The sequence below is a fragment of the Eurosta solidaginis genome, chromosome 1 (genome assembly GCF_040869045.1).
Source record: "Eurosta solidaginis isolate ZX-2024a chromosome 1, ASM4086904v1, whole genome shotgun sequence".
Lineage (NCBI taxonomy): Eukaryota > Metazoa > Arthropoda > Insecta > Diptera > Tephritidae > Eurosta > Eurosta solidaginis.
The window spans coordinates 156,823,830-157,112,187 of NC_090319.1; the positions used below are offsets into that span (position 1 = coordinate 156,823,830).

The 288,358-nt window shown below is 39.8% G+C and overlaps 2 protein-coding genes and 3 pseudogenes across 3 annotated transcripts; 2 read left to right on the forward strand and 3 right to left on the reverse strand.

Moving 5' to 3' along the window:
- Positions 1 to 23,542: 23,542 nt before the first annotated feature.
- Positions 23,543 to 62,031, forward strand: LOC137236889 (spermidine synthase pseudogene; annotated as a pseudogene).
- On the reverse strand, positions 25,952 to 30,066 carry LOC137236891 (spermidine synthase pseudogene; annotated as a pseudogene).
- Positions 30,190 to 213,642, reverse strand: SpdS (Spermidine Synthase). Of its 2 annotated transcripts, none has more exons than XM_067759982.1 (2): positions 213,375 to 213,642; positions 30,190 to 31,049 (listed from the first exon to the last, which is right to left on the reverse strand). In XM_067759982.1, exons 1-2 carry the CDS (start codon positions 213,500 to 213,502, stop codon positions 30,317 to 30,319), a joined length of 861 nt encoding a protein of 286 aa, XP_067616083.1. In that variant the 5' UTR covers positions 213,503 to 213,642; the 3' UTR covers positions 30,190 to 30,316. The 2 variants fall into 2 exon arrangements, 1 of the variants encoding a protein (XP_067616083.1); XR_010948690.1 differs by lacking the exon at positions 30,190 to 31,049 and adding an exon at positions 147,418 to 147,793 and having other exon boundaries at positions 213,375 to 213,514.
- LOC137236893 (spermidine synthase pseudogene) lies at positions 65,365 to 66,133 on the forward strand (annotated as a pseudogene).
- On the reverse strand, positions 184,979 to 185,698 carry LOC137236892 (uncharacterized). The gene is made up of 2 exons (XM_067759983.1): positions 185,468 to 185,698; positions 184,979 to 185,404 (listed from the first exon to the last, which is right to left on the reverse strand). Exons 1-2 carry the CDS (start codon positions 185,515 to 185,517, stop codon positions 185,020 to 185,022), a joined length of 435 nt encoding a protein of 144 aa, XP_067616084.1. The 5' UTR covers positions 185,518 to 185,698; the 3' UTR covers positions 184,979 to 185,019.
- Positions 213,643 to 288,358: the final 74,716 nt, after the last annotated feature.

Consider the following 288,358-nt stretch of genomic DNA (forward strand, 5'->3'; position numbering starts at 1 on the left):
TACTTTTTTGCCATAATCATAAAATGTGGGTGCGTTCACCGTTTTTACTAAAGCGACAACCAGAGCCGCAGCAATCACAACGCCACCTCCGAACAGTATGGCATTCACCTTAAGATCTGCCAACTTTCGAAAAACTGTTTGTGTAAGTTCAAAACTGTGAGTTAGGGGCACACGCAAGAATGGTACAATGAACTCCAAATTTGCAGAAAGATCTTTTCCGCCACCTTTGAAGTGTATGCCACGCACCTTTCGTTTTTCGGACGTCGATTTCTGCTCTCTATGATCACTTTTCTTACTGTCGATCATTCTAATGTCCTCGGTTACTGACCAAGTATGTTCATTCAAAAACCGCGACCATATTGGCGCCCCTATTGCCATTTCCATCCTGATTAATCGAAAAATTACCAGAGTTTGGGTGGTAAAAATTATGGTAGTTATATACGTTCCCCGCGATGCCCTCCGTTAATAGATTACTGTATATTAGAGGTAACACCAGCAACACTACCATACCAAGAGCATTTATTCGGCGGAAAACCCATCTCCAACTATGAGTAAATTTTCGCCATCTTTTGAAGTTAAAAATAATCATCTTTTTGTTTGGTGCTGCCAGGTGACATATGCCGATTATTGATATATCGGCAGACAGCCACATATAAAATGCGCTAGAACGATTTCATGCCTCATGGGCAGCTCAGTGCCGTAGAAAAGAAAAAAAATTTGAGACGAAACCTTAGTATTTAAACATTTTAGCTTTCGGAAATACTCAGCACTCCGCTGTGCAGCAATTTCACTCCTACAAATTCTGGATTTCGCAAGGTAAAAACAAAAAAAATTCTACCAGTTCCAATACCATTATTAGGCGTATTACGGTAGCAAATTCTACGAGATCAATATCATCGTAATCTCACGCTTATATTCCTGAATCTCATATTGATCAGCAGCATCAACGATTTGCCGGAGGTTTTGCAATTGATGGTACGTCATTGGACGTACATAAATACGAAAAACATTTAAATATAAACCACCTTTAACTGTGCATTTCCTGAAAATAAAAAGACAAAAATTTCAGTATCTACTCAACGCGTGTTTTATATCAATGAAATTTTTTTTCCATTCAGGAAATGAGAAATTGTAGAAAACGTCAGTATCTCTACATCCACTTCAGACAGTCAAGGCATTGCAATCATTTGCAATACAAACATTAATCCTCATGCGCAATCATCTCGCGCACTACACGTCACGCACTACATGCAGCACAACATGCCACACGACAGGTCGCGTACTGCATATCTCGATCAATTCATTTGGTCGAGATTTAAAAAAAAAAATATATATATATACTTAATTCCACGAATCTCAACATTATCGACAATACACGTCGAAAATAATGTTTAATTATGGAAATGCAACTCTGTTGTACCTTTTCACCCAGGTTTCGAACCGCTCCGTGTGGTTGCAGGCCACTTGATTTGAAAATAAAATCACCACAAATCAAAAATAAATTTTAAGGCTACTTCGCGACATCTACCGACATAAATCGAATTATGAAATGTATTAAATGCGCTAAAGCACTAGCCACATCGCATGGATGAGTGCTGAATCCGTTTTTTCTTCATCTCTTCGCGCACATAAGTATTTACTTATGGCCTTTAATCTTTTATTTCAATTAAATTTTATTTCAATAAAAAAAAAATTTTTTTTTTCTTTTGCGAAAATATTGTAACGAATTTACTTGCAAATCCTCTTATTTGCAATCCTCTGCTAAGTTCGAATCACTAAACTGTTGAATAAATAACTCCAATTTGTAATAATGCAAAATGGCCTTTATTAAAGTACTTCACAATAACACTCAAACTGTGCAACGAATAGCTTGCTTAATAACCAAACTGATTGATAGCTCAAATCAAACTGAATTCCAGCGCCTCTACAATTGCCGCCTTTTATACTCTTTGATTTCAACCTTCGCATCTTCTAGGCGCTTCCAGAATCTACTAGTCCAGCAGCTCTCAAACGTCTCAGCTGTAACTACAATTGCACAATTTTATACATCTTCTAGGCGCTTCCAGAATCTACTAGTCAGTAGCTCTCAAACTTCTCAGCTGTAACTACAATTGTACAATTTTATAGTTTTTCTCATTGCATGCTTATAGGAGTATCTCAGATATATGCATGTATTTGTGCAATGACGACTCTCCGCTGCTCGTATACGTACATGGTACATGTATGTAGACGCAGTTATTGTTTCGTTTATGTAGATACATAATGATTGAATTATTGATGTGCATTCACGTCACTGCTTAGCATCGGCTTAGAGATAGCAGCACCCCTTAGTTTTGCTAATATTCGTAACACTGCCCTCCACCTAAGTCTGATCGTCCCGATTAGACAAATCTCCCGATCTAAACGTTGCCAGCCTTTCCAAATGGACCACTTTCATTTTGGTTCGTGGTTTACCAATGGTTTGTATGCGCTACACTACATCGTTGATCCGTTTTACAACTTTGTATGGGCCTTCCCAAATACACTGCAATTTCGGGGTTGTATAACAGCATCAAATCTCCTTCCTGAAAACCTTCTGAATTAACTGCTTTATCGTATCTGGCTTTCATCTTGTCACTCATAATCTTTGTTCGTTGCCTTATCAAATCATGTATTTCTCTTAGCTCTTCTTCCAGATCACTAGTGGATTTCTTGACATTTCCTTCCGCATTGGCATCTATCCCAAACTTCAAATCAGCTGGCAGTCTAAGGTCATTGCCAAAAATTACTTTTGCAGGGGTTTGGCCCGTTGTCTCATGCACTGCTGATCGGTAAGCCATCAAGAATAATGGTACGCGGGTATCCCACTCTTTATGGTACTTGTCTACTACTTTCCTTAGGTGCTCCTCCAATGTTCTATTAAATCGTTCTACCATACCATCGGATTGAGGATGGAATGCAGTTGTTCGTGTTTTTCGAATGTCCAATGATTTACACATTGCCTTGGTCAGAATGTAACTCCATTGGTACACCATACCTTGCAACCCAATTGTTTACAAACACTTCTGCTGCCGTTTCCGCTTCTTGGTTTGGGATTAGGTATACCTCTGGCCATTTGCTGAAATAATCCATAACTACCAGTACATATTTGTTTCCGCCGTTGGTAGTAGGAAATGGACCGGCGACATCCATAGCGATCCTTTCAAATGGCGCACCTGATTTATATTGCTTCATCTGGCCATGACTTCGGGTTCTGGGCCCTTTCGGTCTGCTGCAAACCTCGCAGTTCGCAATCCACTCAGTGACCGACTGACGGCAACCAACCCAATAGAATCTCTGTTTAATCTTCTCGAGCGTCTTCGTGATTCCAAGATGACCTCCGCTTGGACCATTATGCAGCTCGCTGAGCACGTCAGGAATCCTCTTTCTGGGAAAAACTATCAGTTTCTTCTTGCATTTACCATCCTCACTCTCCCATACTCGATGAAGGCAACCGGATATCAATTCTAAACTGTTCCACTGTGCCCAATATGACTTCGCAATGGGACTCTCTGCTGACATCTCTTCTCTGTTTGGTCTTTCGTTTCGGTCGAGCCCTTGCATAACACGTGACAGATCTGTATCTTCTAGCTGACACTTTCTTAGCTGTTCCTTGTCCCATTCATCTGTACATGTTATAGTCATTAGCCGGACATCTATAATGTTTTCTTTAGCCTCGGCTTTTGAACAGTGCTTGCATTCCAAATTACATGGTCTTCGTGACATTGCATCGGCATTTCCATGGGTACTACCTTTTCGATGCTCAATGGAAAAGTCATAGCTTTGTAGTCGCTCGATCCACCGTGCCAATTGTCCTTCCGGATTACGGAACTGCAGAAGCCATTTTAAAGCTGCCACGGAAGCGGACACGGAATCGCTGACCGTAGAGGTATTTGTGAAAATGTTTAATGCACTCTACCAATGCCAACAGCTCTCTCCGCGTAACGCAGTAGTTCCTCTCTGGTTTTCCAATCGAACGGCTGTAATATGCAACTACCTTCTCCTGTCCATCGACCAGTTGTGATAAAACGCCTCCTATAGCATATCCACTCGCAGCTGTATCTAGAATAAATGTTGCTCCTGGAATCGGATATGCTAACATTGGGGCAGTGCACAAACGCTCCTTCAATGTTTGGAAATCCACTTCTTGCTCCTTCTTCCATTCAAAAGCTTTGTTTTTTCTTGTAAGCTCATGGAGACTATGGGCTACGCTGGAAAAATTTGGTACAAATCGGCGGTAATATGTACACAGCCCAAGGAAAATTCTCAATTCATGTAGGTTCTGTGGTCTTGGCCAATCCTTTACAGCTTCTATTTTTTCGTTCGCAGTGCAGATACCCTCTGTCGTTACCTTGTGACCCAAATAATTAACTTCCTTTTTAAACAGCGCACACTTTTTGGGACTTAACTTCAGACCAGCGCCAGCTATTCTCTGGAAAACTCCCTCCAAGTTCTTAAGATGTTCATCAAAGTTCTTGCCCAATACGATGATGTCGTCCAGGTACACCAAGCATGTTTTCCAATGTAGTCCTTTCAGTACCTGGTCCATGAGTCTCTCAAAAGTAGCTGGTGCATTACAAAGTCCAAAAGGCATCACTGTAAATTGCCACAGACCATCACCGACACTGAAGGCTGTTTTCTCTTTATCTTCCTCCTTCACCTCAAGTTGCCAATAGCCGCTTTTCAAGTCCAGTGTGGAAACCATTTCGTACCAGATAGCGAGTCCAGAGTGTCGTCAATTCTTGGCAATGGGTAGCTATCCTTTTTCGTAACGTCATTCAACTTCCGGTAGTCCACGCAAAACCCCATTTTTCCATCCTTCTTCTTTACAAGTACTACCGGTGAGCTCCATGGACTAGCAGATGGTTCGATGACACCGCTGTCGCTCATTTCTTGTATGATTTGACTCACGACTTCCCACTTCGACAGTGGAACACTACGTGGAGCTTGACGGATCGGCCTCGCATCTCCCGTGTCAATTTGATGTTTCACAACATTGGTGCGGCCTGGTTTGGAACCATCCTGGTCAAATATGTTCGCGTACTTTAGGAGCAGTTGTTTTGCCTTATTCTGATAGGCTTCCTCTAGCCCCTGCGTCCATGCCGTGATGTCATTTGGAAGAACAGTATTACTAGATGAAACGTGTTCCTGGAGCTGTTCACAGTTAATAACTACTTCGGCCTCTTGGCATCTTCCCAAAATAGCTCCTTTGGTCAAATTGAATGGTGACTTGAACTCATTGAGTACTCTTACCGGAATGCGTCTATCTTGTTTTTTCATAGCCAGGGTTTTTCCTACAAGTATGTTCAGTGCTGATTTATTTGCTGCTTCGACAACCCACAATTTGTTTGTCCCACAATCTCCATCAACCTTTGCCCAGATTACTGCTTCTGATTTTGGTGGTATTTGCTGACTCTCTTCCACCAGCACTCGTTTACTCCTGTAGCCTCTCTCGTAGCCGAAATTAAGTGGCACATCCATGTTCTTATATCGCATCGTCTTGCTTTTCATATCGATCTTGATGCCTTGGTTGATTAAGAAGTCCACTTCAATTATGATTTCATCAACAATACCTGCCACTATAAAATTGTGAAGTACCGTGACGTTCCCAATTGCTACTTCACATTCTACTTCTCCAATTACCTGGGTGTCCTCTCCCGTGGCTGTACGTAATATTGCTCCAAGCAATGGTCTTATCTTCTTGTTGACTAAATCTGATCGAATGATGGAATGGGATGCACCCGTATCTACAGTCGGTAAACGTGCCTTTCCATCCACGTGTCCTCCGACAGTAAGATTGCTTGACCTTCTTCCAATTTGCGAGATAGAGATTATTCAATTCATTCAATTGAGGGAGCCAGCTGCCGCCCCTTGCGGCTGACTCGCTTTAGTTTAACGATTGAGTGGACTTGGAGATTTGCTCATCTCCTTCAGCTCTCCGTTTACGGCCACCCACATTGTTGGAGCTATTGACCCCGGTGCTGCAATGTCGTGCAATATGACCTGCAAGATGATATGCGGCAGCACTTGAAACATTTAATAACTCCGGCATTTTTCTGTTGTGATCCCTTCAGTGCTTCCAAAATTGTGTCTACCCAATCTCGTCTTTCCACTTCCACACGATGAGCTTTGTATGCTGGTTTACTCAATAGTGAGGCCGTTTCCTGAGTCAATGCATGTGATACCGTTTCAGCAAATGTCAGCTTTGGGTTTGCGTATGTAGCTCGCTTCGTTTCCACGTCCCGTATGCCATTTATAAAACTCTGGATTTTTACCCTCTCGGTGTACTCCACGGGTGCGTCCGCATTTGCCAAATGTGCCAACCTTTCAACATCCGAGGCAAACTCCTGCAAAGTCTCATTCGCTCTTTGGTGACGGTTTTGCAACTCAATTTGGAATATCTATTTTCTATGCTCGCTTCCATAACGTCTCTCGACAGCGGCCATCAATGCTTCATAACTGTTCCGTTCGTACTCTGGAATAGTCTGTAAGATTTCGGCAGCTGGTCCTTTCAATGCTACGAAGAGTGCAGCAACTTTATCTTCAGCATTCCAGTTGTTCACTGTTGCGGTCTCCTCAAATTGTAGCTTAAAGACCTGGAAAGGAACAGAACCGTCAAAGGATGGTGTTTTTACCTTTGGATTACTCGTTGAAACAGCTGGGCGATTTAGTTGCAACTGCTCGATACGTCCTCTCAAAGCATCCACCTCGGCCTCGATTTTTTCTTCAAACTGTAAAATTTTTGTATCTTGCGCCTCCAACTTCGAGGAAATAGGTCCTTATTGCTCTTCCAGTTGAGCAGAGATCTGCGATGATATCTGTGCTGAAATTTGCGCCGACATTTCGGATATTCGTGCCTCTTGTGCTTCAATCTTCGCTGTTATTTCAGATGACATTTCTGCAATACGTGTCTCCTGTGATTCCATCTTGGATGCCATATATGTCTTCTGTTCTTCTAACTGTGTTTCCATCTTAGATGTTATATCTGTCTTTTGCGATTCCAGTTGAGATGACATGTTGGTGGATATTTGTGTTGACATTGCGGACATTTGTGCCGATATTGCAGCCAATATCATATTCAAGTCTGTGTTCGCCATTGTCTGCGGTGTTTCATTTTTCTCCCCCAATTTTGTTATCTCATCGCCATCAAGATGAAAGACATACTCTTCACGTCAATTCCTTCTAATTCCATTGCCTCTCGTAGCCGTGCTTGAAGTTCGAGTTTAACGCCGCTTGTATTCAATCCACGGCTCTCTAACTCCTTCTTCAGTTGCTGGATCTTCAATTCACTGAACTTTGCCATGTCCTTGTTGTCCTCCGGAATTTATTCAAAAATTCCTCCTCTGACACCAATTGTAACGAATTTACTTGCAAATCCTCTTAGTTGCAATCCTCTGCTAAGTTCGAATCACTAAACTGTTGAATAAATAACTCCAATTTGTAATAATGCAAAATGGCCTTTATTAAAGTACTTCACAATAACACTCAAACTGTGCAACGAAGAGCTTGCTTAATAACCAAACTGATTGATAGCTCAAATCAAACTGAATTCCAGCGCCTCTACAATTGTCGCCTTTTATACTCTTTGATTTCAACCTTCGCATCTTCTAGGCGCTTCCAGAATCTACTAGCCCAGCAGCTCTCAAACTTCTCAGCTGTAACTACAATTCCACAATTTTATACATCTTCTAGGCGCTTCCAGAATCTACTAGTCCAGTAGCTCTCTAACTTCTCAGCTGTAACTACAATTGCACAATTTTATAGTTTTTCTCATTGCATACTTATAGGAGTATCTCAGATATATGCATGAATTTGTGCATTGACTCTCCGCTGCTCGTATACGTACATGGTACATATATGTAGACGCAGTTATTGTTTCGTTTATGTAGATACATAATGATTGAATTATTGACGTGCATTCACGTCACTGCTTAGCATCGCTTTGAGATAGCAGCATCCCTTAGTTTTGCTAATATTCGTAACAATATATTTGATATGATTTTTTTGTTTACGCCACCCAAACAGCATTCCGCCAACTTCAATTTGGGCATGATCAATGATACCAATATTCTTTTAGATCATGACCCGTTAACAAATCTTTTTGGCCAAGTCAGAGGGAGGCGCAAAGCGTTTCGACATTGCTTGCCAGCTCTGCGGCAGGGATCATAGCCTTAGGATCTGTGCCGAATACCGAAAAAAATCCCCAGAAGAGAAGTTGCGGGCAGTACTTCTGCATAAGTACTGTCCAAACTGTCTGTCGCCCTTTCACCGCGTGGACAAATGTAACAAGCAAGTATCGCTGCAAGAGGTGCTAAGAGAAGCACCACACCACGCTTCATTTAGATGAGCGTCGACCGGTATGCGACGAGACGACCACAAACGGCGAAGACAACACGTCCAACGACGCGTTGTCAATCAACCTCTCGGGACCGGCTAAATCCTGGGCTTAGCAGGTGGAAGAAGAAGAGATGGAAGAAGAAAGAGCGAGAGCGGAAAAAGAGCATGCGAAAGCGGAAATGAGACCGTCAACGAGCAGGAATGTGATGCGCAGTTTCCGACCGCTGTTGCAGCACGAACGAAGGGCGGAAGAAGTAAAAAAAGCTCGAAACCAACAAAATAATTGGCGGCACCGTGAGATCGGACCCCATCGATACTCCACTAAATCGTCCAAACTCGCAAGGCAGCAACGGCGAAAGAAATCAACGCCACACACTTCTGACGCCCTAGATACAAAGGCACTATCGCGTGATACACCGGAAGGCTTCCGAACCGGCCGGCTGCTCCAAGCCACTCCAGCGCCCATCATGCGGCCTTTCGTTCCCATTGCGCCGACGGCCATCGTACGCGTCGAATCGCGTGGGCATTTACATCTGGTTCGTGTCATTATTGATCCCTGCACCGCCAGCACCACCGTCGATGCAGAGTTGGTACGCGACTTACAATTGGAGAGCCAAGGACATGGACAATGCACCCTCATACTGCGCGGCATATTCGGGGCGTCGACGCGCCTAACAACCCAAGCAGCTGTCGTCGAAAGCCATTACCGCTTGAGTCCACCGTCCAATGTGGACCCCAAGATTGCCGCGCCCTTTGAATTCATGCGGGTGGCGGATACGCAATTCCACCGCTCATCACCAGTACGGCTTACACTCGGCGCTGACATTTACGCCGAAATGATGGTGAGCGGTACACCGGCATCGACAATTGGAGGTCTCCTAACCCAACCGACCGTGTTCGGGTTGGTGGTCTCGGGAGCCTGCCAAAAATAAATATCCGATTTTCACGCCTCACACATGCGCCATAAGTAAATATGCACAGAATTCAAAACCACGTACGTATATTTAATAACTTCTTCTCTTTTTCCACAAGAGAGCGAAACGTGAGGTCAACCATCTTGCGTGCAGTGCTTGCAGTCCGCATCTGCACTGCCTTATTTCGTTACAGCGCCTTACTGGACGTGCGATCACGTGGCATTCCTTTTTTTCATTTTTTTCTTTGTTGCTTACGGCAAGGGTGCCGGTAGGTGTAGGCCACAGGCCTAAATATATCTCCCCCCCCCCCCCCCCCCCCTCGTAACATAATTTTCTTTGGTTATTTTCCTTCGTTTACTGCCACCCACATATGTTTGTGATCACTAATACAGCTGTGAGCAAGCGGTACAGCAACTTTGTTGCCGGGAAACCCAACGAAGGCGCTGTATCGTGGGTTCATCGGCTCATGTCGCAAAGAGGCTCGTCCTCTTTGAATCCAGCAGCTAGCGAAGGTACACGTTATCCCACGTTCACGTAAGTGTAAATTTAATATAAATATATAATTAATATTTTAATTTTCATAACACTTGTTAAAATCTTTCTTAACCCTTTTTGTATTTATATACATTAAATAAAAACACACTGTGACTTCCTTTTTTTATTAACACGAAACCTTTTGGTGTTCTTATTTTCTTCCTTTTTTCGCCTTAATCAATCTATAACAAATACGTGGGTACGCGCCGTTGCCACCACGCATTTGTTCATACGACTTTTATTATTTTTCCTTATTTAATTAACATTATAAAAGTTGTTATTTAAAAAGTATATTTCTAAAATTTTTTTTTCGTTCTTAAAGAAAAATTTGTTTAATTATTTGTTGCCGATCAGTTTAATTCATATAGTTTGTTTATTCATAAGAAGCTGGTCTGATCTAGTGTATGTGGGGTGCGAATAAAACAAAGTTTTTTCCACCTTGCAGCCCAACGTTTCGCTAAGATTTTCTTAGCATCTTCTGGGGCGAGAATGTGAATTTTTTTGAGGAAAAAATTACAAAAACAACATTAATTATCAATCATCACAATAGGAAAATATTTACATGCACTTACACTGAAGATGGTGGATTATTACATTAATAAATAAAAAAAATTTATAACAAAAATACTTAAAAGCAAACACTGTCGATACCATCATTAGTGGTACACTTGTCATAATCAACTAAAACTATAAACATAAAAGATGTATCGCGGCTATTTCGTCTGTATCCCTTTTTTCATAATCCGTAGGCTCTCTAAGGTATATCTGGTTTTTTCCTTTCTCTCTATATCTATTATTTTCGCATTTTTAAAGTCAGCTACATGGTTATTTGTTATTGCATGTTGTGATAATGCTGTACCTTGTCTTTGTTTTCTTATATCAGCTTCGTGTTCTGCTAGTCGAGTGCATAAAGCTCGTTTGGTAGTTCCGATATATATTTTGTTGCATTCTTCTTTGTTATTACCCTTGCATGCTATTTCATATACGACGTTACTTTGTTGTTGTTGGTCAATCGCACTTTTTGTTTTAGTAAAGCATGTTGCGAGCGTGCAATTAGATTTGTATGCCAGGCTTATATTAGGATTTTTGAGAGCCTGGGAATGTGTGTGACACTAAAATATTTCTCGAATTCATTGCATCTATCTTTGGGTTGAGATTGGTTCGGAATACTATTTATTTCTGTTTTTTTTGTTTTAATATTGTTGTGACCCCTTCAGTGCTTCCAAAATTGTGTCTACCCAGTCTGGCCTTTCCACTTCCACGCGATGAGCTTTGTACGCTGGTTTCCTGAGTCAGTGCATGCGATACCGTTTCAGCAAATGTTAGTTTTGGATTCGCATATGCAGCTCGCTTCGTTTCCACATCTCGTACGTCATTTATGAAGCTCTGGATTTTTACCCTTTCAGTGTATTCCACGGGTGCGTCCGCATTTGCAAGATGAGCCAATCTTTCAACATCTGAAGCAAACTCCTGCAATGTCTCATATGCTTATTGGTAACGGTTTTGCAACTCAATTTGGTATATCTGTTTTCTATGCTCGCTTCCATAACGTCTCTCGACAGCGGCCATCAATGCTTCATAACTGTTCCGTTCGTACTCTGGAATCGTCTGTAAGATTTCCGCTGCAGGCCATTTCAATGCCACGAACAGTGCAGCAACTTTATCTTCCGCGTTCCAGTTGTTCACTGCTGCGATCTTCTCAAACTGTAGCTTGAAGACCTGGAAAGGAACAGAACCGTCAAAAGATAGAGTTTTTACCTTCGATTTACTCGCTGAAGTAGGCGGGCGATTAAGGTACAATTCCTGTATACGACCTCTCAAAGCATCCACCTCTGCCTCGAATTTTTCTTCAAACTGCATTATTTTTTCGTCCATGCGCGCCTCTTGTGCTTCTAGTTGTACTGTTATGTGTGTCTCTTTTTCTTTCAGTTGAGTTGCCATATACGTCTTGTTCTTCCAGCTGTGATGAAATTTGTGTTTCCTGTGCTTCAATCTATGATGTTATGCGTGTTTCCTGTAATTCTAGTTGAGGTACCAGTTGAGATGTTATATCTGTCGTTTGCGATTCCAGTTGGGATGAAATTTGCGACGACATTTCTGAAATGCGTGCCTCCTGTGCTTCCATCTTGGATGTTACTGTCGATGTTTGAGCAGATATTGCAGCCAAAATCGTGTTCACGTCTGTGCTCGTAACTGTCTGCGATGTTTCATTTTTCTCTTCAATTTTTGTTGTCTCCTCGCCATCAAGAGGAAAGACTTACTCTTCCACGTTAATTCCCCCTAATTCCATTGCCTTTCGTAGTCGTGCCTGAAGTTCGAGTTTATTGCCGGTTGTAATCAATCCACGGCTCTCCAACTCCTCCTTCAGTTGCTAGATCTTCAATTCACTCCACTTTACCATGTCCAAGTTGTATTCGAAGTCTTCGGAATTTATTCAACAATTCCTCTTCTGACACCAATTGTAACGAATTTAGTGCAATTCCTCTTATTTGTAACCTTCTGCTAACGTTCCAATCACTAAGCTGTTGAATAAACAGCTCCACTTTTCAATAATGCAAAATGGCCTTTATTAAAGTACTTCACAATAACACTTCTATTGCTTGCCACATAGCGTCTTAAATCAAACTAATTGTCATGCCTCTAATGTTGCTGCCTTTTATACTGTCTGGTTTCCTCATTGCATACTTCTAGGCTTTTCTATTCTAGAATTTACTAGTTAGTTATCAGCTACAAAATCACCAGCCACAACTACGTTTATAGCTTCTCATATGCGCGTGTATACGTGAGTCATACTTGCACAAATGATTGCCTTCTTTTGTGAGCATCTCAGGTAAGATATATGCATGTGTTTGTGCGTCTCTCCTCCATTGCTCGTATGGATATATGGGTAGACATAATGATGACTGCTTAGCATCGGCTTAGAGATGATAGTATCCCTTAGTGTTGCTAATGTTCGTCAAAATATATTGTAAGTTAAGTGATCAGGGTAATTATTTTTCTTTAGGGTTCTTTTAACTATTTCAATATTTGTGTCATGAAATTTTGGATGGCTTAAAGTTAATACTTTGTGTATAAAATTCTTAGCCGTATTTACTTTATATTTAAATGGCTGCGAGGAAAGATAATTGATTAGGCGCCCAGAAGATGTTGGTTTTGATATATTCTGACGTCTAAAAACGGTATGTTTTCATTTACTTCTAATTCCATGGTAAATTTTAGCCTGTCATGGTGTTTGTTGAGTGTGTCTAAGATTAGTTTCGCGTCCTTTCTTTTAATAATTGCGAATATATCATCCACGTACTTCACTAAAAATTTTATGTGTACATTGTGTAGTTATTGCAGCTCTAAAAGGGTATTGTTAATAATTTCATCCATAACTACATCTGCAATAGTTGGGGAGAGGGGATTTCCCATGGGCATACCAAACGTTTGGGTAAGGTTTTATTATTGCAAACAAAATAGTTATTGCCTTTTAAACAAAACTCTAACATTCTCTGAAATTTGCTTTGCGATATATTAGTCATATTTTATATTTTTTCCCAAATTTAGAAAAATTAAAAAATAACAATAATTACACAGGCCGACAAAATGAGACCGATTTTTTTGACCATAAACCAGACCATACTTTCATAAAGGTTTTCGATGCGCTGAATTCAAATCTGGACGCAGAATTGCTCTATCACGTCAGGATTTTGAGATATACTAACCTAAATATGCAAAAAACACCGTTTTTGCCTATTTTTGAGGTTATATATAAACGACAAATTTTTTTTTTTAAAGCACACATAGCATCTTAAAGAAGAAGTCTTTCTCTTACGTATGCCGTTGAGTTTGCTCAAATATCTTTTTTATTCGCCAAGATAGAGCAATTTAAAATTTATAAATTACTACTACTGCATCATACCTACGTTAATTCAGCGGTTTTTCAGCTATAGGAAAATTAGCAAATTTATAAACTTTAAATTGCTCTATCTTAGCGAAAAAAAAGATATTTGAGCAAAATCAACGCCATTCGTTAGGTTAGGATATCTCAAAATCTTGACGCGATAGAGCAATTCTGCGTTCAGATTTGAATTCAGCGCATCGAAAAACTTTAGGAAAGTATGGTCTGCTTTATGGTCAAATTTCTTGTCGGCCTGTGTTATCATTAGAGCTCGAATCGAACTTTGAATCATTTATCAATAGGCCGATAAAAACAAAAGCAATTGTTTTTCCCATTTCTTCATAATTAACTCCTAGACAAGTAATAGCAAAACATATTGGAAAAATTCTGAGAGGTTTAATATCAGAAAAATACAACATAAAGAATGCATATGCACTAAAGGAAAGACTTGCTGACACAAATATATATGATGAAGATGTGTTGGTGTCGTTTGATGTGGTGTCTCTTTTTTCGAATACACCGACTACTTTAGCGTCAAAGTTAACTATGAAGAAATGGGAATAAATCCAAAATATGACTAATATATCGCAAAGCAAATTTCAGAGAATATCAGAGTTTTGTTTAAAAGACAATAACTATTTTGTTTGCAATAACAAAATCTTTACCCAAACGTTTGGTATGCCCATGGGAAATCCCCTCTCCCCAAGTATTGCAGAAAAAGTGATGGATGAAATTATTAACAATACCCTTTTAGAGCTGCAATAACTGCACAATGTACACATAAAATTTTTAGTGAAGTACGTGGATGATATATTCGCAATAATTAAAAGAAAGGATGCGAAACTAATCTTAGACACACTCAAAAAACACCATGACAGGCTAAAATTTACATTGGAATTAGAAGAAAATGAAAACATACCATTTTTAGGCGTCAGAATATATAGAAGCAGCAACAAATTATTACTTAACTGGTACTCAAGCACAACATCTTCTGGGCGCCTAATCAATTATCTTTCCTCACAGCCATTTAAATATAAAGTAAATACGGCTAAGAATTTTATACACAAAGTATTAACTTTAAGCCATCCAAAATTTCATGACACAAATATTGAAATAGTTAAAAGAACCCTAAAGAAAAATAACTACCCTGATCACTTAACTTACAATATATTAAAACAAAAAACCAGTAAAGGTGTTTATGTTCGGGTGTAACCGAACATTATATACTCAGCGTGAGCTTCAATTGTACATTTCATTTCAGATAAATTACTTTTCTACATAACACGTGGCCCGTTTAAAAGAAAAATGTCTCCCCATTTCCTCTTACAGTAAAACTTGATAAGTGAAATATCATTGATTCAAAACTATTTTTTGTTAAGTTATAGCGTATTATTCTAGTCTACGACCCTTTTAAACTTGTTTTATATCTAAGTTTTAAACTTGTTTTATATCTAAGTTGCCGTGGTCTTTAACGGATCCCGTCCATTTTTACTAGAAATATTTTCAGCTATAAGGAAAATATATGTAAGCAAATTTTATTACGATACGTTAATTTTTCTTCGAGTTATGGCTCCCGAAACATAAAAAATTGCTTTGTCATAAAAGGGGCGGTGCCACACCCATTTTCAAAAATTTTAGTGTTTTCCAATTTAATGTTATAATTCAATTTAGAAAGTAAAATTATATTGATACAAAGCTATTTTTTGCTAAGATATAGCCTATTATTTTCGTCTACGACCCTTTTAAATATCTTTTATATAAAAGTGGGCTTGGTCTTTAACCGATCTCGTCCATTTTTTCTAGAAATATTTCCTGCCACGCCCATTTTCTAAAATTTGAAGTTTTACCTATTTATTGTTATAAATCCACTTGGGGAATGAAATACCATTGATATAAAGCTCTTTTTTACAAAGATATAGCTTATTTTATTCGTCCACGACCCTTTTAAAAATCGTTTATATAAAAGTGGGCGTGGTCCTTAACCGATTTCGTAAATTTTTCTTCAAAGCATTCCTTATAGTAAAGGCAACCTCTATGCCGAATTTTGTTACGTAAGGTTTAACGTCCTTGATTTATGATTAATAATATTTGTAAAATTGATTTTATCTCCACGCCCATTTTAAAAAATGTTTTCAAATTTTTATCAAGAGTGTCAATATCAGTCCACACGTCAAATTTCAACATTCTATGTGCATTATTTACTAAATAATCAGGTTTTTTGTGTTTTCCAAAATGTTATATGTATAAAAAGTGGGCGTGGTTATCATCCGATTTCGCTCATTTTCAATACCAATCTATTCTGGGTCCAGATAAGTTCGTGTACCAAATTTGGTGAAGATATCTCAATATTTACTCCAGTTATCGTGTTAACGGACAGACGGACGGACATGACTCAATCAAATTTTTTTTAGATACTGATGATTTTGATATATGGAAGTCTATATCTATCTCGATTCCTTTATACTTGCTTTGCACACAGGGTATAATAACAGAAATAAATAGTATCCCCAACCAATCTCAACCCAAAGATAGATGCAATGAAGCCAAGAAAAATTTTAGTGTCACACACTACCAGGCTCTCAGAAAATTTCGCACATGATATTTTTGTAATAAAAATCAACACTTTGTGTATACGGTTCCCGAGAGGGTTTTTATTAATTACAGGTTGTGATGTAGTTTAACAACTGAATATATGACAAAAGTGGTCTTTTATAGACTAATCAAAATAAAAAGTAATACGTTAACCTCGCATTTCGATCTGTGTTTTGCATTATTGCTGTAAATTCGTTCGCTGTAATGGTCGTTTTAACTCGGCGAGTTCAGCCAATGGACGGCTAATAGTGGAGAAACCCTTCACGAACTTCCGGTAGTAGGAACATAAGTCCAGGAACGATTTAACGTCCGTTTTGGATGCTGGGACAGGCCAATTCACCTCCTTGTTTGTCTTACCCGTATTTGCTTCCAGCCCTTTCTGCTATATGAACTAAATAGTATACACGTTCTTTAAAGAAATTACATTTTGTTGGACTGAGTTTCAGCCCAGCTTTCCGTAAGCGGAGAAACACTTCCTTAAGAGCGGCAATATGACCTTCCAAGGAACGCGAGTGGACTATATTGTCATCTAAATATACCAGTGTTGTTGTCCAAGGAAGGCCAGCTAATACATTATCCATTAATCTCTCGAAAGTGGCGGGGGCATTGCAGAGCCCGAAATGCGTGACGTTGAACTGCTAGAGCCCTGCTGCACAAGAAAAAGCTGTCTTAGATTTAGAATCTGGGGGCACTTCCACCTGCCAGTATTTGTAGATCCGTGGTGGAGAACCACTGAGAGCCGCTCAAAGTCGCCAGTATATCATCCTTGCGGGACGACACAAAACCTGAATGAGCCATCCTTTTTCCTCACAAGGACAACTGGAGATGACCATGGGCTGGATGATTTTTCGATAATGCCTCTCGCTTGCATGTCGCCTACTAGTTCCGCTACAATGCCTCGCCTTGATAGAGGCTCTCGTCGGGGTGCTTGCTGTGTTGGTGTGGCATCTCCGGTATGTATTTCATGTTTCACCAAGTGAGTGCGTCCAAAGTCACTAGAATGGCTACAAAATACATCGCTCAAGTCAGAAACTAACCTTTGAAACTCTTCACGAATGGCGGCTGGCACATCCTCATCAAGAGGGAAACGGGTTTCAGAGCACATGGGAGCGTATTGGGTACCATCGTCGTTTGCGGGTATCACTTCAACTTCGGTTGCTTTTCCTTTTTCGGTGTCTGCAGGTAGCTTCACCAAAGATGAGTTCGTGTTGATCAGCCGTACTGGCCAGGCTATCTGCTCTGAATGTACTAACGTGCGTCCCATGAAAACACCTTCAGGAAGTTTAATTTCGACTGCAGCTGAAATTAGAACAGATTGCATTACGTCATTTCTATTAGCTGGTACCATAAGAAATGTGTCAGATCGTGCTGGCAGGCAAACGGCGGACTTCAAAATTACTTTTTCTCCGGAAGGAATGGTGGTCCCGCCAATGGAACTGATCCATTCTCCACATTGCTGGTACAGAAAGTCCAATCCTAATATGGCAGGGGTAAGTGCACCGATCACCAAAAATAAATGCTGAACATTTAACTGACCCAACTTAAACTCCAGTTGGACCTTTCCTCTTGAAAATAATTCACCATTTCCTGCGGCGAGGAGTTTGCAGTGGCCAGGTTGTATCGTAGCTCCTGCCGGCACACTGTTATAAGGAATAAGGGACACGGCTGCGCCGGTGTCTACGATAAAAGGTGTATTTACGCCATTCACCACAGCATGTATGAGCAGACCATCACAGTTTACTGCCCTGATATTTGAATCTGAGGTGAGCGGTTCATCTCCTGATGTTTTTCGGTTGTGTTCCTGCAATGGCTGTTGATTTTCATTAATTACCTCATTTGGAACGATTGCATTTAATTTCGTCGACTTTCGCTCCACATAGTCGACGAGTTATGGTTTTCCTGCTGCTCAAGATGACGCTGGTTGACACTAAAAACGTTTCGCGCTCGGTTTCGATCAGTGTGCGATGATATTTCTTGAGCTGCAATCAACGCCGCTTTAATTGTTGAAGGCTGTCCTGCAACGACTAAACGCACTAAATCTAGATCGCGTAGACCATCGATAAATTGAATTTTAAGTGCTTCAGTAACGAAAGATGTAGGTGAGTTTGGAAAAGCGGCGGTGGCCAAAAGTTCTAAAGCGGTGGCAAATTCGGCCAGACCTTCCCTTGGACACTGGACGCTTCGCTTGAATTCTTGATAACTCACCTGCAGGCACCGTAATTTTTTCGGTGAAAAGCTGACTCAGTTGCTCCCATGAGGGCGGTGGGTTTAAAGGCAGTATCCTTATAAGGCGCAATGCTTCGCCGCGCAGATTTGTGATGACCGCCATCACTTTCTCGGCAGTGGTCCACACATAAAAGTTGGCGGTATGTTCCACTAAACACTTATAGTCAGACCAAGATGTTGTGCCATCATAAGGTGTTACGTCGTATTGACAAAACTAGCGGCGTGAAATGTGTGCGTCGCTTTGAATAACACCATTAGTGGTGGTGTTTGACTGCCTTAATAGATGTTGTTGCTGTGTTTCTTCGTTAACTATGCCGGAACCATGAGCGACTTGTGCGGAATTCATCGTGGAATCTAGAACACTAGCCGTAGTAAATGGTGGTGTTGACGCTGCCGCGATAAGACTCCTCGGATACGCTCCGCTTGCGGTAACTGCCGATATAGTTTGCGATTGCCCTGGATAACTGACGCTTGGTAGGTGGCAGACCATTGTTGTCGATGTACCAAAAATTCGTCACCGATGTTTGTGGGTAAATGTGTTGTTCAAATTTAGCAGCCAGGCGGTCAATGGAAAATTGTAATAATGCCAACCGTTCTTCGAAACTTTCTAACAGCGATTTTACCTCCGATCTTAACTGCTGAATCTCACTTTGCTGACCAGCAGGCTGTGCCTGCAAGAATGAGGTAAGGTGGTCATCCATCGCTTGTGAAAAAGCAGCAAACTGCTATTGGATATCCTTCTGGACTTGACGTTGCAGCTGATGCAACTCCTTAGATCTATACGTCATGGTACGCTTATAGACTAGAACGCTAGACTGTTCGATTTGGTGCACTAATATGCACCCCACACTTGACACCAGTGTTGTAATAAAAATCAACACTTGGTGTATACCGTTCCCGAGAGGGTTTTTATTAATTACAGGTTGTGATGTAGTTTAACAACTAACTGAGTATATAACAAAAGTGGTCCTTTATAGACAAATCAAAATAAAAAGTAATCCGTTATCCTCGCATTCCGATCTGTGTTTTGCATTATTGCTGTTGTACTATAGGTAATTTTTCTGCTTGGCTTTACCGCTGTTCTGCTTGCGCCGCTATTGTTTTTCAACCTCTCTCTGACTGCGTGTGCAAAGTCACTGTTATATGCATAATCAGGGTCGTCGCAAAGTGTGTAATTGAATAGGGATAGTAGTAGGGTGGTATACTTTCATAAAAATATTATCAAAAATCCTAATATAAGCCTGCATACAAATCTAATTGCACGCTAGCAACGTGTTTTACTCAAACAAAAAGTGCGATTGAGCAACAACAACAAAGTAACGTCTTATATGAAATAGCGAGGGTAATAACAAAGAAGAATGCAACAAAATATATATCGGAACTACCAAACGAGATTTATGCACTCGACTAGCAGAACACGAAGCTGATATAAGAAAACAAAGACAAGGTACAGCGTTATCACAACATGCAATAACAAATAACCATGTAGCTGACTTTAAAAATGCGAAAATAATAGATATAGAGAGAAAGAAAAAACCAGATACACGTTAGAGAGCCTACGGATTATGCAAAAAGGGATAAAACAATCAACAAAAAAGAAGATACAGACGAAATAGCCGCGACATACCTTTTATGTTTATAGTTTTAGTTGATTATGACAAGTGTACCATTAATGATGGTATCGACAGTGTTTGCTTTTAAGTAATTTTTGTTATACATTTTTTTAAATTTATTAATGTAATAATCCACCATCTTCAGTGTAAGTGCATGTAAATATTTTCCTACTGTGATGATTGATAATTAATGTTGTTTTTGTAATTTTTTCCTCAAATAAAATTCACAGTCTCGCCCCAGAAGATGCTAAGAAAATCTTAGCCAAACGTTGGGCTGCAAGGTGGAAAAAACATTGTTTTATTCGCACCCCCCTTAAAACTAGATCAGACCAGCTTTTTATGAATAAACAAACATTTTTTTAATTTAATATTTTTGACATTTCTAATTTATATACTCAAAATTTTTCTTGAAAGAGATTTTTTTTAATTTTATTTTTTCAAATTATTAATAGTTAAGTGCAGTTTATTTTTCTTTGTTTATTTATTGTACAAAATATTAAAAATTTATTTCTATACTATTTTCTTTTCTATTTCATTTTCTTTTTTTTATGCCACTTTAGGCTTCAAACTTTTCTATTTTTAAGCTGGATATGTGCCATTTTTCAAAGAAAATGTTTAGTTGAAACATTTTATTAACTTTTTAATTTTTTAATGTGGTAAAAAAAATTTCCTGAACAATAATCAAGAATTTCTGCTTCTGGTTGAGCAGCTGAGCTGTAAAATTTGTTCTAAATTTTATAAATAAAATACTTATATCTAGCTTTCTGCCAGTCTTTCCTTGTTGCTGCCGGTTCTGTTCTTGCAGCCAGTCAGTCTGCTGCCAGTCATATTGTATTCCACTTCTTTTTATGCTTTTGCTGCCAGTCTGATATGTCTGTCATATATTATTCCACTTATTATGCTTTGGATCGGTATTGCCTTGTTTATCCTTTAATAATCGCCTGCTATGATTTAGATTCGAAATTGCTATAAAGCGCAGTATGTGAAGCCAAAGGCCCCGAAAAGCAATTGTTCCTTTTCCTGTCGCCGGTGTGTGTGTCCATTAATTACTGTGTTGTGCTTCTTTTATATCTTGTTTGGTTCTGGGTTCGATCAGTATATTAATTAACTTTAAAAATTTTATTTTTAACAACTAGGTAATTGACAATTTTAAACTGGCAGGATCTTTATCCAGTAAGATCGTTTTTAGCAACTTTGCTTATTTAGCAAATTTTCTGCTATCTTACCGATCAAGCAGGCAGGATCCCCATGTAATATGAACATCCACTTAAAGTGAAAAACGGTGTAGGTTCTTTAGATCGACCAAAGTTAATCTTCTTTATTTTGGAAATGCTTCTGCTTTTATACAAAATGTTCTTATTCTACCTTTACCTATTTACGCCAATATTTAGGAACTAGAATGTACATATTTCCTGTATGTACATATTGGAATGACCTTATTTAGGTACTTGAGTACATGTGTGTGTATATGGCCAAGGTTTTTAAGTCAGCGTGACCAATTGACCGATATAAACAAATATGTGCAGTCAGTGCATAAGTGCATACTTAGCAATTTGATATTAATATATCGTGACGTGTGAGGTCTGCATGTGTGTAAATATGTATCGAACAATTGCATATAGTAAAAGCGGAACCAATTCTAAGGGCACATTACACTATTACTGTTCCTGTCCGCTATCCTTTACCACATATTCAGGATTTTAATATTAATCTAAGAAATAAAAAGATATTTTCAAAGTTAGATCTTGCTAGAGTGTATCACCGAATTCCAATGGCAGAAGAAGGTACTTATAAAACAGCGATTACTACTCCTTTTGGCATGTTTGAGTTCATTCGAATGCATTCCGCTTGAGGGACTCAGCACAAACTTTTCAAAGATTCATCAATGAAGTTGTAGGTGAGTTAGATTTTGTTAACGCGTACATTGATGATCTTTTAGTTGCAAGTGAGAGTGAAGAGCAACATTTTAAAGATCTCCGTTTACTTTTTGAACGTTTGTCTGAATATGGTTTGAATAATGTATTTTTGGTGTTACTAGAATTTTCTAGGGCATAGTATTTCTAAATTAGGTATACGCCCATCTGAAAATAGAATAAAAGCTTTTCGAGATTTTGGAAAACCAAAATCCATTAAACAAGCACAAAAATTTATTGGTATGGTTAACTATTACCGTAGATATATTTCACAATTAGCAGAATTTACTGGAGTTATATGTGATTTAATTAATAAATCAAGTAAAAACCGAGACAAAACTGATAAATCTATTAAAGCGTTTGAATGCATTAAAAACAAATTTGCATCTAAATTCTTATTAAATCATTTTAGATAAGATGCAAAATTGACTTAAACTGTAGATGTATCCAATACGGCAGTCGGTGATGTGCTCCAACAAAATTTTAACAATTCGAAGAAACTTTCTCCAGCTGAAATGAAATATAGTGTTCTTGATAGAGAACTATTAGCAATTTATCTTAATATTACACATTTTCGATACCTGTTGGAAGGACGAGAATTCAGTGTGTTTACTGATCATAAGCCCTTAATTTTCGCTCTCAACTCAAAAACTGAACGTAGTGCACGACAAACCAGACATCTTGAATTTATTGCACAATTTGCAAGTGATATTCAGCATAATACTGGACAAGCAAATGTGGTAGCCGATACTTTATCTAGGGCATTTGAAATACAGGCAATTCAAAATTCAGAACTTAATTTTAAAATTTTAGAAAAGGAACCGCAACAAGGTGATGAGCTAAACAATATTTTATCTCAACAATCACTTCAAATTTTAAAATTAATTAAAATTCTTCTTTTAAATTTGAATATATGGTGTGAATCATCCGGAAATTTTCCCAGACCGTTCGTTCAAAATAATTTACGCAAAATAGTATTTGAGAAGTTACATGGAATAGTGCATCCGGGTACTAAAGCTACTCGCCGTCTAATTATAAAAAAAGTTTTGGCCAAACATGAATAAAGAAATTAATAGATGATCTAAAGAATGTATTAGTGTCAAAAATCTAAAGTTTATCGACATACGAAGTCAACAGTTAGTAAAATTTCAATACCGAACAAAATATTCGAACATTTTCATTTAGATATTGTAAGGCCTTTACCTATTTGAAAGGGACATCGCTATATTTTAACCATTATCGATAGGTTCACACGTTGGCCAGAAGCATACGGATTAAGGGAAATTTCAGCAGAATCAATTGCAAATAAAGTTTTACATGAATATATACCTCGGTTTGGTGTACCTCTAGAAATAACTACTGATCACGGTGCTCAATTTACTTCAAAATTGTTTACAGAATTAACAAAGTTATTAGGCAGCCATAAAATTACAACGTCAGCTTATCATCCTCAAGCGAATGGCATTGCGATTTCATAGACAATTGAAATCTTCTTTAATGGCTACAAATGGAACCAGAGATTGGTATGGTAAGCTACCTCTAATACTGTTAGGCTTGCGATCAACATTTTAAGAAGATATTTCTATTAGGCTTGCTGCAAATAATAGACAATTGAAATCTCCTTTAATGGCTACAAATGGAACCAGAGATTGGCATGGTGAGCTATCACTAATACTGTTAGGCTTGCGATCAACATTTTAAAAAGATATTTCTATTAGGCTTGTTGCAAATAACTGCGCAGAACTTTTGTTTCACATGTACAACAAATATCTCGAAGAAAGAACTTTCCCCACCATATAGAAGACAGCCCGAATGGGTGTCATTACAATAGGGAAATACTCATGCTTGAGGCACTAGAAGGCACTTTCAATGTACCGCAATATTTGTTAGAAATTGTAAGGGACTACTGAATAGACAGTTATCTAATATATGAAACCACTCACGGTCAAACAAGGTAAAAATAACAGGTTGAGCAGCCTAACGACAGTCTTATTCGATTGGACATGCCAGAAAGCACCTTCCTCGTTGCTGTTGCAGACGATGTGGCAGCTGTGATAATAGCCTCAAGTTGCGAGCTGTCTCAGGTAAAATTGAACCAGGTCATGCGTAATGTAAATAGGTGATGGCTGATCACGTTCTCCAGCTAGAAACAGCAAAAACGGAGACCGTTATCCTCGTAAAGAGACGGACTCCCACTACCAGGACTAGCCAACAGAAAAACTAACTTGTACAAAATACCTGGGACTGAGGTTATACAGTAAACTCACCTTCTCTGATCACATACGAGGAGCCTGCGGAAGGACTTCGCGCACAATAGCGAATTTAAGTAGATTAATGGCAAACACAGGCGGTCGAAAGTCATCTACAAGGAAGCTGCTTACAGCAGCCTCGGCAGCCTAAGCTATACGGTGCAGAAATCTGGGCGAACGCAATGATATACTGGAAGAACCAAATCGCACTAACCCCAATTCAACGCATAGGGGCGCTGTGGATAGTTTCGGCTTACCGCACGGTCTCGGCTGAAGCTGTCCTGATTGTTGCGGGAACCATACCGTTAGGTCTTCTCCCTGTGGAAAGAAAAGCAATATACGACAACGGATCGCCAGCTTGAGCTTCTGTTGCCATGCAGGTGTGAGAAGAATCGATTCGACGCTAACAAGAACAGTGCAGCAACAGCACCATAGGAAATTGGACTAGGGAACTAATCCCTAAACTGAATCCATGGTTGAAGCGAGCACACGGAGAGGTAGAACTTCACCTGACTCAGTTTTTAACCGAGTACTGTTACTTCCGCCAATATCTGCACAGATTGAGCAACGTTGATAACCTGAGCTGCCTGTACTGTGGGAAAATGTACGATCTACGCTACGCCTTCTTCTAATGCGGGCACTTCTCCGATCAGCAAATTACGGTAGAAGAGATACTTGGCGATCTATCTCCGGGCAGGTCATCAATAACATGACCTGCCGAAGCCACAGATGAGATACGGTCAGGACATATGTGAGGCATATACTTAACAGTAAATGAGAAGACGGATACCTACCATATTACAGTGAGAGTAGCCATGGAACTCACGTAGCGCGCACCCGTACCCGAATTAATGCTAAACGCAGTTCCACGTACGGGGATTTACGCGGGCCGTGAGAGGTTATGTTTTAGGGGGTAGCCCTTCATAGAAGAAGGGAGTCCTACACTCGCAGTGAAGCTTAAATATGCCGACCAGTGCATAAAGTAAAAAAAGAGTAAAGTTAAGAGGAAGGAAAGAAAATGAAAAAAGAAAAAGGAAGGGAAGGAAAGGTGAAGACAGCAAAGGGAAATAAAGGAAAGGAATGGATGGAAAAGTGAAAGGAAAGCCATGTGAACCATATCAGAAATAACAGCACCCCACCTTGTGATGAGCCTTTACCTGTCTGCTTATTAATTTTCGCACCTTCTATCAACGGGCTGGTTAACATTTTTTAGTTATTCTGGAAAGAAGGCATCGCTGCTAATGAGTTGTAAACAAACAGAATGACGAAAAAATTAAAGTAACAAAGGGTTACAAACTTTACCGTCGGCAGTGAAATAGTTCTTGTGGAATAAGTAGATGAATTTAAAAACTTGATATTAAGCTGACTGCCGGGACGTGGAGCAGGAAATAGAAAAAATTATACTTAACAATCAGCTGTTCTTGTTTATAAGCAAGGCAGCTGTCGCTGTTGAAGCAAAAAATTCTAGCATTAGGTTTATTTGCTGTTAAGTTTACACGGAACACTACTTTCGTTTAAAGATTTTAATATTAACAAGGAGTTGAGAAAATGGCCCGAAAACAGACAAGGAAATGGTACAAGTGACGGCGTGTAATATTATATAGTTCCGACAAAAAAACCTGCAGAAAAAAATTGGAGGAGGAGTGGGTTGTTCAAAACAAAACACTTACAATTTTAACGTTTAACTCAAATATTTAATTTTCTATTATTCCTTTCATCAGTATCCAAATATGATAGCAAAACCCTTCATAAACAATTTAGTTGTACTTTATACATTAAAAGGCAAAGATTTTCTAATTTTATTTAAAACATTTTTCTACCCATCGTGGTAGTGCAAAAGCAGCAGAATGTATACTACTAGAGTAATATTTTACGTTCATATCATCTAGTTCTTTATCAGAAAAGTTTGTTATTGGTGACTTGAAATCTCTGGTAAAATCAACACAGCCAATTATAAAGCCAATATGACCACATGGATACGATGGTACAGATGTATGTGCATATGCCACACTTCGAAAATGCTTTCGGCAGCTATTTATCGTATCTTTCACGTATCGGGCTTCCAGCCAATAACTTCCTCCTTGAGAACATACAACACCCCCTGGACGCAGAGCATTGCTCATTAGTTTATAGTAATTCTCTTCAAATAAGGATCGTGCTGGACCAATGGGATCTGAGCTATCCGTAATAATAACATCAAATTCTTTTTCATGCTTCCTCATATAATCCAAACCATCTCCAATAGTGAGTTGAAGCTTGGGGTCATAAAAACCACATGCCATGTTCGGTAAATATTTTTTTGACAATTCTACTACTCTTTTGTCGATTTCCACTTGATGAATTTCCTTAACTAAAGGATGTTTTGCTACTTCTCTAGCAACACCTCCATCACCTCCTCCAACAATAAGTACTTTAGTGGGATTTGGGTGAGAATTCAGGGGAATAAATGAAATCATTTCTTGATAAGAAAATTCGTCGCGGGTTGTGCATTGAATTATTCCATCTAAAACGAGGCAGGTTCCATACGTCTCCCTAAAAATTAAGTAAAAGTACAGTAAAATCTCAATGATTAATAAGTAAAAATTATATATTCTAAAATTGCATTCGATTTAAAATAATAATTTAAAATAAAAATTCGCGCGAATTTGACACATCATTCATTACATTGTTTCGGCACGTTTTGTATACATTTACACCATGATGTAATTACAAGGTGACTGGCGTTGGTAGCTTCTCTTTCTAATTCGCCATCTTGAACTCCCACTCCCAACTCAATTTGCCTCTAATTTTTCCTCTGAATGAAAAATTGTAGTAAAAACCATACAAATCAATTTCCCTGGAAAAGTATGCAACAGCATCACTTTTTTTTCCAATTCTATTTTGTTTGACTTTTCTATCGCTCAAACAAATGATAAATCTCAAAACAATTATTATTTTTTCAACAAAAACATTTAAATTTGCCATTTTTTTGAGTTCTATGAGAAAACCTATCGAATATATTCCCGTGGTCATTTATTTCTCATTCGTTGCTTGTTCGCGTCATTAAATCAACGAAAATATTGTCCAGAATATAAACGACAACACACACACACAGAAATGTACCAATGGCCCCACCTGAATCATATGAAGCTATACCAGATTCAGATGGTAATCCAACATATGTAGCACGAGTCTATTTTCAAGATCTATTGCCCGCCACCTATGCACCGGCAAAAGATGTTGCATACGCTTCACATAGCAGTAATTGTTTAGTCAAAACGACGAGTTACTAAATAATTTCAAACATAAATGGGTGGCCGATTTAAATGGACATGTACCACCGGTGGTTATTCGGAATTAGGTGAAAACACACGCTTCACATGCAATATATAGACAAAATTTTACTGGGCAAAGTACATCCTTCGCATAGAGTAATGTATATGCCAAACAATGCAACTGAGGTGAACACATCTGAATATGAAGCATTGGTATAAGAAACTATCACAGCAGAAAGTTACGACGAAGCAAATGACGAAGCCTAGTCGTACGTAAATTGAATGCAAACTTATAGTGGTGAGAGGAAACGAAAATAATCAATTTTAGTATAGGACCAGCTAATGACTTCGTACTTTATACTTGTCTGTTGTAATATGTTATCCTAGCAAAATCATATACGGAAATGTAATCATTTAATGTGTATTTGGGTATCTGTTTTTATTATTATTGTAAATATTATTTGAAAGGACAACTTAAATACATAAAGCGAAAATTTTTAACTAAAATAATTGAAAAATTAAAACTCACCGAACTTCTTAGACTATTTTGTAGAATAGACGAACTCCTATTAAAACAGTCGATCTCACTTTAAAGCAGGGCTGGGCAGCTTCGGCAGAGAACTACTTTCAATCTAACTTTCCTGCTTTGGTCCTAGGCATTAGAATTTTACTGTTCCTCTGAGTTAAAGGGCCAAAGTGACAATATTAAACTCTAGTTAGCTCAAAGTAGCACTGGAAAACCGGGCGACAGTGTTTAAACTGTAATAACAGGAGATATCTTTCGAATTTTTCTGTAAATCGACGAGCCATATAAAATCCAGCAATTTCCCCAATTTTTTACAATGAAAAAAAATATTTGAAGGTGCTAGTTTTTGTTGTGCAGTGCGAATGAAATGACTCCTTCACAGTTGAACATAGAATTTTAAAATTCAAAATTGTCGTGCAAGTTTCTTATGTCGATTTTGAAAGTAAATAGGAAGATATGGCATACCTGTAGAAAACCGATCGAACATATTCAATTTTATATTTCAAATCTTGTTACGGATATGAAGCATTTAACTATCAGTCTCCTTCAAGCTCATCGTGAGCATATTTTACTAGAAATATATAAATACTACACCATCCATTAACCGAATTTCATCCAAATCGGTTGAAGCGATTCAGAGTATTACTGAATATGAAAATATACAAAAAGAAACAATTTTAAGTTTTAAGATTAATGTAAGTTATATTTTAATCTAAAAATTAAAAAAAAAATCCAGTTTCGTTACCATTAAGGATTTAGTGCTTTTATTCAAAAAAGTATCAAATTTAATACTATTTCAGAAAACTGCCTCTTCTCTTCTTCCCCTTTCTCTAAAAATTCGTATTATGTGGGAGTTTTCAGAATGAGCTGTCACTACATAGAACACCTGGCGTTATTACATCATGCATTTACACTTTCGTAGGAAGTATTTTTCTTTCTGCTTTGCACAGGGTTATTCATGTAAATGATCCAACTAAATATATGCGAGCTAACGGTAAACATAAATATGCACAACAAATTATCAGCTTTTCTCAATAAAATTAGCTTAATTAATACTGAAAATGCAACAAAACCTAAAAAAGTATATCAAAAGATAAAAGCAGGCATTCGAAATATTCTTGATAAAAAGATACTTGGCGATCTATCTCCGGGCAGGTCATCAATAACATGACCTGCCGAAGCCACAGATGAGATACGGTCAGGACATATGTGAGGCATATACTTAACAGTAAATGAGAAGACGGATACCTACCATATTACAGTGAGAGTAGCCATGGAACTCACGTAGCGCGCACCCGTACCCGAATTAATGCTAAACGCAGTTCCACGTACGGGGATTTACGCGGGCCGTGAGAGGTTATGTTTTAGGGGGTAGCCCTTCATAGAAGAAGGGAGTCCTACACTCGCAGTGAAGCTTAAATATGCCGACCAGTGCATAAAGTAAAAAAAGAGTAAAGTTAAGAGGAAGGAAAGAAAAGGAAAAAAGAAAAAGGAAGGGAAGGAAAGGTGAAGACAGCAAAGGGAAATAAAGGAAAGGAATGGATGGAAAAGTGAAAGGAAAGCCATGTGAACCATATCAGAAATAACAGCACCCCACCTTGTGATGAGCCTTTACCTGTCTGCTTATTAATTTTCGCACCTTCTATCAACGCGCTGGTTAACATTTTTTAGTTATTTTGGAAAGAAGGCATCGCTGCTAATGAGTTGTAAACAAACAGAATGACGAAAAAATTAAAGTAACAAAGGGTCACAAACTTTACCGTCGGCAATGAAATAGTTCTTGTGGAATAAGTAGATGAATTTAAAAACTTGATATTAAGCTGACTGCCGGGACGTGGAGCAGGAAATAGAAAAAATTATACGTAACAATCAGCTGTTCTTGTTTATAAGCAAGGCAGCTGTCGCTGTTGAAGCAAAAAATTTTAGCATTAGGTTTATTTGCTGTTAAGTTTACACGGAACACTACTTTCGTTTAAAGATTTTAATATTAACAAGGAGTTGAGAAAATGGCCCGAAAACAGACAAGGAAATGGTACAAGTGACGGCATGTAATATTACATAGTTCCGAAAAAAAAACCTGCAGAAAAAAATTGGAGGAGGAGTGGGTTGTTCAAAACAAAACACTTACAATTTTAACGTTTAACTCAAATATTTAATTTTCTATTATTCCTTTCATCAGTATCCAAATATGATAGCAAAACCCTTCATAAACAATTTAGTTGTACTTTATACATTAAAAGGCAAAGATTTTCTAATTTTATTTAAAACATTTTTCTACCCATCGTGGTAGTGCAAAAGCAGCAGAATGTATACTACTAGAGTAATATTTTACGTTCATATCATCTAGTTCTTTATCAGAAAAGTTTGTTATTGGTGACTTGAAATCTCTGGTAAAATCAACACAGCCAATTATAAAGCCAATATGACCACATGGATACGATGGTACAGATGTATGTGCATATGCCACACTTCGAAAATGCTTTCGGCAGCTATTTATCGTATCTTTCACGTATCCGGCTTCCAGCCAATAACTTCCTCCTTGAGAACATACAACACCCCCTGGACGCAGAGCATTGCTCATTAGTTTATAGTAATTCTCTTCAAATAAGGATCGTGCTGGACCAATGGGATCTGAGCTATCCGTAATAATAACATCAAATTCTTTTTCATGCTTCCTCATATAATCCAAACCATCTCCAATAGTAAGTTGAAGCTTGGGGTCATAAAAACCACATGCCATGTTCGGTAAATATTTTTTTGACAATTCTACTACTCTTTTGTCGATTTCCACTTGATGAATTTCCTTAACTAAAGGATGTTTTGCTACTTCTCTAGCAACACCTCCATCACCTCCACCAACAATAAGGACTTTAGTGGGATTTGGGTGAGAATTCAGGGGAATAAATGAAATCATTTCTTGATAAGAAAATTCGTCGCGGGTTGTGCATTGAATTATTCCATCTAAAACGAGGCAGGTTCCATACGTCTCCCTAAAAATTAAGTAAAAGTACAGTAAAATCTCAATGATTAATAAGTAAAAATTATGTATTCTAAAATTGCATTCGATTTAAAATAATAATTTAAAATAAAAATTCGCGCGAATTCGACACATCATTCATTACATTGTTTCGGCACGTTTTGTATACATTTACACCATGATGTAATTACAAGGTGACTGGCGTTGGTAGCTTCTCTTTCTAATTCGCCATCTTGAACTCCCACTCCCAACTCAATTTGCCTCTAATTTTTCCTCTGAATGAAAAATTGTAGTAAAAACCATACAAATCAATTTCCCTGGAAAAGTATGCAACAGCATCACTTTTTTTCTCCAATTCTATTTTGTTTGACTTTTCTATCGCTCAAACAAATGATAAATCTCAAAACAATTATTATTTTTTCAACAAAAACATTTAAATTTGCCATTTTTTTGAGTTCTATGAGAAAACCTATCGAATATATTCCCGTGGTCATTTATTTCTCATTCGTTGCTTGTTCGCGTCATTAAATCAACGAAAATATTGTCCAGAATATAAACGACAACACACACACACACAGAAATGTACCAATGGCCCCACCTGAATCATATGAAGCTATACCAGATTCAGATGGTAATCCAACATATGTAGCACGAGTCTATTTTCAAGATCTATTGCCCGCCGCCTATGCATCGGCAAAAGATGTCGCATACGCTTCACATAGCAGTAATTGTTTAGTCAAAACGACGAGTAACTAAATAATTTCAAACATAAATGGGTGGCCGATTTAAATGGACATGTACCACCGGTGGTTATTCGGAATTAGGTGAAAACACACGCTTCACATGCAACATATAGACAAAATTTTACTGGGCAAAGTACATCCTTCGCATAGAGTAATGTATATGCCAAACAATGCAACTGAGGTGAGCACATCTGAATATGAAGCATTGGTATAAGAAACTATCACAGCAGAAAGTTACGACGAAGCAAATGACGAAGCCTAGTCGTACGTAAATTGAATGCAAACTTATAGTGGTGAGAGGAAAGGAAAATAATCAATTTTAGTATAGGACCAGCTAATGACTTCGTACTTTATACTTGTCTGTTGTAATATGTTATCCTAGCAAAATCATATACGGAAATGTAATCATTTAATGTGTATTTGTGTATCTGTTTTTATTATTATTGTAAATATTATTTGAAAGGACAACTTAAATACATAAAGCGAAAATTTTTAACTAAAATAATTGAAAAATTAAAACTCACCGAACTTCTTAGACTATTTTGTAGAATAGACGAACTCCTATTAAAACAGTCGATCTCACTTTAAAGCAGGGCTGGGCAGCTTCGGCAGAGAACTACTTTCAATCTAACTTTCCTGCTTTGGTCCTAGGCATTAGAATTTTACTGTTGCTCTGAGTTAAAGGGCCAAAGTGACAATATTAAACTCTAGTTAGCTCAAAGTAGCACTGGAAAACCGGGCGACAGTGTTTAAACTGTAATAACAGGAGATATCTTTCGAATTTTTCTGTAAATCGACGAGCCATATAAAATCCAGCAATTTCCCCAATTTTTTACAGTGAAAAAAAATATTTGAAGGTGCTAGTTTTTGTTGTGCAGTGTGAATGAAATGACTCCTTCACAGTTGAACATAGAATTTTAAAATTCAAAATTGTCGTGCAAGTTTCTTATGTCGATTTTGAAAGTAAATAGGAAGATATGGCATACCTGTAGAAAACCGATCGAACATATTCAATTTTATATTTCAAATCTTGTTACGGATATGAAGCATTTAACTATCAGTCTCATTCAAGCTCATCGTGAGCATATTTTACTAGAAATATATAAATACTACACCATCCATTAACCGAATTTCATCCAAATCGGTTGAAGCGATTCAGAGTATTACTGAATATGAAAATATACAAAAAGAAACAATTTTAAGTTTTAAGATTAATGTAAGTTATATTTTAATCTAAAAATTAAAAAAAAAATCCAGTTTCGTTACCATTAAGGATTTAGTGCTTTTATTCAAAAAAGTATCAAATTTAATACTATTTCAGAAAACTGCCTCTTCTCTTCTTCCCCTTTCTCTAAAAATTCGTATTATGTGGGAGTTTTCAGAATGAGCTGTCACTACATAGAACACCTGGCGTTATTACATCATGCATTTACACTTTCGTAGGAAGTATTTTTCTTTCTGCTTTGCACAGGGTTATTCATGTAAATGATCCAACTAAATATATGCGAGCTAACGGTAAACATAAATATGCACAACAAATTATCAGCTTTTCTCAATAAAATTAGCTTAATTAATACTGAAAATGCAACAAAACCTAAAAAAGTATATCAAAAGATAAAAGAAGGCATTCGAAATATTCTTAATAAAAAGAGAGAGGGTACAAAAGTTGAAGTTTTGAGAAATTTAGCATATTTCACTTCGCTATGCTAACGCGTCCGTAATTTATTTGAAACTCAAGATACTTTCATATATTTATGGTTGTTAAAATGGAACTTTTAAATAAATTTAGTTTGCTTAGTAAATCCGAAATTATGTTATGTAATTTGTGTCTTTAATTTGAAATTAATGAAAGCAATTTTCTTTTGTAACCAAAAAATTCAACGTGCTGCTAATGTGCATGTATGTATGAATATACCGTGTAGAGTGAACCAAATATAATAAGCTATAAATTTTGGCAAACAATTTTCAAAGTTTGATAATTTTTGTGAGTTAAGTGTAACTCTTTAATCTTTTTTTATATTATATATATGAATACTATTTCCAAAAATTACGTTTATGTGATTAGGAAAAATATTTTTTATTTTGGTGCCGTCTTAACGCCCGCCATTCATTGTACAAGTATAGTAATAATAATAACACACTTCCTTAAAATTTTACTTTTGGAGTTTTGCTTTAAGTATACCAATTTCGACTTTTTTCGGCCATTTTCGGCAATTTTTCTTTTTTCGAAATTTTTTAATTCGATAAAAAAATTGTCTGTATAAAGAGGTTTTTAACGATTCGGCCTCTTGTGTTTCGACATATCGTACGGATCCCGTGGTGCAACATCATCCTTCAGAATCACTAAGTCATCCACTGCCAGATTGGGAGTGGCCGTGCACCACTTTGAATGCTTTTTGTAGCTCCTTTATGTACTCTTCGCGCCAGCGATGCCGGAATTGTTGTTGCACATATTGTATCATCTTAAATCGATCAAGTTTACTTACGTTTGCCTGCAGTGAGGGCTCTGGGATTGTTAGGAGCGATCGGCCAATTAGAAAGTGTCCTGGTTGAGTGGATCATTTGGGTCGCTTGAGATTGGAGTCAGGGGCCGACTATTCACAATGGCTTCGGCTTGGCAAATGACAGTATGCAGTTCGTCGTGTTGTGATGAATGCGATAGTGGACAAATCCGAAGCAATTTCAAAGTGTACTGCCTTCGTGGTAAAGCATATGAATATGGCCATGTATACCTTGATCTGGAATGTCTGGTAACGTGTCGAATGAGTTAGTCCAATTTTCTGGTTGAGTACCTGGGAGGCTTGTAATACGAATAATAAAAAAAATATTTGGAAAGGCTTTGCTTATATGTATTTAAGGAAATCAACGTTTGGGCCGTTCGGAAAGGTTCGGGGTTTTTGCTTAAAAATCTCGCGGATCGTTCAAAAAATTTCAGGTGTAGCTCGTTGCGGAAGGAAGGAGAAATACTTAAGATGGTCACACTTTTGTAGCTATTGTTACGGGCTAACTCTAATACTCGTCGTCGGCACGATTTCTTTAAATCATTTGCGGCTCCATGCTGGCCACGCACAAAGGCGACTTACGGTTGCTATCAATTATCTACTAATAGTCACGACTCTCGTGGCACAATTTTACAGATTGGCATCAATGTTGGCTTATCGTTGATCGCGTCAAAGGGCGCTTTCACTTTTTTCGGCTATTTCTAAGACTGCGACTTCAAACTCATATCTTCGTCGACGTCACCAGAAGCTCGTGGTGTAGCTTCAAAGACTTTTTGACGGATATTTTGTCGCGCTTTGCTGCCGAGCTACACCAACGAAGCACATTGAAACGTTAGGGAGTAACTATTTGGTCAAGGATGTCGCCCTCAAAATCATAAGCAGTCCAAGTGGATACCCTTGCGTTACTCATGGGCTCCTACGAAGACAGTCACCTTATAGCGGTGCAGGGGCTTACACCGATCGCATGCGATACTAATTGGTCAGATATGAGCGGTGCAATCGCGCTCACTTGACAGATGTGGTCGAATGCGATCAGTAACCAGGAACTGTCACCTCCTAATCCAGGGTGTCATGCGTCACCGTGCCCATTGGACTGGTTTACAGCCAGGAGGTCCAAAACACCGGCTGTATTATAACGACGCCTCACCAACACCGGGCCACCTTGGAGGGTAACCATGGCCTTACCGCGTTGAGGAGCTCTGCCGCGGCAGACCAAACGAGTTCCCCATAATACATATTTGACAACAACGCTTTCCATGCCAAGCAAGTTGTCGTAACACCAAGATGAATACAAACAATAACAGAAAACCTAACAGCAGCAACACAATAAAAAAAGGGCTCCAAGAAGAGAAGGGGGCAGAACAGCAGTAGGCCTCACATGTACTCCAGGCAATTCCTGGAAAGCCTCACGAGAGAGGTGGCAATGCTCTTCTTAGAGCATCAGAGGGACGATGAATCCCATCCACCAGCGCTGAAGTGCGCAGAGAACCGGCTGCTAAAACCGAAAAACCGCAAGTGTAATACCAATACCCAAGAAGCGCAGCGCAGGCCTAAAGAGCATTCGAATGAAGACCAACGAAACCCGCGATCCCTAGAGGCCGTTTGGCCACTGGTGAGCAGCGCGGGCAAAGGGAGCAGACGGCCTCGTCAGGCAACAAACCCGCGAAGGAGGGCGCGGCACCACTAATGTGCATCGCGGGTCCCTAAAACAACCAGGAATTTGACTGCCCAAAAACACGACAGGAAAACAAAAAGGGTATACGACGTTGCACCCAAGCACATGAGTGGGAACAACAACAAACACCCTGACAGGCCCTCTAGAGGGACGAGTATGTCTAGGCGCTCACCGTCGGAGCATGACTCAAGAAGTGGCTCACAAAGTAGCTGCGAAAGTTCCAGAAAGGGAACAGCAAAGAGCGGAGACCGGAAGAGTGGAAACGGCCCAACAGAAGGCACAACAGAGGCAGGCAACCCACATTACCACCACCGAGCAGACCAGGAGCGCTGGATGATAAAAGGCACCTAGGACTAAGTGGGTCTGGTGTTAAATAGTATCTCCGATACCTTGAGGAGGGCATGTCGCCCAGGGAGGCAAGAGCCAGGGCATACGAGCACATAAACCGGACCACGGGCAAAGAAAAGCGACCGCTGAACTGGGGAGCAGAGAAGGGAGGAGAAGACAGCTAGCGGCAGGTGGCCAGCATACATCCGCTCCCGCTGAAAAGCGCAGGATCGGGCAAATTACGCCGGAGGAAACTCAAAGATCAAAGAGGCAACGGGCCCATGCTCCCCAGAACACTGCACCTATGGGCAGGGAGAATTTGACCAGGGCGACTTGGGTACCCGCTGAGATAGCACCAAAGCAGCAGAGCTATTCGGACGCCCTCAGGGGTATCCGAATAGCTGTGCTGCCCAGGAACTACCCAGCGGATGCCCTAAGTCAAGAGGACCTGACTAATCTCCAACAGCGAATAATGGATGGAGTGTTCGGGGGGTGTGGGCATGCCCTAGCCTTTTGCGGGGTGTACTTCCGAGCAGGGCTCCTCCTCGTAGACTGCGAGGACGAGTAAACCGTCAAGTGGCTCGTAGAAGTAATACCGACGCTTGAGGGGTGGACAGGGCCACCATTATGTACGAGACGCGGGGATGACACACCGCCATTGCATAATGTGACCATGTTCATACCCAGAAGTGCGGAACGCCTCAAGGAATACGATACGGCTCCTCGCCAACCAAAACGAGGGCCTCAAGACGCGGAGATGGCGCGTTATCAATTGCAGCGCGGAAGAAACGGGCCTACGTCGACGTGGGCATAGACGAGGAAACTTACCAGCTCACACGCAGGAATGGATTCTAGCTGCAATACAAGTACGGTTTGATCCAAGTGAGACCCTGGAGGTAGAGGCAACCAGGGAATAGTGAGCGCCCGGAATAAAAGTCGGAGGCAGAGAGCGCCGACAGAGATGAGCTGTCGGACGGGAATATGTCGGATGCGAGCAAACGACACCATCAGAGCTCGCGAGACCACAAACAAGCAATATCGACACAAACGTGCAGCCAAGGGATGAAAGAGAAATCCCCACTTCTCAGGAGCTCATCGAGGGCTTCGACCTCCAGTAGCTGGAACTGAATAGCCGGGACGAAAGTGAGAGCGGGTTGTCGGATGAAGACGATCCGATGAGGCCGGCCGGGCTAAAATGACCGGCACAAGCATAAAAATAGCCCAGATCAACCTCCATCACGCCATTGAAGCTTCGGCTATACTGGCGAGGAGCCTCGCCTTCGATGATCTGGGCATCGCCCTCATTCAGGAACCTTGGGCTTGTAAGGGTGAGAGGCCTTAATGTGAGTAATAATAAAGTAATTTGGGATCTCTCTCAGCAGAGACCTAGAGCATGTGTAATGCTTATAGCAGATATTAACTCTTTTTGCATTACAGAGTTTTTAAGTCGGGATCTGGTGGCGGTACAAATCGATGCGAAGATGAATGGAGACGACACCAGCTTTGTGCTAGCCGCATCCTACTTCTCGGGGGACGACAACACAGTCACTCCAGGTAACGTGCAGAAGCTGGCGGCGTACTGCAGAAGAGCCAAGGTTAGGTTAGGTTGAACTGGCCGGCCCACGAGGACCTCACATAGACTGAATGTGTCCATAGTGTTACCAGAAGTTTGTTTTAACGACCAACCTGAAAACCCTATCAAAATGCAGGACCTATGTTATAAAATAACTCCGTCCTCTTGGCAAATACTAGCAGCTTCCTAAGACTTAAGCCACTTACTGCTTCTAGATCTGACAGCTGTATCACTTCTAATAGCTGGAGTCTTAGTTGGGCAAGCGCAGGGCACCAGCACAAAACGTTCTCGATCGTTTCCTCCTCCAACCCGCACTTCCTACATCTGCTACCACTGACCAAGCCCAATTTAAAGGCATGTGACACCAGAAGGCAGTGTCCAGTCAGAATACCCGTCATGAGTCTACAGTACTATATTTTTAATGATAGAAGCAATTTTGTTAGTCTAAGGTTGTAAGACCTACACATAATCATGTGCCCCTCTCACCTTCGCCTAATCTCGCCCAGTCTAATTGGAACGTCAACGGAGAAAGCTTCAAGGGATGCGCCCTTTTTTAGCTAGTTCATCCGCTTTTTCATTCCCGTCTATTTTCATATGCCCTGGGACCCAGTATAAATGTATGCTTCTCCCTGTCCCGATTCTCTCAAGAAGAGCCAAACTTCCGCTAATTATAGGAAGCGATGCTAACTCCCACAACACGGAGTGGGGCAGCAGTGATACCAACCAAAGGGATGAGTGTTTACTAGAATATATAGCCAGCAACGATTTGAGTATATATTACGTCGGGAGTAAACCGACGTTTGTTACAAGAGCCAGGGCAGAAGTCCTTGATATAACATTTGGCAACAACTTAACTGAGAATATGATCTTGAAATGGAGGGTCTCAGAAGAACCATCCCTTTCAAACCTTAGCAGTATCGGGGCAAGCAAATCCTAAAAGAAATCCCAGGAAAACAGACTGGGCAGTTACAAAAGTAGTATAGAGGCTAACGTAGATAGCCTCAAGGATAAGAGCAGAAGCACTAACTGTACCGAGTTAGAGAGCAGAGTGGATAGGGCAAATCAGATAATGATAGATGCCTACAACTCCAGTTGCCGAGTCTCCTTCGTTAAGGTTAAGAAGACAAGCCCCTTGTGGTCGCATGAGCTGACATACTAAGGAGGAAAGTCAGAAAACTCTTTAACGTGGCAAGGAGAGCCGGCAACTGGGAGGAATACACGCCAAATTTAAAAAAAGTACAATAAAGAGATAATGCAAGGTAAAAGGGAAAGTGTTAGGAATTTCTGTGAGGGAATTTCCAAGACACCTGCAGCGGCAAGACCCTAGCCAAAGAGCAGAGAGAGATTAACCTAGCAATTAAGCTCCCAGACGGTACCTATACCGAAACGGTGGAGGAGCGAGCGAAGGTCCTGCTGCAAGCGCATTTTCTTGACGCCTCTCCGCAAGTACCGGAACTTGTATTCCCCAGAGTGAGACCAACCCCATCAGACTGGCAATTAGCCAACTCCCTATTCGATGAGGCCAGAGTCAGATGGGCAGTGGAATCCTTTCAGAAATACAAATCTCCGAGGGTGAATGGCATCTACCCAGCGCTAATGCTGCAAGGGATACAGATTTTCCCACATCTCGCAAGGAGAGATAGCCTGGCACTGGGATAAATACCCATGGTGTGGAGAAGAGCAAAGGTGGTTTTCATACCAAAAGTAGGTAAAAAGGACTATTCACAAGCAAAGTCTTTCAGAACAATAAGTTTAACGTCCTTTGTCTTGAAGGCAATGTAAAAGATAATAGACCAAGAAATCAATATACTTCCTACGAAAGTGTAAATGTATACAAAACATGTCGAAACAATGTAATGAATGATGTGTAAAATTCGCACGAATTTGACAAATCATTCATTACATTGTTTCGACATTTTTTTCTCCGGTATTTTATTTTTCGATACTTTAATTTTCAACATTTTCTTTTTCAACATTTTTAGTTTCGACATATCGTACCAGACCCTACACCACCACTAAAATGGCCCATAGGTCGCGCACAGCCACTATGCCAGGTGAAGATGGCAGAGTTAGAGTAGTCGAAGTAAAAACATCCGGTGGCATTTACAAACGGGCCATTGCAAAGGTTTGTAAATTACCAATTGAAAATTCAAGTTCAACTGAGTCACATTGGAAGTCACACTTTCCTACACCTGACTATCCAATCAGTCGTCGCTATCATCGAAATTTGCAATTTTTCTTTAACTTCGCACCCACTCATGTCTACATATCTTCATCGCTGTTGTTGTTTTTGTCGTCGCCAATAGCATTCAGCTAATTTCTTCACTTTCACTTCACTCATCATCGCTTTTGTCGCTACACCATACATAACAAACATACGTACGTACATATCTACATATTTCCATGGTCACTGGAGTACTCAAATAATAGCTGTGTTTATTTTACATCTATCTACGTTTACGCTTAAACTTTATATAGACTGCAAAGCGTTAAACTTGATTTACTCTTTTGAAATTGCTGCGCATAAAATTAGTACTCCTAAATTTTTAATATGCATTATACAGAGATGCAACTGAATTATGTGTCTATGTTTCACCTCTACACTAACTGTATGTATCACCGCTACAAATGGTGTGTGTCCACTATTCATCGCAACCGATTCGGCTATATGTTATACACTATGGCCACCAGAGGTGCGCCAAACACTGCCGAGGGGCGACCCCGCTTTCTAATTTAAAAAACTTATTTCTAAAATTTTGATGTTGCTTTGCCCGGGGTGCGAACCCAGGGCATACGGTGTGGTAGGCGGAGCACGCTACCATCACACCACGGTGGCCGCCAAGCATTATACGCATGTAAAAAAAAACACGGCTAATGTCGCTATCATACTCTTCGCACATATTGTCTTATTATTTAGCTATTTCATAAAAACATTCGATATTCAATTTGCTGTAAATTATGAATTTAAAACAGCAGGACTTTTCCATGGAAAATTCCTATGTAAATTTGTCAGTTTGCACTGAACTTTTTTTCAGTTTTTAAGATCAATCGAATTGTAACTTCCATCGAATGAATAACTAAAAGTAAATTGTCTCGCGTCTCATCTTTTAAATTGGAACAGAAACTCGTAGAAAAAGCTCTGGAATTCACCAATATACATGTCGGATTAATTTGATATGGTATTGAAAATTTTTAATTCATCGGTGTATATGAGAAAGATAGAGTGCTGGAAGCAGGCCGAAATTTTGTTTAAAAAATGACATATAGCAATGGCCCCAGAACACTACCCCTTGGCACCCCGGAGGTGGCCATAAAAGTATTTGAGTGCGTATTGTCAATCACTACAAATAAGTTGTTTAAATTTTTCCCAAATTATTAAATAAATTATAAAAATCAAAATTGCTTTCATACATTTAAAAGCAATAAGGGCAACTCCCGCTTAATCCATACAAATAAGCTACAATATAAGTCCGTTGATTAAGGTGACTTCAACCAAGATACAAATACTGAGTGAAACCCCTGATATGATAACTTAGAGATCAAGCGAGAAATCCGTATCGACTTGAAGATGGTTTTTGAAATCGGATACAAATGAGAAAAATTTGAAAGGTTTGTCACAGTGGACCTACTGGATATAAAGCCATGCTGATTGTCATTGATTAGACTTCAATTCAATTCAATTTATTTAAACTTTTTAAATAAACGGTTTTAGATGATATGGCTTCTTAAATAAACCTTACAACTGTAGTATTATAAGTGAGTTTAAAATATATCGATTGCTAAAAATTAGACGCCTGGCAGCAAAATACACTTTCTGTTTAACAGTATACTCAAATAATTTTGAAACAGTTGATAAGTGCTTAACGTGGGTACCTGTCTACGAAGACCTCACCCCACGGTGTCAAACACAGATCTATATCCGTTGATCTTCGGCCCAACAAGTTGGTACCAATCGGTGAGCTGGGTGTTCAGTTCCACCAGCCTTGGTTTGGCCGGGGAGGACTATCCATCCTCCCCTTCCATTTTCGGGGAATGACACCCGGTTGCAGGCAACTCCACCGCGAGTTCCGTGCTCGTCTCAGTGTCCCTCTTTCATTGATTTTGATATCTCGGTATCTGATTAACAAGTTAATCAGATTGAGATATTGTGTTTTGTCGCAATTTAGGAATGTGACCAACCTTTCCTGTCCTGCAGTGTTACAACAATGTAAAACATTGTTGACGACGGGGCTGGTTTTGCTTAGATATTTCTTAAAGGCCGCACTACGTTGACAAACAGAGTGAGCTTGGCACCAATTATGCTCCGTCTTAAACTCCGTCACAATTAAAATCAAGGGATGTGACCAACCTTTTCCACACACAGACCTGTGAGTGCCGAGTGCCCGCCTCAGCAATGTCTCTCGACATCGCTTAAGACCACACTCATTGACAAACATTGCGCGCCATATTGTGCTACATTTTGGCTTCCATTTTTGCCACTATTATTTCACTCCAATTTTCACTCAATTACGCAACAATTATGCTCCATTTTTCACTCCAAATTACACTCCTACCACAATTAAAGGGATGTGTCCAACCTTTTCCGCTCACAGACCTGTAAATACCGAGTACTTGCCCCAGCAACATCTTCGCATAGCAGTCAGCCACACTGCAGTGATTTGACAGCATCAAATCTTGCCACATTTTTGGATGTGGCTATCCATTCCGCGAACGCCTCCTATTCGCTACGCAGTCTAAAGCAGCCTCAAACATCTCAAAAGACGAGATGAGCACCGGCCCACTCGTACAATTGTCGATTGTTTTTCGGCTGACGATAGACATACGTTTCATCTTTCACCGTCTTTCACCATCTTTCTCCGGTTTCTCCGGTTGCCACAATTATGGGATGTGACCAACCTTTCATCTGCCCCTCAGGGTCAGTTTCTCAATGAAATTGGGTATGCTGTGACAAGCAAGAGACCGAATTCCCTTGGGTTTACACGCCACACATGTCACACTGGCTTCTCCTGCTCCCGCGGTAGCAGTATTTATAAAGACCTTGCCTAGGGTCCCACAGGTTGATGCCCGCATCCACCCTGCTACCTTTCGAGTAAAATCACCTTACTCATGGATTGGGTACCCACGGTATTATGGTCGCCTTTTACGACCGGTATACCTACCGTGGGCTTATTCTAACCCCTAACCCACAGGGGGAATAATTTTGAAACAGTTGACAACTTTGCAATGGGTCTATAATTGGCACCATTGTTTTTACACTCAGAGAAAAAATCGTTCTAAAACGAACGAAACAAGTTCAAAATTAAGAACATTCGTTGACAAAAGTCTGTTAAGTACGTTTTTTCTTAACTTGTGACCGATGGGCTTGTTTTAAGAACAGTTTTTCCAAGCACACCGTTCGTATTTTATGACCACTTTGGTATTGATGTGTGAACCTTCTGTGCTCATTTCAAGCACTACTTGGGCTTGATTTAGGATTTTTCGTTCTCACGCTTCGAGAACGATTTGGGCCGATTTAACATTTTTCGGTCTCAATTTAAGAACGGTTCGTGCTTGATCTCTGGTGGGAGGGAAAGTATTTTTTTAAATATATTTATTTAATTTTTATTAATAATAATATTTTTGTCATAAATAAAGAATATTTACAACAAAAAAATTGTTACTAAAATTCAAAAGTTTAAGAAAAAATGCATAATAAGCATTTTCTCATACATTTCTCTTATTTAGAAATTGTTCTTATTTAAAGATGTAATCTGCATATATACTTAAAACATTTCATAACAAGTTTGAGAATTACCTGTGGATATGTGAATGGAACTGAACGAAAAATAAGAGTTAAAAAAATAGAACAAAAAAAATTGTTTTAAAAAATTCAGAGTTTGGTGGTGATCGAACTCGCGCAACACGATCGCAAGCGCAACATCATAGCCGCTGGGCCACTACAACTGCTTGATAGCTGCTGCCAAATGGTGTATTTAACATTGTAGTGCACACGAATTGTACGGTTTTTTTTTTTTTGGGCTTGATTTAAGAACATCGTTCTCATTAATAGAACATTTGTTCATATTTTAAGACCGGCCGTTCGTTTTTCAAGAAAATGGTGTCAGTTCAAGAACAAGGTTGTTGTTTTAAGAACAGGTCGTTCGTTTTTCAAGAACAAAAAAGTAAGAACATGAAAAGCTTGAATTGAGTCCGGTGGTGCTGGATTTTAGAACGGCGTTTTTCTCTGAGTGTATTTCCACTGAAAGTTGTTAAAAATTATAAGGAGTGGGAACATCAGTATGAGTAGATTACTTTAGGTCTTGAATTTCGTCAGTAATATCAATAGATAGATTCAATGCACCAAAGTTAATAGGAAAGTCAAACAGAGGAGAAAACCTGCGGAACATATAAATGCATGGCAAAATTGGAGCGGAGAAGTCTCCAAAGAGGTTATCTGCCTTGTAGAAAACTGATGATCAAAAATGCCTTTTCTTTAATATCCGATTCAAAGTTGACAACAAAATTACTATGGAGCCTCTTGCTTGACGCGACGCTGTAAATTTCTTGTAGAAATGAAGGTATTTAGCCTAATATACCAAGGACTTGTAGAAGTAAATTTTTTGAAGAATTCATTCCTAAAATTCTTCAGCCGCTTTAGTCTCTTAGTATAGCACGTAATTTTATAAATATGCAACGAATTTAAGGAAATTCCTGATTATTATGCAACTTCTGTAAACGAACCGCTGAATAAATAAGTCAAAATTTAGTATGGCAAAATGTTCTTTATTTACAATTCTACTGAAGCAGCAGTACAATCACAATACTCGCGTACTTCACTAAGGGCGTGTTTAAAAACAAACTGATTACTGATTCCCCAACTTGCGCTGTTTTTATACTCTCTGTTGACTCGTCCGCATATTTCTCCAAGGGCCTTGACTCTTCACGAACAACCTGCTCGAAGAATATGCGTGAGTATGTGTGAGTAATAACTTTTGCTTTTAGGTATGACTACATGTGTGTATGTGAAATAATGTCTTCGCTCTTAGCTTCAAAGTTTGCATGCATGTGTGTCTGTTTGCTTTGATGCTTGCATGCACATTGTGTGGTTGCTTATTTTGCTGTTGTTGTGCATTTATTTACTAGCAGCATAGTGACGCATCGAAATTGCTAATATCGCCACAATAATGTTTTTTTTTCGAGTTATATTATTAAAGCAAATTTTATTGACATTGTTAAAAACATTTAAACAATAGTAAGATAAATAAAAAAAATGTAAGGCGCGATAACCTCCGAAGAGATCTAAGGCCGAGCTTCGCTTCCAATTTGCGTCGTGCTCCTCTTGATTTTCCCTACAAATCGGCCGGACGGGACCTACATGTTTTATGCCGACTCCGAACGGCATCTGCAAGGCAGATGAGTTTTCACTGAGAGCTTTTCATGGCAGAAATACACTCGGAGCGCTTGCCAAACAATGCCGAAGGGCGACCCCGATTAGAAAACTTTTCTTCTAATTGAAAAACCTTATTTCTAAAATTTAGATGTTGCTTTGCCCGGGGTGCGAACCCAGGGCATACGGTGTGGCAGGCGGAGCACGCTACCATCACACCACGGTTAGTAAGATTATTACCTAGAAAAAAGCTTCTTAGTCAATAGATGATACTTCTTGACAAACAAATCAAAATTGCAGCGCCCAAATGAGAAACTAGGCACTTTGTTAAATGTTTTTATACTTAAAAATTCAATATTCAGACCGAAGCATGACAGCGGGTCGAAACATTCGATTATAGTACAATTGATGTTATCAGTAATGACGGCTAGATCAAGGGTTCTAGACAACTGATTGGAGAAGCATTTATCTGGGAAATTGTTATTTAGAATTTAGAAAATTTAGTTAGAAATTGTTATTTTAAAATTTATGGAACTAAATAATACATTGTCAACAAAGGATCACTCAATGTGATGAATAAATAAATTTAAGGCGCGATAAAATCCGAAGAGATTTTAGACCGAGCGTCTCTTTCAATTTGCGTCGTTCTCCTTTAGATTTTTCCTACAAGTTGGCGGGACGGGACCTACATGTTTTATGTCGGCTCCTAACGGCATCTGCAAGGCAGATGAGTTTTCACTGAGAGCTTTTCATGGCACAAATACACACGAAGTGCTGCCAAACACTGCCGAGGGTCGATCCCAATTAGAAAAATGTTCTTCTAATTGAAAAAACTTGTTTCCAAAATTTTGATGTTGCATTGCCTGGGGCGTGAATCCATGATCTTCGGTGTGGTAGGCGAAGCACGCTACCATCACACCACGGCAGCCACTCAAAGCTAGGCAGATTAAAATCCCCTAGTACGCAAAAGTTACTATTATAAAATTTATAAACTAGATCAATAATATTATCTATGTGAGATTTGTAAGGAGAGTCCACGCTAGAAGACGGAATGTATGAACTACAGACGAAAATTTTATAAGTGTCGTGAATTGAGAGAGAATTGAGTTGATTTTGCTGCACCAGCCCTTGCACCCGTCTTCTCCCCCCCCCCCCCTCTTTTCCGGCAGCAATTGTGTAGGTCAGGGAAACAGACTCTTAGTCCCTACCTCCCTTTGCACCGTTTGCCAGCACAGAATATATATGCTTGCGACATCCGCCCAATGCAGCTCCTGCCATGGACGGTGCCACTTCTAGATGTTCTGGTCCCCGCGACGGCAACCCCCCGACGGGTTTTATTGCGCCATATTGCCAGGCCGCATAGCCAAATACAGCGGGTACCCCAATGCTTACCCAAGGACGTCCAGTCCCAGGGCCACAACAGTAGTTGCGTCCTCGCCTTCCACAACCCAAGCGTAGTCACCCGTCACTTACTCCCAGAGTGACGACGTCTCCACCTATGCACTTCAGAATTCTGCAGTTAAACTGTAATGGATTTACTGGGAAGATCACGGAGATAGTCGATTTCATGAAGCGGCACAACATCCGCATTACTGCGACTCAAGAGACTAAACTCACAGCAAGATCTGCACGTCAGACCTATTCTGGGTATAATGTCCACAGAAAAGATCGCGAGAGCGGAACTGGAGGCGGCCTTGCGTTTATCATACACCACTCTGTGCAATATCATATATTTCATCCCGACATCGACCACAGGGACAGTGTCTTAGAACGTCAAGGCTTATCTGTCCGGTCAGGCGATGCAAACCTAGAAATCATCAACATCTACATCCCTCCTGCCACCTGTTGCCCTAGTGGATACCGCCCTAATATCAGCGCCTTACTCACTGGCAACAATCGCATTATCTTAGGCGATTTCCATGCCCATGACGATCTATGGCATTCAATTAGAAGAAACGACGTTCAGCACAATAAACGGAGACGCCCCCACACGTATGGTAGGAAGCTGTCACAGTTTGCCGGATATTTCAAGCGTGAGCGCAGAACTCGTAAGCTGCGTCAACTGGCAGCCGATGGTAACATTGGCATCGACCTATACTTATTTCGCTCGAGCGTACCGCCGACTTCATCGTCACAGAAAAACGCACTTTAATTAACTTTAAAAAAGGAAAGTGGGACGAATACAAATCCTTTACAGACAACCGCTTTGCTGCCCTCTCTATCCCGACTGATGCCCGCCAAGGGGAGCGTGCTTTCCGCAAGGTCATTAAATCCGCCGTCGTTTCAGTCCCACCGGTGGAATTCCCGAAATTCGGCTCCACTTCCCAGCGGAGGCCGCAATTTTAGCGATAGAACGTGACCTTATAAGACAGCTCGATCCCGGCGACCCCGAAATAAAGGATATAAACCAACGCATCAAATTGCTTGTGGATGAACAAAAGCGGGCGAAATGGGAGGAGAACCTAAGCGGTTGTAAACTCTCTGCAGGTGTAGGTAAACTTTGGTCCACCGTAAAGTCCCTATCGAATCCTTCTAGGCAAAATGACGAAGTTTCCATCGCCTTTGGTGATAAAGTGCTGTCGGATGCGAAAAAATGCGCGAGCGCTTTCTGCCGACAATATATAATGCATTCTACGATCGACAAAGATAGACGGAGGGCCAACAGACACGCACATAAACATAAATTCAGCGCGTCACCAATTACCATCACCGCCAAAGAGGTTGAGGATGCCATCGGTCATGCTAAACCATCCAAAGCAGTGGGCCCAGACGGCATAGCCAGGCCGATGCTTAAAAGCCTAGGGAAAGAGGGTTTTAAATATTCAGCACATGTCTTCAACCTGCCTCTTTCCACCTTTTTCATACCCGAAAACTGTAAAATGGCCAAGGTGGTCCCGCTACTAAAGCCTGGCAAACCAGCTAACATAGGATAGTCATATCGCCCGATATCTCTCCTATCGGCAGTAGCTAAGACGCTTGAAGCCATTTTGCTCCCCTACTCCAAAGCATATTTGCAGCCAGCCTGTCATCAGCATGGCTTCCGAAAACTCCATAGCACCACCACCGCGCCAAATGCCATCAGCACCCAGATAAATTGCGGTTTAAATCTAAACCCCACCATAGAACAGTACTCGTTGCGCTAGACCTATCAAAAGATTTTGATACGGTCAACCGTGGCACGTTACTGCAAGACCTGGAAGGGTCTACCCTTCCCCCATGTCTTAAAAGGTGGACCGCAAATTATCTGGGTGGTCGGCAGGCATCGGAGCAATTTAGAAATGAAACACCAAAACTAAGAAGAATTAAACAAGGGGTGCCACAGGGTGGTGTCCTATCCCTTTTGTTTAATTTCTACATATCTAAGCTACCTTCACCACCGGAAGGAGTCACAATCGTTTCCTACGCCGATGACTGCACAATAATGGCCACAGGCCCAGGCCCAAAGATCGATGCGCTATGCAATAAAATAAACGGCTACCTCCCTGATCTCTCCAGTTTTTTCGCCTCGCGAAACCTGGCATTATCACCGACTAAATCTTCCGTGACCTTATTTACAACATGGACGCCCCAAATGTCGACCATTTTGAACATCCACGTCGATGGCACTACGCTACCGACTGTCCTACACCCCAAAATCTTGGGTGTGACGTTTTATCAGGGTCTAAATTTTGGTGAGCACGCAGCCGCAATTGTTCCGAGAATTCAGAGCCGTAACAAAATCCTCAAATCCCTCGCTGGCAGTACTTGGGGAAAAGATAAAGAAACGCTCATGACTACATACAAAGCAATTAGCCAGCCGATTACGTGCTACGCGTCACCCATATGGTCGCCAAGCCTAAAAATCACCCACTGGAAGAAACTACAGGCCTGCCAAAATACTGCTCTCAGAATCGCCACGGGCTGTCTTCTTATGTCCCCAGAACACCATCTGCATAATGAGGCGAGAATACTCCCCATCAGGGAGAGAAATGAGATGCTGACCAAACAGTTCCTGTTGAATACCCAGAAACCTGGGCATCCCAACAGACATCTGATTGATGAACCAGCACCGCCTAGGGGCTTAAGGCGTCATATCCGTAAGCATTTTGAGGAACTACGGCACCTGAGAGCCCAGCCGTATGAAGTGAAAAAACACAAGCAGGTCCTTGGTGAACTCCATAAACAGGCGTCGGACCTTTATGCCGGGAATTGCCCGGTGAATCCAGTGCTTAACGAAAATTATCCAAAACTTGCGGAAGAGAACGCATACTCCCCAGGGAAACGCGTGTCACTCTTACTCAACTTCGTTCTGGATACTGTAACAGGTTAAACTCTTACCTATCCAGAATCAACCCCGACATACAAAATGTATGCCCCGCTTGCAACGTGTCCCCACATGACACCAACCATCTCTTCAATTGTAATGTGGAACCAACGCCTCTAACACCCCTTTGCTTATGGTCCACCCCTGTTGAAACGGCAAGTTTCCTTGGACTCCCGTTAGAGGATATTGATGACAATTTGTGATCGGTCGCGGCTATTAGGTGGGGCGAGCATTGCTACAACAACAACAACAACATAGATCCCTCTCAGTTAAATATAGGAAGGGTAGTAAATAAAAACAATGGAACAATAATTATAAGTGCAAGGTCAACCAATTATAAAAACAAAATAAAAGATGCCCTAACTGAAACATTAGATCGAAATACATATAATATTAGAAGACCCGGCAGACGTTGTCCTGCCCTAAATTTGGCCTATCTGCATACATTTTAATAAGCTTTTTCCATCTGACTCTGCCCCCCCCCCCCCCCCCTTATCACTTTTTCCTAATCCTTTTATTCACTGCTCCCTCCGTCTTTTTCGCTTCATCGATCTCCATCTTCGCCTCATTCTATCTCTTTTTCAATCTCCTTCTCTCTTTCCTCTTCTCTCAATTTCTTCTCATTCTTCGGCATCCCTTATTGCCTGTCCCAGAAGTTGGTATGTATTTTATTCTAGTCCCAGTCCCAGTCCCACTCCGAGTCTCAGTCCCAGTCTTAGTCCTAATCCCAGTCCCAGTCCGTCTCTGGATAATATATTACTCTGTGCTAAAGCACTCATCAACAGCTTTCATTTGATATCCATATTGTATAAACACTGTCTAGGCATTCACTGGCCCACGTTTTGGCCTATATCTCGAGACCCTAGTCACCCAGGGGTATGAAAATTACCCTCTGCACAACTAAAGACTCTCCTTAGTTAAAAAAATGTCATATTACCTCTAAATCGCGGGCCCCCTCAGAAACCTCTTCCCCCCACTCTCTGGGCGGGCCTGGTGATGTGCTATACTTGATATCATTCGCTATAATATTTTTTAGTGATAAGCAGGTTGTTTCATTAAACACCAAGCAATTACACGGAAGTATATCCGCACCACCTGAAAATATGAGTGCCACTGCGTATACGTAACATTTTATTATTACGTATAAACAAATCAAAAAATTTGCAATAAAATAATATTGCGACTATAAGCTGAGATATAACCTATCCTATCTCTCAAGTTAGATCAAACTACACACGGAGTGCAATACAAATTCAAAACCGGTTCAGTAGTTTAGGAGTCCATCGTGCCCGAAAATGTTGCGGCACGTGTTTTTTATATATTAAAATTGCTGAACCTAAGGTCCATTGCCCAAATATTTTTGTTGCTAATATTTTTGTTGCTAATATTAGTCCGGAACATAAGGAAGAAGAAATAGTTAGCAAGATTGCTGCTCAAAATGAAGTATTGAAAGAGGCCATTCTAAGAAAGATAACAGAACTGCACATATCAATGCCATAATTGAAATAGAGCACAAATATTTTGAATATGCTTTGAAATGCAAGAAAATTAATGTTGGTTGGGATCGATGCCCAGTTTACGATGGGAAAACGGTCAGAAGATGCCATAAATGTTTAGGATTCAATCACATAGCAAGTAGTTGTACTCACAAACAAAGATGTAGCAAGTGTTTAAGGGAGCACAAAGTTGGGGAATTTAAAGAAAGTGCACCTTTAAACAAGTGCGGAAACTGTTTGGATGCCAATAACCAGTTAGGATTCAAGTTATGTAATGACCAAGTTATGTAGATATCGATTGCCCAGTTTATCACAGAAAACTCAAACTGGAGAAGCAAAGAGTTGGTTTTTAGCAACCAAAACGTTATATACTGGGAAGAAACGCCTTTAATTTAAAATGTATTTATTTAAATATCTGTAGTTTCTTAGCTAATAAAGCGGAACTTGAAGGGCTTTTAGAAGAAGTAGATCCGGACGTCGTATTGTGATCTGAAGCTTGCATAACATCAGATATTAGTGATGGGGAAATAAATTTTGCTTTTTATAAAACAGTTCGTTGCGATTCGCATAGCAGGCACACAGAAGGGGTTGTATTACTTTTGAAAGAAGGAATCGATTTTAAAGTTAGATATAATGGCGCATAGTCATAGTTGCAGCTTTTCCACATAATTTTCTATGAGCTACCTGTCAAAAAAACTGGAACTAAATTTAAAACCTATTTTATTTTGACTATGACTATGCGCCAATAGATCCAAAAACGTCTGGTGTGCAATAATCAAATTAAAACATTTGATTGGAAATGGCAAATTGGTGTGTTGTATCATTCCCCGAGCGCTAGCGATAATGAATTTTTAGATTGCATATAGCGTTTTCTTTTCTGAAATAAAATTTGCCTAAATAAATGGTAAAGCCTTGATCAACCCAGAAAATTTTCAACATTTATAGTGGATGCAAAGAACATAAATGAGTACCCCGTGTATTAGCTGATTTTCACAAACGCTCTGTCATTGATAATAAAAATTCATTAGCAATTATTTCCTTCATTTCAATTTTCTTCGCTAAAAAATTGTGAAGGTACGAAAATAAATTGTCAGGATCAGCTGGCTTAGCAGAGTTGCACTGCCACACCGCCATTTTATGCAGGGTAAAAGTGTAACCCTTTTGCGATGCGAGCAGGCAACAATTTTCACAAAAGAACGAGATACCCCATAAAGGCGTTACGTGCATTTTAGAATAGAGCAAAATACATTTACAAACCCTTTCGCGGCGTACAAAAGACGTAACACTTTTGCCAGAAAAAAAACGCTATTAGATACCATACTAACAGATATTTATGAAAGTGACACCAATTCCCCTTTAATTGGGGATTTTAATATAAACCTAAATGTAGCTTCCGCACATAGCTGTAAATTAAGTGAGATTTTCGCTCGTTGCGCTATGAAAGAAATAATAAATTTTAATACTAGAGCTACAGAGACGCCACAAACAAAAATCGATCTATTATACACAAATAGCAGCTGATTTTATTGTAAAGGTTCTTCTTGAAAAGTGCGAATTTTACACATCATTTATTACATTGTTTCGACATGTTTTGTATACATTTACACTTTCGTAGGAATTATATTGATTTCTTGGTCTATTATCTTTTACATTGCCTTCAAGACAAAGGACGTTAAACTTATTGTTCTGAAAGACTTTGCTTGTGAATAGTCCTTTTTACCTACTTTTGGTATGAAAACCACCTTTGCTCTTCTCCACACCATGGGTATTTATCCCAGTGCCAGGCTATCTCTCCTTGCGAGATGTGGGAAAATCTGTATCCCTTGCAGCATTAGCGCTGGGTAGATGCCATTCACCCTCGGAGATTTGTATTTCTGAAAGGATTCCACTGCCCATCTGACTCTGGCCTCATCGAATAGGGAGTTGGCTAATTGCCAGTCTGATGGGGTTGGTCTCACTCTGGGGAATACAAGTTCCGGCGTCAAGAAAATGCGCTTGCAGCAGGACCTTCGCTCGCTCCTCCACCGTTTCGGTATAGGTACCGTCTGGGAGCTTAATTGCTAGGTTAATCTCTCTCTGCTCTTTGGCTAGGGTCTTGCCGCTGCAGGTGTCTTGGAAATTCCCTCACAGAAATTCCTAACACTTTCCCTTTTACCTTGCATTATCTCTTTATTGTACTTTTTTTAAATTTGGCGTGTATTCCTCCCAGTTGCCGGCTCTCCTTGCCACGTTAAAGAGTTTTCTGACTTTCCTCCTTAGTATGTCAGCTCATGCGACCACAAGGGGCTTGTCTTCTTAACCTTAACGAAGGAGACTCGGCAACTGGAGTTGTAGGCATCTATCATTATCTGATTTGCCCTATCCACTCTGCTCTCTAACTCGGTACAGTTAGTGCTTCTGCTCTTATCCTTGAGGCTATCTACGTTAGCCTCTATACTACTTTTGTAACTGCCCAGTCTGTTTTCCTGGGATTTCTTTTAGGATTTGCTTGCCCCGATACTGCTGTGGTTTGAAAGGGATGGTTCTTCTGAGACCCTCCATTTCAAGATCATATTCTCAGTTAAGTTGTTGCCAAATGTTATATCAAGGACTTCTGCCCTGGCTCTTGTAACAAACGTCGGTTTACTCCCGACGTAATATATACTCAAATCGTTGCTGGCTATATATTCTAGTAAACACTCATCCCTTTGGTTGGTATCACTGCTGCCCCACTCCGTGTTGTGGGAGTTAGCATCGCTTCCTATAATTAGCGGAAGTTTGGCTCTTCTTGAGAGAATCGGGACAGGGAGAAGCATACATTTATACTGGGTCCCAGGGCATATGAAAATAGACGGGAATGAAAAAGCGGATGATCTAGCTAAAAAAGGGCGCATCCCTTGAAGCTTTCTCCGTTGACGTTCCAATTAGACTGGGCGAGATTAGGCGAAGGTGAGAGGGGCACATGATTATGTGTAGGTCTTACAACCTTAGACTAACAAAATTGCTTCTATCATTAAAAATATAGTACTGTAGACTCATGACGGGTATTCTGACTGGACACTGCCTTCTGGTGTCACATGCCTTTAAATTGGGCTTGGTCAGTGGTAGCAGATGTAGGAAGTGCGGGTTCGAGGAGGAAACGATCGAGAACGTTTTGTGCTGGTGCCCTGCGCTTGCCCAACTAAGACTCCAGCTATTAGAAGTGATACAGCTGTCAGATCTAGAAGCAGTAAGTGGCTTAAGTCTTAGGAAGCTGCTAGTATTTGCCAAGAGGACGGAGTTATTTTATAACATAGGTCCTGCATTTTGATAGGGTTTTCAGGTTGGTCGTTAAAACAAACTTCTGGTAACACTATGGACACATTCAGTCTATGTGAGGTCCTCGTGGGCCGGCCAGTTCAACCTAACCTAACCTTGGCTCTTCTGCAGTACGCCGCCAGCTTCTGCACGTTACCTGGAGTGACTGTGTTGTCGTCCCCCGAGAAGTAGGATGCGGCTAGCACAAAGCTGGTGTCGTCTCCATTCATCTTCGCATCGATTTGTACCGCCACCAGATCCCGACTTAAAAACTCTGTAATGCAAAAAGAGTTAATATCTGCTATAAGCATTACACATGCTCTAGGTCTCTGCTGAGAGAGATCCCAAATTACTTTATTATTACTCACATTAAGGCCTCTCACCCTTACAAGCCCAAGGTTCTTGAATGAGGGCGATGCCCAGATCATCGAAGGCGAGGCTCCTCGCCAGTATAGCCGAAGCTTCAATGGCGTGATGGAGGTTGATCTGGGCTATTTTTATGCTTGTGCCGGTCATTTTAGCCCGGCCGGCCTCATCGGATCGTCTTCATCCGACAACCCGCTCTCACTTTCGTCCCGGCTATTCAGTTCCAGCTACTGGAGGTCGAAGCCCTCGATGAGCTCCTGAGAAGTGGGGATTTCTCTTTCATCCCTTGGCTGCACGTTTGTGTCGATATTGCTTGTTTGTGGTCTCGCGAGCTCTGATGGTGTCGTTTGCTCGCATCCGACATATTCCCGTCCGACAGCTCATCTCTGTCGGCGCTCTCTGCCTCCGACTTTTATTCCGGGCGCTCACTATTCCCTGGTTGCCTCTGCCTCCAGGGTCTCACTTGGATCAAGCCGTACTTGTATTGCAGCTAGAATCCATTCCTGCGTGTGAGCTGGTAAGTTTCCTCGTCTATGCCCACGTCGACGTAGGCCCGTTTCTTCCGCGCTGCAATTGATAACGCGCCATCTCCGCGTCTTGAGGCCCTCGTTTTGGTTCGCGAGGAGCCGTATCGCATTCCTTGAGGCGTTCCGCACTTCTGGGTATGAACATGGTCACATTATGCAATGGCGGTATGTCATCCCCGCGTCTCGTACATAATGGTGGCCCTGTCCACCCCTCAAGCGTCGGTATTACTTCTACGAGCCACTTGACGGTTTACTCGTCCTCGCAGTCTACGAGGAGGAGCCCTGCTCGGAAGTACACCCCGCAAAAGGCTAGGGCATGCCCACACCCCCCGAACACTCCATCCATTATTCGCTGTTGGAGATTAGTCAGGTCCTCTTGACTTAGGGCATCCGCTGGGTAGTTCCTGGGCAGCACAGCTATTCGGATACCCCTGAGGGCGTCCGAATAGCTCTGCTGCTTTGGTGCTATCTCAGCGGGTACCCAAGTCGCCCTGGTCAAATTCTCCCTGCCCATAGGTGCAGTGTTCTGGGGAGCATGCGCCCGTTGCCTCTTTGATCTTTGAGTTTCCTCCGGCGTAATTTGCCCGATCCTGCGCTTTTCAGCGGGAGCGGATGTATGCTGGCCACCTGCCGCTAGCTGTCTTCTCCTCCCTTCTCTGCTCCCCAGTTCAGCGGTCGCTTTTCTTTGCCCGTGGTCCGGTTTATGTGCTCGTATGCCCTGGCTCTTGCCTCCCTGGGCGACAGGCCCTCCTCAAGGTATCGGAGATACTATTTAACACCAGACCCACTTAGTCCTAGGTGCCTTTTATCATCCAGCGCTCCTGGTCTGCTCGGTGGTGGTAATGTGGGTTGCCTGCCTCTGTTGTGCCTTCTGTTGGGCCGTTTCCACTCTTCCGGTCTCCGCTCTTTGCTGTTCCCTTTCTGGAACTTTCGCAGCTACTTTGTGAGCTACTTCTTGAGTCATGCTCCGACGGTGAGCGCCTAGACATACTCGTCCCTCTAGAGGGCCTGACAGGGTGTTTGTTGTTGTTCCCACTCATGTGCTTGGGTGCAACGTCGTATACCCTTTTTGTTTTCCTGTCGTGTTTTTGGGCAGTCAAATTCCTGGTTGTTTTAGGGACCCGCGATGCACATTAGTGGTGCCGCGCCCTCCTTCGCGGGTTTGTTGCCTGACGAGGCCGTCTGCTCCCTTTGCCCGCGCTGCTCACCAGTGGCCAAACGGCCTCTAGGGATCGCGGGTTTCGTTGGTCTTCATTCGAATGCTCTTTAGGCCTGCGCTGCGCTTCTTGGGTATTGGTATTACACTTGCGGTTTTTCGGTTTTAGCAGCCGGTTCTCTGCGCACTTCAGCGCTGGTGGATAAGATTCATCGTCCCTCTGATGCTCTAAGAAGAGCATTGCCACCTCTCTCGTGAGGCTTTCCAGGAATTGCCTGGAGTACATGTGAGGCCTACTGCTGTTCTGCCCCCTTCTCTTCTTGGAGCCCTTTTTTTATTGTGTTGTTGCTGTTAGGTTTTCTGTTATTGTTTGTATTCATCTTGGTGTTACGACAACTTGCTTGGCATGGAAAGCGTTGTTGTCAAATATGTATTATGGGGAACTCGTTTGGTCTGCCGCGGCAGAGCTCCTCAACGCGGTAAGGCCATGGTTACCCTCCAAGGTGGCCCGGTGTTGGTGAGGCGTCGTTATAATACAGCCGGTGTTTTGGACCTCCTGGCTGTAAACCAGTCCAATGGGCACGGTGACGCATGACACCCTGGATTAGGAGGTGACAGTTCCTGGTTACTGATCGCATTCGACCACATCTGTCAAGTGAGCGCGATTGCACCGCTCATATCTGACCAATTAGTATCGCATGCGATCGGTGTAAGCCCCTGCACGGCTATAAGGTGACTGTCTTCGTAGGAGCCCATGAGTAACGCAAGGATATCCACTTGGACTGCTTATGATTTTGAGGGCGACATCCTTGGCCAAATAGTTACTCCCTAACGTTTCAATGTGCTTCGTTGGTGTAGCTCGGCAGCAAAGCGCGACAAAATATCCGTCAAAAAGTCTTTGAAGCTACACCACGAGCTTCTGGTGACGTCGACGAAGATATGAGTTTGAAGTCGCAGTCTTAGAAATAGCCGAAAAAAGTGAAAGCGCCCTTTGACGCGATCAACAATAAGCCAACATTGATGCCAATCTGTAAAATTGTGCCACGAGAGTCGTGACTATTAGTAGATAATTGATAGCAACCGTAAGTCGCCATTGTGCGTGGCCAGCATGGAGCCGCAAATGATTTAAAGAAATCGTGCCGACGACGAGTATTAGAGTTAGCCCGTAACAATAGCTACAAAAGTGTGACCATCTTAAGTATTTCTCCTTCCTTCCGCAACGAGCTACACCTGAAATTTTTTGAACGATCCACGAGATTTTGAAGCAAAAACCCCGAACCTTTCCGAACGGCCCAAACGTTGATTTCCTTAAATACATATAAGCAAAGCCTTTCCAAATATTTTTTTTATTATTCGTATTACAAGCCTCCCAGGTACTCAACCAGAAAATTGGACTAACTCATTCGACACGTTACCAGACATTCCAGATCAAGGTATACATGGCCATATTCATATGCTTTACCACGAAGGCAGTACACTTTGAAATTGCTTCGGATTTGTCCACTATCGCATTCATCACAACACGACGAACTGCATACTGTCATTTGCCAAGCCGAAGCCATTGTGAATAGTCGGCCCCTGACTCCAATCTCAAGCGACCCCAATGATCCACTCAACCAGGACACTTTCTAATTGGCCGATCGCTCCTAACAATCCCAGAGCCCTCACTGCAGGCAAACGTAAGTAAACTTGATCGATTTAAGATGATACAATATGTGCAACAACAATTCCGGCATCGCTGGCGCGAAGAGTACATAAAGGAGCTACAAAAAGCATTCAAAGTTGTGCACGGCCACTCCCAATCTGGCAGTGGATGACTTAGTGATTCTGAAGGATGATGTTGCACCACGGGATCCGTACGATATGTCGAAACACAAGAGGCCGAATCGTTAAAAACCTCTTTATACAGACAATTTTTTTATCGAATTAAAAAATGTCGAAAAAAGAAAAATTACCGAAAATGGCCGAAAAAAGTCGAAATTGGTATACTTAAAGCAAAACTCCAAAAGTAAAATTTTAAGGAAGTGTGTTATTATTATTACTATACTTGTACAATGAATGGCGGGCGTTAAGACGGCACCAAAATAAAAAATATTTTTCCTAATCACAATAACGTAATTTTTGGAAATAGTATTCATATATATAATATAAAAAAAGATTAAAGAGTTACACTTAACTCACAAAAATTATCAAACTTTGAAAATTGTTTGCCAAAATTTATAGCTTATTATATTTGGTTCACTCTACACGGTATATTCATACATACATGCACATTAGCAGCACGTTGAATTTTTTGGTTACAAAAGAAAATTGCTTTCATTAATTTCAAATTAAAGACACAAATTACATAACATAATTTCGGATTTACTAAGCAAACTAAATTTATTTAAAAGTTCCATTTTAACAACCATAAATATATGAAAGTATCTTGAGTTTCAAATAAATTACGGACGCGTTAGCATAGCGAAGTGAAATATGCTAAATTTCTCAAAACTTCAACTTTTGTACCCTCTCTCTTTTTATTAAGAATATTTCGAATGCCTTCTTTTATCTTTTGATATACTTTTTTAGGTTTTGTTGCATTTTCAGTATTAATTAAGCTAATTTTATTGAGAAAAGCTGATAATTTGTTGTGCATATTTATGTTTACCGTTAGCTCGCATATATTTAGTTGGATCATTTACATGAATAACCCTGTGCAAAGCAGGAAGAAAAATACTTCCTACGAAAGTGTAAATGCATGATGTAATAACGCCAGGTGTTCTATGTAGTGACAGCTCATTCTGAAAACTCCCACATAATACGAATTTTTAGAGAAAGGGGAAGAAGAGAAGAGGCAGTTTTCTGAAATAGTATTAAATTTGATACTTTTTTGAATAAAAGCACTAAATCCTTAATGGTAACGAAACTGGATTTTTTTTTTAATTTTTAGATTAAAATATAACTTACATTAATCTTAAAACTTAAAATTGTTTCTTTTTGTATATTTTCATATTCAGTAATACTCTGAATCGCTTCAACCGATTTGGATGAAATTCGGTTAATGGATGGTGTAGTATTTATATATTTCTAGTAAAATATGCTCACGATGAGCTTGAATGAGACTGATAGTTAAATGCTTCATATCCGTAACAAGATTTGAAATATAAAATTGAATATGTTCGATCGGTTTTCTACAGGTATGCCATATCTTCCTATTTACTTTCAAAATCGACATAAGAAACTTGCACGACAATTTTGAATTTTAAAATTCTATGTTCAACTGTGAAGGAGTCATTTCATTCACACTGCACAACAAAAACTAGCACCTTCAAATATTTTTTTTCATTGTAAAAAATTGGGGAAATTGCTGGATTTTATATGGCTCGTCGATTTACAGAAAAATTCGAAAGATATCTCCTGTTATTACAGTTTAAACACTGTCGCCCGGTTTTCCAGTGCTACTTTGAGCTAACTAGAGTTTAATATTGTCACTTTGGCCCTTTAACTCAGAGCAACAGTAAAATTCTAATGCCTAGGACCAAAGCAGGAAAGTTAGATTGAAAGTAGTTCTCTGCCGAAGCTGCCCAGCCCTGCTTTAAAGTGAGATCGACTGTTTTAATAGGAGTTCGTCTATTCTACAAAATAGTCTAAGAAGTTCGGTGAGTTTTAATTTTTCAATTATTTTAGTTAAAATTTTTCGCTTTATGTATTTAAGTTGTCCTTTCAAATAATATTTACAATAATAATAAAAACAGATACACAAATACACATTAAATGATTACATTTCCGTATATGATTTTGCTAGGATAACATATTACAACAGACAAGTATAAAGTACGAAGTCATTAGCTGGTCCTATACTAAAATTGATTATTTTCCTTTCCTCTCACCACTATAAGTTTGCATTCAATTTACGTACGACTAGGCTTCGTCATTTGCTTCGTCGTAACTTTCTGCTGTGATAGTTTCTTATACCAATGCTTCATATTCAGATGTGCTCACCTCAGTTGCATTGTTTGGCATATACATTACTCTATGCGAAGGATGTACTTTGCCCAGTAAAATTTTGTCTATATGTTGCATGTGAAGCGTGTGTTTTCACCTAATTCCGAATAACCACCGGTGGTACATGTCCATTTAAATCGGCCACCCATTTATGTTTGAAATTATTTAGTTACTCGTCGTTTTGACTAAACAATTACTGCTATGTGAAGCGTATGCGACATCTTTTGCCGATGCATAGGCGGCGGGCAATAGATCTTGAAAATAGACTCGTGCTACATATGTTGGATTACCATCTGAATCTGGTATAGCTTCATATGATTCAGGTGGGGCCATTGGTACATTTCTGTGTGTGTGTGTTGTCGTTTATATTCTGGACAATATTTTCGTTGATTTAATGACGCGAACAAGCAACGAATGAGAAATAAATGACCACGGGAATATATTCGATAGGTTTTCTCATAGAACTCAAAAAAATGGCAAATTTAAATGTTTTTTTTTGAAAAAATAATAATTGTTTTGAGATTTATCATTTGTTTGAGCGATAGAAAAGTCAAACAAAATAGAATTGGAGAAAAAAAGTGATGCTGTTGCATACTTTTCCAGGGAAATTGATTTGTATGGTTTTTACTACAATTTTTCATTCAGAGGAAAAATTAGAGGCAAATTGAGTTGGGAGTGGGAGTTCAAGATGGCGAATTAGAAAGAGAAGCTACCAACGCCAGTCACCTTGTAATTACATCATGGTGTAAATGTATACAAAACGTGCCGAAACAATGTAATGAATGATGTGTCGAATTCGCGCGAATTTTTATTTTAAATTATTATTTTAAATCGAATGCAATTTTAGAATACATAATTTTTACTTATTAATCATTGAGATTTTACTGTACTTTTACTTAATTTTTAGGGAGACGTATGGAACCTGCCTCGTTTTAGATGGAATAATTCAATGCACAACCCGCGACGAATTTTCTTATCAAGAAATGATTTCATTTATTCCCCTGAATTCTCACCCAAATCCCACTAAAGTCCTTATTGTTGGTGGAGGTGATGGAGGTGTTGCTAGAGAAGTAGCAAAACATCCTTTAGTTAAGGAAATTCATCAAGTGGAAATCGACAAAAGAGTAGTAGAATTGTCAAAAAAATATTTACCGAACATGGCATGTGGTTTTTATGACCCCAAGCTTCAACTTACTATTGGAGATGGTTTGGATTATATGAGGAGGCATGAAAAAGAATTTGATGTTATTATTACGGATAGCTCAGATCCCATTGGTCCAGCACGATCCTTATTTGAAGAGAATTACTATAAACTAATGAGCAATGCTCTGCGTCCAGGGGGTGTTGTATGTTCTCAAGGAGGAAGTTATTGGCTGGAAGCCGGATACGTGAAAGATACGATAAATAGCTGCCGAAAGCATTTTCGAAGTGTGGCATATGCACATACATCTGTACCATCGTATCCATGTGGTCATATTGGCTTTATAATTGGCTGTGTTGATTTTACCAGAGATTTCAAGTCACCAATAACAAACTTTTCTGATAAAGAACTAGATGATATGAACGTAAAATATTACTCTAGTAGTATACATTCTGCTGCTTTTGCACTACCACGATGGGTAGAAAAATGTTTTAAATAAAATTAGAAAATCTTTGCCTTTTAATGTATAAAGTACAACTAAATTGTTTATGAAGGGTTTTGCTATCAAATTTGGATACTGATGAAAGGAATAATAGAAAATTAAATATTTGAGTTAAACGTTAAAATTGTAAGTGTTTTGTTTTGAACAACCCACTCCTCCTCCAATTTTTTTCTGCAGGTTTTTTTGTCGGAACTATGTAATATTACATGCCGTCACTTGTACCATTTCCTTGTCTGTTTTCGGGCCATTTTCTCAACTCCTTGTTAATATTAAAATCTTTAAACGAAAGTAGTGTTCCGTGTAAACTTAACAGCAAATAAACCTAATGCTAAAATTTTTTGCTTCAACAGCGACAGCTGCCTTGCTTATAAACAAGAACAGCTGATTGTTACGAATAATTTTTTCTATTTCCTGCTCCACGTCCCGGCAGTCAGCTTAATATCAAGTTTTTAAATTCATCTACTTATTCCACAAGAACTATTTCATTGCCGACGGTAAAGTTTGTGACCCTTTGTTACTTTAATTTTTTCGTCATTCTGTTTGTTTACAACTCATTAGCAGCGATGCCTTCTTTCCAGAATAACTAAAAAATGTTAACCAGCGCGTTGATAGAAGGTGCGACAATTAATAAGCAGACATGTAAAGGCTCATCACAAGGTGGGGTGCTGTTATTTCTGATATGGTTCACATGGCTTTCCTTTCACTTTTCCATCCATTCCTTTCCTTTATTTCCCTTTGCTGTCTTCACCTTTCCTTCCCTTCCTTTTTCTTTTTTCCTTTTCTTTCCTTCCTCTTAACTTTACTCTTTTTTTACTTTATGCACTGGTCGGCATATTTAAGCTTCACTGCGAGTGTAGGACTCCCTTCTTCTATGAAGGGCTACCCCCTAAAACATAACCTCTCACGGCCCGCGTAAATCCCCGTACGTGGAACTGCGTTTAGCATTAATTCGGGTACGGGTGCGCGCTACGTGAGTTCCATGGCTACTCTCACTGTAATATGGTAGGTATCCGTCTTCTCATTTACTGTTAAGTATATGCCTCACATATGTCCTGACCGTATCTCATCTGTGGCTTCGGCAGGTCATGTTATTGATGACCTGCCCGGAGATAGATCGCCAAGTATCTTTTTATCAAGAATATTTCGAATGCCTGCTTTTATCTTTTGATATACTTTTTTAGGTTTTGTTGCATTTTCAGTATTAATTAAGCTAATTTTATTGAGAAAAGCTGATAATTTGTTGTGCATATTTATGTTTACCGTTAGCTCGCATATATTTAGTTGGATCATTTACATGAATACCACTGTGCAAAGCAGAAAGAAAAATACTTCCTACGAAAGTGTAAATGCATGATGTAATAACGCCAGGTGTTCTATGTAGTGACAGCTCATTCTGAAAACTCCCACATAATACGAATTTTTAGAGAAAGGGGAAGAAGAGAAGAGGCAGTTTTCTGAAATAGTATTAAATTTGATACTTTTTTGAATAAAAGCACTAAATCCTTAATGGTAACGAAACTGGATTTTTTTTTAATTTTTAGATTAAAATATAACTTACATTAATCTTAAAACTTAAAATTGTTTCTTTTTGTATATTTTCATATTCAGTAATACTCTGAATCGCTTCAACCGATTTGGATGAAATTCGGTTAATGGATGGTGTAGTATTTATATATTTCTAGTAAAATATGCTCACGATGAGCTTGAAGGAGACTGATAGTTAAATGCTTCATATCCGTAACAAGATTTGAAATATAAAATTGAATATGTTCGATCGGTTTTCTACAGGTATGCCATATCTTCCTATTTACTTTCAAAATCGACATAAGAAACTTGCACGACAATTTTGAATTTTAAAATTCTATGTTCAACTGTGAAGGAGTCATTTCATTCGCACTGCACAACAAAAACTAGCACCTTCAAATATTTTTTTTCATTGTAAAAAATTGGGGAAATTGCTGGATTTTATATGGCTCGTCGATTTACAGAAAAATTCGAAAGATATCTCCTGTTATTACAGTTTAAACACTGTCGCCCGGTTTTCCAGTGCTACTTTGAGCTAACTAGAGTTTAATATTGTCACTTTGGCCCTTTAAGTCAGAGGAACAGTAAAATTCTAATGCCTAGGACCAAAGCAGGAAAGTTAGATTGAAAGTAGTTCTCTGCCGAAGCTGCCCAGCCCTGCTTTAAAGTGAGATCGACTGTTTTAATAGGAGTTCGTCTATTCTACAAAATAGTCTAAGAAGTTCGGTGAGTTTTAATTTTTCAATTATTTTAGTTAAAAATTTTCGCTTTATGTATTTAAGTTGTCCTTTCAAATAATATTTACAATAATAATAAAAACAGATACCCAAATACACATTAAATGATTACATTTCCGTATATGATTTTGCTAGGATAACATATTACAACAGACAAGTATAAAGTACGAAGTGATTGCTTCGTCGTAACTTTCTGCTGTGATAGTTTCTTATACCAATGCTTCATATTCAGATGTCTTCACCTCAGTTGCATTGTTTGGCATATACATTACTCTATGCGAAGGATGTACTTTGCCCAGTAAAATTTTGTCTATATATTGCATGTGAAGCGTGTGTTTTCACCTAATTCCGAATAACCACCGGTGGTAATGTCCATTTAAATCGGCCACCCATTTATGTTTGAAATTATTTAGTAACTCGTCGTTTTGACTAAACAATTACTGCTATGTGAAGCGTATGCAACATCTTTTGCCGGTGCATAGGCGGCGGGCAATAGATCTTGAAAATAGACTCGTGCTACATATGTTGGATTACCATCTGAATCTGGTATAGCTTCATATGATTCAGGTGGGGCCATTGGTACATTTCTGTGTGTGTGTGTTGTCGTTTATATTCTGGACAATATTTTCGTTGATTTAATGACGCGAACAAGCAACGAATGAGAAATAAATGGCCACGGGAATATATTCGATAGGTTTTCTCATAGAACTCAAAAAAATGGCAAATTTAAATGTTTTTGTTGAAAAAATAATAATTGTTTTGAGATTTATCATTTGTTTGAGCGATAGAAAAGTCAAACAAAATAGAATTGGAAAAAAAAGTGATGCTGTTGCATACTTTTCCAGGGAAATTGATTTGTATGGTTTTTACTACAATTTTTCATTCAGAGGAAAAATTAGAGGCAAATTGAGTTGGGAGTGGGAGTTCAAGATGGCGAATTAGAAAGAGAAGCTACCAACGCCAGTCACCTTGTAATTACATCATGGTGTAAATGTATACAAAACGTGCCGAAACAATGTAATGAATGATGTGTCGAATTCGCGCGAATTTTTATTTTAAATTATTATTTTAAATCGAATGCAATTTTAGAATACATAATTTTTACTTATTAATCATTGAGATTTTACTGTACTTTTACTTAATTTTTAGGGAGACGTATGGAACCTGCCTCGTTTTAGATGGAATAATTCAATGCACAACCCGCGACGAATTTTCTTATCAAGAAATGATTTCATTTATTCCCCTGAATTCTCACCCAAATCCCACTAAAGTCCTTATTGTTGGTGGAGGTGATGGAGGTGTTGCTAGAGAAGTAGCAAAACATCCTTTAGTTAAGGAAATTCATCAAGTGGAAATCGACAAAAGAGTAGTAGAATTGTCAAAAAAATATTTACCGAACATGGCATGTGGTTTTTATGACCCCAAGCTTCAACTTACTATTGGAGATGGTTTGGATTATATGAGGAAGCATGAAAAAGAATTTGATGTTATTATTACGGATAGCTCAGATCCCATTGGTCCAGCACGATCCTTATTTGAAGAGAATTACTATAAACTAATGAGCAATGCTCTGCGTCCAGGGGGTGTTGTATGTTCTCAAGGAGGAAGTTATTGGCTGGAAGCCCGATACGTGAAAGATACGATAAATAGCTGCCGAAAGCATTTTCGAAGTGTGGCATATGCACATACATCTGTACCATCGTATCCATGTGCTCATATTGGCTTTATAATTGGCTGTGTTGATTTTACCAGAGATTTCAAGTCACCAATAACAAACTTTTCTGATAAAGAACTAGATGATATGAACGTAAAATATTACTCTAGTAGTATACATTCTGCTGCTTTTGCACTACCACGATGGGTAGAAAAATGTTTTAAATAAAATTAGGAAATCTTTGCCTTTTAATGTATAAAGTACAACTAAATTGTTTATGAAGGGTTTTGCTATCATATTTGGATACTGATGAAAGGAATAATAGAAAATTAAATATTTGAGTTAAACGTTAAAATTGTAAGTGTTTTGATTTGAACAACCCACTCCTTCTCCAATTTTTTTCTGCAGGTTTTTTTGTCGGAACTATATAATATTACATGCCGTCACTTGTACCATTTCCTTGTCTGTTTTCGGGCCATTTTCTCAACTCCTTGTTAAAATTAAAATCTTTAAACGAAAGTAGTGTTCCGTGTAAACTTAACAGCAAATAAACCTAATGCTAGAATTTTTTGCTTCAACAGCGACAGCTGCCTTGCTTATAAACAAGAACAGCTGATTGTTACGTATAATTTTTTCTATTTCCTGCTCCACGTCCCGGCAGTCAGCTTAATATCAAGTTTTTAAATTCATCTACTTATTCCACAAGAACTATTTCATTGCCGACGGTAAAGTTTGTGACCCTTTGTTACTTAAATTTTTTCGTCATTCTGTTTGTTTACAACTCATTAGCAGCGATGCCTTCTTTCCAGAATAACTAAAAAATGTTAACCAGCGCGTTGATAGAAGGTGCGAAAATTAATAAGCAGACAGGTAAAGGCTCATCACAAGGTGCGGTGCTGTTATTCCTGATATGGTTCACATGGCTTTCCTTTCACTTTTCCATCCATTCCTTTCCTTTATTTCCCTTTGCTGTCTTCACCTTTCCTTCCCTTCCTTTTTCTTTTTTCATTTTCTTTCCTTCATCTTAACTTTACTCTTTTTTTACTTTATGCACTGGTCGGCATATTTAAGCTTCACTGCGAGTGTAGGACTCCCTTCTTCTATGAAGGGCTACCCCCTAAAACATAACCTCTCACGGCCCGCGTAAATCCCCGTACGTGGAACTGCGTTTAGCATTAATTCGGGTACGGGTGCGCGCTACGTGAGTTCCATGGCTACTCTCACTGTAATATGGTAGGTATCCGTCTTCTCATTTACTGTTAAGTATATGCCTCACATATGTCCTGACCGTATCTCATCTGTGGCTTCGGCAGGTCATGTTATTGATGACCTGCCCGGAGATAGATCGCCAAGTATCTCTTCTACCGTAATTTGCTGATCGGAGAAGTGCCCGCATTAGAAGAAGGCGTAGCGTAGATCGTACATTTTCCCACAGTACAGGCAGCTCAGGTTATCAACGTTGCTCAATCTGTGCAGATATTTGCGGAAGTAACAGTACTCGGTTAAAAACTGAGTCAGGTGAAGGTCTACCTCTCCGTGTGCTCGCTTCAACCATGGATTCAGTTTAGGGATTAGTTCCCTAGTCCAATTTCCTATGGTGCTGTTGCTGCACTGTTCTTGTTAGCGTCGAATCGATTCTTCTCACACCTGCATGGCAACAGAAGCTCAAGCTGGCGATCCGTTGTCGTATATTGCTTTTCTTTCCACAGGGAGAAGACCTAACGGTATGGTTCCCGCAACAATCAGGACAGCTTCAGCCGAGACCGTGCGGTAAGCCGAAACTATCCACAGCGCCCCTATGCGTTGAATTGGGGTTAGTGCGATTTGGTTCTTCCAGTATATCATTGCGTTCGCCCAGATTTCTGCACCGTATAGCTTAGGCTGCCGAGGCTGCTGTAAGCAGCTTCCTTGTAGATGACTTTCGACCGCCTGTGTTTGCCATTAATCTACTTAAATTCGCTATTGTGCGCGAAGTCCTTCCGCAGGCTCCTCGTATGTGATCAGAGAAGGTGAGTTTACTGTATAACCTCAGTCCCAGGTATTTTGTACAGGTGAGTTTTTCTGTTGGCTAGTCCTGGTAGTGGGAATCCGTCTCTTTACGAGGATAACGATCTCCGTTTTTGCTGTTTCTAGCTGGAGAACGTGATCAGCCATCACCTATTTACATTACGCATGACCTGGTTCAATTTTACCTGAGACAGCTCGCAACTTGAGGCTATTATCACAGCTGCCACATCGTCTGCAACAGCAACGAGGAAGGTGCTTTCTGGCATGTCCAATCGAATAAGACTGTCGTTAGGCTGCTCAACCTGTTATTTTTACCTTGTTTGACCGTGAGTGGTTTCATATATTAGATAACTGTCTCTTCAGTAGTCCCTTACAATTTCTAACAAATATTGCGGTACATTGAAAGTGCCTTCTAGTGCCTCAAGCATGAGTATTTCCCTATTGTAATGACACCCATTCGGGCTGTCTTCTATATGGTGGGGAAAGTTCTTTCTTCGAGATATTTGTTGTACATGTGAAACAAAAGTTATGCGCAGTTATTTGCAACAAGCCTAATAGAAATATCTTTTTAAAATGTTGATCGCAAGCCTAACAATATTAGTGATAGCTCACCATACCAATCTCTGGTTCCATTTGTAGCCATTAAAGGAGATTTCAATTGTCTATTATTTGCAGCAAGCCTAATAGAAATATCTTCTTAAAATGTTGATCGCAAGCCTAACAGTATTAGAGGTAGCTTACCATACCAATCTCTGGTTCCATTTGTAGCCATTAAAGAAGATTTCAATTGTCTATGAAATCGCAATGCCATTCGCTTGAGGATGATAAGCTGACGTTGTAATTTTATGGCTGCCTAATAACTTTGTTAATTCTGTAAACAATTTTGAAGTAAATTGAGCACCGTGATCAGTAGTTATTTCTAGAGGTACACCAAACCGAGGTATATATTCATGTAAAACTTTATTTGCAATTGATTCTGCTGAAATTTCCCTTAATCCGTATGCTTCTGGCCAACGTGTGAACCTATCGATAATGGTTAAAATATAGCGATGTCCCTTTCAAATAGGTAAAGGCCTTACAATATCTAAATGAAAATGTTCGAATATTTTGTTCGGTATTGAAATTTTACTAACTGTTGACTTCGTATGTCGATAAACTTTAGATTTTTGACACTAATACATTCTTTAGATCATCTATTAATTTCTTTATTCATGTTTGGCCAAAACTTTTTTTATAATTAGACGGCGAATAGCTTTAGTACCCGGATGCACTATTCCATGTAACTTCTCAAATACTATTTTGCGTAAATTATTTTGAACGAACGGTCTGGGAAAATTTCCGGATGATTCACACCATATATTCAAATTTAAAAGAAGAATTTTAATTAATTTTAAAATTTGAAGTGATTGTTGAGATAAAAGATTGCTTAGCTCATCACCTTGTTGCGGTTCCTTTTCTAAAATTTTAAAATTAAGTTCTGAATTTTGAATTGCCTGTATTTCAAATGCCCTAGATAAAGTATCGGCTACCACATTTGCTTGTCCAGTATTATGCTGAATATCACTTGCAAATTGTGCAATAAATTCAAGATGTCTGGTTTGTCGTGCACTACGTTCAGTTTTTGAGTTGAGAGCGAAAATTAAGGGCTTATGATCAGTAAACACACTGAATTCTCGTCCTTCCAACAGGTATCGAAAATGTGTAATATTAAGATAAATTGCTAATAGTTCTCTATCAAGAACACTATATTTCATTTCAGCTGGAGAAAGTTTCTTCGAATAGAATGCGAAAGGCTCAGACTTATTGTTAAAATTTTGTTGGAGCACATCACCGACTGCCGTATTGGATACATCTACAGTTTAAGTCAATTTTGCATCTTATCTAAAATGATTTAATAAGAATTTAGATGCAAATTTGTTTTTAATGCATTCAAACGCTTTAATAGATTTATCAGTTTTGTCTCGGTTTTTACTTGATTTATTAATTAAATCACATATAACTCCAGTAAATTCTGCTAATTGTGAAATATATCTACTGTAATAGTCAACCATACCAATAAATTTTTGTGCTTGTTTAATGGATTTTGGTTTTCCAAAATCTCGAAAAGCTTTTATTCTATTTTCAGATGGGCGTATACCTAATTTAGAAATACTATGCCCTAGAAAATTCTAGTAACACCAAAAATACATTATTCAAACCATATTCAGACAAACGTTCAAAAAGTAAACGGAGATCTTTAAAATGTTGCTCTTCACTCTCACTTGCAACTAAAAGATCATCAATGTACGCGTTAACAAAATCTAACTCACCTACAACTTCATTGATGAATCTTTGAAAAGTTTGTGCTGAGTCCCTCAAGCGGAATGCATTCGAATGAACTCAAACATGCCAAAAGGAGTAGTAATCGCTGTTTTATAAGTACCTTCTTCTGCCATTGGAATTCGGTGATACACTCTAGCAAGATCTAACTTTGAAAATATCTTTTTATTTCTTAGATTAATATTAAAATCCTGAATATGTGGTAAAGGATAGCGGACAGGAACAGTAATAGTGTAATGTGCCCTTAGAATTGGTTCCGCTTTTACTATATGCAATTGTTCGATACATATTTACACACATGCAGACCTCACACGTCACGATATATTAATATCAAATTGCTAAGTATGCACTTATGCACTGACTGCACATATTTGTTTATATCGGTCAATTGGTCACGCTGACTTAAAAACCTTGGCCATATACACACACATGTACTCAAGTACCTAAATAAGGTCATTCCAATATGTACATACAGGAAATATGTACATTCTAGTTCCTAAATATTGGCGTAAATAGGTAAAGGTAGAATAAGAACATTTTGTATAAAAGCAGAAGCATTTCCAAAATAAAGAAGATTAACTTTGGTCGATCTAAAGAACCTACACCGTTTTTCACTTTAAGTGGATGTTCATATTACATGGGGATCCTGCCTGTTTGATCGGTAAGATAGCAGAAAATTTGCTAAATAAGCAAAGTTGCTAAAAACGATCTTACTGGATAAAGATCCTGCCAGTTTAAAATTGTCAATTACCTAGTTGTTAAAAATAAAATTTTTAAAGTTAATTAATATACTGATGGAACCCAGAACCAAACAAGATATAAAAGAAGCACAACACAGTAATTAATGGACACACACACCGGCGACAGGAAAAGGAACAATTGCTTTTCGGGGCCTTTGGCTTCACATACTGCGCTTTATAGCAATTTCGAATCTAAATCATAGCAGGCGATTATTAAAGGATAAACAAGGCAATACCGATCCAAAGCATAATAAGTGGAATAATATATGACCGACATATCAGACTGGCAGCAAAAGCATAAAAAGAAGTGGAATTCAATATGACTGGCAGCAGACTGACTGGCTGCAAGAACAGAACCGGCAGCAACAAGGAAAGACTGGCAGAAAGCTAGATATAAGTATTTTATTTATAAAATTTAGAACAAATTTTACAGCTCAGCTGCTCAACCAGAAGCAGAAATTCTTGATTATTGTTCAGGAAATTTTTTTTACCACATTAAAAAATTAAAAAGTTAACAAAATGTTTCAACTAAACATTTTCTTTGAAAAATGGCACATATCCAGCTTAAAAATAGAAAAGTTTGAAGCCTAAAGTGGCATAAAAAAAAGAAAATGAAATAGAAAAGAAAATAGTATAGAAATAAATTTTTAATATTTTGTACAATAAATAAACAAAGAAAAATAAACTGCACTTAACTATTAATAATTTGAAAAAATAAAATTAAAAAAAATCTCTTTCAAGAAAAATTTTGAGTATATAAATTAGAAATGTCAAAAATATTAAATTAAAAAAATATTTGTTTATTCATAAAAAGCTGGTCTGATCTAGTTTTAAGGGGGGTGCGAATAAAACAATGTTTTTTCCACCTTGCAGCCCAACGTTTGGCTAAGATTTTCTTAGCATCTTCTGGGGCGAGACTGTGAATTTTATTTGAGGAAAAAATTACAAAAACAACATTAATTATCAATCATCACAATAGGAAAATATTTACATGCACTTACACTGAAGATGGTGGATTATTACATTAATAAATTTAAAAAAATGTATAACAAAAATTACTTAAAAGCAAACACTGTCGATACCATCATTAATGGTACACTTGTCATAATCAACTAAAACTATAAATATAAAAGGTATGTCGCGGCTATTTCGTCTGTATCTTCTTTTTTGTTGATTGTTTTATCCCTTTTTGCATAATCCGTAGGCTCTCTAACGTGTATCTGGTTTTTTCTTTCTCTCTATATCTATTATTTTCGCATTTTTAAAGTCAGCTACATGGTTATTTGTTATTGCATGTTGTGATAACGCTGTACCTTGTCTTTGTTTTCTTATATCAGCTTCGTGTTCTGCTAGTCGAGTGCATAAATCTCGTTTGGTAGTTCCGATATATATTTTGTTGCATTCTTCTTTGTTATTACCCTCGCTATTTCATATAAGACGTTACTTTGTTGTTGTTGCTCAATCGCACTTTTTGTTTGAGTAAAACACGTTGCTAGCGTGCAATTAGATTTGTATGCCAGGCTTATATTAGGATTTTTGATAATATTTTTATGAAAGTATACCACCCTACTACTATCCCTATTCAATTACACACTTTGCGACGACCCTGATTATGCATATAACAGTGACTTTGCACACGCAGTCAGAGAGAGGTTGAAAAACAATAGCGGCGCAAGCAGAACAGCGGTAAAGCCAAGCAGAAAAATTACCTATAGTACAACAGCAATAATGCAAAACACAGATCGGAATGCGAGGATAACGGATTACTTTTTATTTTGATTTGTCTATAAAGGACCACTTTTGTTATATACTCAGTTAGTTGTTAAACTACATCACAACCTGTAACTAATAAAAACCCTCTCGGGAACGGTATACACCAAGTGTTGATTTTTATTACAACACTGGTGTCAAGTGTGGGGTGCATATTAGTGCACCAAATCGAACAGTCTAGCGTTCTAGTCTATAAGCGTACCATGACGTATAAATCTAAGGAGTTGCATCAGCTGCAACGTCAAGTCCAGAAGGATATCCAATAGCAGTTTGCTGCTTTTTCACAAGCGATGGATGACCACCTTACCTCATTCTTGCAGGCACAGCCTGCTGGTCAGCAAAGTGAGATTCAGCAGTTAAGATCGGAGGTAAAATCGCTGTTAGAAAGTTTCGAAGAACGGTTGGCATTATTACAATTTTCCATTGACCGCCTGGCTGCTAAATTTGAACAACACATTTACCCACAAACATCGGTGACGAATTTTTGGTACATCGACAACAATGGTCTGCCACCTACCAAGCGTCAGTTATCCAGGGCAATCGCAAACTATATCGGCAGTTACCGCAAGCGGAGCGTATCCGAGGAGTCTTATCGCGGCAGCGTCAACACCACCATTTACTACGGCTAGTGTTCTAGATTCCAGGATGAATTCCGCACAAGTCGCTCATGGTTCCGGCATAGTTAACGAAGAAACACAGCAACAACATCTATTAAGGCAGTCAAACACCACCACTAATGGTGTTATTCAAAGCGACGCACACATTTCACGCCGCTAGTTTTGTCAATACGACGTAACACCGTATGATGGCACAACATCTTGGTCTGACTATAAGTGTTTAGTGGAACATACCGCCAACTTTTATGTGTGGACGACTGCCGAGAAAGTGATGGCGGTCATCACAAATCTGCGCCGCGAAGCACTGCGCCTTATAAGGACACTGCCTTTAAACCCACCGCCCTCATGGGAGCAACTGAGTCAGCTTTTCACCGAAAAAATTACGGTGCCTGCAGGTGAGTTATCAAGAATTCAAGCGAAGCGTCCAGTGTCCAAGGGAAGGTCTGGCCGAATTTGCCACCGCTTTAGAACTTTTGGCCACCGCCGCTTTTCCAAACTCACCTACATCTTTCGTTACTGAAGCACTTAAAATTCAATTTATCGATGGTCTACGCGATCTAGATTTAGTGCGTTTAGTCGTTGCAGGACAGCCTTCAACAATTAAAGCGGCGTTGATTGCAGCTCAAGAAATATCATCGCACACTGATCGAAACCGAGCGCGAAACGTTTTTAGTGTCAACCAGCGTCATCTTGAGCAGCAGGAAAACCATAACTCGTCGACTATGTGGAGCGAAAGTCGACGAAATTAAATGCAATCGCTCCAAATGAGGTAATTAATGAAAATCAACAGCCATTGCAGGAACACAACCGAAAAACATCAGGAGATGAACCGCTCACCTCAGATTCAAATATCAGGGCAGTAAACTGTGATGGTCTGCTCATACATGCTGTGGTGAATGGCGTAAATACACCTTTTATCGTAGACACCGGCGCAGCCGTGTCCCTTCTTCCTTATAACAGTGTGCCGGCAGGAGCTACGATACAACCTGGCCACTGCAAACTCCTCGCTGCAGGAAATGGTGAATTCTTTTCAAGAGGAAAGGTCCAACTGGAGTTTAAGTTGGGTCAGTTAAATTTTCAGCATTTATTTTTGGTGATCGGTGCACTTACCCCTGCCATATTAGGATTGGACTTTCTGTACCAGCAATGTGGAGAATGGATCAGTTCCATTGGCGGGACCACCATTCCTTCCGGAGAAAAAGTAATTTTGAAGTCCGCCGTTTGCCTTCCAGCACGATCTGACACATTTCTTATGGTACCAGCTAATAGAAATGACGTAATGCAATCTGTTCTAATTTCAGCTGCAGTCGAAACTAAACTTCCTGAAGGTGTTTTCATGGGACGCACGTTAGTACATTCAGAGCAGATAGCCTGGCCAGTACGGCTGATCAACACGAACTCATCTTTGGTGAAGCTACCTGCAGACACCGAAAAAGGAAAAGCAACCGAAGTTGAAGTGATACCCGCAAACGACGATGGTACCCAATACGCTCCCATGTGCTCTGAAACCCGTTTCCCTCTTGATGAGGATGTGCCAGCCGCCATTCGTGAAGAGTTTCAAAGGTTAGTTTCTGACTTGAGCGATGTATTTTGTAGCCATTCTAGTGACTTTGGACGCACTCACTTGGTGAAACATGAAATACATACCGGAGATGCCACACCAACACAGCAAGCACCCCAACGAGAGCCTCTATCAAGGCGAGGCATTGTAGCGGAACTAGTAGGCGACATGCAAGCGAGAGGCATTATCGAAAAATCATCCAGCCCATGCTCATCTTCAGTTGTCCTTGTGAGGAAAAAGGATGGCTCATTCAGGTTTTGTGTCGTCTATAGAAAACTTAATGATTTCACTCAGAAAGATTCTTACCCATTGCCCCGCAAGGATGATATACTGGCGACTTTGAGCGGCTCTCAGTGGTTCTCCACCATGGATCTACAAATACTGGCAGGTGGAAGTGCCCCCAGATTCTAAACCTAAGACAGCTTTTTCTTGTGCAGCAGGGCTCTAGCAGTTCAACGTCACGCATTTCGGGCTCTGCAATGCCCCCGCCACTTTCGAGAGATTAATGGATAATGTATTAGCTGGTCTTCCTTGGACAACAACACTGGTATATTTAGATGACAATATAGTCCACTCGCGTTCCTTGGAAGGTCATATTGCCGCCCTTAAGGAAGTGTTTCTCCGCTTACGGAAAGCTGGGCTGAAACTCAGTCCAACAAAATGTAATTTCTTTAAAGAACGTGTATACTATTTAGTTCATATAGCAGAAAGGGCTGGGAGCAAATACGGGTAAGACAAACAAGGAGGTGAATTGGCCTGTCCCAGCATCCAAAACGGACGTTAAATCGTTCCTGGACTTATGTTCCTACTACCGGAAGTTCGTGAAGGGTTTCTCCACTATTAGCCGTCCATTGGCTGAACTCGCCGAGTTAAAACGACCATTACAGCGAACGAATTTACAGCAATAATGCAAAACACAGATCGAAATGCGAGGTTAACGTATTACTTTTTATTTTGATTAGTCTATAAAAGACCACTTTTGTCATATATTCAGTTGTTAAACTACATCACAACCTGTAATTAATAAAAACCCTCTCGGGAACCGTATACACAAAGTGTTGATTTTTATTACAAAAATATCATGTGCGAAATTTTCTGAGAGCCTGGTAGTGTGTGACACTAAAATTTTTCTTGGCTTCATTGCATCTATCTTTGGGTTGAGATTGGTTGGGGATACTATTTATTTCTGTTATTATACCCTGTGTGCAAAGCAAGTATAAAGGAATCGAGATAGATATAGACTTCCATATATCAAAATCATCAGTATCTAAAAAAAATTTGATTGAGTCATGTCCGTCCGTCTGTCCGTTAACACGATAACTGGAGTAAATATTGAGATATCTTCACCAAATTTGGTACACGAACTTATCTGGACCCAGAATAGATTGGTATTGAAAATGAGCGAAATCGGATGATAACCACGCCCACTTTTTATACATATAACATTTTGGAAAACACAAAAAACCTGATTATTTAGTAAATAATGCACATAGAATGTTGAAATTTGACGTGTGGACTGATATTGACACTCTTGATAAAAATTTGAAAACATTTTTTAAAATGGGCGTGGAGATAAAATCAATTTTACAAATATTATTAATCATAAATCAAAGACGTTAAACCTTACGTAACAAAATTCGGCATAGAGGTTGCCTTTACTATAAGGAATGCTTTGAAGAAAAATTTACGAAATCGGTTAAGGACCACGCCCACTTTTATATAAACGATTTTTAAAAGGGTCGTGGACGAATAAAATAAGCTATATCTTTGTAAAAAAGAGCTTTATATCAATGGTATTTCATTTCCCAAGTGGATTTATAACAATAAATAGGTAAAACTTCAAATTTTAGAAAATGGGCGTGGCAGGAAATATTTCTAGAAAAAATGGACGAGATCGGTTAAAGACCAAGCCCACTTTTATATAAAAGATATTTAAAAGGGTCGTAGACGAAAATAATAGGCTATATCTTAGCAAAAAATAGCTTTGTATCAATATAATTTTACTTTCTAAATTGAATTATAACATTAAATTGGAAAACACTAAAATTTTTGAAAATGGGTGTGGCACCGCCCCTTTTATGACAAAGCAATTTTTTATGTTTCGGGAGCCATAACTCGAAGAAAAATTAACGTATCGTAATGAAATTTGCTTACATATATTTTCCTTATAGCTGAAAATATTTCTAGTAAAAATGGACGGGATCCGTTAAGGACCACGGCAACTTAGATATAAAACAAGTTTAAAACTTAGATATAAAACAAGTTTAAAAGGGTCGTAGACTAGAATAATACGCTATAACTTAACAAAAAATAGTTTTGAATCAATGATATTTCACTTATCAAGTTTTACTGTAAGAGGAAATGGGGAGACATTTTTCTTTTAAACGGGCCACGTGTTATGTAGAAAAGTAATTTATCTGAAATGAAATGTACAATTGAAGCTCACGCTGAGTATATAATGTTCGGTTACACCCGAACATAAACACCTTTACTGGTTTTTTGTTTTAATATATTGTAAGTTAAGTGATCAGGGTAGTTATTTTTCTTTAGGGTTCTTTTAACTATTTCAATATTTGTGTCATGAAATTTTGGATGGCTTAAAGTTAATACTTTGTGTATAAAATTCTTAGCCGTATTTACTTTATATTTAAATGGCTGTGAGGAAAGATAATTGATTAGGCGCCCAGAAGATGTTGTTCTTGAGTACCAGTTAAGTAATAATTTGTTGCTGCTTCTATATATTCTGACGCCTAAAAATGGTATGTTTTCATTTTCTTCTAATTCCAATGTAAATTTTAGCCTGTCATGGTGTTTTTTGAGTGTGTCTAAGATTAGTTTCGCATCCTTTCTTTTAATTATTGCGAATATATCATCCACGTACTTCACTAAAAATTTTATGTGTACATTGTGCAGTTATTGCAGCTCTAAAAGGGTATTGTTAATAATTTCATCCATCACTTTTTCTGCAATACTTGGGGAGAGGGGATTTCCCATGGGCATACCAAACGTTTGGGTAAAGATTTTGTTATTGCAAACAAAATAGTTATTGTCTTTTAAACAAAACTCTGATATTCTCTGAAATTTGCTTTGCGATATATTAGTCATATTTTGGATTTATTCCCATTTCTTCATAGTTAACTTTGACGCTAAAGTAGTCGGTATATTCGAAAAAAGAGACACCACATCAAACGACACCAACACATCTTCATCATATATATTTGTGTCAGCAAGTCTTTCCTTTAGTGCATATGCATTCTTTATGTTGTATTTTTCTGATATTAAACCTCTCAGAATTTTTCCAATATGTTTTGCTATTACTTGTCTAGGAGTTAATTATGAAGAAATGGGAAAAACAATTGCTTTTGTTTTTATCGGCCTATTGATAAATGATTCAAAGTTCGATTCGAGCTCTAATGATAACACAGGCCGACAAGAAATTTGACCATAAAGCAGACCATACTTTCCTAAAGTTTTTCGATGCGCTGAATTCAAATCTGAACGCAGAATTGCTCTATCGCGTCAAGATTTTGAGATATCCTAACCTAACGAATGGCGTTGATTTTGCTCAAATATCTTTTTTTTCGCTAAGATAGAGCAATTTAAAGTTTATAAATTTGCTAATTTTCCTATAGCTGAAAAACCGCTGAATTAACGTAGGTATGATGCAGTAGTAGTAATTTATAAATTTTAAATTGCTCTATCTTGGCGAATAAAAAAGATATTTGAGCAAACTCAACGGCATACGTAAGAGAAAGACTTCTTCTTTAAGATGCTATGTGTGCTTTAAAAAAAAAATTTGTCGTTTATATATAACCTCAAAAATAGGCAAAAACGGTGTTTTTTGCATATTTAGGTTAGTATATCTCAAAATCCTGACGTGATAGAGCAATTCTGCGTCCAGATTTGAATTCAGCGCATCGAAAACCTTTAGGAAAGTATGGTCTGGTTTATGGTCAAAAAAATCGGTCTCATTTTGTCGGCCTGTGTAATTATTGTTATTTTTTAATTTTTCTAAATTTGGGAAAAAATATAAAATATGACTAATATATCGCAAAGCAAATTTCAGAGAATGTTAGAGTTTTGTTTAAAAGGCAATAACTATTTTGTTTGCAATAATAAAACCTTACCCAAACGTTTGGTATGCCCATGGGAAATCCCCTCTCCCCAACTATTGCAGATGTAGTTATGGATGAAATTATTAACAATACCCTTTTAGAGCTGCAATAACTACACAATGTACACATACAATTTTTAGTGAAGTACGTGGATGATATATTCGCAATTATTAAAAGAAAGGACGCGAAACTAATCTTAGACACACTCAACAAACACCATGACAGGCTAAAATTTACCATGGAATTAGAAGTAAATGAAAACATACCGTTTTTAGACGTCAGAATATATCAAAACCAACATCTTCTGGGCGCCTAATCAATTATCTTTCCTCGCAGCCATTTAAATATAAAGTAAATACGGCTAAGAATTTTATACACAAAGTATTAACTTTAAGCCATCCAAAATTTCATGACACAAATATTGAAATAGTTAAAAGAACCCTAAAGAAAAATAATTACCCTGATCACTTAACTTACAATGTATTTTGACGAACATTAGCAACACTAAGGGATACTATCATCTCTAAGCCGATGCTAAGCAGTCATCATTATGTCTACCCATATATCCATACGAGCAATGGAGGAGAGACGCACAAACACATGCATATATCTTACCTGAGATGCTCACAAAAGAAGGCAATCATTTGTGCAAGTATGACTCACGTATACACGCGCATATGAGAAGCTATAAACGTAGTTGTGGCTGGTGATTTTGTAGCTGATAACTAACTAGTAAATTCTAGAATAGAAAAGCCTAGAAGTATGCAACGAGGAAACCAGACAGTATAAAAGGCAGCAACATTAGAGGCATGACAATCAGTTTGATTTAAGACGCTATGTGGCAAGCAATAGAAGTGTTATTGTGAAGTACTTTAATAAAGGCCATTTTGCATTATTGAAAAGTGGAGCTGTTTATTCAACAGCTTAGTGATTGGAACGTTAGCAGAAGGTACAAATAAGAGGAATTGCACTAAATTCGTTACAATTGGTGTCAGAAGAGGAATTGTTGAATAAATTCCGAAGACTTCGAATACAACTTGGACATGGTAAAGTGGAGTGAATTGAAGATCCAGCAACTGAAGGAGGAGTTGGAGAGCCGTGGATTGATTACAAGCGGCAATAAACTCGAACTTCAGGCACGACTACGAAAGGCAATGGAATTAGGGGGAATTAACGTGGAAGAGTAAGTCTTTCCTCTTGATGGCGAGGAGACAACAACAATTGAAGAGAAAAATGAAACATCGCAGACAGTTACGAGCACAGACGTGAACACGATTTTGGCTGCAATATCTGCTCAAACATCGACAGTAACATCCAAGATGGAAGCACAGGAGGCACGCATTTCAGAAATGTCGTCGCAAATTTCATCCCAACTGGAATCGCAAACGACAGATATAACATCTCAACTGGTACCTCAACTAGAATTACAGGAAACACGCATAACATCATAGATTGAAGCACAGGAAACACAAATTTCATCACAGCTGGAAGAACAAGACGTATATGGCAACTCAACTGAAAGAAAAAGAGACACACATAACAGTACAACTAGAAGCACAAGAGGCGCGCATGGACGAAAAAATAATGCAGTTTGAAGAAAAATTCGAGGCAGAGGTGGATGCTTTGAGAGGTCGTATACAGGAATTGTACCTTAATCGCCCGCCTACTTCAGCGAGTAAATCGAAGGTAAAAACTCTATCTTTTGACGGTTCTGTTCCTTTCCAGGTCTTCAAGCTACAGTTTGAGAAGATCGCAGCAGTGAACAACTGGAACGCGGAAGATAAAGTTGCTGCACTGTTCGTGGCATTGAAATGGCCTGCAGCGGAAATCTTACAGACGATTCCAGAGTACGAACGGAACAGTTATGAAGCATTGATGGCCGCTGTCGAGAGACGTTATGGAAGCGAGCATAGAAAACAGATATACCAAATTGAGTTGCAAAACCGTTACCAATAAGCATATGAGACATTGCAGGAGTTTGCTTCAGATGTTGAAAGATTGGCTCATCTTGCAAATGCGGACGCACCCGTGGAATACACTGAAAGGGTAAAAATCCAGAGCTTCATAAATGACGTACGAGATGTGGAAACGAAGCGAGCTGCATATGCGAATCCAAAACTAACATTTGCTGAAACGGTATCGCATGCACTGACTCAGGAAACCAGCGTACAAAGCTCATCGCGTGGAAGTGGAAAGGCCAGACTGGGTAGACACAATTTTGGAAGCACTGAAGGGGTCACAACAATATTAAAACAAAAAAAAACAGAAATAAATAGTATTCCGAACCAATCTCAACCCAAAGATAGATGCAATGAATTCGAGAAATATTTTAGTGTCACACACATTCCCAGGCTCTCAAAAATCCTAATATAAGCCTGGCATACAAATCTAATTGCACGCTCGCAACATGCTTTACTAAAACAAAAAGTGCGATTGACCAACAACAACAAGGTAACGTCGTATATGAAATAGCATGCAAGGGTAATAACAAAGAAGAATGCAACAAAATATATATCGGAACTACCAAACGAGCTTTATGCACTCGACTAGCAGAACACGAAGCTGATATAAGAAAACAAAGACAAGGTACAGCATTATCACAACATGCAATAACAAATAACCATGTAGCTGACTTTAAAAATGCGAAAATAATAGATATAGAGAGAAAGGAAAAAACCAGATATACCTTAGAGAGCCTACGGATTATGAAAAAAAGGTATACAGACGAAATAGCCGCGATACATCTTTTATGTTTATAGTTTTAGTTGATTATGACAAGTGTACCACTAATGATGGTATCGACAGTGTTTGCTTTTAAGTATTTTTGTTATAAATTTTTTTTATTTATTAATGTAATAATCCACCATCTTCAGTGTAAGTGCATGTAAATATTTTCCTATTGTGATGATTGATAATTAATGTTGTTTTTGTAATTTTTTCCTCAAAAAAATTCACATTCTCGCCCCAGAAGATGCTAAGAAAATCTTAGCGAAACGTTGGGCTGCAAGGTGGAAAAAACTTTGTTTTATTCGCACCCCACATACACTAGATCAGACCAGCTTCTTATGAATAAACAAACTATATGAATTAAACTGATCGGCAACAAATAATTAAACAAATTTTTCTTTAAGAACGAAAAAAAAATTTTAGAAATATACTTTTTAAATAACAACTTTTATAATGTTAATTAAATAAGGAAAAATAATAAAAGTCGTATGAACAAATGCGTGGTGGCAACGGCGCGTACCCACGTATTTGTTATAGATTGATTAAGGCGAAAAAAGGAAGAAAATAAGAACACCAAAAGGTTTCGTGTTAATAAAAAAAGGAAGTCACAGTGTGTTTTTATTTAATGTATATAAATACAAAAAGGGTTAAGAAAGATTTTAACAAGTGTTATGAAAATTAAAATATTAATTATATATTTATATTAAATTTACACTTACGTGAACGTGGGATAACGTGTACCTTCGCTAGCTGCTGGATTCAAAGAGGACGAGCCTCTTTGCGACATGAGCCGATGAACCCACGATACAGCGCCTTCGTTGGGTTTCCCGGCAACAAAGTTGCTGTACCGCTTGCTCACAGCTGTAAAAATCTAAGATACATACGTACTACCACTCACACATGCCTGTGTGTATTAGTGATCACAAACATATGTGGGTGGCAGTAAACGAAGGAAAATAACCAAAGAAAATTATGTTACGAGGGGGGGGGGGGGGGGGGGGGGGGGAGAGATATTTAGGCCTGTGGCCTACACCTACCGGCCCCCTTGCCGTAAGCAACAAAGAAAAAAATGAAAAAAAGGAATGCCACGTGATCGCACGTCCAGTAAGGCGCTGTAACGAAATAAGGCAGTGCAGATGCGGACTGCAAGCACTGCACGCAAGATGGTTGACCTCACGTTTCGCTCTCTTGTGGAAAAAGAGAAGAAGTTATTAAATATACGTACGTGGTTTTGAATTCTGTGCATATTTACTTATGGCGCATGTGTGAGGCGTGAAAATCGGATATTTATTTTTGGCAGGCTCCCGAGACCACCAACCCGAACACGGTCGGTTGGGTTAGGAGACCTCCAATTGTCGATGCCGGTGTACCGCTCACCATCATTTCGGCGTAAATGTCCGCGCCGAGTGTAAGCCGTACTGGTGATGAGCGGTGGAATTGCGTATCCGCCACCCGCATGAATTCAAAGGGCGCGGCAATCTTGGGGTCCACATTGGACGGTGGACTCAAGCGGTAATGGCTTTCGACGACAGCTGCTTGGGTTGTTATGCGCGTCGACGCCCCGAATATGCCGCGCAGTATGAGGGTGCATTGTCCATGTCCTTGGCTCTCCATTGTAAGTCGCGTACCAACTCTGCATCGACGGTGGTGCTGGCGGTGCAGGGATCCATAATGACACGAACCAGATGTAAATGCCCACGCGATTCGACGCGTACGATGGCCGTCGGCGCAATGGGAACGAAAGGCCGCATGATGGGCGCTGGAGTGGCTTGGAGCAGCCGGCCGGTTCGGAAGCCTTCCGGTGTATCACGCGATAGTGCCTTTGTATCTAGGGCGTCAGAAGTGTGTGGCGTTGATTTCTTTCGCCGTTGCTGCCTTGCGAGTTTGGACGATTTAGTGGAGTATCGATGGGGTCCGATCTCACGGTGCCGCCAATTATTTTGTTGGTTTCGAGCTTTTTTTACTTCCTCCGCCCTTCGTTCGTGCTGCAACAGCGGTCGGAAACATCGGCATCACATTCCTGCTCGTTGACGGTCTCATTTCCGCTTTCGCGTGCTCTTTTTCCGCTCTCGCTCTTTCTTCTTCCATCTCTTCTTCTTCCACCTGCTAAGCCCAGGATTTAGCCCGTCCCGAGAGGTTGATTGACAACGCGTCGTTGGACGTGTTGTCTTCGCCGTTTGTGGTCGTCTCGTCGCATACCGGTCGACGCTCATCTAAATGAAGCGTGGTGTGGTGCTTCTCTTGGCACCTCTTGCAGCGATACTTGCTTGTTACATTTGTCCACGCGGTGAAAGGGCGACAGACAGTTTGGACAGTACTTATGCAGAAGTACTGCCCGCAACTTCTCTTCTGGGGATTTTTTTCGGTATTCGGCACAGATCCTAAGGCTATGATCCCTGCCGCAGAGCTGGCAAGCAATGTCGAAACGCTTTGCGCTTCCCTCTGACTTGGCCAAAAAGATTTGTTAACGGGTCATGATCTAAAAGAATATTGGTATCATTGATCATGCCCAAATTGAAGTTGGCGGAATGCTGTTTGGGTGGCGTAAACAAAAAAATCATATCAAATATATTGTTACGAATATTAGCAAAACTAAGGGATGCTGCTATCTCAAAGCGATGCTAAGAAGTGACGTGAATGCACATCAATAATTCAATCATTATGTATCTACATAAACGAAACAATAACTGCGTCTACATATATGTACCATGTACGTATACGAGCAGCGGAGAGTCAATGCACAAATTCATGCATATATCTGAGATACTCCTATAAGTATGCAATGAGAAAAACTATAAAATTGTGCAATTGTAGTTACAGCTGAGAAGTTAGAGAGCTACTGGACTAGTAGATTCTGGAAGCGCCTAGAAGATGTATAAAATTGTGCAATTGTAGTTACAGCTGAGAAGTTTGAGAGCTGCTGGGCTAGTAGATTCTGGAAGCGCCTAGAAGATGCGAAGGTTGAAATCAAAGAGTATAAAAGGCGACAATTGTAGAGGCGCTGGAATTCAGTTTGATTTGAGCTATCAATCAGTTTGGTTATTAAGCAAGCTCTTCGTTGCACAGTTTGAGTGTTATTGTGAAGTACTTTAATAAAGGCCATTTTGCATTATTACAAATTGGAGTTATTTATTCAACAGTTTAGTGATTCGAACTTAGCAGAGGATTGCAACTAAGAGGATTTGCAAGTAAATTCGTTACAATTGGTGTCAGAGGAGGAATTTTTGAATAAATTCCGGAGGACAACAAGGACATGGCAAAGTTCAGTGAATTGAAGATCCAGCAACTGAAGAAGGAGTTAGAGAGCCGTGGATTGAATACAAGCGGCGTTAAACTCGAACTTCAAGCACGGCTACGAGAGGCAATGGAATTAGAAGGAATTGACGTGAAGAGTATGTCTTTCATCTTGATGGCGATGAGATAACAAAATTGGGGGAGAAAAATGAAACACCGCAGACAATGGCGAACACAGACTTGAATATGATATTGGCTGCAATATCGGCACAAATGTCCGCAATGTTATCACAAATATCCACCAACATGTCATCTCAACTGGAATCGCAAAAGACAGATATAACATCTAAGATGGAAACACAGTTAGAAGAAAAGAAGACATATATGGCATCCAAGATGGAATCACAGGAGACACGTATTGCAGAAATGTCATCTGAAATAACAGCGAAGATTGAAGCACAAGAGGCACGAATATCCGAAATGTCGGCGCAAATTTCAGCACAGATATCATCGCAGATCTCTGCTCAACTGGAAGAGCAATAAGGACCTATTTCCTCGAAGTTGGCGGCGCAAGATACAAAAATTTTACAGTTTGAAGAAAAAATCGAGGCCGAGGTGGATGCTTTGAGAGGACGTATCGAGCAGTTGCAACTAAATCGCCCAGCTGTTTCAACGAGTAATCCAAAGGTAAAAACACCATCCTTTGACGGTTCTGTTCCTTTCCAGGTCTTTAAGCTACAATTTGAGAAGACCGCAACAGTGAATAACTGGAATGCTGAAGATAAAGTTGCTGCACTCTTCGTAGCATTGAAAGGACCAGCTGCCGAAATCTTACAGACTATTCCAGAGTACGAACGGAACAGTTATGAAGCATTGATGGCCGCTGTCGAGAGACGTTATGGAAGCGAGCATAGAAAATAGATATTCCAAATTGAGTTGCAAAACCGTCACCAAAGAGCGAATGAGACTTTGCAGGAGTTTGCCTCGGATGTTGAAAGGTTGGCACATTTGGCAAATGCGGACGCACCCGTGGAGTACACCGAGAGGGTAAAAATCCAGAGTTTTATAAATGGCATACGGGACGTGGAAACGAAGCGAGCTACATACGCAAACCCAAAGCTGACATTTGCTGAAACAGTATCACATGCATTGACTCAGGAAACGGCCTCACTATTGAGTAAACCAGCATACAAAGCTCATCGTGTGGAAGTGGAAAGACGAGATTGGGTAGACACAATTTTGGAAGCACTGAAGGGATCACAACAGAAAAATGCCGGAGTTATTAAATGTTTCAAGTGCTGCCGCATATCATATTGCAGGTCATATTGCACGACATTGCAGCACCGGGGTCAATAGCTCCAACAATGTGGGTGGCCGTAAACGGAGAGCTGAAGGAGATGAGCAAATCTCCAAGTCCACTCAATCGTTAAACTAAAGCGAGTCAGCCGCAAGGGGCGGCAGCTGGCTCCCTCAATTGAATGAATTGAATAATCTCTATCTCGCAAATTGGAAGAAGGTCAAGCAATCTTACTGTCGGAGGACACGTGGATGGAAAGGAACGTTTACCGACTGCAGATACGGGTGCATCCCATTCCATCATTCGATCAGATTTAGTCAACAAGAAGATAAGACCATTGCTTGGAGCAAGATTACGTACAGCCACGGGAGAGGACACCCAGGTAATTGGAGAAGTAGAATGTGAAGTAGCAATTGGGAACGTCACGGTACTTCACAATTTTATACTGGCAGGTATTGTTGATGAAATCATAATTGGAGTGGACTTCTTAATCAACCAAGGCATCAAGATCGATATGCAAAGCAAGACGATGCGATATAAGAACATGGATGTGCCACTTAATTTCGGCTACGAGAGAGGCTACAGGAGTAAACGAGTGCTGGTGGAAGAGAGTCAGCAAATACCACCAAAATCAGAAGCAGTAATCTGGGCAAAGGTTGATGGAGATTGTGGGACAAACAAATTGTGGGTTGTCGAAGCAGCAAATAAATCAGCACTGAACATACTTGTAGAAAAAACCCTGGCTATGAAAAAACAAGATAGACGTATTCCGGTAAGAGTACACAATGAGTTCAAGTCACCATTCAATTTGACCAAAGGAGCTATTTTGGGAAGATGCCAAGAGGCCGAAGTAGTTATTAACTGTGAACAGCTCCAGGAACACGTTTCATCTAGTAATACTGTTCTTCCAAATGACATCACGGCATGGATGCAGGGGCTAGAGGAAGCCTATCAGAGTAAGGCAAAACAACTGCTCCTAAAGTACGCGAACATATTTGACCAGGATGGTTCCAAACCAGGCCGCACCAATGTTGTGAAACATCAAATTGACACGGGAGATGCGAGGCCGATCCGTCAAGCTCCACGTAGTGTTCCACTGTCGAAGTGGGAAGTCGTGAGTCAACAGCGGTGTCATCGAACCATCTGCTAGTCCATGGAGCTCACCGGTAGTACTTGTAAAGAAGAAGGATGGAAAAATGGGGTTTTGCGTGGACTACCGGAAGTTGAATGACGTTACGAAAAAGGATAGCTACCCATTGCCAAGAATTGACGACACTCTGGACTCGCTATCTGGTACGAAATGGTTTCCACACTGGACTTGAAAAGCGGCTATTGGCAACTTGAGGTGAAGGAGGAAGATAAAGAGAAAACAGCCTTCAGTGTCGGTGATGGTCTGTGGCAATTTACAGTGATGCCTTTTGGACTTTGTAATGCACCAGCTACTTTTGAGAGACTCATGGACCAGGTACTGAAAGGACTACATTGGAAAACATGCTTGGTGTACCTGGACGACATCATCGTATTGGGCAAGAACTTTGATGAACATCTTAAGAACTTGGAGGGAGTTTTCCAGAGAATAGCTGGCGCTGGTCTGAAGTTAAGTCCCAAAAAGTGTGCGCTGTTTAAAAAGGAAGTTAATTATTTGGGTCACAAGGTAACGACAGAGGGTATCTGCACTGCGAACGAAAAAATAGAAGCTGTAAAGGATTGGCCAAGACCACAGAACCTACATGAATTGAGAATTTTCCTTGGGCTGTGTACATATTACCGCCGATTTGTACCAAATTTTTCCAGCGTAGCCCATAGTCTCCATGAGCTTACAAGAAAATACAAAGCTTTTGAATGGAAGAAGGAGCAAGAAGTGGATTTCCAAACATTGAAGGAGCGTTTGTGCACTGCCCCAATGTTAGCATATCCGATTCCAGGAGCAACATTTATTCTAGATACAGATGCGAGTGGATATGCTATAGGAGGCGTTTTATCACAACTGGTCGATGGACAGGAGAAGGTAGTTGCATATTACAGCCGTTCGATTGGAAAACCAGAGAGGAACTACTGCGTTACGCGGAGATAGCTGTTGGCATTGGTAGAGTGCATTAAACATTTTCATAAATACCTCTACGGTCAGCGATTCCGTGTCCGCTTCCGTGGCAGCTTTAAAATGGCTTCTGCAGTTCCGTAATCCGGAAGGACAATTGGCACGGTGGATCGAGCGACTACAAAGCTATGACTTTTCCATTGAGCATCGAAAAGGTAGTACCCATGGAAATGCAGATGCAATGTCACGAAGACCATGTAATTTGGAATGCAAGCACTGTTCAAAAGCCGAGGCTAAAGAAAACATTATAGATGTCCGGCTAATGACTATAACATGTACAGATGAATGGGACAAGGAACAGCTAAGAAAGTGTCAGCTAGAAGATACAGATCTGTCACGTGTTATGCAAGGGCTCGACCGAAACGAAAGACCAAACAGAGAAGAGATGTCAGCAGAGAGTCCCATTGCGAAGTCATATTGGGCACAGTGGAACAGTTTAGAATTAATATCCGGTTGCCTTCATCGAGTATGGGAGAGTGAGGATGGTAAATGCAAGAAGAAACTGATAGTTGTTCCCAGAAAGAGGATTCCTGACGTGCTCAGCGAGCTGCATAATGGTCCAAGCGGAGGTCATCTTGGAATCACGAAGACGCTCGAGAAGATTAAACAGAGATTCTATTGGGTTGGTTGCCGTCAGTCGGTCACTGAGTGGATTGCGAACTGCGAGGAATGCAGCAGAGCGAAAGGGCCCAGAACCCGAAGTCATGGCCAGATGAAGCAATATAAATCAGGTGCGCCATTTGAAAGGATCGCTATGGATGTCGCCGGTCCATTTCCTACTACCAACGGCGGAAACAAATATGTACTGGTAGTTATGGATTATTTCAGCAAATGGCCAGAGGTATACCTAATCCCAAACCAAGAAGAGGAAACGGCAGCAGAAGTGTTTGTAAACAATTGGGTTGCAAGGTATGGTGTACCAATGGAGTTACATTCTGACCAATGCAATGTGTAAATCATTGGACATTCGAAAAACACGAACAACTGCATTCCATCCTCAATCCGATGGTATGGTAGAACGATTTAATAGAACATTGGAGGAGCACTTAAGGAAAGTAGTAGACAAGTACCATAAAGAGTGGGATACCCGCGTACCATTATTCTTGATGGCTTACCGATCAGCAGTGCATGAGACAACGGGCCAAACCCCTGCAAAAGTAATTTTTGGCAATGACCTTAGACTGCCAGCTGATTTGAAGTTTGGGATAGATGCCAATGCGGAGGGAAATGTCAAGAAATCCACTAGTGATCTGGAAGAAGAGCTAAGATAAATACATGATTTGATAAGGCAACGAACAAAGATTATGAGTGACAAGATGAAAGCCAGATACGATAAAGCAGTTAATTCAGAAGGTTTTCAGGAAGGAGATTTGATGCTGTTATACAACCCCGAAATTGCAGTGTATTTGGGAAGGCCCATACAAAGTTGTAAAACGGATCAACGATGTAGTGTACCGCATACAAACCATTGGTAAACCACGAACCAAAATGAAAGTGGTCCATTTGGAAAGGCTGGCAACGTTTAGATCGGGAGATTTGTCTAATCGGGACGATCAGACTTAGGTGGAGGGCAGTGTTACGAATATTAGCAAAACTAAGGGGTGCTGCTATCTCTAAGCCGATGCTAAGCAGTGACGTGAATGCACATCAATAATTCAATCATTATGTATCTACATAAACGAAACAATAACTGCGTCTACATACATGTACCATGTACGTATACGAGCAGCGGAGAGTCGTCATTGCACAAATACATGCATATATCTGAGATACTCCTATAAGCATGCAATGAGAAAAACTATAAAATTGTACAATTGTAGTTACAGCTGAGAAGTTTGAGAGCTACTGACTAGTAGATTCTGGAAGCGCCTAGAAGATGTATAAAATTGTGCAATTGTAGTTACAGCTGAGAAGTTTGAGAGCTGCTGGACTAGTAGATTCTGGAAGCGCCTAGAAGATGCGAAGGTTGAAATCAAAGAGTATAAAAGGCGGCAATTGTAGAGGCGCTGGAATTCAGTTTGATTTGAGCTATCAATCAGTTTGGTTATTAAGCAAGCTATTCGTTGCACAGTTTGAGTGTTATTGTGAAGTACTTTAATAAAGGCCATTTTGCATTATTACAAATTGGAGTTATTTATTCAACAGTTTAGTGATTCGAACTTAGCAGAGGATTGCAAATAAGAGGATTTGCAAGTAAATTCGTTACAATATTTTCGCAAAAGAAAAAAAAAATTTTTTTTTTTATTGAAATAAAATTTAATTGAAATAAAAGATTAAAGGCCATAAGTAAATACTTATGTGCGCGAAGAGATGAAGAAAAAACGGATTCAGCACTCATCCATGCGATGTGGCTAGTGCTTTAGCGCATTTAATACATTTCATAATTCGATTTATGTCGGTAGATGTCGCGAAGTAGCCTTAAAATTTATTTTTGATTTGTGGTGATTTTATTTTCAAATCAAGTGGCCTGCAACCACACGGAGCGGTTCGAAACCTGGGTGAAAAGGTACAACAGAGTTGCATTTCCATAATTAAACATTATTTTCGACGTGTATTGTCGATAATGTTGAGATTCGTGGAATTAAGTATATATATATATATTTTTTTTTTTAAATCTCGACCAAATGAATTGATCGAGATATGCAGTACGCGACCTGTCGTGTGGCATGTAGTGCGTGACGTGTAGTGCGCAACATGATTGCGCATGAGGATTAATGTTTGTATTGCAAATGATTGCAATGCCTTGACTGTCTGAAGTGGGTGTAGAGATACTGACGTTTTCTACAATTTCTCACTTCCTGAATGGAAAAAAATTTTCATTGATATAAAACACGCGTTGAGTATAGATACTGAAATTTTTGTCTTTTTATTTTCAGGAAATGCACAGTTAAAGGTGGTTTATATTTAAATGTTTTTTGTATTTATGTACGTCCAATGACGTACCATCAATTGCAAAACCTCCGGCAAATCGTTGATGCTGCTGATCAATATGAGATTCAGGAATATAAGCGTGAGATTACGATGATATTGATCTCGTAGAATTTGCTACCGTAATACGCCTAATAATGGTATTGAAACTGGTAGAATTTTTTTTGTTTTTACCTTGCGAAATCCAGAATTTGTAGGAGTGAAATTGCTGCACAGCGGAGTGCTGAGTATTTCCGAAAGCTAAAATGTTTAAATACTAAGGTCTCGTCTCTAATTTTTTTTCTTTTCTACGGCACTGAGCTGCCCATGAGGCATGAAATCGTTCTAGCGCATTTTATATGTGGATGTCTGCCGATATATCAATAATCGGCATATGTCACCTGGCAGCACCAAACAAAAAGATGATTATTTTTAACTTCAAAAGATGGCGAAAATTTCCTCATAGTTGGAGATGGGTTTTCCGCCGAATAAATGCTCTTGGTATGGTAGTGTTGCTGGTGTTACCTCTAATATACAGTAATCTATTAACGGAGGGCATCGCGGGGAACGTATATAACTACCATAATTTTTACCACCCAAACTCTGGTAATTTTTCGATTAATCAGGATGGAAATGGCAATAGGGGCGCCAATATGGTCGCGGTTTTTGAATGAACATACTTGGTCAGTAACCGAGGACATTAGAATGATCGACAGTAAGAAAAGTGATCATAGAGAGCAGAAATCGACGTCCGAAAAACGAAAGGTGCGTGGCATACACTTCAAAGGTGGCGGAAAAGATCTTTCTGTAAATTTGGAGTTCATTGTACCATTCTTGCGTGTGCCCCTAACTCGCAGTTTTGAACTTACACAAACAGTTTTTCGAAAGTTGGCAGATCTTAAGGTGAATGCCATACTGTTCGGAGGTGGCGTTGTGATTGCTGCGGCTCTGGTTGTCGCTTTAGTAAAAACGGTGAACGCACCCACATTTTATGATTATGGCAAAAAAGTACGCGTCCAGAAAATTTCGTGAACGATATCGATTGTATGAGCTCTTCTCCATTGGTACATGACGAAAATCGTAAAGCGGCAAACCCGTAACTCTGGAACAAACACTGTATGCGGATAATATAAATGTAACGTCTTGAGCGCAGCGTGGCGTCTGAACTTATTTTCAGAGAACTACAAAATTCATACAGACAGGAAAGGAAACGCCGACTGAACGCATTATCGATAGACTCACCAACTTTAATGTGATCAAAGTGGTTTTGAATGGCACGGCGTTGATGCATGCTATAAAATCCGGACGCGAGTGGTTGTGAGGATATTTATAGAAGCTGTAACTGGAATAGATTCTCTTTTTTGTAATGTTGTAAGATTTGCTAACCTCTTTTATTACACCGGCAATTTTGAACTCATGCTGATAGTTTGTATTAGATTAAAGATACAAAAAAAATAACCAAGTAGAACTAATGCAAAATTTTGTGATGAAACTTGACACATATGAAATGGGCCTAATATAAAGGAAGTAAAGTGAGGTAATTTCAAGTCTTTACGTTCTAAAGAGCAATTTCGTTTCTATTTTTTTCCAAAATCTTGCACATAATGGAGCGCTGTCAAAAAAAGTTCCACGACTGAATTTACATAGCTCAACGGAGCTCAATAACTTAATTGTCAGCTTTCTATCGTCAAGCGATCTTTCACCACTTTTCTGTATGCCACCGCTTTGGCATACGCCATACGACAGTGATACTTTTGAGCACTTAATCACGGCTTGCTATATTGGCGGAACGCTCATAACCATTGACAATTGAAAAGGCGCTGTTGCAAATTGTGCTGCTTTTATCATGGATAATAGAACCGATTTCCCATTACCTCAAACATATAGCCTAGAAATGGGGACTAAGGCTTAGGGGTAAATGAACATTCTTTATATCTAAGTGCCGACCAATACAACGCGCGATAGAACCAGTAGTAGCGAGTAACGATAGAGCCAAGTCTGTCCTACATTTTCCGGTGGATAGGACACAAAGGAAGCGACAGGTGTGTATAAAATTACATCTTGGAGGTACTGAAAGCTTACTAATATAATTATACTGTTCTTTGTCTGAGGGAAGATCGTGCAATCAACATGGCTAACTGAAACAACTCTTCCGCTATTGGCCGACGATGGCAACGTACCAACGTCAGAAACTGCAGCGCTGCATTATGAAATACAAAGAGCGGTTGAAGAGGGACGCTATTATGTGGATATCGATCAGGTGAGTTGTAGATTGTACATATCCACCCATGATATGGCATAGTCCTCTTGACTGGCCATGCATTCCATTAATTTAGCTAAATACATCTGATCTGATTCCGAGTAGTGATGCTGAAGTTGGCATGCAGGTGTTTCAAATGTGAGTCCAAAAACCAGATATTCCCTGTCGCTTAGCGGATGATTTACGAAGCTTAATTCCTGGCCAAACTCTTTGATATCACTATTGATTTCTTTCACCAATTTCTTAAGTTCATGCTCTTCATCGTTTCCACCATATGAATGCCAAATTGGCTGTAAAATCTGGTCGATTTGTTGAGTGCTCAAGCTTCCATGATTGATGCAAGTTTGCAAAACGGATTTTTTTTTTACACGATGCACGATATTTCGGAATTATATTGAAATAAGTTGTGGTGAAAAACTACCGATGACACATTTTTTATCGTGATAGGTTTAGCATAGAATGTATGTATGTGCTGTGAGTGCTAGTGACTGAAGATTCGAAATCTCGCGCGGTAATGAGCGATAATGTTGGTCATAAGCCATCATCTCGTTGCAAAGATCCTGAGCCAGATTAATTTGTTGATTTCTTGCCTTTTAACTGATCTCTACGCATGACTTTTTCCAAAAAATTAGAAAAGAACTATGAATTTAAATAAAATGACCCAAGTCGCACATGTTTCAAATTGACCTTAAGTTGTTAAAAGCAGTTTTTTCAAAAATTCTTTATCCCGATTTTCTGAAAGAATAAACGAAATCAGCTATGCATGGGTTTAAATATTCTTTTGAAATGATTCTTAGAGCATACTTAAGTTGAAGATATATGTATGTACGTATGAGAAGGATTTGAAAAATCATTTTATTTGCTTAACTATAAAAATAGTGTCTGAAATGTTGATTTTGACGCTTAATACTTCAACACCCAAGTCTCCCGGTTTTACATTTCCTAAAGCCAGCGGCCCCATCCCCCAACCTATCTGTTCTTAATACGTAAGTACATATTTTAACCACGATTGGCTTTGTCCTTCGCAAGACCACTCAAAGTGGCGGAGCAAAGCTTTTCCAAGACCGTCGAACAATTGACTATCGTAACGTACAGGATAGTCGAACTACTCGAACTGACGGCGGTCATCCATGATGAGCTTTTATATCATAAAGCCGGAAAGGGAGACTATTGAAGTCACATGTCCCTTAATTATTAATTAATAAATTTATTTGTGAAGGTAAATGGTAAATGTTTATAAGGGAGAATGGTTTGCAAAACGGCGGAGGGGCAATTTTCCTCACAATATAGAAACCTTTATCTCTACGCGATGAAAAAACTATAATTTACTCAAAAAGATGAGATGAAACGCTTCTTATCGCTAACTCAGAAGAAAGCAAGGAATTGCTTTCTGGTATTTTAGTGGCGAAGTGAAATTTTGTTGTTGGGACCATTGCTCCCGGCGATACATTAATTTTTTAATCGAAAATACTTTTAAATTTGGACGTTTAGTTCATATGGGATATGCTATCTGGGGGATGTAATTGCTACTTTAATTGCGGATTCTGTGGCAGATAATGGATCTGCGTTAGGGTATGTTGGCCTCATTCAGGGGAACGAGAGCAGGGTTATCGGTGTGTTGGCCTCGTTCGGGGTGAACGAGAGCTGGGTTATTTGGAATAGATGAATATGCGATATTACAGTTCATTTTTCTCGTCCGTGGGCGGAAGTAGTACCAGTTTTGCGATTGGTCTAGCAATTTGTCCTTTAATTGTATTGACGTCAACAACACGTACACGGTTATCGGAACCAGGGTGTGTGTTGACGATTCTCCCCAGTTTCCACTCATTCGGTTGTTGGTTATCCTCTTTTACGACGACTAGGTCCCCGGGTTTTAAGATGGGCTGTGGATGTTTCCACTTATACCGTTTCTGGATCTCGGTGAGATAATCCGATTTCCATCTTTTGCAAAAGGTTTGAGAAGGGCTTTCATCTTTTGCCATCGGTTTATAATCGAGACAGGGTTTTCACTACAATCGAGTTCAGGTGGAGCTAAAAGATGCCCGCCTACGAGAAAGTGGCCTGGAGTAAGCGGCTCCAGGTCGGAAGGGTCGTTGGATGAGGGACTGAGGGGCCTAGAGTTGAGACAGGCCTCAATTCGACATAATAGGGTAGTAAACTCCTCAAAAGTATATTTATGATCGGACGCGATATTTTTAAAATGGGCTTAAAACTTTTTACCCCGCTTCCCACAAACCTCCCATGTGAGGGGCGCTTGGCGGTATAAAATGCCATTCTAAAATGTGATGGCTATATTTATTCAATGTTCCGTCCCTTGCTTCACGCAGAAATGCTTTAAACTCGGATCGTAAAGATCCCGAAGCTCCGACAAAGTTAGTACCATCGTCAGAGTAAACGTTTTTCGCACAGCCTCGTCTGGATACAAATTTGGCGAAGGCAGCTAGGAAGGACCCGGTACTAAGGTCGTTTGTCGCTTCTAGATGGATGGCTTTCGTCTAAAAGCAGACAAACAGGCAAACATATCCTTTTGAAATTCGACATCCCCTCCCTCGGTAGGATTTTATATCGAATGGTCCCGCGAAATATACCCCGGCGTTGGTGAAGTCCCTAGTAAAGGTGGTGCGCTCCTTCGGAAGGATCCCAATAAGTTGCGTTTGTGTCCGCTTCCTGTGAATAGTACAGACCTTACAGTTGTGGATAACATACCTTATCATGATTTTAACGCGTGGGATCCAGTACTGAGTGCGGATATGACGTAGCATCAGCTGGTTCCCTCCATGCAGGGTGGTCTTATGAGAGGATTGAACTATAAGTCTGAATAACTTGCAAGTGTGAGGAAGGATAATGGGATGACTTTCGTTATGGGGCATGTCTTTGGATGCCCCAGTTCGAATGATGCCTTCTTCATCTATATATGGGTCCAGGGGTAAAATCTCACTCTTACCATTTATTGGCTTTCCTGACTTCAAATTTGCGTACTCTTCTTGATAATTTTGCCTTTGGCATATTGTTATCAATATTTGTGTTGTTTTTTCTATTTCGTCAGGGCTATCAAATGAGAATCCCTTTTAAAGGAGGCTTTAGTTGTTGGGAGCGTATTCTGGAAAAATCGAAGAATATAGGATATAACCCGCAAAGCCCTTGGTAGATCGGAAAACCTATCCAGAATATCAAAGTTATTTTCGACCGATGTTGCATGAACCCTCTTTTCTTCGATATTTGTGTTATAATGCTCTTCTTATGTTGGCCAATTTTCGTTGTCTTCTTGTAACCAAGAAGGTCCCTGCCACCACAAAGAATTGTCGATTAGATCCGAAGCGAGGAGGCCTCTGCTCGCCAAATCTGCAGGATTTGACGCGGAGTCTACATGCCGTCATACTTTGTCTCATTGTCGATGATTTTCGTTATTCGATGTGCCACAAACGTTGACCACGAACATGGTGGCTTTCGGATCCATGCCAGTACTATGCTCGAATCTGTCCAAATGGTTACTTTAATATTGGAAAGTTGCATTTTTCTATGGCCGACTCTATGATTTCTGCCAGTAGGACTGCGCCGCAGAGTTCCAGTCGTGGCAATGATATAGTTTTGACCGGGGCTGTTCTTGTCTTTGCAATTAACAGATTGGTGAATACTCGATCCTTTGTCTGAACCCTCAGGAAAACAGTGGCTGCATATGCTTTTTCCGAAGCATCGCTGAATACATGTACTTCGACGCTGTCCTTTGGCGTAAAATGAACCCATCGCGGTATGCGGATATCTTTGATTTTTCCGTATTCTTGCATAAATGCGGTCCAACGATCTAGAGTAGTTTGTGATACTTCTTCGTCCCAACCCGTGCCTTCCAACCAAATATTTTGCATTATAATCTTGGCTACAATTACCACTGGGGCCAGCCAACTAAGAGGGTCGAACAGCTTTGCAATCGCAGAAAGTATAGCCCTTTTTGTGATGGCATCGCTGTTTTCAAAAGGTTTAGCAGTAAAATAGAATAGGTCGGAATGCGCGTTCCACTTAATGCGTAGAGCTTTACCATACCAGTATCTTCAAACTCTAGGAAGTCCTCTGTTAATAAATGCTGCTTCGGTATACCCTGCAGAATTTTCTTGCAGTTGGGCGTCCATTTTCGCCATGGGAAACCTGCCAATTGCAATGCCGATGATATCTGATCCTTTGCCCTTATCGCAGTTTCGATGCTGTGTCCCCCGGCGAGTACGTCATCAACGTACATACAATTTCGCAAGATATCTGCTGCTATGGGATGCGAGGTCTCCACGTCATCAGCCAGTTGGTGTAGTGTTCGAATCCCAAGGTAGGGAGTGCAATTCACTCCAAATGTTATTGTTTTCAGTTCATAAAGGTTGATTGGATCCTTGGGGCAGTTGCGAAATACGATTCGCTGGAATTTGATTTGATTTTCATTAATCCATATTTGGCGGTACATTTTTTCTATGTCGCTGTTAAATACGTATTTGAACAGCCACCAACGTAGTATAAGGATTGTCAGGTCGGATTGAAGAATCGGACCTGGATATAAGGCATCATTTAGACGTTTGCCATTAGTGGTAGGACAAGATGCATTAAATACGACTCTTACTTTTGTCGTTGTACTTGCCTCCTTTATAACAGCATGGTGAGGTAGGAAGTAACAGTCATTAGAGTCTGGCGAAATATTACCTATTTGTTTCATGTGCCCTAAGGTTTCATATTCTGATACAACTCTATTGTATTCCGTTTCAAGGACTGGGTTTTTCGCAAGTCGTGTCTCGTTGCGATAGAATTGAGAACACGCACTTCTTAATGAGGGGCCTAAGTTCAACTCTTTCCTAAAGGGTAGGGAGACTACGTATTTGCCATCGTTGTTCCGAACTGTTGTGGATTTTTATAGCTCCTCGCAGTAAGTGTCATCGTTATTGATGCTCCTCTTCTTTGGAATTTCCTCTATCTCCCAGAAAGCCGCCAGTTGTTTGTCTAAAGTGACCCCGTTGAAATATGAAACTAGGGTTTTATTTGTATAAACCGCATCTGTCCGGCCTGTCAAAATCCATCCGAACACCGTTTCTTGTGCTATTAATGTGTTCAGCACATCTTTCCTAATGCCGCCTAATATAATTTGGGGGTATATGTCTCCGCCCAGAATTAGATCGACTGGCTCATTGACAAAGAATCTTTTGTTAACCATTACTAAGTCAGGGAATGCTTGCCTAGTCATTGCGTTTATTGACAAGTTGGAAGATTCCCTGTTAATTGTGGTAAAACCAGCATGATCGTATTGATCTCGATTAATGGGTCTGTTGGTGACCGCAGTTTTATGTTGCACGCTTCTTTTACTTGTGCAGACATTGTATTATTGATGCCCGAAACTTGGGCATGCATGCGTTTAGTTGGCAGATTTATTCTGCGCCTGAGTTTCTCGGTTATGAATGAGCATTCAGATCCCGAGTCTATTAGGGCTCTCGCCGAATAGTCAACACCATTAAAATTAATATTAACCTGAGCTGTCCCTAGTAGTACTCCTTTACTTGTATTTGCGAAACATGAGTTCACATTATTAATCGGAGCATTTTCTCTTTCAGCATTGCGTCGTATTTGGGCTTCTCGTGACGTAGATGCTCCGATAGTGTCTGAAGTATTTGTTGGTTTTGGCTGATTCGAAATATGAAGCAGCGTATGATGTCTCAAATGACATGTGGCACAGTGCATTTGACTGGTTATGTTTATGGTTTATACACCCACGGCTGCTCGTAATTTGATCAAACCGTTTATTGGTTGGTAAACGTAAGAACTTTTCACACTTTGAAATTCGATGTGCAGGACTTTAGCACATCTTACACGTAGGTTTGGCTACACTTGCACTTGCCTGATAGGGCCCTAATTTTTTAGCAGATGTATCTGTTGTCGAACGAGATACTTGTGGCTTTGAGGTTTTGGAAACTGTATACCCTCTCAGATCAGTCACGGTTTCTAGGGTTTGGAAACGATTGGATAAGAATCTATCCATATCAGCCCATTTTGAAATTTCCGTTTTGTTTTCAATTGTTTGTTCCCAGAGTGCCAGTGTGGTTTCTGGCAGTTTTGTGGAACATAGATATGTTATAATTGCATCCCAGTTTGATATGTCTATATGATGACATTGGAGCGCCGAGATGCAATTATTTATTTCACGTTGCAGTTTCTTTATATAGATACCGCATTCACTCTCAACTGCTTTCAAACTAAAAAGAATTTTTAATTGGGCGTTTACTAAGATACGTTTATTTTTGTATCTGTCACAAAGATTTTTCCACGCTGTTTCGAAACCGTCTTTCGTTAAAGGACATCGCCCAACTATCTCTTTGGCCTCACCTTGAGTCTTTTGGTTTAAATAATATAATTTTTCTACTTCGAGGTTTGTGTTACGTATATATATACCAGTGAACATGTCTCCAAACGACGGCCAAGAAAGGTAATCTCCTTTGAAAACGTCCGTATCACACGGTGGCAGGCGCACGCGATATTCCCTTTCCCCTGAGCTTTCTTCTTTCTTTTCAGCTTTCTCAAGTTTTTCCGAAAGTTCAGCCATCGCTGCCTGGCACTTGAGAAAGCTGAAGTATGTAACTTTATGCTTCTTTTTAATGGCCGACTGTTCTTTTGCCTCGAGTTCTGAGGAGCTCAAGAGTTCTTCATATGTCTGCTTCGTCTTCTCCCATAGCGATTTCAACTCCTCCTTTTGGACTAAGAGGGTGTGTTTTGTATGGTCTGAAGGGGACATATCATTATAATCATTTTCAAACTCTGCCACTGCTTCTGCTTGGCGTATATATGTATCCATTATATCAGAAAATTTATTGAAATATTAATTAATTAATTGCCTTTGCAGAGAGTATTAAGTGGAAACGAGCTGAAACGAAGTACTGTGTTCGAGAGAGATTTCTCGAGGAAGTGGCCTCGAAGCTTGCGAGAAAGCTAGGAATTAATTTAAAGAATGTGCAATTTCGTGGTGGCAACGGCGCGCACCCACGTAATTGTTAAAAGAATGCTCTAATGCAGATGTGCCAATGACTTGTGTAAGCCAATAAGTACTGGCTAGTGAAAAAGTGGTGTTAGTGAAACAATATTTATGAACGCTCGTTATGGACTTTTAGAGAGCCTAACCAAGGACTGTCTTTATATCACCAAAAATAGATAAGTCAAAACTGATTTGTGTATTGCCGCAAGTGAGAATAATAAATTCTTCAATTTTTTGTTTTAAAAATTGTATGAGAACTAAGCCTATTGGCCACCCAAACAACAACAACAATATGTGTGTATGAAACTAAGTGCACTTTGTGATATAGCAACAAACTAAATTGCAAACGTATTGCCCGTGTAAATAAGTGCCACAGGCCTAAATATATCTCCCGCCCCCCCCCCCCCCCCTCGTAACATAATTTTCTTTGGTTATTTTCCTTCGTTTACTGCCACCCACATATGCTTGTGATCACTAATACACACAGGCATGTGTGAGCGGTGGTACGTATGTATCTTAGATTTTTACCGCTGTGAGCCCGCGGTACAGCATCTTTGCTCCCGGGAAATCCAACGAAGGAGCTGTATCGTGGGTTCATCGGCGCATGTCGCAAAGAGGCTCGTCCTTTTTGAATCCAGCAGCATGCGAAGGTACACGTTATCCCACGTTCACGTAAGTGTAAATTTAATATAAATATATTTAATAATTTAATTTTCACAACACATGTTAATGTCTTTCTTAACACTTGTTGTATTTATATACATTAAATAAAAACACACTGTGAATTCCTTTTTTTATTACCAGGAAACCTTTTGGTGTTCTTATTTTCTTCCTTTTTTCGCCTTAATCAATCTATAACAAATACGTGGGTGCGCGCCGTTGCCACCACGCATTTGTTCATCGTAAGTAAAATGGAATGCCTAGATAAAAACAAAGAAAATTTTATTGAAGTTTAAATTTAGTACATTTTTTCACGGAAACAGGAAAATAATTCTAGAAAATTTCAAAATGTCTTGGTGGACAAAAATAGCTCACGGCATTATGATAGCGATAGCCGGATAAGAGGAAGGAAAAGGAAACTCTGAAGCACCAGAGAATAGAATAGTCAAATATGAGCCACCAATTGAGGTAGAAACAGAAAATGTTCCAAACATTCCAGATGTTTGGTTAGCAGCATTAATTTGCGTATCCATGCAATATGCTCAAAAATTATATGAAGCATAAATATAGACAATTAAAAACCATTCAGGACCGTATCTAAAATTTGTTTTTTTTTTTTTTTTTATTTTAAACAAGGTACAAACATCCGTTGAGTACTCTATTAGTTAAAACTCAATCTGATTTTGATGAAGAGCAACAATTGAAAATAAAACTTCAAACAGTAACCCCAAAATGTCTCAATCGACAGTGAATACAGCTATGTACATTAGCACTGTCTAAAATTCAATGGCAAATCAAGAATTTGCATAATTCCTTTGAATGCTCCAGATATCTATAGATTAAATACATCAAAGTTAGTCATAAAGCAATAGCAAAATTCATATTAAATACCACAGTAGTTCCTATGGAAGTTATCCAAGTAACATCCTTGAAGCCTGTCAAAGTAGAAGATTTATACCACAGCCCCGATAATACAATAATTTTTCGCAAAATAATGCATGATTAAAAACCTTGTCAGTGGAAATATGCAAATACTAAAAATTACCACAAGACCGTAAACTAATAACCAGCCAATAATAACAGCAAGAATGAAGATAAAGTCACAAGAGAACCTATATACATACATATATGTGACCAATCTAATTACCATGTTTCATCCCTTTTTCATATTTGGTATAGAATTATGGCATATTTTTTCATTTTTCGTAATTTTCGATATCGAGAAAGCTGGCGTGGTCATAGTCGGATTTCGTCCATTTTTTATACCAAGGTAAAGTAACTTCAGATAAGTACGTGAACTAATTTTAGTAAAGATATATCGATTTTTACTCAAGTTATCATGTTAACGGCTGACCGGAAGGACAGACGGTCGACTGTGTATAAAAACTGGGCGTGGCTTCAATCGATTTCGCCTATTTTCACAGAAAACATTTATCATTATAGAATCTATCCCCTACCAAATTTCACAAGGATTGCTAAATTTTTGTTCGACTTATGACATTAAAAGTATTCTAGACAAATTAAATGAAAAAGGGCGGAGCCACACCCATTTTGAAATTTTTTTTTTTTATTTTGTTGCACCATATCATTACTGCCCAGTGGGAAAAGGTAATGCATGGTAATGCATAAGTTCATCTATTCTAAACCTTACATCTTCGATGAATCTTAACACAGTCCATGTCCTAGGAAAGTAATGTGTAGCTTAACTCATGACCCATTTCATTACCTTTCACGCAAGAAAAGACGTGTTATAGAAGTTACACGAAAGAACACATTCCAAGTAGCATTTTCTTTCATGTATGAAATTGTAATAATGAAATGATACATTACCTTTTGTGCAAGAAATAATATATCGATGATATTAAACGAAATGATACATTCCAAGAAGCATTTTCTTTCAAGTATGAAATTGCAATAATGAAGCGATACATTACCCCTTGCATTATCTTTGGTGCAAGAAAAGATGTGTTTAGGAGTTTAAAGAAATGATACATTCAAAATTCTTATATTTCAAGTAAATTTAATACACACAAATTAAAATTATTTCATTTATCTTTCTTTAAATATAAGTCAAAATTTACACACGTACGTATGTATATACCTATCTATGTAGATAATATATAAAGAGAACAGAAAAAATATAGTTAGAAGAAAAGGTTAAGAGAGTTTTCCCAAGGCAGTCGGTTCTATGTACCGGAGCGACTCGGGATTTTTCTTTTTCATTTCAGTGTGACCCCATCTAATTTGTTTCGTCCCTCCCACAAATTGTCATCCTCCAAGCAGCTCCTTGCAGCAGGACTGCTCCATATTCTCTTACTCCGGGAAGGCATCGAATCTAATCAGGGTCCGTCTCCTGACCCCGGTCTTGAGAAATGGTTTTGCTGCATCTGCCGGAAAAGAATCTTTTTAGGACGGTCATACTCTGTTCAGTGTGTCTCGTGCAAGGGATGGTTGCATCGGACAGGTTGTTCTGGGCTTGATCCCAAAACCCGACGTCCACGTAACTTTTATAAATCTTTTGTGGCTCCTTGCTGTTCACGCCCAAGGGCGTCCCGTAGTCTACGCCTTAGCGCCCCCCCCCCCCACTACCCTCCAGCAGCCCCGCTACTCAGCAAGCCACAACAAGTATCCGCTGCTGCTCGCGCCCCACGGCGCCAACAACTCAAAGAGCTGATACCACTCATAACTACTACCTTCGTAGTAGAGTTGGTAGCAATGCTGAGCATCAGCCCCTGCCCCCGTCTTCTCCCCCCCCCCCCCCTCTTTTCCGGCAGCAATCGTGCAGGTCAGGGAAACAGACTCTTAGTCCCTACCTCCGTTTGCACCGTCTGCCAGCACAGAATATATAGGTTTGCGAAATCCGCCCAATGCAGCTCCTGCCTTGGGTGGTGCCACTTTCCCAGATGTTCTGGTCTCCGCGACGGCAACCCCTCGACGGGTTTCATCGCGCCATGTTGCCAGGTCGCAAACCCAAATCATCCGGGTACCCTAATGCTTGCCCAAGGACGCCCAGTCCCAGGGCCACAACAGCAATTGCGTCCTGGCCTTCCACAACCCAGGCGTAGTCACCCGTCACTTACCCCCAGAGTGGCGACGTCTCCCCTTATGCACTTCAGATCCTGCAGTTAAACTGTAATGGACTAACTGGGAAGATTACGGAGATAGTCGATTTCATGAAGCGGCTCAACATCCGCATTGCTGCGATTCAAGAGACTAAACTCACAGCAAGATCTGCATTGCAGATCTGTTCTGGGTATAACGTCCACAGGAAAGACCGGGAGAGCGGAAATGGAGGCGGTCTCGCGTTTATCATACACCACTCTGTGCAATATTATATATTTGATCCTGGCATCGACCGCACGGACAATGTCTTAGAACGTCAAGGCCTATCTGTCCGGTCAGGCGATGCAAACCTAGAAATCATCACCATCTACATCCCTCCAGCCACCTGTTGCCCCAGTGGATACCGCCCTAATATCAGGCCCTTACTCACTGGCAACAATCGCATTATCTTAGGTGATTTCAATGCCCATCATGCAGTAATGCAAATCATCCGGGTACCCAAATGCTTGCCCAAAGACGCCCAGTCCCAGGGCCACAACAGCAATTGCGTCCTGGCCTTCCACAACCCAGGCGTAGTCACCCGTCACTTACCCCCAGAGTGGCGACGTCTCCCCTTATGCACTTCAGAATCCTGCAGTTAAACTGTAATGGACTAACTGGGAAGATTACGGAGATAGTCGATTTCATGAAGCGGCACAACATCCGCATTGCTGCGATGCAAGAGATTAAACTCACAGCAAGATCTGCATTGCAGACCTGCTCTGGGTATAACGTCCACAGGAAAGACCGCGAGAGCGGAAATGGAGGCGGTCTCGCGTTTATCATACACCACTCTGTGCAATATTATATATTTGATCCTGGCATCGACCGCAGGGACAATGTCTTAGAACGTCAAGGCCTATCTGTCCGGTCAGGCGATGCAAACCTAGAAATCATCAACATCTACATCCCTCCTGCCACCTGTTGCCCCAGTGGATACCGCCCTAAAATCAGGCCCTTACTCACTGGCAACAATCGCATTATCTTAGGTGATTTCAATGCCTATCATGATCTATGGCATTCAAACTTGCGGGCGGACAGTAGGGGTGAGATGTTGGCGGATCAAATAGAAGAAACGACGTTCTGCACAATAAACGGAGACGCCCCCACACGTATGGTAGGAAGCTGTCACAGCTCGCCAGATATCTCAATCGTGAGCGCAGAACTCGTAAACTGCGTCAACTGGCAGCCGATGGTAACATTGGCATCCGACCACCTGCCCATACTTATTTCGCTTGAGCGTACCGCCGACTTCATCGTCACTGAAAAACGCACTTTCATAAATTTCAAAAAAGGAAAGTATGACGTATTCCATCAATGAGGTCTTTCCCAGACCTTCTTTCTCAAAAGATGGGAATCTATTCTTTATTAAATCTAGTTGTTGGTGTTGCCTTCTACTTAGGGAAAGAGTGTTTTCATCTGCATCAAAGGAAATCTCGGAAATCACGTTCGGGGCGATTTGGAACTTGATCCAAAAATCGACTCCTAAAATTATCTTTTGCGACATACTAGGGATGACAAAGAAACTGATGACCGCTTCTTTTTTTTCAAATCTAACGACTAAGTCGATGATGCCATAGACAACTTGTTGTTTTCCGTCCGCCGTACAGACGGACATTGTATGTTTACGCAGTTTCTCGCCTCTACAAACGCGCTCAGCCAAAGTGGAACCTAAACACGAAACCTGAGCTCCACTGTCTAAGAGACCTAAGAATTCGTCGCCTAAAAGTGCGATTTTGGCATATGGCCTCAAATCGGAGGGTTTGTGCTCAATGGCAGAGATAAAGGTGTTAACCACCTTTCGGCTTCTTTTTACACGTTTCCAAAAATCTTTCATTCTGGTAGCGGAACGGGTTGGGCTATCTATATTTTTATTTTTGTCATTAAAAATTCGGTCTCTAATTTGATTGTATTTAGCTAATCGTACTTCATACGGGACGATTTTATGCACCAATGGGTTGGTGGTGACTGGTATATTGGCGCGAGTAGGTGGTATAACGACATTGCCGTTAGACCGGACATTATTTAAGCCTTTTTCTTCGTGTCGTTGCGAGGACTCTGTCTTGAAACCTCGCTCTCCTTCAAGTTTCCCGGACTGCAAGTCGAACATTTCGGGCGGTAAACCTCAGGAGCTCCACATCCATAGCAAAAGACTGATCTGTCCTCCAGGCAATCCATGTATCGATGGCCGCCGGCTTGGCAGTTCCAGCAAACTAACTTTGGCCTTGTCACATTTCTTCCCACCTCAGTTATCTGGACCTCCAGATCCTCTGCCAAGTTGTCTTCATCCTCCACCTCATCCACATAGCGCCGCTGTTGTTGCCGGGCGTTGGCCGCCAGTAATTGACTGGTTGGTTTCGCCATTTCGTTCAGCAGGCTTTCGCCTTTTAAACATAACCTACGCAACTCCGCTAGTGAGCTTATATTTACGTTTAGTAATTGTTGACGTACGCGTGGTCTAAGGTTGTGTTGCAAAATTTCAAGTAACTCGGGTTCGGATAAGGGTGTTTGTAGGGTCTCAGCTAATTTAAGGACAGCGTTCCGGAAATCATCGAAACTTTCAGTTGAACCTTGTTTGCGGCTTCGAATCATTTCTTTGATCTCGAAGTCGCTTTTGTGAAGTTGGAAATTTATTCTTAAAGCTTGACAAAGTGAGGGCCACGTGACGCGTTCAACCGAGCGTCGATATCGCCAATACCATTCTCTAGCTTCTTTAACAAACAAACTTTGTACGTGCTCGCATAATACGTTGAAGTTTCCCCCAAGCGTATCAGTCACTTGACACTCTATCCGATAGATAAAACTATCAACGGAAAGTTTGGGGGATCCATCAAATTGAATATCCCAATTTGAAATCAATTGCGCGATTCTTCCTGAGTTTGGCACACTGGACAAATCGCTAAACCGAAATTGGTCAATTTGATGGTGAAAATTATTCGTGTTTTGATTAAAGCTTGGTATCTCCCTAGGCCAGACGGGTGTTGATCGGTCACGTTGATTTGGGCTGGTTGGGCAAAAGCGTCAGGGCTAATGTTAGGGCTGTTGTGTGCCGGCTGTGGCTGCGGGGGATTCAATTGCAAACGGTCTACTAAGGTGGTAAGTATACCATCCATTCTTTGTTCGATTAATTGAGAAACTCGGTTCTCCAGGCTATCAAAAATTGATGCTTGTCTTGCTGATATTACAGCGGCGACAATGTTACGGACACGATTCTCTTCCTCATTTATAATAGGTAGGCTGGCTGCTCCTTGAACTTCCTGGTCTTTGTTTTGGGTTGACTGGGGCAAAGTAAGATTATCCAAGTTCGAATTTAACTGTGCGGCACTTGCAACTTTTGAACGTGCACCCGATTTTTGAGTAAACTCACTTCTGGTGCATTTGGCCCGACATTGGGGACACGAGGAGTTCTTCTTCAGCCAATTTAGCAGACAGGTCCTATGGAAGCGATGTCCACACGTCGTTACCAGAACATCGTCACCGTCGGATAGGGCATCTCTACAGATAGAACAAGAGCCAACTGGCTCAAATCTAGAGTCGTTTGTATTTCTTAGCGACATCTTCATAACCAGTAGGTATTCGACAAAACCCAAAGATCGAGCAAAAAAAAAACAAGTTTGTAAAAAAAATTGTGTGAACCAACGAAATTTGCTTGAATAATTCCAGTAGTCTTATGGAAATATCTCAAGCACTAGGTTCCTGTTTAAGTTTTGTGCTATTCCTTCTAGGTATGTACCTATGTGTAATAACAAAAATTGGGGTTGTTCCCTACAATCGGTAAAAGGCAACACTAGTTATCTACTAAGAGTACCTAACTTAATGTAACGAATGTGAAGTAAACTAATAAATGATGTATGTATGGACGTCCACACGAATTTCCCGCGTACAACAAAAAAATAAAAGAAGAAAGTAGTTTTTCTTGTAATCGAGAGCGGCATCAATAAAATGGTCTGATCTTCCGGTCATGTGGTGGTATTTATTGGTGTAGGTGGCTATAGATCAACTCAAAGTGGGTTTCCTATCAATCTGGAGTTTGACAAAAAGCTAATCAATCAAATAAAATCAGAAAAAAAATGTTTGTATGTGTATTATTGAAAGGCTTCTCGAAGCAAGCCTGAGAAATAAACGTCGTCCATCTGGAAGCTGTAATTCTCTAACGCTGCTGGTGAGCCAACTATCATTTAGATGGTTCTAACCCTCAATTCCAAGCAACTGGCAAGAATTCCAAACTAGAATTGGAACGGAAAATCAAATGGTTTGGTAAGAATTGGAATGTATACCCTATCCTAGTGGTCAACTTCCAAAACATATAGTCTATAAAAGTCGCAATTCCAGCTAGTCGTCTGCATACTAACATTAATACCAAGATTATACCAACTTTAGTAACCTGGTCAAAAATCTGTGCTCTTCGCATTGAATTTAATTTCCAAATAGTTACGACTGGTCTCACAAAACAAACAAACAAAATATTAGAACAGTTTATAGAGGGAAAAAAAAAACCAAACGGACTAAAACTTATTCCAAAGAGGAATATACTGTTGGAGCCGCAATAATTTTGGCTAATTACAATCAGCCGCAACCTTTATCGGGCCCCACACTTGGACGCCATTTCTGTTATGAGCTGGTAGCCTGAGCCTGGCGTAACTGTCGTATCAGTTCAGCGAGAAGGTCTTGTGATGCTGCCAAACGCTAAGGCGTGTGCACTCGCTTTTTCCCGGTGCTTCAGCCTGGGGTGGGTAAAACTCTTAGCGGTTGACCAAGCCCCTTCCTCCTCAAACTATGACCCTAACAAAACTTAGTTTGCACACTAAATAACCACAACTCCAGACTAACCGTCTCCCGCTTTGTGTCATTCATGTCCCTACTCCTGATGCAGCGCCTGCTTGTAATGATATTGGCGACTGCTCTGCACCCACCCTATCATGGCTTTGTTGATGTTCTTAAAGCCCCTTTTCAACCACCTACACTTCCTTCTAAATCAGACCAAAATCTTTAAATCAGCAATGCATAACAGTATTTTATTTAACAATTCAACTCATAGCTGCTTATAACTATACATAAGGCCTATATACAGTACAGCTAAGCAATATATAACTTCTAGAGAGATTAGCGAATTTAAATTTGTTTACAATATTTAATGCTTAAAAGTATATCTACGAACATTTTTCCTAGGGCGTAATATGATGATTTTGTATCCCGACCTACCTCAACGCAAGAATCTTTGCTGTCGTTGACCCAATTTAAATAAAAGTATGTGCATACATTCGCAAGTAAGATAAGCCAAATGAGCTCGGAAATCGTTTTATGAAGGAAGAGAGGCAAACTAATTGAATGCATAAAGATATTCAAAAGGGTGTACTCAGAGAGTGGTCAAGCAACTATATTATTGGTCTCTGCGAACGTGAAGCATATACCGGTGTCTGTGCCGGATCTAAGTACGACAGGGAGCGTGAAGCGCGAAAAAAAAATTGACCACAACATCTATAATAATTCATGCATTTAGGTTTACCTGTGCATTTTTTTTTCTTAGATTCAGAGGTGATTTAAATTGCCCACCCCTCTTGATTCACTATCAAATAAAATGTGTATATACCTATAGGCATGGATTATTTGCAAGTTAATAACTATGCATATTAATACCAAAAATTAATATATGTTTACAAATAAAAATCAAACCAGACGAACTCACGTTGTTGGCGTTCCCACGTAGCGAAGAGGCCTCCTTGCTGTGTTGCTGCTGCTTCCCGTGAGTAGCTATTCCGCTTAATGTGCTTGGTTTATTCCTATGTGTATAACGGCGTTAGAAAAAAAAATGCGCATCTAAACCGCGCTGTCCTTTCACGTGGGACGACAGGTTTATATGACGGTTCTATCGTATAACTATGCCGGTCATAGTTATATAGTGGTTTACCTAAATCGGACATATAAAAATGTTGCTAAGGTATGTCTAAGGGGCACATTTTATTTTTGGAGTTATCAGTAGTTATATGCCAGCTAAACAACCTAGAGCGCGGAATGGGAGATTGAGTAAGCGCTCATCTCAGACGCAAATAGAAACAAAATCAAAGAAAGAAATGTCAACCGAAATGTCTTGTGCTCTTACAAGCGTACGCTCTTAAGTATTACATATAAATTGAGTTAATGTGTATGAACATACTCCTATGTTGAGTTAGGTGGGATGATCTTATTGATCATTATGACGATTTAAATAAGAAGACTGTTAAATCCTATGCACTAGTTGGTATGGGTATACCTACCACCTTAACATAGTTTGACCGTCAAACGTAAGTATAAGTATGTATGATTGCAAAAATTATAAGTAAATATGCATGTTTTATATTACATTTAAAACTTGAATATAGGTAAGTATCTAAAAGCAGCGAAATTCTATTGTATCCTAATCTTTATAATTTAAGTTTTTTTTTCTTCATAGTGCGTAATTAATTTCAGGAAATCTTATTGTACGTATTAAGGTAAGTGCGTATACCTATGTATGTATATTTAGAGGTGAGTATCAAATGTAATATGCAAATGCATATTGGACCTTGCCCTTTATATTTCCTTTGATTTCAGGTTCTTATTTTTTTTCTTTTTCTATAATTATGTATAGTTAAATATATGCGTGAAACTTTATGGTAGGAAAAAATGAAATAATTGTATTTTTCTGTGATCGCACAGAAAATTTGTAAATTTTATCTGTTAGCCCGCAGGCTTTGCGCAAATTTAAACGCAGAGGTAAGGCGAGAAATCCTTAGCCTTTTTCTGCCTACTCGCGCGTTAGGTGAAACTTTCAAGTATATTAAATAAATTAATGTATTTTGTATTAATATAAACAGCTCCTGTGGCTGTTTGCAAACGTTTAGGCCGGGTGCCGGTCACGCTGCTCCGGCTGCTCGATCCCCAAATCCCTTTTACACAATTTCTTTTAGTAGAAATTCAAACACCTAATAAAAAAATTGCAAATAATCACTGGGCACTTCACTATATACTTTATTGTTCTTACCAATGATTATCTCTGCTAATATACTGTCAGCTACGGTGTTCGCCTGGCGCGGTAGTTAAGTTATTCTACTTTTTCTTTAAAAAAAAATCAAAGTTAAAATGTCCACTATATATCTGCCAATATTGGACACATATTAAGTCTGCTAATCAGCTACCGTCGATTCCAAAGTTCCAAAGGAAAAGAAAGAGGAAAATTTGCGGAATCTGATACTAAGCCAAATTGACAGTCATGTCTATCGCTATTTCTCTAGACAAACATAGCATAAAAAGGAAATAAAAAAATTAAATGCGTTTATTTTTGTGGAAGGTACAGGGCGTCCGTGTATGCAGAAAGGTAGACTGGTAATCAATCGTGTTGAAATACGATATATGGAATGAAGCTTGCTTTTGCAGATAAAGTAAAGCGACTCTAACATGTACCCATGGTACACACGCGAAGACTTTAAACGACGTAAGTCGCTTAAACACATGGTAATTGGATTGGTTTATTGACGCAAAATATAACTTTAGAAAAAAAACTTTGTAAAATGGATGTGACACCTACCATATTAAGTAGAAGAAAATGAAAAAGTTCTACAGGGCGAAATAAAAAACCCTTGAAATCTTGGCAGAAGTACTGTTCGTGGTATTGCATATATAAATAAATTTGCGGTATCCAACAGATGAAATTCTGGGTCACCCTGGTCTACATTTTGGTCGATATGTGGAAAACGCCTTCACATATACAACTACCACCACTCCCTTTTAAAACCCTCAGTAATACATTTAATTTGATATCCATATCGTACAAACACATTCCAGAGTCCCCTTGATCCACCTTTATGGCGATATCTCGAAAAGGCGTCCACCTATAGAACTAAGCCCCACGTACAAACATATTCTAGAGTCACCCCTGGTCCACCTTTATGACGATGTCTCGAAAAGGCGACCACCTATAGAACGAAGGCCCACTCCCTTTTAAAAAGGCTCATTAACACCTTTCATTTGATACCCATATCGTACAAATAAAGTCTAGAGTCACCCCTGGTCCCTTTATGGCGATATATCGAAAAAGCGTCCACCTATAGAACTAAGGCCCACTCCCTTTTAAAATACTACAACTTTCGTTTGATACCCGTATTGTACAAACGCATTCTAGAGTCACCCCTGGTCCACCTTTATGGCGATGTCTCGAAAAGGCGACCACCTATAGAACGAAGGCCCACTCCCTTTTAAAAAGGCTCATTAACACCTTTCATTTGATACCCATATCGTACAAATAAAGTCTAGAGTCACCCCTGGTCCCTTTATGGCGATATATCGAAAAAGCGTCCACCTATAGAACTAAGGCCCACTCCCTTTTAAAATACTACAACTTTCGTTTGATACCCGTATTGTACAAACGCATTCTAGAGTCACCCCTGGTCCACCTTTATGGCGATGTCTCGAAAAGGCGTCCACCTATAGAACTAGGGCCCACTCCCTCATAAAATACTCTTTAATGCCTTTCATTTGATACACATGTCATACAAGCACATTCCAGGGTTACCCTCAGTTCATTTTCCTACATTGTTATTTTCCCTTATGTTGTCACTATAGCTCTCAACTGCGTATGTAATGTTCGGTTACACCCGAACTTAACCTTCCTTACTTGTTTTTTTTTTTTTTTGTTCTTATTGGCTGGTTGTAAAATTTTTGTATTTTTTTTTCGTTAGGTTTTGCTTACTTCCACTGTCCTAGAATTTCATATTGCTTCACGACCATCTTTGTTAGGAGTATTCAAAGGAATTATGCAAATTTTTGATTTGCTGTTCGCTTTAGGCAGGGCTGCCTTTACTGTCGATTGTGGCATTTTTAGATTTACTATTTGAGATTTACTTGAATTGTTTATTGCTCTTCCTCAGCTTTGGGTTTGGTTTTAAAATAGTAGGGTGTAAGTTTAAGTAATAGGGTACTAACAATAGAATTCCTTAGATACGAGCTTGGACGGGTTTTAATTGCCTATATTTAAATTTCATATAACTTTTGAGTATCATGGCCATTGCAATGATCAGTAGCCCGATTGCGCAGATTAAAACTGCTAGCCAAACATCTGGAATGTTTGAGGTATTTTTGTTTACACCTCGGCTGGTGGTTCTCCTGTTTTCTGTTTCTGAATTTCCTGAATTTTCCTTTCCTAATTCACATCCGGATAATGCTATCATTATGCCGTGTGCTATCTTTGTCCACCACGACATTTTGAAATATATTTATCTTCCTGCTTCTATGAGTAATGAACTAAATTTAATTTTTAAGTTATAGGCGAATCCTGTTTGGTTTATTATCGCGAGCTGGCAGGCTCTTCTGACCAGCTAGATCTTTAGCAGTTTTGCTAATTATTGATCTAGACTGGTAGGATCGCCATGCAATATCTTCTAAATACAATTGAAGACAAAAGAATTTTGTTGTGCTCTAATGTTCAGCGCTGACATCAGATTGTTGTTTATTACTGAATACTTTCTCTTTTACAGTAAAATTACTTACAATACTATTACAATATTTACATACAATACTTACACACTAAAAATAACTACATTCTATTTCTATATACCTAGTCAGCTCTTATTACCTAGCTATGTAATAATGCATGGTCGGTCGCGCTGACAAATCGACGCTGTCGATCAGGCATGCTGATCGATACGTGGGTTGGTGAGTGTGACGCTTATGGGTTAAAGTTCTGTAAACGGATACGGCTCCCCGCTGCGTTCAATATAACTTATCTATGCTGCTATGACTATGTCGCTATGAGTTATTCGTGTGTGGTCGAAAGTGAAATTCATTTGCTTGTGCATTACAAGCTGGTCTTATTCTGGAATTTACATAAATACAAATATCTTGAATGGTGGTAATGCCACAATGGTAATTAACAGGATGCTCAATCAAGCAAAGTCCTTTCAACGTTTCCATATTTTATTTTTCTCCCACAGAAAAATAGAGAAATATACCAAAGTCATGCCTACTTGCTAAAATATACCAAAATTTACCAAAAAGGGCCCTCAGACCAAACGGGGTTGGAAAGGACCATTTTTGGTCCAATTTGACCAAAGTGGCAACCGGTATGCGGTTTGCCCAACCGTTCAATAACTCCTGAGAGAGCGCTAAATACCCAGAAGCAAAGTTGGAAAACGGTGTCTCCAAGTCATACATTTTCGGATTACTTTTGGCGACATTGTTAACTGAGCACACATCCAAAACCACTCCGTACAGCATTTTCAGGCCAAAAGAAACTTTTTTCAAATCAAATGGAACTTTTTTCAAATCAAATGGAACTTTTTTCAAATCAAATGAAATTTTTTTTGACCTATGAGATGTACAGATTTTGAACCTTGATTTTACACTCAAAAACTATTTCAATGTTAAAAGTGTGCTACTAAAGTGTATTAAGCTACATATATCGAAGGCCGAATGGAATATCACCCAATCTCGGCTGCCGATTCGAATGTGCCACATCCCAGAAAACGTTTAAAACAAGGGACTTTTTTCGAAGAATGTCTTACCTCAGGCTTTCATTAAAAAAGTTCCTATCCCAAAATGTTTTTCAAAACTGCCCTTTGTGGGAACAAATTCAAAACATTTTTACGAGAAATAGGGCGTTTACGAAAAAAGGCTTAAAAATGGGACAAATCAATTTAAAAGAAAACTTGTTAACTCTTTCCAGCCATCGTCCGATATCGGAGCTATAAAAAGTGGGCGTCGTTCTCAACCGCTTACGTCAATTTTGCTTAGAAGTCTTGCTTGTGGGGACAAGAAGTAGTACCACGAGATCATTTATAACGCAAACGTCAATCTGTGTAGTTGATTTTTTTACCTGTGCTCTTGTGTTTTCAATAAATATAGTGTTTAATATTACTAAATATAGTTTTATTGTTCACATACTTGGTGAAGTGCTATAATTTGTGTATACTGAATCAAGAAATTAAATTTAAATTCAATTGCTTTTACTTAAAGTTTTAATATTAAAAATTAAAATTTTCATCAATTTTGCATATACACATATATACATATTTATTTGCAGTTGAATTGCCGAGTATTTTTGCATTGTGATGTTGCTGTTGATAGGCTTCAGTTTTTAATAGTGTAACTTTGTTTTTTTTTTTTTAATTTTTTGCGTGCACATTCTTTTCTCAGCGTCACAGCTGTTTGCGCGGTTTGTTCAGTGTTATTACAGTGCATCGCAAACTGCGCATACAGCATATCTCTTTCTAACAGCTACTTTCAAACTGTTGTATTTTTTCTTATAACCCGTTGTGCTATCGTTCAATTAATATTCATACTTTTCCTATTTTATTAATTCTCGGTTTTCTGTAGCATTTATATATATATTTATTTCCTCATCCTCTTTAAATGTATCAAGAATGTCGTGTTTATATCCTAACTGCTTATTAAAAATTGAATCACATCCCTTCGTGGCATGCTGGCTTTGCGATGGGCTTGCCCATATTAAGTGCGCCGGTTTATCACCACGAGTGGTTGACGCACTTAACGATAACGATAAGGGAGTACTTTGGGCTTGTTTGAAATATGGGCCTACCCAAATTGATCTTTTCAAGGTCTTCAAACAGGCCCGAGATGGATTTTCTGAAATAGGCAGAGAGATTTCCGCTTTATCGGAGAAGTTTAAGCGTTATGAAAGCTTATTTAAGTCTTTCAAACATTCAAATGTAAACATTCCGGATAATAATCGTAGGTCTATCGATGTTTCCTTTCCAGCTCCGACTATGGATGCTGATCCCAAAGTTCCTTCACCTCCAGATCTTCCACCCCCAACTATTGAATTGATAAATCTGTCCTCTCCAAGTCCCTTAGCATTTCAACCATCGACATCGAATGCTCATTCAGCTGTATTTACTGTACCCTCCACAAAAAGGAACCAGGTTCCCCAAAACCCCCCTGCGGAATCTGAACCGCCGGCTAGTAGATTGATTACTGTCCCGATTAAAAAGTCGATTTTCGTGTTCAGATTCGAGAGAGACACTACAGAAGAGGACCTGAAGTCGTACATCATAAGTAAATTTAAAACTGAAAATGTGCCTATTCGTAAATTTGATTTTAATTATCCTAAAGACATTTCGTCATTTATGATTGACGTATCAGCGCAACATTTTCAAACAATTTTTAATAATTCATTTTGGCCACCCGTAGCCTTTGTGCGTGAATTCGAGCATAGACGCAACTTTTATATTCGTAATGATGCTACTGTTCCTCATAACAATAATGCTGCAAAAAACTAAATATTAAACCTGTAAATTTTTGTTGTTATATCGGCCTACTGATTTGTAAGATCGCGGGTTCGAATCGAGCTCAAGGCCTAACAATAATAATGATAAAAAATTATTGTTCGGCCTTGAGCTCGATTCGAACCCGCGATCTTACAAATCAGTAGGCCGATATAACAACAAAAACTGTTAATACATCCCAGAGCACGGGGAAAAAGTGTCAATAAAATATGACACTATGGCAGCATTGCCATCAAACAAGTCCAATTTTCACATCCATTCTGCAACAGATGTCGCAGTATTGTGAATATCAATTGGCACGAACCAGAATAGAAGTAGAATTAATGAAGACAAACAAAAAAACCGCTGTGATGGCTGAATGGTTATAGCAGCGGCGCCTAAACGTTGCCGATGAAGGAATTTAGCAGTTCCCGAAATGAATCTATACAACGAGCTTTGGCAGTTGTCTAAATTTTTTCTTTCTTCTATTCCAATTTAAAAATTTTTTCAATTAAGAAAAAATTTATCATACCAATAATAATGATAAAAAATTATTGTTAGGCCTTGAGCTCGATTCGAACCCGCGATCTTATTAAACCTGTCCTTAATATGTTTTATCAAAATGTATGAGGCCTAAACACAAAACTAACTGAACAATACTTGAGATCATTTAACTGTAATTACAATATCATCGCTTTTACTGAAACTTGGTTAAAGCCTCGTATTTTTAGTTCGGAGATTCTTTGCAATGATTACCAAATATATAGAAATGACCGCTTGAACAAAGTTGGAGGTGGAGTTTTGCTCGCGGTACATTCTTCTATACCTTCCGCTGAGGTAAATTTACCTGTTATTGAAGCTACGGAATTTAAGTGCATTAGAACCCAGCTGGGAATAGGTTTTACCTATATTGCCATTTGCTATATCCCACCATCTTCAGATCCCTCGGTGTATATGAACCATATTTCGTTACTGAACGATATCAATTCAATGTTGAAGCCTATTGACTTGATAATTGTCTTGGGTGACTTTAATCTTCCCCACGTACCATGGACCACATGCGACCATGGTATTGTACCGGTTTCTTCAAAATTCTCCAGCACCGACTTTTTAGCTGAAATAACTGAACTTTGCCTAAGACAGATAAATATAGTCCAAACATGTCCGGGAGGGTACTTGATCTGGTATTTGTTGATGATACATCAAAATCCATTCTTAGGAGGGGTGAACCTCTTACTGTACCTGAGGATCCTTACCATCCTTCGCTGGAAATAGTTTACGAATTGGAAGAAAGTTCTCGGAGTTGCACTACTACAGGAAACGACTCTAGTTTTAGATTCGAATTCGCGAAGGCTAATTTTATTAACTCAACCAAATTTTATCTACAATAGTTTGGCCCAAGTACGGTGCAGATATTGACAAAAACGTTTCTGACTTCAACGCCATCATTCACGCTATTCTGGAAAGACATGTACCTAAGCGTAAACGTGTTTTCACTGAACTAGTCCAAATATGGTACACCAAAGAACTGAAATCTTTAAAAAACAAAAAATCGCGTTCCTTCAAGCTGTACAAGAAGACGGGTTCACACTCCATCTACTTGAAGTACTCTATGTTGCGTCATAAATATTTTGAATTAAATAAAAAGTGATACAATACCTATCTCTGTGCCATGAAAAAGAAAATAACTTGCAATCTGAAAGCTTTCTATAATTTCGTGAACTCTAAACGTAGGGTTAAAGACTTTCCTTCTGGTATGAAATACCGTGATGATTTCTCTAGCGACGATCAAGTTATTGCTAACTTATTTGCACAATTTTTCAAATCTAACTATTCCGCTGAATTAATTTCTTTGTCTAGTGAATACCCGTATCAACTTAACTCCCTTAACGCAATTAATATTCCATCAATATCTCCAGAAGACGTTCTTACATATTTAACTTCTTTGAAGGAATCTTATAAATACGGTCCTGACCTAATTCCCACATGTTTTCTTAAAAGATGCGCAGAAGATTTAAGTTCTTCGAAAGATTTATGGACCTCTACGCGTTGGCGATGGCGAGTACCGAAGAAGATTTAATGATGAGCTGTACGAGCTATACGCAGACATCAACATAGTCCAGCGAATTAAAACGCAGCGGCTGCGCTGGCTAGGCCATGTTATGCGAATGAAAGATGATGCTCCGGCCAAGAAAGTGTTTCTATCGGAACCCGCCTATGGAAGCAGAGGTAGAGGGCGGCCCCCACTCCGTTGGAAGGACCAGGTGGAAAACGATTTAAACTCCCATGGTGTGACCAATTGGCGCCGGTTGTCGGAGCGAAGGAGCGACTGGCGCGCCTTGTTGGACGGCCATAATCGTTTAGACGGTTAAGCGCCAATTAAGTAAGTAAGTAACTGATTTATTCAACATGTCCCTAAAACATGGAGTTTTTCCTTCTGCTTGGAAGGAATCTTTTCTAATACCCCTCCACAAAAACGGCAGTAGGTCATTGTTTAGAAAATTATTGAGGAATTGCAAAATTGTCTGCCATCCCAAAGGTGTTTGAAGCCATTGTTACTAATCAGCTAACATTATCCATTTCTGCATCGATTGCAGACTCTTAGCATGGATTCGGTAGAGGCAAATCTACCATTACCAACCTGCATGTTTCTAATGGAGTTAGAGAAAATCTTCACACCGATGTTATTTACACTGATTTCAGTAAAGCATTTGACAAAGTTTCCCATTCATTGCTTATCCACAATCTGGATCTACTTGGCTTCCAACCAGGTCTCACTCAGTGGATATCTTCTTATCTCTCCGGTAGAACGCAACAAGTAATTTTTAAAAATACTCTTTCAGTGGTCATTAATGTTCCCTCTGGAGTCCCACAGGGCAGTCATCTCGGTCCAATTCTGTTCTTGCTATTTATTAATGATATCTGTACCATAATAAAATATTCAAAAATTTTAATGTATGCTGAAGATGTAAAACTTTTTAGGTCTTATGCGTCTATTGAAGAACGTCCATTGCTTCAAGCGGATTTAAACTGCTTAGTTGCTTGGTGCAACGCGAATTCAACGCCGCTGAACATCAACAAATGTAAGTTCATGTGCCTCTCTCGGTGATCTTTGCCAGCAGCCTCTTACGTAATTGATAAGTTTTGTCTTGCATCAGTAAATTATTTTGTTGTCTTGGGAGTCACGATGGATGCTAAACTTAGTTTCAACCTTCATATTACGACTACTGCCAATAAGGCTAGGGGTGTTCTATCATGGTGCAGTGTTATAAAGCCATAGGCAATAAAGCCATATGGCCTTATCTCTCAATGGAGTGTGAAATAAGGCCATATGGTTTTATTTCCATGTAAGGAGTGAAATAAAGCCATTATGGTGTTATTTCATATTAAAATTTTTTTTGAAATAATTCATATTTATTTGATTTCTTTTATTTGCAATTTGTAAAGTTTAGTTCAGTTTTAATAATTAACAATATATAAATGTGGCATTCTTGATAATGGCCGACAAATTGGGCACAATGTTTGTATTCCTTTTTTCTCAGCACTTTCTTTTCGTTGTTGGTAACATGGTTGACAAAGGTTGAAATGTTTGCATGGATCAAACAGTATTTGTCTTTCCCTTTCTGCATAGGCGGCCTTCGGCCGCGCTACCACCACAGTTATACCACACACCCGGACTTGGCATGGCGTAGCCCAGGGTTATTTTTTATAACATCTACGCAGAATTACTGTGCATGTGTTAAATATTGGGACTTGTATCATTTTCTTGTTTTGGCAGTTTGTAACCGTAACAATTACACGGTTATGGCGTTATTTCCACTTTGGTTCCTCAACGATTATGGTGATATTGCACTTGGGTGTATGCAATAAAGCCATATGGTTTAATTTCACGTTTCATTGAGATATAAGGCCATATGGCTTTATTGCCTATGGCTTTATAACACTGCACCTTCTATCATTCGTGAAGAGATAGTCTAAAGAATTTAGTGACCCTTATGTAACCAAAGCCCTTTTTCCACATTAGTTAGACCGATACTAGAATATGGATCAGTAGTCTGGAATCCGCGATATCAAGTTCATGCAGATAGGCTTGAGTCAATCCTGAAGCAATTTTTACTTTTTTCTTTAAGGAATTTTCATTGGGACTCTGCATATAATCTTCCACCTTATACTAGTCGGTTAAAGCTTATCAATTTTCCAACTCTCGCTAGTCGTAGAGAAATGCTAGGCGTATTATTTATGGGTAAACTACTGAATGGACTAATTTCTAGCCCCTTTCTTTTGAACGAAGTAAACTTCAATGTCCCATCACGAGCGTCAAGACATTACAAACCTTTTATTTTGAGGCAGTGCAGAACTAATTTCGAATTAAATGAACCTTCTGTGATGGCTGAATGGTTATAGCAGCGGCGCCTAAACGTTGCCGATGAAGGAATTTAACAGTTCCCGAAATGGATCTATAAAACAAGCTTTGGCAGTTGTCTAAATTTTTTCTTTCTTCTATTCCAATTTAAAAATTTTTTCAAATAAGAAAAAATTTATCATAACAATAATAATGATAAAAAATTATTGTTAGGCCTTGAGCTCTATTCGAACCCGCGATCTTACAAATCAGTAGGCCGATATAACAACAAAAATTGTTAATACATCCCAGAGCACGGGGAAAAAGTGTCAATAAAATATGACACTATGGCAGCATTGCCATCAAACAAGTCCAATTTTCAAATCCATTCTGCAAAAGATGTCGCAGTGTTGTGAATATCAATTGACATGAACCAGAATAGAAGTAGGATTAATGAAGACAAACAAAAAACCGCTGTGATGGCTGAATGGTTATAGCAGCGGCGCCTAAACGTTGCCGATGAAGGAATTTAGCAGTTCCCGAAATGGATCTATACAACGAGCTTTGACAGTTGTCTAAATTTTTTCTTTCTTCTATTCCAATTAAAAAATTTTTTCAATTAAGAAAAAATTTATCATAACAATAATAATGATAAAAAATTATTGTTAGGCCTTGAGCTCGATTCGAACCCGCGATCTTCCAAATCAGTAGGCCGATACAACAACAAAAATTGTTAATACATCCCAGAGCACGGGGAAAAAGTGTCAATAAAATATGACACTATGGCAGCATTGCCATCAAACAAGTCCAATTTTCACATCCATTCTGCAACAGATGTCGCAGTGTTGTGAATATCAATTGGCACGAACCAGAATAGAAGTAGGATTAATGAAGACAAACAAAAAACCGTTGTGATGGCTGAATGGTTATTGCAGCGGCGCCTTAAAGTTGCCGATGAAGGAATTTAGCAGTTCCCGAAATGGATCTATACAACGAGCTTTGGCAGTTGTCTAAATTTTTTCTTTCTTCTATTCCAATTTAAAAATTTTTTCAATTAAGAAAAAATTTATCATAACAATAATAATGATAAAAGATTATTGTTAGGCCTTGAGCTCGATTCGAACCCGCGATCTTACAAATCAGTAGGCCGATATAACAACAAAAATTGTTAATACATCCCAGAGCACGGGGAAAAAGTGTCAATAAAATATGACACTATGGCAGCATTGCCATCAAACAAGTCCAATTTTCACATCCATTCTGCAACAGATGTCGCAGTGTTGTGAATATCAATTGGCACGGACCAGAATAGAAGTAGAATTAATGAAGACAAACAAAAAACCGCTGTGATGGCTGAATGGTTATAGCAGCGGCGCCTAAACGTTGCCGATGAAGGAATTTAGCAGTTCCCGAAATGGATCTATACAACGAGCTTTGGCAGTTGTCTAAATTTTTTCTTTCATCTATTCCAATTTAAAAATTTTTTCAATTAAGAAAAAATTTATCATAACAATAATAATGATAAAAAATTATTGTTAGGCCTTGAGCTCGACTCGAACCCGCGATCTTATTAAACCTGTCCTTAATATGTTTTATCAAAATGTAAGAGGCCTAAACACAAAACTCACTGAACTATACTTGGGATCATTTAACTGTAATTACAATATCATCGCTTTTACTGAAACTTGGTTAAAGCCTCATATTTTTAATTCGGAAATTCTTTGCAATGATTACCAAATATATAGAAATGACCGCTTGAACAAAGTTGAAGGTGGAGTTTTGCTCGCGGTACATTCTTCTATACCTTCCGCTGAGGTAAATTTACCTCTTATTGAAGCTACGGAATTTAAGTGCATTAGAACCCAGCTGGGAATAGGTTTTACCTATATTGCCATTTGCTATATCCCACCATCTTCAGATCCCTCGGTGTATATGAACCATATTTCGTTACTGAAAGATATCAATTCAATGTTGAAGCCTATTGATTTGATAATTGTCTTGGGTGACTTTAATCTTCCCCACGTATCATGAACCACATCCGACCATGGTATTGTACCGGCTTCTTCAAAATTCTCCAGCACCGACTTTTTAGCTGAAATAACTGAACTTTGCCTAAGACAGATAAATATAGTTCCAAACATGTCCGGGAGGGTACTTGATCTGGTATTTGTTGATGATACATCAAAATCCATTATTAGGAGGGGTGAACCTCTTACTGTACCTGAGGATCCTTACCATCCTTCGCTGGAAATAGTTTACGAATTGGAAGAAAGTTCTCGGAGTTGCACTACTACAGAAAAGGACTCTAGTTTTAGATTCGAATTCGCGAAGGCTAATTTTATTAACTCAACCAAATTTTATCTACAATAGTTTGGCCCAAATACGGTGCAGATATTGGCAAAAACGTTTCTGCCTTCAACGCCATTATTCACGCTATTCTGGAAAGACATGTACCTAAGCGTAAAGGTGTTTTCACTGAACTAGTCCAAATATGGTACACCAAAGAACTGAAATCTTTAAAAAACAAAAAATCGCGTTCCTTCAAGCTATACAAGAAGACGGGTTCATACTCCGACTACTTGAAGTACTCTATATTGCGTCATAAATATTTTGAATTAAATAAAAAGTGTTACAATACCTATCTCTGTGCCATGAAAAATAAAATAACTTGCAATCTGAAAGCTTTCTATAATTTCGTGAACTCTAAACGTAGGGTTAAAGGCTTTCCTTCTGGTATGAAATACCGTGATGATTTCTCTAGCGACGATCAAGTTATTGCTAACTTATTTGCACAATTTTTCAAATCTAACTATTCCGCTGAATTAATTTCTTTGTCTAGTGAATACCCGTATCAACTTAACTCCCTTAACGCAATTAATATTCCATCAATATCTCCAGAAGAGGTTCTTACATATTTAACTTCTTTGAAGGAATCTTATAAATACGGTCCTGGCCTAATTCCCACATGTTTTCTTAAAAGATGCGCAGAACACATTTATCTGCCCCTAACTGATTTATTCGAAAGATTTAAGTTCTTCGAAAGATTTATGGACCTCGACGCGTTGGCGATGGCGAGTACCGAAGAAGATTTAATGATGAGCTGTACGAGCTATACGCAGACATCAACATAGTCCAGCGAATTAAAACGCAGCGGCTGCGCTGGCTAGGCCATGTTATGCGAATGAAATATGATGCTCCGGCCAAGAAAGTGTTTCTATCGGAACCCGCCTATGGAAGCAGAGGTAGAGGGCGGCCCCCACTCCGTTGGAAGGACCAGGTGGAAAACGATTTAAACTCCCTTGGTGTGACCAATTGGCGTCGGTTGTCGGAGCGAAGGAGCGACTGGCGCGCCTTGTTGGACGGCCATAACCGTTTAGACGGTTAAGCGCCAACTAAGTAAGTAAGTAAGTAACTGATTTATTCAACATGTCCCTAAAACATTGAGTTTTTCCTACTGCTTGGAAGGAATCTTTTCTAATACCCCTCCACAAAAACGGCAGTAGGTCATGTGTAGAAAATTAATGAGGAATTGCAAAATTGTCTGCCATCCCAAAGGTGTTTGAAGCCATTGTTACTAATCAGCTAACATTATCCATTTCTGCATCGATTGCAGACTCTTAGCATGGATTCGGTAGAGGCAAATCTACCATTACCAACCTGCATGTTTCTAATGGAGTTAGAGAAAATCTTCACACCGATGTTATTTACACTGATTTCAGTAAAGCATTTGACAAAGTTTCCCATTCATTGCTTATCCACAATCTGGATCTACTTGGCTTCCAACCAGGTCTCACTCAGTGGATATCTTCTTATCTCTCCGGTAGAACGCAACAAGTAATTTTTAAAAATACTCTTTCAGTGGTCATTAATGTTCCCTCTGGAGTCCCACAGGGCAGTCATCTCGGTCCAATTCTGTTCTTGCTATTTATTAATGATATCTGTACCATAATAAAATATTCAAAAATTTTAATGTATGCTGAAGATGTGAAACTTTTTAGGTCTTATGCGTCTATTGAAGAACGTCCATTGCTTCAAGCGGATTTAAACTGCTTAGTTGCTTGGTGCAACGCGAATTCAACGCCGCTGAACATCAACAAATGTAAGTTCATGTGCCTCTCTCGGTGATCTTTTCCAGCAGCCTATTGCAAGCGGGGCATACATTTTGTGTGTCAGGGTTGATTCTGGATAGGTTAGAGTTTAACCTGTTACAGTATCCAGAACGAAGTTGAGCAAGAGTGACACGCGTTTCCCTGGGGAGTATACGTTCCTCTTCCGCGAGTTTTGGATACTTTTCTTTAAGTACTGGATTCACCGGGCAATTCCCGGCATAAAGGTCCGACGCATGTTTATGCAGTTCACCAAGGACCTGCTTGTGTTTTTCGCTTCATACGGCTGGGTTCTCAGGTGCCGTATTTCCTCAAAATGCTTACAAAGATGACTCCTTAAGCCCCTAGGCGGTGCTGGTTCATCAATCAGATGTATGTTGGGATGCTCAGGTTTCTGGGTATTCAACAGGAACTGTTCTGTTTGGTCAGCATCTCATTTCTCTTCCTGATGGGGAGTATTCTCGCCTCATTATGCAGATGGTGTTCTGGGGACATAAAAAGACAGCCCGTAGCGATTCTGAGAGCAGTATTTCGGCAGGCCTGTAGTTTCTTCCAGTGGGTAATTTTTAGGCTTGGCGACCATATGGGTGACGCGTAGCACGTAATCGGCTGGCTAATTGCTTTGTATGTAGGCATGAGCGTTTCTTAACTTTTCCCCAGGTACTGCCAGCGAGGGGTTTGAGGATTTTGTTACGGCTCTGAATTCTCGGAACAATTGTGGCTGCGTGCTCACCAAAATGTAGATCCTGATCAAAAGTCATACCCACGATTTTGGGGTGTAGGACAGTCGGTAGCGTAGTGCCATCGACGTGGATGTTCAAAATGGTCGACATTTGGGACGTTCATGTTGTAAATAAGGTCGCGGAAGATTTAGTCGGTGATAATGCCAGGTTTCGCGAGGCGAAAAAACTGGAGAGATCAGGGAGGTAGCCGTTTATTTTGTTGCATAGCGCATCGATCTTTGGGCCTAGGCCTGTGGCCATTATTGTGCAGTCATCGGCGTAGGAAACGATTGTGACTCCTTGCGGTGGTGAAGGTAGCTTAGATATGTAGAAATTAAACAAAAGTGGGGATAGGACACCACCCTGTGGCACCCCTTGTTTAATTCTCCTTGGTTTTGATGTTTCGTTTCTAAATTGCACCGATGCCTGCCGACCACCCAGATAATTTGCGGTCAGGTCTTTTAAGACATGGGGGAAGGGTAGACCCTTCCAGGTCTTGCAGAAAGAGCCATGGTTGACCGTATCAAAAGCTTTTCATAGGTCTAGCGCTACGAGTACTGTTCTATGGTGGGGGTATTGATTTAAACCGCAATTTATCTGGGTACTAATGGCATTTAGCGCGGTGGTAGTGCTATGGAGTTTTCTGAAGCCATGCTGATGAGAGGCTAGCTGCAAATTTGCTTGGAAATAAGGGAGCAAAATGGCTTCAAGCGTCTTTGCTACCAGTGATAGGAGAGATATCGGACGATACGACTCACCTATGTTGGCTGGTTTCCCATGCTTTAGTAGCGGGACCACCTTGGCCATTTTCCATTTCTCGGGTATGACAAAGGTGGAAAGAGACAGGTTGAAGACATGCGCTAAATATTTGAAACCCTCTTTCCCTAGGCTTTTAAGCATCGGCATGGCTATTCCGTCTGGGCCCACTGCTTTGGATGGTTTAGCGCGACCAATGGCGTCCTCAACCTCTTTTAGCGGTGATGGTGATTGGTGACGCGCTGAATTTGTGTTTTTGTGCGCGTCTATTGGCTCTCCGTCTATCTTTGTCGACCGTAGGATGCATTATATATTATCGGCAGAAAGCGCTCGCGCATTTTTTCGCATCCGACAGCCAAAAGCGATGGAAACTTTGTATTTGTGCTTAGTCGGATTCGATAGGGACTTTACGGTAGACCAAAGTTTACCCACACCGGTAGAGAGGTTACAACCTGTTAGGTGCTCCTCCCATTACGCCCGCTTGTGTTTGTCCACAAGCAATCTGATGCGTTGGTTTATATCCCTTATTTGAGGGTCGCCTGGATAAAGCTGTCTTATAAGGTCACGTTCTCTCGCTAAGTTTGCGGCCTCCGCCGGGAAGTGGGCCGGATTTCGGGAATTCTCCCGGCGGGAATGAAACGTGCCGAGGCGGATTCAATGACCTTACGGAAGGCACGCTCCCCTTGGTGGGCATCAGTCGGGATAGGGAGGGCAGCAAACTGGTTGCCTGTAAAAGATTTATATTCTTCCCACTTTCCTTTTTTGAAGTTTATGAAAGTGCGTTTTTCGGTGACGATGAAGTCGGCGGTACGCTCGATCGAAATAAGTATGGGCAGGTGGTCGGATGCCAATGTTACCATCGGCTGCCAGTTGACGCAGTTTACGAGTTCTGCGCTCACGATTGAGATATCTGGCGAACTGTGACAGCTTCCTACCATACGTGTGGGGGCGTCTCCGTTTATTGTGCAGAACGGCGTTTCTTCTATTTGATCCGCCAACATCTCACCCCTACTGTCCGCCCGCAAGTTTGAATGCCATAGATCGTGATGGGCATTGAAATCACCTAAGATAATGCGATTGTTGCCAGTGAGTAAGGCTCTGATATTAGCGCGGTATCCACTGGGGCAACAGGTGGCAGGAGGGATGTAGATGTTGATGATTTCTAGGTTTGCATCGCCTGACCGGACAGATAGGCCTTGACGTTCTAAGACATTGTCCCTGCGGTCGATGCCAGGATCAAATATATAATATTGCACAGTGGTGTATGATAAACGCGAGGCCGCCTCCATTTCCGCTCTCTCGGTCTTTCCTGTGGACATTATACCCAGAGCAGGTCTGCAATGCAGATCTTGCTGTGGGTTTAGTCTCTTGAATCGCAGCAATGCGGATGTTGTCCCGCTTCATTAAATCGACTATCTCCGTAATATTCCCAGTTAGTCCATTACAGTTTAACTGCAGAATTTTGAAGTGCAGGAGAGACGCCGCCACTCTGGGGGAGAGTGACGTGTGACTACGCCTGGGTTGTGGAAGGCCAGGACGCAATTGCTGTTGTGGCCCTGGGACTGGGCGTCCTTGGGCAAGCATTGGGGTACCCGGATGATTTGGGTTTGCGACCTGGCAACATGGCGCGATGAAACCCGTCGGGGGGTTGCCGTCGCGGAGACCAGAACATCTAGGAAAGTGGCACCACCCAAGGCAGGAGCTGCATATATATTCTGTGCTGGCAGACGGTGCAAACGGAGGTAGGGACTAAGAGTCTGTTTCCCTGACCTGCACGATTGCTGCCGGAAAAGAGGGGGGGGGGGGGGGGGGGGGGGGGCAGGGGCTGATGCTCAGCACTGCTACCGACTCTACTACGAAGGTAGTAGTTATCAGTGGTAGCAGCTGTTTGAGTTGTTGGCGCCGTGGGGCGCGAGCAGCAGCGGGAGAGTTAACCGTCATCTCCACCTCTATTAACATAGCACGTAGAAGCTCATCGTTCGGTCTACTGGTCGTTAAAACCCGTTAAAGTACATTCTTTACTTTCTTACGAACAAGCCGGTCCGAAGCTTCTCACATGTGTGGAGATGCTGGTGGTATAAAAAGGCACTCAGTTGCAACCGAACTAAAAGTTTTCGTTATGCGATTCTGGTCTACCAGCTCAAACCCAGACCTCATTTCTCTTTCAGCATCCTTAAAATGTTTGCCGTTGTCTCTCCATATTTCCAAGGGGCTTCCCCTACGCGCCATAAAATTTCGTACGGCCAAAATGTAGGAATCAGTAGAGAACGAATATGCGATTTCCAGGTGCACAGCTGTGGTTGTCAAGCAGGTGAACAACACCCCGTACCTCATTTCGGCGCTGCTCCTGACTGCCAACAGAAGACGACCAAAATAGTCAACTCCAACATAATAAAACGGACGGCAAAACTGTGCCGTATGTCCTGGAGGTTGTAACAAAGCTTTTCCTTGCCCCGATGCTTCTTCAATAATTGCTGGGGTATACTCGCCGTGTCCAAGGTTCGTCTACAATAAATTTGTATTTCGGGGCACCTTGCAAATCGTTTTCATGTAAAAATTCACTTAATTGATTAACTCCTTGAACTATAATATAAAATGTATAAAAATATGTATATATTCTTCACTTGATTTGTTGCTTGCTATATGATTAGTGGTGGGCTAACGGTCCCTCGTGTCCCGTTTGGAGAGTGCCGTTAGGGCGCCTTACTGGCCCCTGCCTAGATATGCGTGAATATATCTCAGTAACGTCTTACGTCGGCGTGTTTCTACTACGGTTAGCGAATGCGCTGTCTCTGCTACGGCTTATGTTGGTGCGTATGCGTAAGTGTAACTCTAGTGTGCGACAGAGCTAACTCTGCCTCGCCCAACGTCGTATGCTTGCGTGACTCTGCTGCGGCCAACGTCGTATGTTTGCGTAACTCTGCTGTGGCCAACTTCGTATGCTTGTGTAACTCTGCTGCGGCCAACGTCGCATGTTTGCGTAACTCTGCTGCAGCCAACGTCGTATGCTTGCGTGACCCTGCTGTGGCCAACGTCGTATGTTTGCGTAGGCTATTTCTACCGAGGCTTACGGTGGTGGTGCGCGGACTCGTGATGATGTCAACCTTCGCTGCAGGGAGCGAGCGTGGGCTAAGGCGTTGTAAAGCGGTCAAAACCAGCTTACCCACAATCCTCAGCCCACGGCTTTCTCCTATGAAGGGAACAGTATTGCAATGGTCAAAACCCATATGCCTTTCAGATGCCCTTCAATTGCTGTTCGGGTAACAATCGCAACTTCGCGTCCCGTTAGGTGAGATCCGTTAACCTCGGTACAGTCAAGTTGTGGCGTTTCACTTCGATTCACCCCTACTGCGGATGCCGATGTACTTCTGCTGCGGTTGACGTTTGGTTGAGCGCGGGATCACGATGCTGTGGAGGACGTTTGCTTACGAGGGAGCGAGCGTGGTCCAAAGCGTGCAGAGCGGTCAAAACCAGCTTACCCACAATTCTCAGTACACGACTTTCTCCTATGAACCGCACTGGCTTCCAATGTTCAAAACCGATATGCCTTCCAGAATGCTCCAATAGTAGTTCCGGTAGCAATCACAACTGCGTGCTGACTGACTGCTGTCTTGTTGTGTTGCCCTTTTCATAGCCAATGCTCTTGATGCTGCTAGCATAGTTCCTTGCGTTGCCATGGTTACGGTGTTGCTGTGGAGTGTTGCGACAACTTGTTGCGCTAGTGATGTTTCAGAGACTTGTTTGTGTTTCGTGTTGTGTTGGCTATGTTGCTGATCGTGTTCTTATGTAGAGTTTTTATTTGTGGTGCGTTGTCTGTGTTACTGATCCTGTGTTGTGGGGCGGTGGTTTTGTAGGCGCCAAATTAATGGTTTATATTTGGTCCTCACTAGAAAAGCATGCCATTATAGATGACTGTGGTTGGACACCTCTGTTTTTGCAAATCTGACGATTGTTGGAGTTTTGGTACCCAGTAATTTTGTCGTATTTCGTTGACTACGGTTTCTATGCTACCATGATGGTATTTCATGTGAAAGTCGTTTATGATCAAGTGCGTAATACGGTGGTTGTTTGGTAGCAAAACTGGATCTGGTCGCCCTGCAATCTTAACACGTCCATCTATTCTTAAAACACCGTGACCATCCAAATAGGGTGATAGTTTGTATATATCGCTAGATTTTCCAACAACTTTTCCAGTTGACAAAGAAGCTATTGAGTCTTTGAAAACATCGTTCTGGGCTTTTTTCCAAAAAAACGTTCTGCCTTACGAAAATCTTCTGTGCTTGGGACACCATATATATTTTTATTACCCCGTACCAAATTTAACCAAATGCAATCGCAGTAAAAGGTCACAGCAGTTTCCTTAAAAAAACGGTCCCATGATGAAAAGTTCTCTGGTTTAGGTCCAACAAAATATTCTGCCGGTAAACTGTGAACTCCATTAAATTGTGAGCGAAGTTCTTCTGTTGTGTCTTCTTCTTCTTCTGTTCGTGTTTTTGTTGCACATGTACGGGCAATTCGTTCCGGGGAAGGTACAGAAAGGATGGTCCACTAAACCATCGATTGTCGTTTGATATGTTTGGATCACCGTGCCATTTGGTGGCTTCGTCGGCAATGTTTTCTGCCGTTGGAACCCATTGACTTACATCGGTTAGTTCTAAAATCTCACTGACTAGAAATGCCACAAACTGTTTGTAGCGACGCTGATCAGCCTACAGCCAAGTTAGTAACATACTGCCACGTAGCTGGTTTCACTTGCATCGACGAAGGTGTGCAACTCTATATGAGGTGAACTGCCAAATTCAATACGAATATACCAGCGTGGGATTTTCGGACTCTCTATTTTTGAAATAAGTCAAAGCCATCTAATCCATTTTTTAGATTGGTACTCTGGAATCGGATCGTCCCATTCGCATCCAGCTCTCCATATTTCCCCTGCAAGACGACTTTAGAGTATATAACGTAGAAACCGATCAGTCCGATTGGGTCGTTTATTGTCATAACCACACTAACTAACAAACTTCACGCTTAGTTGGTCGTCGATGATGAACAAAGATATCAGAGTCCCTGTATTTGGGAGAAACCCGAAATCCAAAATGATCACTAGCGGTAATCCACCACATGCCCAATACCTTCTCAGTTGGTAGCTCTTTTTCAAGATCAAGGCTAAGGGCATCAGCTGAGGTTTCGTTTAACGCAGATAGAACGCGATGTGAATTGGACAAGAAGTTTCGAGTATGGAAACCTCCCATCGCGTCAACGTGACGGACATCGCTTCTTCTTCAGTGTCAATACTTACCAACATATAGTCTACATAATGATTCTCAATAATATACTGTGAAGCACGAGGAATCTCTTCTTGAAACTCTGCAGCATTTTTATTTGTGACATATTGAGCGCAACTGGGTGAACACTTAGCTCCAAAGGTCATCACTGTCATCACGAAAGTTGTTGGTTCATCGGAGTTTTGGTTAAAATACCAGATTCAAGAGGTTGTATAGCTTGTCCAAACCCAATTGTCAACCTCACCTATCCGTGGCGAATCCACCATTTTTTTGTGGCAACATCGGTTGCTGACATACGTCTGGCATACCCTTTTTGCAAGTAGTCGTCAATCTTTTGCTGAAGTACCTCAGCCAACTTGGGCTCTCTTTGCAGGCATCGCGCACGAAATAAAGCCATAGGCATGCTCCCAGGTAAAGTGATCTCATGACTCTTCCATAAGAGACTACTTTCAAATCGGTTTCCGACTCGCACAGTTTATTCCTCAAGCTGTTTCATTGCCAGCTCATCGTCTTTAGACATTAACGGGGCAAGGTTAGCCGAAACGCCTAAACTATCCAGGCAAAAGTAATATTTCGTCAGCTGAAGCAACTCTGCTTGGATGGAACAGTCACATATGTGATAGACGTTGTGTGGGATATCATGACCGATACCTGGTGTAGGGCATTTTAATGTACAGCCGAGTTTGCACTTTTCAGCTATTGGCTCATTTTCGCCACCATATATGGATTTCAACGGAGATCCAAGTGCTGCGTTATTTAGTCCAATCAAGATTTGTGGTGTTACATTTGTGTAGGATTGTAGAGGCAATCCCTTTAAATGTTTGAACTTTGACTGCAGTTCCTTGACATTAAGAGATTGAAAATGCAAGTCAAGTTTTTTGACCGTGCGTACGTCTTTGATTGAAAATCGCACTACCATTTTTAGCTGATATCGCTAGATCAACTACTACAGACTCATCTTCATATCGATGTGTATCACCAGTCCATCGCAAACACAGTGGTTGCGGTGTTCCTTTTATGTTCAATTCAGTTAGCAGCTGTTCGTCGATAAGTGTGAGGGAAGAGCCATCATCTATGAAAGCGTACGTGGACACACTGCGGTCACCTGTGTGCAAGACTACGGGAAGAACACGAAAGAGGGTACTACTTCCACCAACATTGTGTATATTTACATTGGCAGTCCGCGATGGCTCTTCATGATTAGTGGTTTTTTGAGTGATTGGAGCTTTCGTAGTAACTACCTCTGCATTGTTAACACAGGGTGCTGATTACGTGTACAACTATTAACGTTGCAGGTTGCTGCTGACTTTACTAGTTTCTTTACAAACGATACAGCTTACAGTGTCAAAACTATGATTAATTGCGCCACGTTTGTGCATCTTCGATACCTCGTTGGGTACGATCACACAGTTAGCTCCCTGTGCTATTGAAAGTCGCTAAAGTTCTTTTATGCATTCCCCAGTCGGCTGGTAGTAGTCCAGGCAATTTCGAAACCAGTTTTTGCCCGAGTTCAGGGTTGTTCAAATGATTGTTAAGGCCTGATACCGACATCGTTGCGTAGATGTTTTGCACTTCAACAGCAAAGTCTACAGTTGATTCTAACTGGTTTCCTGACGGCGGAGGCAGATCGCAAATCTGTCGCTGCAGTACGCTGATTATGTAGGCCTGCATTCCGCACTGACAAAGAAGACCCAGGCAGAGTATATTGTCTTTCATCCAAGTCATCATCTTAACCTTCGTGGTCAATAGGGATATAAGTTAAGGGGCGAGAGTTAACCGTTGTTGTTGTTGTTGTTGTAGCAATGCTTCGCCCCACCTAACAGTCGCGACCGATCACAAATTGTCATCAATATCCTCTAACTTGCCGTTTCAACAGGGGTGGACCATAAGGAAAGGGGTGTTAGAGGCGTTGGTTCCACATTACAATTGAAGAGATGGTTGGTGTCATGTGGGGACACATTGCAAGCGGGGCATACATTTTGTGTGTCAGGGTTGATTCTGGATAGGTTAGAGTTTAACCTGTTACAGTATCCAGAACGAAGTTGAGCAAGAGTGACACGCGTTTCCCTGGGGAGTATACGTTCCTCTTCCGCGAGTTTTGGATACTTTTCTTTAAGTACTGGATTCACCGGGCAATTCCCGGCATAAAGGTCCGACGCATGTTTATGCAGTTCACCAAGGACCTGCTTGTGTTTTTCGCTTCATACGGCTGGGTTCTCAGGTGCCGTATTTCCTCAAAATGCTTACAAAGATGACTCCTTAAGCCCCTAGGCGGTGCTGGTTCATCAATCAGATGTATGTTGGGATGCTCAGGTTTCTGGGTATTCAACAGGAACTGTTCTGTTTGGTCAGCATCTCATTTCTCTTCCTGATGGGGAGTATTCTCGCCTCATTATGCAGATGGTGTTCTGGGGACATAAAAAGACAGCCCGTAGCGATTCTGAGAGCAGTATTTCGGCAGGCCTGTAGTTTCTTCCAGTGGGTAATTTTTAGGCTTGGCGACCATATGGGTGACGCGTAGCACGTAATCGGCTGGCTAATTGCTTTGTATGTAGGCATGAGCGTTTCTTAACTTTTCCCCAGGTACTGCCAGCGAGGGATTTGAGGATTTTGTTACGGCTCTGAATTCTCGGAACAATTGTGGCTGCGTGCTCACCAAAATGTAGATCCTGATCAAAAGTCATACCCACGATTTTGGGGTGTAGGACAGTCGGTAGCGTAGTGCCATCGACGTCGATGTTCAAAATGGTCGACATTTGGGACGTTCATGTTGTAAATAAGGTCGCGGAAGATTTAGTCGGTGATAATGCCAGGTTTCGCGAGGCGAAAAAACTGGAGAGATCAGGGAGGTAGCCGTTTATTTTGTTGCATAGCGCATCGATCTTTGGGCCTAGGCCTGTGGCCATTATTGTGCAGTCATCGGCGTAGGAAACGATTGTGACTCCTTGCGGTGGTGAAGGTAGCTTAGATATGTAGAAATTAAACAAAAGTGGGGATAGGACACCACCCTGTGGCACCCCTTGTTTAATTCTCCTTGGTTTTGATGTTTCGTTTCTAAATTGCACCGATGCCTGCCGACCACCCAGATAATTTGCGGTCAGGTCTTTTAAGACATGGGGGAAGGGTAGACCCTTCCAGGTCTTGCAGAAAGAGCCATGGTTGACCGTATCAAAAGCTTTTGATAGGTCTAGCGCTACGAGTACCGTTCTATGGTGGGGGTATTGATTTAACCCGCAATTTATCTGGGTACTAATGGCATTTAGCGCGGTGGTAGTGCTATGGAGTTTTCTGAAGCCATGCTGATGAGAGGCTAGCTGCAAATTTGCTTGGAAATAAGGGAGCAAAATGGCTTCAAGCGTCTTTGCTACCAGTGATAGGAGAGATATCGGACGATACGACTCACCTATGTTGGCTGGTTTCCCATGCTTTAGTAGCGGGACCACCTTGGCCATTTTCCATTTCTCGGGTATGACAAAGGTGGAAAGAGACAGGTTGAAGACATGCGCTAAATATTTGAAACCCTCTTTCCCTAGGCTTTTAAGCATCGGCATGGCTATTCCGTCTGGGCCCACTGCTTTGGATGGTTTAGCGCGACCAATGGCGTCCTCAACCTCTTTTAGCGGTGATGGTGATTGGTGACGCGCTGAATTTGTGTTTTTGTGCGCGTCTATTGGCTCTCCGTCTATCTTTGTCGACCGTAGGATGCATTATATATTATCGGCAGAAAGCGCTCGCGCATTTTTTCGCATCCGACAGCCAAAAGCGATGGAAACTTTGTATTTGTGCTTAGTCGGATTCGATAGGGACTTTACGGTAGACCAAAGTTTACCCACACCGGTAGAGAGGTTACAACCTCTTAGGTGCTCCTCCCATTACGCCCGCTTGTGTTTGTCCACAAGCAATCTGATGCGTTGGTTTATATCCCTTATTTGAGGGTCGCCTGGATAAAGCTGTCTTATAAGGTCACGTTCTCTCGCTAAGTTTGCGGCCTCCGCCGGGAAGTGGGCCGGATTTCGGGAATTCTCCCGGCGGGAATGAAACGTGCCGAGGCGGATTCAATGACCTTACGGAAGGCACGCTCCCCTTGGTGGGCATCAGTCGGGATAGGGAGGGCAGCAAACTGGTTGCCTGTAAAAGATTTATATTCTTCCCACTTTCCTTTTTTGAAGTTTATGAAAGTGCGTTTTTCGGTGACGATGAAGTCGGCGGTACGCTCGATCGAAATAAGTATGGGCAGGTGGTCGGATGCCAATGTTACCATCGGCTGCCAGTTGACGCAGTTTACGAGTTCTGCGCTCACGATTGAGATATCTGGCGAACTGTGACAGCTTCCTACCATACGTGTGGGGGCGTCTCCGTTTATTGTGCAGAACGGCGTTTCTTCTATTTGATCCGCCAACATCTCACCCCTACTGTCCGCCCGCAAGTTTGAATGCCATAGATCGTGATGGGCATTGAAATCACCTAAGATAATGCGATTGTTGCCAGTGAGTAAGGCTCTGATATTAGCGCGGTATCCACTGGGGCAACAGGTGGCAGGAGGGATGTAGATGTTGATGATTTCTAGGTTTGCATCGCCTGACCGGACAGATAGGCCTTGACGTTCTAAGACATTGTCCCTGCGGTCGATGCCAGGATCAAATATATAATATTGCACAGTGGTGTATGATAAACGCGAGGCCGCCTCCATTTCCGCTCTCTCGGTCTTTCCTGTGGACATTATACCCAGAGCAGGTCTGCAATGCAGATCTTGCTGTGGGTTTAGTCTCTTGAATCGCAGCAATGCGGATGTTGTCCCGCTTCATTAAATCGACTATCTCCGTAATATTCCCAGTTAGTCCATTACAGTTTAACTGCAGAATTTTGAAGTGCAGGAGAGACGCCGCCACTCTGGGGGAGAGTGACGTGTGACTACGCCTGGGTTGTGGAAGGCCAGGACGCAATTGCTGTTGTGGCCCTGGGACTGGGCGTCCTTGGGCAAGCATTGGGGTACCCGGATGATTTGGGTTTGCGACCTGGCAACATGGCGCGATGAAACCCGTCGGGGGGTTGCCGTCGCGGAGACCAGAACATCTAGGAAAGTGGCACCACCCAAGGCAGGAGCTGCATATATATTCTGTGCTGGCAGACGGTGCAAACGGAGGTAGGGACTAAGAGTCTGTTTCCCTGACCTGCACGATTGCTGCCGGAAAAGAGGGGGGGGGGGGGGGGGGGGCAGGGGCTGATGCTCAGCACTGCTACCGACTCTACTACGAAGGTAGTAGTTATGAGTGGTAGCAGCTGTTTGAGTTGTTGGCGCCGTGGGGCGCGAGCAGCAGCGGGAGAGTTAACCGTCATCTCCACCTCTATTAACATAGCACGTAGAAGCTCATCGTTCGGTCTACTGGTCGTTAAAACCCGTTAAAGTACATTCTTTACTTTCTTACGAACAAGCCGGTCCGAAGCTTCTCACATGTGTGGAGATGCTGGTGGTATAAAAAGGCACTCAGTTGCAACCGAACTAAAAGTTTTCGTTATGCGATTCTGGTCTACCAGCTCAAACCCAGACCTCATTTCTCTTTCAGCATCCTTAAAATGTTTGCCGTTGTCTCTCCATATTTCCAAGGGGCTTCCCCTACGCGCCATAAAATTTCGTACGGCCAAAATGTAGGAATCAGTAGAGAACGAATATGCGATTTCCAGGTGCACAGCTGTGGTTGTCAAGCAGGTGAACAACACCCCGTACCTCATTTCGGCGCTGCTCCTGACTGCCAACAGAAGACGACCAAAATAGTCAACTCCAACATAATAAAACGGACGGCAAAACTGTGCCGTATGTCCTGGAGGTTGTAACAAAGCTTTTCCTTGCCCCGATGCTTCTTCAATAATTGCTGGGGTATACTCGCCGTGTCCAAGGTTCGTCTACAATAAATTTGTATTTCGGGGCACCTTGCAAATCGTTTTCATGTAAAAATTCACTTAATTGATTAACTCCTTGAACTATAATATAAAATGTATAAAAATATGTATATATTCTTCACTTGATTTGTTGCTTGCTATATGATTAGTGGTGGGCTAACGGTCCCTCGTGTCCCGTTTGGAGAGTGCCGTTAGGGCGCCTTACTGGCCCCTGCCTAGATGTGCGTGAATATATCTCAGTAACGTCTTACGTCGGCGTGTTTCTACTACGGTTAGCGAATGCGCTGTCTCTGCTACGGCTTATGTCGGTGCGTATGCGTAAGCGTAACTCTAGTGTGCGAAAGTGCTAACTCTGCCTCGCCCAACGTCGTATGGTTGCGTGACTGCTGCGGCCAATGTCGTATGTTTGCGTAACTCTGCTGTGGCCAACTTCGTATGCTTGTGTAACTTTGCTGCGGCCAACATCGTATGTTTGCGTAACTCTGCTGTGGACAACATCGTATGTTTTTGTAACTCTACTGCGGCCAACGTCGTATGTTTGCGAAGGCTATTTCTACCGAGGCTTACGGCGGTGGTGCTCGGACTCGTGCCGCTTTGAGCCTTCGCATAGCAGGGAGTGAGCGTGGCCTAAGGCGTTGTAGAGTGGTCAAACCCAGCTTACCCACAATACTCAGCCCACGGCTTTCTCCTATGAAGGGAACTGTCTTGCGATGGTCAAAACCGATACGCCTTTCAAATTCCCTTCAATTGCTGCTCGGGCAACAATCGCAACTTCGGGTCCCATTAGGTGAGATCCGTTAGCCTCGGTACAGTCAAGTTGTGGCGTTTCACTTCGATTCACCCCTACTGCGGATGCCGACGTACTTCTGCCGCGGTTGGCGTTAGGTTGAGCGGGGGGTCACGATGCTGTGGAGGACGTTTGCTTACGAGGGAGCGAGCGTGGTCCAAAGCGTGCAGAGCGGGCAAAACCAGCTTACCCACAATTCTCAGTCCACGGCTTTCTCCTATGAACCGCACTGGCTTGCAATGGTCAAAACCGATATGCCTTCCAGAACGCTCCAGTAGTAGTTCCGGTCGCAACCACAACTGCATGCTGACTGACTGCTGTCTTGTTGTGTTGCCCTTTTCATAGCCAATGCTCTTGATGTTGCTAGCATAGTTCATTGCGTTGCCATGGTTACGGTGTTGCTGTGGAGTGTTGCGGCAACTTGTTGCGCTAGTGATGTTTCAGAGACTTGTTTGTGTTTCGTGTTGTGTTGGTTATGTAGAGTTTTTATTTGTGTTGCGTTGTCTGTGTTACTGATCCTGTGTTGTGGGGCGGTGGTTTTGTGTGGGCCAAATTAATGGTTTATATTTGGTCCTCACAAGGTAAGCATGCCATTCTAAGTGGCTGTGGTTGGACACCTCTGTTATTGCAAATCTGACAATTGTTGGTCACAACGCGGAGTTTTGATACCCAGTAATTTTGTCGTATTTCCTTTACTACGGTTTCTATGCTACCATGATGGTATTTCATGTGAAAGTCGTTTATGATCAAGTGCGTAATACGGTGGTTGTTTGGTAGCAGAACTGGATCTGGTCAGCCTGCAATCTTAACACGTCCATCTATTTTTAAAACGCCGTGATCATCCAAATAGGGTGATAGTTTGTATATATCGCTAGATTTTCCAACAACTTTTCCAGTTGACAAAGAAGCTATTGAGTTTTTGAAAACATCGTTCTGGGCTTTTTTCGAAAGAAAACGTTCAGCCTTACGAAAATCTTCGGTGCTTGGGACACCATATACATTTTTATTACCCCATACCAAATTTAACCAAATGCAAGCGCAGTAAAAGGTCACAGCAGTTGTCTTAAAAAGACGGTCCCATGATGAAAAGTTCTCTGGATTAGGCCCAACTAAATATTCTGCCAGTAAACTGTGAACTCCATTAAATTGTGGGCGAAGTTCTTCTATTGTGTCTTCTTCTGCTGTTCGTGTTTTTGTTGCACAGGTACGGGCCATTCGTTCTGGGGAAGGTACGGAAAGGGTGGTCCTCTAAACCATCGATATTCGTTTGAGATGTTTGGATCACCGTGCCATTTGGTGGCTTCGTCGGCAGCGTTTTCTGCCGTTGGAACCCATTGACTGACATCGGTTAGTTCTAAAATCTTACTGATTCGAAATACCACAAACTGTTTGTAGCGACGCTGATCAGCATGCAGCATGTTCGTGGGTCTGACCAGTATACGGAGCAGTCGATTGGTACAGAATGTGATTCAATAACGTATTTGGCAATGCGGGCTCCCAAAAGTGCAGCTTTTAATTCAAGTCGAGGTATTATATCAATTTGACTGGGGCTACTCTTGTTTTGCTGGCAACTATCATACAGTTAATTATGCTACCGTAAGAGTATCGAAGGTAACATACTGCCGCGTAGCTGATTTCACTTGCATCGACGAAGGTGTGCATCTCTATATGAGGTGAACTGCCAAATTCAATACGAATATACCAGCGTAGGATTTTAAGACTCTCTATTTTTGAAATAAGTCTAAGCCATCTAATCCATTTTTTAAATTGGTACTCCGGAATCGTATCGTCCCATTCGCATCCAGCCTTCCACATTTCCTGCAAGATGACTTTAGCGTATATAACGTAGAGACCGATCAGTCCGATTGTGTCGTATATTGTCATAACCACACTAACTAACAAACTTCACGCTTAGTTGGCCGTCGATGATGAACAAAGATATCAGAGTCGCTGTATTTGGGGGAAACCCGAAATCCAAAATGATCACTAGCGGTAATCCACCACATGCCTAATACCTTCTCAGTTGGTAGCTCTTTTTCAAGATAAAGACAAAGGGCATCAGCTGAGGTTTCGTTTAACGCAGATAGAACGCGATGTGAATTGGACAAGAAGTTTCGAGTATGGAAACCTCCCATCGCGTCAACGTGACGGACATCGCTTCTTCTTCAGTGTCAACACTTACCAACATATCGTCTACATAATGATTCTCAATAATACACTGTGAAGCACTAGGAATCTCTTCTTGAAACTCTGCAGCATTTTTATTTGTGACATGTTGAGCGCAACTGGGTAAACACTTAGCTCCAAAGGTCATCACTGTCATCACGTTGGTTCATCGGGGTTTGGTTCATACCATAAGAAGCGCATAAAGTTTTGGTCTTCTTTCCGAACTCGAGCCTGATGAAACAATTCAGCTATATCGGCCGAGAGAGCTACTCTACCCCAAGCGGGTGCAGGGGTCAGAATATACTCGCGGTAGGTATGCCTGTCGTAAGAGACGACTAAAATACAAGATTCGAGGGGTTGTATAGCTTGTCCAAACCCAATTGTCAACCTCACCTACCCGTGGCGAATCCTGTTTCATTAACAGCCGAGGCTCTGGCGACCCCAAACTCCTCATGGATCTTGGGGGTGGGAGGGCGGTATGACCAAGAAGGTCGCATGTGGTCATAACAAATCGTTCCCGAGATGGTCGGGCTTGGTACCGGAACGTACCGGATCATCAACCGGGAAATGACCAGCAACATCGAGCCCTCGGGGAGTGTCCTTATCGCTACAACAACAACAACATAGCTAATATTCTTTGCCGAAATTTGAATAATACTGACAGCAGAGGAGTTTTAGGGCGGGCCCTTTGAGCAGCATGTCATTCAGTGACACGCCATTACCTTTTGCGACCGCATCCCATACTAGGCGCACCTTGCCTTGTATGTTAGAGCTCGTTACTGCAAACACTGTAAGGTACCAGCACTTTTTTGTGGCAACATCGGTTGCTGAAATACGTCTGGCATACCCGTTTTGCAAGTAGTCGTCAATCTTTTGCTGAAGTACCTCAACCAACTTGGGCTTTCTTTGCCTCTTTCTTTGCAGGCATCGCGCACGGAATAAAGCCATAGGCATGCTACCAGGTAAAGTGATCTCATGACTCTTCCATAAGAGACTACTTTCAAATCGGTTGCCGTCAGATTCGCACAGTTTATTGCTCCAGCTGCTTCATTGCCAGTTCATCGTCTTTAGACATTAACGGGGCAAGGTTAGCCGAAACGCCTAAACTATCCAGGCAAAAGTAATATTTCGCCAGCTGAAGCAACTCTGCTTGGAAAGAACAGTCACATATGTGATAGACGTTGTGTGGGATATCATGACCGATACCTGGTGTAGGGCATTTTAATGTACAGCCGAGTTTGCACTTTTCAGCTATTGGCTCATTTTCGCCACCAATATTGATTTCAACGGAGATCCAAGTGCTGCGTTATTTAGTCCAATCAAGATTTGTGGTGTTACATTTGTGTAGGATTGTAGAGGCAATCCCTTTAAATGTTTGAACTTTGACTGCATTTCCTTGGCATTAAGAGATTGAAAATGCAAGTCAAGTTTTTTGACCGTGCGTACGTCTTTGATTGAAAATTTCCTACTACCATTTTTAGCTGATATCGCTAGTAGACAGACTCATCTTCATATCGATGTGTATCACCAGTCCATCGCAAACACAGTGGTTGCGGTGTTTCTTTTATGTTCAATTTAGTTAGCAGCTGTTCGTCGATAAGTATGAGGGAAGAGCCATCATCTATGAAAGCGTACGTGGACACGCTGCGGTCACCTGAGTGCAGGACTACGGGAAGAACACGAAAGAGGGTACTACTTCCACCAAATTGTGTATATTTACATTGGCAGTCCGCGATGGCTCTTCATGATTACTGGTTTTTTTGAGTGATTGGAGCTTTAGTAGTAACTACCTCTGCGTTGTGTAACACAGGGTGCTGGTTACGTGTACGACCCTTAACGTTGCAGGTTGCTGCCGACTTTACTATTTTCTTTACAAACAATACAGCTTACCGTGTCAAAATTATGATTAATTGCGCCAAGTTTGCGCATCTTCGATACCTCGTTGGGTACAATCACACAGTTAGCTCCCTGTGCTATTGAAAGTCGCTAAGGTTCTTTTATGCATTCCCCAGTAGGCTGGTAGTAGTCCAGGCAATTTCGAAACCAGTTTTTGCTCGAGTTCAGGGTTGTTCAGATGATTGTTAAGGCCTGATACCGACATCGTTGCGTAGATGTTTTGCACTTCAACAGCAAAGTCTACAATTGATTCTAACTGGTTCCCTGACGGCGGAGGCAGATCGCAAATCTGTCGCTGCAGAACACTGATTATGTAGGCCTGCGAAGACCCAGGCAGAGTATATTATCTTTCACCCAAGTCATCATCGAAGCCCATTGCATCAATACGATCCAAAAACTTATGCTGTCCTCTTAGCAGCGCTTCTCTTCGCCTTATGAATTCACTCTGTTCTTGTAGCAGTTCGGCTTGATGACGAAGACGAAGAAAAGTAACAGAATTCATCGCGTGAGAGGGGCTGGGTAGCTGTTGCCAAAGTGCCCAATAGCAATAGAGTTGTTAGGCTGTGCTGTGGGAGCGCATTGATTCACTGTTATCGGCGTTTGCCATTTGACTTGGCAAGTTGTTTTCCGTCGTGGTGCTAGTGCACCAAACGTTATAGTTAGAAGCCACGAGATTGGTGGCGCCGCTGGTATTGAATTCATCTCCGTTGATTGCTGTAGCAGCGGGTTCACCAGCTGCGTTTGAAGTAAATCCATTTGATTGTGCCATTATAATTAAGCAGTACGAATTTTATGTGGCGGAATAAAATTTATAAAATGTTAAAAAAGTCGAAAATTTTTTGCAATCCGTTATACTCTATTTACAAACGATGATTAAAAAATTTATTCGCATTACTCTGCCGTTGAATAACGTACCGATTTTATCTCCTGTTACATAGTTTTCTTTACCTACGTTCTCTTCAATTTTCATCACCTGATTTTTATTATCCAATCAGCGAGCGAAGTGTATACATGTTTGTCGGCGGGAAATATTGTGATTTATGCCGGCCGTGTTGCCAGATTTTTCCCAACAACTACTGTTCAACGACTTCGGATTATTGATGGACCTGACAACATTTTTTATTGTGTTTATGCCATCAGTCACCACCTCCACACATCTTTCGTTTTCTAGTTTGAACCGTCTTCTTTTGCATTAAAATGTTTTATGATTACATATTTTATTTTATATCCATTGCGAGTAAGTCGTATTTTGAGCTAATTTTATGAGATGCCAACACACAGTCATAGGCCTTACCTTTTCGTAGGAATTTAGACAATCCGTACATAAATAACTGATGTGGCGGCTCTTCGTAAGCAAATTCACATCTTACTCATTAATGTTGCCTTCGCAGCAAGAACGATGGTAGAAATTTTAGCAAAAGCCACCGTAAGGCACAATAACGCTTATCACACTTGGCACAATAGTTATCCATTTCACCAGAAAGCTACATTAGCGAAGATGGGAGTCCCCTTTTTGGTATATATTACAAAGTAGTCCATAGGTTGCTTACAGGGGTAGTGTACCCATATATATATGTTGCCCCAACGTTAAGCAATGTGCTTAATATTACATTGAGCCCTGATATATCGAGGTATGAATGGGGGGTCCTCGACAGGCCATCCATGTCATACCATGCATATATCAGCTTCCGCGGTAGAGAAGGGGAAAACCTCTATAAATCCTAGGGCAACGGACTGGTATAAATTTCAGAAATGTTTATCAGGAAGACTGAAGCAGCCTTAAAATGTTACCACCGTAGATGAGTTGAAGGAGTGCCACTACTTCTTATCAAAGGCGCCGTAAGCTGTGTACAACAGAGCTTGTCCTCTAAGAAGATTCAAGGGGAAAGCAAAGCTACCCTGGTGGAGTAAGGATGATAAGGCTGTATGGAATGATGCCGAAATTAAAATACAATAGTTATTCTATGTAACTATTTATTCAATTCACGTTAAGTCACATCTATATGTATCAACCGGAAACTCCTCACTGTCGTCATTCTGTGATCTTCTTGAGATGTAAATAATACTTTACTAAATAAATAAAGAGTTGCCAGATTAATTATAATATTCCCCCTACTTAAATCAATAGTTATTCTGAATCAAATGTTCTTTATATGTTAATACATGGACCAAATCTAGCTGTCGGTTCCCTTGTACTCTCCGATCGCCGAAGACCAGTAGTTTCATTGGGCGTTGATACAGCCGGAACATGTGCGATGTTGATCAGTGATATCCGGCTCCATTCTTTTGGATGACTCTGATTACATAGATTTGGACGCCCAGTCCGTTGGCGCCTTGACACGTAATAAAGAAAACAAAGAAGGCAATGGATTAATAAATAAATAGTTACAATTCTCTTTACTGAATAAAAGTGTAAAGAAAAGGCAAGTATAAACGATTACCTCTCTAGTTAAGCGCAAATGTCAACTAATGCTATGTCTCCACGGCACCAAAATCAAGTTGATTTCGGAAGATTCTTAACTTCAACCGAAATTAGCTCGAAATTAGATAATTTTGTTATGTGAAAACTGTCAAACGAAATTAGAAATTCTTCTTAATTTCATCGAAATTGGACCCAAATTATGTGCAATTTACTGAGCAAATCTGCGGTCTATTACAATTTACACAAAATAATCGATGGTCTGCCCGCACTAGCTGTCAAATTTCAAAAACATATGTTTATCTCGAGCGTTTTAATTCGGCTGTGGGAAAATAGCGAAAAGAAATTTCATTTGAAATTATGCAAAAGAAGAATCATAATCGTGTGGACAGGAATGTAATTTACGAAATCATACTACCGAAATCTTGTATCGTGTAGACATTGTATTAGGGCAAATTTAAATAGATAATTAAACCTCACAACATATACATACATACACATACATTTTGTAATATAATATTTGAATTTTATAACTTTGAATTTATAACAATATTTAAATTTACAACTTATACATTTCCTATGAAGTACCCGAAATGTACATTTATCCTTATGAAATATGCGCCAAAATATATATATTAATTTGTATATTAAATTAATAATTACTAAATTGAAGGACAAATTAGACTTGCGCACTTTTGCACGCAAGCAAAATATTTACATTTCCGCCCACATAAATTTTAAATATAGGGTCACCTTAACATACACTGAACATTTGGAGAAGAAGTGGATACGCACAAAACATAAAAATGCATCGGTCAACCAACCCTTTGTACACGCGCAATCCAATGCAACATACATAATAATTTGAGTGAACGGAGATCAACAGTAAGTCGCCAAAAATAAGCGCCGCTACTAATTGGAATTTTTGATATACATACTTACGTATTAGCATACGACACATCAACGCACGCCGTACAACAGAAGTCAAAAGCATAGAGCAAAGCAAACGCAACGTTATAATCAGACGACAACAAACATATGTACAAAGAGGCAATAGTAAAAGCGAAGGCTGGAAACACGGTATGCGGGCAAATGCAAATGCATTGTATTCAACAAGGAGTATTATGATGCATGGACATTTACGGAAAGAAATATTCATCGGAATAACTGTTGTTGGCAAGTTGTTTTCCGTCGTGGTGCTAGTGCACCAAACGTTATAGTTAGAAGCCACGAGATTGGTGGCGCCGCTGGTATTGAATTCATCTCCGTTGATTGCTGTAGCAGCGGGTTCACCAGCTGCGTTTGAAGTAAATCCATTTGATTGTGCCATTATAATTAAGCAGTACGAATTTTATGTGGCGGAATAAAATTTATAAAATGTTAAAAAAGTCGAAAATTTTTTGCAATCCGTTATACTCTATTTACAAACGATGATTAAAAAATTTATTCGCATTACTCTGCCGTTGAATAACGTACCGATTTTATCTCCTGTTACATAGTTTTCTTTACCTACGTTCTCTTCAATTTTCATCACCTGATTTTTATTATCCAATCAGCGAGCGAAGTGTATACATGTTTGTCGGCGGGAAATATTGTGATTTATGCCGGCCGTGTTGCCAGATTTTTCCCAACAACTACTGTTCAACGACTTCGGATTATTGATGGACCTGACAACATTTTTTATTGTGTATATGCCATCAGTCACCACCTCCACACATCTTTCGTTTTCTAGTTTGAACCGTCTTCTTTTGCATTAAAATGTTTTATGATTACATATTTTATTTTATATCCATTGCGAGTAAGTCGTATTTTGAGCTAATTTTATGAGATGCCAACACACAGTCATAGGCCTTACCTTTTCGTAGGAATTTAGACAATCCGTACATAAATAACTGATGTGGCGGCTCTTCGTAAGCAAATTCACATCTTACTCATTAATGTTGCCTTCGCAGCAAGAACGATGGTAGAAATTTTAGCAAAAGCCACCGTAAGGCACAATAACGCTTATCACACTTGGCACAATAGTTATCCATTTCACCAGAAAGCTACATTAGCGAAGATGGGAGTCCCCTTTTTGGTATATATTACAAAGTAGTCCATAGGTTGCTTACAGGGGTAGTGTACCCATATATATATGTTGCCCCAACGTTAAGCAATGTGCTTAATATTACATTGAGCCCTGATATATCGAGGTATGAATGGGGGGTCCTCGACAGGCCATCCATGTCATACCATGCATATATCAGCTTCCGCGGTAGAGAAGGGGAAAACCTCTATAAATCCTAGGGCAACGGACTGGTATAAATTTCAGAAATGTTTATCAGGAAGACTGAAGCAGCCTTAAAATGTTACCACCGTAGATGAGTTGAAGGAGTGCCACTACTTCTTATCAAAGGCGCCGTAAGCTGTGTACAACAGAGCTTGTCCTCTAAGAAGATTCAAGGGGAAAGCAAAGCTACCCTGGTGGAGTAAGGATGATAAGGCTGTATGGAATGATGCCGAAATTAAAATACAATAGTTATTCTATGTAACTATTTATTCAATTCACGTTAAGTCACATCTATATGTATCAACCGGAAACTCCTCACTGTCGTCATTCTGTGATCTTCTTGAGATGTAAATAATACTTTACTAAATAAATAAAGAGTTGCCAGATTAATTATAATATTCCCCCTACTTAAATCAATAGTTATTCTGAATCAAATGTTCTTTATATGTTAATACATGGACCAAATCTAGCTGTCGGTTCCCTTGTACTCTCCGATCGCCGAAGACCAGTAGTTTCATTGGGCGTTGATACAGCCGGAACATGTGCGATGTTGATCAGTGATATCCGGCTCCATTCTTTTGGATGACTCTGATTACATAGATTTGGACGCCCAGTCCGTTGGCGCCTTGACACGTAATAAAGAAAACAAAGAAGGCAATGGATTAATAAATAAATAGTTACAATTCTCTTTACTGAATAAAAGTGTAAAGAAAAGGCAAGTATAAACGATTACCTCTCTAGTTAAGCGCAAATGTCAACTAATGCTATGTCTCCACGGCACCAAAATCAAGTTGATTTCGGAAGATTCTTAACTTCAACCGAAATTAGCTCGAAATTAGATAATTTTGTTATGTGAAAACTGTCAAACGAAATTAGAAATTCTTCTTAATTTCATCGAAATTGGACCCAAATTATGTGCAATTTACTGAGCAAATCTGCGGTCTATTACAATTTACACAAAATAATCGATGGTCTGCCCGCACTAGCTGTCAAATTTCAAAAACATATGTTTATCTCGAGCGTTTTAATTCGGCTGTGGGAAAATAGCGAAAAGAAATTTCATTTGAAATTATGCAAAAGAAGAATCATAATCGTGTGGACAGGAATGTAATTTACGAAATCATACTACCGAAATCTTGTATCGTGTAGACATTGTATTAGGGCAAATTTAAATAGATAATTAAACCTCACAACATATACATACATACACATACATTTTGTAATATAATATTTGAATTTTATAACTTTGAATTTATAACAATATTTAAATTTACAACTTATACATTTCCTATGAAGTACCCGAAATGTACATTTATCCTTATGAAATATGCGCCAAAATATATATATTAATTTGTATATTAAATTAATAATTACTAAATTGAAGGACAAATTAGACTTGCGCACTTTTGCACGCAAGCAAAATATTTACATTTCCGCCCACATAAATTTTAAATATAGGGTCACCTTAACATACACTGAACATTTGGAGAAGAAGTGGATACGCACAAAACATAAAAATGCATCGGTCAACCAACCCTTTGTACACGCGCAATCCAATGCAACATACATAATAATTTGAGTGAACGGAGATCAACAGTAAGTCGCCAAAAATAAGCGCCGCTACTAATTGGAATTTTTGATATACATACTTACGTATTAGCATACGACACATCAACGCACGCCGTACAACAGAAGTCAAAAGCATAGAGCAAAGCAAACGCAACGTTATAATCAGACGACAACAAACATATGTACAAAGAGGCAATAGTAAAAGCGAAGGCTGGAAACACGGTATGCGGGCAAATGCAAATGCATTGTATTCAACAAGGAGTATTATGATGCATGGACATTTACGGAAAGAAATATTCATCGGAATAACTGTTGTACTATATTGTAAATATTATTAACAATTTTTGTTGTTATATCGGCCTACTGATTTTAAGATCGCGGGTTCGAATCGAGCTCAAGGCCTAACAATAATTTTTTATCATTATTATTGTTATGATAAATTTTTTCTTAATTGAAAAAATTTTTTAATTAGAATAGAAGAAAGAAAAAATTTTAGACAACTGCCAAAGCTCGTTGTATAGATCCATTTCGGGAACTGCTAAATTCCTTCATCGGCAACGTTTAGGCGCCGCTGCTATAACCATTCAGCCACCACAGCGGTTTTTTGTTTGTCTTCATTAATCCTACTTCCATTCTGGTTCGTGCCAATTGATATTCACAACACTGCGACATCTGTTGCAGAATAGCTGTGAAAATTGGACTTGTTTGTTGGCAATGCTGCCATAGTGTCATATTTTATTGACACTTTTTTCCCCGTGCTCTGGGATGTATTAACAATTTTTGTTGTTATATCGGCCTACTGATTTTAAGATCGCGGGTTCGAATCGAGCTCAAGGCCTAACAATAATTTTTTATCATTACTATTGTTATGATAAATTTTTTCTTAATTGAAAAAATTTTAAAATTAGAATATAAGAAAGAAAACATTTTAGACAACTGCCAAAGCTCGTTGTATAGATCCATTTCGGGAAATGCTAAATTCCTTCATCGGCAACGTTTAGGCGCCGCTGCTATAACCATTCAGCCACCATAGCGGTTTTTTGTTTGTCTTCATTAATCCTACTTCCATTCTGGTTCGTGCCAATTGATATTCACAACACTGCGACATCTGTTGCAGAATAGCTGTGAAAATTGGACTTGTTTGTTGGCAATGCTGCCATAGTGTCATATTTTATTGACACTTTTTTCCCCGTGCTCTGGGATGTATTAACAATTTTTGTTGTTATATCGGCCTACTGATTTTAAGATCGCGGGTTCGAATCGAGCTCAAGGCCTAACAATAATTTTTTATCATTATTATTGTTATGATAAATTTTTCTTAATTGAAAAAATTTTTAAATTAGAATAGAAGAAAGAAAAAATTTTAGACAACTGCCAAAGCTCGTTGTATAGATCCATTTCGGGAACTGCTAAATTCCTTCATCGGCAACGTTTAGGCGCCGCTGCTATAACCATTCAGCCACCACAGCGGTTTTTTGTTTGTCTTCATTAATCCTACTTCCATTCTGGTTCGTGCCAATTGATATTCACAACACTGCGACATCTGTTGCAGAATAGCTGTGAAAATTGGACTTGTTTGTTGGCAATGCTGCCATAGTGTCATATTTTATTGACACTTTTTTCCCGTGCTCTGGGATGTATTAACAATTTTTGTTGTTATATCGGCCTACTGATTTTAAGATCGCGGGTTCGAATCGAGCTCAAGGCCTAACAATAATTTTTTATCATTATTATTGTTATGATAAATTTTTTCTTAATTGAAAAAATTTTTAAATTAGAATAGAAGAAAGAAAAAATTTTAGACAACTGCCAAAGCTCGTTGTATAGATCCATTTCGGGAACTGCTAAATTCCTTCATCGGCAACGTTTAGGCGCCGCTGCTATAACCATTCAGCCACCACAGCGGTTTTTTGTTTGTCTTCATTAATTCTACTTCCATTCTGGTTCGTGCCAATTGATATTCACAACACTGCGACATCTGTTGCAGAATAGCTGTGAAAATTGGACTCGTTTGTTGGCAATAAGTCGCTAAAAATAAGCGCCGCTACTAATTGGAATTTTTGATATACATACTTACGTACTAGCGTACGACACATCAACGCACGCCGTACAACAGAAGTTAAAAGCATAGAGCAAAGCAAACGCAACGTTAGAATCAGGCGACAACAAACATATTGTAACGAATTTACTGTAACTCCGCTTATTTTCAACTTGCTTCTTACGTTCGTATCGCTAAATTGTCGAATAAATAACTCCAATATTGAATAATGGAAAAATGGCCTTTATTAAAGTACTTCACAATAACACTTATACTTTGCAACTAGCTTGCTTAACAACCAAACTGATTGATAGTTCAAATGAAACTCTACTATTGCCCGCCAGATTGCATAACTGCTTGATAGCTCAACTCAAACTGAATTCCAGCGCCACTACATTTGCTGCCTTTTATACTCTCTGATTTCAACGTTCGCATCTTCTAGGCGCTTCCAGAATTTACTAGTTGCCATCAGCTCTCAAACATCTCAGCTGTAACTACAATTGCACGATTTTATAGCTTCTCTCATTGCATACTTTCAGGAGTATCTCATATATATGCATGTGTTTGTGCATTGGTTCTATGTGTAGACGCAATTATTGTTTCGTTTACGTAGATACACAATGATTGAATTATTGATGTGAATTCACGTCACTGCTTAGCATCGGCCTAGAGATAGCAGCACCTCTTAGTTTTGCTAATATTCGTAACACTGCCCTCCACCTAAGTCTGATCGTCCCGATCAGACAAATCTCTCGATCTAAACGCTGCTAGCCTCTCCAAATGAACCACTTTCATTTTGGTTCGTTGTTTGGTAATGGTTTGTATGCGGTACACTACATCGTTGATCCGTTTTACAACTTTGTATGGGCCTTCCCAGTTACACTGCAATTTCGGGGACAAACCTTTTTTCCGTTGTGGGTTGTATAGCAGCACCAAATCTCCTTCCTGAAACCCTTCCGAATTAATTGCTTTATCGTACCTCGCTTTCATCTTGTCACTCATAATCTTTGCTCGTTGCCTTACCAGATCGTGTATCTCTCTCAGCTCTTCTTCCAAGACACCACTGGATTTCTTGACATTCCTATCCGCATCGGCATCTATCCCATACTTCAAATCAGCTCGCAGTCGAAGGTCATTGCCAAAAACTTACTTTGCGGGAGTTTGGCCCGTTGTCTCATGTACTGCCGATCGGCAGGCCATCAAGAATAATGCTATGTGTGTATCCCAGTCCTTATGGTACTTGTCTACTACTTTCCTTAAATGCTCTTCCAAGGTTCTATTGAAACGTTCCACCATACCATCGGACTGAGGACGCAATGCAGTTGTCCGTGTTTTCCGAATGCCCAACTTCTTTCACATTTCTTGGAACACAGCGGATTCAAAATTCCTGCCTTGGTCAGAATGTTACTCCATTGGTACACCATACCTTGCAACCCATTCGTTTGTAACCACTTCTGCTACTGTTTCTGCTTCTTGGTTTGGGATTGGGTATACCTCTGCCATTTACTGAAATAATCCATAGCCACCAGTACGTATTTGTTTCCGCGGTTGCTAGTAGGAAATGGACCTGCGACATCCATGGCGATCCTTTCAAATGGTGCACCTGAAATATACTGGTTCAGCTGGCCATGACTTCGTGTTTTGGGCCCTTTCGCTCTGTTGCATACCTCGCAGTTGGCAATCCACTCGGTGACCGACGGACGGCAACCAACCCAATGGAATCTCTGCTTAATTTTATCGAGCGTCTTCGTGATTCCAAGATGACCTCCACTTGGACCATTATGCAGCTCGCTGAGCACGCCAGGAATCCTCTTTCTGGGAACAACTATCAGTTTCTTCTTGCATTTACCATCCTCACTCTCCCATACTCGATGAAGGCAACCGGATATCAATTCTAAACTGTTCCACTGTGCTCAATATGACTTCGCAATGGGACTCTCTGCTAACATCTCTTCTCTGCTTGGTCTTTCGTTTCGTTCGAGCCCTTGCATAACATGTGACAGATCTGTATTTTCTAGCTGACACTTTTTTAGTTGTTCCTAGTCCCATTCATCCATACACGTTATAGTCATTAGCAGGACATCTATAATGAATTCTTTACACTCGGCCTTTGAACAGTGCTTGCATTCCAAATTACATACCGATACTCAATGGAAAAGTCATAGCTTTGTAGTCGCTCGATCCACCGTGCCAATTGTCCTTCCGGATTACGGAACTGCAGAAGCCATTTTAACGCTGCGTGATCTGTCCTGACACGGAATCGCTGGCCGTAGAGGTATTTGTGAAAATGTTTAATGCACTCTACCAATGCCAACAGCTCTATCCGCGTAACGCAGCAGTTCCTCTCTGGTTTTCCAATCGAACGGCTGTAATATGCAACTACCTTCTCCTGTCCATCAACCAGTTGTGACAAAACGCCTCTTATAGCATATCCACTCGCATCTGTATCTAGAATAAACGTGGCTTCTGGAATCGGATATGCCAACATTGGGACAGTGCACAAACGCTCCTTCAATGTTTGGAAAGCCACCTCTTGCTCCTTTTTCCATTCAAAAGCTTTATTTTTTCTTGTAAGCTCATGGAGGCTATGGGCTACGCTGGAAAAATTTGGTACAAATCGGCGGTAATATGTGCACAGCCCAAGGAAACTTCTCAATTCATGTAGGTTATGTGGTCTTGGCCAATCCTTTACAGCCTCTATCTTTTCGTTTGCAGTGCAGATGCCCTCTGTCGTTACCTTGTGACCCAAATAATTTACTTCCTTTTTAAACAGCGCACACTTTTTGGGACTTAACTTCAGACCAGCGCCACTATCCTCTGGAAAACTTCCTCCAAGTTCTTAAGATGTTCATCAAAGTTCTTGCCCAATACGATGATGTCGTCCAGGTACACCAAGCATGTTTTCCAATGTAGACCTTTCAGTACCTGGTCCATGAGTCTCTCGAAAGTAGCTGGTGCATTACATAGTCCAAAGGGCATTACTGTAAATTGCCAAAGACCATCTCCGACGCTGAAGGCTGTTTTCTCTTTGTCTTCCTCCTTCACCTCCACTTGCCAGTAACCGCTTTTCAAGTCCAGTGTGGAAAACCATTTCGTACCAGAGAGCGAGTCCAGAGTGCCGTCAATTCTTGGAAATGGGTAGCTATCCTTTTTCGTAACGTCATTCAACTTCCGGTAGTCCACGCAAAACGTCTTTTTCCATCCTTCTTCTTTACAAGTACTACCGGTGAGCTCCAAGGACTATCTGATGGTTCGATGACGCCGCTGCCGCTCATTTCTTGTATAATTTGACTCACAACTTCCCGCTTCGCCAGTGGAACACTACGTGAAGCTTGACGTATCGGCCTCGCGTCTCCAGTGTCAATTTGATGTTTCACAACAATGGCGCGGCCTGGTTTGGAACCATCCTGGTCAAATATGTTTGCGTACTTTAGGAGCAGTTGCTTTGCCTTGCTCTGATAATCTTGATCTAGCCCCTCCGTCCATGCCGTGATGTCATTTGAAAGATCAGTATTACTAGATGAAACGTGTTCCTGGAGCTGTTCACAGTTAATTACTTCAGCCTCTTGGCATCTTCCCAAAATAGCTCCTTTGGTCAGTTTGAGTGGTGACTTCAACTCATTGAATACTCTTACCGGAATACGTCCATCTTGTTTGTCATAGCCAGGATTTTTCCTACAAGTATGTTCGGTGCTGATTTGTTTGCTGCTTCGACAACCCACAATTTGTTTGTCCCACAATCTCCATCAACCTTTGCCCAGATGACTGCTTCGGATTTTGGTGGTATTTGCTGACTCTCTTCCCCCATCACTCCTTTACTGCTGTAGCGTCTCTCGTATCGCATCGTCTTGCTTTGCATGTCGACCTTGATGCCCTGGTCGATTAAGAAGTCCACCCCAATTATGATTTCATCAACAATCTCCGCCACTATAAAATTGTGTACTACCGTGACGTTCCCAATTGCGACTTTACATGATAGTTCTCCTAGAACCGTGCTGTCTTCTCCAGTGGCTGTACGCAATCTTGCTCCATGCAATGGCCTTATCTTCTTGTTGACTAAATCCGCTCTAATGATGGAATGAGATGCACCCGTATCTAACAGTCAGTAAACGTTCCTTTCCATCCACAATTCCTCCAACAGTAAGATTGCTCGATCTTCTTCCAATCTGCGAGATAGAGATTATGGAGCATTCAATTGCGGGAGCCAGCTGTCGCCCCTTGCGCCTGACTCGATTTAGTTTAACGATTGAGTGGTCTTGAAGATTTGTTCATCTCCCACATTTTTGGAACTGTTAGGGTTAAATAAATAAATGTAAGGCGCGATAACCTCCGAAGAGATCTAAGGCCGAGCTTCTCTTCCAATTTGCGTCGTGCTCCTCTTGATTTTTCCCTGCAAATTGGCCGGACGGGACCTACATGTTTTATGCCGACTCCGAACGGCATCTGCAAGGCAGATGAGTTTTCACTGAGAGCTTTTCATGGCAGAAATACAATCGGAGCGCTTGCCAGACACTGCCGAGGGGCGACCCCGCTTAGAAAAATTTTCTTCTAATTGAAAAATCTTATTTCTAAAATTTTGATGTTGCTTTGCCCGGGAGTTGAACCCAGGGCATACGGCGTGATAGGCGGAGCACGCTACCATCACACCACGGTGGCCGCCCTGTTAGGGTTGGTGTTGCAATAACGCGCAATATGTCCTGGCTTTCCACACTTAAAGCATTTGACTGCATCATTATTCTTTTGCTGCGTACCCTTCAATGCTTCCAAAATTGTGTCTACCCAGTCTGGCCTTTCCACTTCCACGCGATGAGCTTTGTACGCTGGCTTACTCAAAAGTGAGGCTGTTTCCTGAGTCAGTGCATGCGATACCGTTTCACCAAATGTTTGTTTTGGATTCGCATATGTAGCCCGCTTCGTTTCCACATCTCGTATGCCATTTATGAAGCTCTGGATTTTTACCCTTTCAGTGTATTCCACGGGTGCGTCCGCATTTGCAAGATGAGCCAATCTTTCAATATCTGAAGCAAACTCCTGCAATGTCTCATTTGCTTTTTGGTAGCGGTTTTGCAACTTAATTTGGAATATCTGTTTTCTATGCTCGCTTCCATAACGTCGTTCTACAGCAGCCATCAATGCCTCATAGTTGTTCCGGTCTCCTTCGGGAATCGTCTGTAGGATATCGGCTGCTGGCCCCCTCAATGCCACGAACAGTGCAGCAACTTTATCTTCCGCATTCCAGTTGTTCACTGCTGCGGTCTTCTCAAACTGTAGCTTAAAGACCTGGAAAGGAACAGAACCGTCAAAGGATGGTGTCTTTACCTTCGGATTGCTTGCTGAAACAGTTGGGCGATTTATTTGCAACTCCTCTCAAAGCTTCTATCTCGGCATCCATTTTGTACTCGAGCTGTACAACTTTTGTATTCTGTGCTTCTAACTGCGAAGACATTTGTGCCACCTGCAATGATAAGCGCTCCTCTTGTGCTTCCATCTTAGATGTAATCTGTGTCGACATTTCTGAAACACGCGTTTCTTGTGCTTCAATCTTCGATGTTATTTCTGACGACATTTCTGCAATACGTGTCTTCTGTTCTTCCATCTTGGATGTTATACGTGTCTCCTGCTATTCCAGTTGAGATGTTATATCTGTCTTTTGCGATACCAGTTGAGATGACATTTGCGATGACATACGTGCCCCCTGTGCTTCCATCTTGGATGTTAAACGTGTCTCTTGCGATTCCAGTTGAGAAGCCACTGTCGATGTTTGAGCAGATATTGCAGCCAAAATCATGTTCAAGTCTGTGCTCGTAACTGTCTGCATAACTGTCTCTTCCATTTTTGTTGTTTCCTCGCCATCAAAATGAAAGACATACTCTTCCACGCCAATTCCTTCTAATTCCATTGCCTGTCGTAGTCTTGCCTGAAGTTCGAGTTTATTGCCGGTTGTATTCAATCCACGGACTTCCAACTCCGTTTTCAGTTGCTGGATCCTTAATTCACTTAACTTCGCCATGTCCTTGTTGTGTTCTGTAACTCTGGAATTTATTCAGCAATTCCTCTTCTGACACCAATTGTAACGAATTTACTGTAACTCCGTTTATTTTCAACTTGCTTCTTACGTTCGTATCGCTAAATTGTCGAATAAATAACTCCAATATTGAATAATGGAAAATGGGCTTTATTAAAGTACTTCACAATAACACTTATACTTTGCAACTAGCTTGCTTAACAACCAAACTGATTGATAGTTCAAATGAAACTCTACTATTGCCCGCCAGATTGCGTGCTTAATCAACAACTGCTTGATAGCTCAACTCAAACTGAATTCCAGCGCCTCTACATTTCCTGCCTTTTATACTCTCTGATTTCAACGTTCGCATCTTCTAGGCGCTTCCAGAATCTACTGTAACTACAATTGCACGATTGTATAGCTTCTCTCACTGCATACTTTCAGGAGTATCTCAGATATATGCATGTGTTTGTGCATTGGTTCTCCGCTGCTCGTATACGTACATGGTACATATGTGTAGACGCAATTATTGTTTCGTTTATGTAGGTACATATTGATTGAATTATTGATGTGAATTCACGGCACTGCTTAGCATCTGCCTAGAGATAGCAGCACCCCTTAGCTTTGCTAGTATTCGTAACAATATGTTCAAACACACAATAGTCAAAGCGAAGGCTGGAAAACACGGTAAGCGGGCAAATGCAAAGGCATTGTATTCAACAAGGAGTATTATGGTGGGAAAGAAATATTGAAATATTGTACTACATTGTTAATTTTATTAGATAGAAATTGTTATTATAAAATGCCTCCGTGAAAAATTAGTATATAAGGGCGACGAATTCGCATTGAAATTCAGAGATTAGGAGACAGGCATACGAGTCGGTAGGTTTTACGACTACCGGCCAAGAGTAGACCTGAAGGTTTTGACTTCATTTCTACTTAAAGCATATTCATTTGGAGGCTTTTTACTCCATTCGACCGCAGAGGTTGGCCGAGGGTTGTATTACCTCAGTCACCTCTTACAAAGCAAGGGAATAAGTTAGTAGTAGAGTAGATTTTGATGAAATAAATATTTATAACGTTTTTACATGAAATCAACAGGGTTATTCATTTTGAAGAGCTGGTAGGGATTTGCTCTTATTTTTCAGGAACATTGGACGGACCCGGAAAAGACCGTCACATTTTGGCGCCCGAGCAGACCGCGTTACATTTGGCGCCCGAGCAGGTTTAAATAAAAAATTTAAGATATACTTTCAGAGTATCAGCAACGAAGAGGTAAACAAGGATTTCACATTTCTGGGTTAATACTACGAAGCAGAACAATGGTAGAGGTACCGTGGGTATATTACCTCACTCGAGAGAACAGAATTTGGCGGAAGGGTTGACGAGCTAAGAAAACGACTGGCGACATTCATCCAAGAGGAGAACGATAACGAGAACTGGCGGGATAGAGTTGGCAATTCGGGATGCGGGGTTAAGAAATCCGTAAGCATCAAAGACAAGCAGCGATCTAAATTTACCGGTAAATGGAAGACAGGAAAATGTTGCATCCAGCAACTGGAGGTCGGACCACCAACGGCAAATTACATTCAGCAGCTTGGCACATACGCAACGGCAAATTACATTCAGCAGCCTGGCACTTATGCAACGACCATGGATAGAGTAAGGAAGTGGGGATTAAAGTACGACAGAGGCAAAGATCCCCTAGGATTCATCGAAAGAGTGGAGGAGCTAGCAGATGGGTATGAAATCAACCGCAACACGGTTCCGAAAGCGCTGCCGTAGTTATTGAAGGACAAAGGGTTGGTATGGTACAGGAACAACAACCGGCATTGGCAAGAGTTGGACGCCTTCAAGAAAGACTTCCTAGATTTCTTCCTAAGCTCCCGCTATCTAGAGCAGTTTGAAGATGAAATTCGAATGCGTGTACAACGACAAGGTGAGCTATTTAAAATTATGGGCCGCATACTGGTAACAAAATATGTGAACGGAAAAGAAGCGGTAGCAGCGATTGACACGGGAGCGACGGAAAGCTTTATAAGTGATGCAATGGCGAAGAGATTAAAATCTGGCAAAAGCAAGGAAATAAATACACGAGTAAGAATGGGTGACGGCAGAGCAATAATAATCAAAGAAGCGGTAGATCCAGAATTAAGAATGTGTGATAAAGTACAGCGGAACGAGATGCCAATCCTACCGGGAATGGGCGATGAGGTGGTGATTGGCACGGACTATCTGGCGAATGTAAACCTGGACATGAGATGTAGCGGTCAAGAAATAACGTTGAGATTAGATGAACGGAAGCAAGAGGTAGTGACATGTACAACGATGGTCGAAACGAACTGCGAAGATTTCAAGGAACACAACCCAATGGCGGCGATAGCAACTAGCAAGACAGAGGGCTCGGTGAGTAAATTTCTCAGCCAAGAGTTACAGGTGTTCGCAAAGATGCCAGGAGTATCCAATGTGGCCACACACAAAATAGTTATGAGGGACGACCGTCCAATTAAGCAAAAGTACTATCCGAAAATGCAAGAAATTATCAAGAAGAAAGTCGACGAGCTGATCGAAAAAGGTTGCATCGAACCATCGAATAGCCCGCACAGGGCACCCATAGTTCTGGCAAAGAAGAAGAATGGCAAATGGAGACTCTGCGTAGACTACCGTCAACTAAACGCAAGACCAGTACCAGACGCATACCCTTTACCACGTATAATATCTTGGAAAAAATTAATAAGTGCAAGATTTATCAGTAGCCTCGATTTGAAAAATGGATATTGGCAAATCCCTATGGAAGGAAGCAGCAAGCAATACACCGCATTCACAGTACCTGTGCGCGGACTATAACAATGGAAGGTAATGCCATTTGGCTTGCACTCAGCTCCACAAACTTTCCAGATAGCCCTTGATCGTGTCATAGGACCAGATCTGGAACCATACGCGTTTGCTTATCTTGACGATATTATCATTACAAGCAAAACATTGGAAGAGCACATTGCATATTTAACAGTAGTATTTCGAAGCCTGCATAGAGCGAACCTGAGGATAAACCCGGAAAAATGTGAGTTTTTTAAGAAAAGTTTAAAATATCTAGGTCATGTCGTTAGCGAGGAAGGCATCCATACCGACCCAGACAACATAGCAGCCATCAAAGAACTGGAACCACCGAAGAACATACGAGAGTTACGACGTTTTCTAGGGGTCGTGTCGTGGTATAGAAGATTCGTGAGAGACCACCGTCCGATTAAGCAAAGGTACTATCCGAAGAATCCGAAAATGCTAGAAATAATCAACAAAGAAATCGACGAGCTGATCGAAAAAGGTTGCATCGAACCATCGAATAGCCCACACAGCGCACCCATACTTTTGGCAAAGAGGAAGAATGGGAAATGGAGACTCTGCGTAGTATACCGTCAACTAAACGCAAGATCAGTACCAGACGCATACCCGTTACCTCGTATACAACATATCTTGGACAAATTAAGAAGCGCGAGATTCATCAGTAGCCTCGACTTGAAAAATGGATATTGGCAAATCCCTATGGAAGCAAGCAGCAAGCAATACACCGCATTCACAGTGCCTGGGCGCGGACTATACCAATGGAGGGTAATGCCATTTGGCTTGCACTCAGCACCAGCAACTTCCCAGACAGCACTTGATCGTGTCATAGGACCAGAACTGGAACCATAGGCGTTTGCATATCCTGACGATATTATCATTACAAGCAAAACATTGGAAGAACACATTGCACATTCAACAGAAGTATTTCGAAGACTGCGTAAAGCGAACCTGAGGATAAATCCGGAAAAATGTGAGTTTTTTTAAGAAAAGTTTGAAATATCTAGGACATGTTGCTAGCGAGGAAGATAGCAGCCATCAAAGAACTGCAACCATCGAAGAACATACAGAGTTACGGTGTTTTCTAGGGGTCGTATCGTGGTATAGAAGATTCGTGCCGGATATCTCACAAGTCTCACACCCGTTAACATCGGTGCTTAAGAAAGGTAGTGAGTGGAGTTGGTCTGAAGAGCAGCAATCAGCATTCGAAGCACTTAAGGCAGCACTAACGCAGGCACCGGTACTCGTTTGTCCAGATTTTTCGAGGAAGTTTAGTTTACAGACGGATGCAAGTGATTTTGGTCCTGGTGCAGTACCTACGCAAGGTCCAGGCGACGAAGAGCGAGTAATAGCATACGCAAGCCGCAGGTTAAACAAGGCAGAGATGAACTACTCACCGACAGAGAAGGAGTGTTTGGCAACAGTTTGGGCAATACGAAATATGAGGCCGAACGTAGAAGGATACACGTTTACAGTAATAACAGGTCACCTAGCCTTGAAATGGTTGAATGCGATAGAGTCCAACTGGTCGGATCGCGAGATGGGCGCTGGAACTAAAACAACACTCATTTGAACTACAGTATCGAAAAGGAAAGTTGAACGTTGTGGCAGATGCACTATCAAGGCAACCGATGGACAAGCAGTTGGGTAGGTTGACGATAGATGACGACAAAGCCGAGTGTAAGTGGCTTAAAGCAAAGATGGCAGATGTAAGAAATGCCCCGGAGAAATTCCCAGAGTACGTTATCGAGGATGGGAAGTTGTACAGACGCATAGGAATTGAAGTGAATGGCGACGATGCAGTGCCGTGGAAGCTATGTGTGCCGACTCCACAGAGACGCAGAATGCTAGAAGCGATTCATGACATATGGTTATCCAAAAATCGATAACAAGAGCAACAACACGTTATTACTGGCCAGGAATGTTCAGGGATGTAAGAAAGTACACCAGTGTCACACATGTCAAATATACAAACCGAGTTAACAGCCAGCTGCGGGTAAGGTGCTAATGAAGATTTCAGAAGAGCCTTGGGCAACAGTCTGTGAAGACTTTGTTGGTCCAATGCCATGATCGAAGCATGGCAACAAAATGGCATTAGTCTTCTTAGACAAATTTTCAAAATGGGTAAAGGTAGTACCAATCACAAAGGCAACGACAGAATGTTTAATACGAGGATTTTGGCACGGTTCCGCGTTCCAAAGGTATTTATTACGGACAACGGAACGCAGTTTATCAGCAGACGTTTTAAGAGATTTTTAGAGGAACTTGGCGTGTAACACCAATTAACGGCACCGTACACACCGCAGGAGAACCCGACAGAGAGCAAACAGGAAAATTAAGAGGATGATAGCACAGTTTACGGGAAAAGAAGAGAAGACATGGAATGAGTTTTTACCAGAGATAACGCGGGCGTTGAATACAAGCGTATGTGAATCGACCGGCTATAGGTCAGCATACAAAGTACAAAGGAGAGAACCTAGAATTCCCCACAGCCTTTACGATGAGCAGACATTTGGTACAGGTGAGAAATTAGCGAACCCAGGAGAGAAGTCAACGAGGATGAAAGAAATATTACACCTAGGAAGGCAGTTCGCTATGGCAGACCTACACCCACCCCGAGACAACTGCGAAATAACAGACTATTTTGTAAGATTCTACTTCAATCCGGATGAAATCGGTAGTAACGGATACGCCCAAACGGAACAGCATCAAATCATACACGAAGAAATTTCATTTCAAGAAGTACCCGGAAGTCGGATCAACCACTAAAAGCTCGGTAAACTCTAACCACAATTACATACTCACATAAATATACTCTTTAACTAGGCTCATGATATACCACATTTTTTGTAAAATCCACCATATACGGGAACACCCTAAGGAAAATCCACCAGTTTTCATTTAGAGTATAGACCGGCATCACACACACCACCGACTGGAAGGGCAGCGACGAGCAAAAACATAGCAGCACAAAAACTAAGAAACTAAAAATTTAATGATCACATGATACCCGCTGCCAGGAAAAGTACCGTCTAACGCGTCAGAAGAAAAAAACATAAATAAACCGGCCGCGGAAGACCAAATCTCAATGTATCTTGAAACGATCAAAAATGAATACGCCAAATTGTTCAGACCTCTCCGACGACCAGAGTGAAGGGTGCGAGTGGTCCTCGTTGAGGATGCAACTACGGCGGATGACACCGGCAGCTGCATACGGGGAAAGGAGTGGCGACGACAGGGCCAGCACCGAGGAGTACGGATACGATCCCGAAGAATGGGCCGTTGTTCGGGACCCTACCCTAATCCCCATTTCCTCGGATACAGGCCTCGTCGAATACAGGCGGTACGTCGCCCTCCGAATGCGAATATACAACGCCAACGCGAGGGCGGAACCCCCGACCAAGATCAGGATCGTGGAGGCGATATGCGAAGCGCCAACAATGAACAACGACGACAGCGAAACTTTAAGCCGTATGGCCAGCGAGGTCAACGGCAGCCTCAACGACAGCAGCAGCGACGTGCAAGTCTGACGAAAACATCGGCGACTGCAACAATAACAACAATATAGAACAAGACGGCAGTAGTGTGGTAGGCGAAATAGAACGAAAGCTGAACGACGCTCAAACCAACACGCCAGAGACTTGTGAGAATCACTCCGGTATTCAGCCACTACCAAAGGAACTCGTTAAGGACATCGAACGACACCTGCACCAGCCACAACAGCAGCCACTGGTTCGGCGACAGCATTCCTTCAAGCGCTTTGTTGAAGGCCGCCTCTACCGCATACGCATCACACGCATTGGGCTGGTGCCGGTGGTTCTTGTTGCGGCAGGTGAGGGGGAAGTGTGAGGACCCCAAAGCCGAGGGCTTTGTACCCTCACAAGATATACATGCATACATATACATTTTCGACCATACATCTTGTAATATAATATTTGAATTTTATAACTTGGAATTTATAACAATATTTGAATTTACAACTTATACATTTCCTATGAAGTACCCGAAATGTACATTTATCCTTATGAAATATGCGCCAAAATATATATATTAATTTGTATATTAAATTAAAAATTACTAAATGGAAGGACAAATTAGACTTGCGCACTTTTGCACGCAAGCAAAATATTTACATTTCCGCCCACATAAATTTTAAATATAGGGTCACCCTAACATACACTGAACATTTGGAGAAGAAGTGGATACGCACAAAACATAAAAATGCATCGGTCAACCAACCCTTTGTACACGCGCAATCCAATGCAACATACATAATAATTTGAGTGAACGGAGATCAACAGTAAGTCGCCAAAAATAAGCGCCGCTACTAATTGGAATTTTTGATATACATACTTACGTATTAGCATACGACACATCAACGCACGCCGTACAACAGAAGTCAAAAGCATAGAGCAAAGCAAACGCAACGTTATAATCAGACGACAACAAACATATGTACAAAGAGGCAATAGTAAAAGCGAAGGCTGGAAACACGGTATGCGGGCAAATGCAAATGCATTGTATTCAACAAGGAGTATTATGATGCATGGACATTTACGGAAAGAAATATTCATCGGAATAACTGTTGTACTATATTGTAAATATTATTAAAAATTTTTGTTGTTATATCGGCCTACTGATTTTAAGATCGCGGGTTCGAATCGAGCTCAAGGCCTAACAATAATTTTTTATCATTATTATTGTTATGATAAATTTTTTCTTAATTGAAAAAATTTTTAAATTAGAATAGAAGAAAGAAAAAATTTTAGACAACTGCCAAAGCTCGTTGTATAGATCCATTTCGGGAACTGCTAAATTCCTTCATCGGCAACGTTTAGGCGCCGCTGCTATAACCATTCAGCCACCACAGCGGGTTTTTGTTTGTCTTCATTAATCCTACTTCCATTCTGGTTCGTGCCAATTGATATTCACAACACTGCGACATCTGTTGCAGAATAGCTGTGAAAATTGGACTTGTTTGTTGGCAATGCTGCCATAGTGTCATATTTTGTTGACACTTTTTTCCCCGTGCTCTGGGATGTATTAACAATTTTTGTTGTTATATCGGCCTACTGATTTTAAGACCGCGGGTTCGAATCGAGCTCAAAGCCTAACAATAATTTTTTATCATTATTATTGTTATGATAAATTTTTTCTTAATTGAAAAAATTTTTAAATTAGAATAGAAGAAAGAAAAAATTTTAGACAACTGCCAAAGCTCGTTGTATAGATCCATTTCGGGAACTGCTAAATTCGAGCTTTGGCAGTTGTCTAAAATTTTTTCTTTCTTCTATTCTAATTTAAAAATTATTTCAATTATTTCTCGTACAAAGCGTAGTTTCACCGAAGGAGATGTTCTGGTCTAACTCCTAATACTCGTTGTCGGCATGATTTTTTAAAATTATGTGTGGCCCCTTGATGGTCACAAGGCGACTTACGGTTGCTTACGGCGACTTACGGTTGCTATTAATGGTATTTTAATATTCATGGCTCTCGTGGCACAGTTTTAACGTTTAGCACCAACGCTGGCTTTTTGTTGATCGCGGCAAAGGGCGCCTCTAGTTGTTTCGGCTTTTTTAAGCGCTATAATTCCCGATGTGCGAACAGTAGTACTCCTGTCCACCATCAGTCACTACCACGCTCCCTATCCCTCACACCACATGCCAGCACAGAAGCTATAGGACTGCGATTTCGAACTCATACCTTCGTCGACTTCACTTTCCTAGAAGCTCTAGGTGTAATTCCGAAGACTTTCTAATTGATTTTTTTGTCGCGCTTTGCTGCCGAGGTGGTGTGATGGTAGCGTGCTCCCCGGGCAAAGCAACATCAAAATTTTGGAAAAAAGTTTTTTCAATTAGAAGAAAGTTTTTCTAACGGGGTCGCCGGCAGTGTTTTGTTAGTACTCCGAGTGTACCTCTGCCATGAAAAGCTCTCAGTGAGGTCCCGTCCCGCCAATTTGTAAGAAAAATTAAAATGAGCACGACGTTAATTGGTCTAAAATCTCTTCGGATGTTATCGCACCTTACATTTATTTATTTATGCTACCGACCTCTACCCGAGAAACACCTTAAAACGATAGGGAGTACCTATGCGGCCAAGGATGCCGCCCTCGAAATAATAAGCAGTTCAAGTGGATATTATTGCGTAACTTATAGGTGAAAATAGTATAAAAAAAATAGTATAATCCTACATAATTTAAATTTCACAAAGACCCTAGTTAAATTTTTTTTAAATGTAGACCAAAATTTGCAGACTTTTGTGTTCGAAACATTGATTTCAATAGTCTTTGTTAAACCAAAACTATATTTAAGAATGAAAGTCAACCGATTTTAAGTTGAAAGAAGTTAATACTAGGCTCAGTCCAAACTGTTGTTTTCCTGCCTTTTGATACAAGCATTTCATTATAAATAACCGCGTATCTTCGTTTTCAGACCAGTTAGACTGTCCACTACGTTAGGGTAGTAGCACACCCGGTCATTTGTCCGACTGTCTTGGGAAAGCTTTTGTTTCACCACTTTGAGTGTTCATGCCAAAGACAAATCCTCACCTGGTAAATATATGTGCTTACGTATTCACATATGTATTTAACAGGATCCGTAACGTGTAGTTCATATTTAAACTTGATTGATCAATGTGATTCACTCCACTGGGCTAGTTGGGGATATGGCCGCCAACTTTAAGAAGTGGCAAACCAAGAGACTTGGGTATTGAATTGTGAAGTGTGAAAATCCAAATTAACATTTCAGACGCTATTTTAAAGTTTTGCATATAAACAACAGATGTTTGAATATAACGCCAAGTGATTTTTACATATGTCTTCAACTTAAGTATGAGGTGGAAATCATTTCAAAGGAGTGTTTAAACCCCTGGAACCTACTAAAGGATTTTGCATAACTGATTTCACTTATTATTTCAGCCAATCGGAATATAGAATTTTTTTAAAAAATCGTCAGTTTTTCGGGTAACTTGCTTTTTTAACAACTGAAGGACAATTTTAAAACATGTTCGACTTGAGTCATTTTATTTGAATTCGTTTTTGTTGTTGTAGCGATAAGGACACTCCCCGAAGGCTTTGGGGAGTGTTATCGATGTTGGGTGGAAAGAGTTAAATTTCGCAATTAGTTACTTATAACTGGCAGTGATGAGCATCCGTTGATACCCTTTTCGACCATTTCGACATGAATAATAAATGGCCTAGACTGTCTTAAATAAGTATATAATATATACCAACGCGCCGATATTTTTGACCTTCGGCGGCGGCGTATATCTCTACAGTGAATTCAGAGTGCTAAGTTAATATTAATGACGATAATAATGACCTTTGTACGGCTTGGCTACGGGATCCTCTCGCTTCGGTGTCGAAAATAGAATAGAAAGAGTGCGAACTGTAAGTTTGTTTTAGACCGCTACCGAAAGATGGCTTTCGTTACCATTCGAGGAGGTAATCCCTATTACCGTTTGACGGAGAAATTCATAGCAGATGCACAGGGTTGCCTAACCATGTCGGCCCCCTTGCGACGAGCAATCGGTCAAAGTTCGAATACGTATCCCCCAAACCAAGTCGTACAGAAAAAACGTAAATTTATGTTTATTTATGTGCAGGGTCCGTAAAACTCAGAAGGTTCCGGGGCATCGGGTCACTTCTTAACGATTTCTTTGAATGAGAAGAAATGGTTAATGAAAAGGACGTAGTTGGCTTAAATTCAGTGCACCTTAAAATAGACTAAAAACATATGTATATAGTGAGTGGGCACCAGACATATGGCTTGTGTGTGCCGACAGTCGACGGGAGTGTCTCGCTGACCATTATTGGCGTATACATCGACAACCAAAGTGAGCAGCACGGGTGTAGATCGGTAGAACGTCGGATCGGCCAGCTTCGTAAACTGGAATAGGGCCGCTACCGTGGAATCCATGTTCGTGGTTGGATTCAACCTTGCATAGTTCGCCACTACAGTGGCTTGCGTCGTAACTTTCTCAGCTACCCCATAGTTCCCTCTCAGGACTACGGTGAACCTCGAATGCTGCGCTGCGTTGGTGCACTCTAGGCGGAGATCTTTGGCCAAGTTGGCATCTATAATGGTGGTGGGAGCGCAGGCATCTAAAAGGGCGCGGGCCAAGTGAAACCGGCCGGCTGCTTCAATTCTGACTATTTCCGTTGGCGCAATGACGATAAATGCTCGCGTTATGGTTGGTGCCACTAGCGTATTTCGGAGTCGGCCACTCCTGAAGCCCATGCGTGTTTCATGCTGGCGCACGAGAGCCTTATGGTTGTTGCGTATTTTATTCGCGGCAGCCCTCCCAGCAAATCGTCGTGAAGAGCGGGACGGACGCTGTTCTGCGTCGTCACGCTGTTTATTAGTAGGGCGGTTCGATGGGCGGAAAGGATGTGCACCAAGGCGCCGTGCATAGTCGAGCGGAATCCAGCTCTCGTGGCATAGTGGTGGGTGGTCGGAATAGTTACGACTCAAAGCCGCCCTGTTGTGACGTCGGAGTTACTCCAACTGCATTGGCATTCATCTCTTCTACTTGCTGGGCCCATGATTTGGTTTTCTCGGTAACGTGGATGGAGAGTACTCCGTCCGAGCTCACATTGTCGTCGGGATTGCCTTGAGTTGGCAGCGGCTGGTCGTCGTCCATATGGAGCGTTGTATGATGTTGTTCATCACAACGTCTGCATAGGTCCTTGCTCGGACATATCTCAAGGCGATGGAATGGTGATAAGCAGTTTGGGCAATATCGATGGATAAGTATTTCGCGCAGTCGCGCTTCTGTCGACATACCCCGGGAGATAGAACATAGTCTCACTCCGTGTGGGTTTGTGCATAAATGGCAAGCAATGGTGAATGCATTGGGGCGTGCACCGTTGTAGAGCATTTTACCGAAAAACCAGTCATATCTGGAAGTTAGAGCTTTAGTACTATCGTCCCATTGGGCTGGTTGGGTGGCTAATGGGTGTTCTTTTATTATCCCATTAGTCGATCATTTTATTTATTTATTTATCTATCGAACATAGTCCTCACAGATATGTAACAACTTAGATAAAATTACGAAAATAGAAAAATATATGGTAACAATTTATAATTACAATGACATAACAAATTTTTTTATATAATTCGCTACGGCTTACATATGTATGTACAAACATTTAAATATTAATAGGAATACCGGAACATATTAATTGAAAAGAAAGTAATCAACAATATCAGCTTTAAAATGTTCTTTAAACGAGTTAAAATTGACATAATTGCAAAAAGAGTTACATAAGGAAATCATTCCGTGAATATGTTCATTATTTGCAAAATTCATTCTACGCGTTTGAAAGTAGAAAATGTATTTGTCCCTTAGACACCTCTCAGGTGCATAGAAAGTTAGAAGAAAAAGTAGTTCCGGAGAATCGATTTTGTTGTCGTAAATATCATTGATAAAGAGAATACCACAAATATTCATTCGACTATTAAAGAATATTTAAAATTCTACATCTTAGTTCATAAGATGGCACCGATTCATAAATGAACATTCGTTGAAGGGCGAGTTTAGTGAATCTCTTTTGAACTCTTTCTAACCGGCTGGAGTGTGTGACGAAGCCTGAGTCCCAAATGGTGCGGGCATGTTCCAAAGTGGATCTTACAAGGCTAATGTAAATACTTTTCAGCGTTAGCGGATCAAAAAAGTATTTGGAATTTCGTTTGAGAAAGCCGATTTTGGAATTAGGAGCACTGATTATGTACTCCCTATGAAATTTGAAGCTAAGATACTCCTAAATCCTTGACAGTGGTTGTACGATTGAATGAGTCGCTATCGTTCATTATGCATGCGTTTCTCCGAGTGAACGTGATAATGTTACACTTGTATTCGATGTCCAAAAACAGAATGAATTTTATACTAAAAGCTAACTCTAATCTTCTAAATTAGTTTAACTGATTTCTTATTTGCTGACACTGCACTTGCCACGATTGGCCAAAATAATATTTTATCGCTTGCGTGGCAAATCATACGATTTGCAATTTTTCTGCATAACTGATATCATATCGCTTACGCTGCAGTTCACATGAATTGCATTTCACCTTCTTACGAAATATGATATCAGATCAATTACCTGCGTTGGCTTCGCTCGTGTTTGTTGAAGTGTGGTGTCAGCACATGATTACAAGTAAGTGTGTCTGCCCCTTGTTAAGTACCCCCCTTTAAACATCTGCGTCACACAAATGAACTCCTTTTTTAGAAGGATCCTTTGCATGGCTTGGCTGGTCCTGATCTATGGTCTGATTTAGTCTAGGAAAGTTGATTGTAGTAGCAAGTTTTCTACAGATAATGAAGCATACGTCTGCCAGGATGGCCAAGGCAAGAGCGTCAAAAATTAGCGAAAAGTAAAAATTATTCCCAGGTTGTTTAGGTTGATTAATATTTTCCATGCTGAGGCCGTAAATGTAGTTAAGGTTCAATTGTAGTCCTTCGCTCGTGATGTTTACCAAGGGCGGTGGCAGGGCCTGCGCTGTGCGTACTGGTCTGCTGGTGAATGTTTGATTTCCCACCGTGACTATTTCGTTGTTCAAAAGAATGACGTACGTTCCATTTAGATATGTGAAGTAGTTCCTCCCTTGTAATAGAGCTTCAAAGTTTGTGACAAATATTGCTGAGTCAGCGATCATCTCGATGGGTTTAGTGTTGTCTCGTTCAAAGTGGCATTTGGCATCGTCACCTTTAACTAGCATAGCTAGGCACCCGTCTTCCCGAAGTTTGGTCAAGGATTTGGGAGAACAAATTGTTGTATTGCTGATCGTTCGTTTATTAGCATTTTTTATATTTTTCGAGTCGGTAGCCATCTGGTTTTACCTTAGGCATTGAGAGTACGTTCAAAAGTGTGCTACCGTTTGAATAGCCGGAGGCCGAGCCGTACTCTATGGCTTCGATGGTGTTCTGATATGGTAGGGAATCTTATTCCATTATGAGCCGTTAAAATTAAATTTTAGTAAGCGCATAATTAGTTTGTTGTGGGCAGATTTTTTCTAAAAGAAAATTTTTATTATTTTTTTTATTTTGCTTCTTTTATTAAGCGTATAATTAATTTGTTGCGTGCAGATATTGCTTCATTAAATTTTTTGAACGAAAAATCGTTTCCTCTCTTTTGTTTTTGTTTGTTTGCAATATTTTCTATTGCCTCTTTAATCGCATCTTTTTATTGTTGACTTCCCGTGGTGACATTATTATTATTTTTTTATCATAATTTTTTTTCTTATGTTGGCGTATTTTTTATTTGCGCTTTATTAATCCTTCTGCCAGTGTTTGTAAGCCATAAATGTAAAACTCCTATATTGCTACAAAAGGCTAGGTACATTCCCAAACATCAGAGTGCCGATATATTGCTGTTTAAACGTTTTTGTTTTTGTATTCAATAATCGAATGTACCTAAATTTTAATTTTTTCTTGTCACACTTATGCTGCTACAATCACAAACATCTTATAGGCTGCTTTGTTTTGATTTCGAATTCAAAACACATTTCGAGCATTTTCTATTAGCAATATAGGCATATATGCTGTAAGCAATGTCACTCAATTATCCTTACCAACCGTTTCCTTTTTGTAAAGTGCCTCTTGTTTTGATTTTATCTGTTTATCCCTGACGTAAACCTCATCTCCTGGCCTAAACTCTTTAGCTCTTTTCCTTTTTTTATTCAAGATTTCTTAACTACTGGTTTCTCTTGATTTGTTCCCTGATCTCCTTGTGGACCCTGCTTTTGAAGTTGGTTAGGCCTTGGTAATTTCTTTCGGTTCTGTTGAAAAATATGTCGCTAGGCTTCCTCTTCGTTACAGAGTGTGTTGTTGTGTTGTGACGATCGACAGCAATATACACCAATTCTTCTGGTCTAGCGTTATTAATTTCTTTCCGAAGGCAGCGATAAATCTCAATAATGGTAGAGTGGAATTTTTCAATCTGGCCAATTACTTCACTTCTTTGATTTGGGGATTGAACTCTATCAGACTCCAGGATAGCGTTCAATCCCCAAACCTCTTATGCAGGTACATACCAAGGGAGTCATAAATCCCCTCTCATTGTCGGTGGCTATCATTTTAGGAGTTGTGAAATAGTGTATTACTTTGGCTAGCTTAACGCGGAGAGTGACGGGTGCTTTATTTTTAATGTGAAAAAGCTTGGCGAATTTGGAAAATTTATCTATGCAAGATACAAATTTCTCCCCTAGAATTTCAAAAATGTCCACATGCACTATTTCGCGTGGATATTTCGGCATTGGAGTCTCTTTTATCGGTGGTACTGGCGGATGCCTATCATACTTGTTAGCAAGGCAGGTTTCACAAATAGAAGTGACATTTTTTATCTTACTAGCCATTTTGGGAAAATAGTACTTTTCCAAGATTTGTTCCGTATTTTCTTTTGGGTTTCTATGGGCCCTCCTATGTTCGGTCTCTATTATACCGCAAATCCTATCCTCGTTGGTCACATCCTTGACCACCCTCTGAGTTATGCTAATTTTGTATAAAAGGAAATGTTGTATGTATACTTCTTGTAGTTGTAAATAATTTTCTGGAATCTTTATTCCATTTATGAGTACCGGGTTTAGACGTTCCTTCAAGGCTTCGGTTAAGCTGTCCTTTTCATTTATAGCTAGTCTCACATAATGACGAGTGAATACTGGATATGGATTTCCGGCACAAGTCATTGCATAGCCTCTGTTGATACTTCGTTGGGTTCCGACGGTGCTGTCAAATGGTTTGCCTAGCATAGAATTCTGGAGAGAGCATCCGCCACGACATTCGATTTACCAGGAGTGTAAATAAATTCGTGGTTATACTCTTCTATTCTAACCTTCCTTAACCACTCTGGACTAATATTCTGCAAAAGCGTGCAATTACTAGCGTATGCTGATTACATTGATATCATCGGCCTAAACACCCGCGCCGTTAGTTCTGCTTACTCCAAACTGGAAACTGGAAATCGAAGTACCTGCTGTCATCGAGCAAAGAGTCAGCGCATATGCGCCTAGGCAACCACCCTACTGTTGGCAGCCATAATTTCGAAATAGTGAAAGACTTCGTTTATTCGGGAACCAGCATCAACACTAGCAACAACATCAGTTCTGAAATCCAGCGAAGAATAACTCTTGCCAATAAATGCTACTTTGGACTAGGTAGGCAATTGAAAAGTAAGTTTCTCTATCGGCAAACGAAAATCATACTCTACAAGTCACTTATCGTACCCGCCCTGCTATATGGTGCAGAAGCATGGACCATGACAACAGCAGATGAAGCGGCTCTGGGAATGTTCGAGAGAAAATTTCTTCCGAAAGATTTATGGATCTCTACGCGTTGGCGATGGCGATTACCGAAGAAGATTTAACGATGAGCTGTACGAGCTATAGGCAGACATCAACATAGTCCAGCGAATTAAAACGCAGCGGCTGCGCTGGCTATGTCATGTTATGCGAATGAAAGATGACGCTCCGGCCAAAAAAGTGTTTCTATCGGAACCCGCCTATGGAAGCAGAGGTAGAGGGCGGCCCCCACTCCGTTGGAACGACCAGGTGGAAAATGATTTAAATTGCCTTTGTGTGACCAATTGGCGCCGGTTGGCAGAGGGAAGTATTATAGCCTTCCACCTCTTCACCTTTTTTTTTTCGTTTTAGTTTCGACTTCCTAACGCAAAAGTGGGAGGCTGATGATCAGTGAAAATTCTAATTGTTTTCGCCCCATAGGGGTAAGATCTCAAGTTGTCTAGAGCGCAAACTATAGCCAACATTTTTATTTCGTTTGTGACGCAGTTTTCTTCTGTTCTACTTAAAAATCCTGAGATGTAGGCAATGGGTCGATCTTTCCCGGTTTCTCCCTGGGATAGCATCCCACCAATGGAATATTTTGAAGCGTCGGTGGTAAGGTTGAATGGTTTTTCGAAATCTGGGAATGCGAGAATATCTGAGGCAACGAGTAGTTTTTTTAGAGTATCGAAGGTCTGAAGGGCCTCGGAACTCATTTTGATACGCACTCTTCTAGATTGGTTTGCCTTGACCTGCGAATTCTCACCGCGCGTGAGATTGGTCAAGGGTTTAGCAACCTTAGCGTAATCGCGAATGAACTTTCGGTAATACGAAGTCATTCCCAAGAAGATTTTTAGTTTATTAAGCGTTTCTGGGGGTGACAGGTTCTCTATAGCTTGAACCTTGGAAGGATCCGCCTTTATCCCGTGGGATATGATTATATATCCCAGAAATTATACTTCAGTTCTCATTAACTTACGTTTTTTCCAAATTCACTTTTAAATTAGCATCTTTTTAAACACTATCTTTAAATTTCCTAAATGTTCGTCGGTACTTTATCCAAAGACAATAATGTCGCCAATATAGACGTATCCCTATATACTCTTTTTATTTCCATCCAATCACTCTCAAAAACATTATACGCTACCAGTGCTGCATCGGCACCGCCAAGAATTTTCCACCTAAAATGTTGCAGGATGGCACGATACAGGGGCTTTTCCTTGACTACGTCGTAGTCCGACAGAATTCCTTCAACGCTGTGAATCCATGAGATGCTCCTTTACGCAGTCCGGAAGTCTGCCAATATATTTTAGGTCCTGCTCCGACAGTAGTGTTCGCACCGCTGTCAGTACCCCCTGTGGCTGCGTTCTTACGCCACCCTGTTCTATTCTTCCCAATCGCTCATCATGTTTTTATTTTTTTCTGGTGTTACTTACTAGCGTTCGCGATCACCTGACGGGATAGTCCTTATGTCACAGACGATTTGTTTGTTTTTATACTCAGCTGAGCAGAGCTCGAGAAACCGAAAAAGTGCGATAATTCTTTACCAAAGATGGATAAATTGATGAAGCTTGGTACGTGGGTTGACCTTATGACGCAAAATAGAAAATTAGTAAAATTTTGAACAACGGGCGTGGCACCGCCCACTTTTAAAAGAATGTAATTTGAAAGTTTTGCAAGCCGTAATTTGGCATTCGTTGAAGATAACATGATGAAATTTGGCAGGAACGTTACTACTATTACTATATGTGTGCTAAATAAAAATTAGCAAAATCGGATGACGAACACATCCAATTTAAAAAAAAAACTCAAATTTTAACAAAAAACTCAATATTTTTACAGTATATAAGTAAATTATTTCAATATTCAACTCCAGTAATGATATGGTGCAACAAAATACAAAAATAAAAGAAAATTTCAAAATCGGCGTGGCTCCGCCCTTTTTCATTTAATTTGTCTAGAATACTTTTTAATGCCATAAGTCGAACAAAAATTTACCAATCCTTGTGAAATTTGGTAGGGACATAGACTCTATGGCGATAACTGTTTTCTATGAAAATGGGCGAAAACGGTTGAAGCCACGCCCAGTTTTTATACACAGTCAACCGTCTGTCCTTCCGCTCGGCCGTTAACACGATAATTTGAGCAAAAATCGATATATCTTTACTAAACTTAGTTCACGTACTTATCTGAACTCACTTTATCTTGGTCTAAAAAATGGCTGAAATCCGACTATGACCACGCCCACTTCTTCGATAACGAAAATTACGAAAAATGAAAAAAATGCCATAATTATGTACCAAATATGAAAAAAAGGGATGAAACATGGTAATTGGATTGGTTTATTGACGCAAAATATAACTTTAGAAAAAACTTTGTAAAATGTATGTGACACCTACCATATTAAGTAGAAGAAAATGACAAAGTTCTGCAGGGCGAAATCAAAAGCCCTTGGAATCTTGGCAGGAATACTGTTCATAGTATTACATATATAAATAAATTAGTGGTACCCGACAGATGATGTTCTGGATCACCCTGATCCACATTTTGGTCGATATCTCGAAAACGCCTTCACATATACAACTAAAGGCCACTCCCTTTTAAAACCCTCATTAATACCTTTAATTTGATGCCCATATCGTACAAACACATTATAGGGTCACCCCTGGTCCACCTTTATGGAGATATTTCGAAAATGCGTCCACCTATAGAACTAAGGCCCACTTCCTTTTAAATAATTATTAACACCTTTCATTTCATACTTAAATCCTACAAACGAATTCTGCAGTCACCCCTGTCCCACCTTTATTGCGGTATCTCGAAAAGGCGTCCACCTATAGAACTAAGGCCCACTCCCTTTTAAAATACCCATTAAAACCTTTCATTTGATAACCATATCGTAGAAACACATTCTAGAGTCACCACTGGTCCACCTTTATGGCGATATCTCGAAAAGGCGTCGACCTATAGAACTAAGGGCCACTCCCTTTTAAAATACTCATTAACACCTTTCATTTGATGCCCATATCGTACAAACAAATTCTAGAGTCACCCCTGGTCCACCTTAGTAGTATGTAAATACCGGTTCTAGACCAAATGGTGAAAGGAAAAATGTGAAAGGAAAAGTATATACACACCGACACACATATATATACAGCAAAACAGTTTCGTTGCCTACTTTTAGGCGTATACGTTTTTTCGGTTTGTGTTCCATTCTTCCGATTTGTGTTCTGGCTGATGTATAAGAAAAAGCTTAGAGCTTTTTGCCTTTAGCAGAGCTTAGCAGTTCAGGCGAGCATCGAGCTCAGATTTTAACAGCGGGCCATACATTTTTAAAGGGCCGCAAAATTTTAAAAGTCCCCTCATATTTCTAATGAGCCTTAAACTTCGGCCGAGCCGTTTTAAAGAGTCCCTTAGATTTCTAAATAGCCCCTTGACTTTGTCTTGGATACATACTGTCCCATATATATGCATGTGAGAATTTCATAATTAACTAAAGGGGTGCCTTTCATGGGGGTGTTTGCGCCTTGCACTCACCGGCGTCACCCCAAACCGTCGACTCGTAGGTGTTTTTACACCCTCCCTCCCTCATGTAGGGGCGGAGCCTCCTCGTGGTGGCACCTGGTAACGCCTCGGCGGCTAATTCGAGCGGCGACCTTTCTTCCCACACATCGCGGATCTCTGTCCGGGTGGACCTTTCCCCTTCTCCGCTACTCGTGGGTGCTAAGTATGGAGGAAAATTTTTTAAGAATTGGTAAGGAGGGCGACTCTCCAAATAAGAAGTCGTTAGGAGCTTGCTCCGCAAAGGCTACGGCTCAGCCGGGCCTCAAAAAAGCTGAGAGAACTCCTCAGAGGTTCGCTGCTGCAGCGGCAGATAGGCAGAAAAGGGCCGAGAGTTTATCCGGTTCGAGCAGTCCGATGGCCAATACCGCTCATTGAGGGGGTGCTGAACGGGAGGCCATCAGTGCCACTACCGCCCCTCCCTTGGGCCCCACCAGCAAACCCTCCACCCAGCGACAAGCGTCTGGTGGTTCAACTGCTGGGGGGCCTCAGGGAGAGGGGGGGGGGGGAGGTCGGCTATAGGGCCAAGGGCCAATCTAGGCAGGAAAGGGCTGAGGGAAAATCCAGCCAGGGTATTCCAAAGGCCGGTACCTCTCGGGAAGGGGCCACCTACCGGGAGGCCCTTGGGGCGGCTGCCGCCCATTTCGTAGCCACCAGCCCGGCTGCCACTCGGCGTCAAGCGTCTGGCGGGGGCAGCTCTAGGGTCAAGGGAGTCAAAAAGCCCAGTCATCAGGACAAGCGCTGGGCTGCCCGGATCCTGCGTAGGAATGCCTCCTCGCCGATAAGGGAGGGGGAAGTTTCCGCGGAGGACTGGGCGAAGGCTCAGCGCGATCTTGCTTGGGCGAAACAGATGTTGCCGGAGTTCAGGCCGGACTGGGGCGAGAGCGATGGAGCCTCGAAGCTCCAGCGGTCTATGGATGAATCCAACCCTACGGCGCCGAAAAAGGCCAAGATGCAGGGAGGCTGGACTCGGTATTTCGCCGAAATAGCCAAGGATCGGCAGATCATTGGTGTTATGGACGAGAGTAGCGAAGATGGCAGGATCCCGAAACAGCAGTGGAAGTGGATTGAGGCAGCGCTCGCTACTGTGGCCGTTAGGGTCAAAAAAGATAACCCTGGTCCGTCACCTTCTTATACCAATGACGCCAACGGACCCCGCTGATATCCTGGAACTGCTCCAGGAGTACAACCCGGGTCTACCGACCCAAAACTGGAAGGTGGTTAACGTGGAGAAGACTGAACGTGCCACGGTGCAGATAGTCCTGCTGCTCGACAGCGCAAGCGTCGAAACGTTGAAAAGGCAGGATTTCAGGGTAACCTACGGCTTCAAAAATATAAGCCTTAAGGTTTATAAGGCAGACGTTGAAGCCTTGGTAAACCTTGCATCTCGTACGGAGGTGGCTGAACTCCACCCCAGTGAAGACGAGGTGGAGGTAGACGAGGGCGAAGAAGCTGCTGGCTATGCTTCGTCAGGTTCGAGCGGAAGCTTGGCTCTCAGAGGGTTGTACTCTGAGGGTCAGCTTCTGGAGGATGGCGCTTCCGACGCGACGCTCACGGTAGAGCATAAACAAGCAGTGATCCGGGTCCTCCAAATAAACCTGCACCACTGCAAAGCAGCATCAGCTGCACTCCTACTGCACCTGTCTTCAGGTGCGGTAGACATCGTTCTAGTCCAGGAGCCGTGGATCGCTCGCAATAGGATCTGTGGCCTGCGGACACCAACGTATAAGCTTTATAGCGCTCAGGAAAAGGGTAAGCCTCGCACATGTATATTGGCTAAGTCTACTCTTAATGTTTTTCTTCTACCCAATTATAGCGATGGGGATTTGACAGCGGTCAGCGTCGAGGTGCTAGGGAGGAGCTTTAAACTTGCCTCCTTCTACCTAGCGCACGATCACCAAGGCTCATTACCACCGGATAATTTCAAGGAGTTCGTGAGAGCGGCAAATCCACGAAACGACTTCGTCCTACTCGGAGGCGACGCCAATGCTCATCACGCCCAGTGGGGCAGCAGAGACCGAGGTGAGTCTCTATTCAACTATCTGTTAGGCACTAATCTGAGTATATGTAATAGGGGAAATGATCCCACTTTCATTACGAGGAACCGCGAAGGGGTCCTTGACATAACACTGGTCACAGACTCTTTCAGTGACCTGATCGTTTCATGGAGAGTTCTAAAGGAGCACTCCTTTTCTGACCATAGATATATAAGTTTTTCTATATCGCAGGCGCACGCAAGTCCTAAGCACATACAAAATATTAGAAGAACTGGGGCTACTATAAGAAGATTATAGGTAAAAAGCTATCTGAGGAGGTACGAGTCCCAGAAAGCGAGGAGGAGCTGAACGTGTTTGTAAATATTTTCAGTCAAAATTGCAGGAATGCTTTAGATAGGGCTTGCCCGGCTAAAAAGGTTTTGGAAACTCACAAACCACCATGGTGGTCGCCTGATCTTGATAAACTTAGGAAGTCATGTAGGGTGGCCTTCAATAAAGCAAAGCACGATAGACATGAATCCTCATGGGCTGCTTATAAAGCGAAAATGAATATATATAAAAAAGCAATCCGGAATGGAAAGCGATCCTCCTGGAGGGATTTCTGCGGCAGGATTGAATCCACATCCGCGGCCTCCCGGTTAACGAAGGTGCTATCGAAATCTCCAACTCAGCTAAGTTACGTCCAAAAGCCGGATGGGGACTGGACGGACTCCAGCGCTGAAACTATAAACTTGCTAATGGATACGCACTTCCCAGCAAGTACGGGCGTGTCTTCAATTATTGTCAGCGGAGGGTCACCTAATGATCAGCTGATAAGCGAAATCACAGATGATAAAAGGATAGATTGGGCTTTACAGACCTTCAAGCCCTATAAATCGCCGGGGCCGGGTGGAATTTTTCCGGCTCAGCTCCAGTATACTGCCGAACTTATAAGGACCTGGATTAAAGGGATGTTTATAGGTTGCCTTAGGCTCAATTACGTACCAGTATCGTGGAGGGAAGTCAACGTGGTTTTTATCCCCAAGGCAGGGAAACCCTCCCACTCTAAACCAAATGATTATAGGCCTATAAGCTTATCTTCTTTTCTGCTTAAAGCGCTCGAAAGACTTCTAGAGGACCACATCAGGAGGAGGATTGAGCCGTCGCTTCTTTCGCAAGCACAGCATGCCTATACTAAGGGCAGGCCAACTGACACGGCCTTGCACTCACTGGTATCCGCTATCGAAAGGTCACTAGACCTCAAGGAATACACATTGGTGGTATTTCTAGATATAGCGGGTGCCTTCAACAACGTTCTCCCGGAGGTCATCACCTCGGCGCTGACCGATCTGGGGGTGGACGCGTGCCTGGTGGAGTTTATATACAATCTGCTTACGCGTAGGCAGATTAAAACTGAGCTAGGTGGATGCGTGATCCGCAGACCGGTCAGCAGAGGCACTCCGCAGGGAGGTGTTCTCTCTCCGCTACTTTGGGTGGTTACCGTCAACCAACTAATCCGCCTCATGGAATCAGAAGGTCACCAAGTGATCGCGTATGCAGATGACATCTGCGTCACCATGCGGGGGAAATTTCCGCAAACTCTTTGCAACCTAATGTAAAGGGCACTATCCAAAATTTCGCACTGGGCCACAGCCACAGGCTTGGAAGTCAACCCGGATAAAACCGAGCTTGTCCTCTTCACGAGGAGGTATAACGTTTAGCGATCGAGTCAAGTATTTGGGAATAATTCTGGATAGGAATCTATTATGGAGTGAATATATAGTGGAGCGTTGCAAGAAGGCAGCAGCAGCGCTGTTCACCTGCAAGAGGGCAATTGGCACCTCCTGGGGATTCTCCCCCAAGGTGATATACTGGATTTATACAGCCATTGTGCGCCCGATTCTTCTTTATGGTGCCTTGATCTGGTGGCCTGCACTAGCTAAAACTACCTATCTTAAGACGCTTCAAAAGGTGCAACGGAGTTTGGAGCTCTGCATCACCGGGGCTCTCGGCTCCACTCCATCTGAAGCACTCAACACAATGCTATACCTTCCACCTCTTGACCTGGTGGCGAAGGAAATAGCGGTCATTGCCGCTCTGCGCATAAGAGAAACAGGTCTCTGGTCAAATGGATCTAGTGGACACGCAACAATCCTGGGCACGAGCGCCCCAGTCCCAATACCGGTGCGCCCTGACTACTGCACGCCAAAAAACGTCTTCGTTAAAAATTATAGTATATATATACCATCGCGACAGGACTGGAATACCAGACAACATACGGTACCGGGTGCCATCAACATATTCACGGATGGTTCTAAGCTTGACGGGAAGGTGGGAGCAGGCGTCTTTTCGCCGGATCTGGGTCTAGAGGTCTCTTTTCGCCTACCAGATTACTGCAGTGTTTACCAAGCGGAAATGCTGGCGATACACAGGGCTGTTAACCATCTAGGGTCTATGCCTAAGGATAGTAAACGGGTGGTTATTTTCTCAGACAGCCAGGCCGCTTAAAAAGCCCTGGACTCATTCGTCGCAAGTCGGTCACTGAATGCCGCAGATCTCTTAACGAGATGGCTCAGCACTTCAGTATCAGCCTTATATGGGTACCTGGGCACAGGGATATCGAAGGCAATTGCAGAGCAGACGAGCTGGCCAGAAGAGGCACCACCGACGATATCCTTCCGGGAAATGATTCGGTAGGCCTACCCATGGCCACTTTCAGGCTTCGTGTAAACACAAGCACTATAAGAATCGCAAATGGACTATGGTCAGCCATATCATCGTGTGAGACATCGAGGCAAACCTGGCCCTCATATGACAAGGGGCGCACAGAAGCGCTTCTGATTTTAAACAAATCAGCTCTATCGTCCCTGATAAGGGTTCTAACAGGGCATTGCCTAATTGGCACGCATGGTGCTAGAATGGGGGTAACGGCCTTCTACTATTCTCGCAGCTGCAGATGTGCAGAAGAGGAAGAGAGCGTCCAGTACCTTCTCTGTCACTGTCCAGCGCTTAGTAGGCGTAGGATGGCTATCCTTGGTAAACCTTTTCTACATGACCTCGCTGAGGTCTCTTGCTATGAAGTAAAGGCTCTGGCAAAATTTATAATTTCCCCGAGGTGGTTTGACCCGCTTTAGGCAGGGTAGGGTCCTCCTTTGAGACCGTATAGGGTATTACAATGGGCCCATTGGTGGCCTAAGTAGTGAGCTGTTGCCATAGTGTTCAGCTCAGCCCTTGCAACCTAACCTAACCTAAAGGGCATCTTAATATTGAACTTATGGTTTTCCATTATTGAACATTTTGTTTGGCATTTTATAGATTGAAAGTTTGTGTGTACATGCTGTCACATATATTTGTACATGGGAATTTTATTAAACCACTGATAAGAAACCTTAACCGTACAAAATTGAAACATATTTATATGTATATATGTATGTAAATAAAACTTCATGCTGTATTTCATTTAATTGAATTCGTTACCAGAATTTTCCGTAAGTATAAAACATAGAAACCCGATCAGGGGCAGATTGGACATTTTATTTGTATTTTTTATTTGATTGTAAGTTTGCGTGTACATGCTGGCCGATATATATGCATGTGAGAATTTCATAAATAACTAAAGGTTATCTTAATATTGAACTTATGATTTCTTTATCACAAAGTTTTGAGTTTTTTGTTTTGTATTTCAATAAAACATGTTCTCACATTGATTACAACAATTTGACCTCCTTAAATATGACAGCATATAAATTATATATATATATATATATATATATCAACAAACCGCAAAATACATACCGACACAGACACACCCATCCATATACATACATTTAGATAAGGGCTACTTGTCTCAATGTATATAAATTGGACATCTTTTCGGTAAACAAATGTAGTAAATTGTTTAAAGCCGCTCAGTAGTCATCTATATGTCACGGATAAACATTTTATAGGGATTTTCAGCCGTGTTTAACCAGGATCACTTCTAGTAAACAGTAATAAACTTGAATACATATACATCGTTACTTCTTTAACACCGTTGCTTATTGTAGGCATATTCCACATTATGAATCAAGCTCTTAAGGATTTAAAAGCAATTTCAAAGGAAAAAAGCTCGAAAAAGTCAATTAATAAAAAATAAAAATGTATCTGTGTAGTTCTTGTTAAAAGATATATACTCGGAAGAGGAGTTTAGATAGACATATTACAATGAAACATCAAGTTATAAAAAAAGCCCCCATTTTTGGCGAGCAATGTAAAATTCAAGTGAAATAAAATATATGGGCAGCGCACTTGAGAACAAATATGCATAAAAAGAATTGTATGCGTAATGTAAATAGTAATGTTAAATGTATTAACGCGATGTTTAATAATCGTATTGAGACATACGTTTTGGAAGACGATCAACCCAATGATTTAATTGTTGAACATTTTTTTGAAAAACATTTTAACGAATTATCTGCACTTTTGCAGAAATCTATAGAAAAGTATGAAAGCATCAAATTTAACTTTGAGTTATTTTCTTAATATATTCAAATAAAAGAAAAGATTGAAGAATTTGCAATAATGTCACACCCAAACATTAATGACTGAAGCATTTATGCAGAACAATAATGTTGGTGAAATAATTAAGGAAAAGTTGAGTAAATTGATTGAAAAAATTAAAACATTTCAAGAGCGAGATAGTGGTTGGAGTCTAAGTGAAATTATCCATCTAGAAGTAAACATAAATAAATACCAAACAATTAGAGGCTCATTATATATACCACTACCAAAAGTAATAGCATATAAAAAAGCTTGTATTAGTATTGTTAACAATGATATATATTGCTTTAAGTGGGCCATAATTTCATCTCTTTGCCAACCCTCAACACATGGCCAAAGGTGTTATTCATATCACATTAGAAATATCCAAGTTTCCATTATAACTTTAATTAATAATAAAGTAGTCAATTTTGAAAATTTAAGTTTCCCATTACAAATAAAAGATATTGAAATATTTGAATCAAATAATGCAGATATTAGTGTAAATGTGTTGGTATTTGGTAGTAGGACCCTATTTTTTAACCCTAGGACTTATACCCAAGTACAGGTGTGGCCAGTAGCTACTTGGGAGTGATGTAGCTCTTAAATCGCTAAAGATATTGACTTGAGATTTTTGATCTAGGAAACGAAGTAAATCTACGTCGATTGGTGTCTTATTTGTCATGCTAGGTCCATGCATTGATGAGATATAAGCTTTCAAAGTTGGCACCTACGACTTCTTATACCCGGGTACAGGTGTGGCCAGTAGCTTTTCTTCTCGTTTTTTCTTATTTTTTGAAGGAAAAAAATTTTTATTTATTATTTTCTTTATAAAATATTATTTTATTGATTATTTCTTATAACTAAATATGCAAACAAATTTAAATTATTCAATTGTCTTCATTATTTTCACAAATATTACATGTAAATGTATATGAAGAATGCTGTATGCATATTGGGTGCTGACATATTCTGCATATGTTACGCGTTCTTCTTCTGCGTTGGTCATAGATGTAGCAGAGATACCAGCTTCCAACCTGCTGTTTCTTTGGTTTTGCACCAGCAGCTGCTGACGTTGATGGCCTATTGTCAGCACTTCCTTGCAAGGCCGTACTTATGAAACTCCCATCACGTCCACTCCTCCTTTTGTCTTGTTATAAAACTCGATCATTTCTGGTTTGCCGCTTTCGCCAATGTGATCATCTTCATGCATTGATGATAGTAATATAACTGCATTGTTTTTTTCGGCACATAGGAGCAAATGGATATGTTGGGCCTAAAACCGAATGTACTTGACCTCTCTGCACGATCTTTGTGTGCCAACATCTCCTTTGGTATGTAGGGCTTATTTTTCCACAGAGTTACAACTGCCGTCAAATTCATGGATGACAAGCTTTCCAGTAGATTTAGGTTTGTAAAAAAATTGTCCATCGTTATATTTCGGCCGGTTCCATGAAAGCGCCTTACTAAATCCTAGACCACGCGTTCACCCTGGTTAGTTTTCCGTCCCGTAGGTGCTTGGCCAGTATATATTTGTCCATGCAGTGGATATGCGTTTTTGGCATCACATACCCACCACACTTTTATGCCATATTTTGCCGGTTTCGATGGGATGTATTGCGTGAAACGGGTGCGGCACCGATATGGAAAGAGCTGCTCGTCTACCGTTAGATATTCACTTGGCTTATATGACTGCTCAAAGTTGTAGTTCATCATGGTCCACAGCTCGGATATTGGTGCAGCTTTCTCAGTTACCAAACATTGTGCCGTGTGTTGCCATCGTCAAACCTTATAAACCGCAGTATGGCCTGAAAGCGGTTAATGCCCATTGACGCACGATATAATGGACAATTTTCCACCGACCACAAGTCCGGCGCACATTCGGCATTGCTGCGGTTACCGCCAGTCATAATAAGCACTCCAATGAACGCATACATTTCGCTCGAAGTAACCTTCTTCCATGTTTTTGGTTCCGCCTCTGGATGTTTTGCGTTTAATTCCGCATATGTAGCTTCTGCTTTTTTGTTGGTGTAGCGTACTATCATATCCACCATTTCCGGAGTCATAAAACATTTATATGTATTGACTATTGACATCATTAGTTGATCTTGCGGGCCCACTTCGCTGTCGCAAAATATTTTGTTGCCTAGTTTGGCGTGCAAGTCGTGGCTGTGAGCTCCATATGGTACTATCACGTGCTACGAATTCAGCTGCACGCAAATTAATCTCCTCAGAATCATCTGCAGCATCGGATTCATTGTCAGATTCTTCGTAATCAACCTCATCTACCTGGGCATTGTCAATTGTGTAATCAGGGTCTTCTACATCCGATTCAACCACGCCATCTGCTACTGGTACTTGTTCGCTTTCATCCCCTTCAGGGTCGGAAAATAATTCATCATATGAGATTTCGTCAAACAGGTTTTGTGTGTACTGCTCTTTTTCAGCGTCGGATAATCTATATAAAAATAATTAATTTTTATTCCATTTATGAAATTATATTTGAGTTATTTGTATTTACCTCATATATTGATTCGAAGACAAATATTCCATGTTCCTTCTGCTATCCATGTTGTAATATTTTAAATTTTTTCTGACTTGTTATTTTCACAAATATAAATCAACTTCACACTTCAAAAGAACGCTTTACAATGAATATAAACTCGCAAAACTGCCGTTTATATAGCTGCAACCCTTAAGTTTCTGGAAGTATTTCTTAACTGCCAGGTAGTTGGATTATATCAAATGTTGTCTGTCAGCAAATTCTAGCAAGGGTACAATATAATAAAAAAAAATAATAATATAATAAAAAGGTTGTATTCTAAAAATTCTAACAACAATAGAAGTTATTGACTTCTTAGAAATAACTTAGAATGCGCGCAATTCTTAGAAGCAGGCTACAAATATATGTTTATAACTACTTAAAATGTTCGTAAGACAGTCAGCTACAACATTGCATTAAAAAAAATAACTTTTTTCTCAGAACAAATGAGAAAAAACGGGTAAAACAGGCTACTGGCCACACCTGTACCTGGGTATAAGAAGTCGTAATAAAAGTTGGGTATAAGTCCTAGGGTTAACAAAAGAAGAAAAATCACATCACATTAATCTTATTTCTTTATACAGTGATGATTTCAATGAAAGCCATTATGTTTGGATTAATGGGGCATCAAGTTACAAGAAATGAACATAAATTATGTGTTTGCAATACATTTTGATAAGGAAGAAAAATTACTAACCCATAAAAAGCATTGTAGAAAAATTGTAACACGCATGCCTACACCTGAGAAAAGAATGTTAAAATTTTAAAATTTCAAAAAACAATTAGATGTACCATTTACTATATATGCAGATTTCGAATGTATTCTAAAACCAATAGATATTCAAAATTCTAGTAGGACTCAATGTGTACAAGAACATATTCTTATGCCTATTGTTATTTTATTAAGTAAGTGCTCATATAATAACCAACTGAATCGTTTTAAAATATATAGCGGTGTTGATGCTCCAAAACATTTTTTTAAAAGTATTTTCGATGATGTTTTAGATATTTACCACCTATATTTGAGTAAGATAGTTAGAATGCACCCATTAACTGCCAACCAAAACGAGGATATATTTTGCCACATTTGGGGAATGCAACTTATATTAAATGATAAGGTAGCAGACCATTGCCATTTAACTGGTGAATATAGAGGTCCAGCACATAATAAATGTAATTTAGAATATCAGATATCAAATTGTATTCCAGTATTTTTTCATAATTTATCTAAATATGATTGTCATTTATTTATTTAAGAGTTGTCATCTGTAGAGGGGGATATAAATATTATTCCCTTAAACAAAGAGTTGTATATTTCAATATCAAAGAGAATATATGTTAATAATAAAGATACTATTGAACTTAGGTTTTTAGATTCATGTCTTCTAGCTTAGATAGTTTAGCTAAGAATTTAAGTAATAATGATTTAGAAATAACAAAGGCTTATTTCCCCAATGATCATCACTTTGATTTAATGAAAAATAAAGGTATTTTTCCATATGACTACTTAGATTCAGAAGAACGTCTCAACGATACACAATTACCTGATCGTTCACATTTCTTTAATAAATTATCAAATTAATCGTGTAGTATCGATGATTATCAGCAAGCACAAAATGTTTGGACAACATTTAATTGTTCCAATTTATTAGATTATTTATTATTATATCTAAAAGTAAATGTCCTACTCCTCAGTGACATTTTTGAAAATTTTAGAAAATTATGTAAAGGAATTTATCGACTAGACCCTTGTCAATATTATTCATCTCCAGGATTATCTTGGGACGCAATGCTCAAAATAACTAGAATAGAATTAGAATTGTTTACCGATGAAAACATGCATAATTTTATAATGTCGGGAATTAGGGGCGGGATTGTTCAATGTTGCAAACGGCGTTCAGTTGCTAACAATAAATATTTAAGTGATTACGATGCGACTAAATCTTCAAATTATATAATTTATTTACATGTTCATAATTTATATGGTTATGCTATGTCACAATATCTCCCTCATAATAATTTTGGATGAATTGAAAACGTAGAGGAGTTTGACGTTTTTAGCATACCAGAAGATTCTTTAGGCGGATACATATTAGAAGTAGATTTAGATTATCCCATAACCACTCACAATATTCATAATGATTTACCATTTTGTTTTGAAAATAAAAAAGTTGGTTCAATGAAAAACCCAAAGTTGATTGGTGATTTGAGAAACAAAATAAAATATATTATTCATTATAGAAATTTACAACAATGTATTAAACATGGACTTGTATTAAAGAAAATTCATAGAATTCTACAATTTAATCAATCAGATTGGTTAAAAAAATATATTGATTTAAATAATTATCATAGAACATTAGCAACAAATAAGTTTGAGGGAAATTTCTTTAAATTATTGAATAATGCTGCGTATGGGAAAACTATGGAAAATGTAGATAAAAGAGTAGATGTTAAATTAGTAAAAAATTGGGAAAATACTAGTATTGGGGAAAGAGGTAGGAAAAAATTAGGTGCTAGGGCCTTAATAGCAAAACCAAATTTCCATAGTCTAAGCAAATTTTCTAATAATTTATTAGCGATTCAATTGGAACAAGTGTCAACTCTGTACAATAAACCGATACATATTAGTTTTACCGTATTAGAACTTCTAAATTTAAAATGTATAGTTTTCATTATGATTATATCAAACAGAAATATAAAAATAATATTGCTTTGAATTATATGGATACTGATTCATTCATATATGATATTCAAATTGATGACTTTTATAATGATATTCGTGATGATATTTCAAAATTTTTCGATACATCCTCATATCCAAAGGAAAATATTTTTAATTTTCCTCAGTTGAATAAGAAGGTTCTAGGTATGATGAAGGATGAATGTAATGGGAAATTAATAAACGAGTTTATAGGTTTAAGAGAAAAAATGTATTCATTTAAAATTGATAACGATATAAATGAAACTACAAAAATTAAGGGAATAAAAAGTGTGTAACTTCTACATTGAGTTTAAGTGATTTTAGAAAATGTCTGTTGGAAAATAAATTGTATAATGCATCAATACATACATACATACAGCATACATTTACATCTAAATTACATATGGTCTATACACAAAATATTTATAAAGTAGCTCTAAGTAATATGGATGATAAGCGAATTGTACGAGAAAATCATATTGATACTTATACTTATGGTCATTTCGAAACCTTATAGTAGTACTTTACTGTAATACATTTAAGAAAAAATAATAATAAACAATTTATATTTTATATGATTTATTTTTATTAAATAAAAATTTTAAACATAATTGACCACATATTACTGTTGTATTTTTCTTTCTGCTCATAATTGTAATGTATTGATGGCTTCAGATAATTAACCAGTTCAATCGGTGGCTGTAAATTTCCAAAACTATCAAAATATTCTTTTTAGTTTTTCTTAATACTTTCATGGTCTTAGCAAGATTTGCTAATACAGTCATATGATTATTTGACATGATTTTAAACGAGCGATCGAAAAAATCGTTTACCTATCAGCTGTGTATCTGATAAGAATCTGCTAAATATGTTACCTATCAGTTGTGTATCTGATAAGAATCTGGTCTGCCATCAATTTTACTTATTTTGAACTGTTATATATTAAACTTGACTCGGGGTTTGCTAACAAGGTCACTGTAACCTTTACTAATGTTACCGGTAATTCCTTTGTACATATTTGTTGCGAAGATCTCTTCTAATTATGAATTGATTTTGTTTTTGCAGATGGTAGGTATATTAATCCACAAGTTGATTAAGTATATACACACCGACACACACACACATATATATATATATATATTGTTACGAATATTAGCAAAACTAAGGAGTGCTGCCAGCTCTAAGCCGATGCTAAGCAGTGACGTGAATGCACATCAATAATTCAATCATCATGTATCTACATAAACGAAACAATAACTGCGTCTACATATATGTACCATGTACGTATACGAGCAGCGGAGAGTCAATGCACAAATACATGCATATATATGAGATACTCCTATAAGTATGCAATGAGAAAAACTATAAAATTGTGCAATTGTAGTTACAGCTGAGAAGTTTGAGAGCTGCTGGACTAGTAGATTCTGGAAGCGACTAGAAGATGCGAATGTTAAAATCAAAGAGTATAAAAGGCGACAGATGTAGAGGCGCTGTAATTCAGTTTGATTTGAGTTGTCAAGCAGTTACGACTAAGACGATATCTAGCGAGCAATAGCAGTATTATTTTGAAAGTCAGTTTCCTTTAAGCTATCAGTTTGGATATTAAGCTATTCGTTGCACAGTTTGAGTGTTATTGTGAAGTATTTTAATAAAGGCCATTTTTCCATTATTCAATATTGGAGTTATTTATTAACAGTTTAGCGATACGAACCTAGCAAAAGGGCAAATAAGAGGATTTGCAAGTAAATTCGTTACAATTGGTGTCAGAAGAGGAATTGCTGAATAAATTCCAGAGGACAACAAGGACATGGCAAAGTTAAGTGAATTGAAGATCCCGCAACTGAAGAAGGAGTTGGAGAACCGTGGATTGAATACAACTGGCATTAAACTGGAACTTCAGGCACGACTACGAGAGGCAATGGAATTAGAAGGAATTGATGTGGAAGAGTATGTCTTTCATCTTGATGGCGAGGAGACAACAAAAATTGAAGAGAAAAACGAATCATCGCAGACAATTACCAGCACAGACTTGAACATGATATTGGCTGCAATAACTGCTCAAACATCGACAGTAACATCCAAGATGAAAGCGCAAGAGGCACGTATAACAGAAATGTCATCACAAATATCCACCAACATGTCATCACAACTGGAAGAACAGAAAACGTATATGTCATCACAGATGGAATCCCAAGAGACACGAATAACATCGAAGATGGAAGAACAGAAGACGTATATGATATCCCAACTGGAATCGCAGGAAACCCGTATAACATCACAATTGGAAGAGCAGAAGACATATATGGCATCCCAGCTGGAAACACATGAGACACGTATTTCAGAAATGTCGACACAGATTACATCAAAGATGGAAACAAAACTGAAAGAGCAAGAGGCACGTATATCATCAAAACTCGAAGCGCGTATGGACGAGAAAATAACGCAGTTTGAAGAAAAATTCGAGGCAGAGGTGGATGCGTTGAGACGTCGTATACAGGAATTGCAACTTAATCGGCCGGCTGCTTCAGCGAGCAATACGAAGGTAAAAACTCCATCTTTTGACGGTTCTGTTCCTTTCCAGGTCTTCAAGCTACAGTTTGAGAAGACCGCAGCAGTGAACAACTGGAATGCGGAAGATAAAGTTGCATTGAAGAGGCCAGCAGCGGAAATCTTACAGACGATTCCCGAAGGAGAGCGGAACAATTATGAAGCATTGGTGGCTGCTGTAGAACGACGTTATGGAAGCGAGCATAGAAAACAGATATTCCAAATTGAGTTGCAAAACCGCTACCAAAAAGCAATTGAGACATTGCAGGAGTTTGCTTCAGATATTGAAAGATTGGCTCATCTTGCAAATGCGGACGCACCCGTGGAATACACTGAAAGGGTAAAAATCCAGAGTTTCATAAATGGCATACGGGACGTGGAAACGAAGCGAGCTACATACGCAAACCCAAAGCTGACATTTGCTGAAACGGTATCACATGCATTGACTCAGGAAACGGCTTCACTATTGAGTAAACCAGCATACAAAGCTCATCGCGTGGATGTGGGAAGGCCAGAGTGGGTAGATACAATTTTGGAAGCACTGAAGGGATCTCAACAGAAGAATGCCGGAGTTGTTAAATGTTTCAAGTGCGGCAACCCAGGTCACATTGCACGTCATTGCGATCTTGGTCCTAATAGTTCCAACAATGTGGGTGGCCGTAAACGCAAAGCTGGCGGAAATGGGCAAGAGCGTGTCGGATGTAAAGAACGAAAACTTGCCCCGGCTATTGAATGTCCTGTGATATCTGTGTCGCAGATTGGAAGGAAATCAAGCAGTCTTACCATCAGAGGGAATGTGGATGATAAAGAGCGTGTACTGACTGTAGATACGGGGGCATCTCATTCCTTGATTCGATCTGATTTGGTCTACAGGAGAGTAAAGTCATTACCTGGAGCAAGGTTGCGTACGGTCACAGGCGAGTATAATCAGTCCAAGGCGAAGTGGTATGTGAGGTATTAATTGGAAAAGTCATGGTTCTACACAAATTCGTTGTGGCGGAGATCGTTGATGAAGTCATATTGGGAGTGGACTTCTTGGTTGACCATGACATCAGGATCGATATGCGGAGAAAAATTATTAGCTATAAGAACCAGGACATACCACTTAACCTTAGTTTGGAAAAAGGGTTCAGCAGTAGTCGGGTACTGGTGGAAAAGACTCGACAAAGACCACGAAAGTCAAAGGCAAAGGTTGATAGATCGAATGGGCCAAATAAATCAAAATCAAAAGTACCTGCGAGAGAAACACTGGCATTGACAAAACCCAAAAGACGCAGGAAAACGAAGCAAAGATTTTCCGAGAAAGAATGCGAGGGTAGTTTCAAGCCAGAGCGTACTACTGTGGGGAAACGTGGGAACGGTACTGATTATGCAAAGCAAATCCGTCCAGCGCAAGCTCTACGAAGTAGTTCATGGGCCAAACAACAGAGTGTGAAGGAACGAACCAGGGTATTGAGTAGTACGATGAAACACAGGTATCATGAGAACAATAATTCGAAAGGTTTCTTGGCGGGAGATTTAGTACTGTTATACAACCCTCACCGGCGGAAAGGTGTTCCATCCAAATTTCGGTCCAGTTGAGAAGGCCCGTACAAGGTTGTGAAGAAGATCAGTGATACCATCTACTGCATACAAAGCATTGAGAAACCACGGAGTAGAAGAGTGGTACATTTGGCGATGCTAGCAGCGTTTAGATCGAGAGATTTGTCTGATCGGGACGATCAGACTTAGGTGGAGGGCAGTGTTACGAATATTAGCAAAACTAAGGAGTGCTGCCAGCTCTAAGCCGATGCTAAGCAGTGACGTGAATGCATATCAATAATTCAATAATCATGTATCTACATAAACGAAACAATAACTGCGTCTACATATATGTACCATGTACGTATACGAGCAGCGGAGTCAATGCACAAATACATGCATATATCTGAGATACTCCTATAAGTATGCAATGAGAAAAACTATAAAATTGTGCAATTGTAGTTACAGCTGAGAAGTTTGAGAGCTGCTGGACTAGTAGATTCTGGAAGCGACTAGAAGATGCGAATGTTGAAATCAAAGAGTATAAAAGGCGACAGATGTAGAGGCGCTGTAATTCAGTTTGATTTGAGTTGTCAAGCAGTTACGACTAAGACGATATCTAGCGAGCAATAGCAGTATTATTTTGAAAGTCAGTTTCCTTTAAGCTATCAGTTTGGTTATTAAGCTATTCGTTGCACAGTTTGAGTGTTATTGTGAAGTATTTTAATAAAGGCCATTTTTCCATTATTCAATATTGGAGTTATTTAGCAAAAGGGCAAATAAGAGGATTTGCAAGTAAATTCGTTACAATATATATCACAAAACAATTTCGTTGCCTACTTTTAGGCGAACACGTTCTTAAGCTTAGAGCTTTTTGTTTCTGTTATGGCCGATGTATAAGAAAAAGCTTAGAGCTTTTTGCCTTTAGCAGAGCTTAGCCGTTCAGGAGAGGATCGAGCTCAGATTTTGAATGGGGCCCTACATTTTTAAAAGGCCGCAAATTTTTAAATGCCCCTCATATTTCTAATGAGTCCTAGACTTCACCCGAGCGTCTTTAGAGTCCCATAGATTTCTAATCGAGCGACTGCTGCCCAATCCCCCCCCCCCCTCTTTTTTCTCGTCTACAAAAAGTAGCAGTTGGACACCTGTAGTACCGCCCAATACCCAACCCCCAGGGCTATTTATTTTGCAATCGAGTTTCGACAATACGTTTATGGCACCGATTTCATTGTAAAATCAGACCATAGACCACTAGTATACCTATTCAACATGAAAGACCCCTCTTCAAAACTTTCCAGAATTAGGCTAGAATTAGCAGAATATAACTTTACTATAGTTTATATAAAGGGTAAATCAAAAGTTGGCGCTGATGCATTATCACGCTTTACAATCGACGAAATTAGAGAAACTAACAAACAAATCTTGGCAGTAAAGACAAGGGCAATGAAAAACAGTCAAACGACAAAAAATTTACATAGGAAAACTGACAAAAATGACGAAAAACAACTTACTTTACACGTTCATGAAAAATTTTCATTTAATTATTCGAAAAAAAGTCCGCGTATAAGAACCACAATTTTTTATGATGATAAAAGCAAATTTCTAAAATGCATATAAGCACACATATGCGATGTAAGAAAATCGAATTACTTAATATAGATATTGTTAACGAAATAACAAACTTAGTAGAGTTACTTTCGAAGTTACAAGCAGTAGCTAACAATCACCTTATTAACAAAGTTGAATGGCCAAAAGATGATCTATTTCTTAAATATTGTACAATTTTGAATTTAAAACAATGCGGAAATAAAATTTTAAAAACTTTAGAAATACTACTTACAGACCCAGTCAAAACTATAACAGACGACAATACAAAAATCAAAATCATGACAATTTATCATAATGGCCCTATATGGGGCGGTCACTGCGGTGTTAAAAGCTTTACGCATGGCAAAGCTCTAAACATGGTTCGTGACATTGCCAAATTCGGCAAAAATTGTCAAAAATGTTTAGTAAATAAAGTCAAACCAAAAATCAAAGAAAATTTAGTACTGACTCCAATATATGTAGTTGTTATTGATACAATTGTACCTTTACAAGAATCAAAATACGGTAAGAGGCTCGCAGTTACCATTATATGCGATTTAACAAAATACCTGGTAACAATAGCAGCGCCAGATAAAAGCGCCAAAACAATAGCTTCAGCTATTATCGAGAGTTTTATTTTAATATATGGTCCATGAAATCTATCAGGTCAGATTTAGGATCCGAATACAAAAATGAAATCCTTGCAGAACTTACCAAACTTCTCAATATCAAACATGACTGTTCAGCAGCGTGTACGCTAACCCCAAATTAGGTTAAGTTGCACTCGCTCACCTGCTACTATCAATTTCCGTCTTGGGGCGCCCTCCATACAGTCGCCTTTTTCTTGAATACTAGATATCCGGCGTTGTGGTCTTCTTCCGGGTACACATTCATAAAAAGCGCAGCCTTTATTTTTACTTTTAAAAAATATTTTTTTTATTTTTCCAATTTTACCAACGTCGTCCAACGTGTATGTCTGCCAAAAATATATTGTCGGTATCTAATTTTTATATCAGTGACGTGAGCCGTAGTTGTATTTGACAGGCGCGTGCGTTGCCAACTGCACGCGTCTGTCAAATACAACTTAAGGCCCAACCACATAGAAAAGCTTATAAACCTTGGTCTAATGCTTATGCTCCTTATATCTCCCTTCCTTTCCAAAAGAATTTGGCAAATTAAAAACGTGTGCCATATTCTTTTTTTGCACTATCAATTGGTTCGGATGAACGAAAATATTAGGGTGTACCTCCCTTTTTGAAATTCGTTCATCCGGAGCAATTTTACATTTTGTTGTAAGATAAATTAAAAAAGTTAGAATTACATAAATATTTTTTTTTTGCTTTATGCTTTTTTGTATAATAAATTTAAATTTCATATAATTCAATTATAAATTATCATTTTCCCAAATTTATATTAAGACATATAGGAAAATATTTTTTTGTTCTACATTTCGCACTGATGAACATGCTGTTTGTAAAAAAATTTGTATGTATATATGAATATAATATTACTAAGTTATTAATCAATTTTATTTATTCTGTTTTTGTGTAGTTTTTTCTTTTTTTGTTACCTCATCAAAAATTTTAACATTAGGGTCGTTAATTTTAATTACAGCAAAAGGACCGTGGTATATATTTTCATATTTGTGGCGTGGTTCTTTTTGTACAAGAACTTTATCGCCTATTTTAATAGCTAATTGTCGTGCCGTTCTATCATAAAAAGTTTTGTTTTGTATTTTATTTTTAATTATTAAATTTTTCACCATTTCATGTGTTTTTTTGCACTCTAAATTTAATCTCCATAGTTTTCGGCATTATAAAGTGGGTCAATTTTTTCCATTCGCAATTCATGAGGCAAAGTTGCCTTTTTACCAAATACTAACTCGAAGGGAGAAAACTTGTTGTCGAACACTGCGCTAGTTGTGGTGTTGTGTAGGAATGTAAAGTAAATAATATAAAAATGTAAGGTGCGATAACCTCCGAAGAAATCTAAGGCCGAGCTTCTCTTCCAATTTGCGTCGTGCTCCTCTTGATTTTCCCTACAAATTGGCCGGACGGGACCTGCATGTTTTATGCCGACTCCGAACGGCATCTGCAAGGCACATGACTTTTCACTGAGAGCTTTTCATGGCAGAAATACACCCGGAGCGCTTGCCAAACACTGCCGAGGGGCGACCCCGCTTAGAAAAATTTTCTTCTAATTGAAAAAACTTATTTCTAAAATTTTGATGTTGCTTTGCCCGGGGTGTGAACCCAGGGCATACGGTGTGGCAGGCGGAGCACGCTACCATCACACCACGGTGGCCGCCAGGAATGTAAAGTATTTTAGATAAATATCCCAATCATAAAAAGTATTGTTTAAATATGCACGTAAGTAATCATTAAAAACTCTATGATTACGTTCAATTGTACCAAAAGTTTCGTGATGGTATGGACTTGAAAAGCTATGTTTAATATTTAAAAGTTTAGTTAATTCTTCAAATAATTCATTTTTAAATTCTGTACCTAAATCTGACTTTATGCCGTTCATTACGCCGTAGGTTAAAATAAATGTTTCGAAAATTGCTGAAGCAATTGTTTTTGCTGATTTGTTTGGTATAGCAACTGTTACCAGATATTTGGTCATGTCGCAAATCATGGTAACTGCGAACTTGTTATCAGAGAGAGGTCCTATTGTATCTATAACTAGTACATCAAATGATTTACAAGTAGTTGGTGTTAAAACGAGTTTTTCTTTCGTTTTACGGTTAACCTTGTTTAAAACACAATTATTACAACTTTTTATATATTTCGCTATATCACGAGTCATGTTCTTCCAATAAAATTTTGTTCGAAGTTTTGCGTAAAGTTTCTTCATTCCGCAATGTCCACCTGAAATGGGGTCGTTATGGTAAATTTTCATTAGTTTTAGTTTTGTGTCCTCGTCTGTTACTGTCTCCACTGGATCTATTGGAATAATTTCTTATGATTTTAAAATTTTATTTCCAATATCTTTGAAATTTGTAAAAGTATAATGTTTGAATAAAGTATCATTTTTAGGCCATTCAATTTGTTTAATTTTGCGTTTGCTGGCTTCTAATTCTAGCCTCGTAAGTAATTTCTCTAAAGTCATTATTTCGTTAACAAACCCTAAACTAAGTAATCGAGTTTTTTATGTTTTATATGCACAAACTTGTTGAGTTATTATTTTTATCGTAAGTAATTTCAGATCTTATCCGTGGGACTTTTTCGAAAAATTAAATGGAAATTTTACGTAAACACGTAGCGTAAGTTGTTTTTCGTCGTTTTTGTCTGTGTTCCTAAGAAGGTTTTCATCGTTTTGCCGTTTTGTTATTGATCTTGTCTGTACTGCTTAAATTTGTTTGTTCGATTCCTTAACCTCATCGATTGAAATGCGCGATAGTGCATCAGCACCAACGTTTGATTTACCCTTAATATATATGCAATAGTGAAATTATCAGCCCAATTCTAAACGAAAATTCCGTTCGAGTTTTTTCCCTTCTCCCATTCCTCGTATTCTAAATAAAAATTCCTTGAGAGTTTTTTCACTTCTCCCTTTCCTCCTATTCTGAACAATGTTCGAAAAAGAGGAAACCGGTTATGGGAGAAAAGTAGGTATTATGAATGTGAGGGAGAGGGAGATTTCTTTGCCATTTCATAGGAGTTTTTTCACTAGTTAAATTAAAGGGAATACATCAAAATAGTTAAAGGAAATTGGTTCTTTTAAGAAAGAACACATATTTGTACAAATTTGCGCTAAAATATGTATTTACATTCTACCACAATATTCTCACTGTTAATACAACAACAACAGCAACAATATTCTTTATTTTAAGTCGAAAAGTATATCATAAGCAACGGAAGAGCTCTTTGTATATTTGATGCATCCATCCAGAAATTGCGCAAGGATTTTTAAAGAATGCTTAATTAGATTTTGGCATATGGCGAAAGGCGAACTCAACTCGACGTGGCCGCCAGAAAATTGCTTTGCAGAATGAAAGCAGGTAACTCCGGCGGATTTGTGTTAACCCGCCGTCTTCTTCTTATGCTCCTCTGTTGATGTTGCTGTGGCACCAATTCATTACTCATTTCAGTGTATACCACATGAAATGCAATAATGTGCATTGTTTATACCTTATTTCTTAATTTCAAACAATTTTTTAAACAAAATAAGAAATGCGCAACGAAATCTCAATTGACAAAACAGCTGACTTCGAAAATTCGAAATTCCTATTCCCCAATTTTTCTTCCCCTAGGTGAAAAGAATTGGAGGAATTTTTCCGCGGGAATAAAAAAATCCGCGAGAACAAAATTCCGCGAGAATATTTAGAATTGGTCTGTATATTCAGCTAGTTCTAGCCTAATTCATGAAAGTTTTGAAGATGGGGCTTTCATATTGAAAAGGTATACTAGAGATCTATGATCTGACTTTACAATAAAATGTGTGCCATAAACATATGGTCGAAATTGCTTTATTGCGAAGTAAATAGCTAGGAATTCCAATTCTATAAGTGGTTTTTTTCTGCTCTGCTTATTATATGCTTTAGAAGCGAAATAAATTGGTAAATCACTGCCTTGCTGTTCTTGACTCAAAATAGCGCCACATCCAGTTGTGGAAGCATCAACGTTAATAATGAATTGTTTAGTAAAATCTGGGTATTGAAGTAATTTTGGTAAAAGTAATGCTGCTATCAAAGATAAAAATGCCCTTTCGCCATCAACATCCCAAACAAATTCAACCCTTTTTCTGCTTAATCGATTTAGAGGCGCTGCCGGAGACGCAAAATTTGGTATAAACCTTCTGTAATAGTTTGCAAACGCGACGAATCGTCATACCGCGTCTTTATCAGTCGGTTTTGTATACTTTTTAATTGTGCTTATTTTGAAGTCGTCTGGCAAAAAACCTTTGGCTGAACATTTGTGACCTAAAAATGTAACTTATAAGTTGCATTTATTTGGGTTAAGTTTGTGATTGAAAGACCTAAAAGTATTCAAAACGTTTGAAAGATTTTTAATATGGTGTGCTTCCTATGACGATAATATGGTCGACGTACAAAAATGCGACATTGGATGGTATACCCGAAAAAGCTATTGTCATCATTCGTGAGAATGAATTTGGTGCTATATTTAAGCCGAATGGAAGAACTTTCCATCTAAATGCACCTCGGTCAGTGCTGAAAGAAATAATGTCACGTGAGTCAGGATGCAAGGGGATTTCATGAAATCCCGAAAAAGGATATAATGTGAAAAAATTCTTTGCCCTACCGAGATTGTCTAAAATATCGTCAACTCTAGCTAGTGGAAATTTATCAGCAAATGAGCTTCTTGTTTACTGCGCGAAAATCTACGCACATGCGATAAGCTTTTTGACCATTATATATTCCTCTGGGACTACAATCAAAGGACTATTGTAATTAGAGTAACTAGGTTCAATCAAATCATTGTCTAACAGTTTATTTACTTGGCGGTTTAATTCTTCGCGTTGAAAGTATGGCAATCGATAGATTTTAACATATACCGGCTCGTTGTCTGTCTTAATTTTTGCTCGTAGAAGTTGTTTAAAGTCATTTTGTCCGTGTCAAGAGCGAAAATGTCGGCATAATCTATGCAAAGGTCATTTAATTTATTTTGAGCATGTTGAGGTATTTGATTTTTTTTTAATTTAAATGAGTTTTTTCGTACGTTTGTCTTGTTAATTGTATAAACATTATAATTTGAAAGATTTTCTGCCCGAATACTATTTCTTTTCACATACCTTACATCATCCGCGGTGTTTATGACTTTAATTATTGGGTTGCTGGAATTAACAATGCACCTAGCTCTGAAAACACCCTTTTCAATTTCCTGCGAGTCCACGAAAAGTGGCTCGGTGGAGTCTCCTAAATCAAAAAGCCTGAAAATTTCACAACTGTCGCTTTCTGTTCCGTGCAGATTGGTACCCCGACTTTTTCATTACCTACCCAAAAGGAAATTCTATTTCTTTCATAATTAATAATGCATTTGTTAATTTTCAGAAAATCTTTACCCAATATGCCGTCGGATGGAATAATAAAGTCTTCATTTACTACATGTAAAGCATGTTTAAGAGAAAAGTTTGAAAAATTTAAAAAAAAAATTTAAAGTGACACCGGTAATCTTAATAATTTCTAATAATTTGCTTTGGATGGTTTAGCGCGACCAATGGCGTCCTCAACCTCTTTAGCGGTGATGGTGATTGGTGACGCGCTGAATTTGTGTTTATGTGCGCGTCTATTGGCTCTCCGTCTATCTTTGTCGACCGTAGGATGCATTATGTATTGTCGGCAGAAAGCGCTCGCGCATTTTTTCGCATCCGACAGCACTTTGTCGCCAAAGGCGATGGAAACTTTGTCTTTGTGCTTAGTCGGACTCGATAGGGACTTTACGGTGGACCAAAGTTTACCCACACCGGTAGAGAGGTTACAACCTCTTAGGTGCTCCTCCCATTTCGCCCGCTTGTATTCGTCCACAAGCAATCTGATGCGTTGGTTTATATCCCTTATTTGGGGGTCGCCTGGATCAAGCTGTCTTATAAGGTCACGTTCTCTCGATAAGTTTGCGGCCTCCGCCGGGAAGTGGGGCCGGATTTCGGGAATTCTCCCGGCGGGAATGAAACGTGCCGAGGCGGATTCAATGACCTTACGGAATCCCCTTGGCGGGCATCAGTCGGGATAGGGAGGGCAGCAAAGCAAAGATTTATATTCTTCCCATTTTCCTTTTTTGAAGTTTATGAAAGTGCGTTTTTCGGTGACAATGAAGTCGGCGGTACGCTCGAGCGAAATAAGTATGGGCAGGTGGTCGGATGCCAATGTTACCATCGGCTGCCAGTTGACGCAGTTTATGAGCTCTGCTCTCACGATTAAGATATCTGGCGAACTGTGACAGCTTCCTACCATACGTGTGGGGGCGTCTCCATTTATTGTCCAGAACGTCGTTTCTTCTATTTGATCCGCCAACATCTCACCCCTACTGTCCGCCCGCAAGTTTGAATGCCATAGATCGTGATGGGCATTGAAATCGCCTAAGACAATGCGATTGTTGCCAGTGAGTAAGGCTCTGATATTAGGGCGGTATCCACTGGGGCAACAGGTGGCAGGAGGGATGTAGATGTTGATGATTTCTAGGTTTGCATCGCCTGACCGGACAGATAGGCCTTGACGTTCTAAGACATTGTCCCTGCGGTCGATGCCAGGATCAAATATATAATATTGCACAGAGTGGTGTATGATAAACGCGAGGCCGCCTCCATTTCCGCTCTCGCGGTCTTTCCTGTGGACATTATACCCAGAGCAGATCTGCAATGCAGATCTTGCTGTGAGTTTAGTCTCTTGAATCGCAGCAATGCGGATGTTGTGCCGCTTCATGAAATCGACTATCTCCGTAATCTTCCCAGTTAGTCCATTACAGTTTAACTGCAGAATTCTGAAGTGCATAAGGGGAGATGCCGCCACTCTGGGGGTAAGTGACGGGTGACTACGCCTGGGTTGTTGAAGGCCAGGACGCAATTGCTGTTGTGGCCCTGGGACTGGGCGTCCTTGGGCAAGCATTGGGGTACCCGGATGATTTGGGTTTGCGACCTGGCAACATGGCGCGATGAAAACCGTCGGGGGGTTGCCGTCGCGGAGACCAGATCATCTAGGAAAGTGGCGCCGCCCAAGGCAGGAGTTGCATTGGGCGGATGTCGCAAACATATATATTCTGTGCTAGCAAACGGGGTTAGGGACTAAGAGTCTGTTTCCCTGACCTACACGATTGCTGCCGGAAAAGAGGGGGGAGAAGACGGGGGCAGGGGCTGATGCTCAGCATTGCTACCGACTACTACGGAGATAGTAGTTATGAGTGGCAGCAGCGCGGGGCGCGAGCAGCAGCGGGTACTAGTTGTGGCTTGCTGAGCAGCTGGGCTGCTGGAAGGTAGTGGGGGGCGCTAAGGCGTAGACTACGGGACGCCCTTGGACGTGAACAGCATGGATCCACAAAAGATTTATAAACGTTACGTGGACGTCAGGTTTTGGGATCAAGCCCAGAACAACCTGTCCGATGCAACCATCCCTTACACGAGACACACTGAACAGAGTATGACCGTCCTAAAAAGATTATTTTCCGGCAGATGCAGCAAAACCATTTCTCAGGACCGGGGTCAGCAGACGGACCCGGATTGGATTCGATACCTTCCCGGAGCAAGAGAATATGGAGCAGTCCCGCTGCAAGGAGCTGCTGGGAGGATGACAACTTGTGGGAGGGACGCCACAAATTAAATGAGGTTACACTGAAATGACAGTCCTTGGTCGGGTAAAATCCTGAGTAGCTCCGGTGCATAGAACCGACTGCCTTGGGAAACGTGCTCTCAGAATCGCCACGGGCTGTCTTCTTATGTCCCCAGAACACCATCTGCATAATGAGGCGAGAAACTCCCCATCAGGGAGAGAAATGAGATGCTGACCAAACAGTTCCTGTTGAATACCCAGAAACCTGAGCATCCCAACAGACATCTGATTGATGAACCAGCACCGCCTAGGCGCTTAAGGAGTCATCTCCGTAAGCATTTTGAGGAAATACGGCTCCTGAGAACCCAGCCGTATGAAGCGAAATAACACAAGCAGGTTCTTGGTGAACTCCATAAACAGGCGTCGGACCTTTATGCCGGGAATTGCCCGGCGAATCCAGTACTTAAAGAAAAGTATCCAAAACTCGCGGAAGAGGAACGCATACTCCCCAGGGAAACGCGTGTCACTCTTGCTCAACTTCGTTCTGGATACTCTAACAGGTTAAACTCTTACCTATCCAGAATCAACCCCGACATACAAAATGTATGCCCCGCTTTCAATGTGTCCCCACATGACACCAACCATCTCTTTAATTGTAATGTGGAACCAACGCCTCTAACACCCCTTTTCTTATGGTCCACCCCTGTTGAAACGGCAAGTTTCCTTGGACTCCCGTTAGAGGATATTGATGACAATTTGTGATCGGTCGCGGCTGTTAGGTGGGGCGAAGCATTGCTACAACAACAACAACAACATCTGCGAATTTAACTTCGAAAAATACGAACAAAGGCAAAATATAGATATTTTAAATGTTTTCAACACTGAAAAGAACACATCACATGGATTTACAAAGTCAGCAATGGTGCGCAAATTGGATTTCAGGCGGCGTCTTCGTCAACTTGGTGTGAAACTGGCATCGACACCAATGATCATTGCTTATTCATTTATAAATAGTAAAAATGTGCGTGATAATAAATTTACCACAAGTTTAGAGGACATTCCTTGTATATCACAATTCGCTGCGTGCGATGCGCATGAATTCTACTTACCAGCCCAGTTAATATATCCATATGTTGATGGCATGGATTTGAGTGGTTGCTGCCCGTAATCATGGGCAATTTCTAAGGCTGTGGTCTGCTGAGACATCCAGAACTGGTGAAAGATACTGTAGAAACTACAAGGCGTGTGTAAAACTACGCTGATTAAATGGCAATGCAGGTGTACTGGCAGCACGAGGTTTACTTCCATATCCTACACTTTTTAACGAACACTGCGAGAAAGCCGAAACATCGATGGAATGTGTGCAGCTACACGTGCTGGTGATCACATATTCAATGTTTTCATCACCATCTTAAATTTATTAGGTGGAGCAGTCATATGAAAAGGAAGCTGAACTTGGAGTTTATTTTATTTATTTATTTTACAATTTTACGAGCAAGCAACAAATATTTGAATTTTTTGAGGAACGTTATGGCTTAAAGCCCCGCGCAGAATCGAAGTCGATTTTGAATTAGAAGGCAGCTTTTTCACACTACTAGACTGATAATTTCTTACTGAATTTGGCGAATAAAAATATGTATAAAAGAGGTGCTAAACGTATGTCATAAATTTAAAGACTCACCATTAGCTTTGGTTTAGCTGATGGTGTCTATTGTGTTAAAAACGTTTGTTCTCCTAATCTGAAAAATTCCCTTAAAAATTATGACCTATATTATTGGCACCTAAGGAGTAGGAGATTCATGTGGTTGTTGTTGTTGTAGCAGTGTAAAATAAAAAATGGTTTCAATCTCAACAAGGGGTTGCCGTCGCGTAGACCAGAACATCTAGGAAAGTCGCATTGTCCAACGCAGGAGCTGCATTGAGCGGATGTCGCAAACATATATATTCTCTGCTGGCAAACGGTGCAAAAGGAAGTAGGGACTAAGAATCTGTTTCCCTGACCTACACGATTGCTGCCGGAAAAGAGGGGGAGAGAAGACGGGGGCAGGGGCTGCTGCTCGGCATTGCTTCCGACTCTACTACGGAGATTGTAGGTGTGAGTTGGAGCTGCCGTATGAGTTGGTGGCGCCGTGGGGCGCGAGCAGCAGCGGGTACTTGTCATGGCTTGCTGAACAGGGGGGCTGCTGGAAGGTAGTGGGGGGGGGGGGGGGGGGGGGGGGGGGGGGGGGGGGGGGGGGGGCGCTAAGGCGTAGACTACGGGACGCCCTTGGGCGTGAACAGCAAGGAGCCACAAAAGATTTATAGAAGTTACGTGGACGTCTGGTCTTGGGGTCTAGCCCAGAACAACCTGTCCGATGCAACCATCCCTTACACGAGACACACTGGCAAGAGTATGACCGTCCTAAAAAGATTCTTTTCCGGCAGACGCAGCAAAACCATTTCTCAGGACCGGGGTCAGGAGACGGACCCGGATTGGATTCGAAACCTTCCCGGAGCAAGAGAATATGGAGCAGTCCCGCTGCAAGGAGCCGCTGGGAGGATTACAAATTGCGGGAGGGACGCAACAAATTAAATTGGGTTACACTGAAATGGCAGTCCTTGGTCGGGAAAAATCCCGAGTCGCTCCGGTACATAGAACCGACTGCCTTGGGAAGCGTAGTGTGTATTTAGTATCATGCTGTCGTATAGAATTACCATAAAAAATTACGGTTATTCTTTACGACAGCATGACACTGCTAATACGCGTCCAAAAATATCCAATCTACCGGGTACCCCAATGCTTGCCCAAGGACGCCCAGTCGAAGGGCCACAACAGCAGTTGCGTCCTTGCCTTCCTCAACCGGCGTAGTCACCCGTCACTTACTCCCAGAGTGGCGACGTCTCCCCCTATGCACTTCAGAATTCTGCAGTTAAACTGTAATGAACTAACTGGGAACATCACGGAGATAGTCGATTTCATGAAGCGGCACAACATCCGCATTGCTGCGATTCAAGAGACTAAACTCACAGCAAGATCTGCACTGCAAACCTGTTCTGGGTATAATGTCCACAGAAAAGATCGCATGAGCGGAAATGGAGGCGGCCTCGCGTTTATCATACACCACTCTGTGCAATATCATATATTTAGTCCTGGCATCGACCGCAGGGACAATGTCTTAGAACGTCAAGGCCTATCTGTCCGGTCAGGCGATGCAAACCTAGAAATAATCAACAATCGCATTATCTTAGGCGATTTCAATGCCCATCACGATCTATGGCATTCAAATTTGCGGGCGGACAGTAGGGGTGAGATGTTGGCCGATCAAATAAAAGAAACAACGTTCTGCAAAATAAACGGAGACGCCCCACACGTATGGTAGGAAGCTGTCACAGTTCGCCAGATATCTCAACCGTGAGCGCAGAACTCGTAAAATGCGTAAACTGGCAGCCGATGGTAACATTGGCATCCGACCACCAACCCCCAGCGGGTAAGGGAGTAAGAATATACCCGCGGTAGGTATGCCTGTCGTAAGAGGCGACTAAAATACCAGATTCAAGGGGTGTGTAGCGCAACCCTTCAGGTTGCCAGCGCTTCTGCAAACCTAATTGTCAACCTCACCTATCCGCGGCGAATCCTGTTTCACTAACAGACGAGGCTCTGGCTACCCCAAGCTCCTCATGGAACTTGGGGTGGGGAGGGAGGGGATGGCCTGAAGGTTTAATGTGGCCACATAAATCGTTCCCGAGATGGTCGGGCTAGCACCTTAATGGTGTTGTGGTACCGGAGCGTACCGGATCTATATCCGGCAAAGGACCATCACATCGATAACACTCCCCAAAGCCTTTGGGGAGCAACCTTATCGCTACAACAACAACAACAACCACCTGCCTATAGTTATTTCGTTCGAGCGTACCGCCGAGTGTACGCACTTTCATAAACTTTAAAAAAGGAAAGTGGGATGAATACAAATCTTTTACAACCTCTTTGCTGCCTTACCTATCCCGACTGATGCCCGCCAAGGGAAGCGTGCTTTCCGTAAGGTCATTGAATCCGCCTCGGCACGTTTCATTCCCGCCGGGAGAATTCCCGAAATTCGGCCTCACTTCCCGGCGGAGGCCGCAAATTTAGCGAGAGAACGTACCCTTATAAGACAGCTCGACCCAGGCGACCCCCAAATAAGGGATATAAACCAACGCATCAGATTGCTTGTGGATGAACACAAACGGGCGAAATGGGAGGAGCACCTAAGAGGTTGTAACCTCTTTGCCGGTGTGGGTAAACTTTGGTCCACCGTAAAGTCCCTATCGAATCCGACTAAGCACAAAGACAAAGTTTCCATCGCCTTTGGCGATAAGGTGCTGTCGGATGCGAAAAATGCGCGAGCGCTTTCTGCCGACAATATATAATGCATTCTACGATCGACAAAGATAGACGGAGGGTCAACAGACACGCACATAAACATAAATTCAGCGCGTCACCAATTACCATCACCGCCAGAGAAGTTGAAGATGCCATTGGTCACGCTAAACCATCCAAAGCAGTGAGCCCAGACGGCATAGCCATGCCGATGCTTAAAAGCCTAGGGAAAGAGGGTTTCAAATACTTAGCACATGTCTTCAGCCTGTCTCTTTCCACCTTTGTCATACCCGAAAAATGCAAAATGGCCAAGGTGGTCCCGCTACTAAAGCCTGAGAAACCAGCTAACATAGGAGAGTCGTATCGTCCGATATCTCTCCTATCGCCAGTAGCAAAGACGCTTGAAGCCATTTTGCTCCCCTAATTCCAAGCAAATTTGCAGCTAGCCTGTCATCAGCATGGCTTCAGAAAACTCCATAGCACCACCACCGCGCTAAATGCCATCAGCACCCAGATAAATTCGTTTAAATCAAAACCCCACCATAGAACAGTACTCGTAGCGCTGAAGTGCACAAAGACAAAGTTTCCATCGCCTTTGGCGATAAGGTGCTGTCGGATGCGAAAAAATGCGCGAGCGCTTTCTGCCGACAATATATAATGCATCCTACGGTCGACAAAGATAGACGGAGAGCCAATAGACACGCACATAAACACAAATTCAGCGCGTCACCAATTACCATCACCGCTAGAGAGGTTGAGGACGCCTTTGGTCGCGCTAAACTATCCAAAGCAGTGGGCCCAGACGGCATAGCCATGCCGATGCTTAAAAACCTAGGGAAAGAGGGTTTCAAATATTTAGCGCATGTCTTCAACCTGTCTCTTTCCACCTTTGTCATACCCGAGAAATGGAAAATGGCCAAGGTGGTCCCACTACTAAAGCCTGGGAAACCAGCTAACGTAGGTGAGTCATATCGTCCGATATCTCTCCTATCGCCAGTGGCAAAGACGCTTGAAGCCATTTTGCTCCCTTATTTCCAAGCACATTTGCAGCTAGCCCCTCATCAGCATGGCTTCAGAAAACTCCATAGCACTACCTCCGCGCTAAATGTCATTAGCACCCAGATAAATTGCGGTTTGAATCAATACCCCCACCATAGAACAGTACTCGTAGCGCTAGACCTATCAAAAGCTTTTGATACGGTCAACCATGGCTCGTTACTGCAAGACCTGGAAGGGTCTACCCTTCCCCCATGTCTTAAAAGGTGGACCGCAAATTATCTGGGTGGTCGGCAGGCATCGGTGCAATTCAGAAACGAAACATCAAAACAAAGGAGAATTAAACAAGGGGTGCCACAGGGTGGTGTCCTATCCCCGCTTTTGTTTAATTTCTACATATCTAAGCTACCTTCACCACCGGAAGGAGTCACAGTCGTTTCCTACGCCGATGACTGCACAATAATGGCCACAGGCCCAGGCCAGAGATCGATGAGCTATGCAATAAAATAAACGGCTATCTCTCTGATCTCTCCAGTTTTTTCGCCTGGCGAAACCTGGCATTGTCACCGACTAAATCTTCCGCGACCTTATTTACAACATGGACGCCCCAAATGTCGACCATATTGAACATCCACGTCGATGGCACTACGCTACCGACTGTCCTACACCCCAAAATCTTGGGTGTGACGTTTGATCAGGATCTACATTTTGGTGCACACGCAACCGCCATTGTTCCAAGAATTCAGAGCCGTAATAAAATCCTCAAATCCCTTGCTGGCAGTACCTGGGGAAAAGATAAAGAAACGCTCTTGACCACATACAAAGCAATTAGCCAGCCGATTACGTGCTACGCGTCACCCATATGGTCGCCAAGCCTAAAAACCACCCACTGGAAGAAACTACAGGCCTGCCAAAATACTGCTCTCAGAATCGCGACGGGCTGTCTTCTTATGTCCCCAGAACACCATCTGCATAATGAGGCGAGAATACTCCCCATCAGGAAGAGAAATGAGATGCTGACCAAACAGAACAGTTCCTGTTGAATACCCAGAAACCTGAGCATCCCAACATACATCTGATTGATGAACCAGCACCGCCTAGGGGCTTAAGGAGTCATCTCCGTAAGCATTTTGAGGAAATACGGCACCTGAGAACCCAGCCGTATGAAGCGAAAAACACAAGCAGGTCCTTGGTGAACTCCATAAACATGCGTCGGACCTTTATGCCGGGAATTGCCCGGTGAATCCAGTACTTAAAGAAAAGTATCCAGAACTCGCAGAAGAGGAACGCATACTCCCCAGGGAAACGCGTGTCACTCTTGCTCAACTTCGTTCTGGATACTGTAACAGGTTAAACTCTTACCTATCCAGAATCAACCCCGACATACAAAATGTATGCCCCGCTTGCAATGTGTCCCCACATGACACCAACCATCTCTTTAATTGTAATGTGGAACCAACGCCTCTAACTCCCCTTTCCTTATGGTCCACCCCTGTTGAAACGGCAAGTTTCCTTGGACTCCCGTTAGAGGATATTGATGACAATTTGTGATCGGTGCGGCTGTTAGGTGGGGCGAAGCACTGCTACAACAACAACAACAACACTTAATACACGTCCAAAAAGATCAAGGGAGGTTTCAAGACGCGTTTTGGATAATTAGGCGGTGCACTGTCTTGTAAAGTATTACCGAGATAACTGCCTCACATTGTATCTAAAACTGCGTCAGCTTCTCACTAGCATTTAAGTTGCTGGTAGTAGTGCAGTTTACGGTCCCACCAAAATTTTCGAGTGAGGTGTCAAAAGACGCGTATTAATCTCGAGAACAATAATCCGAAGGCGGAAAAGTAAAATTTTATCTCTGTCCGGAGATATTTGCAGTTGAAGTTGGCGATTCTCATGTGGTGTACCCCAAAAAAGAAAAATTGTGTACCACACACCCGTACTTGACATGGCGTAGCCCAGGGGATAATAGTCTAGTTGAGGGGTCGACTGCTAATACGCTACCAAAATTATCGAGAGAGGTGTCAAACGACGCGTCTTGACATCAGTATTAATAATCCGAAGGCGGAGAATAAAAATTTTAACTCGTTCAAAAGATATTAACGAAAAACCGGAAAAAGACCCGCGGGTACCTCAGAAACCGGGGGTGAGATCCATATTATTTTTGCGCAGAACACCTTTCTGCGTTTGCGGCCTTCGGCCGCGCTTATAAAAAATAACCCTGGGCTACGCCATGCCAAGTCCGGGTGTGTGGTATAACCGTGGCTACCGCCACGGTGATGCACAAATTTTTTTGGAGCTACTAACACAACAACAACCACATGAAAATCGCCAACTTCAACTCCAAATATCTCCGGACAGAGACAAAATTTTTGAACTCCTCTCGATATTTTTTGACGCGTATTAGCAGTCGACCCCTCAACTAGACTATTATCGACTTAAAGAGAGCATTTGAAACTATAGACAGAAATATAATGATTAAAAAATTAGAAAAAATTGGAATTAGGGGCAACTTCGTTCTGGATACTGTAACAGGTTAAACTCTTACCTATCCAGAATCAACCCCGACATACAAAATGTATGCCCCGCTTGCAATGTGTCCCCACATGACACCAACCTTCTCTTCAATTGTAATGTGGAACCAACGCCTCTAACACCCCTTTCCTTATGGTCCACCCCTGTTGAAACGGCAAGTTTCCTTGGACTCCCGTTAGAGGATATTGATGACAATTTGTGATCGGTCGCGGCTATTAGGTGGGGCGAGCATTGCTACAACAACAACAACAGCTGCAGTGGTTTCAGAGCTTTTTAGGTAACCGAAGACAAAAAACAGCCATTGAGTCGGTTGTCTCGGATGAGGTATTGACAGGAATTGGATTGCCACAAGGATCGGTTTTGGCACCGGTCCTATTTAACATATATATAAATGATATATCTTCGGCGCTAAAACATAGTAAAATAAGGTTGTTTGCGGATGACGCATTGCTCGAAGTAAGTGAAATTGATGTCATGTTAGCTAGGAGCAAAATGCAGGAAGACTTGAACACCCTATACAGGTGGTTGTAACAATAAGCTTAAACTTAATGTTAGTAAAACCCATTTTATGGTCATATCTAGAGCGATCAATAAGGAATCTTGTAATATTGAGCTAAAAATAATGAACTCAAACATTAACGAAGTTAAAACTTTCAAGTACTTAGGGGTTCAAATTGATAATAAATTAAAATTTAATGATCATATTGATTATATAGTTGCCAAAATAGGCAAGAAAATTGGTTTTTGGAAGAGGTCATGCAAATTTATCAGTAGAAAATACAAACTGAAAGTGTATAAATCCATCATAGAGCCGCATTTTATATATTGTCCCACAATATTCTTTATGACCAATGTAACTCAGGTAGATAAGCTACAAGTTATGCAAACTAAAGCTATGAGATTTATATTAAACATGAGGTATGATACTCCCATTAATAACATGATAGAAGCACTAAACTGGTTGAGTATAAAACAGCTCATATTCTACCACAGTATGAAATTTGTATTTAATATTAAGCACGGTAAATTAACAACATACCTCAGCGAAAAGCTTAGATATGTAAATGATGCACATTCATACGTAATCAGAAAAAACAAAAAGTTTAGATTACCTCTTTTCAAAACAGAAGTGGACAAGCAAAATATATTTTATAAGGGCCTGAAATATTTCAATGAACTTCCTAATCACATAAAAAGTAGTAATAACTTCAATACTTTTAAAAAAAGTTTATTGGAGCACTGTAAAACCCTTCCAATAAGATAAAAGTTATTTTTCATTTATTTTTTTACTTGATATACCGATACTGGAGCGCGAAAAGGGAATGGTAATATTGGTAGTAGCAAAATACAATGCACCCGGCCCTAAGGAAAAGAAAATCAGTCGCCACCTGTAACTCCAGACAGTTCCAACAACAAATTTCGCTGGAATTCGGTATTTTCAGCCTACATTTACTGTTGCTGATCGGAATCACTCGCAATCCGACAGCATTAATATAACAATAAAATTATATGATGTGTAATTAAAATAAGGTCAAACTAAAGTTGGAGCAGGGGGGATTGGAAACACGTCCTTTTCAAACTCCCATTATTTTTTGAGCTGTCCTGAACGGAATCTTCATGCATTCCGACAGCGTCTTCACTAAACAAAGTTGAGGGGTGATTGGGTGCACTTTATTTTCAATTTCCAACATCCAAAGACATGTTTAGCTGTGTTAATCGGAGACCAATACATTCCGACAGCTTAAAATACAAATATAATTGAAAAATATAAGTTCCAAATTTTGCTGTCTTAAGCTGGGAGCCCTGGAGGATTGGAAACGCGTCCTTTCCAACCTTTTTTAAATGATTGGCTCCCAGACTCGTCCGTTTGTCACGCCAGTAAATATGCTGATCGGAATCACATGGCATTCCAACAGCATATTCAATAGAAATAAATGATATATGTACATAATAATGAATTTTACTTAGTAGTTTAAGTTTTAGGCCTAAACAGCCGTAATAATAAATAAATTAAATTAAATACCGCCCAGGGTTATTTTTTATAAGCGCGGCCGAAGGCCGCCAACGCAGAAAGGTGTTCTGCGCAAAAATACTATGGATCCCATCCCCGGTTTCGGAGGTACCCGGGTAATAGTCTAGTTGAGGGGTCGACTGCTAATACGCGTCAAAAAATATCGAGAGAAGTGTCAAAAGACGCGTATTAATCTCGAGAACAATAATCCGAAGGCGGAAAAGAAAAATTTTGTCTCTGTCCGGAGATATTTGGAGTTGAAGTTGCGATTTTCATGTGGTTGTTGTTGTTAGTACCCCCAAAAACATTTGTGCATCACCGTGGCGGTAGCCACGGTTATACCACACACCCGGACTTGGCATGGCGTAGCCCAGGGTTATTTTTTATAAGCGCGGCCGAAGGCCGCCAACGCAGAAAGGTGTTCTGCGCAAAAATAATATGGGTAATAGTCTGGTTGAGGGGTCGACTGCTAATACGCTACCAAAAATATCGAGAGAGGTGTCAAACGACGCGTCTTGACTTCAGTATTAATAATCCGAAGGCGGAAAATAAATATTTTAAAGCGTTCAAAAGATATTAACGACAAACCGAAAAAAGACCCGCGGGTACCCCCGAAACCGGGGGTCGGATCCATAGTATTTTTGGTAATAGTCTAGTTGAGGGGTCGACTGCTAATACGCTACCAAAAATATCATGTGAGGTGTCAAAAGACGCGTATTAATCTCGAGAACGATAATCCGAAGGCGGAAAAGAAACATTTTATCTCTGTTCGGAGATATTTGCAGTTGAATTTGGCGATTTCCATGTGGTTGTTGTTGTGTTTGTACCCACAAAAAAATTTGTGCATTACCGTGGCGGTAGCCACGGTTATACCACACACCCGGACTTGGCATGGCGTAGCCCAAGGGTATTTTTTATAAGCGCGGCCGAAGGCCGCCAACTCAGAAAGGTGTTCTGCGCAAAAATACTATGGATGCGACCCCCGGTTTCGGAGGTACCCGCGGGTCTTTTTTCGGTTTTTCGTTAATATCTTTTGAACAAGTTAATATTTTTATTTTCCGCCTTCGGATTATTAATACTGATGACAACACGAGTCGTTTGACACCTCTCTCGATATTTTTGGTAGCGTATTAGCAGTCGACCCCTCAACTAACAACAACGTGGAAATCGCCAACTTCAACTGCAAATATCTCCGGACAGAGATAAAGTTTTTCTTTTCCGCCTTCGAAATTCTCGAGATTAATACGCGTCTTTTGACACCTCACTCGATATTTTTCGTAGGGTATTAGCAGTCGACCCCTCAACTAGACTATTACCCAAAGTATTACCAAGTTAACTGCCTCACATTGTATCTAAAACTGCGTCAGCTCCTCACTAGCATTTAAGTTGCTTTTGCGTTTTCCAAATATCACCGTACGGCATACTCACGTTTCCAGGATTTTAATGTTTTGATATTTCGATTTCTCTTCATGTACAAACTTAATAACTTTTAGAGAAAACGCTTGTCCCGGCCACAAATCTTGCTGCTGCTCACTAAACCAATCTCTCGCTATCATAATTATGGTCTTTATCAGCTTAACCTTATCTTCTTTTTGATTTCGGTACTCCTTGGTGTGGTGAAATGAACCTTATCTAGAACTATAGTTGGCAAACATTCTATACCGATATTTTATACTCGATACTGTAATTGCGATACTTTTTCGATCGACCGTAGTGTTGTTAACAATGGAGGTATACTTTGCGTAAAGCTACGGCCCCATTCTGCTGCACTACACTGCGCTGCAAAATATTCTTCGTATGTATTCTTATAGCTCCGACACATAAGCGCTTTTTCATATAAATTACTTTAACACAACTTATGCATTATGAATAGATTCCACATATTTTTACGGAGAACGGTAGATTGAGAGACACTTGCGCCATCTAATATTGAAAAGTAGCCAACTCGCAAATCTTGCTGACAACAAATCATAAGAAGAAGTATTTTAAATTTGTTTACAAGTTGAGTTTACATTGTGGATAAGTATTTTACACAATGGAAATAAATGTAATTATTCGCGAATTTAACTTGCAATAATACGAACAAAGGCCAAATATAGATATTTTAAAAGTTTTTAACACTGAAAAGAACACATCACATGGATTTACAAAGTCATCAATGGTACGCAAATTGGATTTCAGGCGGCGTCTTCGTCAACTTGGTGTGAAACTGGCATTGACACCAATGATCATTGCTTATTCATTTATAAATAGTAAAAGTGTGCGTGATAATAAATTTACCACAAGTTTAGAGGACATTCCTTGTATATCACATTTCGCTGCGTGCGATGCGCATGAATTCTCCTTACCAGCCCAGTTAATATGTCCATATGTTGATGGCATGGATTTGAGTGATTGCTGCCCGTAATCATGAGCAATTTCTAAGGCATATGCCTGTGGTCTGCTGAGACATCAAGAACTGGTGAAAGATACTGTAGAAACTATAAGGCGTGTGCCATCGGTAAAACTACGCTGATTAAATGGCAATGGAGAGCAATCAGTACGATCTACAGTGGAACTGGCACGTCAACTAGAAAAATGTGGTACCACATTTTTGACATTACATGGACGAAACATGTAGCAGAATATATCAGATCCTCTTAATATTAACGCTTTGTCTGAAGTAAAGGACACGATCAAAAAGCTACTTATTGTTAATGGCAATGTTCGCACCTAACAAGGCGCTAACAATTTGCATGCAAAAATACAGGTGTACTGGCAGCACGAGGTTTACTTCCATATCCTACACTTTTTAACGAACACTGCGGGAAAGCCGAAACATCGATAGAATGTGTGAAGCCACACGTGCTGGTGATCACATATTCAATGTTTTCATCATCATCTTACATTTATGTGGAGCAGTCATATGAAAAAGAAGCTGATCTTGGAGTTTATTTTATTTATTTATTTTACAATTTTACGAGCAAGCAACAAATATTTGAATTTTTTGAGGAACGTTATGGCTTAAAGCCCCGCACAGAATCGAAGTCGATTTTTAATTAGAAGGCAGCTTTTTCACACTACTAGACTGATAATTTCTTACTGAATTTGGCGAATAAAAATATGTAAAGTAGAGGTGCTAAACTCATGTCATAAATTTAAAGACTCACCATTAGGTTTGGTTCAGCTGATGGTGTCTATTGTGTCAAAAACGCTTCTTCTCCTAATCTGAAGAATTCCCTTAAAAATTATGACCTATATTATTGGCACCTAAGGAGTAGAAGGTTCAATGTGGTTGTTGCTGTTGTAGCAGTGTAGAATAAAAAATGGTGGAGATTGACCACAAAGGGGTTGCCGTCGCGGAAACCAGAACATCTAGGAAAGTCGCACTGTCCAACGCAGGAGCTGCATTGGGCGGATGTCGCAAACATATATATTCTGTGCTGTCAAACGGTGCAAAAGGAAGTAGGGGCTAAGAGTCTGTTTCCCTGACCTACACGATTGCTGCCGGAAAAGAGGGGGAGAGAAGACAGGGGCAGGGGCTGCTGCTCGGCATTGCTTCCGACTCTACTACGGAGATTGCAGGGGTGAGTGCGAGCAGCCGTATGAGTTGGTGGCACCGTGGGGCGCGAGCATCAGCGGGTACTTGTTGTGGCTTGCTGAGCAGCGGGGTTGCTGGAAAATAGTGGGGCGCACTAAGGCGTAGACTACGGGACGCCCTTGGGTGTGAACAGCAAGAAGCCACAAAAGATTTATAGAAGTTACGTTGACGTCTGGTCTTGGGGTCTAGCCCAGAACAACCTGTCCGATGCAACCATCCCTTACCCGAGACAAACTGGAAAGAGTATGACCGTCCTAAAAAGATTCTTTTCCGGCAGACGCAGCAAAACCATTTCTCAGGACCGGGGTCAGGAAACGGACCAGGATTGGATTCGAAACCTTCCTGGAGCAAGAGAATATGGAGCAGTCCCGCTGCAAGGAGCCGCTGGGAGGATTACAAATTGCGGGAGGGACGCAACAAATTAAATTGGGTTACACTGAAATGACAGTCCTTGGTCGGGAAAAATTCCGAGTCGCTCCGGGACATAGAACCGACTGCCTTGGGAAGGTCCTAGAAGGTCGCATGTGGTCATACCAAATCGGGTAATTCTATACGACAGCATGACACTGCTAATACGCGTCCAAAAATATCGAGATAAGTATCAAAAGACTAGTGTTTTGCGCGGATATAGTTTTGGTCTCCAAACCGGTGTTGGACCCACCTAGGGTAATTTTTTATAAGAGCGGCCAAAGGCCGCCAACGCAGAAAAATGTTCTGCGCAAAAATATTTGGTACTATTTATAACATTTTTCATTCGTTGGTACTATTTAAAGCATCTGGCAGCACCAAGCAAGCAGTAAATTAGATAAATAGGCTGTATGCATGTGTTCGCGGAAAGTAAATAAATAAATTACATGGCGTCTAGCCACATATGGGGAACAATACACATGTATATAGAAGTGAAAAAACATGGCGTCTAGCATATAAGGAGAACAATACAAATTTATATAGAAGGAAATTCTCGAATTTCCCTTAAACAAAGAAAATTGAAACTACAATTATAAAAGTACATTAAAGAATTGGCGTTGGCGTTGTAGCTTTCGAGCTGGCCAAATAATTCGAAACTGATTCGACCTTCATCCGGTGTTATTAAATTAAAATTATAAAATTTTACAATACGTAAATTTAAATAAAGGAAAATAGTTGTTTGTTGTCATATAAACATTCTAGTGTACTTATGTATACAATTTTTGTGAAAGTGTTCGTATGTAGATAGAAAGTGATAGTTACACCATGGTAACTTTGAACCCATTTGCAAACTTGGTAATTGTTTACTTTACTGGACTGATAATTTCTTACTAAAATTGGCGAATAAAAATATGTATAAAAGAGGTGCTAAACTTATGTCATAAATTTAAAGACTCACCATTAGGTTTGGTCTAGCTGATGGTGTCTATTGTGTTAAAAACGTTTGTTCTCCTAATCTAAAAAATTCCCTTAAAAATTATGACCTATATTATTGGCACCTAAGGAGTAGAAGGTCCAATGTAGTTGTTGTTGTTGTAGCAGTGTTTCGCCCCATCCAATTGGCGCGACCGATCACAAATTGTCATCAATATCCTATAACGGGAGTCCAAGGAAACCTCCAGTTTCAACTGGGGTGGACCATAATGAGAGGGTTGTTAGAGGTGTTGGTTCCAAATTATAATTGAAGAGATTGTTGGTTTCATGTATCCGAGTGTCTGTGAGTTCTGGGTATTTTTCTTTAAGAACTGGATGCGTCTGGAAATTCCTGGCATAGATATAACTGAGGACCTGCTTGTGCTTTTTGGCTGTGTTCTCAGGTGAGCTATTTCCTTATAATGCTGAAGCCCCTGGGCGGTGTTGGCTGATCAATCAGATGTCCGTTGGGATGCCTAGGATTCTGGGTATTCAACAGGAACTGTTTGGTTAGCATCTCATTTCCCTCCCTGATGGGAGTATTCTCGCCTCATTATGTAGATGGTGTTCTGGGGACATAGGAAGACAGCCCGTGGCGGTTCTAAGAGCAGTATTTTGGCAGGCCTGTAGATTCTTCCAGTGAGTAGTCTTTAGGCTTGGTGACCATATCGGGGATGCGTAACATTCAATCGGCTGGCCAATTGCTTTGTAAGTGGTAATGAGCGGTTCTTTGTCTTTTCCCCAAGTACTGCCAGCAAGAGATTTGAAGATTGTGTTACGTCTCTGGATTTTAGGTACAATTGCGGCTGCATGCTCACCAAAATGTAGACCTTGATCAAACGTCGCACCAAAGATTTTGGGGTGTAAGACAGTAGATAGCGTAGTGCCATCGACGCGATTTTCAAAATGGTCGAAATTTGGGACGTCCATGTTGTAAATTAGGTCGCGGAGGATTTTGTCGGTGGTAATGCCAGCTTTCGCGAGGCGAAATAACTGCAGAGACCAGGGAGGTAGCCGCTTATTCTGTTGCAAAGCTCATCGATCTGTGGGCCCTGGCCTGTGGCCATTATTGTGCAGTCATCGGCGTAGGAAACGATAGTAACTCCTTCTGGTGGCGAAGGTAGCTTAGGTATGTAGAAATTAAACAAAAGTGGGGACAGGACACCACCCTCTTGCACCCCTTGTTTAATTCTTCTTGGTTTTGATGTTTCGTTTCTAAATTGCACCCATGCCTGCCGACCAGCCAGATAATTCGGGTTCCACCTTTTAAGACTTGGGGGAAGTGTAGACCCTTCCAGGTCTCGCAGTAACGTGCCATGGTTGACCGTATCAAAAGCTTTTGATAGGCCTAGCGCAACGAGTACTGTTCTATGGTGGGGGTTTTGATTTAAACCGCAATTTATCTGGATGCTAATGGCATTTAGCGCGGTGGTGGTGCTATGGAGCTTTCTAAAGCCATGCTGATGACAGGCTAGCTGCAAATTTGCTTTGAAGTAGGGGAGCAAAATGGCTTCAAGCGTCTTGGCTAATGGCGATAGGAGAGATATCGGGCGATATGACTGTCCTATGTGAGCTGGTTTTCCAGCCTTAGTAGCGGTACCACCTTGGCCATTTTCCATTTTTCAGGAATGACAAAGGTGGAAAGACATGCGTTAAATATTTGAAACCCTCTTTCCCTAGGCTTTTAAGCATTGGCGTGGCTATGCCGTCTGGGCCAACTGCTCTGGATGGTTTAGCATGACCGATGGCATCCACAACCTCTTTGGCGGTGATGGTAATTAGTGACGCGCTGAATTTATGTTTATGTGCGTGTCTGTTGGCCCTGCGTCCATCTTTGTCAACCATAGAATGCATTATATATTGTCGGCAGAAAGCGCTCGCGAAGTTTTTCGCATCCGACAGCACTTTATCGCCAAAGGCAATGGAAATTTTGTCATTGTGGTTAGACGGATTCGATAGGGACTTTACGGTGGACCAAAGTTTACCTACACCGGCAGAGAGGTTACAACCGCTTAGGTGCTCCTCCCATTTCGCTCGCTTGTGTTCATCCACAAGCAAGCCATCGGCTGCCAGTTGAGGCATGCTGTCTGATGCGTTGGTTAAAATATGTTATTTCACTGACTGGAGTTGCGGCATCCGCTGGAAAATGTGACCGGATTTCCGTGATTCTTCCCGCGTGAATAAAACGAGTCGACGCGAATTCGATGACCTTGCGGAATACACGCTCCCCTTGATGGGTATCAGTCGGGATTGGGAGGGCAGCGAAGCGATTGTCTGTGAACGTTTTGAAATCTTCCCATTTTCCCTTTTTGAAGTTGATGATAGCGTTAATTTAATATATATGTATGAAAGAGATATAATTTCGTTCTTTTGTAAAAATTGTTGCCTGCTTGCAGCGCAAAAGGGTTTCACTTTTTTAGATAAACAAATTTACATATTTGGCGGAAATAAACATCAGCTGACTTTTGTTTACAAATACGACATCTTGCATCATTCATTGTGGTGCTATTACCATTGTGAATGATGACTAAGTGTGTTATCTTATCTGTCAACTGCCTGACAGGCTGTTCAATATGGCTACTTTTCAGCGTTTTGAGAGGCTGTTCAATATGGCGGCGCCTATCTTCAGTGGGTGATAGAAAGAGAGACAAAATGAGACAGCGATAGTCAAATACAAATCAGGTGATCCAATCACTTTGGAATTTTGACGTTTATGCAGAAGATATCACACTTTGTCATCATTCACAATGGCTATTACTGTCACGCATAAGCTTGTGTTAAACGCATATATATGAAAAATGTCATTGTGTCACGGCCTTTATGAAGCAATTCACACTTAGCGGCAGAAGAAATGCGCGGCGCGGCCATGTTGATCAATTAGGCAAAAAAGCGAAGCGCAGTGTAGTGCAGCGCAGAGTGTTCTTAGCTTAACCCTCATTTTGACGGATATCTGTATTGTCATATTGAGTACCTATGGTTCTGGCTGGACCAAAAAGAAAATTTAACATCAATTTATCGAAACTGCACTCTATTTTTTTTTTTAATAACATCAATTTATCGAAACTGCACTCTACTTATTTTTTTTAATAACATCTTGAAAACTTAAATAAGGTATTCTATTAATAAAATAAAATAAAATATTAAAATTAAAATTAATTTTTTTTGTGCACTGAAACCATATGTAATAGCATTTTGAGTGTTGCTGACAAACAGATTCTTCACACTCCTGGCAAAAGAATCTTGTTTTTCTACTCAGAGAAAATAATTGTCCTATTCTTGTGTTTTTTCATTTAGGACAGCTCGAAGCTCATTAGACGCTTACATAAAATAAAACCAGAAAAGAAGTTATCGGCAACTACTGTGCACCCCAAGTTTGCATATTTTTAAACCAAATATATCCGTTAATTTTCTCCTTGGTTTTTTGCTCTCTAACGGGAAAACGTAGTACATTATGGTAGCAAATACGACCACTTTGCGGTACTGTCTTACTCCAAACAGTTCCATCTTTACCAAAAAAGTCGTTACTTGCATCAGTATTCAAATCATCGTCGCTATCTAAACTGGTATATATATAACTGCTGCGACTTCAATTTCATATTCAGCTTCAATATCTGAAGCTTCAAATTCTAACATATTTTCCACTTCTGAGGCACAATCATTATCGTCATTTTCAATTTCCTCGGCCAAAGCATTTGCAACCAATTCATGAAATTTGGGATCACTATGTGGCACATTATCATAAATAAAATCTATTTTACCAAATAAATACACGCTTTTCACGGACAACACCGAATTCTAATGATACGTGCAAAGTGAGAAAACAAAAATATTTTGGATAACGGGACTTCAAACACAAAATAGCAAAGCAAGCCATGAACAAACCGAAAATAAAGTAGGCCGATGCATACGAACGAACTTAAACACTGTGCTATTTATTTAAAATATTCTGGTTAACGGGACTTCAAACACAAAACAGCAAAGCAAGCCATGAACAAACCGAAAATAAAGTAGGCCGATGCATACAAACGAACTTAAACACTGTGCTATTTATTTAAGGGTCTGGCCAGACGCCTTAGTACTCAATATGACTTTGACACTGAAAAATTCAATTTAATATTATTTACAAATGTTTATAAATGTAAGCATGAAAAAAATTAAGCTAAATTACACAACGAAGGATATCAAGAAGCGTTAAAATATAAACTCATCTCCTGGCGTAGAAATAGTGAATTAAAGTTCAAAAAGGTCTTGCTGGACCCATCAGTACAAATGAGGGTTAAGGCCAATTGCCAACCGCCAAAGAGGTTGAGGATGCCATCGGTCAAGCTGAAGCATCTAAAGCAGTGGGCTCAGACGGCATAGCAATGCCGAAGCTTAAAAGCCTAGGAAAAGAGGGTTTCAAATATTTAGCACATGTCTTCAACCTGTCCCTTTCCACCTTTGTCATTCCAGAAAAACGGAAAATAGCCAAGGTGGTTCCGCTACTAGAGCCTGTCAAACCAGCTATCACAGGAGAGCCATATCACCAGATATCTCTCCTATCGCCAGTACCCAAGACGCTCGAAGCCATTTTGCTCCCCTATTTCAAAGCAAATTTGCAACTAGCCTGTCATCAGCATGGCTTTAGAAAACTTCCTAGCACAACCACCGCGCTAAATGCCATTAACACCCAGATAAATTGCGGTTTAAATCAGAACTTTAGGATGTTCAAACATCTACGTATGAATCTGTGTGCATATACCAGCATAGCTACGTTTACATGTAAGTAATTGGTAGCTAATGTTAGTAACTGGTAGAAAGCAAACACATGTTCGAACATGTACCTGTTAGTATGCGAGAAGTTAGTTCGCCAAAATAGGATTGTATGTATTGGTGTCTTTTGTTCTTGAGTGAAAGTGGTGAGAGAGAAATGCTTTCGATCTATGGGGTACGATCGCCAAACGATGACAGGGGAAGCTGTTCAAGAATGTTGAAAGTGAAAATTTAGTTTTCGAAGAAAAAATTTCGGTTTGCGGTTGTTGCATTATTGGCCAATTAACCATCGGCACCTGAGAAAAAATCGATGTACTTTACCCTATCCAGGTGAGTCAATGAAACCCCTTTCCCTAGTCTAAAGTGTAGGTGAACTAACCCTACGATAAATAGATACGTTAAAATAAAATAAAATAAAAAAACACCTAAAATTAATAAAATTGAACAAATAAATAAAATTAAATACAAAGATAAAATTAAGTAATAAAATAATGAAAGCTAAAAATAAAATGAATTAGAGTATGTATTTTTGTTGAGCCAAGGAAAAATTATATTTTTATTGCTATTTTTGAGGTTTTTCGGCCGGTTAATTTAAATAAAACAGGGATTTATTAGATCCTACGCGTTTCGACGCTTATTCGCGTCTTCATAGGAATTTATTTCTAAATATGAAAACAATAAATTACAACCAATATTCATTGACTTGAGACATGTAACACTTACGACATTCAACATTTAAAATTCGAATAATAATATTTTTATCACAACATATAAGTATGTACATAACAAACATAAATACACAGATACATTTTCAAACATTGAGCAACTTGCACGTCCTCTACCGTCAACATCACGCATTGTATGTGATCGAAGCCGAATACGCGCAGTTTATATTATCGACGTCCTCTTTAAAGTTGATAGCTTTATGTATTTGTTGTTGTATTCGCAGGCCTTCTAAAGTCATCCTTCTTCTCGTTTTATTCTCCACATCTAATACTTTAGTATTGTCAAAACCTGCTGTGTGTTTGTTTTCTGTTAAGTGCTGCGCGAGAGCCGTCGAGCTGTTGTTCTTCTTCGCATTATGTTTATGTTCGTATATTCGCATGCCTAAATATCTTTTTGTTGTGCAGATGTAATTTTTATTGCATTTTTCCCTTTCTTTGCCATTGCGCTGGATTTCATACACTGTGTTGTGTAGTTCTTCCTTTGGTATTTTGTCTTTTGTTCTTGTATATATGCTGTGTATTGTGTGATGTGGTTTGTGTGCATAGCTAACGTTGCTGTTTTTTATAATTTTAGTTAATGTGTTGTTGTCCGCAAGTTCTGGAAAATAAGTAACGCCAATATATGTTTTCTTGTTGTTTTCGTTTATTTGTGCATTGTCATTTTTTCGGTTGGTTTTACTACTTGCTGTCGTTGTTAGTGTATCTATTATGTTATTTGGATACCCATTTTTTTGTAATATATTTTTGATTTTTCGCTTGCTATCTCTATGAACTCCTAATCACTCAGGGAGTAAACTTTGTTTATAAAGTTAATGACCGTGTTCTTCTTCTGAGCCCATGGGTGATTGGATTGGTAATGTATCATCCTGGATGATGCCGCGGCTTTCTTGTACCAATTAGTTTTTACCTTATTGTCAATATTGCGAATCTCTACGTCGAGGATTGCTAATTTGTTCGCTTTTTCCTTTTCAAGGGTGAATTGTATTTTTGTATGCTGTCCATTGAATGTCTTGAGGATTTCTTCCACGTCTTTAGCCTTGACTATGGCGATCATATCATCTACATATTTGGTTATGTATTTGATATTAATATCTTGAAGTCTCAGCTCGAAGATGCTGTCGTCAATAATCTTATCTAAGACAATGTCAGCTATAGTTGCCGGTAAAGGATTGCCCATGGACATACCATAAGTTTGTTGGTAATAAGTTCGATCGTATACAAAGTAATTGTTCTCTCTCAAACAGAACTCTAGAATTTTTAGGAACTGGCTTTTTGATATTTTTGTACGCATTTTTAGAGTTTGCCACTTTTTCATTATTGTTGCTATCGCCAAGTGTATCGGAATATTGGCGAACAAGAATACAACGTCTAGAGATATTAGGATTTCAACGTCGTCAATGGTTATATTTTTAATACTTTCTTTAAGTTGCATTGAACTTTTTATATTAACTTCTTCAGAGATAACGTTTTTAAGAATAATTCCTACGTATTTTGATAGTTTCGAGCAAGGTGCATTTATCGAATACGAAATAGGCCGCAGCGGAATGTTCTCTTTGTGGACCTTCGGTAATCCATAAAGTCTCGGGGCTGTAGCCGCTGGGCATACTAAGAATAGCTTTTGTTTTCGTAAAGTTTGGGTAGTGTTTGGGTTTCGTAAAGTTCACTCACGATTTTCTTGTTCTTCCTCAACAAAGTTTGGGTAGGATCAGTTCTAATTGTTTTGTATGTGTGTTTATCGTCCAAGAGATCTTTCATTTTTCTTTTATAGTCGGATTTGTACATCATTACTGTCCTATTCCCTTTATCCGCATTTGTGATTACAATGGAATCCTTGTGCTTCTTTATAAATCTTTTAGTTTCTTCGTATATTTGTAAGATGAACTTTTCTTTGGGACTGTTCTTTAGTTTATTTTTGTACGTATGAACCCTGGTGGCAAATTTGCACCTGGTCATATCTTTATATTTATCTTCTGTTATTGTCTGTATACCTTGTTCGATATCTGCTATTAATTGTATAGGGGAAAAGGTTTTCCCAGAAATTGGAAGAGCAAATTTGTTCCCGAGGGAGAGTAGCCACCGACACTCGAGGGGAATTTCTATTTCAGTTTTATTCATAAACCAATCCTCATTAAAATTTAAGTTAAATTTCTCAAAATTGCTCAATATTGAATTATGCAATTTTTTGTCGACATTTGCCTCTATTTTCTTATGGGTATCATCCAGAAATACCACTTGCAAGTTGATAAATGCTTCATAGTCATTTACTTCAAGGATTTTATATAATATTTGCTTCATTTTCTTGATATGGTCATTTGCTATTTTATCTGAATATTTGCCTATTTAGTTTCAACGTTTAGAATTTTTGTCAAAAAGGTATATTCGATATTTTGCACTTCATTTTTAGTTTTTTCGAGTTTAAAACCACATAACATTTTACCAATCTTACCCTTTAAGTGTGGTGGTAGGACTCCAAAGTCCTTACACTTCAGCAGAAATTTAAGACGTTGTTGTTGTTTTGCGAGATTTTTATGGTATTTGCAATATTGTTTGATGATATTGCAGGTTTCAATGTTGTATTTGTATCTGATATGTTGGAACAAATTTTTCGTCATTTTGTAATTTTTTGTTTTAAGCCTTTGCAGTTTCGGTGTAGCTCCCCGATAATATTAATATGTGTTTTTGTTGGGCCAAGGAAAAATTATATTTTTATTGCTATTTTTGGAGCTTTTCGGCCGGTTGATTTAAATAAAACAGGGATTTATTAGATCCTACGCGATTCGACGCTTATTCGCGTCTTCATCAGGAATTTATTTCTTAATATGAAAACAATAAATTACAACCAATATTCATTGACTTGAGACAAGTAACACTTACCACATTTAACATTTAAAATTCGAATAATATTTTTATCACAGCATATAAGTATGTACATAGCAAACATAAATACACAGATACATTTTCAAGCATGGAGCAACCTGCACGTCCTCTACAGTCAACATCACGCATTGTATGTGGTCGAAGCCGAATATGCTCAGTTTATATTATCGACTTCCTTTTTAAAGTTAATAGCTTTATGTATTTGTTGTTGTATTCGCAGGCCTTCTAAAGTCATCCTACTTCTCGTTTTATTCCCCTCATCTAATACTTTAGTATTGTCAAAGTCTGCTGTGTGTTTATTTTCTATTAAGTGCTGCGCGAGAGCCGTCGAGCTTTTGTTCTTCTTCGCATCATGTTTATGTTCGTATATTCGCGTACCTAATGATCTTTTTGTTGTGCCGATGTAAACTTTGTTGCACTTTTCTTCTTCTTTGCCATTGCACTGGATTTCATACACTACGTTGTGTAGTTCTTGTTGTTGTTGTTGTTGTTGTAGCAGTGTTTCGCCCCACCTAATAGCTGCGACCGATCACAAACTGTCATCAATATCCTCTAACGGTAGTCCAAGGAACCTTGTTGTTTCGACAGTGGTGGATCATAATGAAAGGGGAGTTAGAGGCGTTGGTTCCACATTACAATTAAAGAGATGGTTGGTGTCATGTGGGAACACATTGCAAGCGGGGCATACATTTTGTATGTCGGGGTTGATTCTGGATATGTAAGAGTTTAACCTGTTACAGTATCCAGAACGAAATTGAGCCAGAGTGACCCGCGTTTCCCTGGGGAGTAAGCGTTCCTCTTCCGCAAGTTTTGCGTACTGTTCCCCGAGAACTGGATACACCGGGCAATTCCCGGCATAAAGGTCCGACGACTGTTTGTGGAGTTCACCAAGGACCTGCTTGTGTTTTTTTGCTTCATACGGCTGAGTCCTTAGGTGCCGTATTTCCTCAAAATGCTTACGGAGATGACTCCTTAAGTCCCTAGGCGGTGCTGGCTCGTTAATGAGATGTCTGTTGGGATGCCCATGTTTCTGGGTATTCAACAGGAACTGTTTGGTTAGCATCTCATTTCTCTCCTTGATGGGGAGTATTCTCGCCTCATTATGTAGATGGTGTTCTCGGGACATAAGAAGACAGCCCGTGGCAGTTCTGAGCGCAGTATTTTGGCAGGCGTGTAGCTTCTTCCAGTGGGTAGTTTTAAGGCTTGGCGACCATATAGGGGACGCGTAACACGCAAACGGCTGGCCAATTGCTTTGTATGTGGTAATGAGCGTTTCTTTGTCTTTTCCCCAAGTACTGCCATCAAGGGATTTGAGGATTTATTACAGCTCTGGATTTTCGGAACAATTGTGGCTGCGTGCTCACCAAAATGTAGATCCTGATCAAATGTCACACTCAAGATTTTGGGGTGTAGGACAGTCGGTAGCGGAGTGCCATCGACGTGGATGTTCAAAATGGTCGACATTTGGGACGTCCAAGTTGTAAATAGGGTCGCGGCTGATTTAGTCGGTGATAATGCCAGGTTTTGCGAGGCGAAAAAACTGGAGAGATCAGGGAGGTAGCCGTTTATTCTGTTGCAAAGCTCATCGACCTTTGGGCCCGGGCCTGGGGCCATAATTGTGCAGTCGTCGGTATAAGAAACGGAAGTAGCTCCTTCTGGTGGCGAAGATAGTTTTGATATTGTTACGAATATTAGCAAAACTAAGGAGTGCTGCCAGCTCTGAGCCGATCTAAGCAGTGACGTGAATGCACATCAATAATTCAATCATTATGTATCTACATAAACGAATAAATAATTGCGTCTACACATATGTACACATTCCGACGAGCAACATTTACATACAAGGCAGCAAGAGATGAGATGTCACACACCGATGAATTGACTTATACGCTTATGTGTGTGCGGGAGACTGTAAACTACAAACACATGCATATACCTTATCTGAGTTGTCACAAGAGAGAGCAATAATTTGTGCACGTAGTTGTGGCTGGCGATTTTGTAGCCGAAACAACTAGTAACTTCTGGAAATCGAAGAGCCTAGAAGTATGCAGCGTAAACTATAAAAGCGGCGCCAGCGAGTAAGAAGTAATTCAGTTTGATTTTAATTGTCAAGCAGTTACGAGTAAGACGATATCTAGCGAGCAATAGCACTATTATTTTGAAAGTCAGTTTCCTTTAAGATATCAGTTTGGTTATTAAGCTATTCGTTGCACAGTTTGAGTGTTATTGTGAAGTACTTAATAAAGGCCATTTTTCCATCATTCAATATTGGAGTTATTTATTCAACAGTTTAGTGATTCGAACTTAGCAGAGGATTGCAAATAAGAGGATTTGCAAGTAAATTCGTTACAATTGGTGTCAGAAGAGGAATTGTTGAATAAATTCTAGAGGACAACAAGGACATGGCAAAGTTAAGTGAATTGAAGATCCCGCAACTGAAGAAGGAGTTGGAGAGCCGTGGATTGAATACAAGCGGCGTTAAACTCGAACTTCAGGCACGGCTACGAGAAGCAATGGAAGCAGAAGGAATTGATGTGGAAGAGCATGTCTTTTATCTTGATGGCGAGGAGACAACAAAAATTGAAGAGAAGAACGAAACATCGCAGACGGTTACCAATACAGACTTGAACATGATTTTAGCTGCAATATCTGCTCAAACATCGACAGTGTCATCTCAACTGGCAGAACAGAAGACATATATGGCATCACAACTAGAATCGCAGGAGACACGCATAACATCCAAGATTGAAGCACAAGAAACGCGTATGTCAGAAATGTCGACACAGATTACATCGAAGATTGAAGCACAAGAAAGGCGTCAGAAATGTCGACACAGATTACATCCAAGATGGAAACTCAACTGGAAGAGCAAAAGACATATATGACATCTCAGTTCGCTGAGCAGTTGAAAGCACAGGAGGCCCGCATATCCTCGCAGCTGGAGGCACAGGAGATAAGGGTAACATCAAAGCTGGAAGCACAGGATACAAAAATTGTGTGCAGCTCGAGGACAAAATTGATGCCGAGATAGAAGCTTTGAGAGGTCGTATACAGGAGTTGCAAATGAATCGCCCAGCAGTTTCAGCGAGTAATCCAAAGGTAAAAACACCATCCTTTGACGGTTCTGTTCCTTTCCAGGTCTTCAAGCTACAGTTTGAGAAGACCGCAGCAGTGAACAACTGGAATGCGGAAGATAAAGTTGCTGCACTATTCGTGGCATTGAAGGGGCCAGCAGCGGAAATTCTACAGACGATTCCCGAAGGAGAGCGGAACAATTATGAAGCATTGATGGCTGCTGTAGAACGACGTTATGGAAGCGAGCATAGGAAACAGATATTCCAAATTGAGTTGCAAAACCGCTACCAAAAAGCAAATGAGACATTGCAGGAGTTTGCTTCAGATATTGAAAGATTGGCTCATCTCGCAAATGCGGACGCACCCGTGGAATACACCGAGAGGGTAAAAATCCAGAGTTTTATAAATGGCATACGAGATGTGGAAACGAAGCGGGCTACATATGCGAATCCCAAACTAACATTTGCTGAAACGGTATCGCATGCTCTGATACAGGAAACAGCGTCGCTTCTGTGTAAGCCAGTTTTCAAAGCACGCCGTGTGGAAGTAGAAAGGCCAGAGTGGGTAGAAACAATTTTGGAAGCACTGAAGGGATCTCAACAGAAGAATGCCGGAGTTATTAAATGTTTCAAGTGCGGCAACCCAGGTCACATTGCACGTCATTGCGATCTTGGTGCTAATAGTTCCAACAATGTGGGTGGCCGTAAACGCAAAGCTGGCGGAAATGAGCAAGAGCGTGTCGAATGTAAAGAACGAAAACTTGCCCCGGCTATTGAATGTCCTGTGATATCTGTGTCGCAAATTGGAAGGAAATCAAGCAGTCTTACCGTCAGAGGGAATGTGGATGGTAAAGAGCGTGTACTGACTGTAGATACGGGGGCATCTCATTCCTTGATTCGATCTGAATTAGTTAACAGGAGAGTTAAACCGTTACCTGGAGCAAGGTTGCGTACGGTCACAGGCGAGTATAACCAAGTCCAGGGAGAAGTGATATGTGAAGTACTGATTGGGAAGGTCATGGTTTTACACAAATTCGTTGTGGCGAAGATCGTTGATGAAGTCATATTGGGAGTGGACTTCTTGGTTGACCATGACATCAAGATCGATATGCGGAGAAGGGCGATACATTATAAGAACCAGGATGTGCCAATTAACTTCAGTTTGGAAAAAGGTTTCAGCAGTAATAGAGTACTGGTGGAGAAAAGTCGACAAAGGCCACGAAAGTCAAAGGTAAAGGTTGATGAAACGAATGGGCCAAATAAATCAAAATCAAAAGTACCTGCGAGAGAAACACTGGCATTGACAAAACCTAAAAGACGTAGGAAAATGAAGCAACGAATTTTCGAGAAGGAATGCGAGGGTAGTTTCAATCCAGAGCGCACTGCTGTGGGGAAACGTGGGAACGATACTGATTATGCAAAGCAAATCCGTCCAGCGCAAGCTCTACGAAGTAGTTCATCGGCCAAACAACAGAGTGTAAAGGAACGAACCAGGGTATTGAGTGGTACGATGAAACACAGGTACCATGAGAACAATAATTCGAAAAGTTTCTTGGCGGGAGATTTGGTACTGTTATACAACCCTCACCGGCGGAAAGTTGTTCCATCCAAATTTCGGTGCAGTTGGGAAGGCCCGTACAAGATTGTGAAGAAGCTCAGTGATACCATCTACCGCATACAAAGCATTGAGAAACCACGGAGTAGAAGAGTGGTACATGTGGCGATGCTAGCAGCGTTTAGATCAAGAGATTTGTCTGATCGGGACGATCAGACTTAGGTGGAGGGCAGTGTTACGAATATTAGCAAAACTAAGGAGTGCTGCCAGCTCTGAGCCGATCTAAGCAGTGACGTGAATGCACATCAATAATTCAATCATTATGTATCTACATAAACGAATAAATAATTGCGTCTACACATATGTACACATTCCGACGAGCAACATTTACATACAAGGCAGCAAGAGATGAGATGTCACACACCGATGAATTGACTTATACGCTTATGTGTGTGCGGGAGACTGTAAACTACAAACACATGCATATTCCTTATCTGAGTTGTCACAAGAGAGAGCAATAATTTGTGCACGTAGTTGTGGCTGGCGATTTTGTAGCCGAAACAACTAGTAACTTCTGGAAATCGAAGAGCCTAGAAGTATGCAGCGTAAACTATAAAAGCGGCGCCAGCGAGTAAGAAGTAATTCAGTTTGATTTGAATTGTCAAGCAGTTACGAGTAAGACGATATCTAGCGAGCAATAGCACTATTATTTTGAAAGTCAGTTTCCTTTAAGATATCAGTTTGGTTATTAAGCTATTCGTTGCACAGTTTGAGTGTTATTGTGAAGTACTTAATAAAGGCCATTTTTCCATCATTCAATATTGGAGTTATTTATTCAACAGTTTAGTGATTCGAACTTAGCAGAGGATTGCAAATAAGAGGATTTGCAAGTAAATTCGTTACAATATGTATAAAATTAAACAAAAGTGGGGATAGGACACCACCCTGAGGCACCCCTTGTTTAATTCTTCTTGGCTTTGATATTTCGTTTCTGAATTGCACCGATGCCTGCGACCACCCAGATAATTTGCGGTCGACCTTTTAAGATATGGGGGAAGGGTAGACCCTTCCAAGTCTTGCAGTAACGTGCCATGGTTGACCGTATCAAAAGCGTTTGATAGGTCTAGCCCTACGAGTACTGTTCTATGGTGGGGCTTCTGATTTAGAACACAATTTATCTGGGTGCTAATGGCATTTAGCGCGGTGGTGGTGCTATGGAGTTTTCTAAAGCCATGCTGATGGCAGGCTACCTGCAAATTTGTTTTGAAGTGGGGGAGCAAAATGGCTTCAAGCGTCTTGGGTACTGGCGATAGGAGAGATATCGGGCGATATGACTCTCCTATGTTAGCTGGTTTCCCAGGCTTTAGTAGCGGGACCACCTTGGCCATTTTCCATTTTTCGGATATGACAAAGTGGAAAGAGACAGGTTGAAGACATGTTCTAAATATTTGAAACCCTCTTTCCCTAGGCTCTTAAGCATCGGCTTGGCTATGCCGTCTAGGCCCACTGCTTTGGATGGTTTAGCATGACCGATGGCATCCTCAACCTCTTTGGCGGTGATGGTAATTGGCGACGCGCTGAACTTATGTTTACGTGCGCGTCTGTTGGCCCTCCGTCTATTTTTGTCGACTGTAGAATGCATTATGTATTGTCGGCAGAAAGCGCTCACGCATTTTTTCGCATCCGACAGCACTTTGTCGCCAAAGGCGATGGAAACTTTGTCATTGTGACTAGACAGTTTCTATAGGGACTTTACAGTGTACCAAAGTTTACCTACACCGGCAGAGAGGTTACAACCTCTTAGGTGCTCCTCCCATTTCGCCCGCTTGTGTTCATCCACAAGCAATCTTATGCGTTGGTTTATGTCCCTTATTTGGGGATCGCCGGGATCGAGCTGTCTTATAAGGTCACGTTCTCTCAGTAACTTGCGGCCTCTGCCGGGAAGTTGGTCCGAATTTCGGGAATTCTACCGGCGGGAATGAAACGAGCAGAGGCGGATTCAATGACCTTGCGGAAAGCACGCTCCCCTTGGCGGGTATCAGTTGGGATAGGGCGGGCAGCAAAACGGTTGTCTGCATAGGATTTGTATTCGTCCTACTTTCCTTTTTTAAAGTTAATGAAAGTGCTTTTTTCTGCGACGATGAAGTCGGCAGGACGCTCGAACGAAATAAGTATAGGCAGGTGGTCGGATGCCAATGTTACCATCGGCTGCCAGTTGCCGCAGTTTACGAGTTCTGCGCTCACGATTGAAATATCCGGCGAACTGTGACAACTTCCTACCATAAGTGTTGGGCGTCTCCGTTTATAGTGCAGAACGTCGTTTCTTCTATATTATCCGCTAACATCTCACCCCTACTGTCCACTCGCAAGTTTGAATGCCATAGATCGTAATGGGCATTGAAATCGCCTAAGATAATGCAATTGTTTCCAGTGAGTACGCCGCTGATATCAGGGCGGTATCCACTGGGGCAACAGGTGACAGGAGGGATGTAGATGTTGATGACTTTTAGATTTCCATCGCCCGACCGGACAGATAATACTTGACGTTCTAAGACACTGTCCCTGCGGTCGATGTCGGGATCATATATATGATATTGCACAGTGTGGTGTATGATAAACGCGAGGGCGGAAATGGAGGCGGTGGACATTATACCTAGAACAGGTCTGCAATGCAGATCTTGCTGTGAGTTTAGTCTCTTGAATCGCAGCAATGCGGATGTTGTGCCTATTCATGAAGTCGACTATCTTCGTGATCATCCCAGTTAATCCATTACAGTTTAATTGCAGAATTCTGAAGTGCACAGGGACAGACGTCGTCACTCTGGGAGTAAGTGATGGGTGACTACGCCTGGGTTGTGGAAGGCCAGAACGCGATTGCTGTTGAGGCCCTGGAACTAGACGTCCTTGGGTAGGCATTGGGATACCCGGTGTAGTTGGGTATGCGGCCTGGCAGCATGGCGCAATGAAACCCGTCGGGGTTGCAGTCGCGGAGACCAGAACATCTAGGAAAGTGGCACCGTCCATGGCAAGAGCTGCATTGGGCGGATGTCGCAAACGTATATATTCTGTGCTGGCAAACGGTGCAAAGGGAGGTAGGGACTAAGAGTTTGTTTCCTTGACCTAGACAATTGCTGCCGGAAAAGAGGGGGGAAGAAGACGGGGGCAGGGGCTGATGCTCGGCATTGCTCCCGACTGTACTACGGAGATTGTAGGTATGAGTGGGAGCAGCCGTGTGAGTTGGTGGCGCCGTGGGACGCGAGCAACAGCGGAAGCTTGTTGTGGCTTGCTGAGCAGCGGGGCTGCTGGAAGGTAGCGGGGGGGGGGCGCTAAGGCGCAGACTACGGGGCGTCCTAGGACGTGAACAACAAGGAGCCACAAAAGATTTATAGAAGTTTCGTGGACGTCTGGTTTTGGGGTGTAGCCCAGAACAACCTGTCCGATGCAACCATCCCTTACACGATACACACTGACAAGAGTATGACCGTCCTGAAAAGATTCTTTTCCGGCAGATGCAGCAAAACCATTTCTCAGGACCGGGGTCAGGAGACGGACCCGGATTGGGTTCGATAGCTTCCCAGAGCAAGAGAATATGGAGTAGCCCCGCTGCAAGGACCTGCTGGGAGGATGACAATTTGTAGGAGGGACGCAACAAATTAAATGGGGTTACACTGAAATGGCAGTCCTTGGTCGGGAAAAATCCCGAGTCGCTCCGGTACATAGAACCGACTACTTGTGTAGTTCTTCCTTTGGTATTTTGTCTTTTGTTCTTGTATATATGCTGTGTATTGTGTGATGTGGTTTGTGTGCATAGCTAACCTTGCTTTTTCTTTATAATTTTAGTTAATGTGTTGTTGTCCGTAAGTTTTGGAATATAGGTAACGCCAATATATGTTTTATTATTGTTTTCGTTTATTTGTGCATTGTCATTTTTTCGGTTGGTTTTACTTCTTGCTGTCGTTGTTAGTGTATCTATTATGTTATTTGGATACCCATTTTTTTTAAATATATTTTTGATTTTTCGCTCGCTATCTTCTAAGAACTCCTGATCACTCAGGGAGTAAACTTTGTTTATAAAGTTAATGACCATTTTCTTCTTCTGAGTTGATGGGTGATTGGATTGGTAGTGTATCATCTGGATGATGCCGCGGCTTTCTGTTACCAATTAGTTTTAACCTTATTGTAAATATTGTGAATCTCTACGTCGAGGAATGCTAATTTGTTCGCTTTTTCCTTTTCAAGGGTGAATTGTATATATATCTTTATCTTGGCCAGGTGCAAATTTGCCACCAGAGTTCACACCTACAAAAATAAACTAAAGAACAGTCCCAAAGAAAAGTTCATCTTACAAATATACGAAGAAACTAAGAGATTTATAAAGAAGCACAAGGATTCCATTGTAATAACAAATGCGGATAAAGGGAATAGGAGAGTAATGATGTAAAAATCCGACTATAAAAGAAAAATGAAAGACCTCTTGGACGATAAACACACATACAAAACAATTTGAACTGATCCCACCCAAACTTTGTCGTGAGTGACCTTTACCAAACCCAAACCATAAATATAAAACAAAAGCTATTCTTAGTATGCCCAGCGGCTATAGTCCCGAGACTTCGTATTACCGAAGGTCCACAAAGAGAACATTCCGCTGCGGCCTATTTCGTCTTCGATAAATGCTCCTTGCTCGAAACTATCAAAATACGTAGGAAAAATTCTTAAAAACGTTATCTCTGAAGAAGTTAATATAAAAAGTTTAATACAACTTAAAGAAAGTATTAAAAATATAACCATTGACGACGATGAAATCCTAATATCTCTAGACGTTGTGTCCTTGTTCACCAATATTCCGATACACTTGGCGATAGCCACAATAATGAAAAAGTGGCAAATTCTACAAATGCATACAAAAATGTCAAAAAGCCAGTTCCTAAGAATTCTAGATTTCTGTTTGAGAGAGAACAATTACTTTGTATACGATCGAACTTATTAGCAACAAACTTATGGTATGCCCATGGGCAATCCTTTATCGCCAACTATAGCTGACATTGTCTTAGATAAGATTATTGACGACAGTATCTCCGAGTTGAGACTTAAAGATATTAATATCAAATACATAACCAAATATGTAGATGATATGTTCGGCATAGTCAAGGCTAAAGACTTGGAAAAAATCCTCAAGGCATCCAATGGACAGCATACAAAAATACAATTCAACCTTGAAAAGGAAAAAGCGAACAAATTAGCATTCCTCGACATAGAGATTCACAATATTGACAATAAAGTAAAAACTAATTGGTACAAGAAAGCCGCGGCATCGTCGAGGATGATACATTACCAACCCAATCACCCATGGACTCAGAAGAAGAACAAGGTCATTAACTTTATAAACAATGTGGCTTACGCCGATAATGATTCAGGCAAATATTCTCCTCCAAGAGTTGTGGATAGACGGAACCGACTGGGATGAAGAAGTCAAACCCCTCCGTCTCATAAAGTGGTCGCAATTCACAAAAAATATATACTGTATCTCGAACATTAAGATCGCCCGATGGGTGAACTATAACCCCAACCAGCAAGTAGATTTGCATGGATTCGGTGACGCATCGGAAAAGGCATACTGCGCCAATATATATGTTCGGACAACTCATTGGTTTCCAAGGGTAAAGCACTGGTTAGGGGGGTGAGAATACAAAATTTACCTTCCTTTTCCTTGGTATAATTGCTGCGGACACGGCTGCTGCGGTGATGGCGTGGACGTGGTGGTGAAGTGATGATGATGGGTATGTTGGCTAAATATGGTGATATAGCGGCCCTAACCTCTGCGAATCGGCGGGGGTAGAGTGCGTTGTTGTTGTTGTTGTAGCAATGCTTCGTCCCACCTAACAGCCGCGACCGATCACAAATTGTCATCAATATCCTCTAACGGGAGTCCAAGGAAACTTGCCGTTTCAACAGTGGTGGACCATAAGGAAAGGGGTGTTAGAGGCGTTGGTTCCACATTACAATTAAAGAGATGGTTGATGTCATGTGGGACACATTGCAAGCGGGGCATACATTTTGTATGTCGGGGTTGATTCTGGATAGGTAAGAGTTTAACCTGTTACAGTATCCAGAACGAAGTTGAGCAAGAGTGACACGCGTTTCCCTGGGGAGTATGCGTTCCTCTTCCGCGAGTTTTGGATAATTTTCTTTAAGTACTGGATTCACCGGGCAATTCCCGGCATAAAGGTCCAACGCCTGTTTATGGAGTTCACCAAGGACCTGCTTGTGTTTTTTCGCTTCATACGGCTGGGTTCTCAGGTGCCGTATTTCCTCAAAATGCTTACGGAGATAACTCCTTAAGCCCCTAGGCGGTGCTGGTTCATCAATCAGACGTCTGTTGGGATGCTCAGGTTTCTGGGTATTCAACAGGAACTGTTTGGTCAGCATCTCATTTCTCTCCCTGATGGGGAGTATTCTCGCCTCATTATGCAGATGGTGTTCTGGGGACATAAGAAGACAGCCCGTGGCAATTCTGAGAGCAGTATTTTGGCAGGCCTGTAGCTTCTTCCAATCGGTAATTTTTAGGCTTGGCGACCATATGGGTGACGCGTAGCACGTAATCGGCTGGCTAATTGCTTTGTATGTAGTCATGAGCGTTTCTTTAACTTTTCCCCAGGTACTGCCAGCGAGGGATTTGAGGATTTTGTTACGGCTCTGAATTCTCGGAACAATTGCGAATGCGTGCTCACCACAATGTAGATCCTGATCAAACGTCACACCCAAGATTTTGGGGTGTAGGATAGTCGGTAGCGTAGTGCCATCGACGTGGATGTTCAAAATGGTCGACATTTGGGACGTCCATGTTGTAAATAAGGTCGCGGAAGATTTAGTCGGTGATAATGCCAGGCGAGGCGAAAAAAACTGGAGAGATCAGGGAGGTGGACGTTTATTTTATTACATAGCTCATCGATCTTTGGGCCTGGGCCTGTGTCCATTATTGTGCAGTCATCGGCGTAGGAAACGATTGTGACTCCTTCCGGTGGCGAAGGTAGCTTAGATATGTAGAAATTAAACAAAAGTGGGGATAGGACACCACCCTGTGGCACCCCTTGTTTAATTCTCTTTGGTTTTGATGTTTCGTTTCTAAATTGCACCGATGCCTGCCGATCACCCAGATAATTTGAGGCCCACCTTTTAGGACATGGGGGAGGGGTAGACCCTTCCAGGTCTTGCAGTAGCGAGTCATGGTTGACCGTATCAAAAGCTTTTGATAGGTCTAGCGCTACGAGTACTGTTCTATGGTGGGGGTATTGATTTAAACCGCAATTTATCTGGGTGATAATGGCATTTAGCGCGGTGGTAGTGCTATGGAGTTTTCTGAAGCCATGCTGATGAGAGGCTAGCTGCAAATTTGCTTGGAAATAATGGAGCAAAATGGCTTCAAGCGTCTTTGCTACTGGCGATAGGAGAGATATCGGACGTTACGATTCTCCTATGTTAGCTGGTTTCCCAGGCTTTAGTAGCGGGACCACCTTGGCCATTTTCCATTTCTCGGGTATGACAAAGGTGGAAAGAGACAGGTTGAAGACGTGCGCTAAATATTTGAAACCCTCTTTCCGTAGGCTTTTGAGCATCGGCATGGCTATGCCGTCTGGGCCCACTGCTTTGGATGGTTTAGCGCGACCAATGGCGTCCTCAACCTCTTTAGCGGTGATGGTGATTGGTGACGCGCTGAATTTGTGTTTATGTGCGTGTCTGTTGGCCCTCCGTCTATCTTTGTCGACCGTAGAATACATTATATATTGTCGGCAGAAAGCGCTCGCGAATTTTTTCGCATCCGACAGCACTTTGTCGCCAAAGGCGATGGAAACTTTGTCTTTGTGCTTAGTCGGATTCGATAGGGACTTTACGGTGGACCAAAGTTTACCCACACCGGTAGAGAGGTCACAACCTCTTAGGTGCTCCTCCCATTTCGCCCGCTTGTGCTCGTCCACAAGCAATCTGATGCGTTGGTTTATATCCCTTATTTGGGGGTCGCCTGGATCAAGCTGTCTTATAAGGTCACGTTCTCTCGCTAAGTTTGCGGCCTCCTCCGGGAAGTGGGGCCGGATTTCGGGAATTCTCCCGGCGGGAATGAAACGTGCCGAGGCGGATTCAATGACCTTACGGAAGGCACGCTCCCCTTGGCGGGCATCAGTCGGGATAGGGAGGGCAGCAAAGCGGTTGTCTGTAAAAGATTTATATTCTTCCCACTTTCCTTTTTTGAAGTTTATGAAAGTGCGTTTTTCGGTGACGGTGAAGTCGGCGGTACGCTCGAGCGAAATAAGTATAGGCAGGTGGTCGGATGCCAATGTTACCATCGGCTGCCAGTTGACGCAGTTTACGAGTTCTGCGCTCACGATTGAGATATCTGGCGAACTGTGACAGCTTCCTACCATACGTGTGGGGGCGTCTCCGTTTATTGTGCAGAACGTCGTTTCTTCTATTTGATCCGCCAACATCTCACCCCTACTGTCCGTCCGCAAGTTTGAGTGCCATAGATCGTGATGGGCATTTACATCGCCTAAGATAATGCGATTGTTGCCAGTGAGTAAGGCTCTGATATTAGGGCGGTATCCACTGGGGCAACAAGTGGCAGGAGGGATGTAGATGTTGATGATTTCTAGTTTTGCATCGCCTGACCGGACAGATAGGCCTTGACGTTCTAAGACATTGTCCCTGCGGTCAATGCCAGGATCAAATATACAGACCAATTCTAAATATTCTCGCGGAATTTTGTTCTCAGATTTTTTTATTCGCGCGGAAAAATTCCTCCAATTCTTTTCTCCTAGGGAGGAGAAAAATTGGGGAATAGGAATTTCGAATTTTCGAAGTCAGCTGTTTTGTCAATTGAAATTTCGTTGCGCATTTCTTATTTTGTTTAAAAAATCAAAAAGTTTAATTATTGTTGCGAATTTGTTTGAAATTAAGAAATAAGGTATAAACAATGCACATTATTGCATTTCATGTGGTATTCACTGAAATGAGTAATGAATTGGTGCCACAGCAGCATCAACAGAGGAGCATAAGAAGAAGACGGCGGGATAACACAAATCCGCCGGAGTTGCCTGCTTTCATTCTGCAAAGCAATTTTCTGGCGGCCACGTCGAGTTGAGTTCGCCTTTCGCCATATGCCAAAATCTAATTAAGTCTTCTTAAAAAATCCTTGCACAATTTCTGGATGGCTGCATCAAATATACAAAGAGCTCGTCCGTTGCTTATGATATACTTTTCGACTTAAAATAAAGAATATTGTGGTTGTTGTCGTTGTTGTATTAATAGTGAGAATATTGTACAAATAAGTGTTCTTTCTTAAAAGAACGAATTTCCTTTAACTATTTTGATGTATTCCTTTTAATTTAACTAGTGAAAAAACTCCTATGAAATGGCAAACAAATCTCCCTCTCCCTCACATTCATAATACCTACTTTTCTCCCATAACCGGTTTCCTCTTTTTCGAACATTGTTCAGAATAGGAGGAAAGGGAGAAGTGAAAAAACTCACAAGGAAGGGAAAAAACTCGCTTGGAATTTTCGTTTAGAATTGGGCTGATATAATATTGCACAGAGTGGTGTATGGTAAACGCGATGCCGCCTCCATTTCCGCTCTCGTGGTCTTTGCTGTGGACATTATACCCAGAGCAGGTCTGCAATGCAGATCTTGCTGTGAGTTTAGTCTCTTGAATCGCAGCAATGCGGATGTTGTGCCGCTATGAAATCGACTACCCGTAATCTTCCCAGTTAGTCCATTACAGTTTAACTGCAGAATTCTGAAGTGCATAAGGGGAGACGCCGCCACTCTGGGGGTAAGTGACGGGTGACTACGCCTGGGTTGTGGAAGGCCAGGACGCAATAGCTGTTGTGGCTCTGGGACTGGGCGTCCTTGGGCAAGCATTGGGGTACCCGGATGATTTGGGTTTGCGACCTGGCAACATGGCGCGATGAAACCCGTCGGGGATTGCCGTCGCGGAGACCAGAACATCTAGGAAAGTGGCATCACCCAAGGCAGGAGCTGCATTGGGCGGATGTCGCAAACATATATATTCCGTGCTGGCAAACGGTGCAAATGGAGGTAGGGACTAAGAGTCTGTTTCCCTGACCTACACGATTGCTGCCGGAAAAGAGGGAGGGCGAAGACGGGGGCAAGGGCTGATGCTCAGCATTGCTACCGACTCTACTACGAAGGTAGTAGTTATGAGTGGTAGCAGCTGTTTGAGTAGTTGGCGCCGTGGGGCGCGAGCAGCAGCGGGTACTTGTTGTGGCTTGCTGAGCAGCGAGGCTGCTGGAAGGTAGTTGGGGGGGCGCTTAGGCGTAGACTACGGGACGCCCTTGGGCGTGAACAGCAAAGAGCCACAAAAGATTTATAAAAGTTACGTGGACGTCGGGTTTTGGGATCAATCCCAGAACAACCTGTCCAAGGGAACCTTCCCTTACACGAGACACACTGAACAGAGTATGACCGTCCTAAAAAGATTCTTTTCCTGCAGATGCAGCAAAGACATTTCTCAGGATCGGGGTCAGGAAACGGACCCGGAATGGATTCGATGCCTTCCCGGAATAAGAGAATATGGAGCAGTCCTGCTGCAAGGAGCTGCTGAGAGGATGACAATTTGTGGGAGGGACGCAAGAAATGAAATTGGGTCACACTGAAATGACAGTCCTTGGTCGGGAAAAATCCCGAGTCGCTCCGGTACATAGAACCGACTGCCTTGGGAAGCGGGTAGAGTGCGTCACTAACTGCGTTATTATTTATAACGCAAAGCGACGCGATGAGTCACTTTCACCCAAGTGAAACCAAATTCGTATCATATAACAGCATTCATTCACTTCGGTGACTCTTGGTGACTACAGGTGATTGTCTTACGTTTTTTCCTATTATATAGCGACGCAAAGTGTCACGAACACTAATTTTTGCTGTGAAAATATTCACTTGCTTCTGGGTCGCGTTTGCTTCATTAACTTCGCTTTTTTATTGTCGTTTTTTATAATTTATGAGTAAAAATTGAGAATCTTAACATTTCGTGAAAAAATGATTGAAATTTTCCATAGACAGCCGATAATGGTTATATTTAGAGCTTCGTTCAATTTGTATGCATATTTCGTAAAATTTTACAGGAATAAAAAAGCGAGACCTACAAAAATTATAGCCAGGGACCCAAACTGTTATTCCTTTTATAATATAATTCCTTGCAAAACTATTAATTTTGGACTTTTAATATATTTGGATCAAGATAAAAATTATTTTCGGATTTTTATTTTTTGAGTCCAATAGAACTAGTTAAACTCGGACTTTTAAAAATAAAAGTCCGGAAATAAAAGTTAAATCCGGAATTTTATTTTTTAAGGCCAAAAAAAAGTCCTGGTTGATAACAAAGAAACGGCTTATCCGAAACAATTTTTTTTAATTTTTATATAATAAAAAGGATGCATGATTCGACATGATGATGCTATAGGGGTACCCGGGAACTCAAACATTTTCCCTAGGACAATTTTTTGACCAGGACTTTTTCGACTCCGAAAAAAATAATTATTATTTTCCGTCCCTGCTTATAAATCAGTGATTCTCCAACAACGTAGTAAATTAAAAGGTGTATCGAAAATTATCTGTCGGCAAACATTGGTATAATTCAGGAACGCAACATATAAGCCCATTAAACAAGTGGTACCACAGGGTGGTATTCTATCCTCAATTCTGTTTAACTTCTACATATCGAAGCTACCTTCACCACCAGAAGGAGTCACTATCGTTTCCTACGCCGATGACTGCACAATAAGGGCCACAGGGTCAGGCCCACCCATCGATGAGCTAGCTAATAAAATAAACAACAATCTCCTTATTTACGACATGGACGAGCCAAATGTCGACCATATTGAACATCCACGTCGATGGAATCACGCTACCGACTGTCTTACACCCAAAAATCCTAGGTGCGACTTTCGATCAGGATCTACATTTTGGAGAGCATGCAACCGCAATTATCCTACGATCTAGAGCCGTAATAAAATCCTCAATTCTCTTGCAGGCAGCATTTGGGGTAAAGACAAAAAAACACTCATTGCCACTTACAAAGGAATCGACCGGTCGATTGCATGCTACGCGTCCCCGATATGATCGCCAAGCCTAAAGGATACTCACTGGAAGAAAACAGTGGCCCAAAATACTGCCCTCAGAACCGCTACGGGATGTTTTCTTATGTCCCCAGAACACCATCTACATAATGAGGCGAGAGTATTGAGAGAGAAATGAGATGACAGAAATGGTATGCTAACCAAACAGTTTGTGTTGAATACCCAGAAATCTGGCCTTCCCAAGCCCAGGGGCTTAAGGGGTCATCTCCGTAAGCATTATGACGAAATACGGCACCTGAGAACACACCCGTATGAAGCAAAAAAGCACAAACAGGTCCTCAGTGATATCCTCAAACAGGCGTCGGACCTGTATGCCAGGACTTGCCCGGCAAATCCGGTACTCAAAGAAAAATTCCCAGAACTAGCAGAGGAGGAAATCACTCTCCCTAGGGAAATACGCGTCACCCTAGCTAAACTTCGATCTGGGTACTGTATCAGGTTAAACTCTACCTATCTAGAATCAACCCCGACATACAACTTGAAAGAACATTGAGGGAATTTAATAAAATTCGAACACAAAATATTGAAAAAATAAATTAGAAATTTGTTAATACTCTCGAACAGTCGACTGCTAATACGCGTCTAAAAACGTCAAACGAAAATAAAAATATTAACTCGATCAAAATTTATAAACGAAAAGACGAAAAATGACTCCGGGTCCCTCCGAAACCGGGGGTGGCATCCATATTATTTTTGCGCAGAACACCTTTCCGCGTTGGCAGTCTTGGTGTGGGATCAAAATTAAATGCGTGCCAAATCCCTTTGTCCAAAAAATTTTTTTTAGTGCACGACATTACAACAACCACGTGAAAATTGCCGACTTCAACTGTAAATATCTACGGACAGAGAACACATTTTTATTTTCCGCCTTCGGATTATTGTTGTCGAGGTTAATACGCGTCTTTTTACACCTCCGTCTATATTTTTGGACGTTTATGAAAGTGCGTTTTTCGGTGACGATGAAGTCGGCGGTACGCTCGAGCGAAATAAGTATAGGCAGGTGGTCGGATGCCAATGTTACCATCGGCTGCCAGTTAACGCAGTTTACGAGTTCTGCGCTCACGATTGAGATATATGGCAAACTGTGACAGCTTCCTACCATACGTGTGGGGGCGTCTCCGTTTATTGTGCAGAACGTCGTTTCTTCTATTTGATCCGCCAACATCTCACCCCTACTGTCCGTCCGCAAGTTTGAGTGCCATAGATCGTGATGGGCATTTAAATCGCCTAAGATAACGCGATTGTTGCCAGTGAGTAAGGCTCTGATATTAGGGCGGTATCCACTGGGGCAACAGGTGGCAGGAGGGATGGCCTTGACGTTCTAAGACATTGTCCCTGCGGTCAATGCCAGGATCAAATATACAGACCAATTCTAAATATTCTCGCGGAATATTGTTCTCGCGGATTTTTTTATTCGCGCCGAAAAATTCCTCCAATTCTTTTCTCCTAGGGAGAAGAAAAATTGGGGAATAGGAATTTCGAATTTTCGAAGTCAGCTGTTTTGTCAATTGAAATTTCGTTGCGCATTTCTTATTTTGTTTAAAAAATCGAAAAGTTTAATTATTGTTGCGAATTTGTTTGAAATTAAGAAATAAGGTATAAACAATGCACATTATTGCATTTCATGTGGTATTCACTGAAATGAGTAATGAATTGGTGCCACAGCAACATCAACAGAGGAGCATAAGAAGAAGACGGCGGGATAACACAAATCCGCCGGAGGTGCCTGCTTTCATTCTGCAAAGCAATTTTCTGGCGCCCACGTCGAGTTGAGTTCGCCTTTCGCCATATGCCAAAATCTAATTAAGTCTTCTTAAAAAATCCTTGCGCAATTTCTGGATGGCTGCATCAAATATACAAAGAGCTCTTCCGTTGCTTATGATATACTTTTCGACTTAAAATAAAGAATATTGTGTTTGTTGTCGTTGTTGTATTAACAGTGAGAATATTGTGGTAGAATGTAAATACATATTTTAGCACAAATTTGTACAAATAAGTGTTCTTTCTTAAAAGAACGAATTTCCTTTAACTGTAAGGCAACCCTTATGATAAATGTTGAGTGACCATAACATCAATCATTAAATATTAACCACGTCAATTTTTTTGACCACACCAAACACTCACAATGAGGGTTACCTTAACAAACGTCACTTTGAATGACGCCAATTAAATTACGCGCATTGAAGCTGAACGGTCGTGCCTGACTCGTGAAAAAAAGAAATTAATTAAATAGACACATATAAGTGTAGTCCGCTTCTTATATTTTTGCAAATAAAAAAAGAAACAACTTTATTAAATAAAACATTTAAACATTGTATCAGAATACGTTTTGTTTTCATTACAATCAAAAGTTAGTGTGTGTGTAGACCAGTGAGTAACCACCAAATTTTCCACAGCTTTGTACGTGTTGCGAAGCTGCATGTCTGCAGCGTGTGCAATGGTAAGGGCAAAAGAAGAGATGACCACGATGGTCATCTTACATGGCGACCGTGACTCCGCTTGCGGAAAAACGGCTCCGGGGAAGTGGAAAAATCCCCCGCAACATAAAGCCAAAAGACATTAATAGATCTTAACCTAAAAATATGTGCGTGGTGGTAGTGCAAAAATAGCGCGTGGTGGTTGTGCGAATACGGAAAAATTTCCAAAATTACACGAAGTAATACCTAAATTAAACATATATTTCTCTATAAATTATAAAATTTCAAAAATACAAAAAACATATAAAATTTCAAAAAATACACACAAAAAATACAAAAAAAAATTTTCACAAAATTACAAGTACAAAAAAAGTTTATTGTAACAAAACTTTCAAAATTACATGAAATAAACTCTAATTTCAAAATACAAAATCTAAATACAAAATTATAAATTATAAAATTTGGAAACAAAACACAAAAAAAATTACAAAATTTAAAAAAAAATTCAAAAAAAATTATAAAATTACAAAAAGACTACAAATATTTTTTTTTACAAATTACAAAAAAATTAAAAAAAAATAAATACAAAATTTCAAAAAGATTACAAACAATTTTTAATAAAACTTCAAAAATACAAAAATCATAAAAATGCAAAAACTACAAAAAAATCATAAAATTTCAAAAACTACAAAAAAAGTATAAAATTTCAAAACCTACAAAAAAAAAAGTTATAAACTACAAAAATTAATACAATTTCAATAAAAACTTTTAAATGGTAATTAAAAGCCAAAATTACATATACTTTTACAAACAAAACCTACAAACAAAAGTTGCGGTGGTACATGCAGACATACATATATACATATTGAACAGAAATTTTGAACTTTTGAAAATGCTATACCACGCCATGAATCAGAACCACCCGCTACGTCTTTAATACGCACTACCGTTAATAGCGGTAAAATCATGCCAGTTACTCAATACCATAAAATCAACCAGAAAAGCATACATAACAAAAGTGAGAAGAAAAAACCAGTCGGCAACAGCATCACTTTGGACGGCAACAGCTACATAGGCAAGAAGCGGAAAAATACCAACAACGCATACACCAGCAAGCAGGAAACACAAAGAGCGGTACAGTAGAGTAAATTAGAACATACGTATATATCTAATATTTCATTTCTGTGTACAAATAGACACTTTGCTTCTGTATGTAATCTTCTTCAATACCTGTATACTATGCATGTTGCAAATCAAGTTGACACTTTTGCCTTTGTACATATGTACTTTTTCTATAAACATTTGTATACTATGCATGTAGCAACAAAAAGCGACACTTTGTTTCTAACCATTTGTATACTGCGCATGTAGCAACACATTTTTTTTCTCTAAACATTTAAATATCAAAAACTTTTTTGAATGTACATTAAAAATAATTTTAAATATACGGCCACCAAATGCATATTATCACGCATATATTACTATATTCTTTCTTTTTCGAACATTAATATGGAACTTAAAATTTTTTTTATATAAAATGCGAACATTGCTTCGTAACAAAAATAATCGGAAAAATATTTTTTCAAATTTAAACATTTTTTAAACTTTTTGAAACGCAAATTATACATCAATTTTATATGTATAATACCAAAAATATCAAATCTTTTCGCCACAATTTTGCGATAATTATTCAAACCTAATCAATTTTGGAAAATTCTCATTTACTTTAAATATCAATATAGACAGGTTACAGTCACATAATGGTAATGGTGAACATTTATTTTTATCGGTGAAAACTTACTTTTTCTCTTTTTCGAATTACTTCTTCGGAAATTAAACATATTAGATAATACAAATATATACATATTTTTCTCAACAAATACAGTGCCATCCAAATAGTTTAACAATTCCTTCGAAGTATCACACGAATACAGTGTATTTCAAATATTTCAACATATTTGACATTTGCGACTCTTTTCAAACTGTGCATCATATACAGTGGCTTTCAAATACTCCAACAGTTTTTTTTTTCTTTGCATTATTAAACGAATACAGTGCGGTTTAAATATTTCAACATTCACTTGCATTTACAAATTCCTTCAAAGTAAGTCACGAATACAGTGCCTTCCGAATATGTGAATCTTTTTTACCATTTACCAATTAACTCATCGATTTTGAATATTTCGAATATTCTCTGATTTTTACAAAAAATCTTTCTTTTAAATTGCAAACCACAATTACTGAGTGAATGAATAGTTTCAAATTCATTTTTGTATAAACAGTGCCTACAGCGTTAATGTTAGCATTTTTTTTCTCGAATTTTTTTATAAATCAATTTTTTCTGCTACGGAGGTAAACATTTTCAATAAATGTAATAAAGTTTTCAGATGTCAGTTGTCAGATGTCAGATTTTGATTTCAATTTCAAAAATTTACGCTCTAATTTCACTAAAGTTACTAAACGAGTTTTAAATAACCGATCTATGTAAGAAAAAAAGTCAATAGAATATGAAGATGCTTTAATTAAAAGCTATAACGAAATTATAATACAAGTAAATTCATATTTTGAAGATCGATATAAGCCCAGTTCAATAATCGAAAGTTTGTCAAAGTGCAGAGAACAACTCACTAAGTGTTTTTCTAGAATTAACTGCAATATTAAAATACCCAAAGATCTTTCTGAATTAATACAAGAAAGCGAATCAAGTTCTGATTTTGATACTGAGGAAGAAATCTCTGACGCACCGACAACTTCAGCATACAAAGCTAGTATTATCAAAAAAAGTACCGTATCTTTTCTTGAGGATTTCGCTGGATTTTCCAATTCACTTCACAATAATAATTTAGATACAATTAGCGAAGAACAACCAACGATGGCGACTCCAGAGCAAAAGAAAACTTTTATTACTATGTGTGCATCCATAATTAGAGAAAACTACAGCGTCGATCCGCTTTCACTTGCATCCTTTATAGATAAAATAGTTTTGCTAGAAGATTTGATGGAAGTAAATTTGACAAATACTTTCATTTCGTTTATAAAATCCAAGCTAGAAGGAAAAGCGCGCGAGGCAATTCCAAATGAAGTAACAACAATTCTACAAATAAAAGATGCGTTAAAAGGTAGAATAAAACCTGACAACTCAAAAGTTGTTGCAGGAAAAATTGCATCTCTAAAAGTTTTTAATAATAATCATACTGAATTCGCCAAACGTGTTGAGGAACTTTCCGATGCTTTAGAACGATCATTAGTTATAGAAGAAATGACTCAGGAAAAAGCGCACGAGATGGCAGTCGAACAAACTGTCAACGTTTGTCGGCTTAATACTCGCTCAGACCTAGTAAAATCAATTTTAGCGTCAACTACGTTTACTGATTCTAAGGATGTAGTCGCGAAAATGATCGTAGAACAAAATAACCAAGCGAGTGAAAGGCATGTATTAGCGTTTAGATCGCCTTATAACAGGCAAAATAGTAGTTTTCGAGGTAACTTCAGGTCAAATCAATATAATAGGAACAACTTTTCGAGGTACAACAACAATTTTAACAGAAACAACAATAACAATTATAGGCATAATAACAACAATAATTATAGCTCGCGAAGTAATGGTAATTTCCGTAATAACAATAGCAGGTCCGTAAACAGAAACAACAGCAATAACAACAGTAACAACAAAAATCGACGCTCAAATACAACAAATAACGCTAGTGTTCGCACTTTAAACGTCAACGGTCCTCAGGAGCGAACACTGGGGGACCAGAATCTGAATTAAACAACGTTTTTCAAAATAAATCAATTTATTGTCTAAACCTGAACTACTCAGATTTTATCGAATTGAATTGCAATGACTCTTTTAAAACATGCACTTTCTTAGTGAGATACACAGGCTGATATATCAATTATAAAACTGTCAAGTTTAAAACCAAATACTTCCATAAATAACAACAATATTATAAATATAACGGGTGTTACGACAGATACAGCTTTAACATTGGGTACCATTAAAACAGAACTTTTTTATTCAAATTTTTCAATTCCACATACATTAAATGTACTAGATAACAAATGCAACATACCGTCAGATGGTATTTTAGGAAAAGACTTTTTGAAAAAATACAATTGCATAATAGACTATGCAAACGAGAGCATAACAATTGGCATTGGCAAAAATATTCATAAAATTTCAATTTTACATATTACAACTGATAATACATTGGTAATTCCTCCTAGATGCGAAGTTTATCGCTTATTTAAGCTGAAAAAATCTAAACATCCAGTTTTTATAGACGCACAGGAAATTTGTAGTGGTGTGTTCACCGCAAAGTGTATTGTTAACACTAACAATCCGATAATAAAAGTTTTAAACGTCACCCACGAGGTAAAATACGTAAGAAATTGTAACATACTTACGGATGAAATCACCAACTATAACGTGTATAAAATCAATGATCTTTCAAAAGATTCGAAAATGTCAGAGGAATTAAAATCAATTTTAGAAAAACAAATGCCAAATTATGCCAAAACAAAACTTCTCGATTTATGTCTAAAATATGATGACGTGTTTGCACTAAAGACCGATCGAATGACGCTTAACAACTTTTATGAACAGAAATTACGATTGACAGATACAAATCCTGTTTACATAAAAAATTACCGTTTACCATATTGTCAGAGAGAGGAAATTAATACACAAGTTGATAATTTATTACAAAACGATCTTATAGAACACAGTTATTCCAATTATAATAGCCCATTGATACTGGTGCCAAAGAAAAATCCAAATGGACAGAAATCCTACCGAATGTGTGTCGACTTTAGAGCCGTAAACAAAAAATTGATAGCAGACAAATTCCCACTTGCACGAATAGACGATATTCTTGATAATCTAGGCAGAGCCAAATATTTTTCTACATTGGATTTGTATTCAGGTTTTCATCAAATTCCATTAAATAAAGATTCTAGAGACATCACTTCATTCAGCACTGATCGTGGTGCTTTTCGATGGAAAGTTTTACCATTCGGTTTAAACGTAGCTCCGAATTCATTCTCAAGAATGATGTCAATTGCCTTTTCAGGAATTTCTCCAAACCAAGCCTTTTTATATGTCGATGATCTTATAGTCATTGGGTGTAGCGAAGCTCACCATCTTAAAAATTTAGAACAATTCTTTCAAACATGCAAAAAATTTAATTTGCGTCTAAATCCCGAAAAATGCAACTTCATGCGTTCAGAAGTCACTTTCCTAGGACACAAATGTTCGTCAAAAGGTCTACTTCCAGACGATTCCAAAATAATTGCAATAAAGAAATATCCGAAACCTTGCGATAAAGATGCAGTAAGACGATTTGTGGCATTCGCCAATTACTACCGAAGGTTTATACCAAATTTTGCTTCAATAGCAGCACCTTTAAATAAACTTAGCAGAAAAAGAGTAGAATTTAAATGGGATGAGTCATGTGATATAGCATTTGAAAAACTTCGAAAATCTTTAATTTCTCCTCAAATTCTCCAATACCCAGACTTCAAAAAGGAATTTATAATTACTGTCGACGCTTCAAAAATTGGTGGTGGTGCCATTTTAAGTCAAAATAATGATGGCATTGACTTACCAATTTGTTTCGCGTCCGAATCATTTAATAATTCAGAACAAAAGAAATCAATAATTGAGCTTTTAGCTATATTTTTTGCAATAAAACAGTTCAGACCATACGTCTATGGCACACACTTTACCGTCAAGTCCGATCATCGTCCATTAGTTTACTTGTTTAATATGAAAGACCCCTCTTCAAAACTTTCACGTATCAGACTTGAACTGGCAAAATACAACTTCACTATTGAATACATAAAAGGTAAAACGAACGTAGGAGCAGATGCACTCTCTCGCATCACAATAGAAGAAATTAAAAATTCAGGTAAATCAATTTTAGCAGTACAGACAAGATCACAGACAAAACAAGAACAATTAACGCAACTACAAATAGTCAAAGAAGAAAAAGTTAAGGAAAACATAAAATTAAAAGTTTATGATAATTTTTCAAACAAATTTTCAAAGAAAATACCCAGAGTAAAATCCCAAATAAACTATGATAAAAGTGGTAAAATTACGAATTTTGAGATAAATGCGCTTTTAAAACACAAAAAAATTGAGTTAATTAAGGTTGCGTGTGCTAACAAAATAATACATTTAGATGAATTACTTTTGAAGCTCCAAAAAGAAGCTGGCAAGCGCAATATTAATATAATCGAATTGCAAAAAAATGATAATCTTTTTAAATATTTTTCGATATCAGATCTGAAAACCACTGGGAATAAAATTTTAAAACGTTTAGAAATCATCCTAACCGAACCCGTAGAAACTGTGACAGACGAAGACAAAAAACAACAATTAATAACAATTTACCATACCGTCCCAATTTTAGGAGGACATTTCGGTAGCAAAAAAGTTTATGCAAAACTCAGAACCAAATATTATTGGAAAGGCATGACGCGCGATATAGCGAAATTTGTTAAAAACTGTGAAAAATGTCTTTTGAATAAGGTTAAGCCAAAAACAAAAGAAAATTTAGTCCTAACCGAAACACCCTGTAAGCCATTCGACATTGTTGTAATTGACACTATAGGACCCCTACCTCAATCCGATAATGGTAACAAGTTCGCTGTCACCATTATATGCGATCTCAGCAAATACTTAGTAACGATTGCGATACCTGATAAAAGTGCAAAAACGGTTGCATCAGCTATTTTTGAAAATTTCATACTAATATATGGCATTATGAAAACAATCAAAACTGATTTAGGTACCGAATACAAAAAGGAAATTTTTTCAGAGTTAACAAAACTATTAGAAATCGAACATAAATTTTCCACAGCGTACCATCATGAAACTCTCGGCACAGTAGAGCGAAACCACAGAGTTTTCAATGAATATTTAAGATCTTTTCTAAATCCCAATTTTTCCGACTGGGATGTTTACTTGAAATATTTCACTTTTCTTCATAACACAACAACAAACACAGTATTCGATAATAAATTCTCACCATATGAATTAGTCTTTGGCAAAGCAGCATTTACCAAAGGAACTGCAAACCGATAAAATAGACCCGATTTATAACATAGAAAACTATTCGAAAGAAGTTAAATTTCGTTTTCAAAAAACTCACGAATTAGCAAAAAAAGCCGTTACAGAACACAAATTACAAAATCAAACCGGATATAACAAAAGTTCACAACCAATATCTGTCAAGGTATTTGACAAGGTATTGCTTGAAAAAGAACCCCGCGACAAGCATAGTAGTATCTATATTGGTCCTTATACCGTAATAGGTATTGAAGGTGTAAACGTCACGTTAATTGATGACGTAACGAAAAAGGGAAAAATAGTACATAAAAATAGAATAAGAAAAATTAATTAAATTAAATTTTTAAATTCAAAGATAATTTAAAGTTAATTTCTATCGTTAAATTAGAAATAATTTTTTTATTACAAATTTGAGAAAAAAAAAGATAATGAAATCAAATAAATTTAAACAATCATTAAAAATTAAGAACTTAATTCATACAGTAGAATTAAAACACAAAAAAAAATTTTTTTTAATTATAAAAATTAAATTTAAGTCCTACTTTAGAACTAGACTTTAGAATTTAATTCTTAATTTAGATCTAAACATAGATGTAGATTTAAATTTAGTTTAACAGTCTTAAACTTTTAAAGTTAATTACATCGCTTTTGGGACAGAAGAATTTGGCCAATTCTTCTTTTCCAAAGGTAGATGATGTAAGGCAACCCTTATGATAAGAGTTGAATGACCATAACATCAATCATTAAATATTAACCACGTCAATTTTTTTGACCACACCAATCACTCACAATGAGGGTTACCTTAACAAACGTCACTTTGAATGACGCCAATTAAATTACGCGCATTGAAGCTGAACGGTCGTGCCTGACTCGTGAAAAAAAGAAATTAATTAAATAGACACATATAAGTGTAGTCCGCTTCTTATATTTTTGCAAATAAAAAAAGAAACAACTTTATTAAATAAAACATTTAAACATTGTTTCAGAATACGTTTTGTTTTCATTACAATCAAAAGTTAGTGTGTGTGTAGACCAGTGAGTAACCACCAAATTTTCCACAGCTTTATACATGTTGCGAAGCTGCATGTCTGCAGCGTGTGCAATGGTAAGGGCAAAAGAAGAGATGACCACGATGGTCATTTTACATAAATATTTTGATGTATTCCCTTTAATTTAACTAGTGAAAAAACTCCTATGAAATGGCAAACAAATCTCCCTCTCCCTCACATTCATAATACCTACTTTTCTCCCATAACCGGTTTCCTCTTTTTCGAACATTGTTCAGAATAGGAGGAAAGGGAGAAGTGAAAAAACTCACAAGGAATTTTTATTTAGAATACGAGGAATGGGAGAAGGGAAAAAACTCACATGGAATTTTCGTTTAGAATTGGGCTGATATAATATTGCACAGAGTGGTGTATGATAACCGCGATGCCGCCTCCATTTCCGCTCTCGTGGTCTTTCCTGTGGACATTATACCCAGAGCAGGTCTGCAATGCAGATCTTGCTGTGAGTTTAGTCTCTTGAATTGCAGCAATGCGGATGTTGTGCCGCTACGAAATCGACTATCTCCGTAATCTTCCCAGTTAGTCCATTAAAGTTTAACTGCAGAATTCTGAAGTGCATAAGGGGAGACGCCGCCACTCTGGGGGTAAGTGACGGGTGACTACGACTGGGTTGTGGAAGGCCAGGACGCAATAGCTGTTGTGGCCCTGGGACTGGGCGTCCTTGGGCAAGAATTGGGGTACCCGGATGATTTGGGTTTGCGACCTGGCAACATGGCGCGATGAAACCCGTCGGGGATTGCCGTCGCGGAGACCAGAACATCTAGGAAAGTGGCATCACCCAAGGCAGGAGCTGCATTGGGCGGATGTCGCAAACATATATATTCCGTGCTGGCATACGGTGCAAATGGAGGTAGGGACTAAGAGTCTGTTTCCCTGACCTACACGATTGCTGCCGGAAAAGAGGGAGGGAGAAGCCGGGGGCAAGGGCTGATGCTCAGCATTGCTACCGACTCTACTACGAAGGTAGTAGTTATGAGTGGTAGCAGCTGTTTGAGTAGTTGGCGCCGTGGGGCGCGAACAGCAGCGGGTCCCCCCAGCGGGTTAGGGGGTCAGAATATACCCGCGGTAGGTATGCCTGTCGTAAGAGGCGACTAAAATACCAGATTCAAGGGGCTGTGTAGAGCAACCCTTCAGGTTGCCAGCGCAATATATAGCTTCTCCAAACCCAATTGTCAACCTCACCTATCCGCGGCGAATCCTGTCTCACTAGCAGACGAGGCTCTGGCGACCCCAAGCTCCTCAAGGAACTTGGGGATGGGGAGGGAGGGATGGCCTGAAGGTTTAACGTGGCCACATAAATCGTTCCCAAGATGGTCGGGCTAGCACTTTAATGATGCTGTGTTACCGGAGCGTACCGGATCTGTATCCGGCAAAGGACCATCACATCGATAACACTCCCCAAAGCCTTCGGGGAGCAACCTTATCGCTACAACAACAACAACAACAACAACAGCAGCGGGTACTTGTTGTGGCTTGCTGAGCAGCGGGGCTGCTGGAAGGTAGTTGGGGGGCGCTTAGGCGTAGACTACGGGACGCCCTTGGGCGTGAACAGAAAGGAGCCACAAAAGATATATAAAAGTTACGTGGACGTCGGGTTTTGGGATCAAGCCCAGAACAACCTGTCCAATGCAACCTTCCCTTACACGAGACACACTGAACAGAGTATGACCGTCCTAAAAAGATTCTTTTCCGGCAGATGCAGCAAAACCATTTCTCAGGATCGGGGTCAGGAAACGGACCCGGAATGGATTCGATGCCTTCCCGGAGTAAGAGAATATGGAGCAGTCCTGCTGCAAGGAGCTGCTGAGAGGATGACAATTTGTGGGAGGGACACCTGGGGGGGACGGCACCTGAGAACACACCCGTATGAAGCAAAAAAGCACAAACAGGTCCTCAGTGATATCCTCAAACAGGCGTCGGACCTGTATGCCAGGACTTGCACGGCAAATCCGGTACTCAAAGAAAAATTCTCAGAACTAGCAGAGGAGACTCTAGCTAAACTTCGATCTGGGTACTGTATCAGGTTAAACTCTACCTATCTAGAATCAACCCCGACATACAACTTGAAAGAACATTGAGGGAATTTAATAAAATTCGAACACAAAATATTGAAAAAATAAATTAGAAATTTGGTAATACTCTCGAACAGTCGACTGCTAATACGCGTCTAAAAACGTCAAACGAAAATAAAAATATTAACTCGATCAAATTTTATAAACGAAAAGACGAAAAATGACCCCGGGTCCCTCCGAAACCGGGGGTGGAATCCATATTATATTTGCGCAGAACACCTTTCCGCGTTGGCAGTCTTGGCGTGGGATCAAAATTAAATGCGTGCGAAATCCCTTTGTCCACAAAATTTTTTTTAGTGCACGACATTACAACAACCACGTGAAAATTGCCGACTTCAACTGTAAATATCTACGGACAGAGAACACATTTTTATTTTCCGCCTTCGGATTATTGTTGTCGAGGTTAATACGCGCCTTTTGACACCTCCGTCTATATTTTTGGACGCATATTAGCAGTCGACCCCTGTTCTGGACTTTTACCAGAAATTTTGTTTGTCGTAAACAATTTCAAGTTTTATATTATGAGAAAGAACAGGTTAACGGTACAAAGAGTGTAGCGTTAACAACTGCAACGAGGCTATGCTTAGGGAGGCTTGGGCGTAGCCCAAGCGGCCATAGTGGTATGAGCTTCAAGGCCCATGATACCAAAATTGCAGCTGTAGTGCAAAGCCGCAACAAAACCTCAAGTCGATTGCCGGCAGTACTTGGAAAAAATATAAGGATACATACAAAATTCAACCGCAACTCGTAGCCAGTTTGACTAAGAATACACACTCGAAAAGGCTGCAAGCCTGCCACAACACTACCCTCGGAATTTCCACGGAATTTTCCATGTTAAACATATTTATATACTATATATTTATATACTATACAGCTCAATATAAAAGAGCATATTGGAAAATTAACAAGCAACTGATTTTAAGATAACATTCAAATAATATTGTAATGTTTTCTTTTTTTACCATTCTCAGCAGTGTTTACAATGATTGTCAGGTGTTTCGCTGCAATATTGCCAGCTCGTTGAAACGATGTTATTCCGAAAAAATTGCACTGCAAAGTTTTCCGAAATAACAAAAGTAATAAGTGGCTATACTGGCTACGTATTTGGTTTGACAGTCTCAGTGAATACGTAGTGACTACGTAAGAGAACGAACTCGAATACGTAAGAAGTTATAAAATACGAATTCTGGGTGAATGGGAATGTGAGTGAATGCGACGCAAACATTCACGGTGACATACATAATAAGGACCTAAATTTGATAATAATTGCGGCACACTAACGGTGGAGAATATTTCTCTGGCTCGGAATACAAAAAGGGATGTACACCCGGGAAGGTACCGATACAATAGAACGAAAATTGCACGTATAAAAACCGTCGCTGCTGAATGCAGGGAACTTTATGCAATCTTCTATAGCGATTTCACTAAGGCAAATATTTTTCAAAGGAAAGGCACTTTATATATTTCCAAAGTGAAACTATTTCTTTTAATATATAATATATATCTTTAAAAGAGACTTTACAAATTTTTTTGTGTCACACCAAATGGATAGAGAATTCGAATAATAAAATGTAAAAGCAAATGTAAAAGCATTGAATGTACATATGTGCATGTTTTGTCAACCAACGGTTGGGGTTGCCAGAGGGGCGAAATATGTTCAAGCATTCATTTACAATTTTATAAGTGATAATCCGTGTTTAACACGAGTGTTACGTATAAATGGTTATGCGTATTCTAAGTAATTCAGGAGTAGTTCAAATATAATATAAAAGTATAAAATATGTAATAAAGTACATATTTGAACGTATAATAATTCATAAATATACGTTTAAATTCAAAATAGGTTTTAATTCAATAGAACATATGCAATAATACATATTGAAGCGTGTAATAATTAAAAATTGTTTATAAATCCAATGTTCTTAAAATAAATTTAGGTAAAATAAAGAAGTTGGTGGTTGACGCCTGCGCCAGTCGCTTCAACATCGTCCCCGCTCTAAGCGCGTTCAGCGGCTAGAACCTGTTGCAGCTCTTGAAGAGTTCGTAAAGCATCGCGTACGAGGAGGTCTGACACCTTTCCCCTGAAAGTGGCAGTTTGCAGCCCTTGAGCAGTGCACCGAACGGTGCGTCGAGCGGCAGATGCTGGCGGTTGTGCTTCGGTAGCTGGACGAGACCGAGAGAAAGCTGGGCGAGAACGGGGTCGCACGATGGGTGCAGAGGGTACCGGAGGTGGTACTACTTGGCGACCAGGCCGGGGTGCCTGGGTGTGACGTGGGATTCTCAGGGTTGCATCCCGTCGATGCAGCAGAGAGTGGTGCCTTAATCCGCAAGTTCGACAGCACTCATACGAACTGCATACATCGGTGGAATGAGATAGCGTTAAACAATTCAAACAGAATTTGTGCGCCCTCGCGAGTATCCATCGTTGTGGCGGCTTCATTTTCTTAAATATAGCACAATTTCGGAGGGCGTGCTTACGTGTGCAAATCCGGCATCGTCTATAGGGCACTAGCAGTGGCGAGGTTCGGGACTTGCCGGCGTGGTTCGGATCGACGATCTCCGATCTCACTGACCTTCGGGATGCCGGTTGAATGCGATCCATAGCGATGTGGAAGTACAGTTGTAAGTGCATTTTAGGTGAGAGAAATGTTAATGCGGGGAGTTTCAGTTGGCACTGTGCCTACAAAATGTGATAATGTTGCGACGGGAATGCGGTAGGAGTTGAAGAAGTGGTTCAGTGGTAGCTTGGTAGGCTTGCCGTGCTTGCCCTATCTGTGTTTCGCTTTGAAGGAGGAAACATAATTTTACGAGTGGGCGTTTGAGGGTTCCGGTTTGAGTGCGAACGTCGACAACGCGTATATGACCGTCTGGCCCTGGATATAATTTTTCAATGCGCCCTAGACGCCACTCTGTCGGGGGGAGTGAGTCGTCGTGAATAAAACGCATTCATCGACTTTGGGTTCAGTTTGTGGATTTTTCCACTTCTGCCGTTTCTGCAAATCCTTTATGTAATCTTCTTTCCATCTTTTGCTGAATTGGTGACGGATGCTTTTCACCCTTTCCCAACGGTTCATAAGAGACAAATCTGCATGATCCACTTCCGGGAAGGCCAGGAGAGGGCAACCTCTGAGGAAGTGGCCGGGGTGAGAGCAGTGAAGTCGGAGGGGTCTTGAGATAGAGGTGAAATCGGGCGAGAGTTTAAGACGGCTTCTATTCTTACCAGGAGGGTGGTAAATTCTTCAAATGTGAAAGTATGAGTCCCTGCGGTACTTTTTTTTGTAGTGAAACATACAAAAACGGCCACGTAACCTTTTAGTAGGGTGTGAGACTTTAGCATAGAGGCTTTTACGTGAAAACGCCACGCAAAGTCAACACCGGTAGTAGTAAAAGGCGGAGCATAAGTGCACCGTTCCGGGGCAACGCTGCCATGATTTGCGAACGCATCTGCTGCTTATGGAGGGTACAGGTCTTACATTGGAGTATGCATTTCTTTATAAGGGGTGGCGCCGCGGGATATAGACTTCCTGCCTTAGGCATTGTTGCAAGAGACGTGCCTCGGCGTAGAGAAAGAGCTCATGCAGGAATTTAACATAGAGAGTGGCGAATCGCGATTTTGCCGGGATGATGATAGGATGTCGTTCATTAAACGTCATGGTCGAATGGGCTAATCTCCCATTCACCCGAAGCAGGCCATCTTTGTCGAGATATGGACTAAGTGCTAATAGGGGGCTTCATTTGTTTATCACCTTGGAGTTTTCTAAACATGCCTTTTCACGGGGAAAGAAGCGAGTTTGCGTCAAGGCGACAATTTTACATTTCGCTTTATGGAGATCATCGTAAGAGAGAGTGGAGGACGAGTAATGTGTGCCTCCTGTTCGATGACTCAAGTTGCGGATGAATTTTAAGACATATGCCATTACCTTAAGGGCTCGTGAAAAAGAGGAGAATCGGTCGAGAAAATCCGGTTCATCTTCCGTGGCGAGTAGAGCTTCGACTCGGCGTACCTCCGGCGGGTTAGTGTTTCGTATGATGCGTTTTTGTCAGGCTTCCGGGGGCAAAGTCAGCCACTCAGGGCCATTCCACCATAACGGAGAACTAGCCAAGTCGATGGATTTACATCCTCGAGTGCCCATGTCCGCTGGGTTGTCGCAAGTGCCGACATGTTTCCATGATGCATTTCCGACTAGATCCATTATTTCAGGGATGCGGTTAGAGACAAAGGTCTTCCAATTATGGGGGGGTTTTTCCAGCCATGCTAGAACTATTTCCGAGTCAGACCACAGTGTTACTTTTGTAATCGAGGGGTTGAGGTTTGACTGGACTACAGCGACGAGACGTGCCAAAAGAAGAGCCGTGCATAGTTCTAGCCTTGGCAGGCTGGAAGTGCGAAGGGGTGCAACTTTACCCTTGAAAACCAAGAGATGAGAGGAGGTACTGGTATCGTGAGTTGTCCGAACATATATATTGGCGCAGTATGCCTTTTCCGATGCGTCACGGAATCCATGCAATTCTACTTGCTGGTTGGGGTTATAGTTGACCCATCGGGCGATCTTAATGTTCGAGATACCGTATACATTTTTTGTGAATTGCGACCACTTTATGAGACGGAGGGGTTTAACTTCTTCATCCCAGTCGGTTCCGTCTATCCACAACTCTTGGAGGAGAATCTTTGCCTGAATCATTATCGGCGTAAGCCACCCTGCGGGGTCAAAAAGTTTAGCGACAGAGGAGAGGATCTGACGCTTTGTCCTAGCCGACGACAGGGGTATAGAGTCGACTGTATACGAGAAGGTGTCGGTGAGGGCGTTCTATTGAATGTCGAGAGTTTTGGCGTTACTTATTTTCTCGAACTCTAAGAGATTTATGTTGAGCAAGTCCTCTTTGTCGATATTCTTTAGAATACTAGGGTGGTTGGCCGTTATTTTCCGTAATGGGAATCCTGCTGAACTGAGCGCTTGGACGACTTGAGAGAGAGACTGCTCAGCCGAGAGAATATCATGGCTACCAGAGAGAATGTCTTCTACATACGTTTCTTTAGTCAAGACAGGGACGGCTTTGGGGAAAGTTTCTTCTACATCTTTGACCAGCTGGTGAAGAGTACGTATGGCGAGGTAGGGGGCACAGTTCACACCAAATGTGACTGTTTTCAGACGATCCTCTGGTAGTCTCTGTCGTCTTCATGCATTATGATTTGACGATACATTTTTTCTACTTCTCCGTTAAAAACAAACTGGTATGTTCTCCATTTGAGAATAAGGAGCATCAGATCCGGTTTGAGGGTAGGTACGGTATAGAGAACATCATTAAGGGAGTACCCTGATGCTGATTTCTTCGAGGCGTTAAATACGACCCTTACTTTTGTGGTTTTTTTCTCGGGCTTTATAACCGCATGATGGGGGAGATAAAACGAGGCGCATTTGCCTTCGTTGAATTTTTCATGGGAGCCCGTTTCTTCCATATGATCGAGGGTGATGTATTCTTCTAATACATTATCATATAGTTCCTTGAGATTTCCTCTTCTGGGGAGAGTTCTTTCCATACCTAAAAATTGGCTGAGGGCAGAGGGGTGCGAATTGGATAAGGAGATCGCGTCAGGGAAGCTATGCTTAAAGGGGACCCTGACCACATAACGTCCATTATCCGCGCGGGTAGTTGTGCCTGTGTAATAATTTTCACAAAACTCATCTTCAGGAGTTTTGTCATTGCAGCTGGGTATTTCTTCCAATTCCCAAAACTTCCTTAGTAGGGACCTTAGCTCGTTATTTGTTGCCTCTGATACTTGGATGGAGTAGGAGGTTACTTCCACGGGCGCCTTGCCGCTAATGATCCATCCAAATATCGTGTTTTGGGCTAACAGGTGGGGTGAGAGCCTTTCAACGCCTTCCTTAATTATTTGGGGGATTATGTCACTACCTAGAACAAGGACTATTTGGGATGGAGAGTGACAATTCGAATTCGCGAGGTTAAGGTGCGCCCATTTCGCTTGGAGTTCGTTGGTCAATTGGAAGTTTGGGAGCATTTTCGTCAGCCGAGGTAATACTATCGCTTCCGCATTGATTTTTGTTTGCAAATCGGCGGAAACATGGGTCAGGGAACACAGTTTGTTTGAGGTTTGCACTACTTTTCCTCCCGTGCCAGAGATTTCAAACTTGGAGGGTTTGTAAGGGAGTCTGATCCTGTCTTGGGCTCTTGTGGAAATGAAGGTTCTTTCAGATCCCTGATCTACGAGAGCTCTAAGTTTGAATATCTCCCCTCTATGTTCAACCGGGACGATAGCCGTGGGCAAAATTATTTTACAATCACTTTCTGCACAGAACGATTGTTCTTGGCTTTTCTGAAATCAGGAAAGTTCTTCATCCATAAGATCGGCTTGATCCGGGGTTTTATCGCATGAGTTAATGGGGTTTGTCGTTGTGGTTTGGGAGGTTGTCCTTTGCGATCGGGAGGGTTGTCTCTTCGGCGAAGTGTGGGAATGTCTTCATGAAGCACTGAGTTGTCCCGATCTCTACATTGATTGCAGCTTTGACTGCTAGGACAATCTTTCAACATGTGTGACTGGGAGAGACAATTAAAACACACATTGTTTTCTTTGACAAACTTCCTGCGGTCAGAGGTAGACAATTTCTTAAATTTGAAACAATTTATCAAGGGATGAGAGGAGGTTTTGCACATTGAGCATTTGTACATCGTTCGATTCTCTGTTGCGTGAGACTGAGTCTGAGCTGTAGATATATTTTGGAACGAATGGGACAGTTGAGGTTTAAATGGCGGCCCAATTTGAGGAGGAATGAATTTACTTTTCTTGGGAGCCATTGATCAATTCTTTCTAGCGCTTCGTATCGCGTTGTGAGGAACTGGTCCATTTGGGCCCAGTTGGGAAGTTCTTTCCTGGCGGTTAGAGACTGTTCCCACAGGGTTACCGTGTTTTCCGGGAGTTTGGAGGTAACGGGGTATATAAGAATTGGGTCCCAGTTATCTGTAGAGACTTGTTGCGTGGCGAGAATTTGAAGGCAATTATTTACCGACGATTGCAACCTTTGAATGTCTTCACTGTTTTCCGTGGTGATCGTTTTTAAATTCATCAGGGCCCGTATTTGATTATCTACGAGAACTCGTCTGTTCTCGTATCGGGACTTTAGGGCTTCCCACGCTAAGGCAAAGTTGTCATCAGTCAAGGGAAATTGACTATTTGAGCTGCCTTTCCTTGGGTTTTGTATCTGAGGTGATACAATTTTTGCGCTTGGGAGAGTTTCGGGTGGTTAATGTAAACAGCTGTGAACATGTCACGAAATGAGGGCCATTTTTCATAACCACCATAAAATATTTCGGTATCGCAGGGAGGGATTTTTAGCGAAATACCGGAGTTGTCGGATGGACCTGGTGTGACGGTAGGGGGCGCGGGTGCATTTGCTTGTTTAAGCAACTGAAGCTGGTCTTCTATCTGGGCTTTTGTGTCTTCATACGCTATGAGACAGGTCTTGTATTTGCTATTAGCAGATGTTGGAAAATCTTCGGGCAGGTCCTGTTCTGGGGTTTCGACAATTTTATCGAAAGCGTGTTGGACTCTATTCCAGAATTTTTCTATATTCGAGTTTTTTATGTTGAGAGAAGACTCAGCGTTGACTTGGAGGCACATCGACCAAAACCGAGCACAATATTCCATGAAATTGTCCGTTTCGGAAATACATTTTTTGGGGGCAGACGAGAATTTAAATCTTTTAACCGTTTTACTTTGTCTGGTTTCCTCGTCACTCATTTTTGAGCTTAGTTTTATGAGGCTTAGAGAAAAACTTTTTTTTTTGAAGAGAGTCTTTGCTTTTAACTATGTGTGAGGGAATTACGTTTATATTCACGTTAAATAGCGAGAGAGAGTAATTTTCAAACCCAAAAAAAAGTTTTTGAGTTAAATTTTATTTGAGAGGGTAACCGGTCGAGTTTGACCACTGTGCCGCGTTTGCACTGCATTCAATTAATGTACATATGCGTATATATGGGGGAGAATTAAATATACGTGGGAAAAATACAATATGTGTATGTGTAAATTTAATGAGTAATTATTTAATTTCACTATCGATATTTTTTGTGGACTGTATAAGAGGGATGCAGAGTGAAAGTAATAATAACCACTGTTTCGGGGAAAATATAGCTTTACAAGAGAGAAACTATATTTTTTAAACGCTAGTGTACGCACCGAACCACTCTTGTACCACTGTATGATATTTTATATTACCGCTTATTTGTGTTATTAATTTTGTGTATGCGTTTGTATAAATGTGTGAAAGCAAGTGAGACAAAATTTTTGTTCAATATTTGCTCAAGTGGGGGGAAACTCAGAAATTTGTAGAGGTTTTGCAGTATACTTAATTAGCGACTAGAGGCATTTTAATTTAACATGAGAAAATTTTAAAATATTCAGAGGTTTGTCGCATTAAAATATAAGGAGTGCTTTTAGCAGTTTTCTTTTAGGTTTTTCTTATTTTGCTTTGCACATATACCGTACTGAGTTTTGCAATATGATGTTATTGCTATATGTATATATATATATTGTTTTGGCGGGAAATGAGGATTTTTGGCGGGAAATTCTAATCCTCGAAAATGAAAATTGCCTTGATTTTTCTCGTTTATGTGCTTTTCCGTACTGGGAAGTGGGTATTAAATTTGATTTAATACTCACGATTTTTTGGCAAATGCCTATTTATTGTGTACTAGGAGAACTTTTGGTCGCTGGCTGCTTGATGGCGACGAAGGACCCCTGCTTAGGGGGGTGAGAATACAAAAGTTACCTTCCTTTTCCTTGATGTGATTGCTGCGGACACGGCTGCTGCGGTGATGGCGTGGACGTGGTGGTGATGTGATGATGATGGTGATGCTGGCTAAATATGGTCATATAGCGGCGGTAACCTCTGCGAATCGGCGGGGGTAGAGTGCGTCACTAAATTTGATAATAATTGCGGCATACTAGCGGTGGAGAATATTTCTCTGGCTCGGAATACAAAAAGGGCTGTACACCCGGGAAGGTGCCGATACAATAGAACGAAAATGCACGTATAAAAACCGTCGCTGCTGAATGCAGAGAACTTTATGCAAGCTTCTATAGCGATTTCGCTAAGGCGAATATTTTTCAAAGGAAAGGCACTTTATATATTTCCAAAGTGAAACTATTTCTTTTAATATATTATAAATATCTTTAAAAGAGACTCTATAGCGATTTCACTAAGGCGAATATTTTTCAAAGGAAAGGCACTTTATATATTTCCAAAGTGAAACTATTTCTTTTAATATATTATAAATATCTTTAAAAGAGACTTTACAAGTTTTTTTGTGTCTTACCGAATGGATAGAGAATTCGAATAATAAAATGTAAAAGCAAATGTCAAAAGATGTCATTGTATGTACATATGTGCATGTTTTTCAACCAACGGTTGGGGTTGCCAGAGGGTGAAATATGTTCAAGCATTCATTTACAATTTTATAAGTGATAATCCGAGTTTAACACGAGTGTTACATATAATGGTTATACGTATTCTTTGTAATAAAGTACATATTTGAACGTATAATAATTCATAAATATACGTTTAAATTCAAAATAGGTTTAAATTTAATAGAACATATGCAATAATACATATTGAAGCGTGTAATAATTAAAAATTGTTTATAAATCCAATGTTCTTAAAATAAATTTAGGTAAAATAAAGGAGTTGGTGGTTGACGCCTGCGCCAGTCGCTCCAACACAAAGTTTACTCCCTGAGTGATCAGGAGTTCATAGAAGATAGCAAGCGAAAAATCAAAAATATATTACAAAAATATGGGTATCCAAATAACATAATAGATACACTAACAACGACAGCAAGAAGTAAAACCAACCGAAAAAATGACAAAATATATTCCAAAACTTACGGACAGCAACACATTAACTAAAATTATAAAAAAAAGCAACGCTAGCTATGCACACAAACCACATCACACAATAAACAGCATATATACAAGAACAAAAGACAAAATACCAAAGGAAGAACTACACAACGTAGTGTATGAAATCCAGTGCAATGGCAGAGAAGGAGAAAAGTGCAACAAAGTTTACATCGGCACAACAAAAAGATCATTAGGCACGCGAATATACGAACATAATGATGATGCGAAGAAGAACAAAAGCTCGACGGCTCTCGCGCAGCACTTAACAGAAAACAAACACACAGCAGGTTTTTACAATACTAAAGTATTAGATGTGGAGAATAAAACGAGAAGAAGGATGACTTTAGAAGGCCTGCGAATACAACAACAAATACATAAAGCTATCAACTTTAAAGAGGACGTCGATAGTATAAACTGCGCGTATTCGGCTTCGATCACATACAATGCGTGACGTTGACGGTAGAGAACGTGCAAGTTGCTCAATGTTTGAAAATGTATCTTTGTATTTATGTTTGCTATGTACATACTTATATGTTGTGATAAAAATATTATTATTCGAATTTTAAATGTTAAATGTCGTAAGTGCTACATGTCTCAAGTCAATAAATATTGGTAATTTATTGTTTTCATATTTAGAAATAAATTCCTGATGAAGACGCGAATAAGCGTCGAAACGCGTAGAATCTAATAAATCCATGTTTTATTTAAATCAACCAGGCGAAAAGCTCCAAAGATAGCAACAAAAATGAAATAAAGTAAATTAACTAAAATTATAAAGTAAAATGGGACTACGGAACTAATTTAAATAAATAAAATTACACAAATAAATGATATTTAAGTGAAATCTGTTAGATAATATTCAGTATATATAAAAACAAGTTAATGAATAAAATTGCACAATTAAATAAAATGAATAAAACTATGACAACAACAAAAAAAAAAGGTTCACATACGCACTAATGTATCCTTTCTTTGCCAGCATGACCGTAAGATTATTTCCCTTTGCCTGTCCAGATTGCGGCGCAAAGGTTTATACTTGCCACACCAGCCACCATCATTTTTGCCACTACGCTTGCGCATACACACAAATACCAAAATAAGCAAATAAGCGGATTAGTAAAGGGAGGAGGAAACATACAGACGGTGCCAGGCTGAACATCAAAAGGGTAGATGAACATCTGGGCGCTCCTGTCCTGGCACCGCTGTCATTAATTGGAGCATAGCTGCAGATACAACCACTTGGAGGAGGGAAGCAACCGCGAGGGAGGAGAGCGGTTAGCGCTGTAGCGGCATTTTTTTTTTGACACTTGGAAATATATTTGTTAGAGCCTTAGAGCTTGTTTGAATTTAATTAAGTTAATTAACCGATCTTCTAAATTTAGTTTTGCGATTTTTTTTATATTCTCAATTATTATTTCCCCTGAGTTTAGTAGTTTAGTTGTAATTCTAATTTTTATTTTGTTAATTTAAGTTTATTATTGAAAATCTTTTGATGAATTTTGTTTCGAATTTCTACATTAAGTTGTAGCACCATGATAGCTAGGATTCGGTTTCTAATATTAAGAACTTTTTTATAGGCGCCTCCGTCGCGGGATTGATCGGTAAGTGCTAGAGTTATAAGTTTTTAACGTTACCTACATAAATAGTTTACATACAAACATACGTATATATCAAATTTGTAAACAAACCTACTGGAAGCCACTAAGGAGTTATTAGGCTACAGTGGCGGTCCGATAAAGAAGGCATTCATGGCCGTTAGAGACTTTCAATTTAAATTTTTTTTACGCGAAAGTTTCGCATTTTTATTTTATAATTTTCAAGTTAATTTTTTTTTTGCATTATTCAATTTTCTCTTTTACGTAAACCCCCTTTCGTTTTTATTCAATAGTTTTCAATTTAAAGTTTTTTTACTCTTGATTTTCCGTTGGTCTTTAAGTTTTTTTGTATTTATGCTTTTGCCATTAACGGTGCCTTAATTTTTCTTTGAATTTCTTAACTTGCTTCTCGTTCTAATCTTATAAGCTTACTTTTGTTTTTCCCAATTACCTTTCATTAAGCTACTTTTTACTATCATCATTATTATTCTCAGATACACTCATATATTAGATAGAGATACTTTTATTCAATTAGCCTTAAGGAAAAATCCATATTAGTGCAGTTTTGAATTTTTTATCATTATCCTAGAGTATTTATTTAATAAAGAGCTTTTATAAAGGTTTTTTTTGAAATTCAAACTCTCATATTTTATATATATTGGTTAAATGGGTTGAGTATATCTCATGATGATCGGCTAAAAAACGTTAAATTGGTGTGGGTGTTGCACTAGCGTAATATAGGGGACGTGGATGTGAGGCGATTGTGACATACTAGACAGGCTAGGGGCATGGGACATTAACGAACAGACAAATGTCAGGCTAAGGGGGCGTTGCTAAAATTCGGAGTCAGTGCAACGCCCAAGGCTGCGTCGAGTTATACGCAGAAGGGGAGGGATGACTCCACCTGACACGGACAGACCTTTTCTTTCTGCTTTTCTTTGTAAATATACATTTCAAGCATGAACTCTCCTTTTTGTTTGTATAACTTGAGGTAAGGCTGGTGAGCAAAAACTCACCCCACCCGACGAGCTTGAGGTTTGCCAGTATGCCACATGCCTCCTCCGCCTTACCCCAACAGCCAGTTATACAACAATGGGGCCCAACGATATAGCCCAGTCTCGATTTTAGTTTCATTCTTCTCACTTTAAGTTCTAGTTTCATTTTTTGACTCTTTTTGCAATTTCAGTTTCCTTACATCCTTGCTTCATTTCGTATTTTTCTGTAACCTCTCCTTATTTCATTTTCTTCATACTCTTCGTTATTTCTATGACAGGACAGGTGACCGTTGTAGTGGCAGCATCGCTTGGACAAGTCCGATGCGATTTGTGCAGCTACAGCAAATACGAGGAGGGATACTTAGCTTACCGTAGGGGTTCCTTTTAAGAGTTGCAACTCTTGAGTAAGTGGGATCTTACGGTGATGATAGTATGATAGGAGGTTTTCGGTTGCAGGCCACTGTTAAAGCTGCCGTGCAAATAGTCCAGCACTGTTTGAACGTGAGGTTTACAGCGCGCCTGCGCCACATACAGTAACACTGCGTATGGCAGCCAAGCTTAAGGCCAAGGCTTAGTAACTTGATGTGCCATACTCGACTGACGTGACTTGTAAGCGGGACGTAGCTGACTTGGACTTAGACAAATTACGGACGGACACTCACCTCCATTATGACCTTGCCGAGGTGCAACACCAACACACACCATGTATATATTCATTTTTATTGCAATCAAAATAGAAACTTTGTAAAAGTTATAAATACAGCCCTGGAAAAAAATAGAAATAAGGAAAATCGATAAAATCATACGCACAAACATATATACGTATTATTACTTGCTTTTAATTCCACGTTACTTTAGTTTAAAACCCATGCATATACATATATGTATGTCTACTCATTTTTAGATTTTTCTTAAACAATCATCTCTTGGATGGTTTGATTTTTTCCTGATTTTTTTTTTATATTTATTAGCAAGACCTGAGCGGTTGATGTATTAGTTTATAAGTTCTTGATGAAAATTTTTAATTTTTTAAATTTTTTTAAACACCAACTTGAATTTTTGATATTTCTTTGACGTTTTTTATTACATATATACCTACATTTACCCGCACACGTACCCATACATACATTTATATTTACATGCGGTTTATATTAGAATCTTTGAATTTTTTGATTTTCCTTTTAAATCACTTTGAAGTCTTAGACCTTTTCTTAAATTTTAAGGTAATCATATATTTTAAAATTTTTTTATTTTATTCCCTTCGTTGTTTTTTTGGGGAAAAATATTTTTACCCTTGAGATTACAGTCCGAAATATTTTTGAAGTTTTTAAACCGGATTTGAAATTTTTTATTATAAATTAAGTGCATAGCAAACATTTTTTTTGAATTTCCTTTTTTGACCATTATCGGAAATTTAAATTTAGGATCCTTTTTTTGGTTTTAACCCTCGGTGAGCTGGTGTAGTTTTAGTTTCTAAGCCGTTTTTATTGTATAATTCTTTCGAGCTTTTTTCAAAGAAGAACATTCCTTTTTTTGCTAACCACCCTTTTTTCCCCAACTTTAAGTCGCACACTAGTAGTAACTGTTGGAGCCTTTTTCTAGTTTTGCTCTACTAACTCTGTATTTGGGATTTAGTTCTGTTGGGCGACCAAATTCCTCTAGGTCAAGAAAGTTTTCCTTTCCTGAGCGAGTGTTGTCGTGTATGGAGAAGGAAGACGCACCGGAACGAGTTGCTGGTGGATTGGCTTTATTCAACAAGGACCATAGGATCAAAAGGAGTATGAGCAGAGCGCTGCAGAACCAGGTGGTCGGATCGATTCTTACGCATATCGACACAGGCGTACCCCATTCCGTACATTTTTTGCCAACGGAATTTTTCAACAGGTTCTCTTCGCTACTACTACTACTATTAGAAGATCGGACAGCGTGTATTTTAGCGACGGGGAAAGGAGTTCCAGTTTTTCAAGAAAAATAGACCAGCTGTTTGAGATGTCCGATACGGATGAGTCAGGTGCTGTTGGAGGGCATCCTCTAAGAGGATTGAGCCACCAGCGAACGCGGGTGCTGGGGTAGTGGAACAACGGAGAAGCGGACCTAGCCAACATCAAACAGTTAAGCCATATGATGGCAATGATGGCACAGCAAAACCAAATCAGGGAGCAATACGTGAATGAGGTCCGTCATGTCCGGCATAACGTGTCGAACCTCAGAAACCGCGTCGCTGATATGGAGAACTCGGCACAACCGTTAGGGCACCGGTCTGAGCGCGTGTCTACACCAGAGCCTAGGGATGTGACAAATGAGACAGCCAACCAGCGTGTCAATCCTTGTGCAGCAGGGAAGTTTCAGGTAGTGATAGGAACACCCAGGACCCACCGAGATGGAAGAAGTTGGACCTGGATAAGTGGCATGTGAAGTTTGACGGGACGAATAAGGAATTACGGCGGAGAGCTTCATTTTTAGAATTGAAAAGCTGAGGCAACAGCACAACATATCCCACTTTCAGCTCTTCACCGATTTCCATTGCCTCGTAACGGGCTCGGCCTTGAAGTGGTACTGGCAAGTTCTAGAAGACGACCCTGCTGATGAACCGGAGTTTGGGTATTTCGAACTCAAAACCGAACTTCTAGCCCACTTCAAGACTGCAGGGTCCGATAACGAAATTATACGGGGAATCATGGAACGCAAACAACAGCCACAAAAGGGTTCGACGACTTCTACGGTGAGGTCCATAACCTGACTTTTCGCCTGCGGAAAAAGATCCAGGAGAAGGAGCTAGCGGTGGTCATTAGGGGCAACCTGAAACCCTACCTTCCGAACTTAACCTTCGCGTCGAAAATTTACACGTTGGCGGAGTGTAGGAGGGCAGAGCGGCTCATCAAGGAAAACCGGGGTCGGTCCAGACCGGTCAGCGAACTGGAATATCCCGAAGTGTCACCTGGGGATGAGTGGATCAGCAGGAATCCCGTGGAGGGGATCGTTAATCCGGCCAAGGTAAAAACCCAATTCCAACAATCTACTCACCCCATTCATGGAACTTCGTCACAACCCGAACCGTTTGGCAATACAAAGCCCACCACCAATTCGTTTTGTGCGTCCCCTTTCCATCTAATTTTGTGTTTTTCGTGTGGAATGCCTGTTGATTTTTTCGTCAAGAATCCTTCCGAATTGAAAAAAGAAAATCATTGTAAGTCGTCCTTCCATAATATGGTGTTTTGCGTGTGGGAGTGATATGTCTTTTTGTGTTTACAAAGCGGGTAAGGGAAACTCCCAACTGGCGGAGATTGCCGGAAGCTCTCGCCAGGAGACAGACTACCCGGAGACCAACCCAGCTTCAGAATTTTAAAAAGGGCGGACGACTGTGCGTGTAGTGTTAAGTTATGTGTGGGGAAAGCCGAGCCAAAAAGTCTACATCAAAGGAAGCTGGAAAAAGAAGCAGCTAGGCAAAGGATTTTTCGCGAGAATTTCTCGCTAAGAAAATAAGTAGAAATTTTAAAAATATATTGAAGATGCGAGCAAAGAAAAAATATGAAAAGACTTATTAATAAAATATTAGCGACAATAGTAATCATTAAAGACGACAACCGTTTCTTTGCGCAACAAAGATCGGGGACAGGGATGTCGTAGCTTTGCTGGATTCAGGTGCTGGCGGGAGTTGTCTAGGTGAAAATTATGAGAAGCTGATAGAAGGCAGGGAGGATAGCATCATCCCACTGGCCAATCAAAACATATGCACAGTGAATGGTGGCGAAACGCCAGTGGTTGGTGCTATCACTGTCTGTCTTCTGGAATGAAATATACAACGATCTACTGTTTCTCATCGTTCCAGGCCTCCAGCAAGAAGTGTATTTAGGGGTAGACTTTTGGCAGGCTTTCGATCTGAACGTTGTTAGCCGGGGGGGGGGGGGGGGGGGTTTATCGCGTCCAATTCACACTGGCGTTGCAGAACTTTTACCTGCCGAGGCGATTTATCTTTTGAAGCGGTACAACATGTTCTGACCAGAGAGCAAGGTGTGGCATTGGAAAAGGTCAAGGCGCAGTTTCCCTCATTTGCTGTCCTAGGTTTAGGGGAAACGAACGTGAAGGAACACGTGATAAAAGTCACAAATAAAAACCTCCCAGTCAAGCAAAGGCAATAGTAGCTGGATCTCCCCCGTGTCGCTGGTGATAAAGGGAGAAAAGAAGCGTCTGTGCCTCGACGCATGAAAGATTAATGTACGAAACATTAAAGATGCATATCCCTTGCCAAATATCGACGGGATCATTAGCCGGCTGCAGAACATTAGGTTCATTTCGGCAATTGATTTGAAAGATGCCTTTTGGCAGATCCCGCTCAAAAAGAAATCTAGGGAAAATACAGCTTTTACAGTGCCAGGGCGTCCCTATACCTATACACAGTGATGTCGTTTGAACTGTGGAACGCAGCGCAAAGAATTTGTAGACTTATTGATACGGTTATACCCGCTTCTTTACGTGGTTCCGTGTTTGTGTATTTAGATGATTTGTTGGTATGTTCCGTAGAAGTAAACCTTTTTTTTTCTGATTGTAGAATTTATCTAATTAAATGTATATTTATTTGTTACATTTTTTAGCCTTCATTGGCGGATTTTTAAAATATATTTATATCTAAAGATTATTAGTAATAGACTATTAGTTTAATTAATTTTTTTTACTCGATTTTTATGTACAATTTTTTCGTTCTGATTACTTCTATCGCTAATCGTTATATTTGGTCCATCAATATTTTTTACAATGTAGAGACCTTGATATATATTTTTATGTTTATTTCTAGGTTCCGTTTCTACTAACACTCTATCATTAATTTTAATTTCTAAAGGCTTAGCCGTTTTATTGTATAAATCTTGATTTCTAAGCTTATGCTTATTAATCAAATTTTTTTCCATTTTATGCGATTTTTGCATTCTAAACTTAAGCCCTTTTGTGTAGTTTTCTACATTGTAGATCGGGTCAATTTGCTCTTTTTGCAATTCATGTGGCATTGTAGTTTTTCTGCCAAATATTAATTCAAAGGGAGTAAATTTATTATCAAAAACCGAACTACTTGTAGTATTGTGTAAAAATGTAAAGTATTTTAAATATGTATCCCAATCTGAATACGTTTCATTTAGATATGCACGCAAGTACATATTCGTTAAAGACTTTTCTTCCAACAATACCAACAGCTGGTGGTAAGCTGTTGAGAAATCATGATCAATCCTTAAAAGTTTTGTCAATTCAGAGAATAATTCGTTTTTATATTCTGTTCCTAAATCGGATCTAATAGCTTTCATTGTACCATATGTTAATATAAAGGTTTCAAAAATAGCGCAAGCAATAGTTTTTGCTGATTTATCTGGTACTGCTACTGTTACCAGGTATTTAGAAAAGTCACAAATCATAGTAACAGCGAACTTGTTACCATATTTGGTTTCCATAAGTGGACCTATTGTATCGACAATTACTATGTCAAAGGGTTTGCAGGGCGTTGGAGTCAAAACAAGATTTTCCTTTGTTTTTGGTCTTACTTTATATAAAAGGCATATATTGCAATTTTTGACAAATTTCGCAATATCTCTTGTCATATTTTTCCAATAGTATTTTGTTCTTAATTTGTAATATAATCGTTTTGTGCCGCAATGACCGCCTAAAAAGGGTACTCATGATAAATTGTCATAAGTTTTTGTTTTTGCTCTGTTTCTGTTACAGTTTCTACAGGGGCTGTTAGTATTATTTGTATTGGTTTTAAAATTTTCTTACCGCTGATTTTAAAATTTTTAATTGAAAATTCTTTGAAAAATATATAATTTTTTGGCCATTCTAACTGCTTAATATTGTGACAGCCGGCTGCTTTTTCAAGCCTCGAAAATAACTCATCTAAATTTGTTTTTTCGTTTAGCATTCACAAAATTAAGTAGGTTTGGTTTTTAATGTTTTAAATGCGCATACATTTTTATATTAGAGATCTCATTATCTATATATTAATACGCTAACAAAATTTCCATACAATCAATTGAGAGGCTGTTTCGCATACTTCGAAATCTGTGCAAATATCGAAATTGCCATCTGTAGGACGCATTATGTTCACAAACCCCCCTGAGTAAATAGCTCCAAATTCTCAATTGTTGCGTTGCTCAAATGTTTCATCTCTACATATGTACATATTTGTACACGCCAAACGGTGAGAGAACTACTGCTTCGCTCATTTTCTGTTGAAATAAAATATTGTTTCCCATTGTTTCCAATTACCTATATTGGTTTGTACCAAAATCCTTAAAAAATTGTTCTAAAATAATTGTTAGCGCACAAAAAAACTTTAAAGAGAAGTAATAACTTAACCGGCCTATTTTTTTGGACAAATTTTACTTACACCTAAAAGCATAGGTCTTTATTTAACAGATTCTTTGTTTTTCATTTTAGGTGCTTTAAAAAAAATGAAATCAGAAATAATGAGTCAACTTTTGTTCAAACTCACTAAATTTATTTATTTATAACAATTAATTGCAAATTTGACCCAAATGTTTTTTGCATTTCCAGATTTTATGCTCATTTTAGATATAGCACGTCTTATAGTGAACTAAAAATAAATAAATTTGCTACAAAGATATTACATTAAAATTTGTATATTGTCTTTTATGCTAACTTATTTTGATATATCTTATTTTATTTTATTATATTATTTTTTATTTCAACTTAGTTTATTATTATTTAAATGCAACTTGATTGAATCGGAAAATTTCAAGTTGTATATTAAACTAAAAAAAAACGACCCAAAAACGTTTTCGATTTTAGGTCGAAATATTGCATAGGCAGTATATTACCCACTATCTATATATTAATACGCTAACAAAATTTCCATACAATCAATTGGCAGGCTGTTTCGCATACTTAGCATACGTAAAATCATATAAAAGTTATATGAATCGATTCGTATTGATCAGCCGCTGTGCATAGGCCTATTTTTGTTAACAAATATTACTCTATTTGTTTATAATTAATAGAAAAAGTTTTTTGTAAATTCGAAAATCTGTGCAACTATCGAAATTGCCATCTGTAGGACGCATTATGTTCACAAACCCCCCTGAGTACATAGCTCCAAATTCTCAATTGTTGCGTTGCTCAAATGTTTCATCTCTACATGTGTAGTTACTTTGTTTGACATTCCCAAGTGCTCATGGTTTATTAACAACTGTTTTTGTTTTTTATATATTTGTACACGCCATATTATCTTTTATTTCAACTTAGTTTATTATTATTTAAATGCAACTTGATTGAATCGGAAAATTTCACGTTGTATATTAAACGAAAAAAAACGACCCAAAAACTTTTTCGATTTTAGGTCGAAATATTGCATAGGCAGTATATTGCCCACTATCTATATATTAATACGCTAACAAAATTTCCATACAATCAATTGGCAGGCTGTTTCGCATACTTAGCATACGTAAAATCATATAAAAGTTATATGAATCGATTCGTATTGATCAGCCGTAGTGCATAGGCCTATTTTTGTTAACAAATATTACTCTATTTGTTTATAATTAATAGAAAAAGTTTTTTGTAAATTCGAAAATCTGTGCAAATATCGAAAGTGCCATCTGTAGGACGCATTATGTTCACAAACCCCCCTGAGTAAATAGCTCCAAATTCTCAATTGTTGCGTTGCTCAAATGTTTCATCTCTACATATGTATATATTTGTACACGCCATATTATCTTTTATTTCAACTTAGTTTATTATTATTTAAATGCAACTTGATTGAATCGGAAAATTTCACGTTGTATATTAAACGAAAAAAAACGCCCCAAAATCGTTTTCGATTTTAGGTCGAAATATTGCATAGGCCGTATATTACTCTACTATCTATATATTAATACGCTAACAAAATTTCCATACAATCAATTGACAGACTCTTTCGCATACTTATCATACGTAAAATCATATAAAAGTTATATGAATCGATTCGTATTGATCAGCCGCAGTGCATAGGCCTATTTTTGTTAACAAATATTACACTATTTGTTTATAATTAATAGAAAAAGTTTTTTGTAAATTCGAAAATCTGTGAAAATATCGAAATTGCCATCTGTAGGACGCATTATGTTCACAAACCCCTCTGAGTAAATAGCTCCAAATTCTCAATTGTTGCGTTGCTCAAATGTTTCATTTCTACATATGTATATATTTGTACACGCCAAACGGTGAGAGAACTACTGCTTCGCTCATTTTCTGTTGAAATAAAATATTGTTTCCCATTCTTTCCAATTACCTATATTGGTTTGTACCAAAATCATTAAAAAATTGTTCTAAAATAATTGTTAGCGCACAAAAAAACTTTAAAGGGAAGTAATAACTTAACCGGCCTATTTTTTTGGACAAATTTTACTTACACGTAAAAGCATAGGTCTTTATTTAACATATTTTTTGTTTTTCATTATAGGTGCTTTAAAAAAAAATGAAATCAGAAATAATGAGTCAACTTTTGTTCAAACTCACTAAATTTATTTATTTATAACAATTAATTGCAACCCCAATTGACCCAAATGTTTTTTGCATTTCCAGATTTTATGCTCATTTTAGATATAGCACGTCTTATAGTGAACAAAAAATAAATAAATTTGCTACAAAGATATTACATTAAAATTTGTATATTGTCTTTTATGCTAATTTATATTGATATTTCTTGTTTTATTTTATTATGTTATCTTTTATCACGTTGTTTATTAAATTTGCTACAAAGATATTACATTAAAATTTGTATATTGTCTTTTATGCTAATTTATTTTGATATTTCTTATTTTATTTTATTTTATTTTATTATATTATCTTTTATTTCAACTTAGTTTATTATTATTAAATGCAACTTGATTGAATCGGAAAATTTCACGTTGTATATTAAACGAAAAAAAACGACCCAAAAACGTTTTCGATTTTAGGTCGAAATATTGCATAGGCCGTATATTACTCTACTATCTATATATTAATACGCTAACAAAATTTCCATCCATTCCAATCAATTGACAGGCTGTTTCGCATACTTAGCATACGTAAAATCATATAAAAGTTATATGAATCGATTCGTATTGATCAGCCGCAGTTCATAGGCCTATTTTTGTTAACAAATATTACTCTATTTGTTTATAATTAATAGAAAAAGTTTTTTGTAAATTCGAAAATCTGTGCAGCTATCGAAATTGCCATCTGTGGGACGCATTATGTTCACAAACCCCCCTGAGTACATAGCTCAAATGTTTCATCTCTATATATGTATATATTGGAAATGCCAAACGGTGAGCTTCGCTCATTTTCTGTTGAAATAAAATATTGTTTCCCATTGTTTCCAATTACCTATATTGGTTTGTACCAAAATCCTTAAAAAATTGTTCTAAAATAATTGTTAGCGCACAAAAAAACTTTAAAGAGAAGTAATATCTTAACCGGCCTATTTTTTGGACAAATTTTACTTACACGTAAAAGCATAGGTCTTTATTTAACAGATTCTTTGTTTTTAAAAAAAATTTAATCAGAAATAATGAGTCAACTTTTGTTCAAACTCACTAAATTTATTTATTTATAACAAATAATTGTAAATTTGACCCAAATGTTTTTTGCATTTCCAGATTTTATGCTCAATTTAGATATAGCGCGTCTTATAGTGAACAAAAAATAAATAAATTTGCTACAAAGATATTACATTAAAATTTGTATATTGTCTTTTATGCTATTTTATTTTGATATTTCTTATTTTATTTTATTATATTATCTTTTATCACGTTGTATATTAAATTTGCTACAAAGATATTACATAAAAAATTGTATATTGTCTTTTATGCTAATTTATTTTGATATTTCTTATTTTATTTTATTATATTATCTTTTGTTTCAACTTAGTTTATTATTATTTAAATGCAACTTGATTGAATCGGAAAATTACACGTTGTATATTAAATGAAAAAAAAAACGACCCAAAAACGTTTTCGATTTTAGGTCGAAAAATTGCATAGGCAGTATATTACCCACTATCTATATATTAATACGCTAACAAAATTTCCATACAATCAATTGACAGGTCGAAAAATTGCATAGGCAGTATATTACCCACTATCTATATATTAATACGCTAACAAAATTTCCATACAATCAATTGACAGGCTGTTTCGTATACTTAGCATAAGTAAAATCATATAAAAGTTATATGAATCGATTCGTATTGATCAGCCGCAGTATATAGGCATATTTTTGTTAACAAATGTTACTCTATTTGTTTATAATTAATAGAAAAATTTTTTTGTAAATTCGAAAATCTGTGCAACTATCGAAATTGCCATCTGTAGGACGCATTATGTTCACAAACCCCCCCGAGTACATAGCTCCAAATTCTCAATTGTCGCGTTGCTCAAATATTTCATCTCTACATATGTATATATTTGTAAACGTCAAACGGTGAGAGAACTACTGCTTCGCTCATTTTCTGTTGAAATAAAATATTGTTTCCCATTGTTGCCAATTACCTATATTGGTCTGTACCAAAATCCTTAAAAAATTGTTCTAAAATAATTGTTAGCGCACAAAAAAACTTTAAAGAAAGTAATAACTTAACCAGCCTATTTTTTTGGACAAATTTTACTTACACGTAAAAGCATAAAACTTTATTTAACAAATCCTTTGCTTTTCATTTTAGGTGCTTTAAAAAAAATGAAATCAGAAATAATGAGTCAACTTTTGTTCTAACTCACTAAATTTATTTACTTATAACAATTAATTGCAAATCTGACCCAAATGTTTTTTGCATTTCCAGATTTTATGCTCATTTTAGATATAGCATGTCTTATAGTGAACAAAAAATAAATAAATTCGCTACAAAGATATTACATTAAAATTTGTATATTGCCTTTTATGCTAATTTATTTTGATATTTCTAATTTTATTTTATTATGTTATCTTTTATCACGTTGTTTATAAAATTTGCTACAAAGATATTACATTAAAATTTGTATATTGTCTTTTAAGCTAATTTATTTTGATATTTCTTATTTTATTTTATTTTATTTTATTATATTATCTTTTATTTCAACTTAGTTTATTATTATTTAAATGCAACTTGATTGAATCGGAAAATTTCACGTTGTATATTAATCGAAAAAAAACGACCCAAAAACGTTTTCGATTTTAGGTCGAAATATTGCATAGGCCGTATATTACTCTACTATCTATATATTAATACGCTAACAAAATTTTAATCCATTCCAATCAATTGACAGGCTGTTTCGCATACTTAGCATACGTAAAATCATATAAAAGTTATATGAATCGATTCGTTTTGATCAGCCGCAGTGCATAGGCCTATTTTTGTTAGCAAATATTACTCTATTTGTTTAAAATTAATAGAAAAAGTTTTTTGTAAATTCGAAAATCTGTGCAACTATCGAAATTGCCATCTGTAGGACGCATTATGTTCACAAACCCCCCTGAGTAAATAGCTCCAAATTCTCAATTGTTGCGTTGCTCAAATGTTTCATCTCTACATATGTATATATTTGTACACGCCAAACGGTGAGATTACTACTGCTTCGCTCATTTTCTGTTGAAATAAAATATTGTTTCCCATTGTTTCCAATTACCTATATTGGTTTGTACCAAAATCCTTAAAAAATTTTTCTAAAATAATTGTTAGCGCACAAAAAAACTTTAAAGAGAAGTAATATCTTAACCGGCCTATTTTTTTGGACACATTTTATTTACACGTAAGAGCACAGGTCTTTATTTGACATATTCTTTGTTTTTAAAAAAAATTAAATCAGAAATAATGAGTCAACTTTTGTTCAAACTCACTAAATTTATTTATTTATAACAATTAATTGTAAATTTGACCCAAATGTTTTTTGCATTTCCAGATTTTATGCTCATTTTAAATATAGCACGTCTTATTGTGAACAAAAAATAAATAAATTTGCTACAAAGATATTACATTAAAATTTGTATATTGTCTTTTATGCTAATTTATTTTGATATTTCTTATTTTATTTTATTATAATATCTTTTATTTCAACTTAGTTTATTATTATTTAAATGCAACTTGATTGAATCGGAAAATTTCACGTTGTATATTAAACGAAAAAAACGACCCAAAACGTTTTCGATTTTAGGTCGAAATATTGCATAGGCAGTATATTACCCACTATCTATATATTAATACGTTAACAAAATTTCCATACAATCAATTTGCAGGCTGCTTCGCATACTTAGCATACGTAAAATCATATAAAAGTTATATGAATCGATTCGTATTGATCAGCCGCAGTGCATAGGCCTATTTTTTGTAACAAATATGTTTCTATTTGTTTATAATTAATAGAAAAAGTTTTTTGTAAATTCGAAAATCTGTACAACTATCGAAATTGCCATCTGTAGGACGCATTATGTTCACAAACCCCCCTGAGTAAATAGCTCCAAATTCTCAATTGTTGCGTTGCTCAAATGTTTCATCTCTACATATGTATATATTTGTACACGCCAAACGGTGAGAGAACTACTGCTTCGCTCATTTTCTGTTGAAATAAAATATTGTTTCCCATTGTTTCGAATTACCTATATTGGTTTGTACCAAAATCCTTAAAAAATTGTTCTAAAATAATTGTTAGCGCACAAAAAAACTTTAAAAAGAAGTAATATCTTAACCGGCCAATTTTTTGGACAAATTTTACTTACACGTAAAAGCATAGGTCTTTATTTAACAGATTCTTTGTTTTTAAAAAAAAATGAAATCAGAAATAATGAGTCAACATTTGTTCAAACTCACTAAATTTATTTATTTATAACAATTAATTGTAAATTTGACCCAATTGTTTTTTGCATTTCCAGATTTTATGCTCATTTCAGATATAGCACGTCTTATAGTGAACAAAAAATAAATAAATTTGCTACAAAGATATTACATTAAAATTTTATATATTGTCTTTTATGCTAATTTATTTCGATATTTCCTATTTTATTTTATTATATTATCTTTTATCACGTTTTATATTAAATTTGCTACAAAGATATTATGTAAAACTTTGTATATTGTCTTTTATGCTAATTTATTTTGATATTTCTTATTTCATTTTATTATATTATCTTTTGTTTCAACTTATTTTATTATTATTTAAATGCAACTTGATTGAATCGGAAAATTACACGTTGTATATTAAATGAAAAAAAACGACCCAAAAACGTTTTCGATTTTAGGTCGAAATATTGCATAGGCCGTACATTACCCACTATCTATATATTAATACGCTAACAAAATTTCCATACAATCAATTGACAGGCTGTTTCGCATACTTAGCACAAGTAAAATCATATAAAAGTTATATGAATCGATCCGTATTGATCAGCCGCAGTGTATAGGCCTAGTTTTGTTAAAAAATATTACCCTATTTTTTTATAATTAATAGAAAAAGTTTTTTGTAAATTCGAAAATCTGTGCAACTATCGAAATTGCCATCTGTAGGACGCATTATGTTCACAAACCCCCCTGAGTACATAGCTCCAAATTCTCAATTGTCGCGTTGCTCAAATATTTCATCTCTACATATGCATATATTTGTAAACGCCAAACGGTGAGAGAACTACTGCTTCGCTCATTTTCTGTTGAAATAAAATATTGTTTCCAATTGTTGCCAATTACCTATATTGGTCTGTACCAAAATCCTTAAAAATTTTGTTCTAAAATAATTGTTAGCGCACAAAAAACTTTAAAGAAAGTAATAACTTAACCGGCCTTTTTTTTTTTGGACAAATTTTACTTACACGTAAAAGCATAAAACTTTATTTAACAAATCCTTTGCTTTTCATTTTAGGTGCTTTAAAAAAAAGAAATCAGAGATAATGAGTCAACTTTTGTTCAAACTCACTAAATTTATTTATTTATAACAATTAATTGTAAATTTGACCAAAATATTTTTTGCATTTCCAGATTTTATGCTCATTTTAGATATAGCACGTCTTATAGTGAACAAAAAATAAATAAATTTGCTACAAAGATATTACATTAAAATTTGTATATTGTCTTTTATGCTAATTTATTTTGATATTTCTTATTTTATTTTATTATATTATCTTTTATTTCAACTTAGTTTATTATTATTTAAATGCAACTTGATTGAATCGGAAAATTTCACGTTGTATATTAAACGAAAAAAACGACCCAAAAACGTTTTCGATTTTAGGTCAAAATATTGCATAGGCAGTATATTACCCACTATCTATATATTAATACGCTAACAAAATTTCCATACAATCAATTGGCAGCCTGTTTCGCATACTTAGCATACGTAAAATCATATAAAAGTTATATGAATCGATTCGTATTGATCAGCCGCAGTGCATAGGCCTATTTTTGGTAACAAATATGTTTCTATTTGTTTATAATTAATAGAAAAAGTTTTTTGTAAATTCGAAAATCTGTGCAACTATCGAAATTGCCATCTGTAGGACGCATTATGTTAACAAACCCCCCTGAGTAAATAGCTCCAAATTCTCAATTGTTGCGTGGCTCAAATGTTTCATCTCTACATATGTACATATTTGTACACGCCAAACGGTGAGAAAACTACTGCTTCGCTCATTTTCTGTTGAAATAAAATATTGTTTCCCATTGTTTCCAATTACCTATATTGGTTTGTACCAAAATCCTTAAAAAATTGTTCTAAAATAATTGTTAGCGCACAAAAAAACTTTAAAGAGAAGTAATAACTTAACCGGCCTATTTTTTTGGACAAATTTTACTTACACGTAGAAGCATAGGTCTTTGTTTAACAGATTCTTTGCTTTTCATTTTAGGTGCTTTAAAAAAATGAAATCAGAAATAATGAGTCAACTTTTGTTCAAACTCACTAAATTTATTTATTTATAACAATTAATTGCAAATTTGACCCAAATGTTTTTTGCATTTCCAGATTTTATGCTCATTTTAGATATAGCACGTCTTATAGTGAACAAAAAATAAATAAATTTGCTACAAAGATATTACATTAAAATTTGTATATTGTCTTTTATGCTAACTTATTTTGATATTTCTTATTTTATTTTATTATATTATCTTTTATTTCAACTTAGTTTATAATTATTTAAATGCAACTTGATTGAATCGGAAAATTACACGTTGTATATTAAATGAAAAAAAAACGACCCAAATATGTTTTCGATTTTAGGTCGAAATATTACATAGGCAGTATATTACCAACTATCTATATATTAATACGCTAACAAAATTTCCATACAATCAATTGGCAGGCTGTTTCGCATAATTAGCATACGTAAAATCATATAAAAGTTATATGAATCGATTCGTATTGATCAGCCTCAGTGCATTGGCCTATTTTTGTTAACAAATATTACTCTATTTATTTATAATTAATAGAAAAAGTTTTTTGTAAATTCGAAAATCTGTGCAACTATCGAAATTGCCATCTGTAGGACGCATTATGTCCACAAACCCCCCTGAGTACATAGCTCCAAATTCTCAATTGTCGCGTTGCTCAAATATTTCATCTCTACATATGTATATATTTGTAAACGCCAAACGGTGAGAGAACTATTGCTTCGCTCATTTTCTGTTGAAATAAAATATTGTTTCCCATTTTTGCCAATTACCTATATTGGCCTGTACCAAAATCCTTAAAAAATTGTTCTAAAATAATTGTTAGCGCACAAAAAAACTTTAAAGTAATAACTTAACCGGCCTATTTTTTTGGACAAATTTTACTTACACGTAAAAGCATAGGACTTTATTTAACAAATTCTTTGTTTTTCATTTTAGATGCTTTAAAAAAAATGAAATCAGAAATAATGAGTCAAGTTTTGTTCTAACTCACTAAATTTATTTATTTATAACAATTAATTGCAAATTTGACCCAAATGTTTTTGCATTTCCAGATTTTATGCTCATTTTAGATATAGCACGTCTTATAGTGAACAAAAAATAAATAAATTTGCTACAAAGATATTACATTAAAATTTGTATATTGTCTTTTATGCTAATTTATTTTAATATTTCTTATTTTATTTTATTTTATTATATTATCTTTTATTTCAACTTAGTTTATTATTATTTAAATGCAACTTGATTGAATCGGAAAATTTTACGTTGTATATTAAACGAAAAAAAACGACCCAAAACGTTTTCGATTTTAGGTCGAAATATTGCATAGGCCGTATATTACTCTACTATCTATATATTAATACGCTAACAAAATTTCCATCCATTCCAATCAATTGGCAGGCTGTTTCGCATACTTAGCATACGTAAAATCGTATAAAAGTTATATGAATCGATTCGTATTGATCAGCCGCAGTGCATAGGCCTATTTTTGTTAACAAATATTACTCTATTTGTTTAAATTCTTAGTTTTTTATAAGCTACTCTGATCTATTAATTTCCATGGTGCAAATAAAACACGATTATTCCACCTTCAGCCCGACGTTTCGCCAAATTTCCTTGGCATTTTCAAGGGCATAACGCTATATTTATTTTTTTTTTCCAAAAAACAACAAGGTACATAAATTTTATTAATTTTACATGTATATAGTTGTATGACACTGAACATAAAAGTAACAACAATGAACAAAAATTTGTTTGTGAATTTTTATTTTAACTTACAATAAAATGTGGTGGTTGAAAATTATATTAGAACATTTAAAACTGAACTAAACAAACAATCAACAATATAAAAAAAGGAAAGAGATCGATACCATCTTGTGTGGTACACTTGTCACACTAAACTTAAATTATAGACAAACTAAATATGCAACGGCAATATTGTCACTGTCCTCTCTTAAATTTATGCTCTTTTCTCTTTTTTGCACAATTCTTAGGCTCTCTAATGTAAATCTGGTTTTTGTTCTTATTTCTTTATCTATGATTTTCGCGTTATCAAAGTCGAACATATGATTGTTGTCTATTGCATGCTGTGATAATGCTGTACTGGGCTTTTGTTTACGTATGTCGGCTTCATGCTCAGCTATTCGCGTGCCGAATTTCCTTTTGGTCGTGCCCAAATAGACTTTGTCGCAAAAATTGTTGTTGCTTTGGTTCCCTTTACATGGTATTTCATACACTATGTTGCTTTGTTGGTGTGTACCACACAAGATGGTATCGATCTCTTTCCTTTTTTTATATTGTTGATTGTTTGTTTAGTTCAGTTTTAAATGTTCTAATATAATTTTCAACCACCACATTTTATTGTAAGTTAAAATAAAAATTCACAAACAAATTTTTGTTCATTGTTGTTACTTTTATGTTCAGTGTCATACAACTATATACATGTAAAATTAATAAAATTTATGTACCTTGTTGTTTTTTGGAAAAAAAAAAAAATAAATATAGCGTTATGCCCTTGAAAATGCCAAGGAAATTTGGCGAAACGTCGGGCTGAAGGTGGAATAATCGTGTTTTATTTGCACCATGGAAATTAATAGATCAGAGTAGCTTATAAAAAACTAAGAATTTACCAACAAACTGATCGGAAAAACTATAAATTTTTACATTTACGGAAAGCCAGCCGGTAACCTTCGTAAGGATCATTTATATTTTTTCAACAACAACAAGAAACAACAAGCACTAAAAATGAAATACTACTACAACCACATGAAGTACAACTATGGTGAACATACTTGCATGTACCTCAAACACTACAGTAAGCAAAAAATCAAATTAGCTAAACAAATGGAACAACTCAAATTTTTATTAGAATGTAAACGATACGGGCTTATACCGAACCATGTATCCAACACATTAAAAAGCACCATAATAGAAACAATGTCGGGTAAATTGAAACAACAAATAGATAAAACTAAACACAATTTCTTTCTAAAAATACTTAAAATCGAAATTACACAAACAAATATTAACATAAAAACTAACAAAGATGCATTATACCACGCGCAACAACAAATACGTAAGACCTTCAGCAAGGATGAATTCGATGCAGTCATCGCAAAACAAAACATCCTTAGCAAAAAGATAAGCAAGCAGAAAGAGAAAACACTGTCCTCCAAAATAGGGAGACTCAAGCAGGAACAAATACAAAAGTTAGGAATCAATATTAATAGCGAATGGTTTGTTAATACTACAGAAATAGAATTTCCCGAAGATGTTAAGTGGTTGTTGTCTTTAGGCAAAAAATTCACTGTACCAACAACCAAGGATAATTTTTCAGCCATACACACGATAGCCGAGATGGAACAAGTTTTTGAGACATTAGAATCAGAAAATGAAAAAGGGGTAGCAAGGAACAAATTGTGCAGTAGAATAATGCAGTTTAAACGCAACATCAAACATAATCCCGGGGAAAAGTTCATACTCGAAACATACCAAAAAACTAAGGCTTTTTTAAGAAAATATAAAGAAGACATAGTCGTGACAGACGCGGACAAGGGTAACAAAACCGTCGTTCTATACAAATCGGATTACAAACTGAAAATGGACAAACTACTAGGTGATAAGAACACTTACAAAGTAATAAGAGCCGATCCTACAAATATATCAGTTTAAGAGAAAAATATCAATTGAACAGTACAGCAGCAACCGCTCCACGTCTGTATGGATTGCCGAAAACTCATAAGCTTGATTGTCCTTTGCGGCCTATTGTATCGTCCACCAATGTTCCATGTTACAATTTGTCCAAACATGTAGGAAATATTCTCAAAACTTTAATTTCGACTGATTGCAACATTTAGAAATTCCATAGAATTTAAAGAGAGATTAAACAATACAAATAGATGTGATGAAGAAATGTTAAAGTCGTTTGATGTCGTCTCCCTATTCACTAACATACCTACTAACTTAGCTTCGAAAATTATAATGCGTAAATGGGAAGAAATTGAAAAAGGTACAAGCATATCGAAAAGTAAGTTCCGCATCATTCTGGACTTCTGTCTCCAAGACAATAATTATTTTACATACAACAACAAAACATACACCCAAACATATGGAATGCCCATGGGCAACCCCCTTTCCCCAACTATAGCCGATATAGTAATGGACGATGTACTCATCAACTCCGTCATGGAATTAAAAGAACAACGCAATAAATAAATTTTTGCAATAATAAAAAGAGCAGACGCGAATATTATTTTAGATACACTCAATAAATATCATACGAGAATAAAATTTACCATCGAAAACGAAGAAAACAATAGCATCCCGTTTTTAGAAACACGCGTATATAGAGTCAACAACAACATAACATTAGATTGGTATTCAAAACGAACTGCTTCTAGGCGCCTCATAAACTTTACAAAATACAAAACAAATACGGCAAAAAACTTTATACATAAAGTATTATCAATTAGCCATCAACAGTATCATGACGCCAACGTAAGGAAAATTAAAAAGACACTTCAAACTAATAACTACCCCGACTACTTATTAAATAGTTTAATTGAACAAAAACAAATGAGCATAAGAAACACAACACAAAAAACACCAAATATAGATAATAATAACCCGACAAAGCAATACTTTAGCGTCACATATATTCCTAGGTTCACAGAAAACTTAGCACACGACATTATAAATACACCTAACACAACACTAGCATACAGATCAAATTGCACTTTGGCTACTTGTTTTACAAAAACAAAAAGCCCAATAGAGACACACCAACAAAGCAACATAGTGTATGAAATACCATGTAAAGGGAACCAAAGCAACAACAATTTTTGCGACAAAGTCTATTTGGGCACGACCAAAAGGAAATTCGGCACGCGAATAGCTGAGCATGAAGCCGACATACGTAAACAAAAGCCCAGTACAGCATTATCACAGCATGCAATAGACAACAATCATATGTTCGACTTTGATAACGCGAAAATCATAGATAAAGAAATAAGAAAAAAAACCAGATTTACATTAGAAAGCCTAAGAATTCTGCAAAAAAGAGAAAAGAGCATAAATTTAAGAGAGGACAGTGACAATATTGCCGCTGCATATTTAGTTTGTCTATAATTTAAGTTTAGTGTGACAAGTGTACCACACAAGATGGTATCGATCTCTTTCCTTTTTTTTATATTGTTGATTGTTTGTTTAGTTCAGTTTTAAATGTTCTAATATAATTTTCAACCACCACATTTTATTGTAAATTAAAATAAAAATTCACAAACAAATTTTTGTTCATTGTTGTTACTTTTTTGTTCAGTGTCATACAACTATATACATGTAAAATTAATAAAATTTATGTACCTTGTTGTTTCTTGGAGAAAAAAAAAAATAAATATAGCGTTATGCCCTTGAAAATGCCAAGGAAATTTGGCGAAACGTCGGGCTGAAGGTGGAATAATCGTGTTTTATTTGCACCATGGAAATTAATAGATCACAGTAGCTTATAAAAAACTAAGAATTTACCAACAAACTGATCGGAAAAACTATATATTTGTTTATAATTAATAGAAAAATTTTTGTAAATTCGAAAATCTGTGCAACTATCGAAATTGCCATCTGTAGGACGCATTATGTTCACAAACCCCCCTGAGTACATAGCTCAAATGTGTCATCTCTACATATGTATATATTGGAAACGCCAAACGGTGAGAGAACTACTGCTTCGCTCATTTTCTGTTGAAATAAAATATTGTTTCCCATTATTTCCAATTACCTATATTGATTTGTACCAAAATCCTTAAAAAATTGTTATAAAATAATTGTTGGCGCCCAAAAACTTTAAAGAGAAGTAATATCTTAACCGGCCTATTTTTTTGGACAAATTTTATTTACACGTAAAAGCATAGGTCTTTATTTAACAGATTCTTTGTTTTTCATTTTAGGTGCTTTAAAAAAATGAAATCAGAAATAATAAGTCAACTTTTGTTCAAACTCAATAAATTTATTTATTTATAACAATTAATTGTAAATTTGACCCAAATGTTTTTTGCATTTCCAGATTTTATGCTCATTTTAGATATAGCACATCTTATAGTGAACAAAAAATAAATAAATTTGCTACAAAGATATTACATTAAAATTTGTATATTGTCTTTTATGCTAATTTATTTTGATATTTCTTATTTTATTTTATTATATTATTATCTTTTATTTCAACTTAGTTTATTATTATTTAAATGCAACTTGATTGAATCGGAAAATTTCACGTTGTATATTAAACGAAAAAAAAACGACCCAAAAACGTTTTCGATTTTAGGTCGAAATAT

Bases quoted from the DNA above. Each gene is read 5' to 3' on its own strand.
- LOC137236892 (XM_067759983.1), bottom strand. From the start codon at position 185,517: ATGGATAGCAGAAGGAACATGGAATATTTGTCTTCGAATCAATATATG. The intron at 185,405-185,467 runs GTAAATACAAAT...ATTTTTATATAG, and splicing joins TCTTCGAATCAATATATGAG to ATTATCCGACGCTGAAAAAG.
- SpdS (XM_067759982.1), bottom strand. From the start codon at position 213,502: ATGATAGCGAGAGATTGGTTTAGTGAGCAGCAGCAAGATTTGTGGCCG. The intron at 31,050-213,374 runs GTGAGTATGCCG...CTTAATTTTTAG, and splicing joins AACATTAAAATCCTGGAAAC to GGAGACGTATGGAACCTGCC.